We start from the raw sequence: 288,358 nt of genomic DNA on the forward strand, positions 1-288,358 counted from the left end.
TGCAAAACAACAATACTCTAAAGCTCAAAAATGTACTGTAAATGGCCATTAAAAGCTGCCAAAATTGTCCTTTGATCTGTCACAGGCAGGAATCATGACATACTGCAGGAGGTGATGATACCAATTGTCAACAACGGTGCCTGTTATAATGCTTATGGAGAAATTATCACAAACAAAGTGATTTGTGCTGGATTTTTAAATGTGGGAGGGAAAAGTCCATGTCTGGTAAGACATCATTCATTTTAACCCATTTTAATCTAAAACAATTAAAAAAAACTTATCTCCAGTTTCTGGTCACGAGCACACTTCACACTGCTAAACCTAGTTGCTCAGTTAAACTCAGTCTTTACTCCCCTGATCATGAACTCATACACTACAACTGCTTTTTACTACACCTGATCTGCAGAGAAAAGTTGCAGTCCCATGCAGACTATTATAACATTTGCTCTTAGTTTACTCACCCTCAGGCAATCCAAGATGTAGGTGACTTTTATTCTTCAGTAGAACAGTTAAGAAGACTTTTAGTTGAAACCGTGGTCCTTGGTGATTCATAAAATGCAAGTCACTGGCTAGTGGCTACAGTTATTTTGAGAGTCAAACAGCAAATACATGTATGGCAAAATTGATACCCGTGGCTCCTGACGACACATCAAGGTCTTATGAAGCTAAACACTTAGTCTGTGCAATAAAACTAAACATTATTTACAATATTATTTCCTGTAATCCATAGCCTCAACTCAGGCAAACGGTCCGGAGCGCGTTTACGAGAGTGATGATGCAAAACAATTTGTTATTTTTAAGGAACTGGATGAACTATTTCACCAAATTGGACTGAACCATCTGAAACAGTTAGCAGCTCAAGTCAGCACAGATCTACAAGTTACTCGATCAAAACTCAAACGTATGTTTTTCAAATGTACACAGAATTTATGTTTTTGATGTACTTTGCTGAAAAGCATAACGTATAACAAATAAAACGTATTGGAAATATAACAGGTATCCAAAGGCAGTAGTTCTCGAGTCAACAGAAGTTCGCTAATAATGGTTTCTCATGGTTCTCAGGTAAAAAGTAAGTTGGTTAAGACTTGTTTATTGACTTAATATGCTTTAGACATGTAAAATATCTCTGTTTCACATCATTAGTGGGTGCTTTAATTAATCGGTTATTTGAATTTGTTAATTGAAATAAACAGTTTCGTCCTATCACATCCCAGACATCCCAAGTCTCCCGGAAGTTCCGGGAGTCTCCCGCATGTCGATAGCGGCTCCCTGATGTGAGGGTGAACTGATTCACCCCGCAAATCAGTTAAAATCTCCCGGAACCTAGGGCGAGCGAGCAAGAGCGCGCGCACGGCAGAGAGAGGGAGCGAGATACCTTGCGTGTGTGTGCTAGTGTGCCCCATGAAGCGCATGTAAGGACCCAACCAATCAATTGTCATTGCGGGGGGTGCTTTTATCTATACTACCGAACCGAATTAATCCAGTAGTGGATCTCTGTGTTTGCTCTGCAGCCGCATAGCAGATCTATTCCACTAAGATCAAATACATCAACATTGCCATATCCATTACCATGCTAATCTCTCCTGGGCCCGGTTTTTCAAAAGTAATCCACTAGGATTTTGGATAACGGATTGGATCAAATCTTGAAAATGGGTTTTTCAAAAGAAAAAATGGATTACATAATCGGATTAGATCACGTAATCCAATCTTGGTTTTGATCCGGATCAAACCTTTAGTTTGGGTTTTTCAGAACTTTTTGATCACTTTGATCCAAAAAATCTGGATTAAACTGATCCCATCAGAAGGGTGGATTCAGCGTGGATTTCATGCCCAAAATGAAATGAAAACTTTAAAAATGTATCAAATAATACTATATTTGGATCATGCAGTATCCTATTTATTCATAAGGTTTTAATTTTATTTGTTCATCCATCAGGCTACAGTGATTAGGTAGGCTTTAACGTATTCAGCCTTTCAGTATAGGCCTACAGCAAAGAAGAAAGAGTTTGGCCTCATAAAATAATCCCCCAAACAGCTGTCAAAATTGACTAAAAACAATACATTTTATTCTGTCACTAATTGATATATATATTCATCACAATCGAAAATATTTTTGTTTTTAGAATATTTATTAGTGATGCATGCAATGATTACAGAATAACCAAAAAAATGCAAAGAATGGCAATCACTGATTTTTGAAATCCAAAACAAATCCAAATCAGAAATAGTGTCTAACTATTGCGTCCCTTGTTGCACGTCCTGTTTGCTCGTTCTGGCAGAATGCAGGAGGTTGGTTAGGGTCTCCAAGGGGCTCAGGTGCATCATTGTCAGCACAGAGAGGGACATTGCGCTTAGTAGCGATGTTGTGCAGGACAATACAGGCAAGGGTTATGTTGCATGCTTTCTGTGGTTCTGCTCTCAGGTAGTTAAGGCATGCAAAGCGCCTCTTAAGAACTCCATTTAAACGCTCAATTGCACATCTTGCTCTGCAATGAGCAGTGTTGAAGCGTGCCTGCGCCGGTGTATTTGCTGTTAGAAAAGGAGTCATCAGCCATGGTAGGAGTGGGTAGGCACTGTCTCCTAATATTATGTCATCCGGTCGGTTGGTTTGGAGGTCTCTATATAGAGCGCATGCTATATACCATAACTCATCCCTCAGGATGCGTGCATCATGGACAGACTCAGGCCACTTGACAACGCAGTTGGTGATGCTCAGCATCACACACAAGTTGGACATTGATTCTGTGCCTCCCCTTTCTGTTTATAAACTCCCATTCATTCTCACGAGGTGCTTGTATATGCACATGTCTCCAATAGTATTGGGCATATTCCCCAAAAGAAAAAAGCTGCGCTTGGCCTGGGCAATCTGGTTGTCCTTTGGAAAAGAAACAAATTCATTGACAAGGCTGGCCAGTGCGATTGACACATCTCTCACCACATCACACACAGCTGATTTCACCACTCCATATAGTCACCAACAACTTGATAGAAAGTCCCACATGCATACAATCGGAGAGCAATGAGGATCTGGTCTTCCACAGACAGACCGTGACTCCTTTGGGTTCTGTGTTGAAGTTTTGGCCTGAGAAGGTTCACAAGGTACTCTATATCAGCCTTCCCAAAGCGAAACCGGACAACACCTGCCATTTCACTGTCTCTCTGTGAATCCTCTGAGAAAGGCTGATTTATATGGCTGTGTAGTTGGTCTTTTCAAACACACCTATTACAACTGATTAGTTTTGGCTTGTGTTCAATTGAGGCAATTGGACCCAAGGCCCATAATTGATGAACAATGTTCACTATAGTAAAGGAATGGAACCATGGACTCAAGAAGCTGTAACTTCACTGCTGCTGAAACCAATGCACTACTAGAGGGTGTTCGGTGCCATTATGGAACAATAGTGGGAAGTTTGAATTCTGCTAAGGATACCAACAAAAAGAAAATGGATTTTTGATGTTTGGATTTCAATCACAGAAAATGTGAATGCCATAGGGTCTGGCCAGAGGAGGACCACAGACCAAATCAAATTGCGGTGGAAGAATCTTAAGGCCAGGGCAACAAATGACCATGCTGAAGCCAAAAAGCCACAAACAGGCAACAAGCCATTTAAGAGGGGAGATTACACAGATGTGGTCCTCGACATTGGAGGTGAGAAGTCGCAAGCTCTCCATGGTATTCAAGGGATGGCGAGCCTTCGATTGAGGAGGAGGAGGAGGAGAATCTGCCAGTTCCTCCTGAGGCTGATCCAGAGAGCGTATTTATATTGAATCTCAGCTCTGTTCCTGAGGAAGAAGCTGGATCCTCATTGGTTGAGCCAGTGGTAGTTGCCACAGGATCTCAGAGGAAAGGCTTGAAGCGCCCTTCATCAAACAAAGATGATGATTACAAGGCACTTCTGCAAAAAGAGACTAAAAGGGCAGAGAAACAACTGACTCTGACCAAACTGCAGCAAACCAAGGCCAGACTTGAGATCCGCCTCCTAAAGGCTACACTCAGACAAGCTGGTCTCTCCACATCAGATGAGGAAGTCTGAAATTATTGTGGAGTATTTGACATTAAGTTTTTTTTTTAATTCAATACATCGATATTTGAAACTTGTTATAAATATCCTCAATGTACAGTGTTTGTGTTGTAGGTCTCAGATGAGCGGACTGCTGGAAGAGGATGGGGTGGGGTTTTTCTTGTTTTTAGTTTTTTTTTTTAAATGTGTGTGTTTTCATTTCAAATAAAAATAAACTTATATTGACCCCACACTGGCTATTCTACTTGTTGCTCTTTACATATCTATAGTTCTACATTGTGATTTCCTATCCTGTTTGAGCACTGGTTATCCAGATTTGGTGATCCTGAAAAGTTCCTATCCGGATCAGATTTATCCAATCCGATGTTGCTTTGAAAAACTGGCTCAAAAGTAAGATGGATTACGTGATCACAGATCGCAAAAAAAAGGATTACTAAATCCGGATCAATTTTATCCGGATTAAACCTTTTGAAAAACCGGGCCCAGGAGCTGTCAAGACAGAAATATCTAAATTAAACCAAACTTATTCGAAAAAGTTACTTTAAAACGAATACAATCTCCGTCCACACCAGCGTTTTAGCTGCGTATTAGAATTGATCTCAGTCCACATTAAAACGACTGAAAACGCGGATTCCGTGACCATTCACCAACACTGGGCATGCACGTGCCAGTGCTTCATTGATAAAATTATCCCACCATGCGCTGGTTCTTCCCGGGTTAACCCAAAACCGACGCTCCATGTACGGTCGATACCGCCGCTGCACACGGGAATTGTCACAGATCGCTTGAATGATAGCTTGCCTCCGGCGCATGTAGGCAGTTATAGCATTGTAAAACACAGAATTTACTTGCACAACAGCTGCTAGCAAAGATATATGCCATGACTGATGACACCCAGTCATAGAGCCGAGCGTGAGCCTACTGCGTCATCGTTTCTAAAGTCCTCCGTTTTGACCAAGCGGGAAGGAAGTCGACCGGAAGTTGAAGCCGGCCGCGTGCCACCATCTTGTAGCAGAACTTCACCTGCTGTTAGCATCCCATTGACTCCCATTCATTTTGACGTCACTTTGACAGCGAATAACTTTACATCTGAGGCATTTGAAGACTCCATTTGTCCATTGTTTATTTCTAAAGAAACACGACAATGTATAAAAGGCTCCATTACCTTGTAGCTTATGTTATGGCCCCGTAGAAGCAGTTTTTGTAAAAGTAGGCTAACGATTGCGTCATAACCACGCGACTCTCTGTCGCACAGTAGAGAGATTACCGTATGGACGGGAGGAGAACCTCGCGGGCAATCGGGGGGACGTGGAGGCAAAATTACAAAGTAATTAATCAGAATACCTAGCAAAGGTTTCTCCTGCTCCTAGCTCATGGACACCTCCTACTCACACTCTCCGTCTCTGCAAGTTTCGGAAGGGAATGATTCAGATTTCTCTTGGCACAGCTACTATAAGACAGACGGGTTGCTCACGTCACATCTACGTCGTCAAGCTCGGTTTGAGTCTGCGCGTCACGAACGGAAGTCCTAAAAAAATCGCTAAAACTTTTCTCAATTGAGTTCCAATGAGATGGCTCTGTCCACTTCTTATACTGTCTATGGTTTTGACCCGTCCAGACTAAAACGCACTCCGGAGATTCAAAACGAAAAACGGGTCGGCAGCGTTTCTAAACTTCTCCGTTTTGGGTCTCCGTTTTTGCTGTTTTAGTCTGGACGGGAGGTGCAAACGTAGCTAAAGGTCTCCGTTTTTAAACGAAAACGCAGTAGTGTGGGCCTTAGTGCTTCAACTGCGAAAAAATAAAAAATGGTAAAAAAAATCTTTGGTGGACACATGGCTGGCATACTTTTACCATTGGGCTACACTGGTGCATCCTTGTGTCTGTAACAATTATTCACTGTGTATTGTCAGAAATATAAATGCTGAATGTTTGTCAATACCAGGGAGACTCTGGAGGTCCATTGGTCAGTAGGAACGGCTCCCGGTGGATTCAGTCCGGCATTGTGAATTTTGGTAAAGCACGATGTGATGACCCCAATTATCCCACTGTGTATGCCAGAGTTTCTCAGTTCCAGAACTGGATCACGTCTTTCATGGGCAGCAACCCTCCTGGATTTGTTGTGTTCAACTCCAGTGTATTCAGTAGTTCACTCAACCTCCTTTTGTTTCCCATTTCTCTCACATTCTCCATGATTCCTTTCACCTTCTCATTGTATCTCTCTTCCTAAAGATAGTTTGACTGTGATTCTAATTGTTCTTTGATGAAGAGGACCGTTGTGCTGTACATGCTCTCACACAGAGGTGAAGAGAACAGTTATATTGTTATTTTTGTCATTTATTCTTTATCTTTTCAAAAATGCACTATTCTTGAAAAGCTATCCTATTGACATTATGAGAGCATAAATGAATGGAGTTCAGCATGCTTGTGTCCTCTAAGATTCAGGATGTTTGCAAAACTACTTGCGATCGACTGATCTTGTTTGTTTTATAACAATACCGGTTATTTGTATGTTTATATGTCTGATAACCGATATGCATAACTGAAATAGGGTCTGAAGCTCTGTAATGTGAACAGGGATACTGGTAGTTGAAAATGTAATCAATTACCATGTTGTAATCACACTTTCTTAACAGAATAAATACAAAAGAAGGAACTGGTTCTCTCTCTTTCTTTAAAATCTTAACAAAAAACTTCACTATCACTTTTGATCAATTTACATCCTTGCTGAATGAACTTATTAATGTCCTCAAACAACATCTTGCCGTTTCCATATTTTTCAGCAGTACTGTACACAAAAATATTAAGCAGCACAATTGTTCAACATAATAATGTTTCTTGAGCATTAAATCAGCAATTTTAGAATGAATTCTAAAGGATCATGTGACACTGAAGACAGTAATGATGCTGAAACATGCTCAAACATGACAATCTGGGGCTCAGGTCAGGAAGCAGACAGACTGGCTAAACCGACCGTCTGCTAGCGGCCTCGCGTCACCAAGGTCAGATAAATCCCATCACATAGAGCCTCTTTCACCTAGCTATCATCATATAGAGACTGTGTCTGTTCCCCGAATTTGGAAATCCAAAAAACGTTTAAACCCAACTGAGGTTAAAAATTTAATTGATGTTCAACAAATAAAAAACAGCTATAATACAGATGAGCAAATGCTAAAGCTTGGGTTGCTGAATATTCGATCGCTTACTTCAAAAGCACTCGTTGTTAACGATATGATTTCAGATAATAACCTAGATGTGCTGTGTTTGACAGAAACCTGGCTAAAACCAAACGATTACATTACTTTAAATGAATCAACCCCGCAAGATTACTGTTATAAACATGAGCCTCGTCTGAAACGCAAAGGGGGTGGTGTTGCTGTAATCTATAGTAATAGTTTCAAAACCACTAAGAAATCAAGTTTTAAATATAATTCTTTTGAAGCATTGGTGCTTAATGTAAAAATATATAGTGTAAACGATAAATCACGTTTGAGATTTGTGCTGGCTACTGTATACAGGCCACCAGGGCACCATACAGACTTTATCAAAGAATTTGCGGACTTTCTATCAGAATTAATATTGACTGCAGATAAAGTACTAATTGTTGGTGATTTTAATATACACATCGATAATGAAAAAGATGCATTGGGATTGGCATTTAAAGACATTGTAAATTCAATTGGAGTTAGACAACACGTGTCAGGACCTACTCATCGTCGTAATCATACTCTAGATCTAATATTATCACACGGAATAGATGTGGATGCCGTTGAAATTCTGCAGCAGAGCGATGACATCTCAGATCATTATTTAGTCTCGTGTAATTTGCATTTAGCCAAGGCTGCAAAGCCGACTCCGTGTTTCAAATATGTGAGACCTATCACTTCTGCTACTAAAGATTGCTTTATTAATAATCTTCCTAATCAGTTTCATCATCTCAGCATCTCAGATAGCTTAGAAGAACTAGATATTACAACAGAAACGTTTAACTCTCTCTTTTCCAGCACTTTAGACACAGTTGCTCCGTTGCGCTTAAAGAAGATTAAAGAAAATAGTCCAACGCCGTGGTACAACGAGCACACTCGGGCCCTTAATGCCTGGTTCAGATTACACGATTTTAGCCCGATTTTGGCACGATCCATTTGACGTAGGGTGTCGTGGGGATTCGCAAACGACAACGGGCGTCGGGACGCAAGATTCGATCGTTTCATCTCATATAGTGTGTCATAGTGGGCGACAACCTACGTCGCGTCTGCGATGCTTCACGACATCACGACAAAAAGACTAGCATGTTTAATTTTTTAACGGTCCTCCACGACGACGGTGCGCGAGTGAGTGAGTGAGTGAGAGAGAGAGAGTGTGTGTTCGCGAGTGTGTGACTGTGAGTGTGTGAGTGAGAGAGCATGTGTGTGTGACTGTGTGTGCGCGAGAGTGAGTGTGTGAGTGAGAGAGCATGTGTGTGTGACTGTGTGTGTGCGAGAGTGAGTGTGTGAGTGAGAGAGCGTGTGTGTGTGTGTGTGTGTGTGTGTGTGTGTGAGAGTGATTGCGTGTAGGCTATGTGAGTGAGCGTGTGTATGTGCGAGTGAATGAGTGTGTGAGACGGCTCGCGATGACTGGTCGGAAAACAACGTGTAGTCTGACATGTTTCTTGTCCACGACATAACAAGATTTTTAGGAGTCAAAATCGTGTAATCTGACACAGTGACTATCGTAACAGACAAAAAAATCGTGTAATCTGAACCAGGCATAAGAGAGCAGCCAGAAAAATGGAGCGCAACTGGAAGAAAACAAAACTAGAGGTATTTCGCATTTCATGGAAAGAGAGCTCAATTACTTACAGAGAGGCTTTAAAAGCTGCTAGATCTGCTTATTTTTCAACCCTATTTGAAGAAAATAAACATAATCCTAGGTATTTATTTGAAACGGTGGCTAAACTAACGAAAAATAAAGCTTCAAGCACCGAAGTTTCCAAGAAACACAGCAGTAATGACTTTATGAACTTCTTCACTTATAAGATTGATAATATCAGGGACAAAATTATAACTATGCAACCGTCTACTACAGTATCGCATCAGGCAGTGCACTGTAGTCTCCCTGAGGAAAAATTTGATTCATTCGTTGCTATAGGAGAGGAAGAATTTACTAAACTCATTAAATCATCTAAATCTACAACATGTATGTTAGACCCTATACCGACTAAGCTACTGAAAGAAATACTTCCAGAGGTCATAGATCCTCTTCTTAATATCATTAATTCGTCTTTGTCTCTAGGATACGTACCAAAAAACTTTAAGCTGGCTTTGATTAAACCGCTTGTTAAAAAAACGCAACTTGATCCTACAGAATTAGTCAATTACAGGCCGATCTCGAATCTACCTTTTCTGTCAAAGATATTAGAAAAGGCAGTATCCTCACAACTGTGTTCCTTTCTTGAAAGAAATGATATCTGCGAGGATTTCCAGTCCGGATTTAGACCGTACCATAGTACCGAAACAGCTCTCGTTAGAGTCACAAATGATTTGCTCTTATCATCCGATCGTGGTTGTATCTCTCTATTAGTGTTACTCGATCTTAGCGCTGCATTTGACACCATCGACCACAACGTTCTTTTAAATAGATTAGAACATTATGTTGGCATTACGGGAAATGCACTAGCATGGTTTAAATCATACTTATCTGACCGTTATCAGTTTGTAGCAGTAAATGATGAGATGTCTCATCGATCACAAGTTCAGTATGGCGTACCACAAGGCTCAGTACTAGGACCGCTGCTGTTCACTCTGTACATGGTACCCTTAGGAGATATCATTAGGAAACATGGCATTAGCTTTCACTGTTATGCCGATGATACTCAGCTCTATATTTCTTCAAAACCTAACGAAACTTATCAATTCACAAAATTAACGGAATGCATAGCGGATATAAAAAATTGGATGACTTGTAATTTCCTACTTCTAAATTCTGAAAAAACAGAGTTTCTAATTATTGGACAAAAAACTTCCTCACGTAATAACCTAGAATACTGTCTAACACTTGATGGCTGCTCTGTTAAGTCTTCGTCGTCGGTTAGGAACCTGGGTGTGCTCTTTGATACCAATCTTTCATTTGAAAGTCACGTGTCTAGTATCTGTAAAACTGCATTTTTCCATCTTAAAAATATATCTAAATTACGTCATATGCTCTCATTGACAAATGCGGAACAATTAGTTCATGCGTTCATGACCTCAAGGCTAGATTATTGTAATGCTCTACTAGGTGGTTGCCCTGCACGCTTAATAAACAAACTACAGCTGGTTCAAAACGCAGCAGCTCGAGTTCTTACCAGAACCAGGAAGTATGACCATATTAGCCCAGTTCTGTCAAAACTGCATTGGCTCCCTATTAAACATCGCATAAATTTTAAAATATTGCTGATTACTTACAAAGCACTGAATGGTTTAGCTCCGCAGTACTTGAGCGAGCTCTTAACGCATTATAGTCCGTCACGTCTATTACGATCTCAAAATTCCGGCCAGTTGATTATACCTAGAATATCAAAATCGACTGCTGGCGGTAGATCCTTTTCCTATTTAGCACCAAAACTCTGGAACAGTCTTCCTACCATTGTCCGGGAAGCAGACACACTCTGTCAGTTCAAAGCCAGATTAAAGACACATCTCTTTGACCTCGCTTTCACATAATACATTATAGACTTCTATAATTTAATGTTATGCTGCATAGACTAGGTCAGCCGGAACCGGGAACACTTCCCAAAAATCCTGATGTACTCGTTACATCATGAGAAGAATGGCATCTACGCTAATTTTAGTGTCTGTGTTTATCCCAAGGTTTTTCCTGCAGCCTGCCGGATCCAGGCCGTATCCAGATCTGACGAAGGACCTTCGCCTGGACCGATGACAACGCAGTGCTGAAGTGCCAACTAGTCTCTCCCTATGGAGGATCCCACTACCACTCTACAGATAAGGCGTTGTTGGGAAAATTCGTCTCGCGGTCCTACCCCAAAGCAACAAATAAAATTCCTTATCAAAATTTATAAGGAAAAACAAGTATTTTGTTTAGGCTTGGCTTGTAGGGATTTCCAAACCTGCGTATATTCAAACGCACATAACTATAGAACCCATTCTAAATGCGCATGTGACCGCCATCAGCGTTTCTCACAGGTTCGCGTTTAAAGTCTGTGTAGAGAGAATGGTGTCGTCTTAGCGGCCCCTAATTTAATAACAAATGATCATTGCGACGGAACCAAATCAATTAAAACTAACTTTAGATGGAAATAACTTAACTCTGCTGTAAAGCCGAAACAATCTCTGTTACCTTAAATTATACGCTTATCTCTGTAAAGCTGCTTTGAGACAATCTACATTGTTAAAAGCGCTATATAAATGAAGATGACTTGACTTGACTTGACTGAAAATTCAGCTTTGATAACAGGAATAAATTACATTTTAAAATATATTAATAGAAACCAACTATTTTAAATTGTGATAATATATCACAAAATAGCTGTTTTTATTGCATTTTTGATCAAAGCATAATAATTATAAAAAAAAAAATTAAAAATATGGTATGTATGTATATATATTGTGGCAAGCTCCTCGAGCACTCGTCAGCGTTGTCATGGAAATGGAGTGGATCCAATTGCCAGGAGGCGGAGTCAGGGTATGAGAGCCACCAGGAGAAGAGGATTTAAGCACAACAGAAAGAAGCTTAGGGGAGATGAGATTTCCCAAGACCAGACTAACGCTTTCTGAGATCTTGCATGGTGCCCCAGATCGAGGGAGATTGATCGTCATCTTGAACTTCTTCCATTTTCTAATAATTGCGCCAACAGTTGTTGCCTTCTCACCAAGCTGCTTGCCTATTGTCCTGTAGCCCATCCCAGCCTTGTGCAGGTCTACAATTTTATCCCTGATGTCCTTACACAGCTCTTTGGTCTTGGCCATTGTGGCGAGGTTGGAGTCTGTTTGATTGAGTGTGTGGACAGGTCTTTTATACAGGTAACAAGTTCAAACAGGTGCAGTTAATACAGGTAATGAGTGGAGAACATGAGGGCTTCTTAAAGAAAAACTAAAAGGTCTGTGAGAGCCGGAATTCTTACTGGTTGGTAGGTAATCAAATACTTATGTCATGCAATAAAATGCAAATTAATTATTTAAAAATCATACAATGTGATTTTCTGGATTTTTGTCTTAGATTCCGTCACTCACAGTTTAAGTGTACCTATGATAAAAATTACAGACCTCAACATGCTTTGTAAGTAGGAAAACCTGCAAAATCGCCAGTGTATCAAATACTTGTTCTCCCCACTGTATGTGTATATCTGTTTGGGTAAAATTAACATTTTTGATTTATTCTTCTAATCCAAATTTCAATAAAAATATTGTCATTTAGAGCATTTATCTGCAGAAAATGACAACTGGTCAAAATAACGGAAAAAAGATGCCATGTTTTAAGACCTCAATTAATGCAAAGAAAAAATTATATGTATTTTTAAACAGAATGTTAATGTTTTAACTCAGGAAGAGTTCAGAAATCAATATTTGGTGGAATATATATAAATATAAAATATAAATATAAATTTTGGTAGACCCTTTATTAATATGAAGCAATACAGAAGCACTGCAGTCTCTTTTGTATTTAAATAAAGCTTTGTTGTACAATAACACCACAACCTCCCAGCAAACACAAAACGTTTTTACAACATTTGGTTTCTATTAGGTAATGTTACAGTACGTTTTAAAAACAGTGGTATGTGGTGTCTCCAACTAAAACAAAACCAGTCCAAACTGCAACTTTTGCAAGATGTTTTATGTAGGTGCTAACGCGCTGTACACGGTAGGCCAATCACAACAGACTGAACTGTCTGGCCAATCAGAGCAGAGTATATTGCGGAAAGGTGGGATTTAGAGAGATTGATTCATTTGACGAGTCGTTTGAGAGTCATTGAAAATGTGATGATGTGCAAATGTATATGAGAAAATTAAACAGTTTTTTTTTTACCTTTGATGCATGTAAACATGTTGTAGGAGACTCCACAACAACATTAGGAAACTTTAAAATAGCATAATAGGGGCCCTTTAAGAAATTAACTTCTCATTCGTTTTCTTTTGAATTTTGCAGCCTATAGTACAAAAGGAAAGAAAGGCTAATATTTTCAGTAGCAAGTCAATCTCGGGCCCATATGCAAAAAAAAAAAAATGTACGGGCCCCCCTAACCCTGCCCCCCAAGAACATCGAAGAGACATTTATAGACGTTCACTGTAGTGTATCAAGAAAATACCATACCAAACAATACCATAAAAAAACACTCTACCCAACCCAACAACTTTTCACAACCAGAACGGAACAAAAACAAGTATAAAACAACAAACAACAAATTGACCATGTCAATAATAAACTACTGATCTTGGCACGGCGGCCCAAAATGTAAAAACATAAAATTACTCACTCATTTTAGTTGCATTCTCCAGGCCTTTCTTTCGGCAAATTCATCCACAATGTCATTGGTGTTTAATTCACAGCTTCGTGCATTCTCGATGGAAAGAATTGCCAGTCCCGATAGTCTGTTTTGCGACATGGTGCTCCGCAAATAATTTTTTATTAGCTTCAGTTTTGAAAATGAGCTCTCCGCTGAAGCAACAGTAACAGGGATGGTAAGAAAGAGAACTAAATTTGGTGCACATGTCACTGAAGCTAGATGTGATAGAGTTGTTCTCAACAGTCAAAAAACTGGCCAGATCTTGAACTGTCGTCATCCCAGAGATTTGTCTTTTAAAGGCTGCACGGAAAGCGATCAATTGTTGTGGAAGGGCTGGAGACAAGTCTTGGTTGTATCTCTCCACTAACCTCTGTGCCCCTTCGTATATCGCGTTCTTCTCCTCAGTTGCAAGTGTACGTGGCTGGACGACTCTACTCTAAACAAATCAGCAACTGATCGCAAAGCTCAAAATCGCAGACTAAATTATAATGTCTAGGCAAGCGTTAAAAACATTTACCTTAAAGTAACTTTCAGCATCAGCCAAACGCTCATCCTGACAGAAATCATCGAAATGGCGCTTTGCCCTTCTAATTCTTTCCTTTTCAAAGGTTTGTTTCACTCCCCACTTCTCAGCCATGAATTGTGCAGTTGCTTTTGCCTCCTCGAAATTTTCCCTGAACCTTGTCAACTCACGATGGCAGTGTCAAGTAATTCTGTAGCGTTAAGAAGATCAGCATCCTTTGCCTGTGGCATTTTTTAAATGACATTGATCTGTTCCAAGACTTCACTTTGAAGAACTATAATAAAAACAAAGTCAAATCTTTCCATCAGCTTTATCAAAGCCATAGACTCGTTGCACTCATCTGTCTTTTTACTGGTAAGTAAAAATTTTGGCCAGGGCCTTCAACACGTCAACATATCTGTATCTGATTGCAGACATGGCATCATTGCGCGATGCCCACCTAGTAGCGCACAGTTTTTTCAGTGCGGAGTGGGTTTTTCAGTAATCTCAACCAATACATTCCACCTCTTTATACTGTGCGCAAAAAACACGTATAATTTTTCTATAATAAAGTTGTAAAACTTTGTCAGCTCTGTTATTGACTTAACTGAATCATTGAGGACCAGATTTAAGTTATGGGCAGCACAGTGTACATATGTGGCATTTGGTTGTCTCTCCTGTATTCTTGACTGAACTCCCGTGTATATGCCACTCATGTTCGCAGCCCCATCAAATCCTTGGCCACGGAATTTTGAAATAAAGACCTTTTTCCTCAACCGAACGTAAAATTTCATTGGCTATTGTGCCAGCGGACGAGTCAGGCATTTGCTGGAATCCCAGAAAAGACTCATTGATTTTCACAGCCATTGCAGCACCCTGGCTATCTCTCTCAATGGTTACATACCGAAAGATTTGACTCATCTGATCCACTTTAGATACATCTTCAGTCATGATCACTGAGAAAAACGGCGCAGCTTTAATTTCACTGATAATTTCTTTCTGGACAGACTCAGAGAGTATACCAATCAGTTTATTTTGGACTTCTGGGCTGAGATACTTAACGGAACCAGCAGGGCGACTGAGCAGCTCCTTCAAATATGGATCATACTTGGCCAGTAGGTCGATGATGGAGAGAAAATGACCTTTGTTGACACTTTTAGTGTCTTCGAAGTGTCCCCGAAATGCAAGGTTGTTTGATGTTTGATGCCTAGAACTTGCCTCCAAAAATGTACTTGTTGACGGATTTGACGCCTCGTCGATAGTTCCATGCAGACGCCACTGATCATAAACACTGAAAGCTTCTACATGGCACTCTGCGCCTTCATGCTTGGAAATTGTATTTGACAGGGTCTGCCATGTTCTTATTCCTTGTGTCCATGCCATATTGTAGCTTTTGTGACTGCGGTCTGCAAATAACCAGTATGGTTCACAATATGCAGCGTCAAGCTTAGGCGAGTAACACAGGCAAAGTCTTGGTAGCTAAATACAAGCTTTTTTTGTGGTGGAGTGAAAACTAGTTGAAAAGCACCTGTCTCATTGCAATGGATCTCGAGGAAATGGACCGGTGGGTTTGCATGAACCTTGCGACACAATAAAATGCTTTACTTGCCCATCTGTTAGTGTGTCTGGATAGTTTCCTTTATCTGTTGGGTTGGGTAACCCGCTGACATATTTCCCGCCGAATATCCAGCTTTTGGCTCGTCTGCAACTGCTTCTTCACTCCCCGACTCTTGGCACTTCATCAAGCTGTCAGCTGCATTGTTGTTCTCATTCAAAGACGTGCAACTGCTAATATTAGCTGACAAAACTTCCCTCTCACCTTCGACATCGTTGTCATTCGCACTAACGTTAGGTCGGCAAAAAAAAAGGTCTATTTTGGGTCGTTTTCGTGTCGTGACTAACTTCTCCACCTTCTCTTTTCTCTTTAAGGCCCCAGCTTTATGTTTGTATTTGTCCATCCTTAATGTTCAAGTAGCTAGCTGCTGATAGCCTCTCACACTGTGTTTTCTTTTTTTTATTTGGCGCGGCGATGCGTCATGTAAAAAATTACGGCGTAGTTCTACGGCAGCCGCGGCGTGCAAAAAATAATAAACGCACACAAGAAATGACAGAGAAATTAGACATTACGGAGAAATAAGAAATTAATACACATGACATGCATACATAAAATATATTTATTGTGGCCACAAATAAAAATAAAAATAAATCACAAAAAATAAGAATTCCCTCGTTTTAATTAAAAGGTCCCCACGGGCGGGCCCCCTATCGGCCCGGGCCCATTTGCACGTACATACCCTGTATGCCCAGACGCTACGCCACTGGGCATGGGGTAAAAATATGACTGCTCAGAATTCAATTCTAATGAAACAGTCTGGAAATATGAAGACCTGACAAACTAAAGCACTGTAAGGACAGGGCAGGAGTGGGCGTTTCCTGATTTAATTATGATTTATGAGGACTACCCTGGTTTATCTGAATATCACTCACATACACACACACACACACACCTAACCCTTAATTATGAGGACTACCCTGGTTTAGCTGGACATCACCTACAAGCACACACATCATTAAACATGAGCATCATAGTTTAACTTTACCCATGAGAGTACCACATCACTTAAGTTTGTTTCAATGCCAGCATATAGAAAAACAAAACAAGAAATTATCAGCAATTGTTCGACCTGGCTTAAACTTAAGAGTTTTCAGAAAACAAACCTGAGTTTGTAATGTGAGATTTAGCAGGTGTGAAGTGAGTGAAGAGCAAAGAGAGGAGAGGGTTTAACTGGACCTCACTCTCACACACACACACACACACACACACACACACACACACACACACACACACTCTAACACACACTCTAACACACACTCTAACACACACTCTAACACACACTCTAACACACACTCAAACAACTAACTAACCCTTGATTACGAGGACATTCTGGATTTGACTGGACCTCACTCTCACACACTCAAACACACACTCAAACACCCAACTAACCCCATGATTATGAGGACAAACTGAGTTTAACTGGACATCACTATTAACTCCACACATATGGAGTACCTGTATTAGAGTTAACCATACAAAAACCAAATCAACTCTTCTACATTAACCTGCATTAACCCTCAGGACTAAACCACACAAGGCTAACCTAGTGCAGAGAACACAGTGTAAGAAAAGCATGATAAATTCTCTCAGGGGGATCAGAAAGATATTAAAATCAGAAGCACTGCTAATGCTCTTAAATGCAAGGATGTTTGTCTTGGATTAAAGCAATTTTAATATATTAATGCAGGATCAGTACTGGACAATGAGAGCCTACGGGTCAGGTCACACACTGTGCTTTAAGCACCGTGGACTCAGATTCTGAACTCTGCCAAATCAAATGGCAAAGGATAAGATAACATGCACACAAACATGCTGGAGACATAATATAGAAAATCCTCTATACATAGTACTTAGAAAATTTGGGGTCAGTACTATTATTTTTAAATTAATTTATATTAAGAAATGAATACTTTCATTCTGTAAAGATGCATTAAATTGATCAAAAATGACATTTATAATGTTATAAAAGGCTTCCATTTCAAATAAAATGCTTTTATTCATCAAAGAATCCTGAAAAAAAATGTATTACGGTTTCCACAAAGACATTAAGCAGAATAACGGTTTTCAACATTGATAATATTAAGAAATGTTTCTTGAGCACTAAATCAGCCTATTAAAATGATTTCTGAAGAATCATGTGACACTGAAGACTGGAGTAATGATGCTGAAATTTCAGCTTTGCCATCACAGGAATAAATTACATTAAATTAAAATACATTAACATTGAAAATAGTTATTTCAAATTGTAATAATATGTCATAATATTACTGTTTTAATGTTAACTTATTTTTAAAAGAGGACGTTCAATAGAATAATTTTACATTATAAAATACAAATAAAAAAACGACCAACTTACGCATCACATGGCTGTTGAGGGCTGTCAGGTGGAATGTCTTCTGTAGCACCTGAGAGGGTGACACTTTAGTTTTAACAACAATGCCAAACATTTCCACTTATAATAATAAAGCAAATTTCTTTGTGCATCTGCGACTTTTAATATATTGTGACTTTACCTTTTGTAGTAACTAACTGAGTGGTGCCCAGGTCCTCTGTGAGAAATATTTTCTCCAGATGGCAAAGAGACTGCTGTGCCTTATTCATTAGAACAAAAATATTAAATCTAAAGATTCTTAGAATTTGATGAAAGGTTTTGATGTTGTCACATGCATGCTACCTGCTTGAGAACACACAAGAGCCCAGGGAGCTCCAGCAGAGGTGGGCGGAGCAATCTGAAGAAACAGAGGCATGTAAAGATCTGAGACGGTGTGAGAACATTCCCATCATCCACCAGGACAAACACACCAAGACTAGAGAAACCAACCTACATGGAAAGACAAAGAGTGTGGGAAATATGGGTCAAAGGAGATATCTAGAACAAACAGTTCATCTAGACTTTACAAAACACTGAGCAGAACTCTGGACTATGCCAGAGGTTTTCACTGATGAAAGAGGGCATGGAGCAGACCTCAATGTTCTGACCTCAGGTTGTAATCTATGACAGAGTTTTAATAGATGCTTTGAGTTTTAATCTCAGAGCTCTGTGGATTTGTTAACTTAGTAAGCCCCTGTGCATCTGGAGAAGAGAGACAAAGTCAAAGTCACAGAGAGGGTAGTTTAACAGTAGTAAAAGTGAAAACCAGATTTTTAGGTAGGATGTTGAATATCTACACAAACCAGGAAGGCTTATTGACTAGATAACAGCAAAACCAGAAAATAAACATGTTGGTCAGTCTAGCAAAAACACAGCCTGGGAATTCATGTCCAGAATATCAAGCACTCACCAGGAAAGGCACACAGATAGAGTCGAGCATAGAGAAGGCTGTCAAATATCCCAGAATTCTTAGCACCTCCAGCTCCCTGGCCCGTGACTCTGTAACTCTCTGATGGAACCAAGACTCCCATGCGAGAAGCTTCAGTGCCTACACAAAGGCAGATTAAAGTTGGCATGAAATTAAAATTCACCCTATTTTCTGAATGCACATTATTTTGAACAATTCATCCATGCATACGTTTCTTTTCCCCCCTTTTTTAAACCTTATAATTCTTAAGAATCTGGCGAAACGCCATGCACCACTTAAATCCTTACAATCGACTGCAAGCTCGCATTCAGGTTTGCCTCCATCTAATCAACAACAGTTGAATTGAACCAAGTCCCCTACATTTTTTTTCTTTTTTGATAATCAGTTTCACTCTTATGTACATCAAAATACATCAAGAAGTTACAAAACTAGTGAAATACAGAAAGAGGTGGTGCCATGCCAGACTACTTTTCCTCAGTGCCTAATCAAAAACTTTGCATTTATGTGATATCTTGTTCTAACTAAATCAAAAGAGCTTGTATTAACCAGCTAGCACTATGCAAAACTATAGTAGGCTCAGCTGTCAGCTTGCTAACTTAAAATAAAAAGAAAGTAAAGTGTTATTTGACACTTTTTAGCTTCTGTAATATAACGTGATGACATAAAAAAGGCATAAAAGTTTTCATTTTTAAAGACATACACACAGTTTAGTAATGTTCTATCATTACTAACCAGGCACTGAATAAAGTACACATTAAAATGCTGTGTTTCTGGACAAACTTTATACTGAAGCACTGACCAAGTGCAATCACAAAAATAATTTCATTACTGGCATACATCTGCTGTCAAACACATTTGATTTTTTATTGAAAACTGGCATGAAAGGGAAATTGTAATTGTATTTTCTTCCCTATTGTTATTTATATCCAAGTGAAATGGCTTCACAAACCAGGAGGAAGAATTGACTGCATTGTTGTTGTTTGCTAATTGCGTCAATCTCATATGAGTGACAGGTTGCTGGAGGGGATGGATTATTGTTCCAACCCTGAGGGGTAGGGGAAATTAATGTTTTTGTGTAAAGATGACAAAGACCCATTAATTTTAATAAAACAATGATGTGCACAGATAAATCATTTATATTAAAAAACACTACAATGTTCCATAAAAAATAAGAATGGTTAATTTTGATTTCATGTGACTTAAAAAAAAAAGTAATTTATGAAAAAACTGAATCTGACCTTTTTGTACTAAAGGCAAGAAATATTCCTCCAATTCAAATCATGCTCAGATACATGACTGAGGCACCCTAAGACAAAAATCCTATCACCCGATTGGGATTAAAACAAATTCAAGAGAGGAAGTACTATATATGACATGATCACATGTAAGGATCAGGAAAAGAAAAGACCTGGTATTTATGCAACATTTCCTTGATAAGCTGTTCACTCGTTTCCCTGATGATCTGCTGAGTTATCTGAGGGACAGCAAACAAAGATAATGAAACATATCAGCAACAAAACATAGAAGACAGAAATGTACTGCGATGCAATGAACATCCTTCATCTTCATTTTATGCAAGCAAATGCTTGAGTAGCCTGCACTTACTAACCCGAAGCTGTTTGGCTTTGTGCTCCACTGCAGAGTTGACAGGGATGAGGACTAGTAGCAATACCACCCCCACCAGCACGCCAGGGCCCAATTCTCCCCACAGAAAACCCAGATAGAGAGTGACTCTCAATGGGCAAGACCAAAGACAGGTCAATGTGACCACCAGTTCTGCTACACATTCAACTTTGCCTAATACATCCGTCCACTGAGTGGTGTTGGATTGTCGCTGAGAACTATGGGAAAGAGACAATGTCTTCAATGTAAAGGAGGAGGGGGAAATGGAAGAAACCATGGAGGAAGAAGAGAAACCTTTTAGCATATGAAAAAGTAGAAATGTACTGCTTACTTTCAGTATTTTTTTAAGACATAAAAAACACATTAATAGAGCAAATGAGACAGTCAATGATCTTTACCTTCCTGTAGAGGGCACAAGCCAGAACCGCTTGTGCATTGGCTGTAATTATCCTACTATGTTTGTCAAAGTGATGCTGAGAAACAGCGCAGCAGCAAACTGCTCCCAAAACCACCAGAGAATGTGTGTATCCTGCCCAGTCAAACACAGCCTGTCTCTCACAGAACAGGATCACCCATCTGAGGTTAAAAGACATGTACACAAACAGATATAATATATATATAAATTTTTTTACTGCACTATCTATTTGCGTCTGTAGATTTTATTTACAATACATATCTTTAAAGGCACACTATGCAAGATTTGTACCTTAATATAACAGCTTTGCAATAATTACGACAGTAAAGTTAAATACAAGTACTTCACAGCGACTCTAAGGGTCGCTGTTTGAGAAAAAAACAGAAACTGCATAGTGTGCCTTTAAAGGCGGTTTTCTCTAAATGAGTTTTATCTAATGGACTGAACCAGAAATCTTCACTTCAGTAGCACTTGCATACACCAAACGTTACAGAACCCTTTCAAAATGGCCCAGGTGAAGAGCTGCTTGCTAGCTATCCTTCCCTGTGGTGCTGCATACTGTTTGAAGGCTCCGTCTTGCCAATGGAGCGAGCGCGTTCTGCCCTTGAAGGAAACTTAAAGTGCTCACTGTGATGAGCCGGGGTGAGGGAGTTCCCCTATCACAAACTCTGAACTCTTTGGTCTGCCCATAAGGCAGCCCTGTTCAATGCTCCCCTTTGGTGGAGTGCTTCTATAGGGATGATCATTATTACAAACTGATGAGTAGAGGTGGATTGCCAAAGACGTCCCTCCTTGTCATTGTAGCAGTATATAGTTTAGCCATTAACTATAGTGAATCTGGGAGAAGTGCCTTTACTCAAGTCAGGGTATGAGCTATGCTCCCCTAGCCACTCCAAGGTTGTTAGAATGGAGTAGAAGCTCCCCTGCGGAAGGCTGCTCTCTAAGAGCCTTGCTAAATACTGGTGAGATATGCCTGACATATCTGAGGCTATATTTTGGTATTTTCCCCTTATTTCCACCTTAGAAGGTGCACAGCCAGGACTTCCCTTGCTGTAGAGCATAGAAACTTGGGGATCTTTCCTAGTATCAGGGAGTATTGGCTTAGGGAGTAGCACCACTATATGAGTCACATGGGATGCACCCTTGGGGTTCACATGCTTCTGACTCCAGCTGGGTAATCTGAGTCAGTTTATGCTATGCCCACTATGTTTGTGCATATTTACAGCCTAATGAGACAGGCATTCCCTCAGCATTGCGTAGTGGGTATTGGTTCCCCATAGCATCAATACCAAGACGCAGCGTCGAAGTTCCACTTTCGAAAGGGAACGTTTCAGGTTCCGACTGTAAGCCTGGTTCCCGGAGAAGGGGAATGAGGTGCTGCGTCTCGTTGCCATACCTCGGGCACTGCCTGTGCGTGCGTCTCATTCAGACAAAAGGCCACTCCGTGTGTGACGTCACAGACTGCCATCTATATTCTGAAGGTATTTACACAGGGTTTTGTTCATATATTATTTGCCTGATTTTATATATTTTATTCCTAAAAACATGGTGATTTTTTTTTTAACTGTTGATAGTAGTTTCTGATTTATGGAGTGATAACTAGGGATATCCAAAATCCCCTCACTAAAAACCTTTGACTTTAATATGTCAACAAAATGTAACAAGACTTTTGAAACTGGCTTTATCCATTGTTCAGATTTCTGATATGGAAATATATGCAAATTAGTGAATATTTAATTTAATTATTTCTAATTGCATATTTAAATAAAAATACATATACACACACTCACAAACACAAACATATTTTTAAATATAGTCATAGTCATACCTGAGTGTCAGAAGACCTAAAATGCTAAAAAGATCTGTTGACAGTCTCAGGAGCACAACTTTGACTAAGGCTGGATGGAATGTCATCCATATCGCATAAAGGAGAGAGTAACCAGCATTGGTTTTCCTGGAGACCAGCAGTAACTCTCTTCCAGAATCTTCTTCTAAGTCTGACCTCTGTATAAAATATTAACATTTTTAGCATTACATCTCATACAAAACATGCTTTTCACAATGAAATGAAACAATAAAAACAATGTCCCTAACCCTTGTGTATTTTTACAGTTACCTCACTGTAATTCTGTTGTTTTTCCCACTCACGCTCAAACACTGAGCATAGGGTGTGGACAGATTCCTCATTATACAGCTTGCAAAGGTCAGACAAATGCTGTGGTCCCCTGTGACCCATTACAACCACCCTGAAAACAAAAACTGTTAAATGTTGCTGTGGTTGACATTATAGAATACCTCCCCAGCTAAAGACTTACCTAGATTAACGTTACCTATTTAACCTAAACAGGTTCATACAGATAAGGCTCCCTTTTCACTGCGAGTAGAAATATCAAAACACAGATGTCAGCAAAGACAATAATCTTAGACAATGGAGAAAGGTAATTTGTGAATTGCAAAGGGTATCTGACTAATGGACATATAGAAGGCTGGACAGATAGATCTACTGGTCAGTTCTTATATGAAAAAAGAAAAACTTAAATCAAATAAATGTGTACTACTAATTTTTTATTTTATTTTTTAAACCAATACCTGTCTTTCTTGGCAAATGAATTAATTGTGAAATGTCCACGTTACAATAATGTGAACTTTGCTTGCGTCCTCTTAAGATATTAAAAATAGAGACATTAAGTTCATGTATTGTGAAAAAAGCATCGATTAAAGTTGTGCTTACCTCATTTCACTAAAGCTTGCGGCGTCTGAAAACAATATATTGTCTTGCAGCGTGTAAATGACATCCTGCAAGACTGCATCTGCGTCTCATACAGCTAGAACAATAGCGGCTTAGAGGAAAACACATAAAGTAGCCCACAATTTATGTTATTAACGCTTGCCGACGAAATTCACGTTTTAAATGTCCTCTGACATGTTTTGGGATCATTAAAGCTCGCTTTCTGTGCTGAATTAAACCGCGTCTGGAGATAAACAGTGGAGCGTGCAGCGTGCGCACATTGTCCAATCACAGCGGCGATTTCAGCTGGGGGCGTGGCATGTTTCAAAACTGTCAATCATTTTGTTGTTCAAACCATTTCTGTAAATTTTGAGAACACAACTGAAAAAGCTTTTAATTGAGCATTTTACTATTTTAATATACTTTGTTTTCATTACACAAAATATTTTCAATGCAATAATTTGAATACTTTTCTCCAGGTATAGGCTAATACAATTTTAAATTCCAGATTTTCATGTGATCTCTGACTTTTGGATTTCACTTTGAAACTTACTTTCTAAGGTAACAAATGTCTTGATGTTTTTTTTTTTTTTTTTTTTTGTGGTACAATTATAATAACAAGAGAACATCTTAGTTAGAAGATGTTAATTAATTAATTTATAATAAAAAGTTGAATAATATAACTTAGTGAGAAACATGTATGTTTGCATATTAAATAGCACCTGAAACAATACTACAATCTGTAAAATCGCATTGTTTCGGATTATTTTGCACAGAATAGGATATTATTTTTCAGTCGTTGTCAGAGCAGGTCTTTACTCATATCCAAAAGAAAACATTAAGAATTTAGAAAACAAGTAAAAAAAGAACATTAAAGAACATTGAATTAGAAAATCATATTGAATTGTATTTGCTAAGATATTATAATAAAGACAGAGAGAGATAAAAGATTACTTAATTTAGGCCTTACATTCTATTCAAATACTCTCTGCATTTGAACAAGAAGAAAAACAAAACATTTGTTCATTGCTTGTGTAAACAAAAAGAAAATATATGATGATATTTGATAAGGCCTCAAGGAAGGAAGAATGGACAAACGAGTTATTGACTTTCAGGTTTAACATGAGCTCAGTTTTGTTTCTTAGCAACATGCCATGCAATTTCCATGTGTTGTGTGTGAAAATGGGCGGTAATGGAAAAAGAGAGCGTATTTAATTCACCTTAAATATCTCACTCAAAGTACATTTCAACAGTCCTACGGAAAAAAAAAACGGCTAAACATGTGTACACGTCTTCTGCAAGTGAGATGTCGAGTAACAAAATTGAACCTCTAGCAAATGAAGAGAGTGATACAAAATTCCAGTCAGGTTTGCTGAGTTTTTTTTCTTCTTCTTTTTTTAATCATATATTTAATCAGATAATTTTAATGTACTTGAGAGACTAACTTTTTACCTTGGGTTTAATCAGACGGTGACCAATCCGGGAACTCTGGGTTCTGCGGATACCTCCTTTCTTTCTTTTCCTTCCTCCTTGTCTTTCTTACTTTTCCTGTCTCTGTGTGGTTTTGTTTGAAGGTAAGATAACTTAAAACCTACTTAAAAATCACATATACTGTTATCAAAATAATAAAATCTGACATAAACATTAAGATATTGTAGTTAATCACACAATCAATTCAATTGCTATCTGCATTTCATCTTATTAAAAGATTGTCCAGGAATATGAAAGAGCAGTTATTTTTCGCTTGGGACGACTCCTTGGCGGTGCTAAAGGACCTGGTTAGTAATTAGCCTACCGTTATTAAAATCATGAATAATTTGTTAAACAGTTTAGTGCCATTGCAACAAGCAGTACTTCATCTTGATTGTTTTTGAAGGTTTGTTCTGGATTATTCCATGTGTGGATACATTTCGGAAGGTTGACTTGAGGACAGTGTCTTTTGAAATCCCTCCTCAAGAGGTGAGTGATTCATTTGAATCAAAAACATCTAAATCTTGTTAGTTATTTTGCTATGAACACCTATTATCTAAACAGCTAACATTTTATTCAATATTCAAGGTTATGCGTTTAATATAATCTTTATTGAAGAGTTTTATTGTGTTGTTACACTAAAAAAATGATATTATCAAAAAATGATGACCACATGTTTTTACACGGCTTTAACTCTTCAAAATAATTTAAGCAATTTTCAACTTTTTCAACTATCAATTTTCACCTATACACTGAAAAAAATGATAGTTGAATTTACAAAATTTTTTTATGGTAAGTGGTTCCACACAATTGATTTTAGTGCTACATTTAAACAAATGCATTAAGTTGAATTTATTAAATTTTAGTTCAACTTAATGCATTTGTTTAAATGTAGCTTAAATCAATTGTGTGGAACCACTTACCATAAAAAAATTTAGTAAATTCAACTAATCATTTTTTTCAGTGTACAAGATTCAACTCATTTTTTAAAAGTCAGTTTAATGTAATTTAAGTTGAAATGACTTAAACATCAAAGTTGATTGTACGTAAAATTTTAAGGCAGCAACTTTTTTTTTTTATCAGTATAACATGCATTACATTTTCGACATTTCTCCTCACTGTCCTCAGGTGCTGACCAAAGATTCTGTGACTATCATGGTGGATGCGGTGGTCTATTATCGTATCTTTAACCCCACTGTCTCCATTACCAAAGTGGAGAATGCAAATCGAGCCACGCAGATGATTGCACAGACTACTTTACGAAACATGCTGGGAACTAAGAGCTTGACAGATATCTTAAAAGACCGTGAGGAGATGTCAGAACAGATGGAGGTAAGATAAACCTTCTAAACACCTCTGAATCTTAAGTTGTAGCCCTGTTTTAGGTCACTCTTAAAAATTAAGGTTCTTTATTGGCATTGATGGTTCCATGAAGAACCTTTAACATCCATGGAAACTTTGTTTAGAGCATAAGAAACAAAAGGTAAAAAAGGCTATGTCATCTGTAGTGGACACCAGGACTCAGTTGTTTAAAAAAAAAAAATGACATGAAATTATATGTATAGGGAAAAACAATGGGATTTTTTTTTCAATCACCAATTAATTTTGGGGTTTCAGGATTTTTTTTAACCAAAATTTGTAAAAAGATGATTCTCAACTATTATGAAAGATATAATGGAATGAATTGATACACCATTTTACTTTATGCAATATGTGGGTAAAATGGCCATAAATTAATATTCCCATTCAGTGCAATGTATCTATCTAATTTGCACATTAATGTGTTCTTGGAGCAAAATGTAATGAAAAAAGAAGTGTAATAATTGGAGTAATAATTAGCAACATTTTAATAATAATATCTAATATTTCATAGGAATATTGATGTATAATTTATTTCCATACTCACTTGTTGTGTCTCACAAAATGGTTGATAAACATGATTTAAGTCCTGATGTCCTCTACAGTGGACAAGTATGAAATCAACACCCTGTTCTGTAACAGAAAGTATTTTTGATTTGAAACCCCATAACGTTTTCCTGAGATGTTGGTTTATGAAATAATTTGAAAAGTAGTCCAATTTAAATTATAATTACAATACATTATCATATTTCCATAAGAGTGCTACATTTGATCACTAAATTAATGTCAGACATTTTTAAAGACCAAGGATAAGTTGTTTTCATGTGAAACCTCCAAACATTTGGTGTCTCTGAAAAGCCCTAAATGTGCTCTTTACAGGACACCCAGGTTGTGGCGTATGGTGTCAGAGAAATTCACTAAAATATAATGTCCACTACAGTGGACGAAAGTCTATTCCTGGAGGTCCCAGGAGGATAAAAATGTTCTTCACACTAAGAAAAAATGCACTGTAAAAAAAAGTTGAGCAAACTTGTAAAAGTAAGGCAGCTACACTCAACTTTTTCATTTAACTCAACTAATTCGCTCCAGATCTTTTTTAAGTTAGCTTAATTCTTTTTTTTTTTACAGTGTGTTCTTTTAAGAACTGTTCACTTAAAGGTTTTTTTGGGGAGCCAAAATGGTTCTTTTATGGCATTAGGGCAACTGAAAATCCCCTTTTTGGAACCTTAAGGATATTACCTCCAGAGTCAACATTCTCTGGATAGGAGCATATAAATGCCTTAAATATAAATTGTTCATCTTTTCATTATCTTTTGCCTGACAGGCTGTGCTTTATGCTGCGTCCAAGAACTGGGGTATCAAAGTGGAACGGGTCGAGCTTAAAGACGTCAAACTGCCCACCTCTTTGCAGAGAGCCATGGCAGCTGAAGCAGAGGCCACCAGAGATGCCCGGGCCAAGGTTGGTGTCTGAGCACTAAAAGACTGTTACATGCCTCACACACACAAACAAACACATGCTATGCTGTCTGTTCTGCCGAGCCTGCCAAGTTTAGTCTTATCAGCTTTGCAGCTTTGTGTTCTGTCTGTCTGGGGAAACACGGTTTTCTATGATTGGATGTGTGGATGAACACCTGCAGCCCCTCACACTCGCTCGGTCAGGGGTGTAGATGAACTGTGACCTCCTTAAGCCAATCAATTTCCAAAACAAAACCAGCTGACCAGCAAAGCACTAACAGGTCAAGACATTAGCCTGGTTTTATTGCTATCTGTGATGACTGACTGCTCACAGAATCTGCAAGATGTTTATACACAGTATGTATATTACCTACATAATTGAATTTAACTATAACTTAATATTAAGTGCCAAAAGTTAGGAAACCTGTATTTTCATCCAGCATTTTAAATAGCCTAGGCAAATCAATGACCTATGAAAGAAAACTTTCAAAGATTGTTTATTCATTTATCTGCCATTTTTTTCATTAATTTAACCACCCATCCATACACTAGTTCAGAGAAGTGTTTGCCTTTCAGTGAACACTATACTAATGTCATATTGTTGACTGGAAACCTGAGCCTTTATGTCCTCACACTATGGCACAAGCGCAGTGGAAAAACAAACTGGATTTGCTCAGTGGAAATTTCCGAGTAATTAAAGGTGTGTGCCAGAGTGAATTGGGATTGTGCTCATATGAATGAATTCATGTTAAAGTGGTTGTCGGCTAAAGTGTTGCCTTTGTAAAATGGTCATATTTAAGTGTGTTGTATACTGAACAGGTGATCGCAGCAGACGGAGAAATGAAAGCCTCGCGTGCCCTGAAGGAGGCGGCGGACGTGATGTCAGAGTCTCCGTCAGCACTTCAGCTGCGCTATATGCAGACACTGACTGAGATCGCCACAGAAAAGAACTCAACTATTGTCTTTCCTCTTCCTATAGATCTCATCTCTAGTTTCATGAGAAGATGACCACATATGAGGATTATATCAATAAATATGTTCAAATATCTCTGTACAGACATACTATATGCCATCTCTTAAAGCACTCATTGCTTTACAGGCAAAAAATATTCTGTTTATATTGTTGATGATTTGAACTTTGCATCAAATATTTCATGTGTCCTACACTCTCTGATGAAAAACATGTTTAATAAAAATGTAATTGTTCAAAATGTTCTTTTGTATTACATTATTAAAATCTAACAAATATTATAACTAAATTCTTCTATTATACTCTGATCGTAGCTTCTTGGATTATTTTATATTAAAGTAATCTTTTAAGATGTAAATCTCATTGTGTATGCATGTAGCCTGTTAATCTTAAAGACAGAAGAACACGCATAAACAGTGAACATGCAAGAACCATGTTTGTAGATACATGACAGTATGACTCTTTAAACTCTTAACGCTGAGAGAAGACTTACAGTTAATCTGTCGGCCTGATGCAGAAAAAAATGGGTACAATGAGCCCTGATCAGTGAGCACCATAATAGGATTGACTGCATCAGATGCAGGAATGGGTGGACAGTTTAGTAGAGTTACTGTAATCTGGCATCTAATCTGTTTCAACCGCGCATAAAAACAGCTTCTGTTCTGACCCTTAACCCCAAAGACACACTGTCATGATGCTCTCATTTCTAATTTCATGCATGACATCATTTCAGAGGAAACAAGGTTTTAAGGCACTCAGCAGGGAAGCAGAGGAACTTTACATGTACCCTGGATCATTGCTTCTCTCTGGAGACTATTACAACTACATGCCCCCGATGCTCAACTAGATGGGTGCAATATGAAAATGACGCGTGTATTTGCTGACAGGGTATATTTTGGTAAACCACAGCTTGTGTCTGATGTACTATGAATATCTGTGCTGATGTGGCCCTTTTACTAGAGTTTGGAAGGAGAACCACTCCTCTAATTGTGACCTTTGATGCGGAACAAAACAACTGGAGGGCAAAATAAACCTGACCCTAGAGAAAAAAATTCTAAAAAGGATTAAAAAGATTTTAGTTCACCCACAAATTAAAATTATGTCATCTTTTACTCGCCTTCATGTCGTTTCAAACCAGTATGTCTTTCTTCTGTGGAACACAAGAGAAGATATTTTGAAGAACATGGAGGTTCAAACAACACCGGACCCTATTGATTTTCATTGTATTGACATATAAATATGTAGTTCTATAAATTGTTCTCAATATTAAAGAATAGCAGTTCACACCACAGCTATAAGGATAACGGCACATTGAAACAATATAATTTGAATGACTTTCAAAATGATTTTATCTGGGTGATGATAAATATTGAGAGCTGATCAGAATCCATCCTGCTGTAATGAGCTTGAGCCTTTAAGCGACAGACAGGCATGTGCTTAGAATAAACAGAACAATATCGTCCGCTGGTGTGGACCAAGCGGCAACATTCTAATCTGAAAAATGAAGCCTACCCGGAAGTGCGAAAAACTGCAATACATCGAAAATCCGCTAGGGGCAGGTCCCAAAAGGGAGCAAATGTCCATAGACCCCCAAGTTAAAATATCCATTTTCACAGCATAAATTCATGTTTTTACAGGTTGGTCCCATGGACTTTTATTGTATTTTTCGATAGGTTCCGAGTGCCTGACAACTGTGAGGGGGGTGAATTTTTTTCTAACTCGTTAGTTTAGATCGTATTTAGATATAAAATGTATGACAAATAAGGGCGTGGTTAACTTTGATTGACAGCTTGATTGACAGCTGATAACGAGCATAGGCTGCGCCGAGTGGAATTCCTGAAATTTGACGTCTCGGCCATGATCTGACACAACACATCATACCACCGCGGGGTTAGGATTTCCCAAGATTTTCCAAGATGGCGCCGCCCATACCCCCCATAAATGGCCTCAAAACCGTTCTTCAGAAAGTCTATGGGTGACGTCACAGACGCTTTGTCCATATTTTTTACAGTCTATGGTGTGGACGCTAATATTCCAGTAGCTATCTTTATAGTTAACGTTCTTGGTGTGAACGGACCTTTAGGCATTGTTCAAAATATCTTCAGTATTCTAAGAAAGAAAGAAAGAAAGAAAGAAAGAAAGAAAGAAAGAAAGAAAGTCACAACATGAGGGTGGGTAAATGACAGTAATTTTGTTTTTGGGCAAACTATCACTGTAAGGTAGTGGTCATCACTAAATGTTTCTTTTCTGTAAACTTCTGGAAGTCTAAGCTGGCCTGCTGACTTAACCACATTGTGACACTAACCACAGGGTGAGCATGTGTGATTTCATCCAATCTCCTTCGCCCCACCCACAACCCCTCCTCCATGGGCTCTTTTCTTTACTACACATTCTCTAATGTTGTTTCTTACTCTTCTTGATGTTCCTCGAGTCTACCTCTCTCACATCTTGTGTTAAGGATGTCAATGCGGAGTTTCCTGACTTTAATGAGCATCTTTATGCTTTGTAAAGGTAAGAGATAGGACATGACTCTATAGATTACACCAATTTAATTTGGTTAAACGTTTGATCCGGTGACTTTGATTGGGAACTTGGAAAATTAGTTTTGAGAAAGATTTAGCTCTTGTTTTTTTTTTACAAAAAAATGTTGTTGAGACATATTTAACCTGGGATGTTTTTCATTTCTGATTTAATATTTTGTGAGTCTTCTTTTATTCAACTGTGTGATGAGCTTCAACATGGGGTCTGAAAGAGATTACCTTAGAATAATTCTGGTGTCTAGGACCAGAAAACAGCAGAATCCAAGGACTTGAGGATTCATTTGTGGCCTACATTTACCAATGTTATCTCAGTAACATTAACTCTAGATGGCAGAAATAGCAGATCAGTGTAAAGAGGGTTAAATACAACAAACCCCCATCCAGCTCATGTGACTGACACCTGTAATAATCTCAGATCTTTCTATTGGGGAAAGGGGAGGGGGAAGAGAAACATGTGGAAGGAGAGGTGGGATGATCTGCTTTTTTATAGAAGCATGATCCAATTGTGACTTACTTGCAGGCTAATTACAGAGCACAGATGACCTCTATGGTCATGGAAATCTACAAAGAAAACATGAGAGGTTACATGCCTTACATATGTGGTGGACAGTGACACATCATATGATCTACAGGATGACCAAAGGGATGTAGTCCAGATTGACGAAAAAAATGGAAGCATGAAACTTTGATGTTTAGTGGAGAGGACGGGCGCACAGCAAGATTGAACAGCAAGTAGGTCGCTAAAATCCAGGCTTACTCCACTTGAGGATCAGTCTGTGTCAATTTCGGGAAAGAACAAGAGAGGGAAAGGACAGCGATGACTGACTTTTGTAAATATTATAAATGTACAGAACAAAATGAATTATTATTCAGTTTTCAGAGGAGCTGGGACTGGGAATATGTTTAAATGATCAACTAAGATTTTATGATGAAACAAAAGGAATCATGGATGAATTAACAGAATATTAAAACAAATGGCAAATGCAATCAAAGGATGCAACATTACTCTCAGAATGTACTTAATTTATCTGGACCATTTTTGACTTTTACATCCTAAAAAAACTCCTCAATGTCTGTCAATGTCAAAAACAGTTTGTTATGGATACATATTTTTTATAGCTAATCAAAAGAGCCAACTAGCACTATGCTAAGCTAGCGAGCTAAGCTTTTAGCTTGCTTACCGAAGGCTAAATGAACACAAAGAAAGGAAAATGTTAATGTTTGGCTTTGGTAATATTGTGTGATAGCCTAATTTAAAAGACATTATTTAACATATTTGTGAATAAGATGCAAAATAATTTTCTGTCATTTCTAAACAGGCAACAAATACCCCTTAAAAGTTGTCTTAGCTAACTGAATTGCTGTCTAGTGTGAATTAGGAAGTACCCAAATAATTTGTCATTATTTAAAAGAAAATCTATTGTTGTATAATTTGAAACATAACAAGCTTCTTTTATATTTTGCTCGAAATATGTTACAATAATTCTTTAAAATAAATGCCACTTACGATCCTCTGTCTGTGCTGGAGGGTTGTTTTAGTATTATTATTATTTTTAACTTTTATTTTTAACGTTTAAGTTTCAGTAATTTTCCAATGCATTTTTGTAATATTTTTTTAGTTTTTTCTTGATATTCCTTTATAGCTTTTAGTCATTTTTATTTCAGCTGCCAAAGCAGCTGTATTACAATATAAATTTATATTTAAATTTATTTCAGCTTCATTTTAATTACTGACAATTTCCATTTCAACAATTTTTAATAGTTTTAGTCAACAATGCTGTGTTGTGCTGTCAAACCAAACACAAAATTAGCTGGAAACAAAAAGGTATAACAAACCATATCAATTAATTGGTTCAGTAATTAACATCTTTATCTCTTTCACACAAGCAAAACACAGACCATTAAGCCAGTGTCTTTTGTCGTTAGGTGAGGACAGTGAGTGTGACAACTTCACCGATCTGGATTTCCATGAGTCTTTCATAGGGACCAATCTGGATGTGCGGCTGCTGCTCTACACTCGCGAAAACCTCGAGTGCGGTCAGGAGCTTCCCCACCACAACTTCACTCAAGAACCCCTGTTTAATGTAACCAGACCCACTACCTTTGTCATCCATGGGTACCGACCCACAGGGGCACCGCCTATCTGGATCAACCACATTGTGCACTTATTAGCGGCACAGAAGGACATGAACATCCTGGTAGTGGACTGGAACAGAGGGGCGGCCAACCTCAACTACTTCACGGCTGTAGCCAACACGCGGGGTACAGCTGTGAACATCACAGGCTTGATAGAAAGCATGGAGGTAGGGTCAGTGGTCTGAAGTTGCTTTGGTTAGTAATGAATGCCAAATTATTGAATGATGCAAAAATATTGTGTTCTAATCAGAAAGAGGGAGCATCTCTTGACTCCATCCACCTGATTGGCGTCAGCCTGGGTGCACACATTGCCGGGTTCATTGGTGCGATGCTGGGAGGACGAGTGGGCAGAATCACAGGTGAGACTCAGGAATATGAGCCAATGAAACAAAACCGGTTGTAACATCTTCAGTTAGTTAATCTTGTCTAATAAATTTCGTTTGCTAAATGTTTCACCTGGTCAACTCTAGGTCTAGACCCAGCAGGGCCAATGTTTGCTGGTGTTCCCCCTGAGGACCGCCTTGATCCAACTGATGCCCAGTTTGTAGATGTGCTGCACACAGATATGAATTGTAAGTATAATACATTTGTGGCTAATGATACGAAAGAATAAAAAATATCTATTATTTGTTTATATTATCTATTATATGTTCAGAATGGAAAACTAATAATTTGCAGTTTAATGTATGCTACAATGTTTGATTGTTTTTTAGTATATTTTTTTCTTTTTTCTATTTTGTTGTCACATAATTTTAACTATGTTGCATTTAACTAAGTGAGTGTGATCCAGTCATCAAAAAAAGAGTCCAATTAAATTAGACAAGAAAACTTTTTTTTTTAAAATCTGGGGTCATTTGTCACATTAGAAATGGAAGGTCAGATCAATGCATTGCATTGAATATTTGTTGTAAACTTCACGTTTTTGCAAATGTTTTTAAGGTCAAACAGTTATTCCATGCATACAGAAAATCTCCACATTGTGCACAGCATGTTCTAGATTAAAAATACTAAAATAGAACTACATAATATGCTATTCTAAACATAGCCTAACAATCCCACACTCAAACACTGTTTCCTGTGGCAGCCTTTGGCCTTAGAGGAACCCATGGCCATATTGATTTCTATGCCAATGGAGGATTAGATCAGCCTGGATGTCCCAAGACCATCTTCTCAGGTCAGTATGTTAAGATTAACTTTTGGGAGAAGTCAGGGTTGAGATCCAAATAATTAATGATTAATGAATGCTCTTCAAATAAACCCAAAATGCAAAATGTTGGCTGTGCAATTAAGATTCTGTCATAATCAAATGATGCAATCCTCCCAATTGGATTGAGTTCATTATTAGGTTTTGCTAACAGGGCTAAGATCTAATCTCACTCCTTCTGTTCTCCACAGGGAAATCTTATTTTGTGTGTGATCACCAGAGGTCTGTTTTCCTGTACCTGTGTGCTCTGAATCACACCTGTAACCTTACAGCATACCCGTGTTCCTCGTACAGCGACTTCCTCAGTGGCCAGTGCTTGCAGTGTGAGACCTTTAAGCCTGCGACCTGTCCTGTTCTGGGTAAATACAGTATATTTAGTAATTAACCATATAAAATGCAAATATGAATACTAAGTAAAGATTTCAAGTGTGATTTTGCTTTTATACAATAGTTCAATAAATTAATATACAGAGTAACTTATATTTTAGACACAATATTTCCAGTAACTTTTTTTTTGTTCTGCCAACAAAATCATTTCCTTAATTCATTTATAGCGAATTAATGAATATGCGAATTATGTATAGCGATTTAATGAATATGCAAATGAGCCCCGCCTCCACTTATTCATACAGGGTCATCTACAAGTCGATGTATCAGAATGGTAATGCGTTTTATGTATCGCTCTCTAACAAGTTGGACACATAACAGTAATTAATATGATTAGCCTTTGGCTTGACTACGTTATCAAACAGCTAATGTGTTGCTAATGTTACACAGCTTATGTTGCCGTTCGCCACCTCAGAGTCAAACAGCTGCCGTCTAAGAACGTCAGTGGATAAAGGCATATAGTTCATAATAACATCGTAATATACATCATATACATAATTCACCCGCTATATTGCTACATGTACCCGATTTTTTATATCAACAGATTAGAAATATATACTGGGATAACCTGGCTTCTCGAAACTCCCCTGCTTAGCAGCATAATGATGCTAAAGCCCGTCGGCATTTTGTCGTGATTAGTTACGGATAAGGTAGTTTGTGACGCATTTTAAACCGCGTTTTTGAAAGTGTTTCACTGCAGTTTAAAGGAGAACATACTCAGCAAAGGTGTTGACTCATGAATTTGCACATAGTTTGTCTAAAAGCATATAAAAAACACCACATAGACATATAAACAACATTAAAAAGTTAAGCTCGAGTATTTAAATCAGCCATACGTAAACCAATATCCTTCAAAAAGTTCTCCTCAATATAACAGATAAATAAAATAGTAAGTAAAATTAACTAGTCAAAGTCTACTTGCGCTGGTTTCGGCTTCATCATCGGCTGCAGTCATGACTTCATCTTATAAATCAAACACAATCACAAATACCTGCTAATGCACTACTATATCACTGTGCTATCAACACTCTTGGAAACTCACTCAGCCAGTCAGATTTGAAGACCATAACTAACTGTTATCTAACCTTTTTCCTCAGGTTATGACATGAACCCGTGGAAGGATACTCTCTTGAGGTTAGGGCAAACAAGAGCATATTTCTCAACTACGGCAGAGCTTCCCTACAGCAGTGAGTTATCAGCACTATAATGGCTCATTGCAGAAGTTTTCTCAAAGGCATTTTGTGCAATATTCTGATTTCTTATTTCAGAAACAATCTACAGAGTGGACCTAGTAACCTGGAACCAGTTTCTACGGTGGGGGGTGGTCATACTCCGACTGCACAACGGAAAAAACGTAATAGAGACCAAGATGGATAAGTATGTAAACTGAAGTTATGAGTTTATTTAACAGAAAAAGCGCCTTCAAACTTTGACTTGCCATTCTGTAATGCTTACTCTGTATGTTTTGCTCAGTAAGCTGTTGAGGTTTGAGCAGTATACATCCACTCGACTACTGGCCCAGTTTGATGAGGATCTATATCCAATTCAGAAAATATCTTTACGGATTGTCACTGGGAATGTGATTGGACCTCGATACAAGATAAGGCTGCTCCGTATTCGGATAACTCCACTGGAAAATCCAAACAGGTGAATAACCACACAACATTTGCTTTTCTGAGTTACTGCTCATACACAACCACTCAAAAGTTTAAGTCTCTTATGCTCAGCATAGGTGCATTTAAAACACAGTAAAAATAGTGATTTTGTGAAATATCATTACAATTAAAAAGAACTATTCACTATTTTAATATATTAAAAAATGCAATTTATGCCTGTGATGGTAAAGCAGAATTTTTAGCATCATTACTCCAGTCTTCAGTGTTCATTTCTTACTATTATCAGTGTTGAAATCAGTTGTGCTGCTTCTGTGTAAATCATGATACCTATATTTTTTGGGATTTCTTGATAATTAGAGAGTTCAAAAGATTGGAATTAATTTGAAACAGAAATCTTTTCTAACATTAGAAATGTCTTTACTGTCACTTTTGATCAACTTATGCATCCTTGCAGAATAGAAGTACTCATTAATTAAAAGAACGGTAGTATATGATTGTGATGCACTCTGAACAAAAACAGTAATTTAATCATGTTGCTCTTGTCCCCAACAGGGCACTAATGTGTCGATATGACATTATATTGGAGGAGAATGCGGAGGTGTCTTTCAAAGCGTTGCCCTGTCATTAACCTTGAAAAATCACATTGGAATGCCTGAACTAATACAGACATTTCAAGAGGGTCTAAAAAGTTTAACAACTTTTAGTGCCTTTTTTGTGAGATTACTACTGTGATTCTTTTGTGGACTAGTATAAAACTATGTTATACCAGACACATATTCCAGTAGAATTAAAGTGCAGTTTTACAATATCAAATTCTTACCCTTCCTGTATAGTTTTGTTTTAAACAATACCAATATAAACAAAATATTTAATTGTATATCTGTTTTACATGTACAGTTTTTGCATTCTTTTGTAAAATAAATTATGTGGACTGAAAACACCCGAAGCTTCATTTGAAAACTTTTTGGCACCAAATGATTTTATTTACAGAAGAACTTCTACTTTGAGTTCACACAGCAGAATACAGTGAATATGAAACTATTTAGCATCATACATGAAGGTGGTACAACAAAAAAGTCTGTATTTGCATACTGTTATGAAATTTGTGATTACATTTGTATGAATTGTATTGAATTAATTGAAATTGGTGCCTTGTAAATGATGGAATATCATAAATCAAAATCTAAACTCTAGTCCACTGACAATAAAGAATAGCAATGTTTTAGGATTATAGGGGAACATCTCCAAGGTGATATGTAATTTTTAATAACCTATTTTATTCTTTACAATCCTCAAAACAAAATGTTTACAAGCGGTTTCTATAAATCAACAGCTCGTCTCAAACAAATAGTAGGTGAATCAAAAATGGATAAAAAAAAAGATCATTGACATGTACATAAAGTTATCTGAAGCTTCAGAATTTAAAGGTTTTAGTGGTTCTAATATCAAAAAACATTGTGTCGTGCGCAAGTGACCTCAGATTTGAGATGCTGATTTTCTCCTTGCTCACTGCCACCTACAGGTCAAAAGACAAAATATAGAGAACAGAAAAATGAAGCGCCAATGTACACTAGATAAAATTCTTCTGTTTGAAAGTCAGACAAAAATGTATAACAACATATATATATATATAGATAACAATATATATATAAAAATACACACATGTATACACATACACAGTTTCCTCACCACTATTTCAAGTCCTGCGTCCACGTGGTCTGCTAGTTCGATTGGAATTCCCCCTTGGATTGAAGTTTTGCCTGCTAGGTTGTGGCATTCTTTGACGAGGACCATCCTGGAGGACCAAAAAGCATCATAGTTTGACCAATCAAACTTTTTTTAAAATAGATGTGCATTGACAAAAAACAGACAAAGACTCACCCACTGCCTTGGATGCTCACGTTCTTGTTCAGACCATATAAAGTTCTCTTCCGCCTCCTCAGCATCGTCACTCATGTAGGGAAGCTCACTCTCATGACTTTGGAAAGACATTAACATTTCAAATCATGGGAGATGCGGATGCCAAGCACACAATTTTGTATTTGTTCAATGCAGAGAACATGATCGGTTGAGATGTTGCATGCAAATATTTAATCTATTAGATATATTAAACACAGTCCATACCTGTCAGGAGCCCTTTGAGCTAAGCTTCCCCCAGCAATAGTGATCTTCACACCCTCCAGTCGCTGCTGTCTTCTTCGTTCCAGGTCATATCTGAGGTCACTAGGGTCAGGGACAAGCTGTCGCCTCTGAAGCTAGCAAAAGAATCTACATTTGAACCAACATACATAAAATGTGATTTTGATTGACCTGAAAAAGATAAACTTACTGGATCCGCCCCTATGTTGCAGAAGATCTGAGGTTTTGATGAAGCCATTCCGAGCTGCCTACAATAAGAGAAAGAATTTTCATTTCTGTACCGCAAAAGGTTTGGCACAAGTTACAAGCTAAGGACTAAAATTTAGAAAAAGGTGGTGATTAACTCTTTAACCTTAAATATAAATAACAATAAAAAAAACAGTGATGCTTACCTTTGCAAGCTTCACTTATGAATAAAAAAACAAAATAATTGGCATGTGTACCTATTCATGACCGGTCTCACATTCCCCATCTCCTCCTCCTCGTCGTCCTCTTCTTCTTGCTTAAACTCATCCTGGAGTGAATAATACTGTTCATTTGCAAATCGCTGATTAAGTGTGATGCCTTGGCCCCTAAAGTAGCTTTCTGCAAAGCAAACGGTTAACCAAAATCAATTCTGTGCTATGTAAGATGCATCATATGCTACCAGGCTAATCCACTGGTTCCTGACCTTTAACTTGATGCACAAGGGTGATGATCTCTTGGGCAAATGTCCCAGAATGCACCGCTGATTCCCTAAAAGTCCCAGAATGCTCCAGCATGGGCAGGAAATCAAGGCGTTGTCGACCCACATTGACTAAGTCCAGTGATAACTGCCTATCTGAAGAATATCCTAAATGACTGAACAAGAGGTCATACATACAGAGATATAAGGATACATTACAGCTTTAATTTTCCAACTGTATCAGACTATAATACTTATAAATAAATACTTGTTTTAGAAAAGTTATTGCTTGCTACTCCTGTTGGAATAAAATCAGGTACAAAACTCTGGTGCAAAAGTTCAGTATTACTACCATATTAACCATAAACATGGCAATGTTTATTTTAATGAAAAACAACTGGTCTGGTCATATAATGCCTTTTATCTGCAAATTCACCAGCACTACTTAGATTAATCTAAAACACCTCTTCCAGTGAAATTAAAAGTGGTCTCCTTTTGTGGAAAGCAACTTTATAACCTTGAAACTCAGGGTGTTTACACGACAACTATGTACAAAAAAGCGGAAAAAACACTCTTCTTTACGTTTTTCTTGTACAGGTGACAACTTTGTCAAAAAGATCCCCAATCACATGAGTCCGGCTAAAAACGCTGTAATATTCATGCCAGGCCAGTAGTTGGCGATATTACGTTGTAGAAAAAACAACAACTATGTGCCTATAAACTGAACACATAGAGTAATACGCATGATATCACTGTTTTCACAAATTAGCATTTTTGTAGTTTACACGAAGACGATAACTGTATCGTTTTCAAAAACTTGCACTTTGAAACACGATTTCAAAAGTTAAAGAACAGCCAAAATGCATAAAAATTTTTGTTGTGTAAACCGTTAATTCACTGTGATCCAGTGAATACAAAGTAGGCACACATATAGAAATTCAAGATACCGATTTTGGTCTGAAAACTGCAGTTTACAGTATTCAGATTAATTCAATTAGAGTCGTGTGCTCAAGATTAAAATTTTGGTCTGATCAACCTTAATTTATCTATCATATAATATATAATTTGACGATACATAATAAATATGGCAGGTCGAAGTTCATGCCTCTCCTCTCACTGTCATTGTGCATTTCCATTCATCAGAGGGTCCTTCAGTAAACTCATTTGTTCCAGATTGTCAACACGCGGTGATCGATCAGACAACAAATCTCAAACGTGTTCGTAAGGTATGTTTACTTGTAGTGCAAAATCTTGATTGTGAGCTTGAGAAATGCAATGGATGCATTGAACCGACGATATCAACTTCTAGACGAGTTTTGAAGATCTCCAGTGGGTCTTCACAGATCCCTCTCCTCCTCGCTGAATAAAATAACACACCCTTTAAGTTCAGCTGTGCTCCAGGACTTTCCCTTGGCATATGGCAAATCTGTAGTATGCAAATCTGATATGATGAATCTCGCTGCTCCGCTGTCTTTCAGATAAAATCAAATGTCTATTGGCAGATGCTACAAACATTGTCATCTGTGAAAAGTTATTCTTGTGGAATTTGCAATTGACACTTTGTTTCTTTGCTGACATCTCCTTTCTAAAAAATACTTCAAAATAACAGGTACGCATTTGGGAAAAATGGCTGTATTGAAGAGTCTTGCAAATGACTGTAAAATACTTCCAAAGACATGTCATCACATGACACAGCCATGTACACGGAGTTCTCATCATCATTTATTGAAAAAACGTGTCCAAATACTGAAACAAAAAGCAGAAAGAGTTCCTGTAGCTCATCTAGTAATGCATGGCACTAGCAATGCCAAGTCCATGGGTTTGCTTGGCAGGGAACACAGTCAACTCTTGAAGGAACTTTACAATGCAAGTCACTTTGGAGTGTCTCCCAAATAGGCCCCATCACATTCCTGTTGCTCTGTCCATTTGAGTACAATATTTTGAGCATGCTTCTTTGGTTTCATAATTCATCGTGACGGGAAGGCTGTAGGGTCTATACAACAGAAACATCAAAATTAGGTATCTTCTTCAGCCCAAGCATCTTTGCTGCATCCACATGTTGGAGTACGCAGGATGGATAATCGCTGGATGAGATTTTCATCAATAAATGCAGGTTATTCACAGTTAAATCTATGACTTTGTCCATCTGCTTCAGATTTGTTTGTATATGCAGTTTTTGCCCATGGTAAATACATCAATAAATACTTATTACATGGGATAGTACAAGCAAATCGACTTGGCGAAAGTCAAACGCATCCAAGAATTTTCTTATTGCGGTGTGACATTTTCTGCTCCAGTTCCAGATTAAATGACTGCCATTTGTCCTTTCAGTCCCATCTTCTTACTTTCAAATAAGGTCATACTTCTTCCCCACAAGAAAAACCATCAGCAGCGAATGACAGTCTGAACGCTGTGGACATCTGGAAAACGTGTGGATACCTACACGATTTCAATTCAATTGTATGGTTGCTGACTTACCTTAAGTCAATACAGCTCTGAAAGTAGAAGAGCTCAGACCCTGTGGGGCACTGGTATTTTGGTGGAGACATCATCTTGAAAAGCCAAAAAGTGGATGAAAATAGGGGGACTGGTTTTCCTTTGTCTGGGTGAACTGGTGGAGTACATTATCCTCAGGTTCTTAAGCAAATGAAGTTGAGATCCATGTAATTGCAGTCTAGTATTTCAGATATTTGATGAACCATTTACATGCAAGAATTAGCAGCAGGAAGATGTGTTTTTTTCCCGCTGGATTTACTGTCCTGTGACATCCATTTAAATGAAGAGTGAAACTGAAAGGCAATTCAAATCACATCCTCTCCAGATGACAAACGACGTAAGACAGAAGAACCCAAACCCAGGCGTTTTGGCATTGATGTCAAGGAATAGCACATTGTAACTTCCACCAACTTCTTGTGCAACCTGGGATTTTATACAGCATTTGTAGTGTCTTCACATACCTTCTGAAACTTTTTCTTGTGAATGATCACAAGTAGTTTAACTTCTGCTGTCCTTCTGCCGGTCCCATTTTATGATGCATTAGCCATGTCACAGCCTTGAAGTCATCAATGTTCCTGACATTTGAAGGATTGGCTGGTAGCTTTCACATCGAAACATTTGTTTAAATGAGACGGCACACAAATGTACACAACACAACAGCACAAGATGAATACTTCAGAAATGTCAGATCAATCCTTAATACATCCCAATACTCCATGGTTTGAGAAAAATGTTTTATTCACAAGGGATGACACTGAACTTCAGTGGACATATCCAGGTATGCAAATCCTTCCCCTTTTAAAGCTGTTCAGAGCCGTACGGGATATCCTGGGAATCTTGAACAATGGTTGTCAGATTTTAGCAATGGATGATTTGCCCATCCTGAAATAACCATATCTTGGTATGATCTTCGATACCCATGTACATGATGATAGACACAAAATGGCTCATCAGTGGCTTTTCTGGATTCAACCCCACACTTTCATTGAATCTTCTTGTTGTTCACAAGCTGTAGATTGTTGTGCTTCAGGTCTTCATGGTATGGCAACAGTGGACAGGAAAAGAGGCATGAACTTTTGACTCTAACCAAATGTGGTATGACAATGATACTATACCTGGTTTGCCCAATGGGGCGACTCATGTCCACCTTGATCTTGAGGGTCTCCTGTTCACTGAAATCCATTCTAGGCGCAGGACCAACATTAGCGTTTCGATTCCTGTGATACTGAGCTCTTTGGCGAACCTCCTCTTGTCCCGTTATCCTCCCATGGTTCCGTTGTGGTCTCTCTTCCTCCCATTCATGGACAGAGCCTCTTTCTCTGTTCCTCAAATCAATATCACTCACATCCCTCAAATTCATTTCCCTCCGTCCTTCTGAGTCTCTTGAATGTGACTCCATTCTAGATTGATCCATGTGTTTTGGTCGCTCTCTCCCTTGACTTTCTCTTGCATAAGAAGAGTAGTTCTTCCTCGACTCCTCTCGGGGGTTAATATTTGGTCGTCCGGGGTGTTTATCTTGTAAGGTACGTGCATGATGACCTTGGTCTCTTCTATCTCGATGAGGTTCCCGGTTCCTCTGGGTTTCAGTTGGCCTAGGTGGATCTCTGCTCCTCGGATAGCCACTTGTTTTCGGGGGATCGCGGCTCCTCGAATCTTGTTTTGTGATTCCATGATCGTGTTCCACAATGACAGGTGCACGACGTGGGCTGAAGCCCCTGTGAGGCTCAACGAACTCATCCTGGAGACCCAAATCTGAAAATCCTTTAGAAGAAGGGTGGTGCTCCCTATAATCTGACTTTGATGACCTGTATTAAAAAAAGCAAGTAACATTTGTCCAAGATTAGAACGAAATTACAGAAACACCTAATTACTAGCAACGTTTTAGTGAACAATACAATTAACTGGATCAATATATTCCAATTGACAATAATGACATTTAACTGAAACTAATCTGAATGAACAAAATAAAAAGCAACAAACACTAAATGTAATTAATGTAAAATTAAAGGCATATAGTGTAACAGATGCAATTAGAAACAATTTTATCCATCATTGAATGAGATGGATAGTGATTGAATCCTTTCTTCTGTTCTTCGTTCCTCTCTGTCCACGTCAGACGTATGAAGCCGGGAAAGAATTGTATTCTTGTACCTATCTGGGAAGGAGCCTCTTTCATGATACTGATCGCCATGTTCTTCATTGTGATACACATAATCCGTGTGTCTTCTTCCTTCTTGATATCTTGGATAAGATCGGTCCCTCGATTCTCTGTGATTGTGCTGTGAACTGAGCTCCTTTTCAACACCTTGATTCCTGTTCCAGCTTGGCGACGGCATCCTGTATTGCTCTTCCACACCAAAACGTGTGTTATCAGGGGAAGGTAACCTCTCCCTGGGCAGCCTCCTTGGAGAATGGGCCTGTCTTTCTTCATCACCCTGTATGTGGTATCTGGTCATAGGTGAAGGACCTCTTTTTTGAGCATGCTCTATCGCATCAATAAATTTGGCCCAGTGGTCGACATGTTGTTCTCCTTGATAGGAATCTTTGTTCCAGTGTGTGTTACTTTCTACCTTGTTGACATATTCAGGGTTTCTCCATGCATCAGATTGTACCGATGAATGCATCTGGTCACCAAATAATCCTTCCGCTCTCCTCCCATGAAGGGTTGGAATTCTGTTGGTATTCGAGAGGTTCAAGAAGCTGTTAATACTCAGCAATGCAACAATTTAAAAAAAAAAGTGTAACACTGACTGAAAACATCTACTTTAGATTAAATACCTTGAATATATAGGGGATCTCGAACGCGGACGTGACATTGTTTCCTTGAAAAACAAGAAACTGTTAGCCATGAGACCAGATTTATGCAGCCGAGGTGTCCATTATGAAGATTTACCATCGTATTTGCATAGTAACTATAGTTTTACTTGTGGCTACAGCAAATTTATTGGCCTTTGTTATAAAAAAAATATCAGCCGTAACATATTACAATCAAAAGTTTCAATAAAAATCACAGAACTCTTCCTCACTTTTCCAACAGATAGTTAGTATGTTTCAATAATATTTTCAACAAAATACTGTAGCACAAAATTAATTACTGCAGGCATTTTTTTACATTTAAAATTGATAAAAATCTACACAAAATTTTAAATAGAAATAGGCACTGAATGTGATCATACATTTAAACGATATAATGCTCTGAAGTGCTATTGAAAATAGAAATATTAACCTATGGCTTTCCCCACACATTTTGACCAAAAATAATGCAAAATGTTCAATTACTTCTCTGGTTATTCATGATTGCTATCATGATTTTGTTTATTATTATTATTATTAGATATTTATGGGGCTGTTTTCCATTTATATGCCACATACCAATTCTTGAAAATAATACATTCTATATATTTTATCAAGTTTATTAATAATATCAAATTTTGAACTGGAAATCGGTAAATAAAAACCGGAAACAATCTTTTAAGATCCATGTTGCCGTTTTTCCTTCACGCTTCCCATTGTTTTGTTAAAACTACTAAATTAAATACATATTTAATTTTACATAAAGATACCACAGCAACTGAAGTAAATAAATGTTAATACAATAAAACCGTGGTAACATTTATTATTAAGGGATCAAACTAAGTCCGTTCCAAACCACAGAATACACGTGTTATAAATACTGCAAAACTTAATGCTCATACTCAATGAATTGAGTTTTCAAATGCACTTAAAATGAAACAGTAACGCATTACACTACATTAATAATTAAAAGTCCTCGACATGGGCCATTCACAAGGCCTGCACAACAAAATTACATGCGATCAATGCTGATGCTAGACTATGGAATAATGAATGCAACATTTGAAAGAAAGGAGAAAGCTATGAATATTGAAATATAAACATCATATGTAGAATACAACGACAGTGAATAACGTTACAGTAACCAGTATTAGCCTCACATACCCCTCGCGAAATGGCTTCCACACACTGCTAGATGATGCGTCCACCAAAATACCAGTTTCTCGCGGAAAAAAAAAGGACCAAACTGTCATACAGTGAATTACATCACAGACTGAGAAGCTTTCAGAATCAGTACGATGAATCAAAAAATGGGTGGATTGTTGATGTACGTATTTTATCACACGACTAACTTGACCCTGCGAGCCACACACAAGATTGACCCGGAAGAGAACCAATGTCTCGTTTTCGTCTCTATGGTTTCCGTCAGCAGCTCACAACAGCGAGTGTGAGCGTCACTGACCCCTACAGACACCTCTGTAGATTGCACTGATCTATATTGTCACCCACATGTTCTTAAAAGGGATAGTTCACCCAAAAATTTATTGCATTTTCCCCCCCAAAAAATGCAGCTACTATCAACCGTCTACCAACATTCTTCAAAATATCTTCTTTTGTGTTCAACGGGTTTGGAACAACTTGAGGGTGAGTAAATGATGACAGGATTTTAGTTTTATCCCTTTAATGAAAAACATACTGTATATACATTATACCCATTCATATTTTTAAACTTATTTATAGAAATATTTTAATATTATCATTTTTTGTATAAATATAAACAGTAAAGTATTCAACAAAATGATTCATGAAACAATGTAAAAGGTAATGTACAAAAAAACCAAACCATTGTTTAGTACAATATATATTAGCCTAATTATATCGTCAACTGTGACAACACGCCCCACTAGTGGTAAAAGTGTTTAATAAACGGTGTAAATTTTTCCTGAGCAATTTGGAAATATATTTTTTGTGCCAAATTTCTTCATATATTACCAAATATTCTCTGACATAACATGTGTGACAACAAGCCATGTCTGTTCTACTGTTCATGCAGGAATAATGCAAGCACATAGATACTTTAAACCAGCAAAACTATATAAATTGTGAACAAGGAGAGCTCATGGTGTGATACATGTTTTATTGTTATGTCAGTATCTCAGGGTTCGGCAACTTCAAAGCAGCGGATTCATGCACCTTTTCTCAAATTTCATTATGAAGTGCTGAATTTCAGTAGTAACCCATCACTCTCAGTATAAACGAAAATGTAATCATTCCAAATCCCAAGTCTTGTAATGATAGATAGATAGACAGACAGATAGATAGATAGATAGACAGATAGATAGAAACTTACATCTTTCAAGAAATTGGTTCCTTATTGATCCCGAAGCAATCCAGTGCCTCAGAAGTTCTACACAACAGCATCATGATGCCATTGAGATGACCACCAAACATCAAAAATGAGCTCACATGCAAAGCTCACTAGCACCCTGAGTATACAAGATGGTAAACAGTGTTCACATATTCAGCAAGTACAGATATTTTTAGCCACTACTGTACAGTTGTGGGATGCTGAATTACGTTGATTTGTGTTGCTGTTTTGTGGTTGCTTGGTTTTCTTGATCTGAATAGAGCTGTGTGCAATAATGTCATGTAATAAAACAATACAGAAAAAGTCCATGAAGAATTAAAAGCACTATGCTATTTAACACAATGGAATTGTGCACTTTTAATTCCCTTTTTAAGCTTTTACACAATAAATGACATTTATTTTTTCTGCATACGTCCCCATAACTTCTAACTGCCGACTAATAATACATTAATGCCAGTATAACAGTGTTATGATAGAATAATTTCACACTTTACATCTATTCGGATCCACTTTCAGACTACAAAGCTTGAATTGCAGAAGTCATGGATTTACACAATTTACTGCTTGCAAACCCCAGCCATTTAATACAGCACAATTATCAGACTCAGCACACAACTGCTCGGTTTGCCGGTCATTTATGCAACCCAAAATAAAACAAATTACACAATGGAGCTGCTACAATTGTCACGGTGTATCACTCATCAATGCTACAGGTGTTTGACAGGACTAAGACGACCACTAGGACTGCGCTAATACAGTTGCTTTGTCTGGTGATACTACGGTGAAATGGTGTGAAATATAATATCTACGAGGAGCAGGCAAAACTTTATTTTATGTGTGGGGAATCAACCGTCAGGGTGTCTTTTCATTGCTATTAACACATGGTTTGACATTCAGTCCTTATTCTCCTGTTCAAGAGGATATTCAGGCTCTCATGAAGATGCTGAGGCACAAAGGGCCGCTCTCATTTTTCAGCTCCACTCCAGTACATCAGTTCAGTCCAGCCCCGTGCTTCAATAGTGTCTAAAACAGAAAAGACAACAATATGAGGTGGTTAAAGGGATAGTTTACGCAAAAATGAATATTCTGTTCCTCATTTGATCACCTTCGTGCTCTTTAAACTCGCTTGACTTTTTTGAAGAATGAAAATGGCCAATTGAATGAGAATCTTTTTAAAGGAGAACTCCGGTCAATTTTAACATTGAGCTCATTTTTTTGTACATTTGGAGTGCTGTCAGTACAGAGAACAACGTCAAAAATCGGTGTTGCCTACACCATGTTATCCTCTTTTTAAAATTTGCACCCTGTTGGCTTCAATGGGGCAAGTTTTAAACCAGCTTTTAGCCTCTTAACATCCTTGATGTGTCATTACAAGTGCACAGGTCATGTGAGTGATTCCTTCAGAGTGATCACGGGTGAATCTGACTGCAGTAGATGTGAAAGATATGAATAAAAATTATGTTATTTCAGCCAGCGCTCATACCTGTATTTACATCCTGTTTTCGGTCGAAGTCCATAGTAATCGATTGTCAAGTTCACGCGCGTGATCATAGGTAACTAAACCTATGCGTGTGAACTCAACAATCGATTACTATGGACTTCGACCGAAAACAGGATGTAAATACAGGTATGAGCGCTGGCTGAAATAACATAATTTTTATTCATATCTTTCACATCTACTGCAGTCAGATTCACCCGACTAACATCCTTAATGACACATCAAGGATGTTAAGAGGCTAAAAGCAGGTTTAAAATTTGCCCCATAATGAATCCATTGCTCAGGTTCACAAAACTAGTCAGAATGATTCATCTCATGAACGGATTATTTTGTGTTCCACAGAAGGAAGACATGACATGAGGTGAGTAAATGATGGTAGAACTTCCATTTTTGGGTGAACTATTTCTTTAAGACACTACAGGCAGAAACATAGGTTTCCTACACTGGTCATTTTTGATCTATTTGGCTTATCATAACATTTTGTTTTAGACTAGTGCACAAAATCATCTAAAATACACATTTTAAGTGTTTATTTTATTACACTTTATCTATTTGTAGATTTCACTTACAATACATATCTTTATCGTTAAAAGCAGTTTTCTCAAAATGATTTTTTAGCACTTACATAGGCCTACACCAACTTTTATCTATATTCTGGATAGATAAAATTATGGTCATACGCCTTTAATTTATTCCAAAAAAATTGGCTGTTGACTGTATTTTCAAAAAATATCCAAAATTCCCTCTGTCAAATAGGTCAACAAACCTGGCTTTATACACTGTTCAGAATTATGCTCTGGAAATGTATACAAATTAGAGCATGTTTAATTAGATAATTCCTCATTTGCATATTTACATACATTTCTGAAAACTTGTAATGCAAAAAATGTTGGCAATCCTTAATGGAACCAATGAACTGGGAAATCATGCTGATATCTATTAGTTCATTTATTTTATTAAAAACAAATGTATTTATTTTTTAAAAAGAAGAAAAATCTGTAGTTTTCAGCAATCACCTTTATATTAGATGTTGAGCTTGTCTGAGCTCGGTCTAAGACTCTGGAAAAGTGATGAGTCAATAGCAGCGCTACTGCAATCCTGGATCAGGTTCTTGTTGCAGTCACCAAAAGCTGGAGCAGCAGACATTTTGGGATGCGAGACCTGCCCGGTCAGAACGAGGATGTCGCCCAAAGCCACAGAACTCATGCTGTTCTGTGAGATCTCGCTGACGGGGGAATCTCTGGACACAGGGCTGCAAGGAAACGTATTTTGGTTCGTTACAGGGACTGCCAATATTTTATCGATGTGGTAAGCAGGCTATAATCGGACCTATTTTCTCTGAAATAACACTTTGTTGAAGGCTAACCTGACATCCATGGACTGGACCCCATCAGAGAGATCATCCACCCCGCTGCTCTTTGCCTCCAGTGGCTGAAGGCATATGATTGGAGATTCAGATGTTGCCTTTGGTGGATTGTTAATCACTGTTGTGCAAGATTAAAGTAGTTTAATATACAATAAAAATGAAATAATAATAATAATGCCGCATTTTACCAGAATACCGACATTATGTTTTTGTGGAAGAGGCTAAACGCTAATTTCAGTTCTTAATTACACCACTTGATGGCACTCTTTCATTTTTTATATAAACAATATAGATTTTCCACATGCTGAGTCACTCAGCAACAAGAAACAGATTAATGAGTGTGTATGTTGCAGTGAATTACAAGGACTGATGCTTTTACACAGTGGAAAGGAAAGTTAAGTGTTGCTACGTGCCCACTGTAGATCTGTATAGTGATACGGGTCATATGATGAGTCAATACCTCTAGTTTCCAAGGGAGATGGTGAGATAGACTGGGAAACAGAAATGGGGGATGGGACTTCCATCTGCGCCTCTTCTTTCTGTCCATAACATGACATGCAGTTTTATTTGCTACAGTCAGTAAATCGATGTTATTTGATAATGCAATTGGCCTGCATAGAATTAATTTACCTTTTCTCCATCTGGTTTTCTTGTCCTTTTCATAATCTCCTCAATACGCTGTCAAAAATCAGATGCAGACTGAATTGACTTGTCATATAGTAAATCAAAAATAACTTAATGTGAAAAATTACTAAACATAAATAAATAAACAATTGATATGTGAATTATTTTCATTGACCCAAAATAAGTAGTGGAAAACATTATAAAGCACTATCCAGTATGAGCTGGTCAACATGAAATCAAAAGTGACTAATTTCTATACACTTTGAATATGCCTTTTGACGAAACTCCAATGGGTTGCAAACACTTTCATTTTGACTACACATGCAGACCCGGATTCAACTGCTCTGTTGCACACTCTCTAAAGTTTGAATTAAGCTTTAATTAAGAAATAAATCTGTGCATAGAAAAGTAGCCCTTAGAGTTTACCACTTCATAATTACTTACCACTAAACTTTTCTTCTCATAATATACTTCACATTGCATAATCATTGTTATAGTGTTGTTATATTTTCCATTGATTTCTTGATTATTAATGTAAACGGACAGAAAAGAAAAGAACCTTCTTCCTTTGCAGTCTTTCCTGCTCCTCCTGAATTTTCAGAAGCTCTCGCTCCTGCCTCTTCCGTTCGGCCTCTCTATGAACGCGCTGCACGGCTTCCTCCCTCTGCCAGACATTATGACACATCACATTTCCAACTATATCACATTCATCCGTACAGATATCCACAGCTACAGAAGACAGATTGGTGCTGCACGTGTTTGAGTAAGTGACTGGATGGGTGAGTATGCTAAATGTGTCTTGATGAGTCAGTTTTATTTCTGTGTACATTTTTTTTTAGAAATGATATATTTTTATAATAAAAATGCATGAAATAAAAAATCTATTAAATGTATGTTATATTATAAAAAAAATAGTTTGTTCGAACAGTGAGGTTCAAAAATCTGAGACCAGTGCAGAAAATATAATAGATTATTTTATTTTTCAAAACATTTTAAATATATAATATCATATAATATAATAAATTATTTAATTTAAAATAATTTATTAAATGAAAACTAAAAAATATATTATATGTATATATTTTAGGGCTGTCAAAAGATTAATCGCGATTAATCGCATCCAAAATAAAAGTTTGTTTAAATAATATATGTGTGTGTACTGTGCATAATTAAATTTGTATATATAAATACACACACATGCTTGTATATATTTAAGAAAAATGTGTAATTTCTATATAAAAAATATATATTTATATATAATATAAATTATATATAAATATATACAGTATATGTATGCAAATATTTCTTAAATATATACATGCATGTGTGTGTATTTATATATACAAAATAATTATACAGAGTACACACACATATATTATGTAAACACAAACTTTTATTTTGGATGCGATTAATCGTGATTAATCTTTTGACAGCCCTAACATATTTTATATTATATTATAAAAAATATATAAAACATTATTATATTAAAGATGTATCTAATAAATTTTCATCAGTGGTCTCAGACTTTTGGACCCCACTGTTTGAATAGTGAGTGATTGTTTTTTTTAAATAATATAATATAATCCCTCTGACCTGTTTCTCCAGCTCATCCTGGAGATCCTTCCAACGTTGTTCCTTTTGGTGTCTGTCCTCCTGCTCTCTCTGGCAGCGCTCCTCCTCCTGTCTCTGTCTTTTCTCCTCCGCCTGTCGAGCTGCCTGCACCTGCCGCTGTCTCTCCTCTTCCTGCTGCCTCTGGAGCTCCTCAGCCCTGAGCCTGAGATTCATGGAGAAGATAAAATATAATACAGCAGCAAACACATTAATGTGACACACAGACCCTAGAGACACACAATATCTCTACCTCTCCTCTTCCAGTCGTTGCTTTTCTTCCTGCTCCTTCTGTACTCTGGCCAGGCGTCGTCTCTCTGCCAGCAGCCTGGAGGCCTCCTCTGCATCAGTGGTTCCTGCTTTCCCAGTGGGAGTCACTGGAGACTCTGAAACACAAGACAGGAGGCACTTAGTCCACGTCGCGTGATTGAGATCCCATTAGAACAGCTTTTAAAGCAGAAGAAAGAAATACATATGGATTTGTAACTAGATGTGGGTGAGTAAATGATGACAGAGTGTGTGTTGCTTTGGTCGAAATAAAATATAAATATTAGAGCATACACTTAAAAGACAAAAATTATAAAAGTTGTCTTGGAATCCCTGAAAAAGATATTACCTGCATTGTGTCCAAATTCCTTGCTTGTAGATTTTGGGATTCTCTCTGCTTTGGAGGTCTTTCTCTCTAGAGTGCTGCCTTTACTCTCCAGCATCCCTTTCTCTTCTCCTTCCCACCTCTTGCTCTCTAAACTTGGTGTGGTGGCTCTGTGCCTCATCGGGGAAGGGGGGTATTGACCCGGGGAGGCCGGGGACTGGATGCGGCTCTTACAGGACCTTGATCTGAATTACAAATGTATAGGCAAAAAATATACACTCTGCCTACAGTCTTTAAATAAACAATGACAACAAGTAAATGATTTGGTACAAAAAAACAAACCTTTTTGGTGTACTGGGGTTCTTTTGGGTAGAAGAACTTCGGGTGGGTGTTGTTGGAGACTCAAGTTTTTTCATAGATGAGTCGGCTAAGGTTTGGGCGATGCTCTTTTCTGTTTTCTCAGTCTAAACACCCAAAACAGACACCAGAATTATATATTTGTCCAATTTACTGTTCTAACAAAGACACAAAGATAATCGTAGTCTCTTAGCCAACCCAAAAATGTAGATTTCAATTTCATCAATTTCATAATATTTGGTATCCTGCACTGAAAATCAACAACAATTTGTAGCATCTATTTTACTAGGAAGTTCATTTATAACTGTACTATTGTTCATGGTTAAATCATATACCTGTACATTAGCTAATTTATACTTGAAATAACATAAAATGCATTTTTATATGTACAGTATAAACTAGCATTAACATTAATAAATGCAGCAAACGTATTGCTTATTCGCAATTACTAATGCATCAAACGTTCTCCCAAAAATGAAAATTCTACCCTTATGTTGATATAAAATGTTTGTGACTTTCTTTCTTCTGCAGAACATAAAAGGAGATATCTATGAGAAACAAAGAAAGTCATAGAGGTTTGGAACAGGATGAAGGTTAGTAAATGATGACAGAATCTTAATTTTTGAGTAAACCATCCCTTTAACGAATTGTAAAGCGTAATAAATTTTACTAATAATAGTGACGATAGTATTCACCATTATCAATGACTTTTACCTTCTAGACATAATTAATGTATGATTTAAAAAATATGTATTTCTGCCATCACAACTCTCTTAGTTAGAATGGTAATGAGTATAACAATGTTAATGCGTTTGGTCTTGGCAGAATAAACCAGTGTGATGCTAACTGCCGGTTGACCTAAAAAAGTGACGTCATACCCACACCAGTATACAGGCAAGAATCTGAAAGTTGATCAGTAAGCTCATTGGCTACTAATACAGTGGGAAACAATCAGTTGTGCCTTATAGAGAATGATGTAATTGCAAGCGGATTGGGTTAAGGACCTATGAGCCTGCGCCATCTAGAGTTTCATGACAGAACTTTGTATTTATTTTATGTTTCATATATCTGCCTTGCTGGACATTCACAGACCCCTAGTTGAAAAATCTATGGCTATAAATCCACGACCAGACCTGGACATGCACAGATCTCAGTAGTGTAGTTGCTAGGAGACCAGCTCCTCTGTGGGCTGTGTCCCACTGTGCTTTGCACCAAATACATTTCTGAGCTATCTGACTAAATGTTGTTCACATCCATGCAGATCGGACCTGAGGGGTTTTCGGGGTTGTGGCTGCCCCTCTGGAGTCATTCAATGGTCCACAAAACGATGCGCTACCCTTCTTCCGCTCGGCTCTACTGGGTGAAGCCTTGTAAGGAGACCTGTGAGGGCTGGAGGAGGCTATTCGGGAACAAAGACAAGACACTGAGGGGCCAGAGGTCATAGGAAGACAAAGGATCAAATAGGGGCAGGGCAGAAATTGAAAACAATTAAATAGTGAAGCTTAATGCAAAAAAACTTGCCTTTCTCTGTCATATTGGGCAAAGTAGTGGACGAGGACGAGAGATGTCTGCTCAGTAGAGAGTCTGGGGACTCGGGCGGAATAATAAAATCTTGAACTGCAGTGAAACATATTATGAATAGTTCCAGGGAGAAAGAACACAGGCACAAGCGATCAGACACAATGATAATGATATTCAATCACAGTTAATTTTGAAGATAAATGCCAGAGGCTTTCTTTCTGATTAATAATTAGTGGCCATTTGGGTATGAATATTTACACTGATCAAAGACTTTCATGGAGAGCAGCAGGCTCATATTCATATGAGGTAGATTTCTGTACAGATTGGCAAAACTAGGATGTTTGCTAAGCTCGGATGCTGCATTTAAAATGAGCCAACAGATTAGACCCCCTACGCATTCTTTAGGGGGTGCAATGCAGCTCAAGGCAGATCCAGACTACACATCCTCTCCTGTACATCCGGACCCCTTACTGGGCGGGGAAGAATATGACGGTCTCCATAGCTGATGCATGTAATCTCCATGGGACCTATGATTGGTTCTAAATCCAAACATGTTCATTTCCTCATTAATATAACATTTACATTCACCTTAAAAAAAAAAAGACACAGACAGTAAAGAAAACTACTCCAAAATACAAAGGAGGTGCCTGACCATGCAAAACCTGATGATAGGGTGTTTCCAAGGCGCTGCAGCATAAATATAGCGTACAAATGCACATTCACCACAAAGAGTATTATGATGGTTACAAGTAGACTTTTACATTTTATGAAGTCAACATCAGGGTGCTGTTATGTGGCTAAACCTCACTCGGACATGCCAGTTTGAATCCCGCTCGGAGCAGTGCGAGTAGAACCAGAAAGGATACACTAAGATTTTTTAACACTACTATATTTGAAATAAAACGAAAATGTTTCTCTTCTGATTTTCTTTTTACATGACATTAATATTTTCCAGATATTTATTTAATTTAATTTGGCTTTAGGACGATATAAATACTATATACAGTAGTATATAATATAAAACAGTGTGAAAGCAAAATGTTTATATGCTAATATAAAGTAGCATATTGCTATTTGGTTGATTTTTAGCATATTGCTATGCGGAAGTTGAGGGTTTTGAGTAGTTTTCAGCATACTGCTCTAGGGTGTTTTGAGTGGTTTCTTACTGGCGTGAATCCAAAGTGCCGACACACTATGTTATTCTTGTCCCTAGATACGCTCATATTCCTCATTCAAAGTCAAAGGGTTTTTTTCACCTGTTTTATCATCTGCCAGGCAACAATTTTAAGTCAGATTACGTAGAAATTATGATTTAATACATTACAATACAGAACAATAGCAATAGTTATGTTTGCCTTAGCAAGCACCAATACTAAAACTCACCACAGAAATAAACAAGAAAACAGAGCATCAAATACATCTATGGGCAAGGCCAATATACACTACCGTTCAAAAGCTTGGTGTCAGTAACATCAGGAATGAAATTGATCAAAAATTACATTAAAGACAAATAAATGCTGTTCTTTAAATCATTCTATTCATCAAAGAAAAAAAATTATCATGGTTTCCACAAAGATGTTAAGCTGTTTTAAACATTGATTATAATAATAAATGCATTTCTGAAAGATCATGTGACACTGGAGTAATGCTGCTGAAAATTCAGCCTTGCCATCACAGGAATAAATTATATTTTAAAATAGAAAAAAAGTTATTTTAAATAGTAATAATATTTTGCAATAATACTGTTTTTACTGTATTTTTGATCAAATAAATGCAGCCTTGGTGAGCATAAGAGACTTCTTACAAAAACATCAAATAATCTCACTGACCCCAAACTTTTAAACAGTAGTGTGGATCTTAGATCGCAAATAACTTACACCTATGTAAAATCTCATGCACATGCAAACCGTCACAAATACAACATCTGAATCACTGTGACTCAAACTTCATGGAAGTGAACGGGCATGACACATAAAGCAGCATGAAGTCAGTACCGTTCCTGGATTTGCTGGCAGGAGGAGGAGCGGGGTCATTGGCTAAGGAGGCTGAAGCAGGAGGAGAGGGTGGGGCGATCTTAGGATCACCTGTGCGGCAGGTGATGCAAAGCAGAGAAAGCACAGGTGCATGAGCACGACAGAGTATTTCACAAGCTCACAGTGAATATTATGAGAATCATAACAGTGTGTCCCTGTGAAATACTGATATACCCAGTCAGCAGTTTCTCTCTGACGGGAAGCTGCATAATTTCCAGCGGAGCATTTTTTTTATTTTTTTTTAAAGTGATTTTGCTAATAAAGCAGGATGGTAATATGAACCACTGCCAGATGAAATAACCCAGAGCATGCATCTAATGCAATGATATCAGGTTATCAAAGAGCCTAATGTTCTCCAAGGGCAACCAAACTCATTCTCAAACGTTTGCCCTTACCCACAAAGCAAATAAGGCGTTACATGCATGTTATGCAGATATATTATCAATCTGACTCAGGATCAGGTTAGAGCTCTGCTCTTGGATAGTATAAATAAATGATGTAGTTATGAATGCACCACAGATTCAGGGTGGTGCTTTCGTGTCTGTCTGTCTTAAAAGCAGCATTTTTTCCCTAGAGTTGATTTGATTTAGCCGAGCCTCAGGTCTACTGCTTAGGAGAGTTATAGGTTTGTGTAATTGAAACATTGGGGGGGAGGGAAGCATTGTTTGAAGTCAGAACGTGGCAGTGACAGAGCAAAACGCCCTTCAGCTGCGCAGTCTAATATGCCCCGTGCAGGCACAGTGACAGCACAGTTTATGGTATTTGTTCTCCAGCCAAAACAGCCCAAATTGACCCTTGCCCCCAGGCAGAGCTTTTGCACGGATGATTTATAATGCCTTTGAGTCTCTGATCAGTCACTGACAGCGCTAACCTTGAGGCAGAGTGTTTTTCTGCGACTGGGGCGACTCCTTGAGATCAGCAACAGCTCGATGCCTGTGTGACACTGCAGCTCCCTCATAAAACAGCTGCATCTGTCTGATTTCCATCCCACAGCTCTCGTATCAGTCAATATCGCAGTCGGTTTTAAAACAAAAGGGCTGCAGTGCAGTTCCCACACCCTGTTTTCCTATCTCTCCATCTGAGAGGTCTCTCCACACCCTCGCAAACGCACACTCACCCTCGCAGGCTCCGGGAGGTCCGCCCCAGGTCCATCGTTTCGGCCTCTGGTCCACTTGCAGGTTCCGCTCCAAGGAACGTCGCATCAGGGCCTCTAGTCGCTCCTGTTCGTTGCGTTCCAAAACAGGGAAGAAAAGAGACTCTCTGACCGAGCTGTCGCTACGGCGGCGTGAGGACGGGGATAAGGCTGGTTGCTCCATGGCGACCACCTCTCCTATCCGTCTCCGACTCTCTGTCCCTGTTCTTCCTTCCTGTATGTGTGCGAGCAAAACGACGAGGGCCTTGCCTTCTGTTTCTGCCTCTCTCTCCCTCACCCTCCCTTGCACTCAGCGACTCTCTCTTTGTATCTCTCTCCTCCCAGGTGACTGTGTGTCTAAGAGAGCGTATAGCCAGACGGAGGAGAGAACTGCCATGCATAACTCCACCCACACCCTCCCCCCTCAGCAGCTGACACACACAGACCGAGTATTATAATGACACAGGTTGAATCAGTAAAAATAAGGAAGCCTATTTGTATTTTCCTGAAATTCTCTCTCTCTATCTACCCCATCTCTCTGCATTTCCTCTAACCTGAATAACCTTGTTTCTCCATCTGATTTTCACATTATGATCGATTTTGCATAAATGGGCATAACCCTTCCCAAAACACTGAAATTTACACGTACAAAATTACACAATTAAACAGCCTTCCAGATTCAGGGGAGTACAACACATTGTCAATATAATTATAACAGTGAAATAGCGTGGAGTAATTCATTCCGATTGATCAAATGGAATTCAAATACTTTTGTATAATCGTTAAACGATAGCCTCTTTGTTTATAATAAAGATGTAGCAGACTTTACAAAAGGATCCCTTGTGAAAAAGAAGTGTGCTTAATTGTATTGAATGTACACTTGTAGTGTAATTCAAGTACTGTACTTGCAAATAATATTTTAATATCTTTCTCAAAACAATTAAGAACACTTTAAAAAAAAAAAGTAATTTAAAGTACATGACATGTACATATACATGACATAGGCTACAGGTTTCGATAGAAATGACATTAGTTTGGCAGTAGGCTACACTTTAACAATATTTCTAATACATCAAAAGTAATTATTAACAATGTTATACGCAAGTCAAAAAAGCACTATAAAGTTAAACTAATTGCATTTAATATAGTATTAAACTCCAATACATTTTCACAAGCAGAAAGTGCCTGAAAACATTACATTCAGTTTGCACTTAAGTATATTCTCTTAAAGTATATTATACTATATATTATGCTAAAGTATACTTCTTTTTCACAATGGATGGTTCACTCAAAATTAAAATTCTGTCATCATTTACTCACACTCATGTCATCCCAATCCCCAATGTTGTTCTTTCTTTTGTAAACGTAAAAAAGTGAATTTTCTCAGAACATCCTGGTCGTTCTTTTCCATATAATGAAAGTGAATGGAGACTGAGACTCTGGGACAGGGTCATGCAATCTGCATGACTTGTACACTTTATTCCAAGTTGTGTGAAGCCATATGATATAGCTTTGTGTGATGAACAGACCGAAATTATTCAGGTCATATGACCTATACAAAAATGAAATGCCAACACTATTTGTCAGCAGACACCATTTTTCCTCAGACAAAGTTATCGTATGACTTCAGAAGAAATATAGTGCATGTATTGTATGGACCACGTTTATTGTAATTTTATAGTGCTTCTTTGTCATTTTGTAGCTTTACAGATCCTGTCCCTATTCACTTTCATTATAAGGAAAAGTGCAAGCAGGGTATTTGTCAAAGATCCACCTTTTGTGCTCCACAAAAGTAAGCCGCACAGAAAAGACATGAGGGTGAGTAAATAATGACCAAAAAGATTTTTCATTTTTTGGGGGGTTGAATTCGCAAATGGTAAAATAACCTAAAACCAAATCCAGATTATAAAAACACACAAACAAGAAAAAAAAGCCATTACAACGTATAACTTGATTTCATCATAAAGAGCCTCATAATCAGCAAGTGTAATAATGTACAATCATTAACAAAAAATAAATCCCTTTAGGGTGATGCAAACCCCTCATATATCTTACATTCTCCTCTAACATCTCATTTTTTATCATTTGATTAATCTGATGAAAAAGACTGCAAAAAAAAAATGATGAATGACTTTGCGTGTAAACCAAACTAGGTGGCGCCTCATGCTGCATATTGTGTGGACATAAAGAGGCCAAACTACTGCTACAGATTTGATACCACTGCAGATACCGAGGAGTCAAACTTAATTTAAATCCAAAAGCTGGCCCAGATAAGAGTCATCTGCGGTAAAACTAGATATTATAGTGCAGAATGCTAATATAATGCTACCATCCCAGAACACAGAAACAGCACCACACCCTGCATACAATGATGCACTGCCTAACTGCAGTCTCTGATAGTAGGCATCATAATGACACCATACAGTATTTTGCATCTGAGTTTCCTTTTAGCTTCTTCAAACACGTCCTTACTATGTCACACCACGTTTTTCTAGGGTAATTTGATTTGTATATGTCAGTTAAGGATGGATATCGGGAACAGTGAGGTCATTTGAGCACTCCAGCGAGTGTCACCAATCATTGCAGCATCTGACTGGGGGTGGCTAGTTTTCAATCAATATAAACAAAGACTTCACTCTCCTGCTAAGACAAAGCTCAATGTCACAAAAGGTGGGAACTCTAGGAGGTTAAATTCGACAAGAATAAAGACACAATTATGCACAGATAACAAAAACTATTCTAAAATCTAATCAAAGCACACTCAGCCCAGTAAAAATGTCAACCTTTATGGTATCACCATCACAAATATCAAATATCTTGAATCAAATGACTTGCTACACCTAAGAAAATGATATTTTGGCTCAGGCTAAAAGATGATGTGTGTAATTTTTGTGCCACCAGCAGATTTGCAAAGATAATTATTGTATCCAAACAGATTTCCAAAATGCTTCCTGGATCTTCCATTAACCAAAATGGCAGTCCCACCCCCAAACTCACGCCATTGGTTGAGCGTGTGTTTTTGTTTTGTGATCAATGTTTTTTTTATGTTTATGAAAGAAGTCACTTATCCTCACCAAGACAATAAAATCAGTAACACTGTGTAATATTATTACAATTGAAAATAACTGTTTTGTATTTTAATAAATTTTAAAATGCAATTTATTCCAGCGATGGCAAAGCTGAATTTTCAGCATCATTACTCCAGTCTTCAGTGTCACACGATCCCTCAGAAATCATTTTAATATGCTGATTTGGTGATCATATTAATTTTGAAAAACATTGAGCTGCTTAATATATTTGTGGAAACCGTGATTAAGAATTATTTGATGAATAGAAAGTTCAAAAGGACAGCATTTATTTAAAAAAGAAAACTTTTATAAATGTTACTACTGTCACGTTTGATCAATATAATGCATCCTTACTGAATAAATGTATTAATTTCTTTTTAAAAATATCTTTACTGACTTCTTAATTTTTAACAGTAGTGAATATATTACTTTTGTCATTCCCTTTCTGCTGCCTTTGATCCCACATACTGTGTTAAATATTATGTTTTAATAGCTACAAAATTACACACTCCGTCTTTAAGATTAAACCAACTGGAGAAAAAAATGAACGCATGCATAATCATTTTTTTTTATTTTAAAATAAAAGGATGCAGAGATAATATGCATGAAAAGCCTGTGCTAATGAGCAGATACCCCAAAGAGTGTAACCCCTGACCTTTTCCTCCTCTATGCGCTGCCTCCTTTTCTCTTCCACGGCCGAACGACGGTGCATCTCCTTTTGCCGCTGCTCCTCTAGTCGCCTCCCTCGCTCCACCACTGAGCGTTCATACTGCTGCTGTGCACGCTGTTCCTTCTCCCAGAGAGCTCGCTCCCGCACAGCTAGAAAAACGGTGGGGGTGGACACGGATAAGTCTATAGATTGCCCTGATACAGGAAAGGCCAAGCCTTTCCCAACTTGCTGACAATACTGATTCATTCTGCTAAGCACTCAGTGGCATTACAGAAGTCTTCTGCTACTCAAGAGCCATCAGATTCAGTGATGAATGGAGTAGTAGTCTATTGCCCTGAAATAACCCCCTCCTTTAATTTATCCACCAGATTGTCACAAAATCCATGTAGGAATTAAAAGTAGTTCTAAAGCAGGCAAGATGTTCTAGGCAATTCTGAAAGGAATATATACGTTCATGTTTCTTTGTTCATATCTGAATCTTAGTAGGACAGACTGTTTAATTAAAGACTTGCAGCTAACCTTGGCTTCTGTCTTTCTCCTCTCTTCTTTCTTTGGCCAGTCGAATTCTGTCCTTTTTCGAGCCTCCATCTTTGAGTGCGAAAAGACGTTAAATGTTAAAATGCACAAAAACAGTGAACACATCATGACCCAAGCCAAGGATGTAACCAAATATTCAAGCCCCCCTCAATATCTATGGTGGTTATGGCCCAGTTACAAGCACTAAAACAGTGGGCTGGCTTTAATTGTGTAATGGTATGCAGATATACGCAAAGACAAAATGCTCAAGGCGAACACAAACGTGATTTTTAGCTTAAAATCTTAAGCCCATTTCGTACAGCTGAGGAAAAATTCTTTAAGACTATTATAATATCATTACAAGAATCCGAATTTAAATGTAGGAGGTACAAAGCATGCCTGAAAATCAATAAACCCAACATCAAACACATTTATTCTGACCTGTCTGTTAGACAAATAGATATAAATAGCTTAAAGTGGAGACCACAGCTGGTTGTCACAAGGGCTGTCGAGCAATTACACATATGTGTTTTCTACAGCGGTGATATTGTATGTTGGTTTCAAATCACTTCTGGGCTGTTTTAAACACATGCAATGAATATATTAATTAAAAATGTTGTTGGCTAAAACAATGGTTTGATATTTTTGCTTGATTGTTTTACTGTTTAAATTTAGCTGTAAAGCCTACCTGCCTAAGGGCAGGTACCAACTTACCCCATGTAATGTGACAGCATGTCCTTCTATTGGGGCATGTTGTCACAAAAGATCAATGTGTTTTTAATGAACTGCATATTTTCTTCCCTGGGTAAATCTTCAATTGATTTTTGCAGCCAAGACTTTAAGGTATGTGTAGAAACTGAAATTTAACCAATGCTGAAAAGTAGGCTATTTACTGGCGTAAACAGTGACAACTAGCCCTACAGGTTTTCCCTATGATATATAGACACTCACACACCCATTTATTATATGTATGTATACATGTATGAATGCATGTATATATATATATATATGATATATACATATGCATACATTCATACATGTATACATACATGATTCATACACACACACACACATACATACATGTGTGAGCTATGATTTCTCTCTCTCTCTCTCTCTCTCGGTATATATATACCAGATTGGGTATATGTATACATATATATGGTTCGCAAAAACGTCTATTTGCTTTTCATAAGGGTGTCACTATTCACCTGGACAGGTCAGTCTTTGGTTCCCCATCCTGCTCTCACCTCAGCAGTTTCCATGACAACAGCTCAAAATGCTCGTTTCCCCAGTAATCCGTTCCTCAATACTGTCATATCTGGGTGAGGCATATCATTTAAAGCATGACAATATAACATAACGTACCTGTCAGGTTTTCCAAAATTGTGGCCATTACCGGTTTTTCTTTTGGTGTATTCGACGGTTAATATCCAGATGACATTCCGACCCCACACACTCAATTATCACTATTTAGTGGAAAAATCAAAACGCGACGGAAAACACAGTTCACCTCAAGTTTTATTCATCCAAACCTCATCACGGTCTTCGACCAGATATCACCAGTGAAGGCTGAAGGCAGAGCCACAAGAGCGCGAGGTTCTAATAAATTACAACACGCTCGACCAATCGCCGCGTGCCGAGCGCACGCGCGCGTAAGCAATGCGCCCAGGGGCAACGCATTACGTCATAGTTTACATTGCGCTATATATGGAAAGCTCGGCAGCTGCGCACAGGGCAGATATTTCCCATTTATTTTCCCTAGAGACGTTTAATTCAATCTGCCTAGAAATATATACCTATTGCATACTTCATAGAACATCAAAAGCAAATTCAAGATGCCATTTAACCAACTAACAAAATGGCAATCGTCTTATAATTGACCAGTTGCATTGTAAAGACTGCTCAAAATATGCAAATATATGCCTAGATTATGTCTGGACTATGTATATGCATCCAAAATGTGCACAATCAGATCACCAACAGCCTATTTCATGAATTTAAGTGTGGGGAAAAAGGCTGGTTTGTAGAATTTCAGCAATGGACAATTTCAGCCACAAGCCAAATACGACATTATTAAGAATATATACGCATGTGCATTAGGCTACCTTTGTTTTTCACACTGCAACACACGTGACAGGGCGAAAAACAAACAGTGACTAATATCACTGAAGCCTGTGGCTAGACATACACTTATTATAATTATACTGCCTATTTTATATCCACATCAAACACAAAATATCTGCAACAATAAAGACAATATCGTATATGGTCATTTTGTACATTTTACAAACACTGGAGGTAAAAAGTGAATATTTACAAAGGCTTAAAATACACATTTCTAGGATACTGAATGTTGTTGAATTTTATTTCAAAATCACAGGGTTTCTGATCAAAATCAACAGAGGACAAAAAGCAACCATTGTTAGCTCATCAAAACAATACACATAAAATAACAAATTATAACCAACAAGCTCAGTCAAAAGGGCCAGTTCTTGCAAGAATGCAATCAATAAACTTTCATTATTCTTGTATTGATTAGCCTATTTGCGTACAAAAATATTCGCTCATTCTGGTTACTTGCTTTGTGAGCTATCATTTTAGAAAGTAAAAAATTGTTTCCTTTTTCATCTTACAAATATTTCAGTTGCTGATGTTTACTGTAGTTTAGTATTGAGCTGTAACTGAGTATCAACTGAAATAATACAGAGCTTCAAGATTAGTTACTTTCATAAATTCAGTTTCAGCAGCCCTGTAAAATTAGTATTATCATCATTTGAAATAGACAAAAACACAAAAAAGAAAACTAGGATGGATTGAAACAATGCTAATCAGAGACAAGCTTTTTTTGACTAAATGCATTGTCCATCGCATCAATTTTGTGACCAGTAAATCTTAAGAGACTTCAAAAACATTCAAAAAAAAGGCAAGAGGCATTTTAGAGGTATCAGCTTTGCTCATGGGAGTTTCACTCACCTTTACAGAACATGTGAACATGTCTATTAGGATACAGACCGCAAGACCAAACATAAAATTGGTTATCTTTTTTATTGCGAATCCATAGATTCTGTACTTGTAACTAAATTCCACTTGATGTGAAATCAATATAAATACATTAAAAGATAACAAAATGGATTGAAAGTGAAAATGCAGTTATGTGTTTAGTAAGAGAAACCAAAAATTGAGCCTCAGTGTACATAATGATGGAGGGGAAACTTCACGGGGGGGGGGGGGGGGGGGGGGATATTGTCGCTTCAGGCTGAAAAACATTCACTTCCCTGCTTCTTCCTCTTAGATCTGCAGAATAGATATATAGTATTGTCAGAACAAACACAGATAAAAACTGATGTACTGACTACTTGCATCATTTCAATGAACACTCAAAACAATCTTAATCTTCTGATGAATACAAGACTGCTTCAGTACTTACATCATCAATGTCTTCATCATCATCACCAATATCATCAAACTGAATCTCATCATCATCACCAGGCCCGAAGGTATCAGTCTCGTTGATTTTGGCTGCAAGGCACCAAAAGTGAGAATTTAATGACATGACATTTAATACAGCGCAGCAAAAAGATCAGCATATTGCAAGCCAAGAACCTCTTTTCATCAAGAACTGCCTAGTAGAGGTTACGTTTCTCCGAATATACTCACCGTGTTCTGGAAGCTCTCCATAGGCTTTCAGACTCCGAGCTTCATCAGCATTATACTTCAAAATGACATCTGCTTTGTTATCCTGATAAGAGATTTCAGAATTTAAAGTGTCAGATATTCACTCCATAAAAAAAAACCTTGCATTAAAGAACTCTATAGTAGTTTCAAAAGCAGAATTAGTTTTTTAATTTACAAGAGTAAAGCTTTTAAGTGATATTGAGAATTCATATCTTTCCTGGCAACAGTTATATATTTTATTTGCATTATATAGCTATATTATGTGTTATATTATTAGAATATATAATTGTTAAATTAAGAAATATTTAACAAACCTGCTCCTGCCAGTCGCATAAACATAGCCTTTATGTTAAGACTGTGTCTTAAGTACAAGAAAAAAAATTAATGACTAACTTGTAAAACTAGTCTTAGCAATTTATGTAAACAGCCCCTGATAGCCCATTAATACAATGACTATAAATAATTATATCTATAGCTATATTTATTATATTAGTATAATCATACTAAATTAAAAAAGAATATTTAAACAAACCTGGTAGTCTCTTAATCCAATGAGTATAATGTCTGACGTGTTAATCCACACCTAAATTTAAGAAACAAAAAGCATATGACAATAAATGACAAGACAAATGCGTCTTTGGATTTCTTGTTAAAGAACAATATAATCATTTTAAGCAGATACATTTTTATTTCAGAACATTATTTTGTCCTATGCTTACGTTTTCCAGCATACATAAAAAAATCCATACACAACATGATTAGTTACATCAATTATTTAGTTCATTCAAACAATACTGACTGATTGGCCTAAACTTTTGATAATCAGTCGAGTCAAGCTCATTCACAAAGCGATGAAAACGCCGAATCTGCATTTAGCCTGAAAAGTAAAGCGCACCTTTTTCCGGAGTTTTCCTCTGATGTGACAAAGCCGTTTGACTCCATCAAAACACATGGCCTCCAATCTCCCATTTCCCAACATCTTGATGACCTGAGCATATTCTAGAAGACAACAAATGATCAAACTAAAAGCATTTCAAGGAAAGGCAGAATGTTTATTAAATGGAAGAGTATTACAACATACCTTGTCCATCCTCTTTAAACACCAGCTCCCTTTTCTCAGATTCATTCTCATTCTTACCACGCCGCCGATTTTTTCCTCCTTTACCTGGATACAGAGATATAAAATGAATCAGATGACATTATACACATGGAACAAAGTCTTCTCATTAACACTACACTGCAAATGTTGCCTAATGACAGAGCAAAGTACATCCAGCATGGATGATTTTGATCTATTGTTCATTTCATGTTTATTTGTTGGGCAACTTAAGCATGTAGGAGCCCTCCTAGAAATATTAGTTTGATAATTATAAGTAACAATATTATATAAGTCTTAACTGTAACACTAAATGTGTTTCCTGCGTAACGTTACAGCGGCCGAGAGCATCCCTCTCATTACCTGACAGAATATTTCATTTCGTTTTATGAGCTTAAAGGCCCAAAAAATTATTTAAAAACATTTTTTTTTGGCAAAATTGAACATCAAACATTGACAATGAGCTGCTACATTGAATATCTCGCGCAACAGCTCACGTTACCCTGTTTGCTAAATTCAAGGCTAACATCTCTTACAGTTGTCTTAAGAAACCACCTTACCTTTGTTTTTCGGCATGTTCTTTCAATCACGTCGACGACTCTCGTATAATGTTTCGAAACGTCAGGAAATTATAACCATATGTCAAATAGTTTACTTCTCAAACATGCTATAGTGAGCTGTTCAGCGCCGCTAGTAGCGAGAAAAGCTGAGAATGACGCATGCGCAGATTGCTTGCTTCATTCAAGATTCAACAGCGCAAAACTTTATTCACATCACAACCGCAAACGCCCATTTGTTTTTATAGCAGTGGATTAAATATAATTTATTATGATCTTATCTGTTCTGATATTGTAATATATGATAAATATATATATATTTTTTTTATTAGGTCATTGGAACTAAAAGAGAAAAGGAAAAATTATATTTCGGGAAGGTTCCGTCCTCCTATCCGGTAGGGGGCGACAATTTCATCGTTAACGTCAGTAACATCTGAAGAAACCGCATTGAGGTTTGTTTTGAACATTTTTTGCCTGTACTTCTTAAAGTTGGATTATCTACTATGATCAACAAGAGATAGCAAGCAATCTGAATGCAAATATCATATTGTTTACATAGTCTAAACATTCCATATTAAAGCCTAAATCCAGTTAGATCGTAAACATTATGGTACATAAATGTGTAGTAGGTGGTTGCCCGAACCGATCGGAAACCATTATTCATTATATGCTACCCAAGGATCCGAAAAGACGCAAACTTTGGTTAAAGTTTATTAAAGACAGTAAAGCTGATGAGGAAAACGCGAGCCCTTCATGCCGGGTGTGTGGGGATCATTTCTCCGAGGAGAACTACTTCAAAATGGATCTGGGTTACACCACATGTATGATACTAAGCGTGGATGCTGTTCCTACTGTACATACTGTTCATCGATCATCTGAGACGGAAAAGGAGATACGGGTAAGTTAAGATGGCTAATTATTATTATTTTTTTTTTCCATTAGTTTTCATTCATTGGACATTTATATTTTAAGGTTACACTTTATTTTAAGGTGTAATTGTTAAAGTGTAATTATATATTTAACTAAGTACTGTGTAATATTATTTAACAACATGTAACTTACTTACTATAGGGATAAGGTAGGATTAGGATTGGGTTGTAGGGTTAGTTGCATGTAATTATGCATAATTTACTGTTATTACTATGGTAAGTACATGTAACATGGACACTGTAAAATAAAGTGTTACCTATTTTAATTATATAGTTATATTTAATGTACAAATTCATTTTAGATATAATATAGATTAGATATTAAATGGTTATATATATATATATATACACTCAATTGTTTGGGGTCAGATTTTTAATGTTTTTAAAAGAAGTATCTTCTGCTCACCAAGGCTGCATTTATTTGATAAAAAAAACAATAAAAAAAACAGTAATATTGTGAAATATTATGACAATTTAAAATTACTGTTTTTTATTTTACTATATTTTAAACTAATTTATTCCTGTGATCAAAGCTGAATTTTCAGCATCATTACTCCAGTCTTCAGTGTCACATGATCCTTCAGAAATCATTCACATATGATGATTTGATGCTCAAAAATATTCTTTATTATTATCAATGTTGAAAACAGTTGTGTACAAATTTTTTTCAAAATTCTTTGATGAATAGAAAGTTCAAAAGAACAGCATTTATTTAAAATAGAATATTTTCTAACATTATAAATGTCTTTACTGTAACTTTTGATCAGTTTAACTCATCCTTGATGAATAAAAGTATTGATTTATTTTATTTCTTTCCGCCGAAAATAAAATTAAAATTCTTACTGACCCCAAACTTTTGAACGGTAGTGTTTAATGTTAAAAAAGCTTTAGATTTCAGATAAATGCTGTTCTTTTGAACTTTCTATTCATCATAGCATCATCAAATAAAAATGTACACAATTGTTTTCAACATTGATAATAATAATGAATGTTTCTTGAGCATCAAATCATCATATTAGAATGATTTCTGAAGGAATATATATATTATATATATATATATATCATATTCACATTTATTTTTTATGTAATAATTACATAAAAAATGAATATACACATTAAATGTAATTACATATAATTCAACATCCATGTTTTATATAAAAATTCTCTCTCTCTCTCTCTCTATATATATATATACTTATATTTACTGTATCTAAACAAATCTGTTTTGTAATAATGTACTGGATTCTGTTTTGGATCTGACAGGAAGCAGAAGATGAGAGTGTGGAAGATGAAACATGCAAAATCACAATTTCTGAGCCCATTTCACTTGCTTGTGTCAAAGAGGAGCCTCTTGAATATGAGCTGAGTGCCAACATGACATCTGGACAAGAGCAGGATGAGTGTGTTAAATATGAGGAGAGTGAGCTGGCCGTCACAGAAGACTGTATTTCGACCGTCATCTTTGAGAATAAAGAAGATCATGTCAAAAGAAAGTATATCAGCTGTTTAACTTGTGGCCAGAGGTTTCGTAGTAGACGCAACCTAATGAAGCATCAACGTGCTATTCACGGTAAGAAGAAAACCAAATCTGAAGTTAAAGAAAGGTTGTATATGTGTTCGACTTGTGGGGAGAAGTTTAACGAAATGCGTCTCCTTTTGCGGCATCGAGTCGTACACACTAGGGAGAATCCCGATGGGAGGTTTGGGTGTCAACAGTGTGGAAAAGGCTTTGCCCATCAGGCTTTTTTGAAAGCTCACCAGAAGGTTCACGAGGATGCAGAGTCGACCATGCCGTTCACCTGCCACTTATGTCCCAGACGTTTCGGCTACAAAGTTGCTCTCGTTGCTCACATGAAGCATCACTCATCCAAACTTACGTGCACCTGCCCAATCTGTGAAAAGACCTTTCAGTTCAGAGGTTCCCTCGTTCAGCACCTCAAATCCTCTCACGCTGGAGAAAAACTCTTGTGCAAGACCTGCGACAAGGGCTTTCTAAGAGTCAATGGCTACATCAAACACATGGACAAGCACAATGTGATGACCCCGTACTACTGTGACATCTGCAAAATATATCTCTCACAGCGAGGCTACCCGGCACACATGCTCACACATGAGCAGAAGCCCGAAGAGTCTGCTGAGAACCAACCAATCAATTCAGAAGGAGGAATCGAGGAAGAGGCCATGATGGAGGAAGAGGCCATGATGGAACCACTCAGCGAAGATGAGATGGAAGTTCTTGCTGAGAGTTCATTGGATCTGTCAACAGTGGAGTCTGGAATGGTTCTGGAAAAGGAACTTCCTCAAGACAACCATGAAGAGGAGAAGAAGAGCGAGGACAGCGCTGGCACACAATGAGATCTCAGTTTAAACAAGTTTTAAACTAGTACTGTATACATTTTGTTAAATTAAGTATAAACCCTTTAGTTTACCCGAGGCAAACTATTTTTTTATTTCAATAGTCAGGATTATGATTAAATCTAAGAGCCTAATCCAATTAAAATGTTTTAAGTTTAGTTACACTGTTAACTAAATATTGTAGGCAGATTTCTGTATTATGTCTCTGCGGTATTAGTAATAATGTTTTGCTGCTATTAATGTTTAGACATTCTAAAAACATTTTATGTGCATATTCACATAGACATGTACTTTGTAAGATGCATTTCTTAAAATCACAATTAAAATGCATTTTTATGAAATACTTTTGTCTTTCATTTAAGAAATTGGTATGAAGAGATGCATTGGACAGATTTTCTAAATTTAAGTGATATAGTTATAGAAATTAATACTTTTATTCAATAAGGACGTATTAAATGAATCAAAAGTGATAGTAAAGACGTAATGTTACAAAAGATTTTATGTATTTATCAAATAATCCTGAAAAAATGTATCATGGTTTTCACAAAAATATTAAGTTGCAAAAATATCAACATTGATAATAATAAGAAATGTTTCTTAAGGAAACAGCATATTAGAATGATTTCTGAAAGAGCTTTGCCATTACATGAATAAATTACATTTTTAAAATTCGAATTAATATTAATATTTTACAATATTAATGTTTTTATTATTTTTGATCAAATAAATGTAGGCTTGGTGAGCAATAAATACTTTTTTTTCTTTAAATCAAAAGCAATCTTACTGACCCCAAAATTTTGAATGGTATTGTATATATATTTAACATTTTTAGTCACACACTCAAGCACGCAAAATTAATAATTAACAGATTTTTCTACATTCTAAATTAGAAATAGTGTTAAAAAAATACTGTTTCCAGCAACACTGTCAGCCATGTAACTTTGAAGTTTGTATTCTTTGCATAAGGTCAATATGTGATTCAGATCCTCAAATGTGCTATGCAAAATTAGAGGTCAGAGTTCACCAAATCTGAATATTTTACATGCAGCACAAGACAAAAATCTTTTTCTTTGCTTGCACTTTGGCTCACCCACGTTCGCAAGTATTGTGTGACGAACCCTTTAATGTGGTTTCTAAAAACAAAAATTGAAAACAGTGCAAAAAACATTCACAGTCATTAAAAAATGGCAAAATTTATTTTCTACATGTACAAAAGAAAGAACAGGATAGCAGCTTTTATGGACAGCAACATTTCTAGCTCTCTTCCAAGACAGGAAAAATACAACTGAGATGAAAAGAAAATGTACATCTTATTTAAAATTGCTCAAAAAAAAACCCCACAAACCTGCAAGGAATTAGAAGTGGGGGGGGGGGGCATAATCAGTCATGCTCATAAACATGACCACTTCCACAGAGCTACTAGCTAATATAGCATCTTGCCCATGCACATTTATAAAAATATGTCAAGGCTGTAAGTAGTCACTTAAAAAAAGTCACTACATATATCTCTGTACATCCCTACATACAAACAAATACACAGGTCAGCAGGTTTTAGGTGAGGCGATACAGCCGTATACATTTACGTCCCAGCTTATTTAATTTTTTTTATAATGTATTGCGTTTCACCTGAGTTCTCTATTTGACATTCTGTGCCGTTTACATGTAGGCCTCCCACCGCATGTTTTGTGCTTTGGACCTCGTTCACATTAACGCCAGCAGCCGTCACACAAACATTCAGACTCGACTTACAGTCTCGTATGGGTCTGCCGAGAGGGTTTTGTCTTAGTTTGTTGTTAAAAGATGACAGGAGCACAAGGTTTGCTGGGATACACCATAGCAGTTATGGTTTGGTGGGGTTTAAATATGCTATATGGCGTTCCTGATGTAAAATAGTAGAGCAGAACAGGATACAATTTTAATAATCAGTGTCGAACTGAGAGGAACATTTCCCATACAACTGGAGCTTTTCGCAACTGTGTTCACGGTTTGGTGCAGGAATTTGTTGTCATCCTCCAAAATCCCCATCCTCCCTGAATACATTTACATCTTAGCTTTTTTTTTTTTACAGTATGCTTATATTCATACATAATTAGCTCCTCAGAAATAGTCCACAGATTCTTCAACGGTTTGCGTTTGGAAGCAGAGGCATGATTGTACAGGGCGAACTGTTGTGCCCTCGAAGTAACCAGTGAAGGAAGATTTTGAGTGTCCACCAGAGGTCCTCAGAATCTACACTTGATTCTAAAGGCCTCGACACAAGGTGGGCAGCAAGCAAGCCGAGTTCAGGCTGTGCTCAAACCAAGCTAGAGGTCACGGGGGTTGGAGGTGGAAGGTATTAGCTCATAAAGCAGTGGAGGTCAGTTTTTTCACTCCTCTGCGCTGAGCAAGAATAGAACAGCCCACGGGCTCCAGCACGGGAGGAACGCTCCTATTCAAGGCAGAGTATGTAGCAGCCATCGCCCCCTACAGGAGAAAAGATTTCACACAAAACTTGCTTAATTAAACTGTCCTGTCAAAGTGTCAGGTTGAAAATTATTTTTCTACACCTTAATGAAATTCTTTCCATAATTTCCCTACCATAACTAATATTTATGGTTTATATGTATATATATATATATATATATATATGTGACCCTGGATCACAAAGCCAGTCATAAGTCGCACGGGTATATTTGTGGCAATAGCCGATAATACATTGTATGGGTCAAAATTATCGTATATATAATTTCTTTCTGTGATGAAAAGCTGAATTCTCAGCATCATTACTCCAGTCTTCAGTGTCACATGATCCTTCACAAATCATTCTAATATGCTTAATTTATACTCAGTTATTATCAATGTTGAAAACCGTTGTGCTGCTTAATATTTTTTTGGAACCCGTGATACTTTTTTTTTTAAGTTAAAAAGAACAGCATTTATTCAAAATAGAAATCTTTTCTAACAATATAAATCCTTATTTTTTATCATTTTTATCAATTCAACACATCCTTGCTGAATTCCATTTCTTTCAAAAAAAAAAAAAAAACTGTAGTGTATATTGTTACAAAAGATTTCTATTTTAAATAAACACTGCTCTTTTTTAAAAACTTTTTATTCATAAAAGAATCCTGAAAAAAGTATCACAGGTCATAAAAAATATTAAGCAGCACAACATTGATAATAAATCAACATATTAGAATGATTTCTGAAGGATCATGTGACACTGAAGACTGGAGTAATGGCTAATGAAAATTCAGCTTTACATCACAGAAATTATATTTTAAAGCATATTAAAATTGAAAACCATTATTTTAAATTGTGATAATATTTCACAATATTACAGTTTTTTCTGTATTTTTGATCAAATAAATGCAGGCTTGATGAGCATAAGAGACTTCTTTCAAAGACATTAAAAATAGTAATGTTTTCAAACTTTTGACCGGTAGTGTATATTTTATAAACAGAATATCTATCTGATTCAACAGCTGAGCAAAAAACCTTGGGAACCGTGTGAAGCATTTCAGGGGCAGAGTAAAATATTTATGTGAACACTTTAAGATGTTTCAGTGTGCAGACAGGACCAAACCTTAACCAGATGGGGGGCGTCGTGTCTGTTCAGCTGGTATTTGGGGAGCTGGTCTTTGTGAACGATCCAGGGATGTCTCAACACCTGTGCAGCTGTTAGTCTCTGATGAGGGTCTACATGCAACATCTTAGACACCAAGTCCTGTAGAGAACAACAACGAATGATTATTTTTGTCCTGTTTTGAAGTGTATATTCAGATGCTCTTCTCAGCTGGGCACCTTTGCCTCGAGTGAAACAGAGTTCCAGTATCCGCCAGTGAGAGAAAACTTCCCACTGCCGATCCGGGCCAGAATCTCCTCCGGCGTGTCCTCGGGGCCATTAGCAAATGGCGTAAATCTGAGAAAAAGCTTGATGTCAGTTGAATAGAAACACATTTTGAAAACTATAGTGCTAAGTTTAAATACTTACCCAGTTAACATTGTGTACAGAAGGACACCTAAACTCCAGATATCACAGGCAGCATCATAACCCTGTTTCTTCAGCACCTGGGGACCAAAGTGATGTTCTCCGATCAAGAAACTCACATTTATTTGATGAAATATTGTGCCACCTGAAAAACGTACCTCTGGGGCCACAAAGTTGGCAGTATAACATGGCGTCATCAGCAGTCCGTTTTCCGCTCTCAGCTGCTTGGCAAAGCCGAAGTCGCAGATCCTGATGGACTCGGGATTCCCAGATTCATCAACATAAAGGATGTTACTGGGCTTTAGATCCCTGTGAACCACCTGAATAGGAAGTTTACATTAGAACCAAGGAGCTCAAAATGTGCATATGATTTAGGCCCATTATTTTACAGAACAACAGTAAAATTACAATTATAACATGTATGGTTGTCTTAATTTCTTTGCGTTCATTTAAGAGGCTTTTATAAACGTGCCTTATAAAATAAAAACAATACTGGTTTGCATCTTGAGAAAACAATTGCACTGTAATTTTAAAATACATCAGTGCAAGTTGCTTTCAGTTAAAAGAGCTTAAACATGCATTTTAGTTTGGGACTAGGCTTAAAGGAATAGTTCACTTTTAAAATGAAAATTCTGTCATCATATACTCACCCTCATGTTGTTTCAAACCTGTATGAATTTCTTTCTTCTGCTGAACAGAAAGGAAGATATTTAGAAGAATGTCAGTAACCAGACAGTTTTTGTCCCATTGACTTCCATAGTATATTTTTTTCCTACTATGGAAGTCAATGGTACCATCTGGTTACTGACATTCTTCTAAATATCTTCCTTTCTGTTCAGCAGAAGAAAGAAATTCATACAGGTTTGAAACAACATGAGGGTGAGTATATGATGACAGAATTTTCATTTTAAAGTGAACTATTCCTTTAAGCCTTGTCTGTAAAACCAGGCATATATTTATATAATTAACGCACTAAGCCGTATCACATTCTCACAACCATGCATTGTCAAAATTCATAAAAAAAAGTTATCGGGCAATTGGCGAGTAACACCGTTTTAATGCCAGCTTTTACTCGCATTTAGCCCATTGACCTGGCTAACATGCTGAGGGTGTCTGGCAGATGGCGGCGCGAGCTCGTGCAGGGCTGTCAGAAGCAATCCGTGCATGACATTAATATATTAAAAAACTTAATATTTGAGTTGATTTATTAATTGTTTAGTAATTGATTTCAATCATAAAATACAGTAATCACCTTCCCACCCCATGGAAATCCGTATAAATACAGAAAAATCACATCCCTGAATCAACTTTTGTAAAAAGGAATATTATCATTTTATTTATTTATAATAATAATGATATACATATACAAAGTACACACACGTTGTGTTTTCATGTTTTACTTTCCATAGACAAAATTATTTTTATACTGTAAAAACTGTTCTTTCCCTTTACACTAACCCTACACCTAAACCTACCCATCACAGAAAACTTTCTGCATTTTTACATTTTCAAAAAACATCACTTAGAATGATTTCTAAGCTGTTTTCCTCATGGGGACAAAAAAAAGACCCCACAAGAATATCAGATATTGCCATCTTTGTGGGAAAATTTTTTAGTCCCCATGAGGAAAACAGCTCATTTTGTCCCCATAATGAAGTGCTTAATAGGCCACACACACACACACACACACGCACGCACACAATATGTTTAAAAAAATGTGGGTCAGAATGATCGTTTCAAAAATGTTGGGGTCAGAATGATTTTATTCAACAAGGACACATTCAATTGATCAAAAGTGACTGTAAAAACATTTATAATGTTAAAAACTATCTCTATTTCAAATAAAGGTTGTTTATTTGAACTTTCTATTCAACAAAGAGTCCTTAAAAATGTATCCTGGTTTCCACAAAATGATTAAACAGCTGTTTTCAACACTGATAATAATAAGAAATGTTCTTGAGCAGCCAATCAGCACATTAGCATGATTTCTGAAGGATCATGTGACACTGAAGACTGGAGTAATGATGCTGAAAATTCATTATATATATATATTTTTAATATTATAATAGAAAACAATTACATTAAATTGTAATAATATTTCAGAATATTACTGCTTTTACTGTATTTTTGATCAAATAAATGCAGTATTGGTAAGCGTTCAGAGATTTTTTTTTTTTTATCGTACCGACCCCATACTTTCTAACAGTAGTGCATATTACAGGCTTTTGCCTCTATTGCGGTCTGAATGTGCCCCTCTTGAGTATCTCTACATTAGAGCCATTATAAACCAGAATGTGGTAAGACACCAGAGGCACGGTCTCACAAAGCTTCATTTGTTTTCCCAAGATCACAATCTTAACGTACTTGAGCTGGGCTTTAAGTTTCAACATATTGAATTGCGGCACACATTTTACAGTTTGTTCTTTCCTATAGTTTGAGTGGTTTCATACCCCTTGAGTGTGCAGGTACTCCACAGTCTTTGTGATGGTGTACAACACAGCGCTGGCCTCCCGTTCTGAGAAGAACTTCTGCCTGAGGATCTTATCCAGCAATTCCCCTCCCTTTAGCAGTTCTGTCACCAGATACACTGAGCGGCCATCATCGTACACCTGCAAACAGCGACATAGTAATATTAGTTTATCATGGATAATCTCTTCTATTTTATTACTACCTTCACTTTTCATTAAATGCTATTGCAATGTGTTCTGCATTACATAACAATATGATTAAGGATGTTTATATTTGCAACAAAATGAATTTTGTGTTTGAAACCAATCAAGGTACACTTGAATCAGATGCATTTCTAATGTGTGGAAACATACTGGAAACAATAATGGATAACCTGCTCTGAGTAATTTCCAGGAGAGACGGTAAAGAGCAGGAACTCATTACACTATTCCCTCATTCCGGAAATGTCAGAGCAGAATCGGTTTCAGGTAAACACATCAATGCTCTTTGAAAAGAACAAGACATTATCTTAATATAATTGCATTCGGCCAATAAGACAAAGCTCGGAGTCTGCCCCCGCAGACTATTGTTTTCCATCCTGATAGATGAAAATAAAAAGACTGCATCCTTGTTTTTAAACACTCACGTCTTTCAAGGTGATTATATTTGGATGTTGTCCATAGCGTAACAGAATTTCCACCTCATCCGTTGGATCCCGTTTAGCTTTATTGATTATCTAAACATAAAATATATAGAGACATTAATCACAATGTCCAGGAAACACAGGCAGTAAAAAATTGTCTTGGAAAAGGCCAGAAATGCTTTTAAAGAACAGTTTTAGTAGGGATGGGCTGAAATTAAAATTCTGTCCAATAGCTCATAATTATTTCATTTATTATTAATTAATTAACAGAGAAATTCTAGACTAAATAATACAAAAATAATGTTTAAATGTCTAAATAATAAAAAAATAAAAAAATAAAACCTAAAACTAATTGCTTTAATTGCAACAAATGAATTTTGGCATTATAATCTACAGAATATTACAAATCAAAACAGTGTTATTAAATTAGTAGTGCTTTTAAATATTAAAAATAACTTCTTAAATGCTTATTTAAAGTATAATTTAAAAAACTTATTTCTATATTTAAAAACGTTACTAATTTAGCAAATCTCAAAACCAAATATGAAATATCCCTTTTTCACTCTTCACATTTATACTGGTTTTAGTTTTTAGTATTTTATTTTTAATCTAAATGTAAGCATACATATGGGAAATCAACATGCATAATTAAATATCCAATATTGACCAGTACCGGTTTCTGTTGCGATCAATTTGCCAAGGTGTTCTGGGCGGTCTATTTGAGATTTACTGCCTTAATGAAAGTGTGTTGGTTTAATATAACTCTCTCCTCACCTTCACGGCATACTCCATGCCTGTGCTTTTCTGTATGCAGCGTCTGCAGATAGAATACGAGCCAACTCCGATATCCTCCTTCACCTCATATGCGTCATTAAACTGTGACACGTTTCTGTGAAGCTGCTACAGACAGAAAACAACCAGATGTAATGCTGACATAAAATATGACTCATAACTAGACCTTAAACACAGTCATTACAGCATATACTATGAGGACAGAGGCTTAATTTGGAGTAAAATGTGTTCTCCGTAAGAGTGTATACCTGAACTATAGAGCTCATACTGTTCTGCAGGGGTTGAGACTCTTCTTCTGAGCTGATGGCCACAAAACTAAAACCTCTGAAGAGTTGATTGGCATTGGCACTAGGGGGTACACCTGGTGAGTCTGAACAAAAACACAGCGGTTTTGATCTACTCATTAAATACACCATCAAATAATCTGACAGATTTCAAAAGGCCTAGAAGCATTTAATTAAATAGGTTTTTATGTATTTGTCTGAAAGGGGATTAAAGACGGACGGCAAACACAGTCTACCTGATCTAGGGTCAGACACAGTCGGTTATAAGCTGATGTACCTTTGGGAGTTTTTGCTGTAAATTCTGGGTCAAAGTAGAAAGTGTCGTCTGGTCTCCCAGAGGCTGGTTTGAAGGGCGGGTGAAGCTCTCTTCTAAATAGTTTCTTAGACAAACAAGTCATGAAAAAACCTTTAAAAGAGTGTCACTTCTTCATTGTAAATGCACGTTCCTGTAAATACTTACATTCCAGTCAATGGTAGAATAAAACGAGTGTCTCTTTATCTCTTCAACTCCATCTGCACCAGCACCTGCACACAAGCATAGTCAAGTTCAAATCAAATATGCAGAACTCATAATACAGAAATGAACGTCTAGTCAGCCTAATACACTACTGTTCATAGTTTGGGGTCGGTAAGATTTTTTAATGCTTTTGAAAGACTTTTAGGCAACTAAGTCTGCATATATTTGATCAAACATACAGTAAAACAGTAATATTGTGAAATATTATTATAATTTAAAAAAACTGTTTTCTATTTTAATATATTTTAAAATGTAATTTATTCCTGTGATGGCAAAGCTGAATTTTCAGCATAATTACTCCAGTTTTCAGTGTCACATGTTACTTCAGAAATTTGCCGCTCAAGAAACATTTATTATCATTATCAATGTTGAAATCAGTTGTGCTGCTTGACATTTTTTGAGGAAACCGTGATACATTTTTTCATGATTCTATGATTAATAAAGTCCAAAAGAACAGCACTTATTTGAAATAGAGGAAATTTTGCTCTCACATTTGATGAAGTTAATGCATTATTGCTGAACAATAGTAGTAATTTCTTCACAAAAAAAAAAAAACTTTTGCACCGTAGTGTAAACGAGTGTTCTTACCTAATCTATTGGAAGGGTTTCGTTTGAAAAGACTCCTGAGGAGACTCTGAGCTTCTGAGCTCAGAAACTGAGGCATTCCCAGCTTCGCCCTACAAAAGGAGAGGTCAAAAGTCAAGATAGAGGTCAGAGAGTCAGCACATGCATGGAAAGTTCACATACAATTTGATGCATAAAGAAAGGTCATCCTGATGGACGTTGTTCATCCCTTAATGGTAAGTGCTGGTCGTTGACCAATCAGACATACTCTCATTTTAATGTTCTGTCAAAAAAACTAAAGTGTTCTTCTATATAGCTTTTACTTTGAATTTTACTAGTCATGCAAGTCATGCAGTTCATTTAATTTACATGTTGGCCAGTTCTAAGTGGGCAATTTTTCTGACCACAATGTGCTGCAAGGTGTATTAAACCTTGTGTTGATATCGTCAAATTATGGTAAAATATCTGTCTACACAAGCCTAGAGGTCAACTTACAAAAAGGAGAACAAAGACAAAGGCAGACACTGTCGTATGCACTGATGTCACTTCCACAGCTGACACTTTGTGTATTCATATCAGTGGCAATTGTCTGTTCTTATCAGTCCTCAGCAGAAGCCTCAAATGAACACTGTAATTGACAAACCCTCATCTCGCCTTCACTCTGAAGGTCTGCAGTCATTCCACTAAAACCACATTACTAGTTTATCAAAGCCATCAAACTTTGATTATAATCATCCAGCGCACAGCAGTGCTAATGTGGCACGCCTGAGCGTTATTCACCCCTCAGCGTGTGTTATGTGCGGTTCCATGTTTACTGATGGTTAAGTGGTTAGTCTTTAGGCTAAACAGCACTGTCAGCTAAACCAAGGGCTTATCCTCATCACTTCAGCACTTAGCATCCAGATGTTATTCAGACCAATTCCGCTAGCTTTCCCACTCAGACTGGATGACTGTGTTTAGATTATAGTGTTCCACCGAGAAGGCGGAAGGATGAGGCCGTCACACACTCACTTTAGAATCATAGTCATGGTTTCCTTGCGGTCCTTGCCTTGGAAAGGCAACGTTCCAGTCAGCATTTCAAACTGAGGATGGAGAGCAAAACAAGTTACTGATGGTGCTGGAACACTATTCCAGATTGTTCCGGCCCAGTTTAAGAAGTGTTAAGAAGAACTTAAATGCATTTATAAAAAAAAACTTTTAATGAGGAAACAAATGACTGAGATCAGCTTTAATGGGTATATACAGTATATAAAATGCACAATAGACAAAAATAAAAACAGGAAGTGACACTCCCTCACCATGAGTACACCGTAAGACCACCAGTCAGCACTATAAGTGTGTCCTCTTCGGTTCACCACCTCGGGAGCCATGTACTCTACCGTCCCGCAGAAAGAATATGCTTTATTTTCATGATCGATCGACTCCTTACTGAGTCCGAAATCTGAAGACACACACAAACACACTTTCAGTACAGGAACATCAGTGATGTTATTGTTAACTAAAACTATTAAAATTGTAATAAAGCTGAAATAAAATATAAATATTATATGAAAAATTAAAAAATGGAAACGTTACTTGTTACAATGTACAAATACCTTAAATAAAAGAAGTTTGAGTATTAAAATGGCTAAAACTTAAAGCTAAATAAATTTTTTAAGACAAATTTTAAAAAGCACAAACTAACTGAATATATATATATATAACCGCTTAATATAAATATTTATAAATGCTATTTTTTAATATATAAATCATACTAAAATAGCACTGGGCCCAATCTCAGTTTCCAACAATCATTCCTCAAAATCAAATTTCGTTCTGTGCAGCTCACTTTCTCATTTAGTGTGGTTTAGATGGTCATAAACCTCTACAGAGTGAAGGTTAATGCGTATGTCTGTCCTCCCATGAGGCTGCAGTTTAACGGTATCAACACAAAGCCCTAAATGCTCAAGGTGGCACCATGCTGATGCAGCCATTCCAGCAATCTGAAATTACCTACCTGTCAGCTTTATGTGGCCTTCCTCATCCAAGAGAATGCTGAAATTACACAGAATCACAGCGTTAAAAAGCCATTTAACAGAGCATGAACACACTCATACAAAGGGTCCCCTTACTTTCTATCGCCATTCTCACCCTGCGCCATAAGGACATATCTCTATGTGTCGCGGCTACAAGACTACAACCATTATTTTTATAGCCTTGTTCTCTCCAGACATAAAAGTGATTTATGGACGACCTCAAAGACAGCAATGAGGTAGGATTAAAAAAAGGAGACCAAGTGAAGGTGTTTTGACTGACAAATAATGAAAAATAAAAGGACAAATATATACACTACTGTTCAAATGTTTCCCCTCCCAAAAAAGTCTCTTAAGCTCACCAAGGCTGCATTTATTGGAAAAAAATTCTGTAAAAATAGTCATTGTGAAATATTATTACAATTATAAATAACTGTTTTCTATTTTAATATATTTCAAAATGTAAACCTGAATGTTTATCAGCTTGTGCTCCTGTATTCAGTGTCACACGATCCTTCAAATGCTGATTTGATGCTCAAAAAAACATTTCTCATTACTATCAATCTTGCAAACCGTTGTGCTGCTTAATACTTTAGTGGAAACCCTGATACATTTTTTTCCAGGATTCTTTGATGAATAGAAAGTTCAAAAGGACAGCATTTATCTGAAATAGGAATATTTTGTAACATTATTAATGTCTTTACTGTCACATTGGATCAATTTAAAGAATCCTTTTAAAAACATATTTTTCCCCCACAAGAATTCTCTCCCTCAGACAAAAAAGTCTAAAAGTATAAAAGACAAAGTCTAAACAATGATTAAATAAAGACTTATTTTTCCATTTTTTGCACTTTTAAGAAGTCTAGTTTCTGTGTTTTAAAAACTTTAGAATGAAATAATAAATAATAACATTTTTTATCCATTTGGGTGAATTATTCTGTGTTTATTTTAGAACATTCAGTACTTCTCTGGTTTCAGATCTCTGTAGATGATGCCTAGACCATGCAGATGATCCAGAGCCAAAGCCAGTTCAGCCAGATAAAACTTCACATCCTCCTCTGTGAACATCACCTGAGGAAAAGAGAACAGATGCTTTAAGTGTCTATCAGACAGTCTCTTCCTATCTAAGTGTGCAGTCGTGGCGAAAATGGACTTGGCTACATATGAGACTATGCTTAGGGGTAACCATTCACTATTTACCTCTTTTGACAGTCGAGTAAAGAGATCGCCTCCTCTTAAAAAGTCCAGAATCAGATAGAGCTTTCCTTCGGTCTGGAATGCTGCATGAAGAACACAAGAAGAGTGTGAGAAAGAGGGAATGGGTTCATGGTTACCATTGATTGGCTGATGACCTGCACTTACCATAGTGTAGCTTAACAATAAAGGGATGATTAACCTCCACCAGGATGTCCCGCTCCATCTTAGTCCTGACGCGATCTCGTACTGAAAACACACATAAATAACAACACTTTTGTTTACTTCTATTGAGTTCACTAACTACATTTCTCTCTCCTCTAACAATGTCCCCCCTCCCCGCCCAGAAATCTGGCACAGCAGAATTACGCAGATGGCACCGGATGACTAATTAAATAAAGGAGGGAGAAAAATGCAGTGAGAGCTGTAAGGGGAGGAGAGCATTTTACTCATGTGGATGTAGATGTGTTTATCATCTGGAGTGGCTGTTTTTTGTAGTTGAACCTTTGCATGAACACCGATTTACATTCTTAAACAGCTACAACTGGGAATTAACCAACCAACATGCTGGGATAAACAGAACTTAAACAGGTTATTGTGAAAAGAGTAAATACTTAGGAAGTTTTGTTAGATACTTAAAAAGTTAATGAGATTTTTGAACTGCCTTTAATATCTTGCTTTCACACCTGCAAGACTTCCTGTCGAGGGCAAAAACAATTAATTCATACTTACGGAACAGGATTATAGCCAACTGAAACTAAAAGCCTTCCTTCTTGTTTTATTGCCTTTGTTTCAAAGAGTGAAATTTGCCAGCTCATGCTTCATACTATTCATAGATGATATATGACCCATCGATATGTGACTATTCAGAGCATTGGATATGTTCAATAATATAACTTAGAGAAGTTGAAGTGTAACAGAATTTGCTCTTTGTGTCAATATCAAATGTACCAATGTTAATGGATGAAACCATAGATGTCTGGAGACCCTACAAATTTACATTTTACTATGCAAAAAAAAATGCAGAAAAATTACAACACAATCAGTTAATATTTCATTGGTTCTCTCTTGTTTTTGCGTGTTTCATTGCATTATCACAAATAAACAATCGACTCCTAGCACAACTATGCAATATGCTTGCAAAATTCTTTACACATTTTTTATAATATTTGAATAAGGAGTGAATTTTCCTAGGCCGCACATCACTTTTGGCCACTACAGCATAGGCCCCCGATCACCCACGCAAATGGCAGAGCACCTACGGAAAAACGCAAGATAGTCTCCATTCATTTTATCCAATAATAATAATAAAAAAAACTATTGAGAATCGAGAATCTCTCCGATTGGTGGATCTCACATCGGGTCCCGACGGATAGTAAATACACACAATTCTACCGTTATATTTAGCATTACAACATAACCTTGTGCTTTCTGTATTTTACAAAATTAACTTCAAAATCATCAGGTATGTCAGCGAGATAGCAACATTATGTCAGCATTGGCCACTGAAAAACCGCATTGGTCGACTTAATACCTTTTAGTGTGGCTTTTTTCAGCACTTTCATTGCGTATAGCTGTCCTGCATCTGGGCCTGTTGTCTTCTTCACCAAAAACACCTGCAACACAAAACCAAAATCAAGTCTTCATTAAAACAACAGTAAAAAACACAATTAGTTCTGTGCTGTACTGTGACACTGCAACCAAGGTGACCGTGACTAGTTCCACTTTTCCACTAGGCTTTTATCTGTGCTGATTATTTCTCAAAGCACAATACACACACACACACACCAAATACTAAAAATATACTCGTATAGGTGGGTGGTATGACCAAAATCTTGTATCACTGTATGAGTAATTTTAAATCACATAAACAATATGTACACAAAATAGTCACTTTCCCAAAATGTTTTATTTACCACTTAATCTAATGACTTATTTACTTTAAAATTAAACAGATTGCATCTCATTTGAAAAAATTTGGTGCTCTTTTTTGGAACGTGATGGATGCATACCAAAAGGTAAAATTATTCATTCATGTTTTTGTGAAAATTTTAAAGTGTGGGTTAACATGTATTAATTTAGACCATGCTTAAAATATAACACTCAACTTTCTCCAACATGTAACAAAGGGCTAACAGTTTTTTAATATTTACATACAATACTGAATTTATTTTTATATTCTTAGTTGTATTATTTTTAAGTTAAGTTTTAATAATTTTGTTATGTACTTTTTAAATTCATTTTTTATATTTCTATATAGCTTTTTATATATTTCTATTTAAATTTTAGTACTTAAATGGAAATTAGAAATGTTGCCTTGGCAACTAACTGAAACAAGTTAACGTTTTTTCATCTAAAATTGATATTTTTTTTATTTTATTTTATTTTACCCTTGGTATAAATGGTATAACAGAAGCTCCACCTGTTTATATATTTCTACCAGCCTATATAATGTAAATAAAATCATACTTCACAGCCCAATATGACATGACGTACCTTTCCAAAAGAGCCCTGTCCAAGCACCTTACGGAGCTCAAACTGCTGCGGGTCGGCCTTCTCCGAGCCCTCCTTGACAAGATGTGTGATGCTGATCTCTTTAACAGACACTTCTTCCTGGAGAAAAGATGACAATAAGACACAGAGAGAATCACGTCAGCGACAAACATGAAAACTTTAACAATGCCAAAGTGCCATAGACAGTACAAATAAAAATTCAGACGAGTAAGCCGGAGAAAAGTTGGTCACCAGCCAGACAGATTCACTCGAATCCAATAATAAACCTGGACATGCAGCATGAAGTTAATACACGGATGGTATAAGCGGGAATGTTTGCGAAGCGGTCGCAAACGCATCACTCTCACCCACGCCACGCACATCACAGCAGTGCCCCATGGTGTCCCACGTGTTCCCGAGCCCGACCTGGGGCTCGGCACCCTGCTCCATACTCGAGGGAGGAGGGGGTTGAGCCCCGTCAATCCCCCTGCAGCGTGCGCCTGCTGCTGGGCTTCTGATGCTCAGAGAGAGCAAGACCAAACTCAGTTGAAAGCTTGTGTGACGGACAGCTTCCCACACGGTTGCCATGACACCGCCCCCAATCCTCCTGCTTCATCACAGTACCGGTGGGCGTGGAGAAGGGTGACTAAAGACACAACGTTCAAGCTCTTCTTTCCTCACTCTCTTCCTCCCACTCTCTCTCTCTCTCTCTCTCTCTTTCCATCCATTTCTCTTTGTCTCCCCCTCTAAATCCATCTGCCTTCAATCTCCACATGGTGAGATGATGTCATCCTACGTTGGCGTACCAGCACAGTGTCTTTCATGAAAGTGATGAAAGTTTATGGGCACAGACGGTCCTCAATCACTCGATATACTGAGACCCAAACCATAACAAAACCTTCACTATGATGCATTCAGATACAGTAGTAGCTTAGACAACGTTCAACAAAAATTTTAAACACATCACAGCTATATTTTGGGTTCTTGACTGTGCAAAACTCGCCATCAGGATGCTGTGGGTGGGGCTATGTTGTTGCTAAGGTATGCTAGGTGGTTGCTAGAGCCCACCCACAAGTCTCTATCAATATATTCTGGTCACTAGATATTACATTTTTTTTAATCTGGTAGCTTAGAACCAGTGTTGTTACTGTTAACTAAAATGACTAAAAACGTTTTTTTGGTATATAAAACATAGCTAAAAAAATAAAAAAAAATGTATAAAATAAATATTAGATGGAAAAACCTGAACTTACCTTAAACAACAAAGAATTAGAAACGTTGCTTTGTCAACTAACTGAAATAAGTTAGTTGAATAAATGAAGTACGTATTACTAAAACTTTAAGGGCGCTTTCACACTTGGTTCGACTGCCTGTTCCGAATCCGAGTTCGATTGCTCCCCCCTCCCCCTGCCCCCGAAGGACTGTGTTCACATTATATTATTTGTATCCGAACTGCGGTACGCTTGCGTCATCAAGCTGCAGCTGGCGCATAATCGTGTTGCTTGGTAACCGCTATGAATGAAAATGTCAAGACCAAAGTAAACCTTTTCCGCTCATCATGAAAGTGACGTGTGTGCGACTGGCGACTGTCCTGTCGACCACATTATACGTCATCAATAGCGGTTCACTTCCGCGATTTGGTACGATTGCATTCATATCAGCAGCGAACCGTACTGGAGTTCACATGAACCGTACCCCAGAACACCCTTTTTAAGCGGACTCGAGTACGGTTCGTGGGTGCACACCCGAGTTCGGAAGGCAGCGTTCACATCATCCAAACAAACCGAACTCTGACGTCATTCGAAACCGGGTGCGCACCAAAAGTGCTAGTGTGAAAGCGCCCTAAAACTAAAATGTAAAAGCTAAGACACATTTATACTGTTAGATAAAACCAGTAAAGCTGCGTCCGAAATCGAATACTTCCCAACTATATAGTATGCGAAAAACAGTACATCAAAAGAGTAGTATGTCAGAATACATAGTATTCCAGGCGAGAAGTCCCCAGATTACCTACTACTTCCGCCGAGATTCTGAAATGCGCATTCGATGGACACTTTACTATCCCATGAGGCCACAGGAGGAGATTTATGAATGGAGGTGAAGCGAGGCTATCTACATAATGAGTAATTTGATTGAACTTCCAAAAGTCAGGACATTTTCACACAGAATGTGTTCAAAATTAACATTTACTGTTGCACACTACTGCATTCTCTTCTCAATGCGATTTTGGAAAAAAGGCTGAGTAGTATGCAGCATGTTTGTATTCCATTCCAAACACACCCTAAGATTTCCTACAATCCCTTGTGTGAAGCTCACAAGAGTTATGTAAAGTCTACTTCCACGAAGATCCCCAAATTCCCTCTTCCTCCCATCTCCAGTGTTATCACTAAAGCGCATGGAACCATAAATACCTCAGAGTCCCACGGAGAGCGATGTGGAAGCGAGGCCAGTGAATCCTCCATCCTGTTCCAGCCCAAATCACTCCGGCATCGTGTTAGCCTGGGATCCCTCAGAGCAGCCAGCATCCTGCCATGAGGTGCCGGATCTCCGTCCAGCCCTGACAGCGTTCCTAACCTTTCTGTTACTTCCTGAAGCCCCGTGGGCAAGTCTGTGGTATAATGGTGTAGCCGTCTTAGTCTAGTCCAGTCTGGAGAGTTTGTCTCTAGCATTTAAACCATGTGTTCCCCTGAAACAAGGTCTGTTTAGATAGTCAGATAAAGAATTAAACCAGTTGCACTCCACTTCAGATGCCTTTGCAAGTTCTTGCTGAAAAGCATGGGAAAGGGTGGGAAGGAACTTGTAATCTTCCTTGGAAGCATCCAGAAGTCTACAAAGCATCAATGCAAGCTCCGTTTCCTGATATATGACAGAGAAAATCATCGAACCAATCGATGGAGGAAAGGAAAAGCAAATGGAGGGAGGCAGGATCACCTGCACCATGTTAAGCACATACTGATCCAACCAGCAGCACCTCCCCGCCTCTCTCCTCGGCTCTCGCTGAGCAGAATTCACACCTCATCTCAATGTCGCCAAGAATGGAAACTGATACTTCAGAATGAGAATGAGAATGAGTCGCTAACGCTTTAGAGTCCAAATGAAAGTTAATAGAAATACAAAAGGAGGCATTTAAAATCAGAGCCATGTGTACTACAAAGATCAAAGGTATATGAAAAAGTGTTAAAGGCATGAGGCTTGACTCCAGCATGCTTTAAAGTGCGTTTGTTTCCAGAACTGTTGTCCAGTGTGTATGTGTGTGGATTGTGGTGGAAGTGTTGTGTGCTTGTGGTGGTAATTTAAAGACTGTGATTCAGAGTACAGATGGTGACAATACAGGATGTTCATTAGTGTTAATTCCGTTTAACGAAATCTAGGACGAAAAATGTTCGTTGACAACCTTTTTTTTTCCATGACCAAGATGAGACGATGACAAGGCGACACCAACGCCATTAAACGATAACTGTGATTATATCAACATCAAATATCATTGGCGAAAAAAGACTAAAGAGACTAAAATGTAGTTAAAAAATAAAAGAGTGATTTTGGTCAAGTTTTGTTTTCATCAAATAAAAGAGAAGACAAAACATTACAGACTGTTTTTAAGACGCCGCACACAACATACCAAATATTGGTTTCTCAATTGGTTTCTTCATACAGATTTATTTACTTATTTCTTTACGCCACGTCAGCAACAAGGCTATTTTCATGGCGAAAACAGAATAAACAACATAATTCATACAATTAACAAAAAACGATACAAGAAATTTCAGGTTAATACAAGATAGAAATCCTAAAATACATTTAGGTGATACTTTTTTTAATACATCAGTTAAACACATCTCTGAATAGAACCGTTGTCTATTTACATTAAAAACACGGTAGTCCAGTAAAATATGTTTAATAGTCATTGCAGTTTGACATGGAAGGCATGATGGTGGTTCTTCACCTTTTATTACATGGCGTGGCTGAATTCCAAAGTAGAATGTGGTCTGTTATTTCTTGTTATACCATGGTCTGGGTGAATACTCGATTCTGATTGGCTGCAGGGTGTCCATTAAAAAGTGATAATGTACACCTAGGAAAGGCGTCCCGTCAATTTGCCTGATGACAGTTCTAAATGATTGCGCTGGCTCAAACTCACTGATCAACTGCTGCGGTCGGGTCGCTGTGGCCACGTTGCTTGGCAACGCCTGTATACGGGAGATATTAAATAGTGCGCTCGACTTAATAAATAAAAACCCTCACGATTTTTACTCTAAAACACATTAAAGTATTATTAATTGATTAAATATTTCTTTCTTTCGTAAGTGACCATGGTATAAGCGGGTTAATGCCCTTCGAGGTGTCCATTGTCAGGTATTAATGGACTTCGGCGGAGGCAAGGTTTAGCTGTTGTACCCCTAAAGGTCAAATGTACGCACTTTTTATTATGTTTTGAAAAGAAATAAAAACATACAGAGTGGCTGGTGAATTTTGTATGTATAAAGATATATATATAAAAATAAGATTCATTCATTTATATTTAATATTTTTTTAAATTTTAAATATATATTTTGGCAATGAAAAGGTTGCTAATAAAATTTTTATACTCATTTGCAAGTATTGATAGTGTGCAGGAGTTCCTTGTTTTTTAAAAAATATATATTTAGAATTTTTTAATTTTACAAAATGCCAACAAATTGTATCTAAGAGGAAAAACACCCTCAAACTCAGATCAAAACATTTAAATAAAAAAATAATACTATATAATTAAATACATCATCATAAAGTTTGTTTTGAGTGTCTGATACATGCCTTCCGGAGGTACACGTCAGCTCTGGGGCAAAACAGAAACCCGATCACTGTCCACAGCACAGTAGTAGTACTCACTGTTCTGCTGGGGAATCTTTCAGGCTGTCTCTGAAACAACCTCCGTAGAGCCTTCAGCCTGCATTGAAGCATGCGGATCCCTGCCTCACCAAAAACAAGTGTCCAGGGCTTAGTGGCCGCCATACCGCTAGTGCCCTGCTTCTGCCTCTGGTCTGGAGGAACCCGGTCCAAGTGAGTGAGTATGTGTGCCAAGATATGCAAGAAGTTGTAAGGAGTGAGAGCCTGGATGATAATCACTGACTCACAGGGGGGAAAGCCCAGTCCTGAAGGAGGGAGTGTTAAAGCCAAATTGGGAGATTCCCCTCTGCGAACTCACCAATCCCTCCGGTACATAGTCCAGGAGATCCCCACACACTTTCTCAGCCGACCATTCACACAGAGACACATACACACACACGCTCTGCCTTGTTTCAGGATGTTGGGCTTCAGCTGAGATTAGCAACACCTGTTGTAAAGTCCAGTGGTGCAATACAAGAACTGTCCCCTTCAAACAGAGACCATAGGTGTGCAGAACACACAGTGAACTTTCAATTAGCTCCACAAACACCTAAAAAAACCCACAGCTGGTTACAAAAGTAATCAATGTTGATATCTATAGACTATTGTGGTTTATGGCCGTTTTAATAATACTAAGTATAATATGTAATAATCACTGCGGTGTTTGATATATGCACACAAACCATAGCAATATAAAACGGATATATAAACGTTCATATCTGCCCGGCCAAAAAAAAAAAATAAAAGTCGCTGCTTGGATTTAAATAGGCAAATGCTTAAGAGTCTATGATTGGATCATTATTGCAGTAATTATTATGTTTTAGCATGTTAAAGAAAGAATGTAAAAGAATGGTTGGGAGGGAGCATGAAGAATCATTTTCACACATGAATTGGCACCTCAGAGTCCAGACCTTAAAATCATTCAAAGTCTTTGGGATGTGCTGGAGTAGACTTTACAGAGTGCTGAACTTTTGCACCGTCAATACAAGATCTTGACCAAAAACTGACGCACATCTTGATGGAAATAAATGTTGTAATGTTATTTCAACTTTTGGTCAAGATCTAGTGTGATTCATGTGTGAAAATGATTCTTCATGCTCCCTCCCAACCATTCTTTCACAATTTGAGCCTGATAAATCTTGACACTGTCATCATGGAATATGGCCATGATATGTCTTCCTACATGGTTGTTTAAGAAATGAAAAGCTATACACTCCATCAAGTAGGGTTAGAAGAACTGTTGCCAAAACATATAACATGCTAGAACCATAATAATCACTGCAATAATGATCCAATCATAGACTCTTAAGTATTTGCCTATTTAAATCCAAACAACAACTTTTTTTTTTTGGCCGGGCAGTGTATATATTTAGGTGAAAATGACAAGTAATGGTTTTACATCAGGCCATCTTTTTCCAGTAAAAAGGGTTTATGAATTTGTGGAGTTACACTGTAATGATTATTATCCGTTGGCAAGTTTGGTACATTTTGGAACCAACAGAAAATTGACTAAATATTGTCTGAATAATCACCATGACTGATGCAAAAAGTAAATTTCCTTTACACCATTGGTAACCAAAGAGGACATTACAGAGGGACAATACCAGCTTATGGAGATCTCCAAAGAGGAACATACAATCCACTCAAACTCTATTTTCCACCTCTCCATGCTCGTAGATCCTGTCAGCTGCACGTATGGAATTCTGGGAGTCAGTTTCACTAAAGCCGCTTGCGCAACACAATTAACAGCTCTGCTGGTCTGGCTTTGAGGACCTTGAAGTCAGAAAGGCAAACTCTATGCTCCATAAACAGGACGCCACACTCCCCATTTTCCACTCAGATGACACAAGCTCATCCAACAGCTCTGAAAAGAGTACATTATCATAGTACGAGAAGAGTTTCCTATTACGATAAGTCAGGTGCCAACAAACAGAAGCAGACCGTGGCAAACTCCGATTAGAACTGTGCTCTGGGTTTGGGTTTTGCGTGAGTGTGAGCACAATGGGTTATGCAACTCAACGGGAGGAGGTTTCTGACCTCAGAGAGCAGCTGTGAAATCTTTGAGGATCCAGTTTCTCTCATTATACTGATGAATCTCAAGGTCAGACGTAGTGAATGACAAGTGAGAGTTTGACGCTCCATTCTAGAACATGAGATAAAACATCTTATAACTCAAAAGACGTCAGAGACAGGTGCACCATGGGAACTCATAGTAGACTAATATATAAGATATAAAGCATAAGGACCTAAATAAATCAAAACATGACAGCCTAATGTTAATGTTAAATAAAAAACATATGCTTTATGCTGACATATTGAGCTGTGAAGCTCATGTGGGTGACAGAAGTTTGAATAAAACTTGCAACATTTCCTGATTCCTTTTGCCTTCATTAAAGGTGGTATCAGTGATTTCAGGCCCAAAAATATTTTTATCACATTCATCTAATCTTTCCTAACGATCTGCTTGCTGCCCGCCCCATAAGCATGCGGTCAAAAAAACGCGTCTCTGTAGGCAGCCTAGGCTCTGAGATCTGCACACAAAAACAAATGGTTTAGCCAAACACTCAAAACCAAAACAAATAGTGTTCCAACCAATCACCGACAGGGGGAGGGTGTTGTGAGGTTTTGAGCCAGCTTTTTCTTCAGCTCTGACTTCGCGTGCAGCCGTGCACGAGCACAAAACCTCACAACACCCTCCCCCTGTCGGCGATTGGTTGGAACACTATTTGTTTTGGTTTTGAGTGTTTGGCTAAACCATTTGTTTTTGTGTGCAGATCTCAGAGCCTAGGCTGCCTACAGAGACGCGGTTTTTTGACGGCATGCTTATGGGGCGGGCAGCTAGCGGATCGTTAGGAAAGATTAGATGAATGTGTAAAAATATTTTTGGGCCTGAAATCACTGATACCACCTTTAATTTATAATTTTTCCACTATTTTTAATATAAATGGCAAAAGGCTGTAAAATAAAAAGTAAAGTAAATAAAGATTAAACACAATATGCATTGATATATATTAATATTTAATAACATAATTCTGAAGAAGTTTTTTCTTCTAGTGCATCAACAAATTCCTTCAATAACATATCCAATATCAATCTATATTCTTAAGAAAAATGAAGTGTGTGCATTTTTTAAGAGACAAAAAAAGATTTCTACATGAAGCAAATGGAATGGAGATGGAGCCATAATTTATTCATACATTTCCGAGAGGGGGACAGGAAGATCAATAGAGCTAATCAATTATAAGTGAGCTAGTGTCCTCGACATGGTCCAACTCAAAGCTCTGGCCCACAGCACTGAACATTCTGTAATATTTCAACTGACAGAAACACTTACGAGCTGACTAATTCAAAAAGATGTCTGAAGATAACTAGGCTAAGGACCCACAAAAATCAAAGCATGTATTCTGGGTTTCTGCGTTTTTTAAAGGTCAGCGGTTTGAATAGAGTCATGACAAGTCAAAAATAAAAAAAAACGGATTATCTGGTTTCCAGGATCCTCTGGGTGGAACACCGACTGTGTTCAAACTGAGTAATATTATTTTAAATGTTTCCTTTGTGCTTTGTGTCCAACTCAATCTCAACTTCCTGACAATTTCTGTGCTCCCTGTGAACTCGAAATGCACGGAGAAAACATAAAAGAGATAAAAAAGGACAAAAAGAAAGAAAGAAAAAAAGAAATGAAGACTCTGTCCTCCTAGACGAGAGAGAATTCAAAATGTCAATCTGATTCATCTGATTTTGACAGATGTCAGAAAGAACAGACGCACAACACATAACACCAAACAGACAGTCAACATTGAACGAAACATGTCAAAAACGCATCTGATTTCTGAAGGATCATGTGACACTGAAGACTCGAGTAATGGCTGCTAAAAATTCAGCTTTGCCATCACAGGAATAAATCATTTTAATATATATTCAAAAAGAAAACAGATATTTTAAATTGTAATAATATTTCACAATATTACTTTTTTTTTCCCCAATCTTTTGAACAGTAGTGTATACTAATACATTTTTATTTGATACAACATTTAAAGTAATGTTAAAAGTAAATAACTTTAAATTGTATGTATAATCATATTAAATACATCAAATAAACTGTTTTAATGTATTATGGCTATGGCTATGGTCACCTGATGGAGTTTTTCGGTTCCTTGCCACTGTTGCCTGTGGCTTGCTCAGTTGGGGATATTTTGGGGATATTTAATTTTAATTTTATCAATCAATAAATTCCATTAGAAACAAACCTTGTTGTATTATTTTAATTTAATACTGTGAAGCTGCTTTGATACAATCTGTATTGTGAAAAGCGCTATACAAATACACTTGACTTGACTTGACTTGACTATACATATTAAATGTAATGTATCATTTAAATTAAACATTAATTCAATTCAATTTTCTTTAGATTTTAAAGGAACACTCCGACTTTTGGGACTTTAGCTTATTCACAGTATCCCCCAGAGTTAGATAAGTCCATACATACCTTTTTCATTTCTGTGCGTTCTGTAAGTGTTATTTGACGCACCGCTAGCCTAGCTTAGCACAAAGACTGGATGTAAATGGATAAGGTAGCATATTAATCCCAATAAGTGACAAAATAATGCAAACATTTTCCTATTTACATGTTGTGATCTGTATAGTCACAGCGTGTACAAATAACAAGGCTATATGAGACAGAGACCATTTTTAATTGTATAAATACTGGGAACTATATTCTCACTAGGCGTAGGAGCACAGCTACTTGGGTGGAGTGATTAGCGCAGCACACGAGACGCCCTGTGGTGAGGAGCAGAGAGTTCGCTCAGAGTTGGAGTAATTGAGTCAGCAATTACTAGATAGTAAATTTATAGTTTACAATCATGGGTGTTCGCTGTATCTTGTCTTACAGCTTCTAAAGTTTGTAACTCCTCGTCTGTGTATTCTGGCTCAAAACTATATGGTTCTGGATCTTGGTTTGATACCCAGTAAAATTCCTCTGACAATTCCTCAAAGTCAGCCATGATCACGAGTCACGTTCGCTACTAGCTAGTTAGTCACGTTTGTTTTGTTTACGGAACCATCAACAGGGCGTCTCGTGTGCTGCGCTAATCACTCCGCCCAAGTAGCCACTCCGCCCAAGTAGCTGTGCTCCTACGCCTAGTGAGAATATAGTTCCCAGTATTTATACGATTAAAAATGGTCTCTGTCTCATATAGCCTTGTTATTTGTACACGCTGTGACTATACAGATCACAACATGTAAATAGGAAAATGTTTGCATTATTTTGTCACTTATTGGGATTAGTATGCTACCTTATCCATTTACATCCAGTCTTTGTGCTAAGCTAGGCTAGCGGTGGGTGCGTCAAATAACAGAAATGAAAAAGGTATGTATGGACTTATCTAACTCTGGGGGATACTGTGAATAAGCTAAAGTCCCAAAAAGTCGGAGTGTTCCTTTAAGGTGAAATACAAGCTGGATGTGTTCTTGACAGGTTCCATTAAAGCCATATACACACTGTGCAACATACAAACACTCAAAACCATGTCTCAAACATAAACACACATGCCCTCCCTAGTGAAAAAAAAGTATACTAAAATGTATTTGAAATACTTTTTCTGTGCCAAGTATACTACAAATAAATGTACATATGTATGTGCTTAATAAAAATACCCTGCAATTGTACTTTTGGTATACTAAACTGGTATACAACTACTTTACTTAATGCACTTTAATTGTGTGGAAGTAGTGCTGAGGTCCAACTAAAGATATACTTAAGTGTATTTGATTGTGCTAAAGTGGAACTATTGCAAGTATACTTTAGGTACACTTTAAATATCCTTCATTTAATGACTTATATTATACAGAATTAATACAAAATCTATATTAATATTGATATTAAAACACATTTTAGGCGCAATATTAAGAAATGTGCATTATGCAATAAAGAAATACTCCAAACAAAGTTTACATATAATTTTATCAGCAAGTCTTAAGTGATTTGTCGATAAATATGTTAATGGATTTGAAGTATACTTAGTATGAAATAAATGCATTTTAAATAGATGGTTTTATTTACTAGGGCTGGTCTGAATAAAGTCATTGACAATGTCCCTATTAATGTTGCTTCTCTGGGGGCTTTTTCTGGAGCCAAGTCCACTAATTGCGAAGTTCAGACCATGCTGAACTCTCAGTCTCTAGGGCACAAAGCCTTTGCTCATTAGAGAAAAACGTAACAAAAGAACACATGCACAGCAACACAAAATCCAAAATAGAATCCGAGAAAGTGTGGCCAATGCTTAAACAGAGCGAAACCGAGGGAGATTCCTAACTATTTATTGCCATAGACTCCAAAAGCATTCTTCTGAAAAATGAATGCATCAGCCCTTGATGTGGTTCTTCCTGCTCAGAGCACCAATGAGCAAAGAATCCCCCACAAAGACTCAAACTACATTGTTCCATCTACACAATACATCCTTAGTACATCATCAGTTTCCTCTTTTCAGCCCTCTTCCCTTAAAAGTCTCTCCCTTAAAAATAAGCTAACGCTTCATATCAGACCTGCTTAACCTTTAGAAAGCATATGTGAGCTGAATATTTGCACATGCTGCAATATTCGCAGAAATACTACAACTTTTACCTTAATCTCGCTAATACTTCAAACTGACAATACCGAAGGGCTCCTACCCGCGTGTTTCTCGGTCTAATCCGCAGGGGGAACATTTTCAGCATGGTCCTGTCCGCATGTCAGTCCCTCCACGCTGTGGACGGATAAACCAGAACCCTTGTCCAGCGTGGCAGGAGTGGTCTCTTAGGCGGTCTGACCGTGGTGGGATCATACATGCATACAAAAGACAGGCAAAAGGAAACGCCTGCCCAGGAAGGGCCTAGAGCTGCAGGTCAGCACTGAGATTAGAGCATGTCCTGCCCTGGTTTCCTAGGCAACACCTGCACAGGAAGAGGCACATGTGTCCAAAGAGAGCATCAATAATATATCAGCCTTGAACATACATGCTCATACACTCAAGTGGGGCTGTATAAGAGTGTGTATACTCTATATATGCAAAAAGAGTCTCAGTTTCCTGTCGCTGGGTCTGGCTCACATCCTCCACAAGATAATGGCTAGGAAAGTCGCTAAAAATCATGTTTGGGACAAAATTATGTGTGGTGCCCAAAAACAAAAAGATAGTGTTAAAATGTGTGAGACATTGAATGAAAGTTGAATGATTTCTGAAGGATCATGTGACACTGAAGACTGGAGTAATGATGCTGAAAATTAAGCTTTGCCATCACAGGAATAAATTACATTTTAATATATATATTCAAAAGAAAACTGTTATTTTAAATAGTAATAATATTAATATTTCTGTTTTTAATCAAATAAATTCAGCCTTGGTGAGCATAAGAGACTTCTTTTAATAATATTAAAACAGTAGTGTTATGAATGTGTCCAAAAAAGCAACAGCATAGTAATACATTACATATAAATATATGAATTTGGATTTTAGGGTGAAATATGAGCCTCATTTCCCGTCGCTGGGTCTGGTGCACATCCTTCACAGTAAAATAATGCTTTGGATGGCCGTTGCTAAAATTCATGTCTGGGACAAAAACAATTATGTGTGGGGCTCTTTTAAACACAAATGTGTTGTTAAAATGACAAAGAGCATTTCAAATGAGCGAGACATCGAAAGAAAGATCTTAAATAGCAGATCTGTTCCAGCTGAGATTGAGTCTACGTCAGATCATCCTGGGCTGAACCAGGTCACGTGGCGTCGGATCAAGTTCAAAGTTGTGTATTATTTTTTCATCTGCTTCACCCGACTTCCCGTGCTGAATGACAGAGCAGGAACACTACTGTCTGCTCCCTGTTCTTGGAAAGCTCTCAGGAAGTTAGACACCCTGACGAGGACATTACATCACCTTCAGATCCTGACCTCAGATGTAAAATCCTCCTCTCACGCGTGGAACCGCGCCAAAACTGCCTCCCAACACGCCTTCAGTTCAGATGTGGAAAAACATCATCCTCGTCTCCTTTTCTCAGAGGGAAATGTGACATCAACTCTACTGTTTCTCTGAGTTAGAGAATGATAAACAGCACAGAGTGCCTAACTGAAAGGTTTAGTGCTCCAAAGACGAAATAATCTAAGAACAGAGTCCAAAATTGTAGTTTTTCCAAACCTGCCAATGGTGGTATATATATATATATATTACATACAATAAATACAAAAATAATAACAATAACTGATTAAAGAAATATTTATTTGATTTATACATATATTTGTTATATATAATGTCATATACATTTATATATAAATGTATTACTGTCATGGCAAAGCTGAATTTTCAGTGTCACATGATCCTTCAGAAATTTTTCTAATATGCTGATTTGCTGCTCAAGTAACATTTCTTATTATTATCATTGTTGCAAAGGGTTGTGCAGCTTCTGTGGAAACTGATAAGTTTTCAGGATTCTTTGATGAATAGAAAGTGCAAAAGATTTTATTTGAAATAGAAATATTTTGCAAAAATGTCTTTATTGTCTCTTTTGATCAATTTAATGCATATTTGCTGAATAGAAGAAAAACTAACAGACCTAAACCTTTTGAACGGTATATTTCATAGCCTTATTTGCCTTTGACATGCCTAATGAACTTGTGTCCTTCATCCAGCGCAATGGACAGCACTTACTCATCCTGACACAGCACAGACTGCACACTGCAGAAAATAGCAGCATTTTCTCAGCGATTCTCTTCTGCTGCTTCTCAGACGTGTCCGTCTTATCAAAACACTCACTGGAGTCATACACAATTATTGTCTTTGTGGCACTGGGCCACTGATGTATAGGAGATGGAGGGCGTTTTAACTGCAGAGTGAGTGCCGGTGAAGGAGACATTTGCACTAAAGCCAACAGCGACAAGATTAATGGATCCCTCTTTCTAGATCTCAATATCATTTCAACAACCACCCCCCTCCACAATCTCTCTAGTAAAACAGCTTCTCTTCCTCTGCCTTCAATTTCCTCTCTGGCTGCCACTTTACTTTCCTTGTTTTTTCACATTCCTCTGTTATGTGTTCATCTTGGCAGTGCAGACCAGGGCTTAATGATAAGAATGGCCCAATGGACCAAAGTCAATGTCAGAGAGTTTCAGACCACTTGACAAAGCTATCATTGCCTGTCTGAAATAGTACTAGCGTTCTAGCTCTCTTACATTTGTTTGATTACATCCATGTAATGTGATCTATATAGCGGGGTTAAAAAGACGTTTGCACAATATACCATATTTTTTTTTACATCAGAGCTGTCCAACAATTACTGCAATAAAATAATATTATTACATGGGATTATTTCTTTTTACCTGATGCATACAGTGTTAGTATTTTTTTTATATATTATATTATATTATATTATATTATATTATATTATATTATATTATATTATATTATATTATATTATATGTTTAAATGTTTGGGGTAAAATTTCAGCCTTTGAAACAAGTCTCAAAAATTCAGTAAAAACAGAAATATAGGGAAATATCATCAATTTTTACAATAACTTTTCTATTTTAATATATTTTTTAAATGAATGTATTCCTGTGATAGCAAAACTGAATTTTCAGCAGCCATTACATCTTCAGTGTCACATGATCCGAATGAAATCGAAATCGACATGAATCGAAACCTCAAAAGAACAGGATTAAATTACATTAGTAATCCTTCTTTGCAATAACTATTTTAAATCCATTTACTACAGCATCCTACAGCATTTCCCCCGCCCAAAGTTTTGAACGGTAGTGTATATTAGGTCTATCTATCCATCCATCCATCCATCCATCCATCCATCTATATATATATATATATATATATATGCGGACTGATTTATTTATATATATATATATATATATATATATATATATATATTATATTTTTCCCTTCACACATAAATATTTGTTGCTAAAAATGTATACGGTCAAGCGGCAAAGGTAGGGCAAATCATTGTTGGTGCCCCCTCATCATCACCTGAGATACAGAAGACCTTCCAGGTCCTGACCAAACCCCCTCCCCACTTGTAAGGTTCTGAGTCTGCCGTGATAATGAGAGCCTGTCCTTAAGGAATGAAGATTAATCAACTCTCCCACACTTATTCAGCCCGAAACAAAGAGCAGAGTTTAGATTTCCGAGGGTCTCGAATCTCTGCGCAGTCACACGCCACGTCTCTGACACACACCCACTCTTGCTCTCTCACACATACAAAGTGTCGTCACACCGCTTTTGTGTCCAGGTTATGTGGGACGTTAGAGGAAAGAGTGATCACAATGAGAGATCCACAGGAAACCTTTAGTGAGAATTAATGGCATTACCCAGCATAACCTCTGTGTGTGTGTGTGTGCACGCGCATGTAACGCACATAGATCCACAGACCCGGTGAACAGGCAGAGAGGGCCATCACTCCCAGCACGCTCTATTGATCCTCAAGCATTAGAGGACTGTAAGTCACCAGCTGTGACCCATCACGATGCCGCTGTAATGGAGGATGGGGTGGGGAGGGATTGTGACTGAATCATCGCCTGGTCACGCCATCAGCATCACGTGCAAACGGGTCTTAATAGATCTGTCAGTAAACAGGACCATGTTGTTAATCAATTCAAAGGGCATTACGGGTATTTTATACCAATTGCTGCAGGATCATATGGCCTATTACTGAAAATAGATGGACTGATTTCGGTGGGAAACAGGAAGAAACACAGCAATGGAATAAAATGTAAACCTGAAAAAAAAACAAAGGTTTACATAAATATCTTAATGTGAAAGTGTTTACTGTGTTTGTATACGGGTATATACAGTGCACTCAACAGACTCTCTAATGGGATCTAGTTTGCCTTGAAAGAAAAAATACATTCTATATTTACATCAATAGTCAAATAGAAGTAAAAAAAAATGGTCTACTTTAAAAATGGTAAAAACGGTTAGCAGAGCTTGTGCGTTTACTGAAAATGCGACAAAACACATAAAACAATGGTGCTCATGTGCACGTCATGAGTATAAGCCTGGTCAGAGTAATGTCCCATTTTCAACTCTTTGCTATCACTGTCAATAAAAGTTATATTTATTTTCTGAAGAATGTGTTCTGGGCAAGGCTGTAACCATGTAACATTAAAAAGTCAAGTAGTTTGCATGATTTGCCAAGTGAAATTGTATGTCCAGTCACCTTACAGGGTTAGTTCTCCCAAAAATGAAAATTCTGTCAGTAATTACTCACCCTCATGTTGTTCCAACCCCGTAACGCCCGTTTCACACATACTCCGTTTGCAGTGCGTATGCGGTGCGTATTTTTTTCCGTACCCATGTTAACAGGTTAGAGCTTTCACACTGCACACGGATGCAGTCCGGCGATCCGTTCCAGTTGCGGTGCGTATACAGCAGTGCAGCGATCGTTTCCGCACCGAGTCTATTTTTGCTGTGCTGCACGCGCTGAATTGACATTAAAGTGACAGTGCATGTTTCGTGGTCAAAATGAACGCAGATTGACCTAAAAATGTAGCAATTTCACCATAAATGCGATTAATTAAATAAAATTTAGTAATCTCAACATAAATGTATTTAAATACTTTTTTTTTTCACTTTAAGACCGGGGTAAAGCAAGGAAAGCTACAATTTACCTCAACAAGGTGACATAATGAACAACACTTGTCTCATTCGTGGAGGTGGAAAAACAAGTTCTTAGTGATATGCAAGATTTATTGTATTCAAATTTAAATGAAAAAGAACAGGCATGAGAGTCAGCTGTTTTTGTCAATTTTAAGTTTTAATTTAAAATGTTTGCGATTTAATATAAAGTACATGGTTAAATATTTGCCCACTTGCTTGAGCAACTTAATATAAGTAAAAGTAATCCATTGAATAATAGGCTGACGTTGTTTAAATTGTGTATAAACGTGCGTCTGTTAAAGAGTGTATATGCGTACAAAGACAATCGGAATGCTGAGACGTTAAGACCGGGGTAAATCAAGGGAAAATACCATTTACTTCAATAAGACAACATAATGAACAACACTCGTCTCATTCGTGGAGGTGGAAAAACAAGTTATTAGTGACATGCAAGATTTATTGTATAAAGATTTAAATTATGCAAAAGAAAGGCAAGGGTATGAGTCTGCTGTTTTTGTCAATTTTAAGTTTTAATTTAAAATGTAGGCTATGCGATTTTAATAGTATAGCCTACATGGTAAAACATTTTTACCACTTGCTTGAGCAACTTAATATATAACTATATAGAAGTAATGCTTTTAATAATATGTTGTTTAAATTGTGTTTAAACGTGAATACGTCTATTAAACAGTGTATATGTGTACAAAGAGAATCGCAATGCTGACAAAAAAAACTTTTTTTAAATAAAAGTTGCTGATAACTTCTGGATTTGAAATACAAATAGTGAGTATGTATTCGTGGTATAACAGCAGCGAATCAGTTACGCACTGCAAACGCAGCATATGTGAAAGCACTATTGCGCCTGCTGCTCCTGCACTGCATACGCACTGCAACACGCACCGCATATGCACTGCACACGGAGTATGTGTGAAACGGGCGTAAGACTTTCGTTCATCTTCCGAACACAAATTAAAGCTCCAGTATGCGACTTTGGTATTTGACCACAAGAGGGCGCAGTTTCCAACAATAACAAAGGCGAAGCTTGATGACGCTATGAAGGAGGTGACGATGGGAGATGTCGTTTTTAATGCGTTTTCACCATCTAGCGATATATCTACATGGAATTAATGAATCATGATCACAGATGAGGTAATTTATTCGTTTTTATATTACCTGTATGTCTGATCGTATTATTTTATGTCATCATAATTAATGAACTGCAAGGAACGTGAAATGTTATGCTATATTATCCCGTTACAACATACAGCTATTTGTCAAATGATTTGTTTGGTTAATGTTGTGCAGTTTTACGTTTTTATGGTTAATGCCGTGTTGTTTAACGTGTTCAAACCAATATCTAAAAGTAAATTTGAACGAACATTTGCAAGTAATGACTAAATATATTTTTTTAACATCATATCCGATTGTATTTAATTGTACTGCCATAATCTCGGTCACCACACGTGATAAAAAGCCTTACCAAAGTACAAAGAGCAATATAACTTTGTTTATAAGTGCTATTATTGACAGTTGCACACTCGCGAGAGAGTCTCTGTCAAGTCCAAGATAGACGCGCAGCTCTCTCCATCTCGAAAACGCCTGCCGATATTTATCCGGGTTTTATTCCTCCGTTTGTCACACAGTCCGCGACTCCGCGTGTATCAGAATATGGACGCTTTCGTTTTGTTGGCACTTCAATACTCGCCAAAGAGTTTGTGATCCATAACAGCTATAACCATATAGTCTATGGCTATAACGCTATAAACACCACTTCCGCATTTGACCATGCGATATTCCGGTGTGGTGGGTCATATTTTTTATGTTATTCTTTTTTTATTCTTTGTCAGACGTCTTTATTGTTTATTGTGATAAGAAAAAAAACCTCAATAAAGTTGTTGTAAAAAAAAAATAATAATCCGGTGGTGGAATATCCTATCACATGGTCCACACCGGAAAAAAAGGATAGAGCGGACATTGCGTCACTGAGGCGCGACATTTCTTTTCCGGGACGGCCAGTTATTTAAAATCGGAATTTCTCTGAAATAAAAAATCTTTGGAGACTTTTGAGATATTGTAAGTACACAACTGGAGGAAATATATCACACTGTGCAAGTTATTTTCGGAAATTTTATTACAAAATTCCTACATATTGGAGCTTTAAGATACTTCTGATGAAATCTTCATAGGCTGCTAGGTAATCAATATCTGCCAGCCCAGAAAAGTTAGTAAAGACATTGTTGAAATGGCTCAACCATAAATTTATCAAGCGACGAGAATACATTTTGTGCGCAAAAAAAACTAAAATAACGACTTTATCTCAGATTTTGTATCAAAGATGAATGAAAGTCTTAAGGGTTTGGAAGGGTTTTTGTGTGAACTAACCCTTTAATAACACTTCTCTGCAACTGCATGAGGTATCATTCAAGTCTGTTTAGTACAATATTCCAATCCGCAACTTTAACTACAAGCAATAGTAATAGTGGTCCTTGCTAATAACTGAATCTGTAGCAAATTAAAATGCTCTCTGAGTCATTTTTAAGCTGAGGTTGTTATTTAACCACAGTCAGGCAAGTTCTGTGAATCAGGTGTGCAGGGCCATGCTGGAAGAGTGAGTCAGAGTAGATACAAGACAGCATGATGTCTCGGCACTCTCTCACACAAAATGACTGCAGAAAAAGAGAGAGAGAGAGAGAGAGAGAGAGAGAGAGAGAGAGAGAGAGAGAGAGAGAGAGAGAGAGAGAGAGAGAGAGAGAGAGAGAGAGAGAGAGGTAAAAAGAGGCAAGAGTGGGTGTCCGCAAAGCGAGAAAAAGTCAGTCCAGATGGCCAGAGAAGATTAAATACCATCTGCCAGAGAGATCTGGAGACATAGCCAAACATTAGCACAAACAAGCGACACACCACACACACCCCGCACATAGACATGGATGATGCTGGACACATACAGTACATCAGTGTCAGGGTCTGATCACGGCACCTGGGAAGACGACGGACAGTCATAATTACCCAATATGGGGATAGTTGTAAAGACTGTGAGCGAGCGTTTCAACTCATTTTGAATTATGGGAGAAAAAAAAAATGATTGTCTCCTCTTCTCTGATGGAGTTGCATTGGTCGTACAAAACGTGTTGGTCATTTTTCACCAGCATTTCTCCAGTAGATTTTCTCCTGCATATACCTAGCGGTGGTGCAGTGGATGGATAAACATCTCAGCTTGCCACCAAAAAGTCTGAACTATGGAGACTCGTGAGTCATCATTACTGTGTGCACATAAGGTCACTCCAGGGAAATGTACTAGGTGTAAGCATTGGATTAAAAAAAAACTATTTAAAAAGTCTACAACTACTACTTTTCTTAATCACTTTGGAAGTGTGTCTGCTAAATGCTTTACATCTATATTTAAATGAATCACTTTAACATGAGCTATATTTATTCAGCAGGGGGAGCCAGTGAGCTGCTAATTGGATTGATTCACTGTTTTGCATCTGTGTTTTGGGAATGAATTTAAATATGATCCCGTTTATAAACTCTTAAATGGCTTCCAGATAAAGTTAAATGGCTGATTGCAAACAAGCACATTTTCACTCCTTCCTTCCTGTTTTATTTGCCGTTCTGAGAAAGAGAGCTGCTTTAAGCCCATTTAACAGAGCACATGACTAATGCATTCACACACTCTCCAACTCATTAGCTCTCATTATGCTACTGAAATACTGTTTACCATCATACGCCCCATTAAACACAGGGATCGGAACATGTCCAGGTTGAACACACGTACGCAAAGACAAAAAACAACAACAACAACTACAGCAGTCTACTAAATAGACAAAAAATAAATAAATACTTGTAAAAAATAAATAATTTGTTTCTATTTATGCGATGTTGTGGCTGGAACTTCAACTCGCACTACAAATGTCAGGTACTGATTATGTTAAAATAATTTAATGCGAACTGAATATCATTTTCCATGACCTTTATAGCCATACTGAAAGTGTTACGAATACAGTACGCTTGCAGAGAGACTCCGCCCACACGCTCTTCTGATTGGCTGTGTTTTTTTATTGATCGTGTCAAGTCTGGTGTAGACAAACAAATTGCTTGTCGTTGGAATCTTATCGCATCGAATCTGATTAGGACACGCTGTAATGTATGAAAAAGATATAATTTAAAATATGTAGAGAGAAACGGTGCTTACCATTTTTTTTATGTAAATTACTGTGACTGTGATGTGTTTTCAGGACATTTTCCAATACAAGGCCAAACACAAGTGTGCGAAGAAAGAAACCGTGTGCATTTAACCTACTTCTATCACAACATTTGCAAAGGAGCAGCTTTCAGATACTCTATTCGTTTAAGTGCGTGCTTATGTGTGGGGACGTTCAGGGGGAAAAGCAAATACTCTAGAGAATGTTTTTGATGGACCAGCTTTCTTAGCAAACAAGATCCATAGGTCCATCTGCCCTGCATTTAAAAATCAATGATTCTCAGCACAAGCTAGGGAGGAAGACTGGAGGAGTGTTTTAGTGGGAGAGGAGACCTAAAAAGTCTTCGTCGTTTCCTGTATGAGGTCAGACTGCATGATGTCATAATGGACTCGTTACATGCGTGTTATGGAAACTCATTAATGGCCTCTGAGTGTAGGAAGAATCCTTCCTGAACTAGAACAACCGTTACGGCTTGAATAGAAACGCTCCCACCAACAAAAACAATGAGTACTTTGTTATCTAGGTTGGTATCTTTTCAGCTGGGACACAGGAATTCTGGGCCCAACACAATGAGTACGATACAGTACAGTACTCAATTTGACTGTAAAACTGTGTCCATGTAAAAAGCCGGATTTCCAGCTTCTCCAACATGCATACGGCAATCAAAGGACTAATCGATACAATTGCCTTCTATGGGGAACACATGATCAATAGCTATCATTTAGCACCAGCTCCCCTTACAGATACACATGTACATGGAGGGACATTTCAGTCCACCTTCATAGAAGAGCCACTTCTCTATGCTGCATCCTTGAAAAAAAGCTCCTTGAGTAATGTCAAGTGCTACAAAACACTGAACAGCTAAAAAATAAGAAGATCAAAGCCCATGAGGGGACATGTCATGAAAAGATGAGAAGGACACGGATTAAAAAAGGTAGAAAGAGTTTGAGAAATAGGCAACTAAAGAGAGAGGGAGACATAAGAAGAGAGGGGGGAGGCATGACACTCACTTGACATGATAGATTTTCATCTTCTCCTGTCGAGTCTTCCAAGACATGATGGGGCTCCGTCTGTCATGTGAGAGAAATGTGAATATGGAAAATCAGTGTCTCACGAACCATTGCGAGTAGAAAATAAAATATGTATAATGTGTTAAAGGTCTGAACTGCACCGAACACAGTAGCGCATAGTCAGACCTTTCACTAACAGCATAATGCTTGGTCCACATTGCTGCTTATTCTGGCTGAAGAACTGCCAACTTAGACAGGAAGAACAACCAGCACAAAACAACCAAAGTTCTGTATTTGTATGTGCCAGATAATACCATAATAAACAATCTTCATGAAATTTAGGTCAGATTTTGTTTGTCCAAAAGTAATAAGCTCTTATTATTTAATTTCAGAACTCAAAACAGAATAGTTTGTATGCCTCAGATATATATATAAAAAAAATAATATATATATATATATATATATATATATATATATATATATATATATATATATATATATATAATATGTATAATTTTTTATAACTATTTTCATGTTATGGTCAAAACCCAATAAACAGGCAATATTAAAATGTTATACTATTTATTATTTTGTCTAAATAAATTACTTAGGCATCAAAATATTATAATGTTTAGTATGTTACATAACAGTGTAATTAAATTATCAGCATTTTTAAAGATTAAGTTTGAGTCAGTGTTAGATGACTATGAAAGCCTATTTCCGCAACGTAAGAAATAAATCATGTTTTGGTAAATCATAATTTTGAAATACGAATTCATAATTATGAAGTTAAAAGTCAAAATTATGACATAAAAAGTTGTAATTATCAGTCTAAATTATGATAAAGACGTCCTAATTATGATACAAGTCACTTTTTAACATCATATTTTATGTCAATGTTTTATCTAATAATTCTGAAATTTTATGTCATAATTTGTTTTATCTCATAATTCTGACTTTTTCAACTTCTATGTTATAATTACAACATACTAAAGTGCGATTGAAATGGGCTTCACGTCAATACTGATCGAAATGTAAAAATAGTTTAAATGAGCATAAAAAATGAAATATCCAATATCAACCGTTACTGATAAATCGCAAAATCTTTAATATCAGTCAATTACAAATGCACCATTATTCACTGACCTGACAAACTTTATCAAACAGCCATATCATCATCCAGGTACCTGAAAATTATTTTGTTTCCCAACACTCCCGGATGTTGTGCTGCTGTCAGATATCTGATTGAGCCTTGTGAATTTCACAAGTGCTTTTCTTTTCGTGAAATATGAATCATCAGACAGTCATCGAACTGATTGTGGGCGGTCTGTAGGCAGTCCGTCTGAGGCTGAGACTACATTGAACAATCGCGGTGTGGATCAGTTTCTAAGAGCGATACAAAGCCTTGATTACTACAGCAGACACACACTTGTGCCAATATGAACGTCTGTTCCTCTGCACCAAATGATAGTGGAGGAACGTCTCGTTAGACTACATGCTGTCATTGACTGTTTAGGGTTAATTAGTCAGGGTGGCGCCTCAGACGGGCCGATCTGTCACGCGAGAGTGAAACTGAGAGATGGCTTGTGATCATCTGCTGGCTGGAAGGGAACAGTGTGTTACCTGCCACTCTTTTCTCTTTCTCTTTTACAATACCATCTCGACAGCTTTACGGCAGACTTTATTACATGTGGATCAAATGGGTTGTAGCTGTAATTTCTGAACATTGTTGTGTCATTACAGAGTAGATGACAGAGCAGGCTGGATTGAATGTGAGTTTTTCCTAATAAACCTGCAGTAATTTGCATGCATGACTTCATGCAAACCCTTATCTTTTGCAAATCATCATAAAAAACAGTCAGGGGTATTAAATTCTCAGGAAATCTGCAAAAATGAAACAGAGAGTAAAAAAAAAAAAAGATAGTAAACAGTCATGGTAAAGCGATGAGGGTTTGTGACTACAGTACATAAATGTTTAAACTTTGTTATGGGTAAAGTAACCCTTGGACTCATTCCAATGTATCTTTAGCCGCACAAATTCTGTCTAAAATTTATAAGATTTAAAATTTGTTCTCCAACATTTGATACATCTCATTACCGGTATATTATATTCTAGGCCTATCTAGTAATGGGTTTAGACACTCACTGTAAAAAAAAAAAAAGATAAATAAGTTATGACAACATAACATTGCTTTAACTCAAAATAAGTAAACTTTTATTTGTTATACAAGATTCAAATATTTTTTTAAAGTCAGTTAAATGTGATTTAAGTTGAAATGACTTAAATATCCAAGTTGATTGTACTTAAAAATGCAGATTAAAAGATCAAAAAGGATTAGTCAAAAGATACAGTTTACATGAATGATAGAAACTCAGAACAAAGAAATCCCCCTAAAAATCAATTCCAAGGGGGAAATATTGCCCCTTTAAGGATTAGTTAAGCCAAAAATGAAAATTATTTTATTAATTACTAACCCTCATGTCTTTAAAATAGTCCATGTGGTGAACTAACCCTTTAAAGGGACAGTTCCCCTTTTGCATTATCTGGAATGAAAAAAAAAAATTATCTCATGACTCAACGCAACTATCAATGTTGGTTACATGATGTAACTAGTTACATGTAACAGAGTTAAATAATTTAATTACAAAATAAATAACTATAATCTGTTATTACTGAGAAAAAAAGTGTAATTAAATTACAGTTACTTATGAAAATGTTAACGATTACAAAGGGGGTTACATCAGAATATTTTCTATAAAAAGCTAGGATATGTTGAACAATATTAATTTGTTGCTTTGCCTGTTTTTGATGTTCACGATTCACGGCCTTTTAGTAAAGCGATGCGATTCTGATACTTTTGATTGGTTCTCTTGTTTGAATTTGCAGCTCACCACGTCTGACAATTGCATCAATCCACATTTCTGCTGAAAGCTTTAGGCTACAACCTTTTAGAGAGTTGCCATCATGGCGAGTGATAAAAATGTGTTCTAGTGCATGAAATTTAAAAATCATTTATCCAGAAATTAGAAAAGGTTGCAAATATAACAATTCAGTGCAAAATATGTTTGCCAACTATTAAAATGCTATCAACATCGTAAGTTTCAATGTTGAACCTGAGGAAGTATCCGCAAGTATGAAACTTAGCCTCCAGTTAACTGTAAGCAGTCATTAAATAAAGTAGAAAAGGTATTGCCTACTCCCGCCTTCCACACCATGCTACTAATGTGTATTCTAGATGTATTTTAGCTCTGTATTGCTTGGTATTTATGAACACTCTGACAGAAAATATATACATTTTATTCTCCTTGAATAAGGTTGGTAACCATGCCAGATCTAATATTAGTTATTTCAGCATTGTAGCATAATAACCACACACAGAATAGGACACAAGCTTATTTGGTAACTGTTTTATTTCCAATTTGGGTTTATGTAAATGCTTTATTTTTTAAGATTAACTGTTTTTTTTTTCTTCGAGGTATTGTTTGATGTCAGTGTTTCCTGTCATGGCTATGCAAAGATTTGATTTCATAAACAGTATCATTGCTATAAAACTATTTCTTGTTATGATTTTAAGTCAGTATTTAACCCCAGAAGGACCTCAAAGTAAAAAAAGGTGCTAAAGTCTGGTTATGTGGTGGCTGTGCTTCAAAATTAAATTATAATCTTAATTCAAGTGATGAAGGATTTTGAAAGTCTGACAGTAATCTAGGCTACGTTACTACTGTAAAGTTAACCTTGCCTGGTTTAAATGTTTGAAAATGATAGAGATGTGTCCATTTGATCTTCCCAACACACTAATACATGTACACATACACACACAGGTTAACTAAACTGATTACATTTCTCAGTGATAAGGAAAGATTCCCAAAGATGAACCGATTCATCATCATCATCACTGCACCGGCATGAATCAGACATGGATTCATGAACATTACGTCGTCTCATTCATAAAACTTAAGTCTCTATTGACAAAACACGGTGAACAAGGTGAACTCATATGCTATGTACAAAGTAACTACAAGTCAAAAAATGAAAAAAATGCAAAGGGCCTTTGGCAAACGGATCGTTTAAAAAGCATTTCGCACAGACATTACAGTACACGGGTCATACTTTATAACCGCTAATCCTTCAACATCGGATAAAGATCTGGAACAGGTTGTACAACAACGGCACAGAGAAACGGCCTCAAAAAAAAAAAAAAAAAAAAAGAGAAGTAATGCTTTTATAACTAACATGTCAGTGATATTAACCTTCATATGCGTTGGAGACTCACCTCACTCGCCGCACTGCCGATTGCCATCTTTCGCCAAGGGTCAACTAGTTGTGCCAGGGGCATCTTCACTTTTTGGAGGTTCCTTGTTTTACGAATCAGATTCAACAGAACAATTCTGAGCTACTTTGAAGAGATTATGCCTGTTTGCTTCCACGCTCTTGACACTGACAGAGAAAGCTGGGAATCCGTTACGTGCGTAACGTATCCAAAAGCGCCGCCACCTTTTCCTCCCCTCACTTCTTCAGTCAGTGCAGCGTTTCCATAGAAATATAATGACCGTGCCCTGATCTCGAGCCAGTGCCCTCTCTCTCTCTCTCTCTCTCTCTCGTCGCTTTCCCGTTTGACAGAAAAAAAAAACACGTTTACGCGCTATATTCACTTCCGCTTCTTCCAGTATGACGCATCGGATTGGTTGATGTGCTTGTCAATCAATGATAGAGAGGAGGGGCTAGATCTGTGCGGCTCATCGTAGACGAACAGGTGAGAGTGCAGTGCATTTGATGCCCCAACCTGTGATCCGAGTAAACACGTATTTTTATAATAAATACATTTATTTAATATCATACTTTTACTGTATGAAAGGTAGTAAATTAGTACGGTCACTCAGAAATATGATCTGTAAATACGATAATTACCTATTCAGACTCGAATTATGGACACAGAAAGCTTTATTTCTTCTCTACATAAAGCCCAAATTAATATAAGTTTATCATCAGTTATTTTTTTTTTTTTTTTTTTTTTTTACCTTTATTTAACCAGGAAAAGGTGATTTCTATTTATTCCAATGGACAATATATCTCTATTGCTTACATTGAAATCCACTATGGACACAATTTCTTTAATAAGTGTTGCTCATCAGTGTGATTCATCATCAGCCATCATAATCTTTTGATGACTCTGTAATGTACGTAATAATGTACCTCCAAATGAATTGGCATCTACTGTACCTTGTCAGTGATTTGACACTTTATTCACGTAAGTGGGAGTGCGACACCTGCTGGGTGATCACTTCTCATGCGTGATTCAGTGACTCAGGACTTTGCATTCTATCTAGCGAGCAATCTGAATTAACAACTGACGCAAATATCAGTCAAATTATTACATATTTATTAATTCCATTCTTAGTTAAATATATAAACGAATTAACAGTCTGCAAAACTAATTGCTAAGTAACAGCTGTTATGGAATGTATCTATGAATATATGGACGACACAAGTTTCATCCATCTTTTTGTGCGGATAGGCTTAGGAACAGAGCTCCTGTACTATTAGGACTGAAGTGCTGAATCCTCAGTAGGTTCTTTAGCTCGTGGATTTCAGCCTCGTCCAGGGGTTGGTGCCTCTGACCTCTAAGGGTGCATCATTGTAGAAGATGTGGTTGCATAAATCCTCCAGTGGGGGTTCTGGATCAGAAGTAGCAAACTGAGCTGCTTCTTCTATCTCCTTACGAATCTCTGCATCAATGTCCTGTTGTGATTACAACAACATAATATGGTGATAGGGTGAGGTATTCCTCACTTAGGGGTCACTCTTGTGATCCTCAGCAGTTAAAAAAGAGTGAAGACAATGGGTGCATCTCAATAAACTCCCTAGCTTCCTAGGTCGTGAACCAGTATATCGTGTACATGAATTCGGGCACTAGTAAGGAAAGGACAGTAAGGACCCTGGCTCACTACACATTGGGACATCGATGACTCTATTTCCAGTGACATGGCAACGTCCTCCTTGTACAACATCACTACTGTTATCACTTATTTATGAACAACTGCAGAAATTATATCTTTATTTTTTTATTTTACATATATGTGCCAATTGTCAGACATAAATACTTATAAATACTTATAACATATAAATGTTAGCTAGATTATGTTCATTACCTGTCTGGTGATGTATGTTTATGCTGACATTTAATTAAATAAGGGTTTGTATAAAAAAATAAAAAAATAAATATTGCGTGTCATTATGTGTAGTGAATTGCTCATATGATTTATGTTTCTCGCTTTTGAACTTCCGTTAAGGGAACATAGTGAGCATCAATGCTCCCTGGTTTTCATAGTGCATTGTGGGAATTTTTAGGGCATGCACATTTCAGTGTTCAGCCCTTAAAATAGCCAACGCCCTGACCAGTGCCCTGACTAGTGAACTAGGGAGCTGATTGAGATGCACACAATAAGTGAATCAGTTTTTTAATGAAATTAATGTACTATATTTTGTGTTTCAATAATATTTATTCTTTAATATTTTATATTTTGAGAGGATTTAATGGTACAAAACAATATTCACATCTAAATTATGCACCATTTATTTCTATATAAAATCAAATATTAGTAAAAAAATATATATATCATTTCATATTGTTTTCAATTACTACAGTTTAAGTAAAAAAGTCAGATTGGTGCTATTTAATTGGAGAAATAAAGAAAAGCATAATGCTGTTTTTTCCCCAGTCGCTTATAAGAGTATTTTTTAGACATAATCACTTACTTTTATTAGGTTTTGCATTTGGAATTTGGATTTAGACAGTATCAGAGACCCCATAAAATTGTTCTGTATTTTCTCATTTTTCGTATTTCCCATTCATTTCCTATAATGTTCCTTTTTTGACTGTACAGAATCAGAAGTGTTCTTTTTTTGTGTGTTCATATAGCAATTTAAAATAACTGTAGGTCTGTAAGGTAAGGCCTGTTCATCTCTTGATAAAATAAAGAGTGCAATAGACAGACAAAAAATAATCATGTAAAAATGAAGTACCTTGATCTCCTCCACCCTAACCATGTTGCTACTAATCATGCGGTCCTTCAGCATAGAGATGGGGTCATTCTTACTGCGAACTTCCTGGATCTCTTCACGTGTGCGATAACTAAGGGCAGAAAAGCACTGATTGAAGGTACAGCGAATAGTAACCTCACTGAAATGATATGCAAACTAGCTAAAACTAAGGAAAGAATGTGATTATGGAGGTTAGAAGATGAGGACATGGTTTTAAACACGACGAGGAAGGATGAGCGCCTGCCACGGGGGGAAAGGTTGAAGGTCAACCTCACCTGACCCCAGGATCGCTCATGCTGTGGCCATGGTAACGATATGTCTGGAGCTCCATTAGTATGGGACCCTATAGAGAGCACAGGCCAAACATTTGCCCACCAGTAACAACCTAGCCCTTGCTTAAATCTATAAGCCCTCCTTGACTTGTTAAAGGGATAGTTCACATAAAAATGAAAATTAGCCCATGATTTACTCACCCTCAAGCCATCATAGGTGTCTATGACTTTCTTCTTTCAGACGAATACAATCAAAGTTATATTAATAAACACCCTGATGCTTCCGAGCTTCATAATGGCAGTGAATTGCAACCATCATATGAAGCTCAAAAAAGTGCATCCATCCATCATAAAAGAACTCTACACGGCTCCGGGGGGTTAATAAAGGCCTCCTGAAGACAAGCGATCATAGGGTAATTTTCATTTTAAAGTGAACTACTCCTTTAAGTTAGTAAAATATGTAAGTTTTTTCTTTTACCTTTCCAGATCTGCAAAAATCTGCTGCAAACCTGGTTGCCTCTCTCACACCAAGAACATCCATACCATCCACCTGGAGAAAACAAAGAAGAGGGCTTGACTTATTGTGACCTTTTATGTACATCTGTAAAAAATTGCATTCACTGGTGAATATAATAACATGGTGAGGCATCTAGAAAAAAAAAGAAAGAAGACAGTCACCCTCAGGCCAGGAATGTAGTCTCCTCTCTTGTAATAGTCTGTACTGGCTGAGGCGCGTTCCACTGATGTCCCCATGCCATATTTATTATTCTCACAGATGAAAATGCAGGGGAGTTTCCACAAAGCTGCCATGTTAAATGACTCAAAGATCTGGCCCTGATAAGGGGACAAAACAGATAAAGCGTTATTTTGCAACAGCAGACTGCACATAAACCTGTGAGCGCATGTATGGAGGAAGTTTCTCTCACCTGATTAGCAGCTCCGTCCCCATACAGAGTAACACAAACCTCGTTTTTACCCTGATACTGGCATGCCAAGGCCACACCTGCCCCAAGAGGAACCTTCCAAAGTGAGATTTAGATTAAGAAATGCTTGATAATACTGTAGTAAGATATGATGCGTGCATCTCACCTGGGCACCAACAATACCATTCCCGCCATAGAAATTCTTGGCATACATGTGCATAGAGCCGCCCTTCCCTTTGGCAACACCACCCCTTCGGCCTGAAATAGATTGTGAACATGTTTAGATTCGGGCTGGTTATTACACATTTCTTGATTTGATTCCAATTCATAACCTCTTAATTTGAGTCAGTTGGGTATTTTCCAGTTTCAGTCCATTTTACTTATGTAAGAAATCTTTCATTTAATAACAGTTCAACTGCTATTTACACGATCAAAACACTACTTCAAAAGTTTGGAGTCAGTATATGGTTCTTTAATGTTTTTGTAAGAAGTCTGTTATGCTCACCAAGGCTATATTTATTTGATAAAAAATGAATTAAAGACAATAATGTTGTGAAATTATTAACTGTTCTCATTTAATATGTCTTAAAATGTAATTTATTCCTGTGATAGCAAAGCTGAATTTTCAGCATCCATTACTTCAGTTTCACATGATCCTGAATTGAGTTATTGTTGAATATATAGTATATATGCAGATAGCATTAAAAGCCCAGCAGGATTTCTATTTTAGGAATAGTTCATCCAAAAATGAAAACTTCTTTCTTCTGTTGAACTATCACTCTAAAAAATGCTAGGTTGTTTTAACCCAATTTTGAGTCAAATATGGACTAACCCAACGTTGGGTTAAAAATGCAATTTAAAAATCGACAAACCTAGCCGTTGGGTTACATTTTTAATGTAACCAATGCAATTTGTCCATTTTTAAATTGCATTTTTAACTCAACGTTGGGTTAGTCCATATTTGACCCAAAATTGTGTTAAAACAACCCAGCATTTTTTAGTAAAAACAAGAACATGTTTTAAAGACTGTTGGCTCCATAGTAATTGGCTACCTTCAACTATCTGGTTACCAACATTCTTCAAAATATCTTATTTTTATAAAAATAAGATATTTTGAAGAATGTTGGTAACCAGATAGTTGAAGGTAGCCAATTACTATGGAGCCAACAGTCTTTAAACCATCTTCTTTTGTGTTCAATAGAAGAAAGAAACTCATACAGGTTTGGATTAACTTGAGGGTAAGTAAATGATGACATAATTTTAATTTTTGGGAATTTAAACAACCCTTTAATGCAGTTTTATGGAGGAAGTCCCCACCTGTGAGCTCTGCCATGATATCTTTCACAGGCACACCTCTGGTGTAGGTGTAACCATGAGCCCTATATGCCGTGATCACATGATCCATGGGACTGATACCAGCCTCAATGCCTACAGCACAGGCTTCCTGAGAGGTAACCAGAAGACAAATCATTTGACATTGACTGTGTTATGTGTGTAAAAAGCTGTTATAGACTACAAGGTATTCAGTTTTGTATTACCTGGCCATCATACAAGTGACAGAAGCCTCGTATGATCTTTTGCTTGTAGAGCTGATCTGCCTTCAGCTCCATGCGTCTCATGGTCTGCATAGTGCGGTAGTACCTGAGTCCATCCTCTCTGGTGAGCACCGTCTGCACCGAAGGGCCTTCGTCCAAGCGATGAAGGTCACACCTCTGAAATTGAACCATGTTCTACTTTTTTCTTGAATGAACAAAGTTTTGTGTGCATGCTTTAAGCTAATATGAGAACTTTACCTTGATGTCAAAGCTGGCCTGAGGTGTGAAGTCTGCAAAAGAACGTGCTGATACCACCACTCTGGAGCCCTGGAGAAGAGTGGAGTGCAGAGCAGTAATAAAACTATGAAAAATTATTTTAAAACAGATATACTGGAAAAATGCATTTAATTTGACAAGAATCATCATGTGAGATATTGAAGGCCATTCAGTACTGTGAAAAAACTAATGTACCTAAAATAAACACACTACTGTTCAAAAGTTTGAGGTCAGCAAGGATGCATTAAATTGATCAAAATTAAGTGTCAGTAAAGAATTTTATATTGTTAAAAAATTTTTAAAATAAATGCTGTTCTTTCAGTACTTTTAATCATCAAAGATTCCTAAAAATAATATATCACTGTTTCCACAAAAATCTTAAGCAGCACAACTGTTTTCAACATTGATAATAGTAAGAAATGTTTCTTGAAGCTGCAAATCAGCATTTTAGGATGATTTCTGAAAGATCATGTGACACTGAGGACTGATGCTGAAAATTCAGCTTTGACATCACAGGAAAAATGTACAATTTAAAATACAGTTATTTTACTGTAAATTGTAATAATATTTGACCCACTATTTTAGTTAATCAAATATATGCAGCCTTGGTGAGCATACGAGACCTCTTTCAAAAATATAAACAATCTTGCAGAACCTAACGGAACCCAAACTTTTGAACAGTAGTGTTACAGTTGGTCAACAATATAATAACACAGACATTCCACAATGTGTATATGTAGTCTTTGAAATTACTCAATATTAAAAGTAAACAAAACGTTTTAGATCTGGCATGACTGATTAAATATAATCAAACTGATTGAAGACAAATACACTTTTTCTATCATTGATAACACTGATATAACATAATGAAGACTAGGGTGGTTGAGCTGGTGTTGCTGGATCACATGGAGAAGTTAAGTCAGTGTAGAGTCCAAATCTTACCTCGGACACTGTCTGGGCACCCTATAAATCAACCAAAAATCATTAATGGGGCTAACTGCACTGTATACATTTTGTACATTACTGAAATAACTATATTATAAAGAAAGTATAAAGAAAATCATATAAATAGCTAAAAGACTATATATCAGGAAAAAGACCACAATATGGTTTGTAATGATGTCCATGTCAGAACAAACATCAATTCTCATTTCAATATATTACAGTTGGACTGTACCACAGGCTCTGAATGGCTAAAACAAACTATTATGATAAGATAACAAACAATAGAGGGACCAAACCAGGGCAGACTCTGCCTTTTAATCAAATACAATCAGTTCAGTGTCCATTTAATTTACAGTAAGCATGAATTTGTATTTGCCGAACACCATCTACAAGGTCGATGAGACTACAGAGATCTAGTTTAGCCTCTTGTAAATCTTTTAATGCCCCTAAGCTAAACAGAGCTTGAATCTTTCAATGCCTCTGTCTCTTTAATAGCAAACAGATAAGCAAACAGACACTTATGATACCTACATTTATTTTGGCACCGCCCTTGAATGCGTTTGCAATTACTGCCAGCATGTTCTGCATGCTCCAAACCCCAGGCTGAGTGAACAGGAGTGTTTCATGAGGATCAACACCACACAGTGAGCTGAAGCCAGAAACACACACACACACACACACACACACACACACACACACACACACACACACACACACACACACACACACACACACACACACACACACACACACTCAGTATGGCTGAGGATTTGACTACACTCTGTTTCAAGAATTAAAGTTCAACTTAACTTTGCACAGCAACATCAACAATAAAGTTGAAAAATAATAGATAAAAATGTAAACAATAAATAGTCATTTAATATAACGATAGTAAGTCATATTAGGCATATTTGTAATAATATGATGGACACAGCAAATCTTTGTGGGGTTCCCTAAGGCAAAACATTTTTAAAATTAAGGCTCATTTGTATGTTAGCTCAAAATCAAAGAATAATCAAATAATGTTAAATAGATATTTATTATAGATAGATAGATAGATAGATAGATAGATAGATAGATAGATAGATAGATAGATAGATAGATAGATAGATAGATAGATAGATAGATAGATAGATAGAGAGAGAGAGAGAGAGATAGATAGATAGATAGATAGATAGATAGATAGATAGATAGATAGATAGATAGATAGATAGATAGATAGATAGATAGATAGATAGATAGATAGATAGATAGATAGATAGATAGATAGATAGAAAAGCAACTCGTTAGGTAAGCAAGAAAAAATGAATAGTCTAGCAGAGTTCCACTTTTATTTTGTAATTACTTGAGAGAAATGATTTATGACACATAAATTAAAAGATAGACTCCGTCTTCTTGATGAATGCAAATGTAACGTAAAACTAGGCCTGACTGTTCTGAGTTACAAGCAATAATAGGACTTTTATTTTGAAGACTTGTAAAGCTCGTCATTTACGGTCATGTTATTTTCGTGAAATAGAACAGTGTCACCAAGCGGTAAAGAACAGTTATAGCAGAATGTTGTCTTTTCATGGGGATATTTTTATTTCTCAGTCTCACCCACCTCTGTTTGGTTATGCACCCTAGATATTAAAATGTATAGAAGTACTTTCTTAATTATTGTAAATTGAGAATGATTAAAATAATGAACAGCATTTACAGAGTATAACTGCTTAAATTACAATTAAAAAGGTTTTTATATTATTATTTCTTACTCTAATTGTTTTATTTTTGCTTTAACAGTTGTACAAAACATTATATTGTCATATATATAGTGATCAATATATGAAGTCACGTATAAAATGAATAAAAGGTTTTTAATGTAGGCCATTTGGAATGTCTGAATAATATTAATAATTAAAAATGTGCATTTTTTAAAAATTGTTATGTCCCATGGTCATTGAAATATAAAATTATATAACTTCCAAGCAGTTGTAAAACTATATTTTAAGAGAAATGATCTGTTAGTTGAAGTGTTTGAACTGCAAGTGTTTTTGAACTGTATACATTTTTTCCTGTGTACAGATTTATTTTATTATTGGTATAATAAAATTACAAATAAGCTGGGTACATTAGGATAAACAGGAAAAAAAATTGCATTTTTACAAATATTAACACATTTCACAGCTTTCTTTTTTTCCCAAACATAATATTGTTTTTAGGTATTGTGAAACTTCTGCCTTTAAAACGAAAAGCAAAGGCTTATTTCCCCCAAAATTTGTATATTCCTATGAAAAGACATGCCATAAGTAAAATAATAATTGTGTAAAATGTAAAGATCACTTTCATATAATATCACCCGCTGTAGTCTCAATTTTACCCAATAAAAGATGGGTAGTATTTTGTACTGTATGAAAAGCAGGCGCATGTCTCCTCTTTGACGTCAGCGGCGGAAGGTCAGCGCTCAAACGGAAGTGAGAGTCAGATCCCATCCGCCATTGTGGAGCAGAGCAGGGGTAATATTCTCTCCAGACGTTAACACAGTGTGTGAATGTTTCAGAATAACTAAAACACACCACACAGCCGCCAAGCTCCCCCAACCGTTTGACATTCGCCGTCACTGCCGCCCGAGAGGACCGCTGCCGACCGTTTGAGACCGGGCGAGGAGATCAACGCCTGAGGAATACGCTGTGATTATAGGGCAACCCGGAGAGAGGAAAAATAACGCGAACCCGCAGCGGTGGCAGGAGAGACCGTGGACAGTCATAACAGCGATCAGTTCGGGCTCCCGGAGGATGTCTGCGACAACTGTCGATCAGGTAACGTACGCGAGACGGACGCGTTTCCATCTATAAAACTAGATAAACATGATGGTGCTGCTCAGGTAACGTTAGTGGCTGTGTCTCAAACCACAGCGAGCTGCCTACCTAGACAGCATTTTTGGGTTTCATTGGCGCGCTTTGAACGAATGAACGCTCCAAAACAAACGAACGCACAGGAAGGTACTTCATTCGGTAAAAAAAAGAAAGAAAGAAAGCCAACATCAATCATTGTCAAGTCGTTTTTCCACAAACTGAGAGCCCTTGATATTTGATAGCTGTTCCTGCTAGGCCAAATTATTGTTTACATGTTGTTCCTGATAAACTGGTGTTCATGGTGTTTTTTCTCTCTCTTTGTCACTGTCCGCACACCTTGAACCCAAAATCAGAGACCTAAAGGACAAGGAAACAAAGGTAAGTGATGCAAACACTCGTTTTCTTCAGGAATGTCCAAAGGGACCTTAAAATGAGCCTTTCACAAACTTTGTTTCTATTTTCTATGGAACAGAATATTATCCACAGTGTTACATCCTTTTCCTTGCAATGAAAGTGCTTGTGAATGTCATTCAGCCAAAGAAAGTCATATGATCATGTGGAAGATGAACTGTCCCTTTAAGGGTGTTTAGTTTACTGATGTGTTTCTCACTGTCTTGCTTGTGTGGATTTATAAATAGTCACTCCTTCTGTGAATCATATTTTATGTAGTAGACCGGTCTTAATGTTAATCTAGCTCTCTTTGTGATTCCGTAGTCCTGACAAGCAAGCAATTTACTGTATTTAATTTACTGTAATATAGAGATTTTTAGTTGATCATTTAAAAATCTAATTTAGGCCTACTTGTGTACAATTGCTGTCTCATTATTTCATATCAACGTCATGGTGTATTGAAGTCAAATTAACTGACACTCTGTCTTTTTTTAAATATAATTTTGTTTAGTGCAAAACGGTTCGATGCATCAGAAGGATGCTGTAAACGATGATGACTTTGACAATTATCTGAGCAGCCAGACAAATCAGGTGAGTTTCTGTCATTATGCTGTCATATTAGTTGTCTGCATTCTGAAAATATCATTAGTCAGTTTTTCCCTTCCTTTTCAGTGCTTCATTACATTAAACTACAGTTTATCTTTGTACAACTGTCTAAAATAAATCTGTAACAAATCCCTGACTTCTTTCATATTTTTTTATTTTTTGATACCTATAAATTTATGTTAAGTTACAGTTCAAAAGTTTGGGAATGGGACGATTTTTTTTAAAGTGATTCTGAAAGAAGTCTCTTATGCTCACCAAGGTTGCATTTGTTTGAATAGAAATACAGTAAATATAATATTATTGTAAAATATTATTACAATTCAAAGTTGTCTTTTTATATGTTTTATAATGTAATTTATTGCTGTCATGGAAAAGCTACATTTTCAGCATCATTACTCCAGTCTTCAGTGTCACATGATCCTCCAAAAACATTCTGATTTGTTGCTCAAGAAACATTTCTTATTATCTATTTTGAAATACTAGAGACTACATTTTTTGTGTAAACTGTTATGCATTTATTTTTTCAGGATTCTTTGAAGAATAGAAATTTCTAAAGAAAAGCATTTATTTGAAATTTAAATTGTTGTAACATTACAAATGCATTTACTGTCACTTTCGAAATATTTGTGTCCTTGCTGAATAAAAGTATTTGTTTCTTTTAACAACAACAACTTTTGAACGGTTGTGTGTTTATCACACTTTTTTCACCTATTATGTTTTTGTCACATCTTTATTTAGCCATTTGTTCGTTACATAATCATTACTGACTTATCTTTAATTACACCCTACAGAGTAATAGCTACCCACAAATGTCTGATCCCTACATGCCCAGCTATTATGCTCCCTCTATCGGATTCCCTTACTCCTTGGGAGAGGCTGCATGGTCCACCGCAGGAGACCCGCCTATGCCGTACCTGACCACATATGGACAGATGAGCAATGGTGAGCATCACTTCATTCCTGACGGAGTCTTCAGCCAGCCTGGTGCTTTAGGGAACACGCCCCCTTTTCTCAGCCAACACGGATTTAACTTCTTTCCTGGAAATGCAGACTTTTCCACCTGGGGCACCAGTGGTTCTCAGGGACAGTCTACACAGAGCTCGGCGTACAGCAGCAGTTACGGATATCCCCCGAGCTCTTTGGGCCGGGCCATTGCTGATGGACAGGCTGGATTCGGCAGTGACACGCAACTTAGCAAAGTTCCAGGGCTCAGTAGTATCGATCAGGGAATGGCCGGGCTCAAGCTTGGCTCCGACATGTCGGCCGTTACGAAAACGGTCGGGTCTCCTTTAGGAGGGACACCGGGTATGAGTAGCATGGCTGCCAACAGCATGCCGCCTGTCAGCTCCTCCGCACCAAAACCCACGTCTTGGGCGGCCATCGCGAGAAAACCCGCGAAACCACAGCCCAAGCTGAAGCCAAAGCCCAACATGGGTTTGGGAAGCGGCCCAACGATCCCACCTCCACCGATAAAGCATAACATGAACATTGGTACCTGGGAGGACAAAGGCTCCATCACCAAACCCCCTCTTGCGCAACAGATGCTTCCCCCTCAGCCGTTGGTGCAGCAGCAACTCATGGCCCAACCTCAACCCATGATGCAGAGTCCATTGCCTCCTCAACCCCAACACCAGCAGCTCCATCTACAATCTCCTCAGCACCCTCACCAGCTGCCTCCAGGTCCTCCCCACCCTCACCATCACTCGCAACCAGGTCCTCCACAGCCCCTGCACCCATCTCAGGTGCAGAATCCCCCAACCCAAAATCGCTGGGTGGCCCCTCGGAACCGAGGAACCACGTTTAACCAGAACTGCGGCATGGAGAACTTTGGCCTTGGGACGGGAGTCCCCATGAGCTCGTCACCTTCTTCCGGCGAGGTTCACCCCGTGCTGGAGAAGCTCAAAGCCCTCAACAACTACAACCCCAAAGACTTTGACTGGAACTTGAAAAACGGACGGGTCTTCATCATCAAGAGCTACTCTGAGGACGACATCCACCGCTCCATCAAGTACTCTATCTGGTGCAGCACAGAGCACGGAAACAAGCGCCTGGACGGCGCCTACCGCTCGCTCGGTGCCAAAGGTCCACTCTATCTGCTCTTTAGTGTCAATGGTAGCGGACACTTCTGCGGTGTGGCTGAGATGAAGTCCACCGTGGACTATAACGCCTATGCCGGCGTCTGGTCCCAGGATAAGTGGAAGGGCAAGTTTGAGGTAAAATGGATCTTTGTTAAGGACGTGCCCAATAACCAACTGAGGCACATTCGCTTAGAAAACAATGACAACAAGCCTGTCACCAACTCCAGGGACACTCAAGAAGTGCCCCTAGAGAAGGCAAAGCAAGTGCTTAAAATTATTGCAACTTTCAAGCATACCACCTCAATCTTTGACGATTTTGCACATTACGAAAAGCGGCAGGAGGAAGAGGAAGCAATGCGAAGGGTAAGCGCAGCTTTCTGCCACTCTTCACAATAGCAGAAGGCAAGCACTGCACCTTTAGATCTCGTAATCATTGTTATGTTTTAGTGCTGTCAGCATGTCCATCTATTTCCAAAGGTAGGTTTTTAATAGCAACTCCTATCTAAGCCAGATTAGTCTTTGTTTCTCTTTCTACTGCCTATTTCTGAAAAACCAGACAAAAACAGAACAGTCAGTCATAATTAGAAATGAAATGTCTGATCTGGTAACTCGGTACATAATTACTGGAGGTTATGTAATATGTTGTTTGTGTTTTATTGCTCAACATGGCTTGCTCATAACCCATTTCCCCTATATTTCAATTAACCAAGCTGCTAAAGTCTCAGCGTATACTAGGTATTGTGAAATAAATGGTGTTAAAAAACAACAACTAAGAAGTCTCTGCCCATCTATTGAAAAAAAGGCTGGTGTCGAGCGGTGACGCCAATCAGTATCTCTGCTCAAACAGCAGGCAGATGTCCCATTAATAGATTGGACTTACATCATTTCCTGCCTAACCAACACAAATAATTGATGTCTGTGCCCATTACCTTGGCACCAGCTGCATTTTATCCTTGTATGTGAGTTATGAGTTACAGCATTTAGATTTCACACTATTTTGGGGGTTTATCAGGTCAGACCCTTAAGGATGAATGTCTTGCAATGGAGTCATTTAGTATAGAGCTTAAATTAGTTTGGAAGTTGTTGGAAAATGTTCGACAATAGGTTTAAAACCTACATGACTCATTGGCATGACTTTGTGCTACTGTGGTCATGTACTCACTTCAAAGTTTTGGGAGTGACTCCCAAAAATGTGATGGCTGACATGGTAATAACAATAGCAACATTTTACCATCACATGCCTGTAAAGAAAAAAAAATGAAAACCAGCAGTCTAACTTTTTATTTGTAGATATTTTGACCAAAGCTACCAGAAATGTTTGAATTGTCTGGCAATTGTTAAGAAACTCCCACTCAACAGAGTTCTGTGATTTATGCATGTTAACCTGCTGCTTTTATTCCTGTAAATAACCAAATAGTGAACTGAATTTAGCTGCTACATGCATATGGCCTGTATGCAGAACTGCAACTCTGTTGGCCTTATTACATCAGGATGTCAGATGTATTCAGCTGATTGAGTATTTGTCACTTATACAATATATTGTGCATCTTTACGTAAGCCACTACAGGATTGTTAGTAAAGAACTTAAATGGAAAAATTGCAATCAAAATGGCTTAATCAAGGTGTCTTGCTGCACTTGGACTAATTTAGCTTCTTTTCGTGAGAGATTTATCAAAACCTCATATTTAGTTTTTCTCCCAACCTAATTTTCTGTCTATTTCATTATCTTGCCAATCATGTTTAGATTGCCAAAGCCATAATAAAATCAACTATTTAAATTAAAACGGTCTCCAAGGCTTGTGGTTTAAATTGTGAAATCTAATGCATATATATATATATATATATATATATATATATATATATAGCTGTTATTTTTTTTTCTTTTATTTATTTATTATCATTAGAAATGTCAGCTGTTTATTTAATAAAGATAAATAAATAACTTAATAATATTTAAGTCTTTAGCTCATCAATTTGACATATGATCCACTTACCAACTGTTCATTTTATTTCCCCAAACAAAGCATTGTGTTGTAAAAGTGCCGTCTATAATATTATCAGTAGCTCCAGCTAAGAGGACTAAAGCCTTGTAGTGCCACTTCTTCATGTTGTTTGGAGATACTAATGAGTCTAGCTGTATTCAGACATATTCAGCATGTATTCATAGTCTCCTGATTTAGCTAACATTCCCTCACATTCATTCATGTTCACTGGCAAAGCAGTGGTAAGCACATTGTTGTCTTTTTTGTTTTTAAAGCTTTTAAGTGTTTTGTGCCCTCTGCCTGTTTTTGCCCAGTAAGCAAAGTAAAAGTAAATTTAACTGGCTTATGCGTTGAAATATGTTAAGTTGTTTCTCAGCTCTTCAAGATAATAACATGAATATTGAATGGAATTTGCCTCCTTTATACTAACACCTATTGATGTGGTTGCAGAATTATTCAAAAGCAAGTTTTCAGTTACTTGATGACATTGTAGAAATACCCTGTTCACAAGCATATTTGTCACCCATGATTCATTTATTGTTCAATAAAATGTCCAAAAGCGGTTACAAAGTAAGTGAGTAGTATTCAGCTGTTCATATAGCAGCCATCATGTGAGGTAATCACCCCGATATAGAATAAAATGGCTTTTTATATGACAGGTCTTCCAACTCCTGTGAACATTTACTTGCTTCTTTAAGAATTGCTTTAAAGGTGCAGTAAGCGATTCCTGAGAAACAGGAACAGGTCAGATGCAAGTAAAAACAGGAACAGGTCAGATGCAAGTAAAAACAAGAACACACTTGAGAGCTGCTTTTTTAGTAATTTAGAAATTGTAGTTATTCTAATTGAAAGAGGCACTGATACTTTTTTCATATTTAATACTGTAAAGCTGCTTGCTTTTAAACAATCTATTGTAAAACGTGCTGAAGTGCCGAATTACAGAGCTTGTGCAAACATCCACATCACTAGGATCAGATGTTTTTCTCAGCTGCTGTTTTCTCACCGCTGTCATTTTAGTTGTTTATTTTATTATTGAAAGGAAAGAGCACAGCGCATATTTACATATTCGTTCATTCATTCATTTACATATTCATCTCAAAGCCACTCTCAGCAGTATATTGGGGTATACAGTATATTTACTTACGTATTGAGCAGAAACAAAGTCCAAAGCTTCCGTTTTCAGGCCTTCCCACTCTCTAACGCCTTTCCAGCGCTGAAAATGATATATGCCCCCTATCGCTGATTGGCTACAATAGTGTGTTGGTGCTCGGTGGATCGGTCCAATTGTTTTTTCTCCTATTTACACAGCCAGGATTATGTACAGACACAATCTTTTTGCACACACAAAGAACAGATATCTAGTAAATATTCATTAAATTGTTTGTTTGGGTGTTGATTTCAATTTTCAAAGTGTTTCAATCGCTTACTACACTTTTAAGGGTGAAAAGTTTTACTCTGCAAGTCAGAGAGATCTAATCTACCGAACTGTTTGGAAACTACTGGCTGTGTCCGCAGTCCAGATACTCTACTGTTTTACTTTTACATGCATCAATACAGCAAGCATTTGTTGGACCTGCGGCTTTAGTAAACTTACATTTTAGCTTAGAAATGTTCTCAAAATTGCTCACTTCATGACCCACAACATGCATGTTTCTTTTTTAATTTAATCGAATCTTTGTCAGATTTCAAAATTAAATTAATTTTGACAAAATATTATAGAATTTATATCCATCAATTTAAATGAAAATAATTCTCAACTAATTTGAAGCGGCTTGAATTTTAATATCAGTTCATTCCTACGGTTAATTGGATTGAATTGCGATCTCAAGAAGCATGAGCCAAATCACAACAAGCAGAAAAGATTCTAGAGCATCTTGCAGCGTTAAAAAAGATTCTATTGACTTCCTGAGCAAGTGAGATACCACAAGTGTTTTTAAAGACACTTCCATTTTATCATCTGAGTTTACACAAACTGTCTTAGTAAAAGACAGAAAGATCTTCTTGATGGCTTCATGTTGCATTTAATCATCTAATTTTGTCTTTTCTCTTTTTGTATTTCTTTACAGGAGCGAAATAGAAATAAACAGTAGGTTTACAGAGATCTCCTTGGTAGAACATCAACACTAATGATGTAGTACCTTAAATATTGTGTAACCTCAGAGGAAGAACGATGTACGAACACCTAATCAAGACAGTGGACTTTTCTGAGTCAACTTCTGATGGATCTGCCCTTACGCTCAAGTCTCGCACGAAACGGATAGAAAATCACTCACGTAAACTGTATCTTAAAGCACTTTCAGACCTTCTAAAAAGCTTCTACCAGTACCCTTAACTGTCATCGGACATCTGTTTGGTATTAACTGACTAACCAGTGTAGCTGGTCCTGAGGATTTCAAATGTATTTGTAGGCTTATTGTTTAGTGTTTTTTTGTTTGTTTTTGTAAATCATTATATTTTAGCACTCTATACATTTGAGCACCCTCAGAGGAGACTAGAATTATGTATCCAAGGAAAGACAAATCTTTACTTGAATCTACGTGAAGCTGTAACAAACGTAATTGAGGCGCAGAAGCTTGCGTCCCACCTGACTGAATCTCAAGTCAGAATAATCACATCCGATATTATAGACTGACTCCACAGTAGCCCTTTCACCTTTGTGTATCAGCATCTATTTCTGTGTACCAAAAGATAATTTTGCAGCGTGGTGCAAAATGACACCAGCCAATGCACATGTTTTTTTGTTGTATTTTTGTTTGTTTATTTTTCTTGCAATCTTGTAATTCAAAAGTGCATTTGTCTTAGGAGAAACCTGCTCAAAAATGCCATAAGTTCCTCTGAAGTCCATCATCCTCAGACGTAACCAGGCCTGGTGTTCAGGATAGCCTCTTTAACGCTTTTTTTTTTTTGGACTGATCAGGATTCTGATCTGCTGCTAATCAGGATTTAGTCCGAATTGCCGAAGCTCAGCGAGAATGTGACAGTTTTCTCCTAATAGGTGACTCGCTAGCTAAAATAAACATTATACATGTTTAGCGAAGCCACGTTTTGAGTTTTTCATTTCAGAATGTGCTGTTTACTCCTTTAATTAACGGGCGCGAGATATCGTCCAAATTTGTATTGCATGAGAACTTTTGTTTTTTGCTGTTTGCAACTATATACTGAGCATTATTCAGAGGCCATGCAAATGAAACAATCTATTTAGGTCTTGAGTCTATTGATTGATTGAATGATAAAGTAATATTGTTGTTATGGACTGACGTTACAGTCCGAATGTTTCCCCGCTGGGGTCCAGCTGCGCAGGCTGCCGGTGTCTTGAGATCACACTCCCACCATAAGACATGATCTTCTTAAACATCTGTGAGTAATGCAAAGTAATTACAGTCTCTGCCATTTCCTGTTTGTTCACTGGAAGCTGCCTTCTCCACAGGCCACTTTAGGCTGTGCTTCAGGATGATGTGGGTAAGAAGAACTGGTCCCAGTTGATGAACCAGGCATCACATCTGGGTTCACGTTCTACTGTTGCGGGACGATGACACTGCTGCAAAAAGAGACACCTTCCGCGCCCCTCCTCTGTGTGCTTTGGTTTAAGGCCATGCTTGTATAGGTTACTGTAAATCAATGCTTCTTAATGATGCTGATGCTAACAGGTATGATGTGATTGATTAATCTGATTTGAAAAATAAATATAGATTTATGAAAACATTCTGAAAATTGTCTTGACTGCAGCAGGTTTGGTTTTATGTATCGCATGGCAGCACACCAGATCTAATCTTAAATGACAAATTAAACCTGAGTTATAAGAACTCATTTCAGTTGAGGGGAACTGATTGTCTCAATTCTTTTAAGTTTAGAAACCAACAGCAATGAGTAATGTGAATTTTATTTCTCTTGAGTTTCCTACAAGATTATTTCCTAATACAAAATTATAAACTCCATTAAACTTTGGCCTGGTTTCACAGACAGGGCTTAGATTAAGACAGGGTAATAATAAACTTTTAATAAACGTACCTTAGGAAAAAAAAAAATACTTATTTGAGACGAAACAATGGCAGTGCCATATTTTAAGATATGTTAATGCAAGTTGCTTTCAGTTAAAACAGCTCAAACGTGTATTTTAGTCTGGGACTATAGTCGGGATTATTTTTTACAGTGATAGGTTTCGGCCTTTTACAGCCTTCGTCTGTAAAACCGGGGGTTTGAGTTGCTGACACGTCAGTAAAACATGAACTCTAGCTATATTTACTTACTAGCTAGCAGGCTAGCAGCGCACATGTGTTACATTAAAACATAATATCACCACATCGGAAAGAGCATTTACTACTGTTATTCAAAGCAGTATAAATATAAAGCGACTTAACCACAGGCTTTATACTCTTCAGCACAGGTAGCCTAATAACGCAGACATAGCATAAACCCTTTTAAATCCCGACATAACATTAAACACTAACATCTCTCCCAATATCAATATAGTGCAAAACATATAACATAACGTTTAATTTCAACATTTACTCTCCTTACAGAGTTTTAGCAAAGCATGCTGGGAACTAGAAATATGCTGAAACTGATTCACCCTGAGTTCTGCTTAATATAATCAGTTATTGAGTTCACACAACTTTTTTTTGCATATAACTTACTGTAATAGTCGAGTGAAATTAACTTGTAATTTAATACGTCACTGTTGTTTTTTTCGTGCCATCACTTTAATTTTAGGGAAAACAAAACTAATGTAAATGTGCTGTAATATTACTCTTTATCTCATACAGATTTCACACACAAGTCTGAGTACAACATTTTCACGTGGATTCGTTTGAGATTAAATGTAAACATTTGTAACAGGCTGATTATATTTAGCCTGGAGTTGTTGTTTAATAGATCCTACATTAGGTGGCGCTATTGCCCATTCCATTTCAGTTCTAGCGTCTGAACCGCTATTGTGCTATGATAGATATAATCAAATGTCTATGTCAGGGTCAGTAATTAACCAGGGATTTGAACCCCCCCCCCCCCCCCCCAATTCTAAAAAAATATTAATTGTAGTTATTTTTTGATGAACAGTATAGTGTTACAATGGTAGTTTAAAACAGTTAATGTTTTTATGAATATAATAAAATATTCTAACTTAATTAAAATGCTTAAAAACACAATCAAGATGTAAACTGAAATAATTTTGTTGATGTAAACTTTTTTATTTTTCTCCTTTAATATTTTTTAAAATATACAGTTCTTAAAAGTTTTGGCATTCATATATCAATTAATATATCTCCCAGTTTATGCTTCTTTATACGTTATTTAGAGACTAATAGATCTAGATTCCCTTATTACAGGGATTTGCGAGGGCGACTAACATCATATCTCCTGGTTATCTTTTGCACACCTGTATGTTACATAAAAGCGATGCCAGTGAAATGAAAATTACATTAAAAAGAATTATGTTCCACTACCTGTAAAAGAGTCTATGTTCTTGGTGTTTCGGGAAGGGAGAGAGAGAGAGAATGTGCGGCTACATGAACACAATGACAAGCCCTTATGTCATTTAGGTGAAACGACAGAGCTCTCTCTCTCGTCTCTCGCCCAGAGCCCCTTCATCTTTAATCAGGCAATTACAACATGAACATAGCACTTGTTGTCCAATCTGCACCTTGGGTAAAGTCAATTAATGGTGGCTTGCCAAGAGAATCCCTCTGCGTGACAGGGGAAATTTCTTTTTGTGTGGTGCTGCCGTATAAAAAGTTGTAATTACTAAGATGAAGGCTTTGAATTAAGACTTTACCATGTTCACCGCATATGTATCAGTACACCCATCTGGCTAGAGCTGCTAAATGCTTTCTTTTACTGTTTTTTTTTTTTTTTAGGTGAGTTTGTACAACACAGTGCTATTAATAACCTTTGCTTCACTCCCTCTAATTGCCAGTTTGGCTCACAGGCATGAAAAGAACAAAGGCTGAATATGCAAATGATGGTTTTTATTTCAGCCTTTGTGCTAGCTTGGGGTTTCCTGGCCCTTGTTTTTGAGAAGTCGGAGCAGATCACAGCAGGCCTCTAGATCTAAACATACATCTCAGATTAATCACAGCAAATCAACAGACCTGCAGAACTGTGCTATGTACGTGTGAAGTGAAAATGTAAATGCACCTCTAGAACAGTTTGTATCATATTATGGGCATTTTCATGAGTGCATCTTGATCTTAGCTTTGCAAATGATTGCCAGTGAACTTTCAAAGAGTGCTCAGCTTTTAGTTTCGCTCCTTTGCATAGGATTTCCAACATGTAGATTCTGATTAAAGTATGTTTAAGACATTTAAACAGCCGTAATGTGCATCGGCTTATCTTTGACAAGTGGTACTGCAACATACTTAATTGTATCATGTGGTGTAATTGTATCATGCATCCTAAAGGGTAAAGCTGCAGTCAAGACTTTAGTATTTTATCAAGATGGACAAACTGAGTGAGTGATTTGAATCTTTTTTTAATCAGAAGAAGCTGATTCATTCTGATGCAGTTTGAATGGTGTTCTGTTATTCTACAGATGTTCCTTTCGAATGCTCAGCATAGCCAATTAGGAAGAGATGAGAGCCACAGCCAAAGGCCTTTGATTCTGCTCTCTTTGAAGCAACTGTCGTATTTAACTGCAGAGAAATGGCTGTGAGCAAGGTTACGCTGAAGCTTTATAAAGATGGGTGCCTGTTGAAAAATTATTTTACTTATGCGTCTGATATGGCTTTGCAAAAAAACAAATAATGATGTTTAGTGTGGTCTAAAAAGCATTTCATTTGAATCCATGGAGAACTCTCTCCACAGGCAATGCTGTTTTCTGGGATAGAATTTTGGTAACACTTTATTTTACCGTGTTCTTTTTACCGTGTTCTTGTTACATGTTACATGGAGTTAATAGATAAATAGATAAATTATGCATAATTACATGCAACTAACCCCAAAACAAAACCTAACCCTAACCCTATAGTAAGTACACATAGTTCATTAGTATTACACTGTAACACGGACACCTTAAAATAAAGGGTTACAGTTTATTTTAAGTTGTCTTTGTTACAATCACTGTAAACCCGAATAAGTTAGCAGAACTCAAAAAATGTAAGGCAATCGATTGCCTCAAGTTTTTAAGTATTGAAATTCAAAGTTTTAAGTAAGCAGAACTTAAGATTTTAATTAAAATCAGAGTACACTATTTCATATATTTAACTTAAAACCTTCATGCAATCTCAATGTGAACACTTTCATTAGTATTAACTTATAGTTTAAACAAGCTAGTTTACTAACATACTATTAAGTAATCATGCTAACAATAGTATGTTATACAGCTCTTGTTATATGAGTACGACAATATAAAGATTTTATTTGCTCTCAAATGAAGCCGCATGCACCACTTGTCACCATGATGGTAACTATCCTAAAACCAACATTAACAGAAATTCTTCTAAATTAGCATAATAAAACCTTAATCACTACTAAATCTCCCACTTAACATTAATCTTGCACAAAAAAACATTATATTACACTTAATTTTAGCATTTATTCTCCCATTCAAGTGCCATCAGCAAAGCATGCTGGGAAATCGACATCCCAGCCGTTTCAGTTAAACTTAAGTTTGTTTAAATTAAAATAAATCATTTCATAAAACTCAAAACAATGAAACAGTTTAGTTTACTTAAAATATATCAGTTCTGTGAACTTGAAAGAAAAAGAAAGTGCTAAATACTCATAAAAATTTATTTGACTGAACTAATTAGTTCAATTTAAGTTTGTCCTACTCAAACCAATTAATTATTTTGAGCGTTTTAAGTAGTAAGTAATATTTACATGTACTTACAATAGGGTTAGGCTTAAGGTTTGGTTTGGTTTAGGGTTAGTTGCATGTAATTATGCATAATTTATAGTTATTACTATAGTAACTGTAACGTGTAACAAGGATGCTGTAAAATAAAGTGTTACCAAATAAAGTGTAACCAATTTTTTTGGTTAATAATATAGTTCTTATATAAATAAAAATAATATATACAAATAATATAAGATAAGAGTTGGTTTAATTATTTTATAAGAAGTCTCTTATGCTAAAGGCTGCATTTATTTGAACGAAAATACAGAAAAACAGTAATATTGTGAAACATCAAGAAACATTTCTTATTATCAATGTTAAAATAGTTAAAATAGTTTATTAGTATTGCTTAGAATATATATTTTTTTACATATAAAGAGTTTTAAGGATTCTTTGATGAACAGAAAGAATTTGTTTGCAATATAAATATTTTGTGACATTATAAATATGTACTGTTAATTTTGATCAATTGAATGCATCCTTGCTGAAGAAATGTAGGCTATTATTTTCTTTTTTAAAAATGGGTAACACTTTTTCAGTGTCCTTGTGTCATATGTTAGCCTACATGTACTTACTATAGTAATAACAGTAAATAATCATCCTGTAATTTAGAAAGAAACAATCTTCCTCACAAAAGCAGACACTCGGAGGGGCTTGAACCTTCTTTACTCTGACTTCCCCTCTAAGACCTAATGGAGATTAAAGGCCATTAAAGGCTCTTTGCTGCATGTGCAGTTTCTATTGATCCCATCGACTCAGCTTGTTTTAGCCAATGATCCGATTACAACTGTTGTCACCCCTCCCCTGGCCCTCTTCCTTCTGTCCCCTGCTAAAGTTCTCTGTTGTGCCATAGAACCATATGCTGACATGTGCATTTCCTAAAGCTCCATACCTAGACCGAGGCAGGCCAAGTAGGCCGGACTTCAACTGTGCCAAACTAGATTATGACAGGTCTGGGTTACAAGGTCCAGCAATCAGACAGACTTGATTGCTGAGGATGTGAGAATGGCCCAGACGAAGTGAAGTCCGACAGGACCGCTGGATCGAAAGACCAGCCCGAGGGGCAGCGCTTTCAAATCGTTGCAGTTATTAATATCGACATAACTTCTCATTAATCTGTTTGGATTTTAATTTACACAGTGTCCCAAGGGTATCAGAGTTCTCTAAGACTCTCTGTCTCTTTCTAAATCTGAATGATGACAAAATAGACATAAAACTACAAATGCAGCTGTGGTTTAAAGACCAGAACAGGAATATTCTCACAGTAACAACTTCATATTGCAGTAAATTGATGAGATACTGTGTATGCAATACAATAAATAATTCTAATAATTAGCATTTTATAGTGTTGGGCATTAAACCATCAGATACAAAAAGTCACAATATAAAGAATACTTTACAATAATTAAAGGGACAATATGTTTTATAATTAAAAAAAGAACTGCCCTACAATGAGATAATTTAAAAAGCACTGTCAGAAATAGGGGTACAGTAGGAGTCCATTTCTGTCCCCCAAGGTACAATCTACACTAATGTACACCATAGGGCTTATTATTATTGGACCTGAGGGTGAAAAACATAGACTGTAAAAAAATATGGACGTAGTGTCCGTGACGTCACCCGTAGGTTTCTGAAGACCGTTTTTGAAGCCTAAAGTGGGCGTGGCCGACCGTCGCCAGCTTGGTAGCGCGTCACTCCCGAATTTATTTATTTTTACAGTCAGACAATTAGCTCAGGTAACGTGACGGCTAACAAACAGCAGACAAACGGCTAATGACCACTGCAGCGGGAATCCACCTGTCACTCAAAAGTGGACACCCTTAATTATGCAAAACTTTAAGGCTTAATATAATGTAAACGGATGAGTTATAAAAAAATTCACCCCCCTCACAGTTGTCATGAAGGGCAAAATTAGCTGTATAGACCAAAGCCACATACAGACACCAGGCTGTAAACGTGTTTTTTTCTGCTGTAAAATTAGGCATTTTAACATGGGGGAGAAACAGATTTGACTCACTTTTGACACCAGCCTCAAGCGGCCAGTCAACGAATTGCAGTTTAACTCACTTCCGTGTTGGTTTCAAGAGAGAGACGGGGAGGTTGCCGCTTGGTGAAAAAGCATTAAAAGGTACATGTACCGTTTCTTTTAAAGGTCCCATGACATGAAATTTTCACTTTCTGAGGTTTTTTAACATTAATATGAGTTCCCCTAGCCTGTATATGGTCCCCAAGTTTCTAGAAATTTCAATCGGTGTAAATCAAGCTTTTGTTATCTTTCTCTGCCTTTGAGAAAATGGAAGCTCAATCGCGCTGATCTTGAATCTCCTCCTTGTGACGTCATAAGGAGGAATGTTACCTCCCCTGTCTCTGCTTTGCCCGCCCAGAGAATATTTTCCGCCCATGAGAAAATGAGCTAGGAAGTAGGAACGCGCGCGCGCGATTTTAGTTTGTCCACGAGAGATATCATGGCTTTTGAGCGAGCGAAGCATAACACTTGCTCAATAATTGGATGTACAAATGAACACCGAAGGGTTAATACAGAGCTGGGCTTGCTGAACGTCTGAAACTAAAGTCTGGATCACTCTCTTTGGCTCAGCTACACACCTCGGAACAGTAAGTCAACTAATGATATATAAGTGTGTTGCTTTACTGTTTATGGTTGCCTAGACTGTTACACGTAGAATGTGGCTGTCACATTAGCTATGCAGCCATGCAGTTTATGTGTGTGAAATGTACACACACTGTAACGCGAGTGTTGTACACTTCTTTGTTATTTGGATAACCGTTTTCCTTTTGGTTATACGGCGCGCGCGATATCCGCATTTCAAGATCGCAGAGCTTGATGATGTAATTGTAATAAGATAAATTACAGATGTTACAGATCTCTCATGAAAAGGCAACAGTAGGTTAGCGTTAGCTACATGATAATAACTGTAAACCATCCGAATAAAGTACCGTATCCAGACATAATATTTTAAACTAACCATTCGGAAATGTCCTGCTGGAACCGCTGAGTTGTTGCTTCTCCATCCGGATCAGATTCTGGGTCAAACTGAAATGCTTGAACGTGTCTTCGTGCCATTGCTATATCCAACGTTAACATGCACGGACCGGTACCGTTGCGCAAGATGGTCAAGGCCACACCCACCCTCCACCTTGCGCCGCCTTTCTCCTCCTCATTAACATTTAAAGCTACAGACACCGAAACGGCCTGTCTGAAGGAAGCTCATTCTGGGACTGGCTTGTAGTGGCTATAATTCTGCACCGAGGCTGAATTTTTGAAAAGAGATTTCAGATACAGTACTAGGGACCACTAAGGCCTATATTAAAGCCTACAAAAAATAGCATGTCATGGGACCTTTAAACGTTAAGGTACAATATTGTAACCTTGAGGGAACAGCCCCAGTGATAAGCCATGTACCCCTAAAGGTACAATTATGTACTTTATTTTCTGAGAGTGAAAGCTGTATTTTGCTCATTTAAAAACAATGTGGGGTTTTGAATGAATAGCTCAATTAGGCTGACAGTATCAAATCTGAATGAGTATATTTCGACTAAACACAACAGAAACAACCTAATTTACATAACTGAGTCAAAAAGTACATAGTCCTGGGATTCTTGGTGAATAATTTTTGTAAATCTGTTCATTTAAATTCATCGTAAATTTGTATTATTCATTAGAATCTGTCATGTGTTTTAATTCATGTTTGTATTTCAGTTCTAGTGTAACTGTCAGTCTGTTAATTAGTTCAGTTCTCCTCCGTTCTCTCTCTGTTTGTCACTATGGTTTCTAATTGATTGTTAGTTCTGTTCAGGTGTGACTTGTTAATTAGCTCCTCAGTTTTCTGTCTATTTTTGTCCTGTTTAGTTATCTGTTGTCACTGCGTATTAGCTTGGTTGTTTTGTTCTTGCAAAGAGTCTGTTCATAAGTGTTTTGTTTCTTCTATGTTCTTGGAAATAAACCTTAAGCTGCTAGGACTTTTCAGGATGAACCGATTCATTGGAATGAATTGGACATAGATATGAGAAAGAAGACCGTTCAGGACAAAAACGATTCACTAGAATAAATTGGAAATGGACATTTTTAACTAGATATGAGAGGGAGGACAGTTCAGGATTAACCGATTTACTGAAATGTATTGGACATTCTTATGAGAGAGAGGACATGGACATTCTTAACTATAAATGAGAGAGAAGACCGTTCAGGATGAACCGATTCACTATAATGAATCAGACATTCTAAACCATATGAAAGAGAAGACCGTTCAGGATGGATCAATTCTCTAAGGAATCAGACATTCAAAACTCTATATAAATGTGGCAAAAATAGAACGGGTTAAGTTACATGCCAAAGTGGGGTTAAGGGTTTGTTGAAATCCCTAACCGTAGCAGCCAAGCACCACTAAACTACTTCATCTTAATAGTTAACGTAACCTAATGTGTGCATGTTTCCTATCCAGTCATCGGGGGTAGAATTACAGACTGCTCTCTGTCTGGACCTGAACGTTGGATCTCATTCTAGCAGTCTCTATAGTGCTCATATAAGCCTTTCTGAGGAAAAGCGTGACAGAACTGGGTCTTATCCCACAGAGTGGATGGTGCTGGTTATTACCACACTCTGTCTCTCCCATCCTTTTGGTTTTTGTACTCTAATCTGTCACATAACACATGATTGACAGATCCAGGACAAACAAACAACGTACCAAATAAACCCAAAAGATTGAGGAAAAAAAAAAACTCATAAAGTTCTCAGAACTTATTACAGTTTTTCTCGATTGCTTAAACACTATAACCAGGCTTTTGAACTAAAATTTCAAAACCATAACGCCATTTATCAAAAAGCACACCCATTTCACTAAACTATAAACACTATTCCCTGTTTTGACACATGAGTCAGATGTGTTGAACTGTCACTGCAAAACTCTACACACAAATCCCTTCATTTCTCATTGCTTAGACCATGTTGTCATTTAGAAAGCACTAGCATTCAAAATTTTTCACTCAAGTCAGCACAGCTTCAGCTCAGTTAGCACACAATTACCCAAGTGGAAACACTAAGAGTCAAAATTTAACACACATCAATCAGAACCTTCAATAGATAGATAAAAGGGCCCAAATCAGTTTATTGCGTTTTGGAACAATGGATCCAGAAAGACATGAAGGAAGAGGGATAAGAATGAGGAGGAGGAAGGGCAAGGACAAGAAGACAAGCAGTCTCAGATGAAATTCAAGCCACTCTAGTTGCCCATGTCTTTATCAATGGTATGACTATGAGGGAGGCTCGTCTACGAGTAAGGCCAAATTTGAGTCGCTTTAACGTCGCCTCGAGAACCTTCAGGGAGGTGTGGTGGCAAACTAAATTCTATCACTGAATAAGAGACAAACATTTCCAATAGTCTTTGATGAGGTTTATTTTCTTGCAAGAAAAGGCCAGCAGTCGTACAGTCACACAGTGTGGCTGCAGAGTGTGACAGTGAAGGGAGGGCATCCTTTCTCCTTTATAGTGTTGACTCCCAGAATGTTATCTTTCTAGGCAAATGATGGTATTTCAACCATATGTGGAACATTCTTAGACGTATCCATTATTGTATCCTTGAGTGGAGGCCCCCCTGTTACGTCCCAACACTCTTTACCATTCCAATACAATTCGAATTCCATATTAGAATATGGTTTGTGTGTGCTCTTTTACTGTCATATGTTGGTCACACACATCTTACTGTAAGTAAATATAAAAAATAAAAAAAAATTAGAGGAGAGAGTAAAAAAAAAAAAGAGTAAAACAGGAAAAAATATATATTTTTGTGTGTGTGTGTTTTCTGTGTAAGGTTTGTGATGGGGGGAACCACAAGCAACATAACTTACCAGTTTTGGAAATGTTGTTTTGAATTTATTGCACCAGTGTGTTAGACTATGTTGTAGTGTGTGTGATTTTGAGAGCTTGTGTGTCCTGTCTGAGGGCAAAGTTTGGTTTTTCAGCAAGAGTGAATGGTTTTGAGTGTAGAGCTTCATTTTGACCTGAAAATAGGATGTTTGGGGAATTGGGTGAGACGTTATGGATTTGTGTTTATAGTTTTGAGAATACGAGGCATAGTTCAAGAAATGTGTTTAAGCAATCGAGAAAAACTGTAAGTTCCATGATCCTCAACAGTGGTAGAAAAAGAGAATTTACCACAGAGGGTCCCTTCCCAAGTCTAACCACAATAGGATTTATTTCATTTATCAGAAACAGAGACTCAATGATGCTTAGAAAATGTTAAAAATGAAGGTCAGAGCCACGGTGTTGCGTTTAGCATGCATGCTCTTGATATGGGAATCGTAAACTATTTAGAGTTTCCTTTTAACGATTCCATAGACAAAAAATAATGACAAATCTCATAATGTGCATCTTTAACTACATGTTGTCATATGAACAACCACTCAGTAATACAAAATGCAAAAGCATTTTTGTAGGCTATAACATCGGTAGATGAAAGCACGTGTAAAAATCGTTAACGAAAATAATCATCATGTAGGGCTACATTTAGATAAAGTCTGCATGAAACGGAAGTTGCCAAGTTCCTTCCTATTGTGACGTATGTCCAAGTAAAATGGCTGGTCGAATGTAGGGCGAGGGCGGGACTTGATTTTGTCCACCGGGAACTGATTGGATTGGTGGATGTTTGTGGTTTGCTATTGCTGTGATTTTATTCTATTTAAATTATTTTGATTAATGTTGTGCAGATAAATCATTTATAATAAATACTGCAATAATCCATGAAAAATAAGAATTGTCCATTTTGAAGTAAATTAAGCATGCATATATTTACTGAATATATTCTGCAAAGCCATTTGGGACAGTGTATGTAAATTAGTTTAACCGCTGCAATTGATCTCATAACTGTGCTAACCTAAATTGTATCTTGCACGAATGAATGACAGTCTATCATAAATACAGTATATAGATAAAGAGCTTATCAGTATGTGAATGTGTGTTGTGAGCAGATGGTCAAAAAGACAAAGAAAGTCATAACAAGAGAAGGAAAGAAGCAGTTCTGTCCTGAATACTAACACGCGTGTAGCCACAGCCTGAAGCGTTATATAACCATCTTTTCCAAATTGCGGAGCATGTGGAGTTTTTTTAGCACTGAAAAAGTGCATTTCACCTTCTTTTGTCAAAAACAAGCTAGTACACAGAGGGGTGTGGTTGTTTTATTTTGTATCGGATGAACTCTGTGCCACGGAGGCACTCAGCACTGCAATTACATCACAGAGGAGGGCAGCCGGCACAGCACTCATAAATATTCATGCCAGGGCTGGAGGTAGAATGGACACCTTTGATTCGCCGGGATCTGAGCTTCCCGATGCATGACGGGCGGCTGCAGACACAGAGTGCATATAATGGCTTTCTGCTTCAGGACGGGACCCGTGTTTATCCTCCGATCGGGAAGGATCAAAGAGCTACACACACACACCGCTAGCAAGCAGAAAGTGATGCAAGTGATGGGGATGAGGAGGTGGAGGGTTGTATGAAAAGAGAGGGGGAGGGGGGTGTTACTGGCATGTAACGAGCAAAGTAAATTCAAGATGTGTAGCTAAGTTGAGTATGTATTTAATGATGATATGCTGCATGCTTTTATTAGCTTACCTGCTTCTAAATTGAACTAAATTAAATGGCTAAATGGGGTTTTGCAACAATGCTCTATTTTAACCTTTCAGTGAACAGTTTTTTAGACAATTAGACAGTTTTTTGTTGTTGTTGTTGCTTAATTTAAAGTACATTTTAATAATGTAAAGGTTTTCCACTATGAAAACCTTTTGCGCAATGCAAAGGAATGTTAAAGGTTCTCCATGGAACCACAGATGCAAATAAAGAACCCTTATTTTTGAGAGTGCCAATGTGAATCAAGGCCTTTTTAATTCATTGCTTTGGTGGAATCATTCTTAACTTGGAAAATGAATGTGTTTGTATTATCTTTCTAATTATTCTAACTTAAACACTGACAAATCAGAATTTGTCAATTTGTTTCCATGGTGCTCAGAATTTGCAATTCAAATGAATATTGACAGATGAGTGTGAGTTTATTCCTCCCTCTGCAGTTGTGGTGGAAGTGCTGGATCTTGACCAACAGAGGTCCTCCTTGCTTTGAAGCCGGTTTCTGAGGACCGTTTCTGCTCTCCAATAAGCACTCGAGGCCAGCTGTGATGCACCGGCTCAATCACTAGAGGTTTATCCTGGATTTCGAGGCAACACAATTGTCTGTTATAGCACTGAGACTGGTATATCCTCTTTACTAGAGAATTTAAAAATACAAATCTGCCATTTTAATCCAGTAAAGCACAGTTCTAGTTCAGTAAATCAAGTCAGGCAACGTTTTAATACTGTTTAACCAAAATGTCATTTCATCCAGACCCATTGCAGTGATAAAATTGCATCGTGTGTGTGAGCAGATGAAGGGACGCATCAGAAGCAGAACATAGCGTGTGTGTGTTTCATTAGTGATTCGTCTTGTACTAATTACTGTAAAATGAACAAGACTCCATCTGGCTCCAATAACACTTAATAGCAAATGTTTAATCTAATCAAAATATGCAGCGTGAGAGAGGGACATGTTTTAACAGACTGCTCGTTTCATATTTTCACACAAGATTTGATGTACTTCATGACCACATCTGCTTTTTGGCTCATTAATAAGGGTAATTTTTTTTTTTTTATCATGGAAGGACCCTTTGAGATACAGCTTAGAAACAAATGACTAAATTAAATCTTTCAAAAAATGATAAGACTGGAACAGTATTATCATGAAAGAAATTGGGCAAAAGGACCATTTGTTTTAATATTATCTTATTAAAATTACTTCTAGACAGCAATTTGATTTAAGACTTTTGCTTCTCACATTTTTCTCCTGAAAATTACCCCAGTAGTCTCACACGCATCTCTCCTATAGAGTTTGAAATTTGAAGTAAGAGATTAAAGTATGAAAAAGTCAAATTCTGTGCTGTGCTATTCAGAAACATCTCCGGGTCAAAGTTGATGTTTCACTGAAGCATAACTGAGAGCTTCATTAAGTCTCCAAAGCTCCAAACAATAAAACTGTCCTCTAGGAATGCATTCTTCACTAACACCCAATATTTAATTCTCTACTATTGCCCAAAGCCATTCAAAAGATTTTGGATCACCAATGTGGGAATACAACTATTAATATCCAAGGAGCTACCCTCATATTTACATACACGCTCTCTCAGCTTGTTGTGGAAGCACTATACGCTTAGTCTTGATTTATAGCCACGGCAAGAGAGTCAGAGAGTGAGTGTTTACAGAAGCCATATCGATCCAGCGACAGGAAGATTCTGCACGGCTGTGGTTTCACAGCTTCCTGTGCGCTGCCCACTGGAACATAGATCACGCTCTGTGGACTGAGCTTCTGCCTGGTCCATTGATCCCAGCCTCGTATTCAATTCATTCATCAGCAATTCAAGTATTAAAACCACCCGTCTTAAATTACCAACACAGTCCAAGCTCTTTATATAGAGTGCTTGAATCAAAAGGCAGAGCCTCAAGGGCCTTAAATAAAAATAAAAAGGACAAATATTACATAACATTTGAGAGCTTTGCTGGATGGATAAATAGTTAGTGATGTTTGTACGTCTGTGTGATATTTTAGGGGAGAATACGAATATGTGAGTTTACACAGTACAATAATTCAACCCAAAATGAAAATTCTGTCATCATTTACTCTCATGTTGTTTCATATCTGTATGATTTTCTTCTTAACAGAGCTGCTCTCTTCAATATAGTGAAAAAGCTCAAAAAAGGACAAAAATCACCATAAAAGTCCATTTGACTTGTGCGCAATAATCTAAGTCATCTGAAATCACATGATAGCTTTGTGTAAAAATCACTAAAATGTCTTCATGTACTAAAATCCTTGCTTGACGGTCACCTTTCACTTTCATTGGAAATGATGTGTGGATTTGACAACATGATAACAGTATTTTGATTTTGGGGTGTTCCTATAATACAAAAAACATCCTACTTTAAAACCAGTGATTATGTTTTTACATGCTTAAATATTTAAGCATAAAGGAAGTCAGGAAAAAATACAACCAGTAATTGCAGCTGTTATCAGCTCATAGTCATTAACTATCAATCAAGTGAAATAAAATCATTGACCAAATCTCCTCTGGACCATATAATACACACATACATGCCTTAACAGCACATGAACACACAAAACAAATACCATTTACATATTGTCAGCAGCCATCTGCTGTAAATGATGGGCAATTAACTCAGTGGCTTTGTCTCTCCTCTCACTGTTTGGTTGACATGTATGGACATTTTTCAGAGAATATATGAGGGTGAGATAACAAGATGGAATGATGGAGAGACATGGGAGAGAAAATGATGTGAGATGCAACGGGGTCCAAAAGTATGAGGCCACATACAGTATCTGTCAGTCTATAAACCTGGAAATAAACAGAAAGTTTTAGGATTTCGGGAAGATGTAAACATAAATATTATGACATAAAATCAATAAAATACAGTCTGCAGTGTGTGTGACTACAATACTTACAGTAAATATAGATATAGCTAAAAAATTATTATGAGTTGAATCTGACAAGTGAAATCCTCAAATGTAAAATGTAGTCATAAATAAAATAAATATATATTTTTTTTCTAAAATGAAAATTACTTATAATTAAGCAGTACCACACAATCAAGAGTGCTGTTCGCCAACAAAAAATAGAATGAATCTTTGTGCAACATACGTTAGATGCATTCCTGAAACAATCAATGTTTTAAAACGAGTCAGTTGAGTAAATGATTCAAAGACTCATTAGCTTATTTTACTCACTTTAAATTCAATGACTCGCTCATAAAAACAGTTGCTTATTTCATTCCTGAATGAATCAGTGTTTGTGAACGAATCGGTTGGTTGACAGATACAATGACTCACCCATAAAGACGTCATTTGTTTCGTTTAATGAAAGTGTTTTGAACAAAAAAGTTCGTACTCATGAGTTCACGCTCATTCGTAAGACGGTCGCTTGTTTTGTTCCTGAATAAATCAGTGTTTTGAGCAAATTTTTAGTTCACGCACATAACTTTTCGCCACCTACTGGTGTAATGATGTAACCTGCAAATGGAGTCACTGAAAAATCCCCACCACTAATGCTGTATGATTAGCTTCTCACATTCGCAGTGGGATACAATCAGCAAAGGTAGAGAGAGAGAGAGAGAGAGAGAGAGAGAGAGAGAGAGAGAGAGAGAGAGAGAGACGGTGAGAGACGGTAAGCATGACAGTCTAGACTCTATATTTTTCTAAGCATGCTGGAGGTGTTTCCTGCAAGTTTTATGTGGTAATTATACAGTGTAGATGTCTCTCCCAGAGGCAAAGGTGAGAGGAACTCACTAGATTAACCGTCTTCATAGAGGTGCCCTCTCTGATTCACCACACAGCCTGTTTGCTGTCTAATAACACACTCTGTGACATGGATTGGCGAGAGGAGATCTGCCATATAAAAGGAGGTCACATCTACGGAAAGGCTGATGGAGGAAATTACCTGCCCAGAGATGCTGAAGAATCATAGATGGCCCATTAATCTATATATAATATCTGCTTTACTGCTGCTGCTGATGATTATTCAGTCCATGCCACTGCTAATAGATACACAGACACGCTTCTGTGAGCATGTAAGAGATGCTGCTGCTGCATGAATAGACAAAGATATACATAAAACCCGTAGCAGATCTAGGCAGGTGGAGCTGGGGGAGGGGGAGGGTTTCAGATGAACTCTGATAGCACGGATTATCTTACATATAACAATGAAGCAGACTATTTAAATGTTGAGCAAGCAACCTCATTGGCCAATCAGCTTGTGCAACACTGCAGGTTTTCTTGTGTGTGTGTGTAATAAGTTGCGGGTTAGCAGTCAGCATGAATGTGTGCCACAGTCTTAGCTCCCGCTGTGAGGGCCACACAGAAAGAAACAAACATTGTAATACGACAGCCCAAACAAACAAACAGCATTTTTGTGGTAATAGCTGTGATTAAGAGATAAGGGAAGTTAGAGAGAGATAAAGGCCACCCCCAGCGCTGACCTTCAGAAATGGCACAGCTCTTTCAGTCAGCTGCCGTTCACACACTCCAAGCATGCAGAGTCAGAATTAAGCAAGAGAGCTGCTCTCATTCTGTCTGCGACTTGCGGTTCATGCAGAAACAAACATCAAACATCTCGAAGTATGTAATTGGCCAGAAATTGATCACAAATTTACTTCTAAATTACAAATTTGCAACCATGTGCTGGTGCCTAATTTTAATTTTATTTAGAAAATAAATACTTTTTCTATACTGGTAATATTATCAAACCTCTAATTTTGTTATTTTCAAAATGTTTTACTCTAACATTATGAAGAATTTCTATTATTTCCAGTGAACCAGTCTCTTCACATTATATATGAGCCTATATATGAATATTATGAGCCTCAGTTGTCTGCAGTTATTCAAAGTGGTCATAAACTTGCAATGAATTCAGGTTGAATCTGCATGTTGTAACTATAGCACAGAACACTATATCCCAAAATGCAATGTGATTAACTTGGCCTTCCATTTGTAAAGAATAATCCAGAGGAAATATCAGCCATCATCACATTTTTCTCTATAACATTTTGACACAAACTGGATTAAAAAATAGCATAACTCTCTATTTCCAGGATGCTAACTGAATGCACATACTCCAAAGAAAAAAAAAAACTTTTTTTAACATTTAATCAACTTGCTCTTCCTTTAAAACAAAAATCCTTTTTCATTTTTGTCACGTAAGATGCACAGATTATTGGATAATGTTAATCAATTTTTTTTTGTTGCAAACTTGCATTTGGGCAGTCTCCATTCTAGCAAACACTACCATACAAAATACATTTTAAAAAACATTTTAAAAACAGTAATATTTTAAAATATTATTACAATCTAAAATATCTATTTTCTATTTTAATATATTTTCAAATGTAATTTATTCCTGTGATGGTAAAGCTGAATTTTCAGTAGCAATTACTCCGTGATTTCAGTGTCACATGATCCATCAGAAATCATTCTAATATGCTGTTTTGGTGCTCAAGAAACATTTCTTATTATTATCAATGATGAAAGCAGTTTTGCTACTTAAAATTGTTCTTGAAACCATGTATCATTTCAGGATTCTTTGATAAATATAAAGTTCAAAAGAACAGCATTTTGATCAATTTAATGCTGAATAAGACCATTCATTTTACTTAAAGCTGCAGTCCGTAGTTTTTCCTATATGTCGCCATCTCTGTTCAAAATCTGCAATTGCAGTTATTCACGGAATTATCAACTTTACGTGGGTTGTGTCTCGGCACGGCACAGCACGGATGAATCCAATGTTTTGAGGAGAATGTGCGGCTGTCAGTCACCGCGCCGGTGTGGAGACTGTCATTCGGAATCACAGATTCTACTTTATGGAAGTATGACCAACATAAGAATTTTCACCGGAAAATGTCATCTCAACAAGCAAGTAACATCCACTCTTGTTCTGACCAACTTAGGGAAAAAAAGCATTGCAGTAAATTGCGCTGATTAAATCTAATGATCGCTTATCATATCACGTCAAACCGTGCAAATTATACTTTGTTCTCAAATTGTTAATGTTAACAACATCAGCATTGCGTGACTACATTTAATGTGTATTAGGGCTACCTGTAGTTCAGTTTCCATTTCTGTGCAGTCTAATTGTCATACCAACAAATTAATGTTCCTTAGAACTGGTTCTTACCTGTCCAGCAGAAAAAAAGCCGTCTATGCGTCCATTTTTGAACCCCTTCAAAAGCTCTTCCGATATATATCCTTGTTTTCGCATAAGCCCGATTGCAGTCTGTTTTTTTTTTTTTTTTTTGCCATTTCGAAGTCTTTTGCATTTTACAACGGGCGAATCTCCAGTTGTCACTTGTGATTGTCGTTTGAACCTTTCTGGATCCGCCATCAAGTTGATAAGTTTAATTATATCAAGTGCTGTGAGAAAAGGCTATAAATCTCCACCTCCAACATCCTCACTCGCAATAGCCTACTAGCCGAGACTCCTTCTTTATGTGTACAGATGTGACGTAATGACGCAAAGACATGCTCGGATTTCCCGCGGAAATCCACCAGTACCACTGGAATTAAAAACATTATTACAAGCTTACCGTTTTGAATCGAGCTAAGGCAAGTAGGTAGTTTTGAACACTGGCTGGTTATGTACTTGCTCAAAAATTTATTTTGGATAATTTTTAACCCAAAAAAGTTACGGACTGCAGCTTAAAAAAAATAAAAAATTCCAGAGGGATAAATCAATTTGCCTTTTTTTCGTTTCAATTGTCAATTCTGTTTCACTTAGAAATATGTGAAATTACTAAAATAATACGGGCTGCAAATAACCATTCATGTTGACAAAAAATAACGCATATACTATTTGAAACACAATAACTATTTTTCCCCAAACTATTTTTAAAAGAATGCACGGCAATGCACTCTTATTCCAGAGTCATTCCAACACAGCCAATGTCTTGAGTCAGATGTGATATAAATCTCCCTCTATAAGCCTTGATTGTGGATTGTGAATTTTTGAAGCAGCAATTGCTCCTGTGATTATACTCAAATCAATAGGCTTCCCATGCCACCGCTATTGATCCGCCCAGTCATGTGTGCTCACCACATCTGGATGAAGCAGGCTGGATTGTTTCAGCATTGCAGCATATATCGGAGATGCACAACGGATCCCACCTCCCTCAGCCAGTGGACAGATTACAGCAGGACTCAGAAACGCCCATGTATGTCAGAAACAAATTCCACCTGCCATCGATTTGTGATAGCAGTGCTAACAAGTCATGTTGCAATCACGTGAGATGTAGTGATGGTATGTGTCGAAATTAATATGTAATGTCAGGAGTCTGGCAGTTTGATTGACAGCTCAAGATATGTGGATATGAATGCAAGAGGTGGGTTGCTCTTTCAGCTGAGAACAAAACCTGGAGAGAGAAAAAAATGGATCGATTCATTAGCCAAGAGTCAGAGTTCCTGAGAGACAGCAATCTCAAGTGAGTTCAATCGATTTTCTTTTTCAATTATGTAGCGAAAGGTAAATCACAGTCTGTGGCGTTTAAAATGAACAGTATAAACATAAACAAAAAGAGTGTGTGAACCTAAAATTACACAAGCAACTACCAGACAGCTACAGTATATTACACTCTTTGCAGGCCTGTTATCGACTCAAAGACAGGCTTGTGTGCGTTTGTGTGAGTCATTTGTGTCTAAATATTGGCCTGGGTCTGTCTGTATGTTTGATTTCAAAAGGATGCTTAAAAACCAGGACTGTAAAATGAAAGTGTACGATTAATTATGCAAAAAATACAAGGCTTAACATAATTTAACTTCAACTTTAAAGTCTATTCTTTTAAGTTTATAGGCGTCGCCATGGAGAAATTCCAAACAATATCAAGGCTCCCCTCTGGGTCGCATTGTTCCTCAAAAGAATTTGGTACGGTCTTACTAATGCATTCATTTAGTTTGACTTGAGCATGGTAATAATGGAAAATAGCCTGCCACAAATATCACTGAAGCATCAGCATTATTGTGGCAACATTAGAGTGAAAAGAATTGCTCTAAAATGAAGCACTTCATTATGAATTAAACTGATTTTAATGCTTTTAATGCCAGTGTTCTAATGGGTTCATTTGTGTGTCAGAATGTGTGGGTGGATTCAATAAACAGGTACAGAAAAATGAAAGGAAAATAGGCTGAGTGTTTATGAAATGCTAATAAGAATTAAATGAGGACTTCTAGTAATTTTGATAATGATAATAGGTAACACTCAGCCTTTCATTTTTCCCTTTACGACTCAAAACAAACAAAGCATTTGATTAGAAGAACCAGTGATTGTTGTTAGTCTGAATTCAAATGATGTGTATTTTAGGACTGGGATGATATTTTTGGGGTCAGAATTTAGAGATTTGCTGGATGCGTGTCCTTTTGGTACCGGGTGATGGCGCTGTTTTATCTAACCTGACTAGACTAGGATTTCCCACACACTGCTTCAGTACAGGAACAAAAACACTTATTGCACCACAAAACAACACACACACACACACACATATATATATATTTACCTAAACATTTTGAGCACACTATTGCTGTTCAGAAATCATCAGCCCGATGAAATACTGTATGTCTTGAGTAGAATGTTGTGCTCGCCCTCATTTTCCCCCAAAGACAGAGTCCTAGCCTTCCACGTGATAACGCCACGCTCAGTTAACTCCTGCAACCAACACTGTAGCCTTCATGCTGGATGGATCCCCGCAGAGGCCTTGGCCCCAACGATCCACAGGAGCCCTGTGCCGAATACAGTGACAGCGCGGCGCATGCCTCATTTCCAAGGTCGCGAGGAGGACAGTGCAGAATGGGCGACATACGACCACTGTTTCCCTGACACAAGACAGAAATGGATGAAAAGAGGAGAACAAATAAAGGTGGAGAGGGATAGTGAGAGAGGAAAATGCTTTGCAAACATGTAGCCAGAAAGGAAAGAGCACTACTGGGGAAGCCCAGAAATAGATGGGCTAATGTTTCAGTGCAGTGGCCTGACCCCTGCATCTCAAGTAAACTGAATGAAAGCAGAAAGAGGAGAATAACAGTGTCTCTGCTTCTGTGTCACATCAATACACTCATGTCTGGGGAGGAGGAAAAGGGAGACAGGGTTTCTAAAATGAACCTAGATAGTATGGTACAGCATATGATATTTAGTGAATTTAACATTTACACATTTATGAGAAATGCCTTTAAATCGTATGCGAGGAGAGTAAGGCTGTGTTTCAAATGCAAACAGGAATATTTGTCTGTGCATCTGTGGATTTCAGCACCTGCTGGTGGACAGCTCCCTCCCCCTTACTAGTGTTATTATAGGCACATCTCTCTCATTCACACACACACACACACACACAGTAAAACTCTATCAACATAACAGATGCAAATTTGTTAATGTAGTGAAAATGGCATGTGTGTGTGTGTGTTCGCTAGTTGCTTTGATGGATAACGATGTGTATTTCTCCCAGGTTCGGACATCTGTCCACACAGCTGCTGTAGCTCTTCTACTGTACTCCATTATCAAAGTTTAATAGTGTTTGTCAAATCTCTCTCAATTTAATTTTAAAAGCCAACTCATTTAAAGACAGTGCATCAACCTTTAAATGACGATAAAATGTCAGAGTAATATGTCTTCTTAATACATGACTCTCTGTAATTCTTGATTCTGATTGGTCAGTCGCAGCACTCTGATATTTGCAAAGGCAAAGTTGTATATTGGTTTGCTCATCTGGGTAACTGAAATCTAAACTACATTTATGTTTCTTGTATCATTCGTCTCATTTCATACAATATACAATTCAATAAAGATCTTGTCTTGTTGCTAGACAATGGACTTGTAATAGACTATTTTTAATAGACTAAGATAATATAATAGCCTGGGAAAACCCAGACAAACTTCCGGCAAATTTAGATTTGCTCTGAAAGTAGTCTGGCAAAGAGCCCATTCAAGCCGATTTCTAATCCGTCCAAATCGAGGCACCAATCAGAAACGTTGAGGCGGGCTTTACACGATGACGATCGCTCTGATTGGTTTTAGGTCTATCCAATTGCGCCCAGAGGCATTTGAGCGATGTCCGTTGGTGAAGTGCACCAACTTTTAAATGCATTATTATATTCAAATTGCAAACACATGAGGACAGTCTCCATGAAAGACCCACTGGCAGATGAACGTGCTACTACATTTCTCTCCGAAACGATAGGAAATTAAATTAGATTTAATAGAGGATTTTAACTGTGACAAGATGATTGACAGGGCAGTTTATGTGACAGGATGTACGCGACAGATCCGTCCGATAAAGATGACGAAATAGTATGTCCCAAAGCTTGCCTACTTTTTTGCTACACATTCAAAAGTAAATACATTTTCTTCTCAAAAAGACTACATACTTTTATGGCGTAGTGTAACTTAGGCGAATTGGGACGTAGCATATGGCTTTACACGATGACGATCGCTCTGATTGGTTTTAGGTCTATCCAGTTGCGCCCAGAGGCATTTGAGCGACGTCCGTTGGTGACGCCCCTTTGGAAATGAGTTATTAATGAAGCTTTGCCAGACCATAACTCAGTTACTGAGAATGGTCTGGTTTTAACCAGGCTAATAATATAAAGGTAAAAATATAAAATAATTTCAGCTTAAATAAATAAATGTTTATGCATATTATGTGTATTAAATGATCACTTACAGTACATGCTACAGAGGCAACATGAAAATAATTAAAGGTACACTATGCAACTTTTGGCCCTCTAGCGGTTAAAAAACAAAACTGAATGCATTTTGCGGAGGAACATTGTTTTGGTTGTGCTTCGGCTTTTCGTGACTATGGACAAATAAGGTTATCCTACTGCTCATAAAAAAAGGCTTAAGAGATATAACCAGTTTAGATCCCAGACAGCAACATCCGGGCCACATCTGGTACATGTGGATTAATACACCCATTAATAGACACGGTACTTCCTTGAAAATAAATTCCAGCACAGCACAACCACAATGAAATGACCCTTCACAATAATGCTTCACAATGCACTCTGTTATAGAGCTATATATGGCAATTTATCTGTAAAATAAATAGCTTACACACCTGCTGAGTAATAAAATAGCCAACTCTGTGTAATTTTTTCAACATTTCAATCTCTCAGTTCTCTCCATCTCCGAAAAGCCAAGCCAATGTTGATTCATGTTTTTTTTATGAGCTCTGTACTGTTCTCTTTTTGCCAACAGACTCTCATCTGTTAAATATTTTTTAACGAGTGATTCCCTGGAAGTTTGAGATTTAAGGCCAAAGTATACTTCACTTTTAACGCGTAGGCTAGGGTCAGGATACAGTGCGCGAGACGCAAATTTCGTAGCAGATCGCACATGCGCATTTATTATTATTTTTTGGTAGTAATTAGTTTATTCACAACTGTGATTTGTGAATGGGTCGTCGAAGGGCGTCAATTCACAAGGTATTTGATGAAAAACTGCATAAACAGAAAAGACCGGAACGCATGCGAACTACAGCGACACTGGAGGCCTACATAGACAAGAGATTGTGCGAAGAGGTTAGAAAGTACCCTATTTACATGGGTTGTAACCATAGACTGTAAAAAATATGGACAAAGCGTCTGTGACGTCACCCATAGACTTTCTGAAGAACGGGTTTGAAGCCGTTTATGGGGGGTATGGGTGGCGCCATCTTGGAAAATCTTGGGAAATCCTAACCCCGCCCACCTTCTGACGCAGTGCGCGTCACTCAGCTCGCTCTGCTACTCCGGTTATCTCTGTGTATATTTTAGGCAACGAAATATGTTATAAAACACCATACTAACTCTTTTCGTTTTCATTTAAAGAAATCTTAAACATTATAGCCACACAAATGTGGTTCAGGCAACGCGTATTGATTATATTCACTGCACATAACGTTTGCCTATTTATAACAAAACGAAATATAAAACACAAACCTGCCTCTTTTCGTTTTAAATATAATATAAAAATATTAAACATTTTAATATGGTCCAGGCAATATGTGCATTTGTATTAAACAACAGATTTTGCAGTAAACACCTTTACAGATCATCTTCGTTGTATTAAAATTTAAAATGACAAAACTCAACCCAGTCTCTTTTTGTTACATTTCACTTTTATCAATATTAGCCATTATAAAAGTAAAAGTAAAAGGTACAAGAAGCTATACAAATAAAGCAAACAATTCAGTCAAACATACAAAGTCAGCGCTCTAGTCTAACCATACAACGGTAAAGTTAAATAGCTTATAAAGTTATGAAACTTCCCCACAGCCAAAACGATTGCCCAGGGACCAAATTAAAGATTCACAAGACCAAAAATCGCCCATTAGATATAGACAAGACGAATTATATCTCATGTTTAACCACTACAGAGACGCCAGAGTCCGCGGCAAACGCCAGAACGACTGCCGAGGAAAAGCTGTTCCAGGCGGGGTACATGCGCCGAGCGCCCGGTCATCGCTGGATCTCACAACTGGATCAAATTTTCATAAATCTTTAAATAAACCACAGATTTGAGCTTTAAACAACTACATTCTCGCCTGAAAAACTCTTAAACTACATTTCATGATACAGAAACAGTAGTATTATATTTCAACTGTGTTAAAAAATGGCGCTTCTTAAGTTGTCATTCTCCTTGGCGCAGCCTAAGCTGTCAATCAAGCTGTCAATCAAAGTTAACCACGCCCTTATTTGTCATTCATTTTATATCTAAATACGATCTAAATCCTAACGAGTCAGAAAAAATTCACCCCCCTCACAGTTGTCAGGCACTCGGAAGCTATCGAAAAATACAATAAAAGTCCATGGGACCAACCTGTAAAAACATGAATTTATGCTGTGAAAACGGACATTTTAACATGGGGTCTATGGACATTTGCTCCCTTTTGGGACCTCCCTCTAGCGGATTTTCGATGTATTGCATTTTTTCGCACTTCCGGGTAGGCTTCATTTTTCAGAATGTTGCCACTTGGTTGTAACTCGTGGCGAGAGATTGCTCAAACTGCGCATGCGTCGAACGCCTGTGTACGTGTACGAGTCAAAAGAAGTGTACTTTGCAAGGCTGTGCGTTCGCGTAAAAAAAGTCTGCGTGCTCCTTGACAACCTTTCTCGCTCGTTGTGACAACAAACCAATGCCACACCATACAGGCGTCAAACAAGCCGAAGCAACTTTTCTTTATTTATGGATATGACGAGACATGCACGGGTGAGTGACGTGTGTACGCAATTTCCTGCGAAATCCTGTCAGGTCTAAAATATAAACACTTATAACAGGCTTACCACGGTGATTCAGGGTAAGACAAAACACGTTTTAGAGGAAGGATTAATGATGTATTGACTCATTATTTAAATTCGGATCATTTAAAAAAAAAATAATAATAATTGGTGTACCTTTAGCAAAAATGTCAAAAGCTATGACATAATTCCTTGATGTATGATTAAGACAACCCCAAAAAGAAACAGGCCTTCACGGCTCCTTTTATAAGTGCATGATCCTGAATGGATTCTATCTAATCCGTTTAGAGCTATCAGGGTGTCTCTCTGAAATGAAGTGATCTCCTATTGCTGCTGTAGAGAGATATCCAGGCATAAAAGATTGTTATCCTGGTTTATGACTGGCATCTTCCTTTGGTGGGCCTTTGGAGACCACTTCTACAAATAACACTCACATAAATTATGATATAAATAATAAAACAAGCACTAAATAAATAAAAAAATAGGCTACAAAAAAAGAGATTATCACTTAGATCTATAAAATGCATCAACAGAGACAGAAACTTTTACAAACCTTCGCTAATTTCATTATTTCTTGCTAAGCTAAGTCAATTCATCCTTAATGAGAACCTCACACATTTGCAACTTTCTCTGCTGAATACAACTTATTTTAACAAGACCACAGGCAGAATGAAGATGCAGCAAAAATAAAATGCAATAAAAATGCAGAAAATGTTTAGCTGTGTGTTTTCATTTTTTAGGTCTATATATATATATATATATATAAATATATCCCCCAATTATGAGCAGAAACTGCAAACTATTTGGTGATGTCGAAGCATTTTGAAAATAAGATCGTCTTTTCTATAAAAAGCATAGAAAGCAATACATCTTCCCCAGAAGAGCAGTTAATTGGCACCAAACAGTTCTTCCAGTATTCTTGTTTGTAAAGGAAATGCAAAAACTTCCTTTCCTGTGTTGGTAATTCAATACAGAGAGGATTAGTCAAATCCAAAGTAATGTCACCTGAGGACATTTATGAAAAGATGTGGTAATGAAAGAGGTCAGCTTTGTTCATCCAACAGTATTCAAATGCTGCCCGTATACATTAAAATGCTCTCTTCACCCTGAAACAGTGAAATGCCCTTGAAGGACACACTTTAAAGTCAGCTGAAATTCCACTCTAATCCAGCCCTTTTAAAACACAATTGTAACATTCTCTTGTACATCAAAACATAATAATTAAAATCTGCCGGAAGGTAAAACTTAATGAATCAAAAATAAAGGACAAGTAGGTTTCCATAGAAACATGTATAATTATGATAATTAGGCAGCCATGAATGTTGAATTTATCTGAATTAGGTAAATATGCAGACAAACACAGATAAAGAAGAACAATCCTCTTTGACGTTTTCAGTGTACACTTGAAGCTTCACCTGTTTATGGAATCTGTCTGATAGACACAAGCTCTTCTGCTTTCAGCCATTATAAGAACAAAGGGCCCTAGAATTATCATAGCCTACTCTAATTTTTCTCTCATGAATATTCATGCTACCATGTCATTATACTGCCATAAATCTTTTTTTTCTCAGTAAAAGTCTACAGTTCTGACCTCTCCAAATCATAAACGCTCCCAATCACGAGTAATACATTATTCAGGACCTACACTGATTGTCTAAACAACATCATCTAAAAAAAAAAAAAGAAAGAAAAAAAAAGGCAATTTAATGAAAAAGTTTTTTTTTGTATCAACATGATGAATGAGTACACAGCAGAACTTTGTTTCTTCAAGCATGACGAATGATAACAAATTTTGTTAAATTGGGATGTATATATATATATATCCAATTTTTTTTAAATCATATATATATATTGTGATTAATCGATTCTAACATAGAAGTTTGTTTATATAATATATATATATATATATATATATATATATATATTAGTTAGTTATACTGTACACACACACTCACTAGCTGTATGCGTTGCAGTTCTTGTTAATATGAATAAATTACATGGTTTGAATTTAAAGATATAAAGATACTATTTGGGTTGTCATTTGATGTCTAATATAAAATCTTGGTCGTGAAGCAAATTGACAACCAATTCTTCAAGTGAAAAAGCAATATCTTTCCTGTTGTCAATTTAAACAGTTTGGGGCTGATCCTTTAAATTCATGAAACAGTGGTCTGAGCCACCTGTGAAAAGTTTAGGAGCTTGTCGTTAAAACAAAAATCAAGTTGGCATTACTTTGACACACTCATCTCTGATTGATAAAAGAATACTTCCCATATTGTAATCAGTGAAACAAGCATTTTCTTTAAAGCTGCTTTGAAACTACATTGTGAGAAGCGCTACAAATCAACTTGAATTGAATTGAAATCTAAACCTAACTGTCCATTTTCTTTCCATTTGTCCAGAAAAGTTCCCACAATATTAATATTCTATTTACCTCCAAGAATACCACATGAAAATTATGTAAAATGGTTCGCAAGTAATAATACAAATTGTAAAAATTGTTTGGTGTAAAAAGAATGGTGTTTCTACAATAACTATTTCTGTTTTCTTACAAAGGCGAACTCTGCAAAATGTCTGGGTTTAATTTTCGTCTATGGTTATTTCTGGCACTAATCAAAGGTTATTTTAAGCCCACACTCTGAAGTACTGATCAATACTCTGTTCACATAAAATGTGAAAAGAGACACTCAAAAGGACCAATTTCTCCAGCCATTGGGAAAAACAAAATGGTTTTGTGACTATTGGAAAATTGACTTGCACAATTGACAGCCACCAGGCGATTTTAAATTCAGGAGGGCTTGAAAAACAAGATAATCCATTAACATTAATGGCAACAGATTCAAATACAAATACAAGGATATAATGAAATTGCAAATCATCATATCATGTTGTTATGAGAACCAGCTTTTCCTATTGTGCAAAGTGTCGTTATCAGGCTAATATTCCACTCCAGCTTCTTTAAGGAGTATATGTAGATATCTGTGGTTAATTGAAAGCTATTATCATAATGCACCACACCTTGTGTTATTCATATTCAAATAGTCTAATTTGAACTGAGTACATCGTACACCCCCCTGAGTGATTGCAAATTGAAGCAGGAACAGGGGGATCACTGCTTTAAATTACAGCTGTGATGACACAGGGGTCCATCTCACATACGTTCCCATTGTTCAATTTGCAAATGAATGTGTTGAGTATTTAAGATTTAAATTTAGATAAGGAGATTGATTGTTTCAGTTCAAACAAATAGGCACTGCATTTGTAAAGTTTTCCAGAGAACATTTGACATAAACAATAAAAATAAAAACACAGGTTTCACGTCTTGAAATGCAACTGATCCTCAATTCGCAATTGTAGTCAAATTGGCAGATGTGATCAATCTAATGACCACATGTGGCTTTTTTGACCAGGTTCCACTTGATATGTGTGATTAGCTCAGCTCTTAAGGCTAATTTCTTTCAGAATGATGACTTTTTTAAACTTTTGAGGCACTTCACCACAACTCCAAGTGATTTCACCTGTTCCTCAAGTGGTGCTGAAATACAAACCACTGCTTTTCTTTTTTTTCTTTGAATAATTATATCTTAACCTATGGGGCTTCACACTGCTGTGCATGGGACGGATGTTTGGAAGGAAGAAAACAGAAAAACAGCAAAAGAACCCAGCCTTAAAGGTATAGCGGAGGATGTTTTTATTTTCTGGTGGGTAACCTATACTATTGGTCCTCCTAATTGTCAATCATTCTGGTGAATCAATCAAACTTTTCAAAAAATGGAGAGGGCGGGTCTTATCTAAAATTTGGAAAGATCCTCCGCTATACCTTTAAGTCACACATGATGGTCTATAAATACAAGTCTGTTGAATTATTGTTATTATTTATTATTATTATTTTGCCAGTTTCTTAACTGAAAAGTATATCACTAAATATCACTAAAAGTAATTAGGAAATATTTTAATATAAAGAAACTCTATTATTAGAAACACAGCTGCATCATCTATTCAAAATGTTGACATCATGCAATAAATGTAACTTTGATATGAAACTTGACTGTGATGATTGTAAAAATGGTAAATGTGAACACTGCAAAATTGTTTTCGTAATCAGTATTTTTTATTCAGTAAAATAGCCTATTTAAACATCATAAAATCAGATACATCATAAGAGAGATATTACTGTAAAAAAATATTTTTAAAATCCAATAAGCATTTTTTTTTCTTGCTTTAAGCATTAATCTGGCACAATTTATAGTTTACAAAGTACAATTTGGCAATGCAATGTAAGAAACATAAACTTAATTAAGGATAAATTGTCCAAAAACAATTCTTAACATTTTAAACTATTTAGATTCTTGGATTCAAAAAGTACTGATATTTTACTGAACAATGAGACAAACATACTAGTTAAGTACATGATTTTTGCTGTGTTTTGTCTTAGAAATGTAAATGGGTCAGGATCAGTGTCAATAAAATAAATGTAATCTAAAAACTGTATATAAGTATTATAACCTATCAGATAAAATAAATCAAACTAATGCATGCACTGTAGTAGTCACTCTCTTAATCATTAATGTTCATACTGAGCTTATTGTCCACATGCATCAAAAGATTGATAGTGACAACAGCTGAATATGTAGAAGAAGCTGTTTTGTGCCTGCAAAGGCAGGGCGAAGGATCTTGTCTTTGCTTGGAAGAGAGCGAGCAGCAAAGCACAGAGAACTTCAAACAGTAAACGTGAGAACATCAAATGTCAAGGGATTATGGCTCTGTGAGAGAGAGAGAGAGAGAGAGAGAGAGAGAGAGAGAGAGAGAGAGAGAGAGAGAGAGAGAGAGAGAGAGAGAGAGAGAGAGAGAGAGAGAGAGAGAGAACGACGACGACGAGCAGAACAACAGAGGAAATATCAGCCTCTACATGATGCCAAACTATCGACTGAAATTCAGGTGCTGCCTTGTATTGCTTCTGGGATTTCACCCTCATTCAAATCCACATTCCCTCAAATATAAAACAAAAGTGAGGTCTGTATCTGTTAAAATCAATGATAGCATACATTGCTTAAAATTGTATTTAAAAAATATATATAGCCTACAAGCAGGGGCAAGTTGTCACGAGGGTCTCTCTTACATGTAAACAGTTCAATTTGTCTACTTGATCTCTGACTAGCCAACTATACCTTCCCAGAGGGCATCTACTGCTCTGCCCAGAGATATTATCACAACTTAACTCCACAAACACACACACACTCACAAACAGGTAAGCTAGGCTAGTTAGCATGTGAGAATTCATTGTGGGTGTTTGTAGTCTTCTGCTCTGGACTGACTTCTGTATTAAATGCCAGTTTTTTTAGGTTAAATATGGAGTGATAAGGTACAACAGTGCTAGTTTTAATCTGAACTGAATCCCCACTGTGATCAACATGATAAACTGTTTACTAAGGAGTGATGTTGAGCTTCTTGTATTTGCTGTCATATAAGCTCTGTGAGCTTCCTCTGTGTCTACAAGTGACTAATTTAGAATGCTCTATTTTGGCAGAAAGGAACAGATCACGAATAACAAGCAATTTCAATAGCTTGATATAGCACGTTGCTAAGCTAACAGTGATACTCTAATAGGCCTAAGCCCAAATAGCATTACTAACCTTTTCACACTTCCATGGGAGCACAAAATAAAGGCCAGTGTTTACTGTAACTAAAATGAACACATAAAAAATGTTGTTTTGATGTTAATTATTGTGGAAATGGGTCAACACAGTCTGTTTTTTTCTTCACCTTGTCCGCCATCTTGTTGTTGTTTTTTCCACAGAGACAGTTGCAATGCATTTTAGGATTGCCTTCTCCAGGAAGATGCTGCCTTGTTATGTGTCTAAAATGCTGCCTACATCTCATTTAGTTTTGGACTGTGCAATAGACTATCTTTTCATTTCAGTTAACAACATAGTTAACAATTTATACCTAATCTTTAGTTCAACTTGATAAAGAGTAGGCTAAACTACCATTCAAAAGTTTTTTTTAAAGAAATGAATACTTTATTCAGCAAGGATACAGTAAATTGATAAAAAATCACAGTAAAAAATATTTATAATGTTACAAAAGATTTCATTTTCAAATGGCATTCATTTTCAATATTGTTCTTTTGAATTTTCTATTCATCAAAGAATCCTGAAAAAATGCTTAACTATTTGCAACAATGATAACATTAAGAAATGTTTCTTTAGCAGCAAATCAGCATATTAGAATGACATGTGACTGAAGACTGGATAATGATGCTGAAAATTCAGCTTTACCATCAACGGAAATGAATTACATTTGAAAATATAACAGTTATTTTATTTCATAACATCACTGTTTTACTGTATTTTTGATCAAATAAATGCAGCCTTGATGAGCATAAGATACTTATTTCAAAAACATAAAAAAATCTTATTGGCCCCAAACTTGTTTTGAACAGTAGCCTATAGTTTTTAAAACTGTCCCTACAGTAAAAAAAATTTTTAGGAGTTGCATGCATTAGATCTGCTGCATTGCCGTCCATGCGTCTCGCCTCCGCTCTTTCTCTCTCTTCACCAAGCTCTTCTCCCTCCATTACAAATTCTCTGCGCTGTGCGGGAAAATGGCCGCCCTGCCTTTGCTGATGTCATAGGGAATCGAGGCGACGGGGGGTCAGAGCTCTGGGCTCCGTAATGCAGATTAAGATTAAATCCGCGTGGGCGCGGTCGCTGGCAGGCCGGCTCTTCGTTATTAATAGTGTGTTTTAATCAGGCACTGTCCCAGGGCTCTGGATCCTGCAGGACCTCCGGCATCTGTCGGCTCCATAGAGATGTGCAGTGGAAATGAGAACACCGTCCTGAGGGAGAAAAAGAAACGACTGCGGCCCGACACTCTGCACTGTATCTAATCTCCCAGCACTCCTAAAATACACCGTTTACTTTTTGTTTGGTATATTATTGTTATTTGAATGTAAATGCATGGGTTATGGTTTATCAGAGCTGAACGGAAGTATCACAGCTCTCTCTCTCTCTCTCTCAATCTGTGACAGGCTGGAGAAGGAGGTGAATGAATTATTAAACTGACTATGAAGTGTTGGGACATTTTCACATTCGCTGTAATGCATGTTGTCCCATTGAGCCCTGGAGATAAACAGTCACCCAGGCTGGCTTGACAAAAATCGACTGTGACTTCCACCTCCCCAGTCAAAACCGGTTTTAGCCTGATTGCAGACACTGCTGCAGCTGGCAATTTCTAGAATAATCTGCAGCTAAGGCTCAGCCCCACCCCCCACCAATCCAGAGGCCCCACCCCCACTACCCCTTCTGCATCCTTTACACCCCCCACGTCTCCCCCTCTTTCTCTTTTGGCATCAATATTATAGACCGGAGCATGCCTCTTTCTGCTGAATCAAAGCTCTCCTGACCACTGCTGACAGAACATGCAAATGAATGGTGACACAGGGGGAGAGCGCACACTTCACAGAATTGTTGCATTGTTTTGCAATTTTGAAAAGATTTCATACATTCGGCTAGAATTCGATGTGGACAGGAGAAGTAACGCATCCCATAAAAAGCAATAATTATTTTAATATGAGTGAAGTTTTCGTAAAAATTCCAGTTAGGTTTATGGAAGTTAAAATAATTTTGCACCAAACAATACACATGTGCATGGTATATCTGTAATTTACAATTCACATAAAAAATAATAGATAATAAAAAAACAAATAAACGGAAAATCAAAGAAATTATTGAAATAAATAAATATAATACAAAGGCTAGAAAGATAGATGGATGGAGTGAGGGACGGAGAGATTGATAGATTGATGGATGGAGTGACGAATGGAGAGACAGATCGGAAGGAGCAAACTCATTTCCTTCGGTTTCTATGCATTATTTGTATGCTTAGCATAGCAATGGATCAATATTCAGTGCTGATAAAATTCTGGCCTCTTTAAAGGTGAACTAAGTAACTTTTTTACCTTAACTGAACAGCTTCGGAGTCATTGGAATGGTTACATTACTTATTTCGGGTTGAATGGTGGTAGTTTCGCACCCCCCAGGTGCCCGTGAGCGGAAAATACGCACTTGCAACTTTGAGCCGGCGGGCCGCCGGCCGCCGCGTCAGGAAGTCTCGCGTGATATCAGGTCTCGCGATGTAAACAATTGCTTTACGGCCAAAAGAAATCTGCTAAAATGCTGTCATTATTGCGCTCCCTCACGCTGTCCGAACCCGAATGATGAAGACGTTTTAAAGAATGTCCCATCTGCTTTGATGTCGTTGATCTACTAGCCTCTGGTGTCCGAGAATCGCCTACGAGTTTTTACAACAGTGTTGTCAAATATCTATTCCGAAGCTGCGGGGGGAGCTCTAGAGAGAAACCTGCGAGCAAAAAGCGAGAATACAGCGAAGAAATCCCGAAGTTACTGAGCCCCGCTTTAATAGATCCTGTGTGTCGGTCACATCCAAAACATTCCGACCATGTGTGTGAGGATGGCCAAAACATTCCGAACATGTGTGTGAGGATGGCCTACACATTCCGACCATGTGTGTGAGGATGACCAACACATTCCGACCATGTGTGTGAGGACGACCAACACATTCTGACCATGTGTGTGAGGACGACCAACACATTCCGACCATGTGTGTGAAGACGACCAACACATTCCGACAATGTGTGTGAGGATGACCAACACATTCCTACCATGTTTGTGAGGACGACCAACACATTCTGACCATGTGTGTGAGGACGACCAACACATTCCGACAATGTGTGTGAGGACGACCAACACATTCCTACCATGTGTGTGAGGACGACCAACACATTCTGACCATGTGTGTGAGGACGACCAACACATTCTGACCATGTGTGTGAGGACGACCAACACATTCTGACCATGTGTGTGAGGACGACAAACACATTCCGACCATGTGTGTGAGGAAGGCCAAAACATACCGAACGTGTGTGAGGACGACCAACACGTTCCGACCATGTGTGTGAGGAAGACCAATACATTCCGACTGTGTGTGAGGACGACCAACACATTACGACTGTGTGTGAGGACGGCCAAAACATTCCGAACATGTGTGTGAGGACGGCTAAAACATTCCGAACGTGTGTGAGGACGGACAAAACATTCCGAACGTGTGTGAGGTGGGACAAAACATTCCGAACGTGTGTGAGGTGGGACAAAACATTCCGAACGTGTGTGAGGACGGACAACATATTACGACCATGTGTGTGAACGTGTGTGTGAGGACGACCAACACATTCCGGACCAACACATTCCGACCATGTGTGTGAGGACGACCAAAACATTCTGAACATGTGTGTGACGACCAACACATTTTGACCATGTGTGTGAGGACGGCCAACACATTTCGACCATGTGTGTGAGGACGACCAACACATTCTGACCATGTGTGTGAGGACGGCCAACACATTCCGACCATGTGTGTGAGGACGACCAACACATTCTGACCATGTGTGTGAGGACGACCAACACATTCCGACCATGTGTGTGAGGAAGGCCAAAACATTCCGAACGTGTGTGAGGACGACCAACACATTCCGACTGTGTGTGACGACGACCAACACATTCCGACTGTGTATGAGGACGGCCAAAACATTCCGAACGTGTGTGAGGACGGCTAAAACATTCCGAACATGTGTGAGGACGGACAAAACATTCCGAACGTGTGTGAGGACGGACAAAACATTCTGAACGTGTGAGGACGGACAACACATTCCGACCATGCGTGTGAGGATGACCAACACATTCTGACCATGTGTGTGAGGACGGAACACATTCCGACCATGTGTGTGAGGACGACCAACACATTCCGACCATGTGTGTGAGGAAGGCCAAAACATTCCGAACGTGTGTGAGGACGACTAACACATTCTGACCATGTGTGTGAGGACGACCAACACATTCTGACCATGTGTGTGAGGACGGCCAACACATTCCGACCATGTGTGTGAGGACGACCAACACATTCTGACCATGTGTGTGAGGACGACAAACACATTCCGACCATGTGTGTGAGGAAGGCCAAAACATTCCGACCATGTGAGGACGACCAACACGTTCCGACCATGTGTGAGGAATACCAATACATTCCGACTGTGTGTGAGGACGACCAACACATTCCGACTGTGTGTGAGGACGACCAAAACATTCCGACTGTGTGTGAGGACGGCTAAAACATTCCGAACGTGTGTGAGGTGGGACAAAACATTCCGAACGTGTGTGAGGACGGACAACATATTACGACCATGTGTGTGAACGTGTGTGTGAGGACGACCAACACATTCCGGACCAACACATTCCGACCATGTGTGTGACGACCAACACATTTTGACCATGTGTGTGAGGACGACCAACACATTCTGAACATGTGTGTGACGACCAACACATTTTGACCATGTGTGTGAGGACGGCCAACACATTCCGACCATGTGTGTGAGGACGACCAACACATTCTGACCATGTGTGTGAGGACGGCCAACACATTCCAACCATGTGTGTGAGGACGGCCAACACATTCCGACCATGTGTGTGAGGAAGGCCAAAACATTCCGAACGTGTGTGAGGACGACCAACACATTCCGACTGTGTATGAGGATGGCCAAAACATTCCGAACATGTGTGTGAGGAAGGCTAAAACATTCCGAACGTGTGTGAGGACGGACAAAACATTCCGAACGTGTGAGGACGGACAACACATTTCAACCATGTGTGTGAGGACGGAACACATTCCGACCATGTGTGTGAGGACGGAACACATTCTGACCATGTGTGTGAGGACGACCAACACATTCTGACCATGTGTGTGAGGACGGAACACATTCCGACCATGTGTGTGAGGACGACCAACACATTCTGACCATGTGTGTGAGGACGACCAACACATTCCGACCATGTGTGTGAGGACGGCCAACACATTCTGACCATGTGTGTGAGGACGACCAACACAGGAGCTGGGATTGATGAGGAAACCTTCATTATACTTAATTTTATAGCCATGCCATTCTTGTTATCTTATGGCTTTGTGTTTAGTTTATTTCCTTTCAGGGTTCGGGGATTGTAAGAATTCAATTTCAAGGAACAATAGACTTCCGCGAGATGCTGTTTATGCCTCTGTAAAAAAGTAAAATTGTTATTTTGCTGTAAATAAAAAAGAAAGGCTATTGCCGGTGTGCATGGGTGAATTTGACACATACATTATGCAGTTTACATTTCGGTTCACATTATAACAGATGCAATTTTAGTTTAGCACAAAGAGAAAGATGGCAGAAGAAAAACTAACAATACGCTTTCTAATTAAATGGAACCTCTTTAGGGAAATGAGGGAACGTAGTGTTAACAACCTTATGCCTGCGCTAATCACCGTGGGTTATGCATGCGACTAATTATGAACTTGTTATGAGGGCCTCTGCTCATGCCACACGAGAGGGAGCATAACGAGAAGATTTCACATCCAACTGATGTCTTCATATTCTTTTAATCCCGCTATTTATCAAACCGAGGTGCTTGTTGTGGATTAAACAGCTTTGTTTGTCATCAGCGCTCAGCGAGGAAAGTCATATCACGCAAATGAACGTGTAATGCGCAAACTAATGCATTAAGCTTAACGTGGGCCCTGCTGCAAAGTCACGGTTGTGATGGGAAGGGGTCAAAGAACATCCTTGGAGAAGGAGACATCAAAACTAATGCAGCTTTCCAGGTTACAATCATACAAAAAAATCAAGTGAAAAATTTATAAACAGTTTAGTATAACTGAAATGCAGCAAGGACACAAAATCCCTAACAAAGTGTCTAACTCATCTTATCCATGCTATGCTGCAAAAATAGTAAGGTAAAGTCATAAAGCTGCATCTTTAATACATTAGCATCTTGGAGGTTCTTGGTTGTTGGAGGGAAAAGTGTTAAATCCTTTCCTCACATATATTCTCTTAAAGGCTGAAAGGTAGATTTATCATTACACTGAGGTGATCACATCTTTATGAGTCAGACTCAATAATATGAAAATGTAATAATACCTAGCAGCAAGCAGCATGGTGTAGTTACGCTGCATGAGAGATTGTGTGAATGTGTCTGGGTGTAAGAGCCAAAAAGAAAGTAAATACAAGTGAGTTGTTCAAAGATTACTTTTTACTTTTACTTTTGCACGTTCCTGGTTTTTATTTTGAACGGACGATGTTAACCAAATGCTAAATAGCTATTTAAACATCGTTTTAGCAAACTATCATTAGTTCTGGATCCATTCTGGAATGTAACACCCACTTTTCAAGATCCAATTAAATCCTGGCCGTCACTTTGCTTGTTGAATATTCCGTTTTAGTGTAAAATACATAACATTATGGAAGTAAAATAAAGACGAATTTCGTATTATATATAGAAGAACCAGGATGAATGTAGAGGAGAAAAAGGAGAACAAGTGCACATACTGTACAATAGACACATTTTCTGAGCAAATTATGAGCAAAAATATTAATTATAGGGGCAAAGGACCTTATTTAAACATTGATAGCTGCTCTAAAATTCGGTTGGCTTATTATCAGTGGACTTTTTTGTCAGTTTAACTAAACCCATGTTGATTAAGTATTATTTTACTTCTTTTCATTAAAGGTTGTGCAATTATAGAAATTCTGTTCATTTGCAGATAGTAGAGAGGAATAAAAATTGCCTGATTTGTATTTAAAATGGAAAAAGTGTTAAAAAGCATTGCCCTATTGACTCTATTTTCATTCTCTCCATTTATACTCCACTTTGTTCTTATATTTCTTAGATCTTATCCACTTATCTATTTAAGCTTTCATGTTTCTAATTATTGATGTCGTCTTTATTTAAGGCATCTTTTATTACACTATATTCAAATCTTTTCCCGTGGCTTTACTGAGCTGTAAAGGAAAATTCTTCTGCAGAGCACAAAAAATATATTTTAAAGAATGTTTTTTTTGTGCAAAATGAAACTCAGTGGGGTCCGGACGAACAATGGACCCAGTGACTTTGTATATATATATATATATATATATATATATATATATATATATATATATATATATATATATATATATATATATATATATGAAGACTTCAGTTGCAAAAGCCTCTAAGTGCCATCTGAAATTTTCTTCTAGAATGTTCATTTTTATCAAGCTTGTATGTTTATGTTTAATTATTTCACTTTAATGACATTGAAAATTACCTATTAATTGTCATTAAAGTGAAATTACTGAACGTAAATATACGAGCTTGATAAAAATACTAATTTTAAAAGAAAATTTCAGATGGTAGATACAGTATATATATATATATATATATATATATATATATATATATATATATATATATATTTTTGTGCTTTGCAGAAGAAAGAAACACATACAGGTTTGGAACAACATGAAAGTGAGTAAATGAAGACAGAATTTTCATATTTGGGTGAACTATCTCTTTAAAGACATTAACATGTGGTAAGATTCGTTTGCACTGGCAGTAACTGCTATCCATGCACTAAACTGGATTAGAATAATTACAAATATAATGCATTGTCTTAATCCCTAAAGTCCTTCTACTCAGTTAATGGCCAAAACAAAAAAATCATCTCAATTCCACCATCTGCATGAATGATGCATGATGGGAGTCTGTGGGTTTGTGGCCTTTGGCTTTAATTAAGAATGCACTGTTGGCCTAATGCACACGTGCCAGACACGTTCCCTCCACTCAATCGGGTGAAATCTCACAACTCTGAGGCTTAAGATGTTAGTGGCCTGTGGGTGTCAAAGCTAATGCCCGTGATGTTTACAAATTGGCTGGAGAATTAATGGAGACTCAGTTAGTCAATTGGTTCTTTGTAGGGTCTGCTGGAAGCAGGACAGGCGTGTTTGGTTTACTTTTAGGCACTTGTCCCAGTAATTGGCGACAGCCTGACAGGAACATTCTTGCGGCGTGGAGCCGTGTATAATACTGGGGTCTGCCTTTCTGCCATTCAATGGCGTTGCAGTAGTGGATGCCATGACTCATAGAGCAAATTCACTCACTCACTCCAGAGTCACAGCACAGTTGGCTTGTAACACATTTTTTTTTTGGACCTCCACTGATTTAATTCATCAGCAGAATTCCTAAACGCTTCTTGTACTGTGTGTGTACTGAAAGTTACTGGCATCAGCTTAGAAGCAAGACATGTTTTAAAATCACATACTTTCCATAGTCCTAGGGCTGTCAAAAGAATAATCGCGATTAATCGCTTCCAAAATAAAAGTTTGTGTTTAAATAATATACTGTGTGTACTGTGTATAATTAAATTTGTATATATAAATACACACACATGCTTGTATATATTTAAGAAAAATCTGTAATTTATATATAAAAAAAATATATTTATATGTAATATAAATTATATATAAATATATACAGTATATGTATGCAAATATTTCTTAAATATATACATGCATGTGTGTGTATTTATATATACAAAATAATTATACACAGTACACACACATATATTATGTAAACACAAACTTTTATTTTGGATGCGATTAATCGCGATTAATCTTTTGACAGCCCTAAAAATTATATATAATATATGTATATTATATTAAATAAAAAAATAGATTAGAAATAATATAGTATTTTTTTGTATGATATATTTGTATGATATATTTATACACACACACACACACACACACACACACACACACACACACTTGGTTTTATATCTTAGACTTTCCATAGACGTAATGATTTTTATACTGTACAAACTGTATATTCTATCCCCTTACTACCCCTACCCCTAAACCTACCCATCACAGCAAACTTTGCATTTTTACATTTTCAAAAAACATCACTTAATATGATTTATAAGCTGTTTTCCTCATGGAGACCTAAAAATGTCCCCACATGGTCAAGGATTTCAGATATTGCCATCTTTGTAGGGACATGTTGTCCCCATAATGTAGGGATTACCAGGCCACACACATACAGTGCACATATATGTATGTATGTGTGTATATATATCCAGAGAGGCTGGTTGAGAAACCGAAATGACAAATTCTTTAACAAACATACATTCAACATGTACACAGTGGCTCTAAATCAACTCCATTAGTAGGCTGCACACATAGCTGAATATCACGTCCCACAGGAAGAAGGCAGAAAGATCGCACACCAAGAGAGATTGGCCCATTTCAGATTTCACGGATGGCCTCACAGGACACACTTCATGTTCAAACCCTGTGAGTCACACCTTATCAAAATTACATCTAAATGGTTGTATTACCTTGATACATCCTTAACATGTGAAAACTCAAAGATCTATGATTCAAAAACGTACATTTTCGAGGTATATTGTAAAAAAAAAAAAACGTTTTCCCAATCTAAAGAAACATGTACAAGGGATCTAAAATGCCTCTCCATGTCTGCTGTCTATAATTACTTCCCGTCTCAATAGCCTGCCTTAGATCACCGAACCAACCTCACTGCCAAGGTCTCCATCCTTCAGTTTCCAATCACCATGCTATATATGTGTGAGGGTGAAATATCATGTCCTTAGTTAGACGTATAAGAGCAGGCATGTCTTTCTGCTATATAAAGGACGAAACCTTCAACGGAAAACTCCCGAAGCAGAACAATCGCCCTGTAGGCATATGCTATACATATCAGCAGCTATTGCGCACTAAGGTGCATAGATGGATTGCAGCTAATCTGACTGAGTGCTGGCACATGCGAAAACAACACCTGCTGCTCCACAGCGGATGCATGCATGTCTCTGCGTTCAAACGCTCCGGCCTAATGCAATTAAAGCCCCAGCACGCAATAAACGAAAATTGCATTATGGCATTTCTTACATTTAATCTAAAGAGCATGAAGATGAAATGGAGTCAACTCCGAGGAAATAATGAGGCTGTATCGGAATCCAATCAAGGTAAGTGTGGCAACAGCTGACACGGACAAACCCAACCAGGACCCGATCAATCCGTTCTTCACCACGCCGTCCTACTGTGGAGTATTTGAAGAGGATGTAATTAATGAAAGACATTGGTCTGTGTCATTAAAATCTGGTCGGATGATGTTCATCTTCGCCTTGTTAGATATTTACGCTCGACTGGAAAAGGGAAATGAATGAGAGGCTGCGAGAGAAATGAACCACTGCAGTGACTTCTCTGAGGCCTTTGATAAATAATTTACATCCCTGCTGCTCGTCCCATGGCCCTTAGACTCTTTGCAAAACCACACCAGCTGATCTCACACATGCACACACACTTCACAAGACCATTGGACTTATTTGGAGACCTCTTTAACGAAAAATAATTTCATTATTAAGAGATGAATCATCACTGTAAGTGAACTGCTATGGTCTGAAAGCATTTGGGCTTATTAAATAGCAGCATTATTTATAAAAGCATTTGCAACTCCTAAAGCTCTGCATAATGCATGCAAAAGAAACTATTAAGAAGACTATGAAACTATCCCATAAACTATTAAGATCATACCATTTATTACTCCTAAAATAGTCTTCATCTTAAAAGCAGATGTACAGTTTTGTACAAAGTTTGGGGTGTCAGGTTTTTAGAGGGATGAGGCGAGGACTCAAACACAGAGATCAAGGGGTAACACCCATTTACACAACACGTTTTATGCGGTTTAGCTGTTCATTTTTTTTTTTTTTTTTTTTAACGGTAGCTTGGTTCCCAATTTCATTTGATGAATATGGTTCAAGTGTCAGTACTATATATAAATTAGGTCTATTTACTGGCAATTTATTTGCATGTGCAACTGTTGAGATTAGCCTTCATTACTGCAGGTAAAACTATTTGACAATATACAATATTAGAATCTGTGAATATATTGCAATCATGATGACTTCTTTCCCATGGCCTCATTATGGATTATTGTCCAGGACTCTGTGACTTCCAAGGGGGCTGCAGAATAACAAAAATGATTTGAATAAATTGTACAATGGGGACCCTTGGAGTCATAGCAGCTCCACTGTTCTATATTATTACATAGAGACAGCATGCATTATGAGTGTGTGTTATGTTTGTGCCTGTAAGTGTGATAGTTGCATAGAAAATAGGCAGGTAGGCGGCATGCCTTGACTCCTGTTCAAGAGAAGTTGCATGAGCATGAGTTTAATTTCTCTTCACCACATGCACAACAAAACGCATGCAAAATATTTTCTCATAATCACTCTCTAATGACACTGACTAATGTCCTTACCGTAGCTGATTTGTTTCCTGCTTTTTAAAAGCAGATTATTTCCATGGATGAGACTTAGGATAAGCCATGCCCAAAACACAAGTACTGCACTTCATCTTGGGACTGTAGCCAAGATTAATCTGATTAAAACACTGTTTCTCTCGCTGTCTTTCTCCAACATGCCACACAGTGCTTTCACAGTCGTACACGGTGCCCAGTCCAGGCTGAAAGTCAGAGGAAAATAAAGAGATGCTCAGACTAGTTTAATTCTGGTTTGCAGGAGTGATTCAATAGTTCAGTTCTTCTACTGCTACTTTAAAAGAATGTGTTTTGCTTTAGTTATACTGAGATGAGTTTGAGCTGACCAAGGTATACTGCATGTATTTGATATGCAAATGTATGGAAACAACAAGCAAAATTCAATTCAAAATAAATTATTCCAAAGAATGATCTCCTATGGAAGTAAAGTTTGATGCAAAAGAAGGCAGCAAATTATGATTGATGACCCATTTGAATTGTATTTAAAGGAATAGCTCTGTCATCATTTACTCATCCTCAAGTTGTTTCAAACCTGTATGAATTTCTTTCTTCTGTTGAACACGAAGGAAGATAATTTGAAGAATGATTGAAACCAAACAGTTGATGAACCCCATTGACTTCCATAGTATTTTTTTCCCCCACTATGGAAGTCAATGGTGTTCATCAACTGGTTACCGACAATCTTCAAAATATCTTCCTTGGGGTTCAGCAGAAGAAAGAAATTCATACAGGTTTGAAACAACTTGAGGATGAGTAAATGATGACAGAATTTTCATTTTTCTAAATCAGGAACAGACCCATCAGGCCGCCTCACTAAGGTAACCTGGATATATCAGTATGAATTAAGTGCACAATACTCTTACGGAGGGTCTCTAAATTCACTTCGCTCAGTGTTCCTGTCTTATAAAACCTTCTTTGAAAAGGGTCTGCCATGGTTGTACAAAATATATCAGTCTCTTTCAGCCTCTGGGAACTATATCGAGCAAAAAACAAGAAAAAAATAATCCTAATGAAAAACACAATCCCTCTTGCATTGAAAAGTCAAGTAAAAAGTGTTGAATAAGAACGCACGCTGGGCCGGCCAGAACTCGGTCTGAGTTCCGTGTGCAGTCATGCTGCAAATTCCATCAGTAGTTCGGTTATTGATTTGAAACCTCTGAGACACAGGACATAATACTGAGAGAAATGGGAGCTGCATACAACTCTTTGGCTAGCAATTGCGACCAAAAATTCTAAAAGTAAATAATAATACAAAATAAACGTTTATTCGTCAAGGACGCATTAAATTGATCGAAAGTGACAGTAAAGACATTCATAATGTTACAAAAGATTTCTATTTCAAGTAAATGCTGTTCTTTTGACCTTTCTATTTATAAAAGTATCACGTATTACGGTTTCCACAAAAATATAAATCAGAATAGTAGAATAATAAAAATTATGATAATAATAATACATGTTTCAAGAGCAGCAAATCAGCATATTACACTCTCAGAAAGAAATGTGTATTGTAGGCTACCCTTAAGAGGTACAACAGCTTGTACTTGTTATTTACCCTTAAAAGGTTCATAGTAGTACATTAAGGTACATATTGCTACTCATATGCAGCTTTTAGGGGTAAAAAAGATGTCCTTTTAAGGGAACTGCCCCAGCGACAAGCTTTTGTACCTCTAAGGGGACTATTTTTACACATTTTTTTCTGAGAGTGTAGAATGATTTCTGAAGGATCGTGTGACACTAAAGACTGAAAATTCTGCATTGCATCACAGGAAAAGTTACATTTAAAAATTTATTAAAATAGAAAGTTACTTTAAATTTCAATAATATTTCACAATTTTTTACCGTATTTTTGAACAAATTAATGCAGCCTTGCTTCTTTTAAAAACAGTCTCCGACCACAAACTTGATCATAAAATCATAAAAGGATTTTTTTCACATATAGTTATTAGAAGTAACCGAGCAACATACTAAATTCATAGACTGAACTACAAATAGCTAATAAAAACAATGTTTTATCGTACTTTACCATTTATTTTAACCGTTTTGAAAACAGCTGCGCTAATATCGCACTACTGAAAAATGTGGGTTAGTTTAGTTTGGAATTTTCAACCAATTGGTCCGTTTAAGAAGATATCAGAGGGAAATCCACAACAAACTGCCTATCAGGCAAAAGCAGCTTATAGCGAATGTGAGGAAAAGCGGCTGGTGACAGGCTTGAGCGAACAAAGAGCTCTCCAGATATTATGGGATGGCAGCCAGGCATTCACAGCTAACAATAGATGCCCACAGATTCAAACCTCCGAGGCCTGTGTTTTGTTGAGTCCATCTCTCTATTAATGGTAAGCATTACCGTCAGTCCAGAACTGTTCGGTTACTTCAGCCACAGAGAAACATGAAGGTCCTTTATATCTGACATCACCGTTAGCTTTAGGCTACATGTATTTCTCTGAAAAGGGGTTTGAAAGCAAAGACCAAAGTGAACACTTTCTCAGCCAGCATCTCAAAAGCATAAATCACCACGCTGAAAGTTACATTGACAAAATATAAAAAGAGTATAACCTGACAATTCGCCTCCAACCTTTTATGCTTTTGACCAATTACATTTACAAAAAGATGATATAACTATATGGATGATATTGTGTACAGTTAGCAGAGGGGAAGATACTTCTCACTATTAACTAGTTGCTTGTTAGCAATTGGCAAGTTGAATCACTCTAACTAAGACGGCTTTTACAATTGAGCATTTGAGTATCTTCGCATGACATGACACAGTGCTAATATAAGATTTTTTATCTTATAAATAATGTCTTTTGAAAGACATAAAGGAGAGTAAATTATGACAATTTTATTTTTCTGGGTGAACTGGCCCTTTAAATTTGAATTGTGAAGCCTCGAAACACTGTTTATCTCATATGATGTTTTATTTATTTGCTTAGTGCATAGAACATCACTGAATTTGGACTATTTGTGCATTAAAAATTATTATAAAGAAAATGAATGGAACAAAATGGATCTGATTAGAAGAATCAAGAGGGTGAATAGACTATTACTGAAAATTATTCCAAAATGAGCTGTTTCCAGTTTAAAAAGGAGCATGTAATTAAATGAGAGGGCATGGAATCGGATCTATGATGGTTGTTGACCTGGGTCACAGAGTACAGACTCAAGCTGGTCAATCTGCCATTGTATTGACTTATCCTAAATCTATTCTATTGTAAGGTCATGTGTCTGTTCTCCTAGAGGTCCCATTAAAATGCATGGCCCTCGGTTCAAGCTTTGATTATTAGATAACCCACTCGTTTGGGCGCATATGCGAAGCTACAGTTTGTCTATACGAGACGATGATGCTTTGTCAAGAATTAAGCATGATGATGGTGTTGAGATTTAGTTATTGTCACCTAAACGGTTTAACATCACTTGCACCGATTCATAATGAATACTCACAAATGCACACGTACAAAGAAGGGCATTTCTTCAAGTGTAAACTTTTTATTGGATTTTTTTATGGGAAGGTTACAGTAAACAGTAGACTTTTATGTATAAAAATATATATTTTACCCTCATCTCTATCAAATATAACAATTACATTTTTAAAACAAACATTGATTTAAACAAAGAATGAAATATTTTAATAATATAATCAGTTTTTACAGAAATCACAGATTTCACTCCACTTTTCACTTACAGTACCAGAAGTGCTAGAGATATAAGACATGATGCATGAAAAAAATCAACATAAATATCAACAGAACATTTTTGTATATCATTTCAAATTTTTTGCATAATATGAAAGAAATAGTGGTAACACCTTACAATAAGGTTTTATTAGTTAACATTAGTAAATTACATTATTTAACATGAACTAATAATGAACTGCACTTCTACAGCATTTATTAATCTTAGTTAATTTCTTAGTAAAATGTACTAATACATTATTAAAATCAAAAGTTGTATTTGTTAACATTAGTTAATGCACTGTGAACTAACATGAACACACAATGAACATTTTTAGTGCTGGGCAACGATTAATCGCATCCAAAATAAAAGTTTGTGTTTACATAATATATGTGTGTATAATTATTTTGTATTTTTTATATATATATATATATATATATATATATATATATATATATATATATATATATATATATATATATATATATGTAAGTACACACACATGCATGTATATATTTAAGAAAAAATGTGTTTTTATTAGGGCTGTCAAACGATTAATCGCATCCAAAATAAAAGTTTTTTTTACATAATACATGTGTGTTTACGGTGTATAATTATTTTCTATATATAAATACACACACATGCATGTATATATTTAAGAAATATTTGCATGTATATACTGTGTATATATATTTATATTATATATAATTTATATTATATATAAATATTTTATATATAAATAACACATTTTCTTAAATTTATATATGTATGTGTGTGTATTTATATATAGAAAATAATTATACTCCGTACACAGACATAAATTATGTATTTTTAATTTTTTTTATTTAAAAAAAAAAAAAAAAGACAAATTATGTAAACACAAACTTTTATTTTGGATGCGATTAATCGCGATTAATCGTTTGACAGCCCTAGTTTTTATATATATATATATATTTAAATATAATATAAATTATATATAAATATATATACAGTATATACATGCAAATATTTCTTAAATATATTCATACATGTGTGTGTATTTATATATACAAAATAATTATACACAGTACACACAAATATATATTATGTCATCACAAACTTTTATTTTGGATGTGATTAATCGTGATTAACCCAGTAACAAAGATGAATAAATACTGTAACAAATGTATTGATCATAGTTAATTAATACATTAACTAATGTTAACAAATGAAATCTTATTGTAAAGTGTTACCATTACAGCTTAGTCAAAGTATGCAAAATGTGTGAAAATATTATTTAATTGTATGTAGCACACATAAAATGCTAGTTATGAATTTAGCCTCGGCAAGACAAAGGAGTTGGGTATTTTATCCCAAAAATTTCTAAAATGTAATTTCCACCACATAATTCTCACAATACTTCAAAATTGAAAGAATTCTTCTGTCATGCACTGTTGGATATTGTTAACAGACAAATAAACTAGTTAGTGTGTGTGAAAAGTCCATCCATACACATATGCACACATAAAATACATGCAGTCAAACCGTAAACATACACCACTCTACTGGGACACACGCATGAGCACAGGTGTGTGTGTGACAGAGAGAGAGAGAGAAAGCAGTGATGCTTGGTAATTGAAGAACATGCCTGTCATTGCTGACCTGTAGGAGGCCAGGGATGAAATGTATTCCAGTCTCTCAGCTTTGTGTTGGCATTGACAGGCTGCTGAGCTGCAGGTCTGACAGGCCTGACTGAAAAACAGACCATCCTGATCGTTACCCTCTCCCCTCAGCATCACCGTTCTCACCTGCTCCCTGCCTGCACACTCATACACACACACTCCTCTGTGTACAAACACTCACATATTCAGCCATTGACGATGTCATTATAACGATGTCATGGATCACCTTCATAAAATGGTGCCATAAATAAGTAAATTGTTCTTATTTCGCACACATGTCCTAAATCATGGCATGGCCTCCATTTTAATCCAGCGATGTCGCTGATGTATTAAATTGTGTGTTCATTATTTTATTCAATTTCAGCTCCGTATTATGTCACCTTCCATTTTGACTAGTTTTATGACTAGCGGCGTAGAATGGGAGTAATAAGGCATTGGACGTGTACAATCTGAAAATGTTTTAATATTCATTCGGGCAGCTCTCCGGAATAATCTTGTGTGTGTGTGTGTGTGTGTGTGTGTGTGTGTGTGTGTGAGAGTTAAAACATCCAGCACTAGAGCCCATTACCTCTCTCTCTCCTGCAACCAACCAGAATAATGCTGAGAGAAAATAATATATTCAAAGCCTACGGCTTCTGCACTCTGTGTCATCCTGATGATTTGTTCTGATGTGAATATCTAATCTGGGATTGGAAAGCAGATTATGGTGCATTAAATTCTTCTGAATGGGCCTAGTTTAATACCACTATCGTGTGGGAAAGGGACGGCCAGATTACGGCTATAAATGCAGCGTACATCTAAAGTGAAACGCAGAACAATCCTTTCAGATTAGACATGCACAAAATCAAAAATTTATTCATAAAACACATAGAAATAGAAAGAATAGTCTTACTACACAAGTGAAAACAAATTAATTGGGCACTATTTGTTTAGCTACTAGTCTAATTAGAAATTAACTAGCATAAATGGCATTTTTTGTGTGTGCACATTGTTATATAAAAGTGATTTTTAAAAAAAGGCATGTTCATGATTAAATAAAGTAGTTATTCATACATTATAAACAAGGTTAATTAAATGGTGCTGCATTTAGCAGAATATTTATTGAAAATGATACACTTTCAGAGTATTAATAATAACATTGATTTCAGAAATACGACCCTGAACTAAATCAGTTATTTAATGTGATGTTTTTGTTTGTTGATCTGTACTTCAAGTCTTTATAAGAGCAAATGCTGGCTCAAAATGGATGCAATCTATTGTCCTTGTAAAGTAGATTCTCATACATTGCATTTCTAATATGCGCTCTTAGAAAAAAGGTTCAATGGGATTCAACTCAATTTTAAAGAATCCTTAATGCCAAAAAGGTACAAGGAGAAATGTCTGAAATGATCGCATGATACTTTCATGTTTTCAAGTGATAAAATGTTTAATTCATGAAATTTAATCAAAGTAAAAAATGTATTAAAAATAAATCCACAAATGATGGGAAGTGCCTGACAGAACCCTTTCTTTTGTATACTGCAGATTAATAATCCCATAATTTTTCATACCACGGAATACCCTTTGCATGCAAGGTGTACAAAACTATCCATAAACTACTTCAGTATGATTTATGCTCATAATCTACACTGGTAAATAAATATGACAGCAGTAAAGAAACTGGCCAAAAGAGCCGAGGGGCTTATGTCAGGTTTGGAAATTGCAGTCTCACGGCACATGAAGTCCCTGGAGCAAAACCTGTCCAAATTAAGAGCTGTGGGAACAGTCCTACACACAGACAGTCAGCGTTCAATCTCATTTATGATGCGCCTACAGGCGAGAACTACCTCTGCTCTACATTAACCTCGGAGTCCGTCTGAGAGGAACTTATTAAAACAAACACTGCTGGAAATGTAATCCAAGGTGCTAAAAAACAGGAAAAAGCCAGATAATGCAGCCAGCAGCACTTGAAATGAGAGTTACACAACCACTGGTAAATAAGACATACATTATTAAAGCTAATATATATGTTAATATATATTGACTATATATATATTATGATCTAATTCTTATATATATAATGTTTATATATAATATATATATTTTCGGATCCACATTATATTAAGTGTCTTTAACTAAAACATTTTTTTAACGAAAGTAGTATATAAGCTTATATAAGCTTACAGTAAGCTATAAGCTTATTTCCTCTAAAAATCCCCTGATCAAACTGAAAAAGCACTTTTATAGCATGATTGTTTTATAGAATTTCCTAGAACTGACTCATTTATTAGCCAGGTCTGCACATCGTGAAGGTCTTTTGCCAAAACGTGCATCTTGAGCTCTGTCATGTATAATCATTTATACCCTATCTGAGCTGTTTCTCAGATCCGGCAACACAGAGGCTTAAGCCAAAAACCAACCAATCACGGTCCACTCGACTGACTCATGCTCCTCCCACACCCCAGTGTGTATGGTGTGCCATACACGTGCATATATATATATATATATATATATATTTATACATCCGTGAGTGCATTTCAACACACACACACAAAAAAAAAAATAACACACATGCACACACTTTTATGCAAAAGCACCAATATTGCACCAAAACTGATCCGTTTCCGCATGAGAAATAATCCCAGATTATGGCCTTTGAGATTAAGACATGCTGATGCACAGGTTTTGATTCACCTCTCGCTCTAGCACCCTATTCGGGATGTCAACGGCAATGCATTAATAAACAACCTATTTACCAGATCAGATTGGAGGAAGAGTGAAATAAAATTGACATAGGTATAAATGCATGTGTAATTCGTCATGTTACTCAAGTTGGAAGAGGAAATTAAGTTTCTCTTTCCTTTCAATTCGGCAGAGAAGCCGAAACAAGACTGTCTATTCACCTACCCTGCAATGACAAATTACTCCACGGACAGAGAACTGACAGCCGTCAGAACAGGAAGTGTTAACAACGACAAAAGCACACACTGGTTTTATCTCGAACACAACCCACCAAAGCCCACAGGCTATCTGGGCCATCCCGCACTGAGCGTTTACCTACGCACAGAATCAGATCATTCATAGCTTAAAGTTTTGGTTCTATCAAGGCCACTTCATATAGAAATGCTGATGACCTTTTAGGTCAGAGACATAACAGACTGATTGGACTGTATTGATAAATGCCTGAATGTTTATGAATCCCCGATGCATGAACGTACTTGCACACACACACGTTGCGCATAACACACAAACTATTAAAACCAAAATGACGTTCATTATTATAATTCATATATCACATGGTGACGTGTCAATTAGGGCTACAAAGTCAACATGCATGCCGAGCCGGCTGAATAATTAAATTGGAATATTAATGACTGAAATGTCCATGTGGGCCTACAGCCTGTGATCAATCTACAGCTAATGAGTCATTCATCTTGGTCCATTCAGTACCCCACCCTCACTCCGAGGACAGCCAGAGCTCGAGGTCGCTGATGAACCCTTTGCAAATCAACATCTAAACAAAAGCAATTTGTCCTCAGTAGCATTTCTGCATTGTATGTGAGTGGTGCTGTAACCAGTGTGAATGCAATATTTGCACAGCAGGATGAGGTGGAGGGGGTAAATCATTATTTAACACTGCTTTTCATTAAAGTAGAGTAACATATTTTTATTTCACCTAAGAAAATTTAACATGTTTTGGATAATTGTCCTTCAAATGTCCATCATGATTCTAAACAAAGTGCTGCATGTCAACTCTCATTCAAATCAAGGTGGTCTATTATACCTGGAGAAAGCTATTTGTAAATGCAACGTGACCAATTGCTCTGGACAAGCAAGAAAATGACACAATGAAAATGATTCACGGATGGCACATAAGAATGTGCACAGTCCCAAGTCCTTCACTAAGTCCTTGACATCAAGCAAAGAAAATAAAAATAAAAATATAAAAAAGGACAAAATGTGCATCACACATTTAACAGCTCCAAATAAATAAATAAACACATGGCTAGTAGTTAGTGAATTATTATTATTTATTATTATCAAACAAAAATAAATACTACTACAAATGAATTATTTATTATTATTATAAAAAAAATTCAATTGTAATAATTAGGAAGAGTAGCTAGTGAATTATTATCATTTATTAAACAACAACAAAATTATTTATTAATATAATTTATAATTGTAATAATTAAGGATAGTAACTAATGTTTTATTATTGTTTATTATTAAAAAAACACACAATTAAATAAATGGGCTACTTTTTTTCAGTGGTGCCAATGAAAAAAAATGGCGTTTTGGGGGTCCAGATGGTGTAGTTACGACACCTACCAGCAGGGGCTCATGGCGTTATGTTCACCAGCCAAAACCTGAACCCTTGATTCAGGTCCTCACCTTTCCATCCATTTCTGGCCTGCTGGTGTAACATACTCTCTATCTTTAGAAGTGTTATGGAAGGGTTTGCAACTAGAAAGATCAGTTGGACGGACTATAGTTTGCACTTGTTTGTTTGGGACAGTCCCTGTTCGAAGCCAATTGTCTATTCTGAGGCTTATTAGTCTTGACCTGTGAAGTGCAGGTCTGCTGCATCCTATCAGTGCAATCAGAGCTGATTCTTTCTGGCTAAGTAATAGGATTTAGTGATTTAGCACTTAAAGAGCTAGCTGGGTTCCTTCTGTGAAATAAGTAATCTAAGTTTAAACCCTTTACCCACTAGCAAAGTTGACATGATGTCCTTCTAAAGAGGGACAGACACAGTGACTCGAGCTATCGGCACTTATTCCGTCATTTACTCGCACAAACTGTGGACAGACAAGTTGGCAAACATGGGGCTTGAGCACGCTTTTGTTTGAATATGCATAACCTCCCAAAGGGCAAACAAATTAATGAATATTCACACTCAATCTATAGCCCAAGGCTTACTATACATTATTCATGCTTGGTGCGCGAAATGCAGGCGCATCATCTTTGTCATGGCTAATGATAATTTCATTTTTTTTAAATAAACAATCTTGAACTTTGAACATTTTGTAAATTTATTTACTTTTATTCCACAGTTACAGAGAGTTTCACAGCAGCACACAGAGTAATCCAAAAAAGCTTCTATTTACATGATACGGAGCTGTGTGGGTTGCTAAGTATGGGGGAAAAAAAATATCAAAATGAATGACTTCACTTGCATATTTTCAAGCGATTCTCCTGTGAGATCAAGAAACAAGAAGTGGAAATAAACAAATTGATAAAAGGAGCCACTCTGAATCATGGCTGACATCTCATCTCCCTCAGGCTTAAAGGAATCATTCACCCAAAATGAAAACTCTTTCATCATTTACTTGCTATCTTTCTTCTGTGGAACACAAAAGGTGAAGTTTTGAACATCTTGAGCAGTCTTTTCCATGCAATTACAATAAATGGAGACTGAAGCTTGAAAGAGGATGCAAAAACCCCATAAAAGAATCATGTGAATCATTAAAAGCAGTTTATATGACTTGAATTCAAGTCGTTATTAATTGATAATGTACCTCTCCAGAGTCAGTGGGGTGAACTCAAGAACCGAATCAGTCTAATTTGTGAATGAATCCCAGACAGAATTGTAAACTGAATCAACTTGAAATAACTCGAACACTCTATTTTCCACCAATTTATGTCTTTTCAGGGTCATTCAGAGAGTCAGACACCTGGAAACCAAAGATAATTGCTGTTAGAAACTTCTAAAAATAAATCCTAGACTCCAAAGAATAATTTGTTGACATCACACAAAGCTATCTTAAGTCTTGAAATACACTGTGCAAGTCATAGACTACTTTTATGACATTCTTACTGTGATTTGCATCCTTTTTGAAGCTTGAAAGCTTTGAACAGCTCCCCGTTTATTGTAATTGCACAGCAAAAGAGCATGAAAAGAAGAAAGAAATGCATGTTTGGAACAACATGAGGGTAAGTAAATGACTATTTTTTTATGAGTAAGCTATAAGACTGTCAGGACGGATTGAGAAGCGCAAGGTCTAAAGCGCAGGGCACAAGTGCACTTAGTATTAAACATTATTAATATTTAACATTGTAATCCTTTTATTTAATATTTGCCATGTTTGTGTGCTGCTGCATTGTGTACGCGCGTTGTGGACCCGCCTATAGGCGCACATTACTAACGTGCTCTTTAAATAACAAAAAAAATACTGCGCCATTGACTTTAGACCATGTTTTAGTAGGTCAATGGCGCAGTCTATATCAGTTGCCTCAAAATAGCAACGCACCAACAATGCGCCTGAACACACCTCGTTTTCAGACCAGCACGCCCATGGGCACACAGATAGGCGCAAATGCATTTGCTATTTAAACAACGTGGCGCAGGACGTGAAAATGATAACTGCGTCGGGCTGTAACTAGCAAAAAACACTTGCGTCACGCTTGGCGCTGCATTGCGCCGGGTGTATGATAGGGCCCACTGTGTTCCACAACAACTGACTATACATTTTTACCATTACTTCCATTCAATCTAGTATCTTTCCTTTAAGAGAATGAGACAAATGCTTAGTGGGTGAAAAAACAAAGATCGTCACCCTATTATGGGAGGAGGAGGCACCGTTTTTCCACCATTAGAGAACTTAGGCCAACACGGGGACATTCCCAGTTAAAAGGTTTCCTCTCTGGAAGGGAAGACAGCTGAGGTGACAGTTTAAAAGCTTCTCCCCTCCCATAAAAACGCGCTACCTTCTTCCACACAATTGCTCGGTCTAGTCAAATTGCATTAGTGATGCACTTGGTCTTTATATTGTGACACAATAGGCCTTAAATGTGTTGTGAGTCTATTCTGAAAGTCTTTGCCACCACCAACAAAGATTACAGCGTTGTGACATTTTCTGTCAAAACACAATCAAATGCGTCGTCATCAGGGAGATCAATACAGACCGATTAACTGGAATCGTAGGTGAAGTGAGATGGAGCTACTCTCCACCAGTGTAATGATGCTTAAATATAGCAATGCTGCATCTCTCTATCCCTCAATTGAAAGTAAACAAATAACCGTAAATGAAGCCATTGGAGGGTTGCGAGCTACATGTTAATATGGAATCAAATTGAACAACTTTGATATTTTGTACCTCCACCTGGGCTTTGGAGGTCAGACATCCTTGTGGCGTACTATTATGGGTGGAACGATTAGACGACGGATGCATTAATTATATTGTACAAACTTCTAAAAGAGCTTCATCTTCAACGACTCTTTAGAATTTATAAAACTGTATGCATATGCAAAATGTTAGTTCTTGCAGCAGTCTTGGACCAAATTATTTATATGCAAGGAGGCTTTATTGCCATGAATAATTGGGGGATATTAGCATTTGTTTATTTGCATCCATGAAAGCTGATCTTATTATTCACAACTCCAGATCTACTGAGGTTCATTTTGCAGTTTACATCATCTTTATATCGCATTCAGACATGATCCAGATTTGCTGCAGAAATGGGAATATATATTACGGTCTGTAAGAATTTTTAATGTTTTTGAAATTATGCTCACCAATTAAGGCTGCATTTGTTTGATAAAAACTGGAATATTATTAAAATGTATTATAATTTAAAATAACTGTTTTCTATTTTAATATATTGTAAAATGTCATTTATTCCTGTCATGGCAAAGCTGAATTTTCAGCATCATTAATTCAGTCATCAGTGTCACATGATCCTTTAGAAATAAGTCTAATATGCTGATTTGGTGCTCAAGAAATATGTCTTATTATTATCAATGTTTAAAACAGTTGTTTAATATTTTTGAGGAAACCATGATACTTTCCCCCCAGGATTCTTAAATGAATAGAAAGTCCAAAAGAACAGAATTTATTTGAAATCGAAATATTTTGTTACATTATAAATGCATTTTGCTGTTTTTATTGAAAGCATTATTACTCAATAAATGTAATAATTTCTTATTTGAACGGTAGTGTATCACCTCAATGGAGAAAATAAGATCATATTTGAGTGTAATATGTCAGCCTGTTTATAATTAAAATCAATGTCTTTCTAAATCAATGTTTTTTTCTTCTTTTCAGAATTAAGACTTAAATAACTGATAATTAAGGGTCATAGGGTTGGGAGATGGAATACTCGATTTTCTTTTCAGGGTCATTCTGAGAGTCAAACACTAATTTTGACACCAAAAGATACCAAAGAAAATTGCTTTTAGAAAAATTCCTGAGTTCCTCTGTTTTCAGTATAGAAACAGGGTAAGAGTGGAAGGTGAGCGGGACAAACACACTTCAGTTAAAACTGCAATCTGGATTCTATTTCTGTGCAGGCTTCAGGGTAACAGTGTGTCAAAAACATGGCAACATAGCAGATCTCAGAAGATATTTTGCTTTCTAGCTATTATAACTACAAATTACCTCTTTAACACCACAAACATGTCATCAGTAAATTTACATGATGCTTTTTGTATTGTGGATGAACAGTGACTGTAATAACAAAAGCGTTTTTTCTGCATTTAAATATTTAAGTGGTTGCTCTCTAAATAAAGTAAATCATGATGTTGACATGAACTGAATATAATCTTGATAACATCTTTCCCACACAGTTGAATTGTGAAGATGTAGAGGTGTGTGCTATGGAGAAGAGAGAGGAAGGTGTAATGACAGGGGACTCTCTCCACTCTCTCTCTCTCTTTCTCTCTCTCTCATACACACACACACGTTGGGTTCGGGTTTTTATGGGGATTTTCTATAGACATAATGATGACTGTCACGGAGCACAGACATTTTTTCTTTGCTAAAATCTGATTTATAAAATACCAATGCCCTCTTCAGATAAATCTAATGTTTGTAAAATATTCCACGCATATTTTTGAACCTAAATCAGAATGGCACACATTCACTCTCTCGCTTTCATTCTCCCTGACTATAACAAACGCTTGCCTTAATCGTTAAATCGGACAAGCTCTAAAAATAAAACTAATTGTCAAATGCCTTGGCTGGAGAATGTTCTCATTTGCATGACTGCAGAAGGGAGCGTTTCAGTGTGTGGAAGGGGGTCTCTGCCTGCTGTAGGGCTGAAGAAGTGACTGCACTGCTGGGGAAACCTTCAGATTGACCCATAAATCATTCATGCTTTTCCTTCGGTATCGACACAAAGAAAATTCGCTCTTCCACCGCTTTAGATAGAGCAGAGCTCAACCAAACAGTACAAGGAACACAAAAAAACAAACCAAAAATCCATTGTCTTGTTCGAGAAAAATGTGTAAAAGAGATAAATTAAATAATAATAATAAAGAAAAAATTATATATATATATATAAAAGGATTTAAGGTTCTTAGATAATTTCTTTTAAATAATATACGCCAAAGACAGATCACGCTCAACTACTAAATTTTACATTTATTTTAATAATGATAAAGTCATTTAACCAGTCAGTGATCTATTATAAAATAATGATTTCCGTGCTGTAAGAGAGGAGTACAGCGCAATTGATGCATTCTGTTCTCTAGAGATGGGTGTTATTGTTGAGTGATTCAGTGCTGATCTCAGTGTAGCTTTAGACCCAACGCAGCATTAATAAATAGGTCATAGAGCTTTTTTACCCTCTGAATTTTTCAGGCTCGGCTTGGCAAATTGAACATAATTAAAGCCCAAGGCAAAGGTTGCACTTTCCTTGAAATAACAGGCTGTGTTGCAGCACAGAGAGGGACGGACAGATAGGAAAGATGCTCCAAGGATCTGTGCAGCTAGGCAAGGCAGCGTCTTTTAAGGACAAAAGAGGATAAGTAGAAAACAGGCAGCCATTACACCAAAACCGACAGCTATAAAGCGTTCGCCTTCACTGCGATTGTGTATTTTAATATGGTGTATATTTTTTAGAATATTTTTGCACGAATAGTGTAATTGAAAAGTGCATGCATAGGCTTTGGAGATTTCTTTCTACAGCGCACGTGTGTGTGTGTGTGTGTGTGTGTGTGTGTGTGTATGTGTACCTTTAACAGGAAGGGCATGGGGGGGATGTGTGTGTCAGAAGACATTAGTGTCAGTATCCTTTTTGAGGACAGTACCTGGGCCAGCCTGGGTCATGCCAGCATTTTAGCCAATAAAGATGCAAGCAGATTATACTCAAGCAGGATAAAAGCTTCTTCATTTGCACCAATGAAGCAGCTCCACTAATCAGCTGAGAGGAAGCAAGAAGACTTTTCTCCTGCACCTGGTCATGCTTAACCTGGACTTGGACCTGGGTGATATAAGACAACAAAAAGAAACAAGAGCTTAATGAAGGGTTTGCAATCAAAAACTGCATGTGTTTGATAACTAAATAATGCACATTATATATTTAACACAAAATGAGCTGCTTAAGACAGAATACATTTGAGCACTATAAACAACATTTTAAAAAATCCTGTATAATGTTTAGCAAAAAACATTTAATTTTATTATTTTTGCCGACAGAATTCAATAAGGTCACCAGATTGGGATATTTTAAAGGGATTGAGCACCATAAACAACATTTTAAAAATTGCTGTATAATGTTTAGCAAAAAAAAAAACATTCAATTTGATAATTTTTGCCAACAGAATTCAATAATGTCACCAAACTGGAATATTTAAGGGGATTAAAAAAAACATTTCTACACAAACCTGACTTTCTTTCTTCTGTGAAATGCAAACAGAAGTGCTCTCTTCCATGAAATGTAAGTGAATAGTGACCAAGTCTATTAAGTGTATGAATATAGACTTTCAGTCTGTTTCTCACACAATGCTAAAAATGGCTTGAAAAGATTTACAGCACTTATGTCATATGGAATGATGCTTTTATAGTGCTTTTTTTGTCCTTTTTGCACCTAGTCCCTATTTATTTTCATTGAATGGAAGCAGCTCAGACATGCTGCAAATAATTATTGCGTTCCACAGAAGAAAGTATGTTATACAGGTTTGGAAATTAAACGTTTATTTTTGGGAGACCTATCCCTTTAAGGAGCATTTAAGGTTTTTAGGAGAATGTAATGGGAAGGACATTGAACGTTTTGCCTTCTATTTGGCAGCCCCAGCTGGGTTAAATGCCTCTTCCACATCCTCAGAAAATTAATGGCAGAAAATCTCAACCTGAAGGCTTTGATCCGCCATAGGGCGCCTGGGCCCTGATTAATATGCAACATTATTAACTGTCTGTGAGAGCCAGTGAGCACACACACACACACACATGCTCATGAAAGCATGCAGGCGTACATGCATGAGCACTGTGTGCATACCAATACAAAGCAATTTGTAAACAATATTCTTCACCTTAAATGTATTAGTTAAATTACATTAGATCTCTCCTATTTTAAATCATCTTCTACACTAGGTGATATTTTCCTGCATATAAACAAAAAGAGATTAATTGAACCTTCAGTGCAGTTTATGCTGAAGTGGTGAACGCCATTTGCCAAACAGAGATATTATTTGACTTTCATTATCCATTGTGTGTCGGTGTATATGAAACGAACAGGAGATGGAAGATGGAAAATTGGAGTGAAACCGAATGTAAAATTGGAATAAGAGGAAATAGAGGGAGTGACAAGGACAGAGAAAGGCAAAGAAAGAAAGACGCCATCATCTTCCACCCCTCCTCCCCTCCGTCTCTCCAGCTCATACGCTGCATGTGTGCAGGGGTCATGATAGCGGCACAAAATAATGACTGTGTGTTTAGTGCATAGGTATGGGGAGTGAGGGATGAAAAAAAAAAAATTCTATAATAGTGGTATATTTATTACAGTGTAAAAAATGCATTTTCCAAAGTTGTAAATAAATCAAAGATTACTGGAGTACATTTTACAAGAAAATACAATTTAAGTTTTTCACCTTCAAATGTTTAATTCAATGTGTTACTTGCCGTTTCTTTGTGTATATGTATATATATATATATATATATATATATATATATCAATGAATACTGCGCATCTCTTCAAATGCAAATCATTTTAATTGAATACCTTCATATGTAATTAAACTGATCTGCATTTAGGCACGAGTAGCACAGTCTTTTTGTTTTTTTATCATAATATATTCAACATAAACATTGCCTGCAAATGCATCTCTAATATGTTTGTAATAAATCTGTATTAAAATATATAAATTCCGTGTGGTAGAGAAAATGACAGTTGCTGTTTTTTTTTCAAGATAACCACCATGATTAGAAGAGATGAACGAGCCAATCCTGCATAAATTATCTGGCAATATTATGTGGGTGAGCAGCGTTTCAGCTTCAGTTATCTAGGTCATCCCACGACGGCTTTGTGAGTTTTTCGTACAGCACGGCTATGTTTAGGTAAACCACACACATGCAGAATCTCGCATAACCATAAAATAAATCAGAAACGAGCTGCTTATTTGTAACATATTGACAACGTAATTGCGTCAAATTAACACGTAGCACAAACAAAAACAGATTTAGAGATTTGGACACGGTGGCAGGGAGGTCGGCCCGTGGGGTTCAGGCCCACAGCGCCACTTCTGATGATATTGCTTGGTTCTGTGCCTGCTGAGTTTGACCTCTGTCTGCTGTCACAATGTCATACGCTATCTGCCCTATACTGCCTGTTATTGCTCTCCTTCTCACCATCTCTCTTTTTCTCCCTCTGTCCCTCCCTTGGCAGCAGATGCACCACATGCATGCCAAGACTAGGGGCAGGCGCCATGATGGACAGATGGAAAGGGTACGTTCAACAAGTGTAAAGTGCAGAGGAAGTTAGCTGGAGCAGCGCCGCACGGAAAGAGAGAGAGAGAGAGAGAGAGAGCTGGAGGTGGAGTGTGTACCTGTACCTGCAGATGGCTGGCAGGCCCATAGGGTCCTACTGTCATTATGCTCTCTCGGCAGGGAAGAAAAACAGTTTTATCCAGAGCCCTGAAACTCAGGCAGCTGCTCTGCGTGCCATGGGAATCTAGCCAACCTCGCCACAGACCCAAAGCTATCCTGTGCCGAGGAGGACAGTAATGCAAAATTTAAAATGAACCTGATCAAGACACAATTCTTGTTAGAAATTGTAAAATTACAAAAATTTGCTACACAGTAAAAGATAATAAATAAAGAAATTAAATAAAAAAAGAATAATAAATGGAACTAAAATGAAATACAAAAATACAAAGTACATCTCATTTTACAGGAAAAAAAATCTAAAACAAATTCCTTAAAACATGCTAAATTTCCTTGAGAAACTAAATTGTGATAATATAATGTTATGTATTTATAATGACATAAATAATCACATGTAAATATTAGGGCTGTCAAAAGATTAATCGCGATTAATCGCATCCAAAATAAAAGTTTGTGTTTAAATAATATATGTGTGTACTGTGTATAATTAAATTTGAATATATAAATACACACATGCTTGTATATATTTAAGAAAAATGTGTAATTTTTATATAAAAAAATTATATTTATATATAATATAAATTATATATAAATATATACAGTATATGTATGCAAATATTTCTTAAATATATACATGCATGTGTGTGTACTTATATATCCAAAATAATTATACACAGTACACACACATATATTATGTAAACACAAACTTTTATTTTGGATGCGATTAATCGCGATTAATCTTTTGACAGCCCTAGTAAATATATGTATTTGTGCATTTGACAGATGTATTTATCCATATATACAGTATATCCATATATATATATATATATATATATATACTAAGTTATAGCAATTTTGTTTAGATATTTTATTGGAAAACAAGGCAGAAAAATACAATTATTTAACTAAGATTTTTGTCTTTATTTTACTTTCCAGTAAAAACATTACATGTAAGCAAAATTATGAAAAAAAAAAACTGATTTGTTAACTAAGAATAGATCTTGAATAAACAAGAATTGTCTTGTTCCATTGGCAGATTTTTCACTTGTTTTAAGCACAAGCCTCACTAGGTGAATTACTAATTAATTCATTTATTTTATTATAGTATTTTTTTTGCAGTGTAGCAGCATCTAAGCTGCTGTCGAACCTTTATCATGGAAGTTATTTCTGTGGTTTGCTAAGGGCACCAATCATGAACCCAAACAAAATGTCAATACAAACATTGTAAAAAATAAGATCATCACCTCCTGTGAATCACTTTTATTGTTGAGCATACAGCGAATTGCTGCAGACAAAGAAATGCCAATATTTCTCTGTATACCTGGAAACCAAAACAGATGATGACTTACTGCACACTTCTATTTCTGATAATAATGAACACAAGTAAATCAGAATCAGAGTTATTATGAATGGAATGCTATTTGAGGCAGGTGGCAAACCAGGTTGATTTATATACTCTGTGTCTTTGATTATACACACGCAGCTGAGAGGCAGCAGCATTTTACACACACCGCTTTTGAATTACTCTGAAACAATTAGAGAGGAAGCAAACTGGCTAACAGACTCCTAAAACTGACCGCTTCGACTTAAATCAAATCTCAAAGCATACAAAAGTCCATTACAGGAAATTAGAAAGAGCGAACATCTAGGAGAGGGCATCATTCACTTTTATCGAGTCAGAGCGCTTGCCTTTGGTGCATTGTGTACCTGTCAATGAACTGCAATTCAGAGAATGCTGCTGTCCTGACAAATTGCTGTGTGTTAACGCACTCTCTCCCTCACTCCGCCGGAGCCCAGGGGCATGCTGGGATGCATGGACAGACTCGATCTTGCCCTTGGGAACAATGCAAAGAAAATGTCACAGGCCTGGTTGGCGTTTAATGCAATGGAGAGCCTGTATAGATGTAATCGAATATAATTCAGATCTATGTTAGAGCAGCAGGGGGCTTTGTTAGCTATGTGCTTTAATGGGCTGATTAAATGTAGAATTTTCATTTATTTCTTTACATTAGAAAGAGAAAAGAGAAAAGAGCAGCAGTTTCAATTCCACCCCCTCCAAAAAATCTATTTTCCGCATGCCGACAAAGTAAAGGCAATCAGACATTATCTAGCGCGCAAATGGTTCACGGGCTAAATAAACACCGATAGAGGAAGCTTCAGCATGCTGTCAGCACTTTATTTCTGGTAGAAGAAGAAAAAATGAGGGAAAAATGAGAGAAAAGAACAAAGCACGTGCGCTAAACAATCAGCCATGTGTGAAGTACGCAAGCACACCTCTCTAATTCACCATTCAGTCTGGCAGCACGGGCAGCGCCAGTGATTTCTCTGAGCCGGGCTTCCTTGTTATCTGCAGTTTGAATGCAAACAAAGCCGGCAAGCACCACCACCCCTCCTCTATCCCCCCAGGCTTTCCTCGGCAGATAAATGGAGACGGCCACATCCTTAGGCCTAGATCACGTCCACAGACCTCACCCTGACAAATCCTTCACGGGGAGCCGAACCCGAAACCTCCATATGCACCTCCAAAGATAATTTGTGCGGCGAGCGAATCAATAATGCAACAGTAAATTCATTTAAACACACATTACTGATCCCGTTTAATTAATGGTGCCTCAACTGCAATTTGTCAGTGTCACACACAGTCGTCCCTTTGATATTTATACCGATATTCATTTTTTTTTTCTCTGCAGGACGACCCTGACTAATGCTAATCCTTAGCATGAGCTCCCACATCCCAGAATTAGATAGCGCAGCCTGAAAAGACAGCATGTGTCTGTGTAGCCTAAACAGCGGAAAATAATTTAGAAAGTAAATCACATTAAGAATCATAAAGGAAGAGAAACATTAAAAAAAATGGTAAATGGTGAATATCTAATTAAGGCTAACATATACGAGCCACCCGATCAAATGCTTCAGAAATCATAAAAACGGTCTTCGCCATATGCTTTAAAACATCAAAACGCTAAAAAGAGCTCTTTATTTATCTCTATTCTTAAAGAGATAGTTCACCCAAAAATGTCATCATTTATTCATCTTCATAGTAAGCCCATTTCTGCCACATAAGAAAAGAAAGATCGTGCTTTGGTAATCATAATTATGAGATAAAAAGTACCTCAAATTTGAATTGTGTAAATTTCAACTTTATCTTATAATTACGGCTTAGTATGTCATCATTTCGACTTTTATCTCATATTATGGCTTAGCGTGTCATAACTTTTTATGCCATGTCATAATTATAAAATCATAATCTTTACTTTTTGTCATAATGACTCCTTATCTCTTAATTATGAACTCAAATGTACAGACGAATATAGGGTAGAAGAATTGTACAGAAGAACATAGTTATAAAATAGCATGTTCTTTAAAATATTGCGTTCCACAATAGAAAGTGGGTTATCCAGATTTGGAAAGACGGTGAGTAAATGATAGAATTTTTTTATTTTGGGTGAACTATCCCTTTAAATACTCAAAATATAGAATCAGACTGCAGAGGGTTAGTCCAAATAATGAGAAACCTGAAACCACAGGCTTTGATAAAAGCATATTGCTAAGAGCAGAGAAAACCGAGCCAAAAAAAAGAAAAAAAAAGCATGCATTTTAGGTTTAATCCAAAAGTCCATTTTGGCAAAACTATTGCCTCTTTGTTCTTCTCAGAATGGAGAATGTGCCAACAATGATCACAAAAGCAGAACTATTTGTTTAACTGTGCTCAAAAAGTAATGTCAATCATTGTTGGTAATACTGGGCATATGAAATGTTGTGTCAGAGTTATTTTTAGGGAAAGCAGAAATGTGACACTAAGAAAAACACCCGAAGCTACTCTCACACGTGCTGTTCCATCAATTCGGTGGCAACAAAGCTTGCAAGAGGGTTCGAACAGCCTTAAGTATGCTATCATGGCATCTCTTGTGTGGGGCTTTTTATTTGCCATCGTCAGGTTAATGAGCCCACCAGCCCACTTGATGTCGAGAGGCCTGCCACAAAGACGCGTCTCATTAGAGGCTGTCTGGCACTGTGCGCAGAGACAAAAAGCACATTCACCCACTCTGAATACCGTCATGCTCCCCATTGCTGCCAGCCTGTAGCGTTGCACCCATGGCATCCATCCCGCACGCACACGTCCTGGCTCTCAGCCAGTACCACCTCAGCCCTCTTCTGCATGAGAGAGTGCCTGGCGGGGCTTGGCCGAGCAGTGGATGCACGGGAACATTGCGGGCACACGGCAGAACTGGCACCGTGCCAGCGGCTGCAGACCAGCCCAGTTCGCTGCAGTGACAGCTTAAGCTGCACGTGCATTAACTCCCCCTTCAGTGCCAGAGAGAGAGGGTTCGCTATTGTGTTCTCGGCAGAACTTGGTGTGTGCGTGAGAGGGAAGGAATCAAGTGACTATAATCAGTCAGTTACTCAGGTCTGAGAGCCATTATCTCCTGAGAGGGGATCAATAGTGAAAGATAGGAAAGTTGGCCTATCCACTGTACGGCTGAGGCGTTATCAGCCTGCAAGCAGGTGCGCCCCTTCACCAAAGCCTCCATCGTGGCATGCTGGGAAAATAGTGGATATTCTGAAGCTGGTCTGACAGGTCCTGTGGTTAAGTCTTTAAATGGAAAAATATGTTTCTTTACTGGAAAACACAAAAACAAAATGCAGAAAATGATTTTAAAATGTAAAATAATTTGTCACAATAAATGTAAATATCTTTCAAAAAAATTGGGGTTAGTACATTTTTTGTAAAGAAATTAATGCAAGGACGTATTAAACTGATGGAAAGTGACAGTAATGACATTTAGCTACAAAAGATTTCTATTTCAAATAAATGCTCTTTTTTAAACATATACATATTTGTATATTTGTGCAGTCAAATTGATGAATCGATGAATATATGTGTGTGTATATTATGTGCGTGTATATATTATATTTATACATTATATGTTTATGTATTATATGTTTATGTGTCACACACACACACTGTATATATGCAGTATACACATACATAATATATATATATATATATATATATATGCACACACATATATATTATGTTAACACAAACTGTTATGTTAGATGAAATTAATCATGATTAATCAATTTGACAGCACTAATCTACTGTATATACATACATATATACATACATATTGTATACACACACACATACATACATACATACAGTATATAGCCTATTGTAAACACACACACAAGCATGCACGCACAAATAACAGTACATTTTTGTACGCATGGTAGTTTCAGTGATGTTATTTTCTATGCACAATAAATGCAATCATTTGAAACTAACTTGAAAAGTGGGTCAAATAAAAATAAGATTTCAGCTCTTTTATGATTGTGGACTAATGATTATTATAGTACAGTATGTGCAAAGCAAGAGAAAAATACGGGCCATCGACTCGTCAAATCCACCAAGCCGCCTCATCAAAACACAGAACAGCTTCAGAGACAAAACCTACTAAAGCCATCCTTAAGAACTGCACACAAGAGAATATACTTCACGCATCTCGTGGTATCTTTCACAATATGGGCCTGAAAGGGCTTCTACATTAGCCCATCTCACTCTCCTTCACAATTTCTAGAAGAATGTGGGCCGAAACAGCTGAGCTGACTGCAGTGATGTCACTTGCACTGATGGAATGCTTTGTTCCTCAGCGTGTGCGCATGCCACCTGGGTCTGAGCAAGAGCCTGCGAGATGCACGCTGAGTGTGCTGCAAGATGGCTGACGCTTCATTCAATTACACCAGCCACCAAAGGCTTATGCAATCCGAACGCTGTAAAAAACACGTGCACGTCTTATCGCATATCTGACATCTAGTGTTAGTCACAGCGGATGTTCAATTATTTTAAGTCTGATTTAAAATGTAGCTTTGAAATGTTTATGTATTTGAAATTACAATCCAAATTCAAAGCGCTTCTATTACGACCCTCGGTGAGTTGGTTTGTGCATCTTTGACCGTCACTGTTGGTAAATGCAGTAGGAACAGCAGTAAAGGTAGCTGAAGCATTAATGGGGAATTATACTCATATATTTTTAGTAAGCCTTTGGGCACTTCCAGTGTCCCTAAAAGAACGTGGTTGCTAGGCAACCATTATTGTTGCCATGGAGATTCACGTGTTGGCAGCTGCTGCAATCAGCATTAACTCAAGGCACATATTCTCATTCCAGCAGTCAGGCGATAGCAGGCAACTAGGACAGCAAGTCACTAGGATAGTAATCGCATAAAAACATATGTTCACCTATCATTCGCTGCATTAATAGCATTATAAATGGACAAAATGATCACCGAAGTTTGGTGCAAATAATGCCTGCTAGAATCAAATATTCACTTTAATGTCTGATGGCCCCATATTAAAGTGGTTTATGTGGTTTATACCCGTTTATGGCTATAAAGACAACCTATGCTTAATGAAAATAGTGAAATGTTGCATATGATGAGAAAAAAAAATAGTTTTTTTTTTTCAGGTAAAGACAAAGCGTGCTAAAACGTGCTTCATGTTATTTCATCTAAATCAACCAGTTCTACTGAAGTCAAAAATATGACTAACTCAACCAAAGTACATTATTTACACCAACAAAACTGATTTTATTTATACTTAAGAAAGCATCTGCTTGTAGTAATGTCTTTCTGCTTTTAAGAATTAAAAACAATGCATCAATCAGATTTCAGTTAACAACAGACCTGGTTCTCAATTCAATTTCTTGCTTGTACAGAATGTATGCAAATTTCTTTACAGCCACATACAGCATAAATCTGCCATCAATTCATTTAAATTTAGCTTAAGCCTTTAGATCCTTTAGCAGACCCACCAAAGCACATGAAGATTCAGTAGCGCGTGTGGGTGGATGTGCAATGCGAAGCTTGAGCAGCAATTGAAATTTCCAGCCCCTTTGGTTCTATCTGTCTATTTGTTTATGCTGACAAATTGACTATTTCCAGTGGAACTGCGTAAGCCGGTTGTACAGCATTTCAAAATCTGTGGGGGTTAAGTGATATTTTCAAAAGATTAAAATCTTTGTTGCAAAGCTATATGCAAACCTTCTGGAACAATTGTGGCATTTGATGAAATGCAGAACACACACACACGTATCGTATATGTGTTTACGGGGACATGTTTGTATAGTACAAACTGTATATTCTATTCTCCAGCACTAAACATACCCATCACAGAAAACTTTTGCCATTAAAAAAAAAAAAACACTGTTTAGTATGTTTTTCAAGCCATTACAGTAAGTATCCCTGTAAAGCATGTTTACGTTGTAATACTCTTGCCATTACACATTTGTTTTATTATAAACCATATACAAGAAGCTACACAGACAGAGAAAGCATAATAACTGTTATTTAGGGTGCTGATATATCCGTCACTTTGCAGGTGACATCACAGAGATGCATTGTAATAAAATGACAGATAATGAAATATTCCCATGCTGCCTTGTATCTTTGATTAAAGGTTTTTTCGCTAGATATCTGGATATTTATTTATTTATCTGGATGTAGTTCAGTGCTGAGGGAGGGTAGATGAGATTGCAGATGTGCTTACAATGTTCCTTACGTGGATGAAACCTTAAAGGGGTAGTTCACCCAAAATTAAAAATTCTGTCAGCATTTACTCACCCTCATGCTGTTCAAAACCAGGACTTTATGCAAAAGATGATGCTTGAAGATCTTTTGAAGATATTCCAGACGACATTAGACACCACAGACTTTCACTGTATGGACAAAAAGCACAGAGACAATGATGATAACATTTTTAATTTTTGGGCGAACAATCACTTTAAGAAGGTCTATAACAAACAGTTAGGCCTATTCCATATTGTTATGTAAATATTACAGCATCATACAGTTTTATAATGTTTTAGCAGACTATGCGCAGAATAGTATACAAACATATTACTCTTAGTACTTTAGTGTTTAGTGTGTATAGGCCTACTCTAGACTATCTCCATCAAAGAGGCCAAAAGAACATTTATAATGCAATATATATAATAATGTCCACTGTTTCACCTACTAACAATAAATGTAGGCAGTATGCCCTTTATAATGCACACACTGTAAAAAAAAGTGTTGCCTACATTTTTAAGTACAATCAACTTAAAAGTTGAATCTTGCATAACTTCTAAAAAAAACATTGAAAATTGCTTAAATTATTTTGATGAAAGTTTCTTCTACTCACTTAAGCCCTTGAATATAAACAATGGTTCATTTTTGCAAGGTGATTTTAAGTGTGGACAGGTGACCAACGGGGGCGTTCACACAAGTCGGAGCACTACTGTTCAATTTCTTCTCGTCTCCTTTAATTGTCAGTCAAAAAAAAAAAAAATTGAAGCTGGTAGGGAAATAAAAGTAGTGAGGCTCCTGAGAACAGACTGTAATGGCCTTCATTATCTGTTCTTTCTGACATTTAACAGCTCAGTGTGAGAGTGGCTAGTAGATCAGATGCCTCAACATGCATGTTTGACCCTAAGAGATGTAGGACATGAGAGGCCCAAACACAGTCATGAGCTCTCTCGACCCGCCAGGAAAACAACAAAGGTGCTAGATGCTCAAACCTGACAATGGTTCATGCATATGAATGGTACACACACATATGCTTAGCATATGTTAGAATCATTTTATATAAAATACAGAGCTTAATCAATGAACGCAGATTCAACCGTGATATTTGTGCTAAAATACTTAAAGGGCAAAACAACTCTTAAAATGAACTTCATAGGCTTGTAGTGCATCCTGATTGGTTCCTACATCCTGACCTGGCTCAACTCCTCTCCAGATAGACTAAAAGGGTCCAGTGCTTAGAAATCCTCTAAAGAAACACTCATCAGGAGTTTTAACAGCTTATTAACAACTAAATTAGGTCACAGTGGGTGAGAAGGAAAAACCTTAGTTACATTCTTTTACATAGATGAGGACTGTATCCGTTATTCAGAAAACAGAAAAAAGGAAGACCCCCCCTCCCAATCCAGCTGAGAGCATAATGGTTGAGGTTGAGGAGCACAAATCTAAACAGGGACTTCATAAACATCATTCGATCACTGATCCGCTGCAGTTTGCTCAGCACAGATACAGTATACAAACGTTGAGGTCTGATACTAAAATCCATAGTTGACAATAGCAGGGTTGAACAGGTCTGATACATAAACATTGCTGCTAACTGCATTCCTCTTAAAACAAATCAAAATGATTCAGTTTAGCTTATGATGATTTACATGCAGTATATTGCATATGACAAACTATTAAACCAAATGTTGCATTAAATTGATAATTCCACAGCAGTAACTAATACAGATCATGAAGTGATTAGCTTTCTACACATTCATTTAGATAAAAGTAGATATTTGATTGACTATAATAGAGTATGTAAACAGCACTATATCTGTTATTTGAAACTGCAAAATGCAATTGTAAGAGAAGGTCAGATCTCCTCAAAAGCATGCATTTACAAGCTCATAAAATCAATTACCAAGTATAGCAAGATAGTTTATCTGAAGAGACTTTAAATACTCCGTGTGCCATGTTGAGTCAACGTAGCTACACGTTAAGAGATTTAAAGGGGGGAAACGCTTTAAATAGCCTATATTATTGTTTTAATTTTTAATCGCACAGAATATGACGATAGCTCGGTCGGTATAGATGAAGGGAGCTGAGCCATGATGCCCGATCTAACCACAATGCATTTGATTTGTGACGGAAGCACAGCAGTTTCCATTCGCAGTCTTGAAACTGATTGTTAAGCAATTTGTTTCTCGCGTAAGAATTATGCATGTTAAATTTGCACGAATATAAAGAAATTTAAATTAGAGTATCATGCGTCTCGTCTCGTGGTTTCAAGTTGTGTGATTTGCATTTCGGAAAGCTTAGAAAAATAAACGCAGCTAAATATTTTTAATGCACAATTATTTAGCCTAGATGAATAGTTCAGAGCACGGTTTGAATTGCTGTGACATGCGTGCTTGTGTAAACTAATTTACAGACTCAATAGTCTACTTATTTCACTTAGCTGCAACATAAGTTCACTTAAATAGCGTATTTCGTTCAAATAGCCTAATGTGGTTCTGACGTCCAGTTGACAATTGAATTAATTTATTAAATCCAATGTTTCCACTCATCTTCACAAAAATGTTTCATGGTCGGTGCATTGCCAAAACAATACATCAATTTAAAATGACGCGACATCTAAAACAAGTTAGATTAGCATGAGACGAAAAACTAGCATAAACAAAACGTCATGAAGATTTTTAAGAATGTTTTGGGCCTGTAAAGAAAGTCATTTAACTCTTTAAGGCTTAATTAATATCGTCAAGCTAGTTTCCTATTGTATTTTTCTTTTGCATCCTTACACGACAGACTTCTATGAAAAAGAACCTGCAGCAAAACATCGTGTGTTCACAGACAGAAACACAGAAATAACAGGCTACTATATTCAAGTTAATGCAAAGCTGCACATTGTATGTAAACATCTAAAAATTCGGCCTTACTTGAGAGCGAATATTTGAGGTCCTTTCATCCTGGAAAAGATAATCATTGACTTCTAATATAGCCTACCCTTATTTATACACAACATCAGAAGTCCTTCTGGCCCATAGCACTCGTAGGTACAACTTTACCCCACTTTTTCCTGAGAAACAGGGCCGTCTGGCCAGCCTTGATTAATAAATGTTTATCTGTTTTGAAGTGCAGAACAATAGGTGATGCCCTGTGACCCCGCGGAGCCTCGACCTCGCGCAGGGTCATTGTGGTGCACGGGGAAAGAAGGCTTTTGGGGCCTGAGACCCAATGCACTGACCCGGAGCTTCAGTCATTCATGCCGCCTCACTGCGGTTGCCTGCAGCTCCTATTGTTTCAGGACGAACAATGGCGTTTTCCCAGGGAAAATAATCTCTTTAAAAATTCCCTTTAAAGTTGCAGCAGTAGCAAGATTTGACTGACGATGCAAAGGCAAATGAATTGCTTATTAATTGAATATTAATCATTATGTTTTAGTTGTATTTGTTCCATTTGATCAAGTTATTAAATCTGCCTGCCAGCTAGTTCTCCATTGCAGACAGAAACGTTCTGATCAAAAAATAGCAAGTGTGATAAAAAATGAATTTAGACACTCTAACCTCTGTAGCTCCTCCTAAAAATAAAGTAGGCTACATTAAACCGTAACCTATGCTATTGCATCAAGAGACAAACACTGTGCGGAAGAAAGTTCATTTTGTCTGTTTTATATTTCTGCATTGTTCCTGTTTGAATCCTTACGTGTCGATGCTAAAAGTAAAAGAAATACAACCACTGACATGGTGGACAACGCAGGATACTTCGATTAATTATTAATGCAACATCACGTCTCACTTGCTTTTCTTGAAGAACAAAAAGCATTTTTTTTTTGTCCAAAAGGATCTTTAGAGAAAACTAGAGAAATTAAACCAAATCGTTTTAAGCTGTTTTTCTTTAATATGCAAATACATTTAATATGCACCAAAATTAGGTGTTTTTAATTTTTACAAAAAAAATACAAAAATTCGGTTTTCTGTGTGCAATAATGATAACTGCACGTGCAGAAATTATATAATTATAATTTGGGTATATAGGCTAGGTTACTGCAGGGGATAGGCTATAGTGCACTACAGCCTGGATATCCCGATTGGCTGTGAATGTAACCTTCTTAGTAGACTATATTTATATTAAAAAAATAATAATAATGAAGCAAATGAGCCTGCTGTTCCCATTTAAGTTACGGTTGCGCAACTGATTCCAGTGCGCGTGGAATAAAACGTCATTTGTCTATCCAAATGATTCATTTGAAGCAACAAAATGTACTTTAACAAATACAATGCGACTGAGCATTGATTCTTCCATAGGCAATAACGTGGACAACTGAGGCGTCGTAATGGACTGAACGTGACAAATTGCGTTCAAAACACTAACGCAACAATTCGACAATGTGCACAAGAAAATCTAAAATGAGATTATGGCTCAGGCAACACATCTGTTTGAGTTTTATATAATGCACTGATGAATGTAATATCAGTAGATATGTAGGCTATATACATTAGACACAACGGGTTGGCACTTCAACGGTACAAAAGCTTGATGTTTTTGTTGATCTATTGCAATTTTAAATTTGCAACTGTGTGTGTGTGTATGTGTGTGTGCGTGCGAGGGGCAGAGCGAAAGAGAGAGAGATTTAACTCATTATAATGCATAGCGACCTGCCCTCTTTTGAAAAAAAGAGAAAAACGCAGCCATGCTTTGCAGGGGCTCCAGCCCCTGACTCACTACAAGATAGGGCAAGTCGCTTAGCGGAGGCATCCAACTACACATCGACAGAAACCTCGGGAATACAATTAAGTTTCTTTATATTGCATTATATTGCGAAAACAGCTTTGTGAAAAACGAATGGATATGAATGCAAGGAAAACCAACGACCTCCTGCTGAGGCTGTGGAGCGAGCGAGCGCGTAAGTGTGGAATAGCTATAGGATACATATGTGGAATTACGAATACAAAATAAAGCAACACATGCATAAAGAGAAGGCTAAACGTGTCTGATATTAGACCAAGTGTAGCTAATTGTTTGCATTTGCTCGCGATCGGCATCAGAATAACGGGGAAGCTTTTTCCCACGTTGCACTTGCTATTGTTTTTACAGCGCAATGGATAAAACGCATGCAAAATACAACCACGCGAATGCTTCTAACGGTTTATTAATCGTTTATAGCAAACGATAACTGTTTTTTTCACGCAAAATGCACGAGGACTCGTAACGTGTTGGTTACGCTTTGTTTGTACCCGCTTGATTCCCACAGACAATAGATTAATGGACGCTGGGTCAACTAGGTCATATTTTACTGCTCATTATGAGAGTACAAACACGGATAAATCAGAAGCGCGTGGGCTTAAGACCAGGATCGAGAAACATGCACGAAATATAATGCAATGCACAAACATTTTTGATCAAAAATGGCGTTTCCCTTTGTTTCTCGATTCCATTCATTCGACCATCATATGCAAAAAATCAGCTTAAAGCTGTTAGCTACTAATGACTGAAAGAAAACTGCGTGACATTGAACATAAAAACAAGAAATAGAACATAAAAACTAAGCAGTAGTCCCATGGACTAAAGATGTTAGGACGGCCGTTGAAGTCTCTTGGTATGGATGGCAATGGCGTTCTTTAATTGTCAATGTTTTTGATTATTGAATCTGCTTTCTTTCCTATTCCCATGAACATACACCACTGACATACAGTATCCTTGCAAATTAAAAACAGCACACAGTAGGTTTTTGAGAGGTCTATTGACACTGATGTAAACAGAATGCGGATTACTGCGCATACAAACTCGACTTTGGGATTATTCCCAGGCTGTTTGCTGCACCAGGGCTGAGGAATATGATCAGAGAAAATGATCTGCAAGTTCGTTAATGACAGGTTCTTTTTTAATGTATGCATAGAGAAAGATTGGACACGGTGCAGCAAACTGTACCTGTATTCTGAGCGAGTAAGACGAGCCTTTGCATTTCAAGCAAAACTATCCGGATAAAACTCTAAAGTAATCTTATCTCAGTCTACATACACGAATACAGCGTTCAGAAATCCGTTTAAGGAATTCTGCACGGAAACTGCTGATGATGGCAAACTTAAAAATTTCAATAGCTAATTCTTTTCCCTCTTAGTTATATAGGCCTATACGCTGATCGATTGACAATGATGACAGGCGTCTTGTAAGCAGAGGAAGGCTAAAGGAGGAGTAATTATTAAAGGGAAACAAAAAGCGCGGTTATGTCAGAGCAAACGTGCGCTCCTTTTACTCTCAAGGACATAAGGAGACGGTCAGGACGTTGGTCGCAAACATCTGTTTGCCCAGTGACGTCACCACCCCCAAGCAATCCTCTTCTGCTAAAAGCAGATGCCTTATTTGTTTGGCTGGAGAGCCATTAATCCTTAAGTCAGTCGGTATGGGGAAAAGACTGGACAGAGAGAGACCGGTACCGTTTAACAGCACGGACATTGGGAATATTCAGCCCATCTTCAGTCCCAGAAGGAGCTGTGGGAAGTACGTTGCTTTTGTCGCTTGTTCCTTGCGAATGGAATACAGTTATGCGTCTTTTTCGAACGCATTTTGGATGCATCTTTTCTCGAACATGCGTATTAGCTTAACGCGACGTTTTCCTGGAATATATCTGAATTCTTTTTGACGTATTCGAGGGTTGAGTATTTTGTTTCACATTTAACTGGAAGCCTATCATGTGTCTAATATGTATTTTTTGTGTTTTCTTCTTGTAGGTGTTTGAGTACGTACGGACGTGGTCGAAGCCCCTGAAGCTTTTTTCCCCCTTTTTCTCAGAGGTCCTTTCAAGCAGATCAAATGGTCAACCCCCCCATGTTCCCTCTTTGTCCCAGACTGGCTGTCATTTTGATACCAGCTACAAAAAATAACGAAGGCCTTATCCCTTTGCTGTCATCATTTCATGGCCATATTTCATCATATGTTGGCGCATACAAGTAATCCTTTTGAGCATTCGCTTCGCTTTTATCAGATCTGTGCTGTTTAAACAGTTAACGGAATGGTTTCAGTAGCACAGAACATCACTGAGATGGGGGTTTGAAAAACCATTAATTTAATAGTGAATCCGCCGTAGTAGGCTACTCAAGTCATGCGCGCCGGGACACTAAAACCAGAGGCTGAGGAATGACTGGATAAACGAAGGATTTCATGGTAATCCAGCTGCTTTGCGATGGTTACAGTGATGGAGAGGGTTTGTAGCATATTTTAGACAGGCTTTGCGTGATTTGAGACTCTGGCTCTCCGTGTTCACAGCGGACCTTGATTTAATGTCTTACAATTAAGGCACGCGGTGAATGCCAAGAGCGGAGCCTTCCGCCAGCAGCAGGCCAAAAATACTGCAAATTCTACCTGAACTTTTCATTTGATTAAATTGCATTTTACCAATAAAAGCTGGTTTTGATAGTTCTGGTCTGTGTGTTGTGGATATTGTGCTAAATAATTGCTAAAGTATGTGTGTGTGCTGCAATCTGTAAAAGTATAAAAAGGGAAACTATGCGATACGCTGCGGCTTGAAGGTGAGGCGCTGTCCAATACGCGTGGTGCTGAATTTCTCTGTGACGAAAAACCGCATCACAGCTAAGCGATAAAAGGAAACAACTAACTAACCATATGCACACGTGCAAGCGAGTGTGTTTGAGTGTCAAAAGACAGCTGGTATTTTTAAAATCATAAAACAGCATTAACTGTGTTTGAGTGTCAAAAGACAGCTGGTATTTTTAAAATCATAAAACAGCATTAACTGTATCATTAATTTGCAAAAGAGATCACGATGTTGTTGTTGTTTTATGAATCTGAAATTATATAAACCAAACATGTATTAACCCAAATGGTCACGTTGTTTTGTATTTTACACCACAAATATTCTTGAGACCCTGAGATGAATATTTTACCAATCTTAATCTTAATCTTGAGAATCTTAATAGAGAATGGCATTAACAGCAATATGTCCACAAATGTATCTTTGTTGAAAGAAAAGGTGCGAACGGCCTGCTTAGAGTTGATTTTCACCTACAGTAATCTTCAATTCAATTGAATGATCCCTAAGGAGATGTCGACCCCTAACGGCTAAAACCGTAGTGTCTCATCAAGACGAGAGAAGAGAAATAGCTACTTAAAGAGACAGTTCATCCAAAAAAGACAATTCTGTCATAATTTACTCATCTTCATGTCGTTCTAAACATGCATGACTTTCTTTCTTTTGCAGAACACAAAATAAGACATTTTGAAGAATGCTAGTAACAAAACAGTTTGGGTAACTACGACTTAATATGGGAAAAAACATAGTAAATAATGGCAGAAGTTTTCATTTTGGGTGAACTATCCCTTTAAGACAAGCATACAAATCTACTCAAATGATGCTGCGTTTAGACTAAACATGAGGATCTGAAATAAACCACGAAGTGGTGTGATTATTGTTATTATTTCACTCTAATGCTAAAACTCTGTAAGTACTATTACTTTATACATTAATAAATGTAAAAAGATATTGTCGCTGTCGTGCAGAAACCGTCCTTTATCCTTTTTTTTCCCTTTATAAATAAATTTTTTTTACTCTTCACGTCTGTCTGTGGGTTTTTGCAAATATTTAACCAATGAAAAGTATTAAAAAGAGCTTGTGACTAAACCTCATTACTCATTGGATCATCAAACTGTCGGCGAAACATCATAACTCCACCCATGAAGTGCCGCAAGCAGATTGGACCGTCTCTGCTTGTTTGCATTGCAAAGGTAAATAAAGAACTGGTTGTTTGAACAAGTACAACATTTTCTTTCCTCAAGAAACGCCATATACATAAAGGCTATAATGTTTTATGTATTTGAGAGCGAAGAAGAGTGTCTAGTCTAGCATTTCTTAAATCTAGTCTTAAATAGCCTGCGCGCAACACTTTGTCTTTAATAACAAAAACAAATAAATAAAAGAGAGAGAATAAATAACCTGCCCAGGGTTAAGGGACAATTAAATAAGTCGTACTAAAGGAGCAAGGCATCATACTGCTGCCCCAGCAGTTACATAACACACGGCGACAGAACATTTCAAGATGTTGGCGGAATTAAATATATTTATATCCACATCGAGTTCCATCATGCCCTACAAAAACGTAGGCGTAACAAAACGCAGTTTTCCTAAGAACGTGGCTTACCTGGTAAATGTACGCTACATAACTTGCATTAAATAAGCGTAGACGCTCAATGCAGAACAGTAATGCATCACTTAAACTGCCAGCATTATTCAGATCACGCGCGAGCCTTGACATATCAGCACGCGCGGCCACAATTGCGCGAGGCGAGCTACTCTCGCATCAGAAGTATGCAGTAATTGGTATGAAGTGACCACTTTGAAATGATAAAATTGCTACTCACTAAAAAAATAACATGTCTCGGTTCTTTGTGTTGCTATGCAACCAGTGTTTGTTAAAAGAACGAAAAGATCAGAACATAATATGGCGCAAGAGGAGAGTTGAAATGGCATGTATAGACCAACTCTGCCACCTGCAGGAACAGCAGGAATTAACGGCGCATTTAAATCATTACTTGCATGTAAACACATTCATTCGTGGAGTCGAGCATCTAAGCCGTTTCTAAGTGATGTATAATAGGCTAATACTTATTAAACGACAGACAGGCCGAGGGTGAGTGAGAGAAAACAAACAGAGGATCAGAAAAAGAGACTGAATTAAATACTAGCGGTATGCTATCTGAATATTGCCCCTATATTATGTATGCTAAGTGATGGTTTAAAAGAGTAGTAGGCCTACACCACATCGTTGTCGCATGAGATCACGTTGCATGTTTAATAAGTTGCGTTCGTGTATCATTTTGGAAATAATTATAATAGGTCCATATGTTAATGTGTTGGCTAAAAAAATCCAATTTTGAAAAGAAAAAAATGGTTTACGTTCGGCGGTCCTAAATACAGAGTTTAGAAGGAGATGGAAAATACTTCCGGTTCATCCATCACACTGGAAACTGTGTATTACTCATCAATACTGCAGCAACAGTACCACATGTGGACAGCGCCTGAATTTCTCTTTACTGCATCACTGGTAACAGATAAAAGTGAACAATAAACAACTAACCATATGCAAATGTGCACGCGCGTGTGTTTTAGTGGCAAAATCATATAACATATAGCCTATAAAATAATAGAGATCCCAATATTGATGTTTTGTACATCTGAAATGTGAAATTATAAACCAAACACGTAGGCTACTCACCCAACTGGTCACGCCATTAGGCTACTATTCTACTTTTTTTTTTTTTTTTTTTCATAAATGTAATTTGTATTAGTCCTATTAAATGTTTCGGTAAGTCTGTCCAAATGTTTAATAATGTGCGCAGTCTGAGACCATGTGGCACAGGACAGTAGCCTATTGCAAAAAAACATTTACCACAGCCCGAGCTACTGTACATGTGCGGTTTATGCTTTACGCTTTATAGTGCGATTGTAAACTTTTTACCGCTTTGTAATAATTCAGTTGAATAGGAAATATGAATTGGAATTTTATCTGTTTTGTTAAGTAAAAAAAAGTATAATCTAGACATAACTTAACCTAAATGTAATTTATGTTCAAAAATGTCTACAAAAAAATGTAAAGAGTTTATAGGAACAGCTGAACATCACTACTGAGACCTACAAAAGATGTCTATTGCTGACAAATAAGTGAGACCACCTAAAAAAAATACAAGTGAGCGCAAAATTCATTATGGCCACGTGAGGGAGACTCTCGCTCACAAATGTGTCCTCTTTCTTTTTAGAAGCATTGTCCCAAAAGTTCGCACACTACCACTGTGATGCAAAGTAGCCTATACAAAAGGGCCAAGTGAAGATAAACTTTATTATAGGCCTGCCTACCCCGTAAGAGTAGCCTATACTCCCAAATGCAAAATTACGATTATCCAAATAGTTGCTGCTCTGTTTGAGTATTTTTCAATAATTTCTAAGAATACTTTTTTTGAAGATATTTTTTTCTTCATATAATCAAAGGGGTTTATTTAATATAGTGAATTCTTCGTTTAGATAAAAATAGTGAAGTGATGCGAGTTTTACTGTAAAAAATTAAATGATCAATAAGTTACAACGACATGTTTTTACATTGCTTTAACTCATCAAAATAAATGATGCAATTTATAACTTTTTTGAAGTCAGTTTAATATAATTTAAGTTGCAATTACTTAACATCCAAGTTGATTGTACTTAAAAATGTAAGGCAGCTACTTTTTCCCCAGTGTTGTTACCAGGACACTTGATCTAAATATGTGCCCCCTTTTTATTATTTGCATTAGAAATTAGGCCCACACACTCACTGTCCCTCCCCCAGCCTATGAAAAAGACTGCAGCATCCAGGAAACAAAAAAACATTAACATTAGAACATAAAGCAAAGCTCCAGCGGCTTGAATACAGTTGTACACAGATGGGCATAGGAATGAAGGAGCTGTGGTGCTTTCGTAAAGCTGTGAGAAACCCGTTTGGATTGTTTGTTACCGTTTTAATCCCATTAATTAAAACGTTAACCTGATTGGGTAGCACGCGCTCAATCCCGATAGGCGAATCTTCTTCACATTAATAGCCCGACTTGAGATAATGATGTAAAAGACTCCCCCTTCTGCTGCTGATGCTGATCGCTGCCGAGATCTACAAAGTGTGTCTCAACACGATAAACGCAGTGTAGAGCACTTTAGGAGGAGCTACTGCCTCTACACCTCACTTGACAAGTGGAGCAGCCATCAACATCAACTCCACTTCATAGAGTAGAAACTTAAGGAGAGGACAGTGGCTGAGTGAAGCCCCAGCATCGCGTCCGACTTTCTGGAGACTATGGACAGGAGATTAAACTTGGGTGGAGACATTTTTCACAAAACTCTCAGCGCAGTGTCGAGCAAAAAGATGGACTCGTTTCGACCGGCTGCGGGTATTGATCTTGGTTCCCGCGACAGCCAGTCGCCCATCAGCTGTTTCGACCAGACCGACCCAGACCCGGTGCAGCCCGGGGGGCGAGCGGGCACGCTGGGTCTGCCGACCGGATCTTTGTGTGTGAAGTACGGCGAGAGCGCAAACAGAACTTCGACCGCGGAGAGCAGCGGCGGCGAACAGAGCCAGGACGATGACAGTGACGACCGATGCGAGATGATGCTCATGGCCGACGGGAGAACGATGGTGCCCGGCGCAAAGTCAGAGGGAGGTAAGAAAAACAAAGAGCAGAAAACTCTGAGACTAAACATCAACGCCCGGGAGAGACGGAGAATGCACGATCTGAACGATGCGCTCGATGAGCTGCGCGCGGTCATCCCTTACGCGCACAGTCCGTCTGTACGGAAACTCTCCAAAATTGCCACCTTGCTCTTAGCCAAAAATTACATCCTCATGCAGGCACAGGCGCTGGAGGAGATGAGACGGCTGGTTGCGTATCTCAACCAAGGCCAGGCTATCTCTGCAGCCTCGCTGCCCGCGACCACAGCTCTCGCAGCACCGGGTTTGAGCGCATACGAGCAACCGACTGGTTACCCGTTCCCCGCAGGAGTTGGAGCATCCTCCTGTCCGGACAAATGTGCCCTTTTCAACAACGTCACCTCCAGCCTCTGTAAGCAATGCACTGACAAGCCTTAAACTCTGCAGCGGTACTGACTCTGGTAAAAGCACATGCGCAACGTTTGACTCTGAAAAAAAAAAAAAAAAGAGAGAGACTGATGTTTTCCAGCAGTTTTACAATGAGCTCAATATAGAAGAATGCTAAAAACTTTTCTTACAACTTCATTCCAAGAAAAACTGATTGTGTACATACGGTATAGCCTATACTTTAAGTGCTGGTGAGAGTGGGATGAAATCCAAACTAAAAGTCTATGTCTGTTGATGAAGAACGAACAGTTAATTAACGTGGACCCTTCAGAATGACGTGTATCACTGACCTGACAACATGCAACCACGTTTTACCTTGTTTATGATGCCAAACGTTTCAAGGTTTTTAAACTCTAACTTGCAATAATACGTATTCCTGCTACTTTGAATTTATGTTATGTAAATGTTTGCTTTCAAGTGCATCCGTGTTTTAAAAAGCAGCAGCTGGAAGGAGCAGCGTTTTTTGGACTTTATTCCAAAGTAGCCTACGTGTTATTTCGAAAGCATAGTTGAGATTGTTCATTTTCAAAATTGTAATATAATATATTGTTAGTTTGGTGGAATCTTAAAAAGTTGTTTTGCTTTTTTCATTTCTCTAAATGGATGAAATCAAGTGGGTCTGCATGCCTGGTCTGATTAAGCATTGTCATTATTGCTGTAAATCTCGCCGATTTGGCTTTTTACCAACACACATGCAGTTTGACTAGGGACGTGGCGGTTTCAACTTGTTGTCAGGTCGAGGCTGGAAGCAATGTAGATATATAGTTTCAATATGACCACAGAGGGCCATTTGTATGTGTTGATGTATTGGAAAGCTTTATTAAAATATTTTGATCCAACATATTATGCCTGGTTTATGTTGTGATGCCTCTGGTAGTAAAGTGATTCATGGCTCCTGTTGGCTCGAGAGATTACGATCAATAAGTCGCCGGGAAGAAAAAAAAAATATATATATATTTTACGGAATAGAGTTATTTGTGAAATGTTAAACTTCGGCATCTGACAGCAATAGTGTTATGATTCATTTAACGATTAAGAAGCAAGATGTTTAATATTTCTCTCACTAAATTAGCAGTGGTTTGTTGAACATGAGTGTTTTTAATTTTCTGCTCGTTTACATAAACGGGCGAAGCCCTGGGAAAAAAGACCAGACGTTATGGACAGCAATGCCCTTCGGCCAAAGGAGGATGTCTGTTAGTATTACAAGATAAAGCTTAGTCACCCCGATCATGATTATTAAAAAAAAAATCCGTGACGCTGTCTAATAATGTTAATTTGAAAACAACAGTGTATCAAAACTGTCGACTGCAATACCTATATTCCTTTTAATTAAGCACATCGTTAAGGCAATTAAACTCCTGGATGTGATTAAGGAACATAATTACGACACTGTTCACTGCCGTAATTGGGTGTCTTTAATCACAGGAAACAGTCATGAACATCAGTGTCAGTGTCATTATTTTGCATTGTTCTAGTTCTGAAAGAATTAGACCCGTTCACACGATGCTGAAGTGCAACAGCACTTCTACAACAAACAATCACGTCAATCATTTAGCTTAAGATTTTTCCTAAATTTAAATAAAGTTGAAGTTTCAAGAATGCTGAGGGCATAGATAAATTAAATTATGCATTTTAAAACTACATAGGCTCTATATAAAATCAGTAAACCACTAAAATTCATTATTTAGAATTAATTAGGCCTACTGAAATAATTTTTAAAATCAGAACAACAAAGGATAAAAATCGTATTAAGACTATAATTAATTAAAATATCATGAATCAATTACTAACACAGTAATAATAATAATATTAATAATAATAAACGGGAAAGTGAGGAGAAAACGCTAAAGATCGTCAACATTAAAGACAGTGAATTATATATTTTCCCTTAAAAATAAATGGGTTGATGCAGCGCATGCACGTAAAATAAAAAAAATTCGTTTATTTTACAACCTCACATGTATGTAGACCGATGTAGCCTATAAGATAAACGTGTACTTTTAAACATTACAGAGAACCTCGATTTCTCTATCGAAAGGAAGTTTTAATTTGTCTTGTCGCTGGACATTTTTAGAGATCTTTGTGGAGGAAGATGAAACATCTAATCTTTAATCCAATCATCAAAAAGTGAGACTTTTTGGGGTGTCAAGGACAGAACTGTTTCTTGCGAACACTTTTAACAATTACAACATGTTTTCACGCACCCCATAGAACTCGTTTAGTTCAGCACCAGGGACAGCACCATCACATCACAACCTTCTCTAGTGAACTACGTCACCGGAAATACCTTCTCAGTTAATGGGGATAATAAAAAGTACTATAATAAAAGGAAAGGATTGTTAGGGCCATTTAAAAGTTTTTTTTTTTTTTTAACCAGATTTTCTCTCAGTTTTATATGGGACGACTTAGTAACCCTGCCCAGCCACTGTTTAATGAGACAAAATCATCCATAATTTAAAAAGCCAAGACCTTACTAATTTTACACATTAGCCAATTACAATAATCACATACAATTGGATTCGAGGTAGGGGGAAACGGTGCGTTTTTCTAAACCAGTGGATTTTTTAATGGATCACAATACAATGACTAGCTTGCATGATAAAATTCAGAGTCAGATGGGGAAAAAAGGCATTGCTAACTCTTAAAGCATGCAATTACTGAAAATTAAAAAAATACTATAAAACTATCAAAACACACAAAAAAGTGACCCAATCCAAAAACAAAAGCATATTACTCAACCACAAAACAGAAGGGGGATATAAAACATCTTAACTCTCTCCATTGTTTCAACTCTGTATATTAGCCATTTGGAAAGCACTAGTATTATGGTATTGCTCTGTCCCTTCTAATTCTCTGCACAGCACAGATGTGGAGACACATGCAGGAGTCGTTAATCAGGGCCAGCAGTAATCAGCCATCACAAAGCCTTGCCTGGATAAATACTGTCAGCAATTACTGTGTGGAGTCAACTACTTTCAGGACCCCATTTACATGATTTCCATCATGTTCACCAACTTTTTATTCGCTAGTTCCACATACCTTAACAGGCAGCATCAGCGCGAGACAATAACGAGAGTGCATTAATTATAGATTGCACTGGGATGCATTATTTAATACAGCGATTAGCTTACGACAAAGGGTTTGATTCAAAAGAACTAGGATGGGATCCATCAAAAGAAGTCTGAACTCTCTTAAGAGGCAGTGCTATCACACAGATCCTCAGTGAGCATCACTGTAGGATTGAGCTTGTCCTGCTCAAACATAAACTTAAAACCAATGAGGCAACTAAGAGATAACCACCTTACTAGTGACACAGAATCAAAGCAGTGTTTGTATTCATGAACCTAATAACGCTTAACCTGTCTTTACAATGTCTGCATTGGAGCTTCAGAGGTCATGAATAAAAGTGAAAGATAAGAAAGGCGGATTTTCATAAACCATAAAATATCCAATTTACCATATCAAGAGCTACCAGGGCACCTATTTGTTATATAGATGTGATGTTTGCTGGGGGTGATAAACTAGGATATACAAAGTATACATAAGAGTATCCTGTCAGACCCTCTTCATATCAGCATCAGGCTCACAGCCGAGGAATTGAATCATCTCTCTGTTCTTGTACCAACTAAAAGAAGAAATATGCTGTACATGCGACAGTAGCCCAATGTCACGCGCTGTAATTTACACTTGGCTGTGGGAGAGCTGTGCAAATGATGTTGTTAAATTAAAGGAACAGAGAGCGAAATTCCTAGTGTTAAGGTTAATTGCTCTTCACGTGAAATATGTAATGCTCAAAGTCATTTAGTCAATGTTAAGTTGCACTGGCATGATTCATTCGCAGGTTAAAAAGATTGAAAAGTTAAACACTACTTGCTCTCTCTAAACATTTATACACAGTAGGCAGACGTTTGGTAACTTGTCTTGTGAAAATAACTGGAGAAATGGTGAGCCTAAAATTACACACACACACACAGGTCAGAAGTTTGGAATAATTAAGGTTTGTTTTTGAAAGAAGTCATTGCTCACCAACGCTTTATTTATTTATTAAAAAATACAGTAAAAACAGTAATATTGTCAAATCTTATTGCAATTTAATTAATTGATTGCAGTCATTACTCAAGTCTTCAGTGTCACTTGATCCTTCAGAAATGACTTTAATATACTGATTTGGTGAACATTTTTTATCAATTATTATTGGTGCTCAGTTAATAATAATATACATTTTGAAAACAGTTGTGCTGCTTAATAGTTTATTTGAATATTGTTAATAACAAGAAATGAGGATCATGAAAGAAAGGATCATGTGACCCTGAAGATTGTAGTAATGGCTGCTAAAAAAATCTGCTTTGCCATCACAGGAATAAATGTCACTTTCATATATATATATTGAAATAGAACAGTTCTTTTAAATTGTATTATGTATAGACATAATTTATATTGAATTTAGGTCCTGTTTAACAAGTATGCATCTTATTATGCATCCATGTATTTGGTCTAGACTTCAATCTCTTGATCTTCATGTATGTTTATGTGCTGTAATTATGCCAGATGTGTCAGGGAAAGTATTGGAAATCTTTTAAGAATCATGGTCTAGATCTGTCACTGGTGATTACAAGCTATTCTTTAAAACAGGAATTACTGAATTACATTTGTTGAGTATTGTCTATTGTCTGGATGAATGAGATTAATGGAGAGTTTTAAGATCTTAATCCCTTTCCAACACTGTCCTTTTCTTTAAATAATGATGTTCTTGGAGTTGTTTTCGGATTACATCTTTGCTCAGACAGGGTTCTAATTCACAGTGCTGCTAGTGACAGATTAGTATTGCACAAGAGGTCAAAGGTAACGGACCAGCTGCACCAATAACTACGCTCTCGTTAGGCTTCCAGGGAGAATGTTTCAATTTGCAACAAACCCAGTGTTTGGTTCAGCCCAATTAGAGACAGTTTGGGGGTTATGGCACAGAAAATGTGTCATTTGTTTTCAATATACCTAATTAAAAGCAGTGCGGATATAAGCAGCACGTATCTGAAAAGTAAAAAAAAAAAGTACAAATACTTTGGCATCGGAGTTTCATTACATCACAATCACCATATGTGTCCGGAAAAGAAAAAAAAAATGACAAAGTGTGATCGCAGTCTGATTCTTGCCATATCAAATGACTCATAAAATGATAAATTTTTACCTCTGTAAATGGCACATGAATATTAATGTGTATATTCAAAGGTAGACTTATGAGCTAAATAGAGCAGCACCTGTTCAGGACGATCAGATAAGGGATAAGGTTATGCTCAACACTTGTGACAATCGTACACTTTGAAATACAAACTTGTGGCTGTGGGGGAAGGCCTAAAGTGCCAGCGGGACAACATCATTACCAGGGGAGTCAGTCAGAGAAACATCCACAGCCCTGCTCTCTCGCTCCATGAGGCAGTTCTGCCCAAGTGAGGCAGGCCAGGCATCCAGCATCAGCCATATGAGGCACAGAGCGGACATATGGAGTTAAAGCAAGCCCCCTGCTGATTGTGGTTCAGGATTAATGTAGACATTCATGTTCTACATTACGCATGCCGTTTATGTAAGGCTTTGTGTTCCTAATGAGAAGGGAATTAATTGTTCTGCAGCCTATTGATATTTTCCCTGGCTTTTTCATAAGTGAGGACTATGTTTCTTGGTTGAGATCTGTCATTAGAATAGATCAACCTTAATTCATTCAAATAATGAAAGAAATTCGGGGTAGAAATTAAAACTCGTGTTCTGTTTGAAAGATTGAAAACTTGACCTCTTATTTGTAAATTGTTTTAATGTTACTGTAACCTAATCAAAATTAATTTGACAGATATTATTGATGTTCTAACATGTTCTGTATCTACACAAACTAGGCATGTTATTCTCATAAATGTGACTTTTCTATTACAGTAACATTGCTAGAATAAACATAAATAAAAAGGTTATTTTAACCTCTTGAAGCTGTCTGTTTATATTTTTTGAATATGCAAATGAACACCTAAAAATTGACAAAATAATTTCTAGCAATAATTTGAAGAGCAACTAACCCCAACATTACACACACACACACACACACACACACACACACACACACACACACACACACACACACACACACACACAGTTCAATAACTTGAAGAGCAGCTATATATATATATATATATATATATATATATATATGTGTGAGTGTGTGTGTGTGTGTGTGTGTGTGTGTGTGTGTGTGTGTGTGTGTGTGTGTGTGTGTGTTTTAAAATGTCTTTTCAGATGTTTTAAAACATCAAATACAAAAAAATTACTAAAAATACTATAAAACAGAGTAGTCAAATAGACAAATTATATTTTTTGTGATAACCACAGGTTTCTGGGGTCTCGCTGACCAGAACATGAAAGATTTATTTCTATTGTTTGGAGATACATTCAAACTCTGAATCAACTCATATCTTTAAAACTCTTTTATCAAATCAGCTGTTAATGTATTTAACATTCAGTTAACAAATCTTAATGCAGGTGCTGAAAAGCAAACCTGTTAATCAAGATGTCAACTGATCAGTCTGCCAAATAAGATAATAATCCGTTGCAAGATAACATGAATGAATGCTACAACAGGAACTAACAAGGAGGGGTGCGTGCGGGACACAATGAATGAGCAGCTGGGGATTCATTTTAGTGTAACACTCATGGACATTACGCTTCTCATCATCTCACAGCCTCATTATCAAACATGTGACTGAAATTCTCATCAGTGCGTTAGTAAAGGAAAATCCTCTAATGAACACTTCGCTGTGTATTCGCATCCACGAACGCCACATGGACTAAACACCAGGTTACCACACACACTACACACACACACACGTGCGGAATAACTACAAGCCAAGTGTCCTTGGCTTCCTAGTGGCCTTCACCTTGCACTCCAGACACAGTGAATTTTATGGCTAATTTCCGGCAATTTCTCCAGGCAGTTTCAGTGGAGATTCCTGCAGGAATAATGTGCATAATTTGCATGAATCATTCTGATAGAATGCATATCAGCATGTAGACCCTCCCCCGTCTGGCAGCACGGCACTTAGTTTGTAATCAAAGCTGACTTCTCTCCACAGAATCTGAAGGTCTGACCACAAAAGCCTTAGCCTCATCTGCTTAATAATCTGTAGCAGCCACCAATAAATCCACAAAAGACATGTAATGGAATATCATGTATAGATAGGCCTACACTGATATGGCCGATATGATAACGATGGCCGATACAATACGATACAAAATGTTTTTATATTTTGGAGCAGATAATCAATATAATAGTCCAGATCTACGTTAGGCCTATATGTGCTTCAAATGACATCAAGCATCATTTAGAGTGAGAAAAATGTTTCAAATTTTTTCTAAAAACCGGTGCAGCTGCAGAACACGTTTTCTTTTCTCACAACCATTTAACAAATGTATAGGCCTATGCGGGATATTATCGTTGACTAAATCAATATATATATATATATATATATATATATATATACATTTTTGTTTATTTTAACGATGTACTAAAACTGAAATACAAATTCATAAAACCTTTATAGATACATTTTAAATAATAATACAATAAATAAAACTTGAAAATTACAATCAAGTCAGATAATATAAAATAACTAATAAAATAACTAATTCAATTATCAGAAAACATTAGTAAAACTTATGACAATATCTTGATGCTAAAATAACATTGCTGTTAAGCAAAATAATGAACTGTCCAACTTTCTTTTTCAACTTAAAATAAATGAAAATGAAAATATAACTTCCACAAACACAAGAAAGAATGAATGAATTTAAATGATTCATTATTATTACCAAATTTTATGAATGAATCAATGTATTTAATTGTTATGCAGTTTTTTTTATTTATTTACAATTTGTTTAAATAATTTATAAATTATGATTAACGAATCATATTAATATACTTAATAAAATACACATTAATATTTAATTAAACATTTTATTTGATTTATCTAATCTACGTAGGCCTATTTAACATATATTTTACCAACACTGCCAAGATTTTTTTTTTAAGTCACTGATACGGCTGCAAATACACTGTGTACACACCTAAATGTGCACGAGGTATACGTGCCACCCTGCCAGTGCACAAAAGAAGACATTCAGCATTAGGATATTTCATTTGTGGGCTTTACGGCAATTGCTTAGCCTTTTGCCTCTTTATACATTTGTCAGAAGAGAAGGGATCGTGGTTAGTTTACCAGCGACTGTGTCATGATCCAATGTGACGTCCTGTACACCCATGCACATTCTCCTGGATCGCCTTTCTTACTATAATCAGCAGAGGTTAGATGTGCATTATGGGTAAAGATGTGAAATATATATATATATAAAATCAGTAATGACACAGAGAAAGCCATCAGAGGACAGCAAACCAATAAGCATTTGTTTGGTGGCATGATGAATTGGCACAACACATGTGCCCTTCCAGATCCAGTGCCGTAATGAAGGTGACAATTGGGCAGTCATCTGCTAGGTGGATCTTAATCATAATAATCTAGGCCAGGGAGCACAGACCTTCATAACAAAGCTCCGAATGACATGTCTGCACACGACCTCCTCTCCGGGGGGGTGGGGTGGTCCCTCAGTTAACACAGGTTTTCGGAAAGCCAGACGTTAATTAGTAAATGATGGCAGTCACATTAGCCCCAGCCAAAGTAGATTCATTCATTTTGAATGGCTTGCTTCCTAAACGTAGCAGTTTTGTAACGACAACGCAGCTCATGTGTACAAAAATGGTTGCTTTTGCATTAACAGTAGTGCATGAACAAACTAAAGCGTATTTGTGTGCGAGAGGACGAGAGTAACTAAGGAGGTTTTCCACTAAGCACCAGGAGATGGAGTGAATGACCCAGCGCAGTGAAGCAGCATCTGTTTCTGTGCATGTGCTGAGCAAACAAGGCAATTTAGGGCATGTCAAGGGATCAGCCATAAACACAGTCCCTCCCCTCCCTCTGAGTGCACAATTTATTCAGTCAAACACCAATAAATCCATAAATGACATATAATGGAATGTGATGTAGATAGATGCATGATACGGATGATACAATAACCGATAATTATTGAATTCTGAAGCTGTTAATCAATACAAAGGTCTAGCCCCCGGTTTCACAGACAAGGCTTAAGCTAGTCCCAGACTAAAATTCATGTTTGAGCTGTTTCAACTGAAAGCAACTCGCACTGGCATATCTTAAAATATGTCAGTGCCATTGTTTTGTCTCAAGATGCACACCAGTAATTTTCTAAGGCATGTTTATAAAAGATATTTAAATGTCCTAATTGAACTAAAGCCTAATCCTGGCTTAATCTAAGCCCTGTCTGTGAAACCAGGCCAAGATCTTCTAGCTTCTAGCTTCAAATGACATCAAGCATCATGTAGAGTGAAACTGCAGAACAGTCTTTCTTTTTGTGTAGACCTACTATGCAGGGTTATTATTGTTAACTAAAAACTAAAACCATAGTTTTTTTCTTCTTTTGTTAACTAGATGAAATGCAATAGAAACTTAAACTTTTGGCAACACTTTAGATTAGGGAACACATATCATATTTACCAATAACTAGGAGTTTTCCCTCAATAAACTCCTAATTAAAGTTAGGAATTTGTTTTATAAACACGTTTGTGTTATATGCCTGGTTGAAACTCTCTTCACATCCTGATAGCAATCATTAATATAAGTAGTCTAAATATTAAAACGTACATATATCTTCTATGGAAGTCACAGGACCAAAAATGGTGCATTCGGTCCGAATGCAATGATACGATGTCCTACCTGCCTGTCAACACATATCCATTCCTCCGCGCACCCTGATCGCGCAGACATCACACGTCATCAACGCGTTCCATAAGGCTATGCAGAATCACTGCAAACAAACAGCAGCCGCCTTTTACAGTTCCTCTTGAACCAAAACAACGAGCTTATGCTGCGTTCACTCCATGTTGGAACAGTACGAGATGGAAACCTGTGACGACCTGTGACCGGAGCTGTTCACGTGACTCAGCGTTTCTATGTCAACACTATCAATGGCGAAATGAATATGCAGCAGTCAGGCGGTACAACTAGAGTTTTGTAAGTTGTTTACGTTCATTATTATTGTAATGTTATGTGCTTTAAAAAATTAGGTAATTTAACCGTCTCTGGTCTCGTGACGCTTTGCAAACGCCGCTGTGTGCGTTCATGTGCTTTAAAGGAGGCGTGGCTTTGGAGAAGCTCTGAAGGGTGGATGGGATCTTTTGCTTTCTTACATTAGTTAACACAAAATAACAAAGAACAATACTTCTACAGCATTTATTAATCTTAGTTTGTGTTCATTTCTATTTGTAACCTTACTAATATATGTTGTAGCCTACTAATACAAAATTGCCTTTGTTATCATTGACATGAACAAACAACGAACGATTGTATTTTTATGCACTAACATTAACAAAACTTCATAAATGCTGTAAAGATGTATCATGTTAACTAATACATGTCAAGAAATGAGACCATATTGTAAAGTGTTACCATAATAATGTAGGCTACAACACTTCACAAGTCACTGAAGTGAGACGACACTTAATATGGCTGTGTTAACAGCATCCTAAAACTATTGACACCCACATGCTAACAATTACTCTGCTGGGTAAGGGATGATGGATGATGGTTGGTGTTCCAGATGTCCGTGTGCTTCCTGATTCACAACATGTTATGATAAATCTAAGCCGGAAGGCATCAAGCAGTTTATTTACTGTGTTATTGATTACTATCAGTGGTCCTATAGTGGTGGTCTTGTTGTACTGGTCTATCTAAAGAGAGAATGACCATTTATCAAGGAGAACTAAATACACAATCTGCCAAGGATTTTGCTGTCTAGGGAATCTGCACTGCCCAACACTGATGCCTTTTTCAGTATCGGAGCAGCTGTCCTGCCATTCACTTGATGGCTAGCATGAACACTAGAAGCATTCAGTGCCATAATCAAAACTCTTAAAAATAAAGCTTCCGAAAGTTTTTTTTTTTTTTTTTTTTGTAGTGATGCAATAGAAAAAACATGTTTCGTTCCCCAAACAACAGTGCTTAAAATAACCATGTAGTTCTTCACACCTTAACGTAAAGAACATTTTTAATAATCCAAAGAATATTTTCCACTACAAAGAACCTTTTATGCAATGGAAAGACGTGTGAAAGGTTCTTCATGGAATAAATAACCTTTATTTTTAAGAGTGTAGGCTGAACTGTTATGGTTTATTTGCAAAATTCAGTATTAGACCTAATATCAAAACATATCTCTTTGTCATAATGTGCACGTGAGCAGTTCCCTTGTGCTCAGAGGACTAAATGTGCTGTAATGAGTCTGGGAGCATGGCCCGGCAACTTAACATTAACACACAGCCAAACTGACACCCTATCAGAAGACCCGTCAGTCCCCGTTATATATGGCACAGCGCAGCATAGACCACAGCCTGATCTTTAGTTTGCATCGTGCTGCATGGGGATGTATCACCAAAAGGGATGTACATTTAAAATGCTGGTCATTTATGCACAGTAAAATCTGAAAATGTACACAACAGAAACCACACAGATTTAGACACAGTTGCAGAATTTATATTTGCAGGCATGCAAGCAAAACTTCAGCTGAGATTGATGCATTTTGACTGTATGCCTTCGGGGCAGAGCCAGCGCCACAGTTTTCATGTAGCAGAATACATGATAACATGACAAAACTTGTCTGATACTCCTGTAAGTTTAATCAGAACAGCTCCACTTACCTTCTTTAACCTGGCTATAATCTTGCTTTATGAAAGATTTGAAACCACAATAGTTTAGATATGTGAATGCACGGGGTTCATGGGGGTACTTAGAGAGATTTTGTTTTGTAAAATATATAGAAAATGTATTGAAAGAGTGAATAAATAATAATAATAACAATTTAATATAAAATGTACAAATATAATTTTATATAATATGCCATCTATTATTAGGCCAATAATAAAATTAATTCAATAATAATACTAAATAATAAAATTAAGTTCACGTTCTCTGATGTTGATTAATGGTGACATGACATGCAGATAAACAAATAAAATAATTCATCTTTTTTAGTAAGTGTTTTATTTTGATTGTTTTTATTGTAAAATTGATTTATTTATTTAGCTTTTGATTAAACTCACGAACCCCCTGCAGTTCCATCAGGAACCCCAATCAGGGAAACACTGACGTAATGTAATGTTTAATGCACTTCATGTTGTTGATAACAAACAATGGAATATATTTTCTTTCTCTTAGGTTTTTTTATTGCAAAATGGTACAAGATTGTCCTATTCAAATTAATCTAATTAATGAGTTAAGGCAAAAGTAATATAAAAGTAATCAAAAAGTAATGAGATACTACTATCTTAAATGTGTAATGTAATTGATTACATTAACGTTGTCATGCAATTTGGAATCAGTAACCGACTACAATTTGTAAGCAATCTACCCAGTACTGGAATAAATATGAAATTTAAGTTAAAATGAAATATCATAAAATAAATAAACTACATATCAATTAAATAACATAAAATATAAGAATTTCAGTTTATTTTAATTCAGCCATCTTCAAATTCCAATTGTAATACTGCATTCTGTTTGCTACCTCAATTCAAATTCTGTAACTAAATTGGAATTTAAAAGGCATTGTCAATTCAATTCTGGGTGGTGCACAACCCTAGTATCCAGAGTTAATATTAACACATTTGATAAAGGGAGCCAAATAAGTTGGCAAACTACTTTAGTACTACAAGACAGGTCGAATGGATCATGTAATCTAAGACACCCACTTCTATTACACAATCAACATCGATAAGGAGAAAGAAAAGAGGACATCGGAAATTAACACCTGTTATTAGACTGATTGGATGTGAGGTGTAGCTAATTAAAAAATGTGCGGGTGTCCACCCAGACAAGGATCAGTCAATGCTAATGAGGACCAATAGGTTTGTGTGCTGTAATTTGCAGCTTAATGAGTCTGGTTTCAATGTAAAGTTTGACAGAGCGGAGGCTCCAGAAACGGAGGACAGTAATCACAGCCATCACTGTAATCTTTTTCATTATGCCAATTAAGAGTCATGTTTTACAGCCTCAGCAAAAATCCAGACCTACCACAAAGTGGAGCGAATTTCAATTATCCTAAAGGCTTTTTTTTGCACAATAAAAACATTTTATTATTAGTCAATTAGCAGGAATAGTTAATCCTTCAAGGTCACCCACCCCTTGTCCTGTCTTATGAGCGGTCTCTTGTGAAGTAACCAGAGCTGTATATTTTAATGGATGAGCTCTCTGTCTGCTTGCCTCATGTTAATGTTTATCACTGAAGAGGTTTAGCTCACTATTGAGTCGTTCGGCTGTGATTTGCTCCGAGGCGTAGTGCAATGAATCAAGGCTTATCTGAACACTTAAGCTTGTCAATAGAGTGACATGGGCATTTTGCGTAAAGGACTTCTGTCTGATTAGGGCTTTTCACACTTTAAATTGTTAGCCCTGGGTCATTCTAAACCATGGGTAAACAAAATTCTAGGTTATCTTTTTTCATGTTTCACACTGCTCATAATTACCCAGGGTTAACAATTAATCTCGGGTATTCATAAACTGACAGTGTCATTGATTGGATAAACGGAGCATGCGGCCCTTTTACATAAAAGCTCTAGCATTGTGCATCCTATTGTTGAATGTACGATCAAGTTTATACTGAATGGACTTTTCGGACTAAAAAGGTGAGAATGAAAGGGTCTCTTCTTCATCACAATGGGTTTCATAGCACGAGTAACCCTGCTTCTAAATTACAAGTGTGTAACGTTCCTTTACCTGGGCTTAAAAGCGGGGTTTAGAATGACAACAGCCCAGGCTTAAGCGCTGTGTGAAAAGTACTAATGAAGCATTACAAAAGTCTGAGACATTGTACTTTAACTGATTTTATTCCCAGTTTAACCACAACACTGTAAAAAAGTTGCTGCCTTAATTTACATAAGGGCTGCCTTAAGTACAATCAACTTGGATATTTAAGTCAATTAAACTTAAATCACATTAAACTGACTTAAATAAACTAGTTGAATCTTGTATAATTTTTAAGATTTTAAGCAATGTAAAAACATGTTGTCATAACTTATTGATCATATACATTTTTTTAGAGTGCATAACGAGATGATATCAATCCCAGGAATTTAAATAAATATAAAAAAACGTACATTTGAGGTGTAAGATGACAAGCTAAGAAAATAAAGTACCTGAAGCTGTAAGCTTGTATTTAATAAAAAATAAATTTTAAATATTAAGCCTATCATACTGATACTGTATTCCAAAAGATCTATAAAAAAAAGATAGTAAGACAGAGGAATACAAAAGAGACATGACTAATGTGTAAAGCAAAATGAGAGGTGTCATCATTTATTCACAGGGTGATAGTTATTAGCAAATTAGTCCTCCTGTCAGATACACCTCATTCATTTACACAGGATGTTTATCATTATAATTAAGATGTAATTTATCATCAGTAATGAGCCAGATTAAAAATAAAGCATGCTGAATGCTCAACATGAGTGCTCTCTAATGCTGGTTTTAAATGATGTTTCAACAACCTATTATCTGAATATATAAATAAAAGTTGCATATCTCAATCAGTGTGTTTGCATGCATTAACCTAAAAACCGCTCAGCTATTTAAGGAGTGTAGTCAGACATGATTAGGCTAAATAAAATATAACAATTCATTGAGAAACTAATGACTGTGTCTAAAGTCATGCATATTTTAGATTAAATAAATAACTCTGCCAATATGATATTTGCATATGGAATTTATCTAGAAGAGAGCCTTACTTTTAGTTTCTGAATAGACATCAGAACCTTGACACAAGGCTTGAATATAATCATTAATTATCAGCATACTGCTGGTTAATATAAAACCTCAGTAGATACTAGCATACTAATACAGTAAAGTATAAAGTATACAAGTAATAATTATATAAGTACATAAATACTCATTTACTTTTTGCATTTTATGTAAAAAAGTAAACGGGTATGTCTGAATAAAGTAAATTATAAGAGAATATATAAATTAGTAAAAAGTAAGTTTTTAACAAATTTACAGCCGTAAATTTACATGTTAGTAAAAAAAATATTTAAAAAGTAAACTGTAAAAAGTAAATCTATAATATATATCTTATTTAATTGTATACTAATTTACTTTTTTTGCTTATTTACCTGTGTAGAATTTGACTTGCGTAAATGTATTAGTTATATAAGTAAACAATGTAAAAAAAGTAAATGAGTATGTGTAAATAATGTAAAAATACAGAGCTAAAAAAGCAACCATATACTTTACAAAACACCACTGCAACATTTTCAAAATAGAAACATACATTTTCTTACACTGTAAAAAATTATATGATCAATAAGTTATGACATGTTTTTTGTTTTAACTTTTTTTTTAAACTTTTTTAAATAAGTTATACAAGATTGAACTCGAACTCGTCAGTTTAATGTAATTTAACTTGAAATGACTTAAACATTCAAGTTGATTGCACTTAATTTAAGACAGCAACTTTTTTTACAGTGAAGAACATGCAAAATAATTTGCATGCTTGCATCATAAAGTAATCTGTTTATGATGAGATTTATCAATTGCACCTTGTTGTTAAACAACATTAGAAAAAATACTATATGCCACAAGTACAACATATATGATGTCTAAACAATAACGGTAGTAGTATTTGGTCATTGTCGAGAGGTTGGCTGATAAATAGAATGGCTCATGACCTCTACAAGCACATCCAGTGAATTTGCATTTTCTCCCTGATCTTAACCTGAAGAAGGGCAGCGCGTGGCATATTTCACCAGGCCTGTCATCCACCCTCACGCCCCTTTCAAATTGCTCAAGAACTTAATTCCATCTTTCCATGGTCAAGCTGTGATACTGACAAAATTAGCATAGCTAAGGTTTGGATGCATTCCCAGGTTAGCGGTTGTTGTTTTTCCAACCATGTTCACTCATCTGGCCTCGTCTTGGATATTAAAATGCAACCTCTCCTGGAGTGTCTCACTTAAAGCTTCAATAAAAAAAGGAGTGTTTATGTAACGTGGAGCTTGTTAAGGAGATTTTCCGAGCTTGCTGACAGTGATGTGCACTGGGAGTGTGTGGGGATGACGGTTGGGCGGGAACGGGAACGCTGTACCACCACACAAAACCAATTAGAGAACTATTTTATCAGACAGGTCAGGGCGGACATCCTGGCGGACGGGCGCTAGGTTTAATGTCTTGATTAAGCTGACATATATGTCCCTTACACCATCTTAGAATGACAATCATTGAGGTTTCAGTAATCAGCCGAATCACTCACCCTCTTCGAGGCCATGTTGAGTTACCCGCGACATCCGACTGCGTTTTCCAAGTGAACTATTTTGAAAAGGGGTAATTGGTAGATAACGGCAGTAGGAGATGACAGGGTATTTGTCAAACGATCTTGAAAATGCAGAAAGGAGACTTTTGCCTCTGCGTATGCATGTTTCTAAGAGGTCAAGCCTTCGAGTGTGCCTGGGAAGCTCCTACTTTCAAGTTGGGCGTTCCTCGTTGTAATAAGCCATGCATTTTGGAAAAACAATACGGAAGTAGCCTAAACAAAACAATGGATGATCGACAAAAACTATGTTCTACTACTACTGAATTGAAGACAATAAAATCCACATTTCAAGCTACATTCACCACATTCTATCACATTGATTTTACATTAGGTGAGTAATTAACTTTACATTTGTTGCTTTTATGCTCTTTTGTACATAGCACCACAATATTGCTGAAATACAGCATGAAAAAGTAAAATAACCTAAAAAATCATTCATGCAAATGCAAATCATTGTTTACCACTCACAACAGACTTTTTTTGCCCCCATTTATCACATCGACACGCCCTTTCAAACATCACAACTTAAATGTAGTTAGCCTAGACGTCTAAGCTTCACACATTTAAATATGCTTGGTCATACATACTGACTTCACTTCAAGTGTTAGTGTTAGCTTCAAGGTACTTCACTCTGTTTAAAAACGGCATGTGTGAACCATGTAAAAAGTAACAAAAATCAATTTTATTTTACAGTACTTGCACTTAAAATGTACTAACAACGTACTTACAAAGAAAGTACTGAGTAATATAAGGTTACTACATGGGTTAAGATTAGGTTTAGGTGTAGGTTCGGGACTAGTACCTAGTTATTACCCCATAATTGCTACAATATGTATATAGTATGTACATGTGAAACAGGACTGTGAAATAAAGTGCTATCAAAAATCTGCTCTAAAGCATAACATGATGAAAATGCATCTATATAATGAGTATAAAATACTATGTTTATTATGATAACTCAAAATGGCACCATATGATGCCAGAAAGTAATCAAGACCCACCTAATCTTACATTTATATTGCATCAGTTCAAGGCAGCATCAATGTATCCTTCTTAACGATATCTCATAATCCTGTTTTGCATGAGTTGGCAGTTGAGAGAATACAAATTACAGTTACACTTTAATTTAATTTAATTAAAATTAAATGCTCATTACATTGTACTTACTCAGATAAGTACTGAGTAATATTAACACATGAGTTACTAAAGAGTTACAGTTAGGTTTAGGGTTAGTTGCTTGTAATATTATACATAATTTACTGTTATAGTAAGTAGTAACGTGTAACTACGTCACTACGCGAGTGTGACCCAAATTCCATATTTTTCCCCACCTATTATTCTATTTCTACCAAGAAATAAGCATTGTTGACATTACATTTAATTTTTTTTTATATATAATTTCTTTAAGATTATTAGTTTTTTACAGTTGGTACCTTCAAACAAAACTGTTGCCTGTTTAGTCATTCACTCTCTAGGCAGCCAGGCTTAGAGGGTTGTTCACACGACGGAAAAACAGATTTTTTTTGTGTGTGTTTTTGCCGTACATTTACACAACAACAGCGTTTTGGGGGCTTGAAAACGCAAACTTTTGAAAACGATAATGTTATTGTCTCTGTGTAAACTACAAAAACACCAATTTGTGAACACGGTGACATCACACGCATGGATATTACGTGTTCAGTCTATATGCACGTAGTTTTTCTTTACAAAGTGACCTCGCTAACTACTGGCCTGGCAGCATAATACAGCGTTTTACCTGTAAGTCTTTTTCGTGGATCCGTGTTAACGGCGATTTTTTTGACAATGTTCGTCTGTATGCGAAAAATCTGTTTTTAGCACATCGTTGTTGTTGTGTTAATGTCCCTAGGAGGACACGACCTGGGAATTTCAAAATAAAAGACACTTTTTTCATAATAAAAGCCTGACATTGTCAAAACTTTTCATACAAGCTGAACCGTTATCACATGCAAACAAGAGAAATACATTTTCTCTTATATGTTCACAACCTCTGAATGTGTTTGTGAAAGGAACGCAAGGCAAATGTGCTGTGACAAAACCTCATGGTTGTAGAGGTTGAAGACACATTCAAGGTGTGATGTGCATAAATACCATAAAAAGAACAGCCCAAAATACATGTGACGTGGTATAAATTGTGCGTCTCAAGCCACCGGAGAAAACAGAAACACAGAGACAGTAAAGAGCGCAGCAGATTTAAGGTCTATTAAATGAAATAAGCTGCGGGCAGACGGGACTGAAACAAATCCGTGCAAACAAGGCAGAGCTGGTCTCCCAGCTGTGAAGGTGACTGAGGAGTGCAGAACAAGCCCTCTTGATTAATCACATGATATTTACAGGCTCAGACATAATCAGAGATCAGAGGATCACAAGTCTATATCTCATGCTGCCCAGGAATTTACACACCGCTGTTAACCTTATAAGACACACTAAAACACACACAGATTTCTTCACGGTTGCTTTCTCACACAGACACACAATTGTTAAAATCACCATTTGGATTGAAACTACAGTTGTATAAAATATTATACAAAAAAATAAATGTATTTTTATTTTATTCTTTTGGGTTATACGAAGGTCATATTAAAATAGTCTAAAATTAAAACTGTGTAAAAGGGATTATAATTTTTTTTTTAATTGTCCCACAGTTGTTGTTTCATTTCTTAACAATTTTGCAGCTATAAAAAAAAAATAGTGTACTTGTTTACCAAGGGCATATAGTATGTGAGACATGTGATGTGTGGTTAAATAAATAAATAAATAAATAAACATTCATTTTAAAAAAAGTATTTAAAGCTTAAAATCACTTTTAAAAATGTAAATATCGCTTGCAAAGTGTTTTTCGCAAAGTTTTTAGGGGGAACTCAAAACTTTTGTGAGCGAAATATATATTTTTCTCCCATCTCCTATTTTTTCCATCACCGTGTCCATTTAGGGGCTCCGTAGAAACGTGTTTTAAGAGACTGTGCGCTAAGCCAAAAATTCCCATAGTTGAAGAAACTATAACCTATAAAGTACAATTCTAAAAAGTACAAATGAACATTACAATTCTAAAAAACTTTTTTAAGAGAATTATTTTCTCACCCATTATTGAGACCCGGTCTACCCATCATGCTCAGGTAACATTTTAAACAAACCCTTGGCAGAAGCGATTTGTGCTCAGTGAAGTGTCAGCTGAGAGCATGTTGACTGAGTGGAAGAGGTGTGTGGCATTAGATGTGGTGCTTGACTACTGAGGGAGTCAAACAGTCACACGGCTGCCCTGCGTCCTCCTGTGGAAAATGTCACTCCCCAGGGGTCTGTCCACACAGAGACGCAAGTTAGACTCCTTTCCCAGACACTGCCGACATGCAATAACACGCCAAAACATAGACCGGCTCGGACAGACACACATATTCAGAGGTTTGCTCTTTGGTTACAAATGCAAGAGGACGGAAATATCATATTTCTTCTTGTTTCCATCCAAAATCGGACTTTTCAGTGTCTTCACTAAATGTCAGCATGTCATAATTCAAAATTTCAATCCCAGCAATGCTGAGGTTTTCCGAAAAAGCCCATCTAGAGGAGATGATCACCTCGCCTCTCTGTGATTTCTATCCTAACGATGGAGATGCTTTGGCAAATTGTTAGCCTATTAGCTGTGAACATTTCTGTCATTTGCTCTCTGTGCAAGATACTTCCCCACAGTGACGAGTCCCATTAGAGGCAAAGAGGCAGAGTAATTTATTTGTCATCTCTCTTTAGCCCGAGCTCACTGATGATCGCGGAGACTCTAGCCATCCCAGTAAAATTTAATCACATTTGCTTTTGTCAATGGCGCCTCTCAACCCGCTGCCAAGAATTCACAGCACCATTGTTTTCTTCTGTAACTTCCCTTCTTTGCAAAGCAAATGTGATTTCAGGGAGTGTGTCGATTCTTACATCACCCATCTGGTTCTGACCCTGACATTGTTGACAATGTTGAACTGATATGGAGGCAGAGTTGACTGGCCACGTTGGCAAAAGGCCACTGACTCTAAATGTAGAGTCAAATAGTCTTGCAAATAGACCAGTAGTTCTCAACCTTTTTGACTCGAAAGCCCCCTGTTGTCCAACATGATATTCAAAGCCATCCAAAATAAGATCAGATATTTCCTCTGGGATTTCTGCTGTAATTATAACAAAGCTGCTTTTTTATTATTATAAGTGTCGATTTATAAATGAACAATTCGCTTTGTGATTCCAGACATTTCAAGAACTTTGTTCAAAAAAGTTAGTTAGGGAAGAAAAGAAAAATGAAATATAAATTCAGTTTACATCTTGATTGTATGTTTTTTAGCAATTCATTTATTTTAATATCTACACTAAAAAACATTTTTTACTCAGAAATTGCTAGTAAACCCAAATAATTACAAAAAAACAGCAAATAACACATTGAATTAAATGTGAAATTTTGAAGTAGAAAGACTGAAATTGTATTTCTTGTCTAATCTTCACAAAATATTATTAATAGCCATTATAATAACGATATATTCATTTAAATGGCTAGTTTGCTGAGGCCTGGTTGAGAATCACTGCCACACTTCGCTAAATGGAAGAGTACCATTGAGAGAATTGTATTTTGGCATGCGAAATGATCATGCAAATGTCAGCTTTACTAAAAGGTCCCATTACGAGGAAAGCGATAAAACTTTAATCAGTCTGAAACATTAACCAGATGTAAAAAAGCTTCATACTGGCATATATTTATTTGCAGATTTGCTAATGTTGTCTTGATATCATTAACACAGCTAACATATTGTAAATCCGGTAAATTACACTAGTATGGACTTTTTCACTATTTTAATTTCAATTTTTTTATGACTCACTATTGTTTTGTTGTTTGCTTGTTTCTTTAATTAATGCACCAAAAGGGGTATTTCATATAAAAATGAAAATTCTGTCATCATTTACTCTCATGTTGTTTCAGACCTGTATGACTTGGAACACATAATAATAAAAATTTGTGTTGTTGTTGTTGTTGTTGTGTTTTTAGTCCATAAAATGAAAGTCAGTGTGATCCAATGTTGTTTTAATCACCATTAATTTATATTTTTATACTTTAAGTTTTTTATACATTTATTAAGAAATAAAAAAATCAATTAAATTAAAAAGTGTAAGAGTAAATAATTTAACCTTTTGTGAAAAAAAAAAGAATCTTAGGATTAAATAAAGTTATTGTTTCTGTAAAGACTTTATGGCTATATTATACAATGATGGCATTTATCTGTTTTTATGAAATACTCTGGAATCGCCCAGCAGATTTACTGTAAAATATTCACAGATCCCACAACACGCTCTCTTAAAACATGTTGCAACATAGAGGAATGATTGGTTAACAAATCATTTCCTGGTAAAATCATGTTCTGAGGAGATTCTGTCAAGTTCTTTGCCTTTGTACAAATTTCATCTCTGTGCATGCAAAGTAAATGCTTTAAAACCCTTTGACATAAAAGGGGCTGTTCAGGGATCCCAGCCATTTGAATAATGAATTTGCAATATGTTAAGAACAGCTGTCTACTCGCCAGAAATGAAGTGTTCTTCAAGACTGACACATTAAGAGATGACGACATTAGACATAACTACAGTTATTTCAGATAATCCAATGCGTTTATGTTCACAGGGATTTCCTTGCATTTGTGACGCGCTACAATCAATCTATGGTCCTGTTGCATCGAAAAAGCCAGTAGAACAGCAATAATCCATGTCTTTTCAGGTCTGTGTTTTCTGCGCCTTAAGGCCTCATATTTAATTCAGGACTTGTGTATTTCTTTATGATTGCAACATCTGCTTGATCCCTGAGCCAGCTCCCTCTGTCACTCAACCCGTGTTCAATAATTTCTGTCATGACCCTTCTGAGGCCGTGACGCTCCCAGCTTACCACAAACGGAAACTTTGCTTTGTGACAAACAAACAGTCATGTGACTGGTGTTTTGAAGGTGGGCAAAGGATAAGAACAGATATCCAAACAAAAAAGTCTTTGAGAAGACTAGTATTGAACTATTCTCTGGTACGCAACTGTACTACATATGATTTAAATATTTTTAATGCATGAGCTAATAGCAAGGAAAGTATAAATGGGATGGGATACCAGAGCGAATTCTCACACTTTTTAATCAAGTAATTAGTTCTCAGGCTGAGCTTATTTAAAGTCTTATTCTTTACATATGCTTACCTTAAAGCCTTGGCTACAAAATAAATAAATAAATTCATGACAACATGCCTCATTAGCGGGGCAAGTTGTCACACTTGGGAATCTGGTGAATTGAGAAGAATATCTTTTCTGAAATATGGGATACAATTTAGTAAATTATGATGTTCTAAATAATGGCTTTTCTGCTAAAATAGCTCTTTAAAGAGATAAACAATTAACACAAAATAAAGAAACGGCAAAAATTGCAAAAATATATATAAAATCACTGGTTAGTCAACAGAAATGTTAATTTATGCATTTTATAAAATTACAAATGCAACACGTATGTCTGCTTGCTCCAACCTGATATTTATGGTAACTTATTGATTGTTTGGAACATAGGCTAAATTTAATGAAAAATGTCCAAATTTAAAAGCAACATGTTTAACCACTGCTAGAGAAACCAAGCATTTGTGCAATATTATCAATAGTGGCCTTCTCCAAATAACCCCAACTAAAAAAGAGCCTTAATGAACATAATTTTTTTCGTAAATGACGCTAATATGGGGACAGTTTGTGAGTAGACGCATTTACTTCACGCAGATGTGTTGACACCATGGAGGTGACTGAATCGGTTCCTGGCCGCAGTCTGGGAGGGTATGGGACCAGTGTCTATAAACAGATGCTGCCCAGTGACAGTCCGTAAAGGACGAGGCAGAGGGGCCAGATGTTGGGCTGACCCCAGGACCAAGGGACCTGCTGACAAGCCAATGACGTGGATGAGATTTGGCAGCAGGCAGTGATCCAGTGGCACCCACAGCAGAAGGTGGAGAATTTCCACATTTCCCCTCCTCTTTCCCCTTCAAACATGGCAATAGCATGACTGCTGGTCAGTGGCACTGATGCTTGTCAAAGATGTGGAATTCAGCACAAAACCCTGCCAGAATTCATCACGTCAAAGCGTAGTTAGCCGAATGAACAAGAACAACTCCAGGCTCTGCCACTTTGCATTGTGCTCAAATCCAACAGCTGTTTCTTGAGCGATTGCAGATGCAAAATAATGATAATAATGGCTACTTACAGTTCACTCCATGAAGTAAACAAAGCTAGGACCACACCCTAAGTGCTCCTAGCTGTGAAAATGAAACGCTGGACAAAAGTTTGAAAGTTCGAGGTAAAATTAGAATTCAGTAACAGACTTTCTCAAGGCTACATAAAAAAATCAAGGTAGATTAGAGGTAAAGGTGTCAATGCATGGTCTAAATATACTGTATACACAACTCTTCAAAAGATTGGGGTCAATTTTACATCTTTTGTAAAGAAATTAATACTTTTGTTCAGCAAGGATGCATTAAATTCATCAAAAGTGACTTCTATGTTACCAAAAAAAAAAAAAATGCTGTTCTTTCTACTTCTATTGATAATAATAAGAAATGTACATGAGCACCAAATCAGCATATTACAATGATTTCTGAAGGATCATGTGAAGACTTGAGTAATGATGCTGAAAATTATGCTTTGCCACACACATAAATTACATTTCAAAATATAGTAAAATAGAAAACAGTTATTTTAAATTGCCATAATATTTCACAATATTACTGTTTTACTGTATATTTGATCAAATAAATGCAATGCCTTGGTGAGCATAAGAGACTTCTTTCATAAATATTTGTAACATTTTTAAAAGAGAGCAATGAAAAAAATAAAAAAAACATATCTGTGAAAAACAATCTGTCTAAAAATATGCCTTCTTAAAAAAGAGATGGAGAGAGATTAGATCAGTGAGACGTTTCTCCTCAAGTATACACAAGCATGTCTTCTCCTATCGCTTCATCTCATTAAGTGTTCCAAATCAGCATTTGTCCCCTTTTTAATTTGGCATGTAAAATCTCTGGCATTTTGACTGTGTGCATCTTGGCTCTTAGCACTCCAGTCAAAACTGTCTTTGTGAGGGAACTGAAGCCTGTGGCGGTTTCCGTGGTGATGGATGAATTTAGAGACGTATGTGTGTGTGTGTGTGTGTGTGTGTGTGTGTGTGTGTGTGTGTGTGTGTGTGTGTGTGTGTGTGTGTGTGTGTGTGTGTGTGAGAGTTTGTGGCGAAGCTGGCCTGGAGTGGTACGTGGTGACAAGATTCCCTCTCTAGCTGTGAAGTGCGACGTGGGCTCAGTTCTGCGCCCTGGACCGGCTTCAGCGGCAGCCCTGAAGGTCATATGCCAACAGATCTGAAGCCCATCACATACTCTCCACCTCCATCAATACCATGAGCACACACTCTCTCTGACACCCCACTGAATAACCTCAGTTAACACAGAACAGACTATTTGACAAGGCATACTTTAAAAGTGCACACAGTATTTTTTATTTATTTAAAATGTGTGTGTGTGTGTGTGTGTGTGTGTGTGTGTATGTGTATGTATATATATATATATATATATATATATGTATATATATATATGTATATGTATGTGTATATGTATATGTATGTGTATATATATATGAATTTATATGTATATAAATTCAGTAAATAACCAGTATTTTGTGTTATTTACTTAATGTATCTTAAATATAGCTATCTGTGTCTCTGTTTAATCATATATTGTGGCTTTTCAAGCATTTTTGTAGGTTAGATGACCAAGTGTATTATAGCTGTGCCGCAACCAGCTCACAACAGGCCGTTCGTAGGTGTCTCGTCTACAGAGAACTGTGAAAATGTGCCTCAAGGCTAAAAAAAAAAAGGATATATTCAGAAAATATTTCACAACAACCTTTAAAAGCAATAGAGGTCAAGTAGAGGATATAAAAAATAGACAGGCTAAAGTCCTTCTTTTAAGAAAGAAACTGTTGAGGAAATTTTTCACCATGTCATTGAAGCTTTATGTGTTAAATAAGAAAAAAAAAAAAGTTGTCTAACTGCTCTAGTTGAAATTTCCATAAAACTTTGGCTAAATTTAAAGTATATTTACAGACTGTTTAATGTCCAGCCTACAACAATCCCACATATTTTGCGTTTCTTTTTTTAGCTTTTCAATCTCTCTATTCAATCGAAGTTTCAAACTAATCAAATATTTTTCATTTTCCACAATAATTTTCTTCCTGCAAAAAAAGTGAAAACAGGAAGAATTTACACATCTATGTTTCCACATTGTGGCTTTTCACCTAAAGAAATATTATCAGTTTGGGTCTGCGCTTAGGCTGATGTCCAGCACTTGTCATAACCTGTGAGTGTCAAGCGTGTCACAGGGAGTAACGAAATGACAGCTCACAACGTCTGCAAAGATGAAGCCCCGGGAAAAAAAAACGCACACAACTGATAGAAAAATCCCAGCTCCAAAAGTGTATCAAAGTGACTCCTGTCAGCCTCGCGTCAGAGGGAGTAGAAAGAACTGTTCATTTCTTCAATCTAATCTGTCCATACACAGAAGGCTTCGAAGAGGCTTGAAACATCAGTAAATATGATAAAGTCCCATATCAAATCATTAATGGATCACACTTGAGACTTCATATCAAAAACATTCAAATCATTAAAATTTGTAATCAGGTTTTGCTTTAAAACGGATGTCAAACTTATTATATTAAATATTAAACCAATCTGATAGAAAATGTCTGAACTAATACTGCAATCTAAAAACATTTCCTTTGAGGGAGTGTGAGCAAACTAATTGAAATGGTAATGAAGTGAGCAATATTACAGCACTGATATTCAAACACAACATTAAACTACAGCAGACAGTTACCACGGGGCACACCAAACTACCTAAACAGTCTGAATACGTATAGCGTACACATGTCTCCACACTACTGATATGAGACAGGGCAGAATCTCCGGGCTTCACATGGCAAAAATCTGCAGCTTTAGGCAATAAGAGGCCCAGGCAACAAAAATATGTTTTTATCCCAAGGCCATAGCATGCCCTGCACTATGGGTTACTTGTAATTTTAGTGTTAACTGGAGTAACAAAGGCATTCATGCATTACTATTGCCCCTTAAGATAGGAACAGGCTCTTTGGTTCCTGTCAGCTGAACTTATCGTACACACCCAGGCGGCTTATAAGGGTAACGTTGCTGTAGAGACTTTTATCCTGCACTACCAAAGCATTGCTTTTATGACATTCTCACCGCAGTTCAGAGGATTCCATCTGAAGGTACAAAATGCTGGATTGTTTCAACCCATGTTTGCATCAAATGTGGATAAACCTAATGGTTTAAAAAAAAAATTTTGACCCAAACATGGGTTGAAACAACCCAGCAATTTTAGAGTTTACATTTACATGATGTACTAAAAACTGAAAAAATGTTCCTTTGTGTTTTTTGCATACAGACGAAAACGTTGTCAAAACAATCCCCTTTCACAAGGATCTGCGAAAACGACAAAAAACACTGTATTATACATGCCAGGCCAGTAGTTGGCGATGTAACTTTGTAAAGAAACACTACTACGTGCCTATTGACTGAAAACGTAATGTGCATGATGTCACCGTTTTCACAAAATTATGTTTTTTGTAATTTACACAGAGAGATAACGGTATTGTTAAAACGTGCACTTTGAACCCCGTTTTTACGCCCCCAAAACGCCGTTGATGTGTAAATGAACAGCCAACAACAGTTTTTAGTGAAAACTGTACCCGCTTTCATGTAAATGGCCCCTAAGCCTCAACAAACTTTGTATATTATCGTGTTTGAATGACATACTCACACACACACGCGAAAAAGAATGGTTCATCTACAATAAGCTTTAATATTTTTATAACAGTCCAACAGGAACTGCAACAGCTTTACAAAGGGATGTAAAGACCCCGACCGACAAACAAAAACTGAAACGCAGGGGTATATACACAAGAGGTTAACAAGGAACAGGTGTGGGTAATGAATTACTATGGAGAACAAGGGTAACTATGGATACAAAGGCAAACAGGAAATAAAAAACAGAAACAGCAAGACAACAGAATATCAAAATAAGAGTCCTTGAAAACAAAACACGGGAAATCGTGACTAAACATTGTATGACTTCATAAGACCTGAATCTTTTGTTATTTTTGGAGCATGGCAGTAAAAATCTGTTCATTTTTAACATGCTGAAAAGAGCAGATAGAACATTCTGCAAAAAAAAAAAAAAAAAAAACTTTTGTGGTTTTAACAACATTAGGGTAAAAGGATTACCCTCAGATATTAGTTTTGGGCAAAGTTTCTCATGAAACATTAATAGATTTAAACATTTATAGTGTAAAAACAATCAAAAGAGTTACCCCACTGTCTTGCAAGAAAAGCACTTACAAAGAGCTCAAGGCAATAGGGATGCACAATATAAAAATTCTGGCCAATAACAATAAGCAATTATTTTTAATATTATCTGATATTTTTACTATATAAATAAAACAATCTATTTTAAGATCTAACATTTGCTTTTACTCAAACTATTATGTTTAGGGTAGGGGTACATCAACAGAGTATTAACCTTTTACCACTATCGAACTGCTGCAAAACGGCACGTCCTGATTTTGGTGAGTTACAACATATTTTGTTGATCCTGGAACAACATTCCTGTCAAAAATGTAATCATAACCATATGCCTACCACTAACCCTAACCATGAATGTTGTTCTAGGATCATTAAAGATGTTGATCATGTTGCAACATGTTGCAATTGGTGAAATCATGTTCTGCTGCAAAACCACTTGGGTCACATGGATTACTTTAATGATGTCTTTACAACCTTTCTGGGGCTTGAAAGCTGCATATGGCTGTCAATGGAGGAACATTAATTAATGTCAGAATTTTCCTTTTTGGGTGAACTAACGCTTTAACCGTCCCATGACTTTACATATTTTGTTAATTTCTACAACTTTCCAAGGCATGAAATCGCAATTACAATTAAAACGTTTTTTTTTTTTTTTTTTTTTTTATGTTTCCTTTTGTAAAGCAACTCGCTTCAAAATTATACAATTTGTTCGCACACACATTTAAATGTACAAATAAATATATATTTTTGATAATCTCTACCTCGACAAGAGCTTTACACAAACCCAATTTTTCCCCTTCTTTTTATGTGGTCTATAGTGAATCTCCGTATGCCTTGAAACAGTGATTAATAAAGCAAGATCTCCCTCGAGAGAGGAAGACTCAGCTCTGAGCTCTCGTAAGGGCACCGCCACTTAAAGTGCTCGCATGCAAAGTTCAACAACTGTGAAGAAAGAACTATTAAAGAGGACGTACAAAGCAGTGACCTTGACAGACAAGTGCTCTTCATTTTGGCAATAAACAGCAGTGGGGCTGATAAGTGTTCATTGGCGCAGAGAGTAATTACCTATCTGTCAGCATGGCTGTGGCGTGTGTAGTAGTATAAATGGAACATACATAATGTACAGCAATAATACCACGCGTGCCCAACCAAATGGATTATCATTATTCTTGGGTTGAGGGCTTTTTCTTCCTCTCTGCCCACCATCTCTGGGTAAATGCCTTCTGGCTATAATAATTTCCTTCTAATCTCTGTTCCATATTATAATTTTCATGGCAAGAACTGCACTAGAGAATCAATGCTTTTGTATCAATGGCTAAACAGAACACAGGAGCGTTTGCAGCAATGCTGCTTCCAGCTCTGCTTAATTTACATTAAGATAAGAATAAGCTTTAAATTCAGGGGTGATTGACTGTAAAACCGCAATGTCATGAAGGAAACTGCTGATAGAATGCTAACCAGGCGGCATATAAAACAAGCCCGTCTCGTTGGGTATTCAACATCCTCATTATTAGCATTTCGCTTCGTTAAAACAAAATGCCACAGGTCAAACTGTAATCATGAAAACAGATGTTTCTCATTGAAAACCCTTTTTTGTGGTCAGCCGTGGTCAGGCTGGGTTACATATAATCGTTTTGTATCTGGTTGGCAGGCAAACAAATCAAAGGTTGTCCATCTGTCAGACTGAAGATGCATGTACAGATCACTATCGTATTCATACTTGCAGTGACATACTAAAGTTTGGCATTACAGGTCTTGAGGTGGTCATGTCATGGCCCAAACTGGCAGAGCTTGGCATGGCCTGTGGCTTCTGAGACATCAATGCTCTTTTGACAAAGAAAATGTGCAGCAAAAGCACCATAACAGGACATTTCCTGTGATTCAACCCGTCTCAAGTGTGTTGAACAGGCGCTATGGTGTAGTGAATCCTCATATCTCTGTAAAATGAAAAGGTATTGTTTGAACACTAAAATACTGTATGCTATATATATATATATATATATATATATATATATATATATACATATTATTTATATACACATATATATATATATATATATATATATACAGTATATATATATATATATATATATATACACATACTGTATGCACACACACACACACACACACACACACACACACATATATATATATATACAGTGCTATGCATAAGTTTAGACACCCATGCTAAAGTTGACTAAAAAGAGGAATAAAAAAATCATCTTTTGGAAATTGAACTTAATGCCTTAATTAAAAAAATAGGAAAAATCCAACCTTTAAGGACACCAATTTTCTTTGTGAATGAATAATGTATCGTAAAGAAATAAATGTTCTTCCTTAAAATACAGGGTGCATAAGTTTGGACACCCCTATGTTAAATTACAATAGAGGCAGGCAGATTTTTATTTTTAAAGGCCAGTTACTTCATGGATCCAGGATACTATGCATCCTGATAAAGTTCCCTTGGCCTTTGGAATTAAAATAGCCCCACATCATCACATAGCCTTCACCGTACCTAGAGATTGGCATGGAGTACTTTCCATAATATCATCTCTCAATGCAAATCAAACCAGCTATTAGGCTAACTGAAATAAAACCATGCCAATCTCTAGGTATGGTGAAGGCTATGTGATGATGTGGGGCTATTTTAATTCCAAAGGCCAAGGGAACTTTATCAGGATGCATAGTATCCTGGATCCATGAAGTAACTGGCCTTTAAAAATAAAAATCTGCCTGCCTCTATTGTAATTTAACATAGGGGTGTCCAAACTTATGCACCCTGTATTTTAAGGAAGAACATTTATTTCTTTACGATACATTATTCATTCACAAAGAAAATTGGTGTCCTTAAAGGTCGGATTTTTCCTATTTTTTTTAATTAAGGCATTAAGTTCAATTTCCAAAAGATGATTTTTTATTCCTCTTTTTAGACAACTTTAGCATGGGTGTCTAAACTTATGCATAGCACTGTATATATTGTATATTCACACAGTGTGTGTGTATGCAGTCAATTGTTTTTGTTGTGATAATACAATGAAACATGCCAAATTGTGCAGATATAATTTTTGAACTCACGCAAAAAATTTTTTGCAACAATAAAGTTACATCATCAGCACAGTTTTTTGTGCACAGTGCACACTGATTAATTGATAATAAAACTCATAGGTTTTTTTTAGCTCTTTTATTTATTATCTGTTTCATCTTTATGTTTCTAACACTGTCAGAAACTAATCGCAGGCTATCTTTGATCGCAAGACCGTGACAGCGTCCGTCTTTGAATCTCACACACTGAACAACGTAGGACCACCGTTTAAGCTCCATGACCACAGAAATCGCCACGATTGGTCATCTTTCATCTGATACAGTCCAAAATCGCACAATGTGTACCAGACATTAGTCCAGTTGCATCAGAAAGTAATAGCACTTCATGTAGCACAAATAGTGCTGTTCGAATTACACACTGAAGTTTCCTGTAGCTCAAACACTTAGCATGGCACTAGCAAGGAATGCATTAACTGATAAAGCAAAAATAATAAAAAAGCAAAAAATAATATGCTATAAATTACCACTAAATATGATAATAACATAAAACACTAACAAAGGGGTCAGGACATGATCATATTCAGAGCCTGTTATTATAATTTTAAAGGATGTTATTATCTGATGAGATGAGGCCAGGGTCATTTATGTATCCCGACACAGCAGGGAGGGAAGGATGCCCCTGTAGCACTGAGATGGCAATCTCACCACCACAGGTCAAATGAAACATGGCAGGTTAGTGTATACCCAGACTGACACGCTAGAGAGATTTAAGGGGTCGAGTGCGCAACAGTAAGGCTGCTTAGAGGGCCATGTTTCCCCTTAGATGACCCCGCTGAACTGAACTTCTCTACTATAGTATGATACTATAAACATATTATGCATTTCAAATCTCTGTTAGCATGCTGTGATTAAATCTGTACAGAATTCATAATTAACAGCCAATTATATAAGCTAAAGACCCATTCACACCAAGGACGATGACTATAGCGATAAAGATATAGTTCTAAAAATTGTTCTAAATGTAAAAGAACAGCAGAGTCCACACCACAACTATAACAATATTGACGACACAGTGAAACGATATCGTTGGAATCACTATCAGAACGATCTTGTCGAGCTGATGAAGGAGAAAAACATTGACAGCCAATCAGAATCCCTCCTGCATTAAAGAGCTCGAGCATTTAAAGCGGCAGACGACAAAAATGCAACGTGCTTGAAAAAACAAAACAACATCATGCATAGGTGTGGACACTAAAGTTATCTTTAAATATTAGCATTCTTGTGAATGGTGCCTTAATTCTTTGATTGCATGTGGAATAAATTTTTTTTTAATGAAATTTCATTTGAAATGAAATTTTCATTTTATGTAGAATAATAAATACTGAAATGTACAAACATAGGGTTTTCACCTCTGTGACAATACTGTTGTTGTAAGATTGGGCAATATATGTGTTTAAAACCCAAAATTTAAATGTTCAGTTACAAAATAGCATCTGTGCTAGAGACTAAATAAAAATGTAACTATTATAATACTTTTTTAATGTAATTGCCACAAACACTAAAACTTAAAATAGCAACTGAATTGTTTGGGATGCTTTCCTGTGGAATTCATCAGAAAGTCAAGTTTTTTTTTTCTTTTCTTGTGAATCATCTTTTTAAAGGACAATTTAATTTTTGACAAGGGGACAAAAAAGGTGCTAACGATAATTGAAAGCCAAAAATCTGCTCAACACATGATGTCAGGAGACACAGCAGCCCTATGTTTTGGCCCTTGGTGCATGTGGCAGAGGGTTTCTTTCTTTATATTCTAATAAAATCTATAATCGTGCATCATGTTTGATATAAAATGGCTTCAAATCTTTTTAACACCAACATGAAGGTTTAGTATGAAAAAAAATATTTTCTTAAAATATATTCTATTATCCGAGTGCAAAAATCACAGTTTGAAAGCCAGGTTTTGGGGTTATCCTGCAATGATGCTGAAGAGGATGAAGAAGCATATACATCAAAAAAAAAAAAAAAAAAAAATGTAAAAAAAGATTTTGAAGGGAAAAGGCTCTGAAAATTGCTCTGTACTGAAAAATATTAGAGACATAAATAAAGATTCATTTATTTTAAACTACACATGGCCACTATGCTATTAATTTACAGAGTATTGCCATTTGCCAAGTTTAGCGTAAAAAATGGCCAAAAAATTTGTGCATGAATTGGCAAGATGTTGCCAAACCCAGAGCCAATCTGGGAAACGAAGCATTTGTGAATCTTGGAACACAAAAGTAGACAATCTAAGAGATTCCAGGATGGTAAACTATGATTAAATAACAAAATAGATTAGCTATGTCTGCCTGCTAAAATTGACTAATGGTATTTACTTGCATAACAACCTTTTTCCAGAGAATATCACAGCAAGCGTCAATCTGCATCAAATTACCGTACATAACAAATGCCCTCACAAAATGTTTTAAGGTCATCACACACCTGTGAAAAATCTGTAAATGAAGAATTTTCAGTATTCTGAGAGAACGGTTGTCCAGAGGTATTGGCAAGTGGGCGTGGTTTTGATATTAAAGTGGGAGGGGCCTCACAACATGGCTTGCAGGGTTGTGACACTGCTGACGGGCTTGTGTCGATTCGAGGCCACAGAGGTCGGGAATGGGGGACGATGAGATACAGAGACTGGGCTTTGGGGGTTGTGAGGAGTAGCGTGCAGTAGTGGACTCCAGCTGACATCCACTCAGCCTTTTCTTGCCCTTTGTCATGCGCCCTCCTCACCTCCAGAGCTGTCAGTGACTTGTCAGAACCAATCAGAGAATCTAATGGTATCTGCCAGCCATGTACAAGTTTGGACAGGATGACATCAAATTTCTGGTGCTACGCGTCAACCACCCTATGAAAACAGATGTCCTCATTACTGGGTCGCAACCGCTTTAAAAGACAACATACTGCTATTAGTAAACAGCAAATCGTATTGAGTGACTGTGGGTGACTCCTATTTTGCCCTTGCTTTATATTAAGATTACAAAATCACTCTAAAATTATAAATCAACATTTATTCTTTTAAAAATGTATATATATATATATATATATATATATATATATATATATATATATATATATAAACATACACTGTAAAAAGAAAATCGGCAGCTGTGGTTGCCAGAGATTTACCATAAAAAAATATGGTAGCAACATTTTAGGTTTTACAGACTTAGCTTAAATTTACAGTACAAAAAAATTATCTGATATAATGTTAATTTACTGACCTATCGAAGTTCTATTATCTGTTTTGTGCCATTATAATACACTGACAAACACCAGTCACTGTAGTGATGAATTAAAGCTCATCACAAGCAGCTTTTCCACAAGAAGTGCAACACTAATATAAAGAAGCTGCACAGTGTCATTCACACAAACACTTGACACCATCATGGTAACACGCATGAAATTTTAAAAATGCAATAAACATTAATTTAACAACATGAAATGTAACATAAAACCCTAATGTACATAGGCTAACTGATTAGAAAAAACATAGAAAAACTATGAAGAAACAGTTATTTCAACAAAAATACTTAAAATGTGAAGTGTCACGCAGGGAATTGTGGGATTTCACTGTAAATTATACAATGACTTGTTCTTTTTCACTTCCAAAAACTGTAAATTTAACGGTATTTTACAGTAAAATTACATTAAATGAACGGTTAGATCTATCACAGTTATTTACCGTATATAGTACGGAAACTTTCTGTTAACCAATTAACAGTGTTTCACCGTAGTATTTTTACATGGTCTTTTACCGTTAAAATCACAATCATTTTTTACAGAATAAATATAAATGTATATATGAAAAATATTGGATGTACGTGAGCCTGTGCGATTCCACATGACAAAAGTAACTTTATTGAAAAGGACAGATTGCTGCTTGTCTGACTGACTTAATCTGTTTGATTGAGCAATGAGACGCCTTGGGCTTCACAAGTCCTTCAAAGGTGGCAGATTTTTTTTTTTTCTGGTGTGAAAGAAAGCTATTCCCTGTTCTGCTCACACCGATAGCCTTATAAGCTTTATTTATTGGCTTTAAACATCTTTATTCATTGGCTACTTCCCAAGCCTTTTCACTTCACCAATCTGCAACAAAGGACGCAAGCTTGGACAATCTGTCAAGTGTCACTGTCATTGATTACAGGACAACACGGGGCGGCCAATGAGGCTTCAAAACCCTCAACCGTCAAACTTAGAGAAAAGGGGCTCAGAGAATTCCCCAAGCAGTGCCGCACTTCCCCTGCCTTAAAAGAAGGCCAGATTATCGAGCTATACATTCATTTGCTCATGCCTCATGAGCTCATTATAAGTATCTAACTCCCTTCTCCTCCCACTGTCTTTCACAGGGGGACGTGGCATAACAAAGGATTTGCAGGGATCATTGTGCTTGATCTGAATTTTATTTAGCTCTCCATATGTTTCTCTGGCCCCAACTGAAGTCAAAAGCTTATATGCTCAGGCTAACACGGCCCACTAACCGTTAAAAAAGAACGCTACTCAATAACCACAGTCTATTGTGCAGTTTTAAAGTCAGAGACAAAGCACCAAATCCCCAATGAGTGACTCTCAGTCTATTGTAGATTTGAATCACAATGATTGTCTCACAATACAAGACTAACAGTTTCACGCCGAGACCACGCACCTGTTTCTAAATCTAAGAATTTACAGGTTTTCATTTCTCAAAGCGGTTTCCCTCTATCATCTTTGTTATGCACGGCAAAGCATGCAACACTAGCACGGTTTGTCTCGCAGACAGGAGTACAGAATTAGCTCTAACAAGGTCTCTGGTGCTTTGACTTTCACTTCCGAGTGCGGCGAGAGAGCCGGAGCTCCAGATCTGCCCTTAGTGACAATTTGCCCACATCACAAAGCCGTCATCGGTAATCGGGTCTGACTCATGACACGCCGCTCAGAGGGAGAGAAGCTCATAGCATCGGTGCTGGGTGCCTACAGCCCCTCGGGCTAAAGAAACCCGCCGTGCTCTGACCGCTGTGTGAAAGCGCACAACTGTTTCCTGCTAAAACCTTCCTTTACCAGCAGCGGCCTTGCACAATTATGTAGGCCACTGTAAACAGGGCTTTTTTTGTTTTGTATGGGTCGCAGGGAACGCTAAAATATCTAATGATTAATAACGTAAATGGATTTTCTGTCTATTTTGCAACAAAACATGTAGCCACGTTGATTATACAGAAGAAGAAACAAATTCACCACAATCTTTTATAACAATTAAATAGATTCCTTCTGAGTTATTAGCCTGCTTCCTAATGAGGCTGAAACCCAATGAGCAGGAACAAGAAATTATTGAAGCTCAGAGATGAGACACAATAGACTGCTAATCAGGAAAGACTTCACAAGCTCAACCAAACGTCCATTCATCCAAATTCTTCCCATCAGACCGAGACGTCCATTACGCTATTTAGGTGTCGCTCACTCCTTGGTGGAAAGTGTAAAATCAAGCATTTTACTCTCTAACTATTGAATTTAAACAAAACAAAAATTGTTGTGATCGTTATGATAGTTGTGTATTTATATATTTTTAAATATATTCTTTCTATATCCATCCTTCCATCTATGTCGATATATCATCTATCCTTCTATCTATCCATCCATCTATAGATGTTGATCTATCTATCTATCTATCTATCTATCTATCTATCTATCTATCTATCTATCTATCTATCTATCTATCTATCTATCTATCTATCTATCTATCTATCTATCTATCTATCTATCTATCTATCTATCTATCTATCTATCTATCTATCTATCTATCTATCTATCTATAATATATAGAATTTAGTCTACCTATTTATTATGTTTAAGCTTCATGACAGAGGATATGTTAGTTTACATTTGATGCTGATCTTTTTATTAGAATTTAAGGTTGCTCAGAAATAGAGCAGATTATTTCACCCGGACTGCTCAGACAGGTTGATCTTGTCTCCTCAAATCACAGATTGCCTTTTTTTTTTTTTTGTGTGTGTTCTGGTCAAGTGTACCAGAGAGGCAAATTTATGCAATTAGGTCACAACGATGGCCAGTGCAAGGGGGCACTTATTAGTCGACGCTGATACAAAATGAAAGTGATATTTCACACAAGTGAAATAAAAAGAAGAAAATAAATAAGTTAGAAAGCAATCTCCTAAACAACACGACAAGATCGCAAATAAATAAACTACAAAGACAGTGAGATGTGCAACACACATGATAAGGATCAAATTATGCTCCAATATGCCGGGGCTGCCCGACGCTGGCCTTTTTTTTAATTTGAAAATATGCAGACAGATTGTGTCCCGACTGCCAGGACATGATTATATTTTAAGTGTGTAATATTCTAGAGGGGCCCCTCCACCCTGTCTCTCTCTCTCTCTCTCTCTCTCTCTCTCTCTCTCTCTCTCTCTCTCTCTCTCTCTCTCTCTCTCTCTCTCTCTCTCTCTCTCTCTCTCTCTCTCTCTCTCTCTCTCTCTCTCTCTCTCTCTCTCTCTCTCTCTCTCTCTCTCTCTCTCTCTCTCTCTCTCTCTCTCTCTATGTTTCTGTCTCTCTCTTCTATCTCACTCTCTGTTTCTGTGTCTCTCAGCCCCTCTGGCTGCTCTCACCTCTCCCCTGCCCCACTGGCACACACACACAGCTTCTTTGGCTCTCGACATCTTCGCCCACTGCGCTACAGATTGGAAGGCGCACAATACCCCAAATCCCTCCTCGCAGCTACAATGCAGCCAGTGTCCATCCTCTCCTCTCCTCTCCTCTCCTCTCCTCTCCTCTCCTCTCCTCTCCTCTCCTCTCCTCTCCTCTCCTCTCCTCTCCTCTCCTCTCCTCTCCTCTCCTCTCCTCTCCTCTCCTCCTTCGTGGTTACTGGTGCGCACAGAGGTGGGAGGCCGGGGGGGAAGGCAAAGAAAGGCCCGTAGGAGCGACTGGACAGCTCCAAGCCACACAAAGCCCAGCACACGGCAAACAAAGGTTGTGTGGTTCATCATTCAGTCCAGAGCCACTCTGGCAGCTGCCTCTGCCACGCTCACGCTGACAAACGTCCAGAAAAACAGATGGTTTGTGCATTCATGACCAGTTTAGCGAAAGCCCAAGAGTCGAGACTATTCAGGGGAGTTTTTTTTTGTCAGCCATTGGATAATAAAGCTTTTCAGTCTAGTAGAAAATTAGAATTGCATTTGAAAATGGTCCTTTAATTATTGAGGTCACCCCTGCTCTTTGGAAGAGGAAGGTTCTTGCTTTTTTCGGTGTGCACGACTGGTTTGAAAAAATGGGCTGCTTCATTTCACTTTTTCAAACTCCCCAATACATTTACATACATTTTTCAGTCTCGTTGAGAGCGAGGTTCACAGCTGCAGAAATAAACCAAGAATTAAAATGTATAAGGGTTTTACCAGCCAATGCAATGCATTCACGACACGCCACTTAATCAATCAAAACCCTGTTGAGATACTGTAACTGTTTTATGTTGAACTGGTACTGTATAGCATGCAGAAACGTCATAGCTTTGTGCTTTGCTGTCTTTAAGCATTTATCTTGCATAAATATATCAGCGTTTATGGAATATTCCAAGTTCAATACAAGTCATTTGTGCCACAAAAAAGAATTTCGACTAGTTCCTCGTTTTCAGAAAAAGCACCCCAAAAAAAAGTCATTAGGAGGCAATTGAAGTGCATGAGGACAATTTTTGCAGGAGCAGAAATGTGAGAAACTTATAATTTTATAAAAGCACTTTTATTAATTCTTCTGTTAAAGCTTGTATATTATTTGATCTTTAGCAATGTTTTAAAGCTGTGTGGTTTTTAAGATCTATGGTAATTCTGTTGTCATGTTAACAAAATTGCATATAACTTTGGACAGAAAAGGTTATTAAGCAATGTTTTCACACCAAAATGTTAACTTGCATATTGTTTATGTCTGACTATGACTATACTATTGAAACAGAGTATTTTAACAGTTATGCACTGGCCCCTTTCACTTACACTGTAAGTGCCTCAGAATGCTTTTTCCATTTCCTGTGCCTCCAGAGCATTTATATTTACTTTACAAAACATGAAATCCTGATCTAATATCCTATCAACAGTAATGCATGGTTTATGAATGGCAAGTGTCATCGCTGTATGTTTGAATCTGGCAGGATTTTGTCACAGTCTCCAAGTGGGATGCTTCCACATCTGCAGCATAATCGATAACAGATGAGTGAGTCTCAGGCCCTGAATCTTTCATCAGCATGCCTCGCTCCACAGCAGATGGCAGTGCCACCAAGCCCCAGCCTTCATCCGACAGCACCAGGTCCTGCCCCGCGGTGCCCGCCGAGAGCACCATCCTACAGAGCGAGTGCTACACATGCCACCCTAACTGCACCTTCAGCATCCTCCTGGAACATCTTCGGCATCAGGAGCGGAGCTGAAGGGAGATTAAAGCCATTGTCAGCGCACAGCTCTGAGGCACTGACCATTAAAGGCAATGACGCGTGGCATTGAGCTCCATTTCCAGCTTTGGCAATGTATTTGGGTATCGGGTTGATGCGCCTAACATTTGACGCACAGGATCACATACATTTGGTTGGCCATGAATAAATCAGAGCAGTGTGAAAATGGCTTTGCGCAAACTTTGTGACAATAGAACGTGTCTGTGATTCTTAGTATAAATTAAAGATGAACATGACAGCTACATGTCAACGTTCCTGTTCCAAAAGCATCTGGATGTTTAATATTAGATTCTTGCTGAAGTCTGAAGTTTTAATGGCAGTTTAAATAATGTACATTACTAAAATTACATTTTATTTCTATCACTTCCTACCATTCCCTACCATAAGCAGTTGTTAAACACAAATTTCACAATAAAAACCTGAAAAAAACTATAGTAACATTTCTAGCTTTTCATTTGAGCCACAAATTTAAAAGATCAGTGTTAGATATTTAAACCAAATGGTTAGTAGTTGAAACCAAATTAAACACAAAATCTATATTAAACTAATAATAATACATTTTAAAAGTATTTTGTTAAAAGATCAAATATAATTAATCTCTATTTAAAAAAAAAACAAAAAAAAAAAACAGAAAACATGCAAATAGTATTTGATATAACTGGTTCAGATCATCTTAATAATAATGTGAAAACTTCATCACAGCTTTCTAGACCTTTCTGCCCAAATTAACATAATCATTGTACTATTTGCATAATCACAGAGCTTTTTTGTCCATGTTATTTATCATAAACAGATGAAGAGCAGATAAAACAACATGCTGACATTTCTGTGAATATGAATTACAAATATAACAAAAATATGAATTTTAATATGTAGTTTGGAGAATAGGATTGCATCAAGAGCACTTAATTTTTATGGCTACTGTTTCAGCCAGACTAATTAATGCTCTGGGCTCTTTTTCTATAAACTACTGAAAACAAGTCACGGCTCCTTCTTTAACAGCGCCCTCCTCTGACTGCAACCGGAAATGCATACAAAACCCCAGCCTCATTCGCTTGAGGATGATACGCCTTTAAAAGTGTGATCAGATTAATGTGTGAAATTGAAAAACTGAATATATCTTGACAAAAGGAGTTAACAAAATGTATTGGAGCAATAAATAAGGGCTTTATTCCATCATCCTGCATTCAAAGCAGATTAAGATGTTGTCTGAAATCTCTTTACAAGATTACAGAATGAAAAACATTTGCAAGAATTAATACATTTCTCTGAAAGTATTTTCTGTGACCTAAAATTCAAACATAAATATGTACTTTCAAGGCCAATGCTTCGTTTTTGAAAATAGAGTAAATAATATACAGTCTTATGATCAAAATGACCTAGTGTAGGCTATATTGCAGAAAATCTGAGGTACATGTTCACATTGTGTCATCTCAGTTGAAGAGGGGAGATTGTTATGGAAAATGCTCTATTTCTCTAGTTCATTTGAACCAGAATATTTTACAAGACAAAAATGTCTCTTTTAATCTCTTACAGCAGTGGCATCAAGTAACCACAGCATACGAAAGCGTACAAATGTTGCCTTTGGAGCATGCATTTCAAGATGAAGGCATCAAGGCACGTCTAATCCAATGTTAGCTTCACTTCCTGTCTCCTGAGATACCTTAATTTGATCGTTTTTTGAGGGCAGCATAGATGTATCCTTCACTGCCTTTGATATCCCACAATCCTATGCGTTCCATTCACAGTGGAGCTAAAAAAAAGATGGCGTCTTAAAGTTGTGATTGGTGCTCAGTTTGTGTGTAAATGTAAATTTTTGACCAACGTTTTCCACTGCTGATGTTATTTCTTGGCTAGCAAGAAATTACTATTGTAGTAATTAAATATTTCCTTGATAACTTTTTAACCAAAGCTCGCGCTATTTTGCTGTAGATCATTTGACCGTTATGCTGCCTCAAGTCTGTCCGAAATCAGTTTCACACTCAAAAATAATTAATAAGTGGGGGGAAAAAAGTGTGTTTGGGGGAGGGCTTCGAGCTCGGAAAGTGGCCCGAACGGCGGCGGAGGGATGCAGAAAAAAGAGGAACAGAGGTGAGTCGGCTATATATATAGGACTCATTTGAACGTGCACCTCCCGAACTTTGTTAATAAAACATAATTCCATGAGGTACCTTCGCGCGCAAACGCTGCCTACTCATTACCTAATAAGGCAGTGAGGCAACAAGTCAGCTGCCTAATTTTCGGGCGCATGTAATGTGTATGGTGTGGGAGTGGAATGGGTTACGTTAGTTGTCACAACCTTTTTTTACAGTCTATGGTCACAACCAGCGAGAAACATGGAAACCTCCAGAGAATCAACCGTTTAAAAAATGCCGAACAGAGGAAAGTCTGCTGGCATAAAGAGAACGCGACAGAGATCGTAATAGAGCAAGAATACAAATTGGTTTGGCTTTTCGGAGATGGCGAGAACTGAGGGATTTGAAATGTTTTCAAAAGTGACACGAGAAGGCGTTTTTATTACTCAACAGGTGAGTATGGTATTTTATTGAACAGATAAATGTCCTTATGGCACTCTAACAGAGTTCAATGTAAAGCTTTTTCTATTGTGAAGGGTAATTTCAGTATGTTTGTTATGCTGGAATTTATTTTCAAGGAAGTACAATGGGTTAGCTATAGTAACATCTAATAATATTCTTTCATCTAAACTGGTTATATCTGTTAAGCCTAACAGTGAATGTTTTATGAGCATTAGGATAACCTTATTCATCCGCAAGTCATGCAGAGCTGAAGCACAACCAGAACAATGTTGTTCCACAGTTTTGTTTATTAATTGCTTGAAGGCCAACATTTACATACAGTAGGGTGCTTCTCAATCTGATGCTTCCTCATTTCTTCCCTCCCAGACTGTGGCCCAGAAACCGATCTAAGAAAGCCATCTTGAAGGACATCTCGATTCTCTAATTGCACGGAGGAGGAGGTGAGAAACGAGGAATGAGGAAGTGTCCGGAGGAGCCACTGTACGAGCGAGGATGCACAGGTGTATTCTATGTGGAAATCTTTCTTGTCGAAAAACCTGACGCACGTATAAATTTCCTCTCCTATAGTCACAATAATTTTAATTTAGCCTACATTTCTACTTTGCTGTTTAAACAAACCACGAATCTCACAAGGGCAGATCCCTTGAGCGCAGCTGATGACGCTGTAAAGTGACACTTGAGTGATCATGATCAAAAATATTCCAATAACCATATAAGATTTCCTTTGATTCCTCTGTCCTTGCATCCTTCCCTCGCGTCCTTCAGGAGGGGTGGAGCTGAGATGCGAGGAAAGGAAACGAGGATCCACAACTAAGAGTGTAGCTACCTTTAAGGAAACATACATTTTAGCATTCTTCAAACGACATGGGAATGTTACTTATGAATGTTCTCTGAACATTCTGAAACAAGTAACATTTAATGCTCTGTTTAACAAAAAATGCTCTGTGAACAATGTATTAATAAAAATTTTGTGTTAAATTTTGAGAACATTATTAAAGACCAGATAATTTTGAGAAAACATTGACAGAATGTTAGATAAAGTTCTGAGTACGTTCCTTGTTAGCTAGGTAGGCATATTTTTCAAAAGCACCATTCATTTAGGTGTAAAACCCTTTTAAATTAGATGAAAAATGCCTGAAGTCATTAAATACCTTAAATGACAAAAAAAACACCTTTCGATTTCGTTGGTACCTCAGTGATTCAAGTCATTCAGCTGTGTTATTGTTTTAGTAATGTAGTCCATACAGATTTCTACTCTCCAGATGACTTCTTGCATTATTTGCGCAGTAACCATTTTATTACATTTCAATTCAGCAGTTATTCTATGAACACTCTTGTCCTGCCCTATTCAGGGTTTGATATATGTGAGCGGTCACTTTGATTTCATACACCTCCACTGAACTTTCACCTTCCGTCAGAAGATTCCCTTGTGCGACTTGCACGTCACTATTAAACACCTCACAAACCATGACCTCCAGCACATAGCGCCAACCTGACCTCACAATCTCATCTGTTCACCCTGCCCAGTCCAAAGCAATCGATTTCTCATCTGCACTGCCACAAGGACAAACTCCCATGATTCCCTCCCACTTTAGCTCCAAGTCTCTTTATATCTGTTATATTATAAATCCATGCATTTCTTTCTTACAAGGAAAGAAATAGAGCATTTAAATGGGAATTTTAAAAAAACTTTAACAGGGACTGTAACTGCAAAATAAAACTGGAGCAGTTCTCTGATGGGATGAGACATAACTAAAATGTGCTGTGGTGCAAATAAACGATCAGTATCTGAGTTCTTCTAACCTACAGCTGTAAGGACCTTTATTTTCTCACTTAACTCTGATTAATGATGAGCTTTTAGCTTGAAGGAAACCAAGAGTCACATGTGCAGACAGAGCTGGAGACATTAACAGGGCCTTGTGTGCAGAGTTACCAAATGGCTGCTGCTTGGTTAGCTGTAAGCTTCATTTTGGGACCTTTTCCTCCCATATTTAATTAAAACATCATTATCACCTCTCTGTGTACTGAGCTGTGTTACAGCAGATACAATTCAGACCGGTTTTCTTAATTGGTCTTAATGGGTAGATTGCATATCACATGCTCTGCCTTTTTTTGCTGAATAGTGAAGCAAAGTTAAAGTGCAATTATTCGGTCGCATGCTTTTATGAACACATAGCACTGTCATGTTTTTAGAAGAAAGATTTAGTTTAAAAGGTAGTTCATTTTTAAAGGTGTCTGTGTTTCTCAACTTGTGGGTCGCAAGACCGTTTTGAGTGGGTTGCGGAGTGTGCAGTCAAAAAAAAAAACATAGTTCTAAATGTTTTTTCTGATGCAAGACTTGACTATTTTGTCAGGCGCAGTTTAAGTAAGGACTGCCTGAGAAAAACGCGTTGTCCTGATTCAGTATCTGCTCTGTCAGATGAGATGTTGTCAGGCTATATGTCAGTGTCATTATTCTAACGTTATTTTCGTAACGTCGTTCGTTTTTTACGAAATAAAAAGTCTCTCACCTCAGATTTTTTTTTCAGAAGCAAAAAAAGAACGTGACAGCTTGTAATAAAACAAGAATCAACATTGGCTTGGCTTTTCGGAGAAGGGATTTGAAATGTTGTAAAAGTGATGCGGAGATGGTGTTTTTATTTCTCAACTGGTTGGTCATGTATTTTATTGAACAGATACATTTCCATATGGCGATCTCCAACAGAGTTCATTGTAAAGCTTTTTCTACCGTATTGTGAAGGGTCTTTTCATTATGTTTGTTGTGCTGGAATTTATTTTTAAGGAAGTACCGTATCTATTAATTGGTATAGCTATAGTAACGTCTTCAGCAAGTCAGCTTAAAGATCATTTTCCTCTGAAGTGGTTATATCTATTAAGTCTAGTAGTGAATATTTTATGATCAGGAGGATAACCTCATTCATCCGCACAATCGCAGAGCCGAAGCACAACCAAAACAATGTTGTTCCGCAAAATACACACGGTTTTGTTTTTTAAAGATGAACTAAGTAACTTTTTTACCTTAACCGAACAGCTTCAGAGTCATTGGAATAGTTATATGACTTTTTTCGGGTTGAATGGTGGTCGTCTCGCACCCCCCAAGCGCCTGTGAGACGAAAAACCACCCTTGCAACTTTGGGCCGGCGGGGAAGTATCAGCGTCAGGAAGTATCGTGTGATATCAGGTCTCGCGATGTAACGAATTGCTTTACGGCAAAAAAATCTGCTAAAATTCTGTCATTATTGCGCTCCCTCGCGCTGTTCGAACCCGAATGAAGAAGACGTTTTAAAGATTGTCCCATCTGCTTTGATGTCGTTGATCTATAGCCTCTGGTATCTGAGAGTCGCCAACGAGTTTTTTGACAGTGTTGTCAAATATCTATTCTGAAGCTGTAGGGGGAGCTCTATAGAGAAACCTGCGAGCAAAAAGCGAGAATACAGCGAAGAAATTCCCGAAACTGCATAGGCCTTCTTTAACCGCTGGAGGGCCATAAGTTACATGTTACAAGTTCATGTTCGTGAGAGAAGTTTGATAACTGAATGATTATTTATTTGTGTCGGATCTTTTCAATGAATCGGCTGTCTTAGTTAACAAAACAGCTCCAGAATACTTTCAATATTTCTGCCATTTAAACTCATCACAATTAAGGGTCAAAAGTTAAGAGCCAATTACATAAGTCACCTAAAATCTCTAATACAGCACCGACCTCTTTTAACAGATGTGTTGACATTTTCTCCACGCCAACACAAACACCTCCAGCCCGCAGAGAGTCGCAAATCCACACACGTGCGGTGACAGCGCTTATTGCCCGCAGTCTGATTACATTCAGCGCCTGCGTGTTTACCTGTCGTGCGTGCCACACGCGCCCAGGAAAAACTTGAACAGACCTTGGAGCAGACCTTGCAGATAAACCGTTGTTTAGAGGCATTAATATTCAGCAGGCACCGCTGCCAACACCTTGAACAGATGCACATGGCACATCCTTGATGGCCTGATGGAGCCACACAGAGCATGTGAGGCTGCAGTCACATCACCCGTTTTCTCTCGTCTCCTCATTGTTGCAGAGACGAGCGCGAGCCTGGCTCCCCTGGCATAAACTAAGTGGCTGGCTGGCATATGGTGTAACCTCCATTTGAGTGCTAAAAGCTGGAGATTGTTTTTGTGGAGCAGATGTTGGTGGGCGCAGTAGTGGCACAGCTGACTCTTTCAAACAGCTGGGAACCGTGTGTGACCCACATAAAGGGAAGTGGCCGTCTGCATGTTCCTGCCAAGCAGGGGCACGAAATCGTGCTTGTCCCCCTTTTGCACATCTGATTTTTGGGGGTGCATATTCAACCTCAAGTGTACAAGGAATCTTTAAACAGTGATATTCTGTTTGTATTAATAAAGATATTTAAGGAAGTAGAATGTGATTTTTTAATGTTGTTTTTAATAGTCCTAAACTAATATATATTTTTATCTATTATGACAATGACAACTAAAAAAATTAAATAAACAATGTATTGTATGATTGAGCATTAGCTCTGTCAATGCTGTGAGTTTGGGGTGGGGCTATCTGTTTATCTGACCAATGGAATATAGGGAGAAAACCTGTTGGAAGACACTGGGGCCAGATTTACTAACAGCTTGTGCAAGCGCAAACGCAACTTTATTTTTTTTTTTTTTGGTGTTAAAAAAACAATTACTAAGGACACTCTGTGAAAAATTAGCATTGAAAAGACGTGGACAGGGTTATTTTTTTGGAGAGTATTTAAGTGAATCATGCAAAGTGATTTACTAAGGTTTGCGCTAGTCAAATTACTGGTATTTGCGCTGTTATTTACTGCCCCAAAAAAACGAATGTCTTAAACCGAATGCTAATTTGCACTGCTCTTGTTACTGTAGATTGCGTTGGTCATAATGGAAATGATCCATCTGTGTTCTTTAATTTGCACGTCATCAGTAGATCACGCGCAGAATTTTCCAATCCCATCTGCACTTTTTTGGAATTGCGCTCTCACGCTAATTTTCCCTGTTTAGTAAATCTGGCCCTAGGCGCATTACATTTGACCAAGTAGACTTCACAGGGTATTCCACCATAGAAAGTGCTACCAATCAGAGAACCACAGCAAGGAAATCACGCAAAAAAATCTTGCCTCTCCCACTAAGCACTGCAAATGATGTAAAAAGTCGGTCTTGCTATGCTGTCAGAATACTTAATTATTTGTATTTATATGCATTATTTTGCAATAAACTTAAATATAATTGTTTCAAAAGATATAATCAACAACTTTAAATTAAGTTTCTAATTCAGTTATTTCATTCGCAAGGCTTCATGGGATTGTAGTTCTCTCTCTCTCTCTGAAATCGTCAAGTACACAGTCAGTACCTTTGCCTTTTTGTCTGATGTTCAAAAACTATTTTGCTTAAAATAAAATGTTGAAATGTTGCAATGCACCGGTTAGCTGGTTGGCTTGGTTCATGACTTCTAAAGCTTTAACAAAGACTTTTTCTTTTTAAATCCCTATGGGAGAAATACTTCCGGAACCAATGCTGCTGAAAAGTGGGCGGGCACTATCACACTTTATAGGGCACAGTGAACACTGCATAGAAACCCTGTGAATCAGAACACAGCTGTTTTTTGCAATAACATTCGGTGACGCTATTGGTGCAAAAATTACTCTATCACAAGTTAGACTCTATCAGCTTCACACAAAATATTGTTAAAATTGCATTTTTGTTTTTCATCATGCCATTAACCAATGGAAAACTAGAAGATATTAAGCTATTTGTGTATCCAACGCCATGCCCGTCTCATTGTCATGGCCATGTACAAATGAAGATTACTCTGCGCTCATAATGAGGATGCCAAGGCCATTATCATCTGTGCTTTGATAAATGTTGTGGCATTCTCTAAGCAGATGGGGCCTTGTGTTTGGGGTGGGATGGTGGGAGGGCACCTTTCACGAGAGCAGTTTGCAAGCATGCCTACACAAAAGGTGACTAAATATCCTCACTCATCCCAAATGAACAAATAAACAGGACTTTGGCATTCATTGTACTTAAAGAGATAGTTCACAAAATGAACATACTATCATCATTTACTCTTCAAAACTTGTATATACTCAGGCCACATAAAGGTATTATACTGTATGGCTGCAGAAGACTAGGAATGTAGTTTATGAATCATTTGGATTTCTTTTATAGAGCTTTTTTTGTCCTTTTTGGACACCCTCTGGTCTCCATTTAAGGTGTGTGTTTATATTTGTAGGCAAGGCAAGTTTATTTCATACACAATGGTAATTCAAAGTGCTTTACAGAAAAAAAATATAAAAAAAAAATAGCAATCATAAAAAAGTTTCATAAGAAATAATAAAAAAAATACAATAAAAGAAAGAAATGAAAATACATACATTAGTTAAAATGAAATAATATTCTACATTAAAATGAAGAGGTGGTATTTTAACTCACAAGCAGCTTATAAAATGTGTAAAAAAAATAGCGCCGGCAATTCCTCCACAAATCAATGTATACACATCAAGATACATCACATCTATGACGTCGTCTAGAATCATCTGATTTGATGACCTTAGATTCCTTTGAGGTTTATGCAAGTGCAAAATTAAATAAGAGGGAACCAGATTGTGTAAAACTTTATATACTAAAATAAGTCATTCAAAATCAACCCTGTAGTAGATAGGGCTGGTCCGAATACCGTTTTTTGAGCTTCGAAGCTTCGGTCGTAATGAACATCGAATATTCAAAGCTTCGGAGAGAGGGGGCTGAACATATACTTCTCTCTAATAAAGGCAGGAATCTCTATGTGTCTGTTTGCATTTTGATTATTTCGAGAACCGTTCATCCAATCGACTTCACAGGGAGTGCAGTGTCGCATTTGGTGCAATATAGATGGACACACGAGACGCGACACATTCAGAATTAATAAACTTTTAGTAAACTACAGAACAGCGCGAGCGGGAAGCTGCGCACCTCACGCGAGCAGGGCTTATATGCTCATAACGGACACTGCACTAGTGATATAAAACACACACACACAGGTCTGTTAACTTAAGCAATACTTTTAAGGTAGGCTAGTCTAATATTTTTTATATTTTTCTGACTAACAAATTACTGACACAGTAAAGGGTAGATTTAAATAAAGAAAAACGAAATTTAAATAAAGAAAAAACGAAATTTAAATAAAAAAAAATGAAATTTAAATAAAGAAAAAAATGAAATTTAAATAAAGAAAAACGAAATTTAAATAAAGAAAAACGAAATTAAGTTAAATTAAAAACGAGATTAATTTAGATTGATAATAACGGGTAAAAAGGCTAATACATTTTGTTTCTATTATTCTATTTTCCACAATGTCAAAGCAACGCAGCTTAACCCAAAACACAAGCTCAGGCATGCACTTCGGTCCATACAAACTCCGCTGCTCTAGCCAGAGAACACTCCCGTTGCTGGAACACTTTTAGGCGTCGGTTCTATTTCTAGCATGCACGTGTTTTCCGCGTGTCTCACGCAGGCAGTGTACAATCCCCAACCTGTTAACATGGGAGCCATTTAAAGTAATTTAAATTAAAGTAACTAAGATCGGTGTTATATGCTGGTGTTTACGAACACCCATCAGCAATCTAGCAGCAGCAATCTACACCAACTGCATGCGAGTTAACAGCATAACCCAGTTATTAGTAACTGGTAATAACGGTACAAACCCTGAACCTACCTCTAAATCTAACCTTAACCCATGTACAGGTAGTTTCCTTATATTAACCAGTACTTTCTTAGGTAAGTACACGTAAGTGCACATACTGTAAAATAAAATGCAACCAAACCTTGTTTTCAGCCTAAACATCTAATCAATTAATCCTACTCAGTTATTTGTCACTTATAATAAAACAATTCTACATCAAACTGTGAAGGTTGGTCTGCCAAAATGATTTTTAGCTATCTAATTCTTTGTCTCATTTATTATAAACATGTATAAAAAAAGGATCATATCACTCCCAAGTTATTGTATTAAACACAGTTACACATGCACAGCACTTCCAAATAACGGGTAGCCTGCCTCTCAGCAGGTAGGCTCTGTGAAGAAACGGTAATTTAAAAGTAATTAGGGGACACCTCCTGTGGGATTTATATTCAAACCTCACAAAAATCCAAACCCACAAACATGTGCATTCAAAGAGAGCCTTGGAGCAACCTCTAGGTCACCTATCCCCGGGAATCCAGCAGTAGCTTTTAGTGCCGTGGGTCTGGAGGCAAGGACCAGTCAACATTGTTCAAAAGCTCTCCCTCATGGTGCAGCTATTAATTAGCTGAGCTGTTTGTTGATTCTAGATTGATGCGTGCCGCTCTCCAGAGAGAGACGTGGGACACCGGCGATGCCTTGATGCAAATCTCTTCGACAGGGCCTAGACTCCCAAGGCACGCTTTAGCGCTCTACATGGAGAACACACAGGCAAATGCTTTTTAATGTGACAATGAAAATCATAATATTTAAAATGCAGATGCAATTTTTTGATGTTCACCCCTCGAACGCCCGGGGGACAGAAATCACCTGCAGCAATGAGTCATTGATACACAGCTTTTAAACAGGCAACATATAGATGAAAACACAGTTCCTGCATGGATATGGGAGGGGGGACGGAGGTATTTTTTACTAATTAATTTAGAATTTACATCTTATTTTTCTAACTAATGTGAAATCATGATTTTAAAGAAATGTTTGATTCTACAGTACATCGAATCCTAAGAATTAAGTATGTGCATAAATATAAATATGTTATAATATAAATAGATTTTTTCACTTTCAATCTTTCTAGCTGTTCAAAACAGTTTATTCTTTTTCTTGTCTTATTTCCTTAAATCATTTGCTTTAGAAACCAGCTGCAGTGTTTTGGTCTGCTGTGCTCTGGTTAGGCTGAGTCAGGAACTGCTCCACCTTCCCATCATTCCTTAGTCTTTGCTGCCTGTATCAGACTGACTTTGATGGACACATGGCCCACGATACTTGTCAGGACATTCTTTTGAAACAGACAGAAAAAAAATGTGGCATGTATGTGTAGCCAGTTCCCGATTTCCCTTGACATGTCTGAGAGAGATGTGTGTTTGTGTGTGTATGTGTCTGAAGCAAGAATCTTTTGCTTTTCCCATCAGTTCCAGGATTAGTGGTGAAAGAGTTGTAACGTAATGTTAAATCTGCTGCTGTCTTGGAGGACAGAAGCCGGCGAGTTGAAGCAGAAAGACGTCAGAGCAGATTTGGCCTAATTACGGTGCCTCCTTACTGTAGTTTATGATAATGAATGTGATGTACTTCACATTTAGTTAAATCTCAGGCACCACTTGTTCTAACCTTAGATAGTCTTATTCACTTGGTGAAAATTTTCTGAATACACCTTAACATTTGAGCATTGCTGTTTAAATGAGGGCGTCGTGTGATACAACATTTGGAAAGGATCTAAAGAGGATCTAAGTGAAGCATAATTTAGATGTGAAAACATAGAGGGAGAAACAAAATTCAGATTAGTGGTCGATTAATATGGGTTGTTGTGCCCTGTATCTAGAATATGTTAATTGTTGCATCCTTGACTAAATACAAGAAACAAGAATAAAAACCATAAATGCTAACAGAGACTCACCAAATATTACATCCTGGGCTTGCCATGATATACAGTGATACCAGTTCTACTCGGTACATCCAGTACAGTAATGTGTGAAAAGTATGATAACAAATGAGCTTCATCTTTTTCATTTAGTATTACGTATACTTAGTAGGCTGAGTATGTGGCAGTAATGTGATTTGTGCACTACATTGTAAGTGACTTTGCTTAAAAAAAATGCTTAAAATTGCTTAAATGTATTTTCGCAGTTATAACAGAGGAACAAAACACCATACACAGAGAACAACCACAAAAGCAATGACAAGAAGTGACAAAGAACAACTGAAAATGAGGGCTATATATACAAAGAAACCCTCAGGACTAAACAATATAATTAACTAGACACAGGTGAGACACATGAGGGCAAATCAAAAACCATGGAAACAAATTAACAGAGACAAAGGAAACACATGAAACTGAACTGGAAACAAATAAATGAAGAGCACAACCTAAGACGTGACAGTTAACAATGCTACAAGTGTGTTTCTAATACAATGGCTGTGGGAGTGATGGTAAATTTGACACATTTTTCTCTTCTGACTTCTGTAATCAATATTTTTTTTTCCTGTTTTGGAAAGTCATGAAATCACTATGGTGCACTATAAGAGCAAATGGGAATACAAAAAAAAAACATTTGCTTTGGTCTCCCGTTGACCACTATTGAAGTTTACCCAACTATGACTTCCACTTCTGACATTCCTTCCCAGAAATGTGAAAAATGTCTAAAATTTAATTTTTGATAATTGAATATTTAAAGCAATATTTGATACACATTTATGGCCTTTGTGAGTTTGTACAAGTCAGATCAACATCTGCATAAAATTCATAAAAATAATTAAAATTATGGCAGTTATAAAGCAAAAAAAAAGAGCATTAAATTATTTTTATTCCTAAAATATTTTGACATTTACTCACATTTTTGACATTTTGATTTACTCACCTTCATGTAGTTGACAACATATGACTTTCTTTCATTAGTGGAGCACAAAAGGAGAAATTAAGAATGGCACAGGGCTTTAAAAACATAAACTATCATAAAGTGGTACATGACTAATTATTCAATTCTTTATAGGGTGTAGGTTTGTGTTAAGAAAAGACTCAAATTATTTTGTTCGCCCTGATACTGGTTTTGAATTACATGAGGGTGAGTATATATAGAATTTCATTTTTGTTTGCTAACTGCACAATATCTCAGATAACATATAATCCACATATTATTCAGACACTAGACAAATAGAGACCTACTTCATGTCAAAGTCAAATCCCAGCTCTTTAGCCGTCCTACTGCCTCTGCTCTTAGATGTGCAGCGGACTTCACCTGAGATGACAGGTGAGTGTGCTGAAGCAGGCCAGACTCAACAGAGAGGGCCTGACCTGCCAACCACCCGTCACTCACACGAGCCCGCTGCGGCAGCTCAATCATGCCATCTTTTTTCCTCATGACATATCACGTTTACATCAGAAAACCATCAAAGAGAAGCTGTAAGTTATTAAAATCAGCCACAATGGGCATTTAAATATATGAATACTAATGTTTTTTTCTTCATGTGGTTCAATTAGTAAACAGTGGGAAGATGGGAGGAAGTTCCAGGGTGGTGACGATCACTAAGACAACCAACATATATGCACAAAATGGATCCTATTAAAAAAGTTCTGTTTAAAAAATTTTTTTACTATCACACTATAGTAATAAAAACTCTCACTAGAATATCTTCATATGAATATATGATATATATTCATTCAGAATTGGAAAATCTGATTCATTTTATTGAACTGGTTCATTCAAACTTCCCAGTGCAAATGTCCCTGTGTCATTTTATATATATTTTTAAAGTTTTTCCATTGTATTTTGAGTTTAATGCTGTCACACTAACTGAAATCCTAATTGTTTATACATTTAAAATACATATCAGTTATATATTTTAATATATTGCCCTCTTATTTAGCTTCAATGTAGTTAGCCAGATACATTTTGTTAGCTTGCTTATCTAACAAAATGTTAGTTGAGTTAATGAGTAGATTGTAATTTGTATTTCTGCTACATAAAAAAACAAGCATATTTTGGTAAATCATATGTAATTATATATATTTTTATAACTTGTATAATCATGACATTTTATGTCATAATTTTGACTTTTTGGGCCCTATCTTGCACCCAGCACAATTGACTTTGTACACCGACGCATGTATCATTCCTATTTTGCACCCGCCTACAGCGGACTTTTCCCTCCACAGACACACATCGGTAAATTAGGAAATTAACTTGCGCTCCCGGGGGCAGTTCAGCGCAAAGAGGAGGCGTGTTCCAGCGCACACGTTCCCTGGTGCTATTTTGCAGTTTTAGAAAACAATTCCGCCACTGACCAGGAAAAACCTAGTCTAAAGTCAGTGGCGCGTTGCACATGTTATTCATATGCTATTTTAAGGGCGCATGCTTGGCCATAATCGCAACGCGCATGCACTTTGCTTATCTCATCTACACACAGACACAGCAGTTCTCATTTTTAGAAAACCATACATTATTACAAGGAAAAATATTAACACACGAGGGAAATCATTGTTGTATCCATGAAGATGTGAAAAAAATAGGCATAAATCTAGCTTACACATTTACCCAAATTTTTATACACCTGTTTAACCGAAGCTAATTTGGGTGGGTTTCTCCATTCCCAATGTCACTTCTCTGTGTTTTACGGCCCTGACGAGAACGTCGGTCTCCTCCTCCTCCTGTGAACCGCTCCTGACGCGCGCCTGGCAAATCCACTGTTATAATAGCAATCCGCCATGGAACAAGCGCGCCTTCTCTTAAAGGGAATGTGAGATGTCGCTCTGATTGGTTTATTTCACGTTACGCCCAAACCACACCTATGAATAATGAAGCTACTTCAGACCAACCCATTTTAGATTTGCGTCGGGCGCAAGAGTCATTTATCCCGCCGGGAAAATAGCAACAGCGCCCAAGACCCGCCAACAAAGTTACTTGCGTTTTAGATCGTTAAAATAGGGCCCAGAATGTCATGCTTTTGCATTTTTATCTCATAATTATGAACTTTTATCTAATTTTGACTTTTTATGTCATAATGATCGTTTACTAAAATGTTTACTTATGTGGTGGAAATGGGCTTCCTGCTACAGCATCCTCAACACTGATTTTCTGACAGAAATCACATTTAGTTTATAGATGTTGCCAAACATTTCTTGAGGTTGTTTCATATTTTAAAGAGCTGTAAACAACAGAGGCCTGCGTTGTCAACAGATAAATATATTTGCATAATTTTTTGGCCTTTTAGTTTCTCCAAACAGACTGAGATTCATTTTATGCTGTGCGGAAGGTTATGACCTCATCTTATAATCTCTACTTATTTGACTATAAGGGGGGAACACAGTTTGTGCCATATGGCAAATGATTACAACAATAAATCAGGTTCTGATCACCCATCGTAATATATGACAAAATTATGCACTGTTTAACTGAAAGAGAAAGCCGTTGTGATGACATTTCAGGACTTCATTTCCTGTTCCCTTCTTCAATCTGAGTTTTATTTCACTGTAGGGATTGGCCATACAGCTCACAAGCTAGTTGCTAACTGATTAAAGGGACGCAATTATTGGTGGAGCATTTACTGTATGTAAATGAGTAACCTTTAGGAGTCCTGCACACGGCTACAGTGCCAGATGGACGCTAATGGTAATGGGGTGGAGACTGACTAGAATAAATCTCAAACGGTCTGGATCCTAGTCTGGTGGTCTCCAGCCAGGCTCTCATGTGTGAGGACTGTTTGAGAAAGGCATTTGTTGATGTAATATGTTCATATAGTCCAAATGTAGACTATTTTAAGGACATGTTCACATCCCTGGTCCAATTAGCAACTAAATGAGCACAGTGATTCACAGTAACCTTGTGTCCATTAGCAAGGGAATTACATTGGAGGAAACAGTTTGGTTTTTCAATCTCAGTATGCAATCAGGTGCTTTGTCTTAGCATGCAAAACAAAGGGATCACACAAAAAAAAAAAACACAGAGGTGTCTAATTGAAATTCTCCTGAGGGATGCAATGCATCTCCTGCAAATAAATATTGAGCACAGAGACATAAAACCTGCTACGTGGCAGGACATGAGACGTCCGTTCCCCCTATGGCACTAAATTACCATGACAGCAAGTAGCTTTCCTATATTGCAAAGTGAGTGATCAGTATCATCATTTAAATAGCAATTTGGCAGTTAATTAAAGTGACCTTGGTTGTTCTGTGTGCATCAAAAAAGCAGACACCACCACCTTTCTTGTGCCGTCTGTGTGCGTGCTGTCAGAAGGACTGCTGCTCAATTAAGTCACCCTGGTGACACAAGTAAATTAGGCAGCTGTCAGGCCATGCTTCGCCTCTATTTCAGGGAAATAATATCATACAGACAGAGCAGTAGCAAACTAATGGTACGTTTACACGTAAACTATGTACACATTTTTTTCTGTGCTTTTTTCCCGTACAGATGACAACATTGTCAAAACGATCCCTGTTCACACGGATCTGCCAAAACGACTATAGACTGAACACATAATACGCATGCGAATGACGACACCGTTTTCACAGATTTGCATTTTTTTCATTTACACTGAAATGATAACGGTATCGTTTTCAAAAACTTGCACTTTGAGAACCCTTTTCAAAAGCTTGCATTTTCAGGGCCCCAAAACTGTTGTCGTGTAAATGAAAGGCAAAAATACATAAAAAGTATTCAGGTTTTTTTTTTTTTTTTTTTTTTTTTTTTTTTTTTTTTACACGGTGTTGTGTAAACGGCACTAAGAGTAAGTTTACTAGATTTTTTCATTTTATACTAGAGAATCATAACTAGGGAAAGGAATCATAAAGAATTTAACAATTCTGGTTCCTCTTAATGATAACAGTTTCATTAAAAACTTTTTAAATGATTTTTAAGCATTACATTTATTTGAAAAAAGATATGCATTTTTATTGCAGTCAGTGAGTGATTTAAGTCTCACGAGCCTTAAAGTTTTTAATTTACTTTAAACTTTATTTAAAAATAAAGTTTAAAGGTTTTAATATTGTTTATATTTCTATGTGGTGTGTTAAATATTTTTTTATACATAATATTATTGTGTTTTTAATACACAAACCATGTGTAAATTCATAAGTCAACACCATTGCTGAGTATTTTCTCCTTAAAACTGCAGTGAATCAAAGACAGTCTCAAAAACGCGGTTTGAAATCGCTGGTGTTTCTGACATTACACCTTGTAACCAATCACATCAACGTGTGAGTGAGTGGGGGTGGGGCCAATTAGCATATTCATAGAACCGCATATACTAAATGAGGCAAGGGTGTAGAGGTACATTCAAGCTATTTCAGACTTTTTTTTTCAAAGAAAAAACGCTTAAATATGTCATTTTGGTTATCAAAGATGAGTTTTAAGGGATAAAAGAATTGACTACAATTCTGTGGGACTTTAAGCACAATAAAACAGTAACTTGAAAGCTGTACGTGACTGATTCACTAAGAGTAATTCGTTGGGGAATCGGACTACACTAATCTGTATGTGTTTGATTCACTAAAAAGAATCGGCTCAGAGAATCATATACGGGAATCATAATGTACTGTTCGCGATGTAGAGCTACATCCGAATATACACACTTGCCTACTAGTAGGCGAAAAACAGTATGTGAAAAGTGTAGTATGTATGGATTCACAGTAGTTATAAAACAGGAGGCGAAAAGTATAGACTAATACTTTCTGCGAGACTCTAAAGTTGGAATGGACACTTAATCTAATGGAAACTTTACTATCCCATGAGGCCACGGGAGAGTGAAGTGACACAACTGATGCTGGTACTGTAGGTCACATGACAATGAGAGCAAAGAAAATGTAATAGTTTGGATTTCATTCATACTATCAGAATACACTGGTCGTGCTATATGTTTTGATTCAATAAAAAGAGCTGACTCATAACTTAAGAGTAATCGTGAATACACTGTATGTATGTATGTTATTTGTATGTATGTTCTGATTCACTTAAAACAACCAGGTTTTTAGATTTGCGATGTAGATTCAAAAGTGGTGCCGCTAGTCTCAGAGTATTTCAGTACAATGAGTGCATATGAAACCAAAAATAAATTTTATTGAGTTCTGTTTTTTTTTTTTTTTTTTTACAGTATAAGAACCAAATCTCAATTTAAAACTTTAACCATAATAGGCTTCTCATTTGGGGCGATGAAATAACAAGGATTTTTTTTGGTCTGACAGTATGTTGTTGCTTAATTTTTGTTGCTTAAAAAAAGTTTTGTAACTTGGAAGGGGTGGATGAAATTCAGAATATCTCTCTATTTCAGTATCAGATTGTTTTGTCACCTGGTGTCAGGGTGTAATTCATTACAGAGCTGGAATCAAGACTCTGCACCTCTCAACATAGATCAACTTTTGACAGGCTAGAAACAGGATTTTTCCTCACCATCATTATTACTAAGCGATTTATGATGAGTTTAATGCTTTTCGGAGAGTGCCATTAAAAGGGAGATATAAAAATTGGATAGCATGAAATCACTGGGATTGCACATTAATGTTTAATGAAAAGTCTGTGACAACATCTTTAAAACCCAATGGAGTGTATTTAACAATTAGTTGTATGGGATCGGGTTTGAGGATTGTTGTCTGCAATGTTTAAACTTACTCAGGGGCTTCAGAACACTATGAATTATTTAACAGAAATGCTAATGTTATCATTTTGCGTGCCTAATATCGTCTGCACATTCCAACTCACGGAGGACATTAAATCTGACAAAAGGAGTCAAAATAACCTTCATGAGGCGGAAATTGTTCGTTCAACATTTATGTAAATACTTGGTTGGACCGTTGCACAGTTGGAAATGCATATTTCCCAGCCTGATTATTGAAACAGTGACAAGTGAAAATGGTGCCAAACAACGAGCGAGTAAATGAATGATGCTGAGAGTCTCAAGAGATCTTAAGAACATAACACATCTTAATGCTTGTTCCTGCAGCACAAGAAAAAACTGACCTTAAAATATGAAAGATTATCAATTGCATCGGGATCCAACTCTGTGAACAATATAAAAGCTTCTTCATCTCTAGAGACATAAGTGAAATAATTCATACTTATCACTTAATAATGTACTAATAGTAATAAAAAATTCAGTGATTAAAGTTTAACACAATTAATCATGTCCCCTGACCTGTATGTATTTTCAATAAAATAGGATTTTGCTTCACTCATCTGCCATAACAATATAACTTTCTCAACCAAATTCATATAAGAAATTAATCACCCTGCAAATTATTTATTTCAGTTTTTTTTTTTCATTTTACAGGCTTAAAAATAATTCTTCTTTCTGTAACCTACATGGTATGAGAAAGGGTCTAGAAATATTATTTTTGTGATGGCAAGGCAGAAACGTTCTAGTTCTTCTCAGAAAATCAAATACAGTTTAATTGAATATCCTCCCTCCCATTAAAGTCAATCTAGGCCATCTATGATCCCCCAATCTGCTTGCGACTCCGTGCTGTGTCCCAGACTTTTTGACCACCCTGTTCCCCTTTTATTCTCTTCTTTTTTCTGTGCCCAGCTTCAAAAAGACCCGTCACAACAGGTAGCCCTGCTGGTGACAGCCACAATCCTACTGACAGCAGGTAAATTGCTTGTCAGAAGGTTGCGTGATGCAGCCAGTGAATTTTGAGAATATGCTTGAATACAAAGCCCTCCCACAAGCAAGTGATTCTTCGCTAACTGTTTTTGATTAAAATGTCAATGAAGCTGCAGGCCCTTTCATTTTTCGGGTCCAGAGCTGTCCATCTACCCCAGACGGGCCTGGCACACTAAGCACCGTTTATCCACGATGAAGAGCATGTCATGTAATAATGATTGTCTCTGGGGAGCATTTAGAACGAAGGAAAATGCTGATTGGGACAATAGGCTGCTGAATCTCATTTGGGCTCCGCTGTGACAGGTGACTGCTGGTATAAACATGCATTTCTCCAAGGAATAGATCTGTGTTTTGCCCCCCCCTCTCTCTCTCTCTCTCTCTCTCTCTCTCTCTCTCTCTCTCTCTCTTTCTCTCTCTTAATCATGTTAACTGCATCTGAAATATTGTTTCCAGGAGAAAAGGGAAAATATCCAGATGTAGGCATCATTATTGTGCATTCATAAACTTTAATCTTCACTGCATGTCCCATGTCTCAGCATCCTATATCAGCGGAAAAAAGGAAAAATAGATGCATCTCGGTACATTTCTATGAAAAACAAAACAAAAGGTGGTGGGAAACAGCTTACAATCGTAAAAAGGAAAAATGTGCTGTCAGTTTCACTTTTTTATATTAGATAAGCTAAGAGGATTCATTGTTAGCAACTCATGTCTAAACTGCAAGCAAACCATGCTACAAAACTAGTATGCTCTCATTGCCATCGACAAAGTTGTCTACACTGCACTGTAAAAAAAATGATAAATAAGTTATGACAACATGTTTTTACATTGCTTTAACTCAGTTATACAAGATTCAACTAATTTTTTTAATGTAATTTAAGTTGAAATGACTTAAATATACAAGTTGATTGAAAAAATGTAAGGCAGCTTTTTTTGTGTGCACGCTTCATTTAATGCAGAATGGGGCGTTCACAATTTAAGCAATTTTGCACTGATAGAACTGATTTTCTTTTTTTTATTTATTAATTGGTGATCTTTTTTCAATAAGTTGAAGATTTGAGACTACATGAGAGTGACTATTAACCTAAAACAACAATTGAGACAAGCAAAATGCTTCATGTAAAAAGAGAAGGCCTTGAGTCCGCAGCAAGCGCATCATTTGGGACAGGGCCTCACTTGCATACTAAATTCTACTGCTAGTCGGTGACAAAACTAAATCGTTTCCATTATTTCCCAGATAGATACTGTAGACAACTTTGTTGATTATAATGCGAGCGACCTAGTTTTGTAATGTCACATCACGCTGCTCACAGTTTAGAAGCTGGTAAGGTCTCGTCTGGCATCCTCCAAAGGAGAAGGAGGAGCCAGATCGCACACCAGCTGCATTTGCAGATGCTCGTGTGAATCCAGCTTCCTTCACGCAATTCCTTCCACTCGCTTATTTGCTGGTAATTTAGCCCTTGAAGCAAAAAAAGTACAGCTTTGTTTTCATACTAACAAGGCAATTACAATCATTACCGGTACTTTTTCTCTTTTTTTCCCCCTGATCAGATGTGCTTGATGCCAAAAGCGGGATTTTGAGACTATTTAATCATTTGCTGAGCGTCAGCGCTTGAGTTTGTGTACATTCAATAATGAATGACTGTACACACCAGTGTTTGTGTATATGTGTGTTCTTGTGCATGTGTAACATGTTTAGCAGTAGATCATAGAGAGGCTGGGTTCTATTTGCATAAGAACAAAGCAAGTCTGTGTGGCTCTGAAATCACTATCTGCTGAGCGGTCACAGATTCCCCAGTGACCCTCTGAAGGCTGTGCAGCAGCAGGGTCCTTGATTATGACAGGTGATGTGTAATCATATAAATATAAGAACAGACCAGACCTAACTATCCATCTAGGAAGGCAAACAGACAGACAGATAGTCTGTCAGATGGATACATGGATGGATGGATGGATAGATAATATATCGACATAGATAGACAGACAGATAGATAGATAATATATCGACATAGATACTATATTGAGATAGATAGACAGACAGACAGACACATAGATAGATAGATAGATAGATAGATAGATAGATAGACAGACAGACAGACAGATAGATAGATAGATAGATAGATAGATAGATAGATAGATAGATAGATAGATAGATAGATAGATAGATAGATAGATAGATAGATAGATAGATAGATAGATAGATAGATAGATAGATAGATAGATAGATAGATAGATACTATATCGACATAGGCTGACAGACAGATACATAGATAATATATTGACATCTATAGATAGATAGATAAACAGACAGACGGACAGCATCCATCCATCCATCCATCTCAACTTAAGATTAAAAAGGGTAAAAACTTCTTTAGAACAGATATTAAAAAGTGAATAGAAAACAATATTATAGTGTTTTCTATTAGTATCAATTGATCAATTTTGTTTCGACCATTCCATCTTAATCTTATAGACAGTACAAATCATAGATTTCCCAAACAATTCAGGAAATATGGAAAGATCAATTAACCAAACAAAGTAGTTGTTTGTTTGGCATGATCAATGATCGTCTGGTAATCTGCTCCAAGCCACCGGGTGAGGCGCCTGCAGGAACACTAACGCTATGACTTTCTCTGTCTGGCCTCATTGTCAATGCAGGTTCATCTGGCCTGGGACTGAGTGCCGTTCACAGAAGACCTCAGCCGGGTCCCCAGAGCTGCATGCTATGCTCTGGGACCCCCGCCGCCCGGCCTACCTGCCTCATCTCATATGAGCAACAATCACAGCCATATGTGAAGCTGCAGGAAAACAGATGCTGTTTTTCCATTTGTGAAATCAAGCTGTTGGAATGGAGTCAGGTTTATGGGCACCATCACCAAAAGGGCAAATATTAAAGTGACAGTGTTGTTTATGCCGAGCACCTCGATTTGTGTCGGGCACACTGAGTTTGGAAACAGGAGGGTCCTTCCACAATTCCAAGTCTAGGAATGAAACACCATTTTGATCTAGCAGGACTAGCCATCTGCTACACAGGGCTGACTATATTAACTCCAGCACAACTGAGTTTATAAAGTAAAACTGTGAATTTTATTCACAAGTGGATAATTATTCTTTTATTTAAACTAACACATTTTTAAAAAATCATTTAAAGATATAGTTAATTTATTTTAGAGAGTAAATCTCATAAACGTGCCATTTGGCTCACATACTCCTCAAATGTGGAACACGGGAGCATTATGCGCAACTCTTGCAAGTGGACTCTGTCACCCTCCCCTCCACAGACGGTGACAGATCTGTCTGCAGTGGAGAGGCTCTTTTGTCAGTCATCTGTTGATGCCATCTGACAATACGTGGCAGCGCTGTCAGGTGAAGCAAAGCAAAGCGGAGTGTAAGAACTCCTCTGCACACACTGTTCCACCGAACCGCTCTATCTCACGCATACAGGTCACAGTCTCTGAGGTGACATCTGTCACTCATATACAGTGCAGTCAGAGGGACGCTGATAGACAGATAGACAAACGATCTGAGATGGATGGATGGATGGATGGAAAGGTAGATATAGATATAGATGGATGGATGGATAGGTAGATATGGATATAGATGATGGATGATAGATAGGTAGATATGGATATAGATAGATGATGGATAGATAGGTAGATATGGATATAGATGGATGGATGGATAGATGGGTGGATGGATGGTTGGATGGATAGGTAGATATGGATATAGATGGAGATAGATAGATAGATAGATAGATAGATAGATAGATAGATAGATAGATAGATAGATAGATAGATAGATAGATAGATAGATAGATAGATAGATAGATAGATAGATAGATAGATAGATAGATAGATAGATAGATAGATAGATAGATAGATAGATAGATAGATGGATCGGCAAAAACATTGCTTTTTTCCAATCAGTGTGAAATACAGGCATCAATCAGGGCAAGCTCAAATTAAACACTTTATTTGACAATGCAATGTAGGCTGTTTGAGATTACTAATGAATCAAGATGATTTAACCCAATCACTGAGCCCTAAAGCCACCATTAGCATCAAGATCATCTTCTTCTCCCCTCCTCTTTTAATATCTATCTGGCATAATTCTGGAATGGAGGACAACACGGTTGTCTAGTAACTCTTCTAAAGTATATCTGTGAGGCACTGAGCTGTGATTATCATAACCGCAGTAATACGTCTTAATGACTGCTTTCGTTCGCTGGTACTGTGTGACATTCAGCATGTGTTTAGAAATCCCAAACAAGCATGGTTCAAAAAAGAAAAATATAAAAAATATATAAAGTTAGAGGCAATAAAATAAAAAACTAATAATACTTATTATTAGAATAATAGTTATTACTAATCAGTAATTTATTTTTTTTATATATATATATATAAACTATATATAAATTTCTATGTGTGTGTGTGTGTGTGTGTGTGTATATATATATATATATATATATATATATATATATACAGTATATACAGTGCTATGCGTTTAGCACTGTTAAGTTTAGACACCCATGCTAAAGTTGACTAAAAAGAGGAATAAAAAATCATCTTTTGGAAATTGAACTTAATGCCTTAATTAAAAAAAAATAGGAAAAATCCAACCTTTAAGGACACCAATTTTCTTTGTGAATGAAAAATGTGACGTAAAGAAATAAATGTTCTTCCTTAAAATACAGGGTGCATAAGTTTGGACACCCCTATGTTAAATTCCCATAGAGGCAGGCAGATTTTTATTTTTAAAGGCCAGTTACTTCATGGATCCAGGATACTATGCATCCTGATAAAGTTCCCTTGGCCTTTGGAATTAAAATAGCCCCACATCATCACATAGCCTTCATCATACCTAGAGATCGGCATGGAGTATTTTCCATAAGATCATCTCTCAATGCAAATCAAACCAGCTATTAGGCTAACTGAAATAAAACCATGCCAATCTCTAGGTATGGTGAAGGCTGTGATGATGTGGGGCTATTCAAATTCCAAAGGCCAAGGGAACTTTATCAGGATGCATAGTATCCTGGATCCATGAAGTAACTGGCCTTTAAAAATAAAAATCCGCCTGCCTCTATGGGAATTTAACATAGGGGTGTCCAAACTTATGCACCCTGTATTTTAAGGAAGAACATTTATTTATTTACGATACATTATTCATTCACAAAGAAAATTGGTGTCCTTAAAGGTTGGATTTTTCCAAATTTTTTTAATTAAGGCATTAAGTTCAATTTCCAAAAGATGATTTTTTATTCCTCTTTTTAGTCAACTTTAGCAAGGGTGTCTAAACTTATGCATAGCACTGTATATATTCCAAATAAATACTGCTGTTTCGAGTAAACGTATCACGGTTTTCAGAATATTTAAGATCCGTGAAATATATTCACTAAGGTAAAACGAGTGCCAACTAGCCCCGTATCATGATTAAGATGATAAATGATTAAGATGCATTTAATTGCCAAATGTCCGATGAGCACATTCCACATTTTGATAATGGCACGCAGAGCTTTAGCTGCCACTTAGAGAGACACAATTATCAGCGAGCGCAGGTCTTCCTCATCTGACAGGAAAGGAGCGAAATGTCACAGTCTACACTCACACTGCTGTCTGTGTCATGTTGAATAAGAGGATGTGGAAATGCAACCTGACAGCCAAAACAAACAGGTGACCTCTGCAGTCACCATTCAGAATGATTATCATGAAAAGACTTGTTAGCTTTAACAAGCTCTCTTTTCATTCGCTCATGCTAGATAAATAATTAAACCATCAGAAACAGAACCGTGCGAGGTGAGAAAGGGACTTTTGATGCAGCAAAAAAAAAGAAGTCCTCAAGACAATATCTTGCCAAGGCTAAAGTGACAAATTAAAGTCATAAAAATCTCTCTTGATTTTAATGGAGCTTAAGGTTTCAATTAATTTAATTGATCTAATTACTGACTCAAGTGCACATATTTAACATTTGTAAAAATGTTTAAAAGTGGATGATTGAGAATGTGAAGAGACACCTCCATAAAACAAGACGCTGTGGAGAGTACAATGGAATTTTTCCAATTAATCAAATAAGAGCACCAATTAACTAAGTGAGTACTCTATGAGAGCTGGGTGAAAGGACAAAGGAACCTTTCATAAGTGGCCAACTCTTCATATTAGTTAAAGAGGGTAGATAGACTTTATAATATAGATGGAGATATATATAAAAATGGGGTTTGAAGACCCTGATCTTAATTGTTATTCAAAGTACTGTTTGAAAATATTTTATGGGTGATAGTTTGTACCTTCAGTTTGGACACTTTGGTTACATGTAAAATGTTTAAATGTCATTGTAACACTTTATTTTACAGTGTCATTGTTACATATGTTACATGTAGTTACTAGTAATAACTATACATTATGCATAATTACATGCAACTAACCCTAACTAACTAATTCTAAATACATGTAACTTACTCACTTAAATGTATAATTACTGTGTAACAGTGCAACTTTTCAAGCAAAACATGTCACAAAAGTTAGATTTAAAATGATAAAATATATAACAATAAATATACTGTACTGTTCAAAATGAAGACAAAAAGTATTTAGACATAGCTGTCAAGAACATGTCTATTGACACGGACATAAAATAAAATCACCTTTACACCAGCTGATGTCATTGCAAAAATGGCTCAGAAATGCTACTTCTGAAAAAAGTAGTATCACTTATTTACAGATGGCTTTATATATATATGAATATAGAAAAATAATATTTTTAATATTTATATATTTGAATATTTTATTTATCTGTGTGTGTATATATATATATATATATATATATATATATATATATATTTATTATATGTATGTGTATATATACATTTTTATACTAAAATAACATATTTCTAAAATATATAATGATATCTTTTTTGTATCTAATGTAATGAAATTCATACATTTTAAGTGTGATTTAAGTGTCCAAATATTCTTAGGGTTACTGTATATTTCTACATGTTTATTATGTTAACGTAAAAAATATATTTCCTTATAAATTAATTTATGTAGCATTTTGTGAATGCTACAGTCAAACCTTGTGACCTCAAGATCAGATATGACACATTCAATCAAGAAAACATTTGATTGGCTTTTGCATGGATTTAACAGATGGTGTTTCCATTTTGAACTTTTTGCAGTAGAGCAGAAAAAAAGAGCTTGGAAAGTCAGGCTGTTTTTCTCACATCACTGACATGAGCTGTGGCTTAGAAGAAGAAGACGTGTGAAATAATTCTCCCTCGCAAATTTGCTCACCAGGCTCACTAAGAGACACCGAGCCAAAGCAGGACTAGAGAGACCATGCAGCATAATTATTCACCAGTCTCCCAAGCTGAGCGATGAAATCAGTCGCATTAGCTGTTGATTATTGCCCTACATTTTCAAAATTCAAATCTTTTATGTGAGCAAACCATGAATGTGAAGACCAAACAGGCATGTCTAGATTTGTATGTTTACAATATGTTAGCAGATATAATTGAAATACAGAAAATATTTATAGGATAAGTATATGTATACATTGTATAGTATGCAGGTGTTCTGAATGACGAGTCATAATTTCTAAAATGTGCAATATACAGAGCACGCTGCATGCAGGATCCCATAATGCAATGCACTCAATTTGACCTTACATTTCTTTGTGGCAAATGAGCCGGAAATATTCTCTTTTAACCATTATTTGATCAAACTGCAAACAGTATCATTTATTTTCAGCTAGTTTATATAGCTTATATATTTTTAAAAAGATTACGTTTTTTAAATGTTTTTAAATATTTAAAATATTAAAAAAATTCTAATATATTTATAATCATATATTTTAATGTTATTAACATATATTATTTCAATATATTATTCATATACATGTGTATGTGTTAACAATAATAAACAACACATAATATTTATATTTTATTATTTTATATCATACACAAAATTAGATTTTAAAATATATTGCAAAATAATTTACAATTAAAAATAAATAACTGGACAGCACTTGCAATGTAGTCATGTGGCAACAATATATCATAAAAATAGTAGCAATGCACACTGGTTTGGCTAGTATTCCAACTCAAATTTTATTAGATGACCCATACACCACCAGCCAACCCGTGCCCCATATCTGTGACATCATGTACCTAATTTCCCCCTAAAACCAATGGACCTGGCTCGCCCACATCGCCACGAGCAGCGAGGACAGCTAGAGAAAGATCACAGTTCAAAACCAGTCAGACGGAAAATATGGAAAACAGGGGCGGCGGTCAGTGCATCTCACCCCCGATGCAGCAAGCTGCCACAGTTTGACTGACAAACTGACTTTTGGAGAGGCCCGTGCCCATTCTAGTCAGAGTTTATTGAAGGTGATTTTGATCTCCTCCATGCGGCCACAGCAGTAGCTATGCCATCTGTCACCTTGATTGCATGGCGGTCTCTCTGGGGGGAGTGCTATGGCTCCTGATCGTTTACAGATTGCACTGCTTTCTCTTCCATAAGGACCACATGCACAGAGCCAGATGGTGGGTATACACGGTTATTATGAGTCTTTATCTCTGTGCAGGAAGGAGTGGAACCATTAGGCCTCCCTCAGGATCCCCACTCCTCTCTGCAGCCATGCTGTTCCTCCCCAAATACAGTCTTCTTCAGCTGTCAGCATCCTGCGCGCGACGCTAATAAAAAACAAACAACAATGCGCTCACGCCGTTTAATATGAAGGTAAACACGGGAATGCGCGTTTGCGCGCTTTGTTTTCGTCTGGAAATAATGAGAGTTGTTGAAGGCTTTGCAAAATCCTGAGGATCCGTGTTGATATCAGTTGCCATGGAAACTGTGACATCAAAATTTGGCATATCAAACCGGTTGGTTATTATAGGAATGAATATTTTGCCCTGTCTAATAGGGGTGGGCGAGATAAACAAAATCTTATCACGATAGGAGTCATTTTATTTCATGATAACCATATATATATCACAATAGTTGTTTTTGCTTTAAATAAGGTTTTTATATCATCCAAATTGTTGATACCATTGAAATCTCATAATTCTTATCACCAATTTCAATTTCACAAAAAACTACTGGCCTATGGGGAATATAAATGCAGACAAGTAAACAGTCAGTGATTAAAATGACAACAAAGAAACTAATTACAAGAACAACAAACTACAGAACAAAGAAATAGACCTACCTGAAAAACTTCAAGCAGAAATAAGAACTATTAACCTTCATAAATTGTATAAAGAATGAATGACTGAATTTCTTTACTGTAAATTAAATGTATACTTTTATTCTTATTATAGTAAGACAAAAGTGATACAGAGTGAAGCATTGACAGATTTTCTCTTTTTTGTTGTTTGATGACAGAAGGTTTATTAGGCTGTTGTCACTTTAAGACAGAATGCTGCAACGGATTCTCATCCTAGGGCGTCATATACTGACGCTTTTGACATTTCGTCAACATCGAACGCACATGGCACCCTTTAGCGTCAATATGACACGCACAGAGCTTTGTTCGGTTATGGGTAGGTTTAGGTCTGGGGTAGGGTTAGGGTTAGACCGCTAGGAGGCGCCTTCTGGCCCATATCTATCTGCGTCTCATATTGACGCTAAAGGGTGCCATGTGCGTTCCATGTAGATGAAATGTCAAAAGCGTCAGTATATGACGCCTTGGGATGAGAACGGGCTGGAATATACAGATCCCATTATACGCATGCATTTTCTTTCTCAATTGTTTAGGTTCACTTGAGACATAAATTACTGTGTTTACGAGAATACTTGCAAAGATGGGCCTTTTGACACATAATTATATGCATTTAACGTTTGAAGCCAAATGAGGCAACAAAAAGAACTCGGTTCAGTACTCACGCGCTCTTTAAACACGGGAACGCACTCAGAAAACATCTCTCAGACATGTAGCGATAGTCCAAAGTCTCGCGATATATATATGTCTAGCGATATATCACCCACCCCTACCCTACTGTCTAATGGGGCCTTTTGTAACTAGAAGAATAGCAAATATAAATAGCAAAATAGTTGAATTATCACAGATAAAATTGCAAAACATCATGACCATATTAAAGAATGACTAATTTGTTATGGATATTACAAGGGGAAATCTCACAACATTCTCTGATTGAAGATAAATTGATGATATTTTGCATAAAAAAAAAATCTAATTCTAACGAAGAGTTTCTCTCACACAGATGGTTTAATGTCTGCCTCTTTTAGTAAAAGTCATTGGGCATAAAAGCGTCGCATTCAAAACAGACTCAGCCTGGTATGAAATTATGGCAGGCAGTATGTGTTCCAAACCCAGACATATGTAGAAGATGACCAGGAGGGTAAAGGACAATGTGCAGAAAGAAAATAAGACATGTGTAACATCAATGCATATTTTTCACGCTTGTTTAGAACTCAGTTCATTTGCAGTACCACTCAGCGAAGCAAGTTAGACAATTTCACACTGAGCAGTCCAATTCTTAGACGAACGGTACACACACATCTGGCATGCCAATGTCATGTCACATCAGAAAGCAGACTTTGAGAGTTCTCGAGTCTTAAGAGAAGATCAGAACAAGAAGAAACTGGTCAGCAAATATCTTAAAATGTCAAATTTCGGTTGCACTTTATTTTAAGATGTCATTGTTACAGTGTAATTAAGTACAGAGTAATATTAAGCAGCTACATGTACTTACTATAGGGTTGAGGGTTTTGCATGCAATTATGCATAATTTACTGTTATTACTATGGTAAGTACATGTAACATATGTAACAAGGACACTGTAAAATAAAGTTTTACCAAAATGTAATATATTATATTTATTATGCAGGCCAGGCAGATAATATGCAAAATATGAGAATCACCTCTTTACAACACAAGTATTGGCACTTCTCACAAGGAGTACAAAATGGGATTGTGTGATGTTTTGCTTTTTGTCAATAAACATCAAATAAACATTAAAAGAAAATGAAAAAAAAAATATATAATATAATATAATATGCCAGGACAGGCCAAAATCAGTTAGCTACTGTAGGTTAATTGTATGTATACTTTCACAGACAGGGCTTAGATTAAGCCTTAGATCAATTAGAACATTTAAGTATCTTTTATAAATGTACCTTAGAAAAAAAACATTACTGATGTGCATCTTGAGACAAAAGATAAGATATAAGTGCAAGATATATCAGTGCAATTTGTTTTAAGTTAAGACAGCTCAAACATGCATTTTAGTCTGGGACTAGGCTTAAGACGGGTTATATAAAATATATATAAAATTATATATAATATATTGGTTATATAAAATATCCAATAATCCTAACAACAACAACCATCTGATTTATGCTTCTAAAAAAGTTTTGAGACACCAAGTGTAACCTTATCGTAGAAAACTACAACTGTATCTGTTTTGACAGCAAACAGAGTGGCATCTTGACAGCCTCATAAACCTAAGATACTTTAATTGGTTCGTTTCATTTTCAAGTAAAGTCCTGTTTGGCTCAGCTCAGAGGGAATAAACAGTGTGGAGGAGACCTTGTGCATGTCATTGTTCTTTGCTGTTCCTGATTCCCTGTCCCAGGGCAATGTGGCAATATGTTGCGTTGTTTAGGACAACAGCCGGCTATCTGTGAGCATGAGAGCCCTTGTCAGGCTACAGCACAGTGCTCACAGTGACACGAGCCTGTGGTCACAAATGTGCACACACAAAAAAGCCATTTTATCTTCCTATGCTCATCCGTGCCCTTAAAACAAAGTCTCACCATAGCTAGACATGCAGCATCAATCACTATCATACAATTTACACTAACTTTGAACGAAATTTCCGATTCACTGTGTTTTCTTACATTTAAATATGTCGATTTGTATGTTAATATATTAATGCATTTTCACATTTTCTTAAAGTATTATATTTAAATGAATATAATAATATTGACATTATTTTAAAAGCATTATATTTAAATATATATGCATATTATATATATTTATCTTTCAATGAACTTTACATGTTTGTTACACACACACACACACATATGTGTGAACAACAAACATGTAAAGTTAATATGTATATATATATGTGTGTGTGTATATATATATATATATATAATGTGGGTGTGTGGGTGTAGAAGAGTTCAGATGCAAAAGCCTCTAAGTGCCATCTGAAATATTCTTCTAGAATGATAATTTTTATAAAGCTTGTATATTTAAGTTAAGTAATTTCACTTAAATGACAAATAATAGGTCATTTGCATTGCCATTTAAGTGAAATTATTGAACTTAAAGCTCCAATATGTAGGAATTTTGTAATAAAATTTCCAAAAATAACTTGCACAGTGTGATATATTTCCTCCAGTTGTGTACTTACAATATCTCAAAAGTGTCCAAAGATTTTTTATTTCAGAGAAATTCCGATTTTAAATAACTGGCCGTCCCGGAAAAGAAATGTCGCGCCTCAGTGACGCAATATCCCTTTTTTCCGGTGTGGACCATGTGATAGGATATTCCACCACACCGGATTTTTTTTTTTTTTTTTTTTTTACAACAACTTTATTGAGGTTTTTTTTCTTATCACAATAAACAATAAAGACGTCTGACAAAGAATAAAAAAAGAATAAAATAAAAAATATGACACACCACACCGGAATATCGCATGGTCAAATGCGGAAGTGGTGGGTAAAGCGTTATAGCCATAGACTGTATGGTTATAGCTGTTATGGATCACGAACTCTTTGGCGAGTATTGCAGTGCCAACAAAACGAAAGCGTCCATATTCGGATACACTCAGACTGTGTGACAAACGGAGGAATAAAACCCAGATAAATATCGGCAGGCGTTTTCGAGATGGTGAGAGCTGCGCGTCAATCTTGGACTTGACAGAGACTCTGGTCTCGCGAGTGTGCAACTGTCAATAATAGCACTTATAAACAAAGTTATATTGCTCTTTGTACTTTGGTAAGGCTTTTTATCACGTGTGGTGACCGAGCTTATGGCAGTACAATTAAATACAATCGGATATGATGTTAAAAAAATATATTTAGTCATTACTTGCAAATGTTCGTTCAAATTTACTTTTAGATATTGGTTTGAACACGTTAAACAACACGGCATTAACCATAAAAACTTAAAACTGCACAACATTAACCAAACAAATCATTTGACAAATAGCTGTATGTTGTAACGGGATAATATAGCATAACATTTCACGTTCCTTGCAGTTCATTAATTATGATGAAATAAAATAATACGATCAAACATACAGGTAATACAAAAACGAATAAATTACCTCATCCGTGATCATGATTCATTAATTCCATGTAGATATATCGCTAGATGGTGAAAACGCATTAAAAACGACATCTCCCATCGTCACCTCCTTCATAGCGTCATCAAGCTTCGCCTTTGTTATTGTTGAAACTGCGCCCTCTTGTGGTCAAATACCAAAGTCGCATACTGGAGCTTTAAATATACAAGCTTGATAAAAATGATCTTTCTAGAAGAAAATTTCAGATGGCACTTAGAGGCGTTTGCATCTGAACTCTTCATATATACCCACACACAAACACACACACAAACCTACACGCACACACACTTACAGCTTTACAGAAACCGTAATACATTTTTTTGATTTTCATTATTTAAAATGTTGAACATGTGAAATGTGTAGTATGACCCAAAAATAACCACCCCATGAAAGAGGGTCAACTGCCCCTTTAGGGTACCATGTTTACCTGAACTGGGACCAAGTTCAGATCTGTGGGTGGCCATGGAAACTGGCATGAGCGCACTGCAGCAACAGAACCACACCAGACTGAGGATGTCACCCAGAAAACAGCAACGAAATTAACTTCTGGTGGCTGAGACTGCTCACAAATCTTTTGGCACGAGTCGATTCAGAGTAGGTTTTTAATAAGCAATGAATGTTTAAAAATAAAATAAATACTAAAATAGTACTAAACACTAAAAGTGTGTTCCATTTACATGTGATTAAAGTAGCCTAAGTTTACAATAAAAGCCCATTTGAATGTCATAGATTTTGTAGTGGGTGCATGATTGTGGCATTTAAAAATACTAGATTTATAAATAAAATAATAATAACTGGATTTGAACAGTCCCCTCAACGCAAGTATTAAACTTACAGTATGTGCATAACCTATCTATTTTTATGTGCTATATGGACATGAATGATACCTGAAATCATGAAGCCTGTTGAGAAGAGCTGCGATTTTCTATGCAAACAGACTGAATTATAAATGTGAATTATGTAATAGAATTACATAGGGATTCTAACCCCTTCTAGGAACCAGAGAGTTTGGTTCGGATCTTTTGGACTAGACAACTCCTATAGCAACCACTCAGAGCACCCTAGCAAAAGCAGAGCAACATTCTGGCATCTACCCACTGTTAAAAAATTATTGTTGGTTTAATTTAAATAAGTATGTCACCTGGTTGCCTTAAAATTTTAAGTTCTTTGAAATTAAAAATTGAGTTAATACAATGAAGGAGATTCATTTAATCAACAGAAATTCAAAATATTATGTTATCTGAATCACATAAATTATCGAAGTTGATTTGACAAAATAAAAAATGTTGTGATAAAAAATCGTGAAAATATATATATATTTATATTTTTTTTTACAGTGCACAACATACTGAAATTTTTGAGGCGAAACTTTGCCAGGGCAAGCAGAACTTTTTCAGTGAATCTAAAAATCCTAAAAAGATTTGATGAGCAAACCTGCTAATCGGAGCAGTCCGGCCAGCACAATGACTCAAGACCCTTCACGCTAGAGAGCATGAGCCTTGCTCCGAGGAGCTGAGTTACTTAGGAGAAGCTTTTCCATATATTTGCTCTGGAATGGGCTCATGGTGCACACATACAGTCTAAGCCTCTCTTGTCTCTCTCACCCCTCTGCATCAATCTGTTCCCAAGCTGTTCCCACATTTTGGTGAATTTCCCAGGCTAATTCCTTGGCACAGACAGAGCAGAAAGGCTGATTACTTCAGTGTGAACCCCACAAGCCTTTCCAAGCCTGTGAAATTCAGGCGTTCAGTGGATGAGAATCTCTTCTTTGTCTGCTTTAGGAAGCCTGTGGAATGTGCAGGGCAGAGATTTGGATTTTTCAAATATGATTACAAGCCATCAAACAATCTGTGTTTCTTTGTATTGGCCATAATTACTTTACAACTTAACTAAACATCTTACCGAAATACAGCAAAAATGTAGATTTTAAATTAAAATATTCCTTGTTATAATATGGCAGACGTCATAGACTTACTGAAAAAAAAAGTGGCGTGGGTGAAGCAAAAGCAATAATTTGGTTCATAGAAATGAGCTATTTTCAGCCATAAATGGCCATATATAATTTGTTATATGAGTGAAAGAGATCAAATAAATAGTAATAGGCTGGTCATCTGATTTCAATATGTAGTCAGACATTTGTGGCAACCTAGAAGAAAACAGCTTTTAGTTTGTCACATATATTAATATATCACATAAAAATGATTAATTTAAGGGTACAATTTAAAAAAATAAAAAATGAGGGGGGAAAATGAGTATACCTTTAAGACTCTTTAAAAACAACCACATTCATAAAGTGCAATCAGCAATTAATCAAAACTTTCTAAAAGATTTAAATTCTGAAACCTGATCCACTGTCAATTTATTCTTTTTTCCCCCCCTCATAAATTATATTTCCGGGGCTGTGTGCAGATATTACTAGGCCGTAGGACAGCTGTGTCCCATTAAAATATGTGATGGTTGCTGATTTCCTACAGCACATGGTCATCAGGCCAAATCTACAGCCAGTAATTAGGAAGATGAAATGTTTAATTGTGCCTTAATTTTGATAAAATTTATCTGTCACCCATCCTATAATCAGCCATTATGCTTACAAATCAATGTCAGTGGATTTCAGCAGGGGGGCATTCACTATTCTGACAGAAATGTCTGCATGTCACATCACTGCTCATTCCCGCCGCTTCATGACCTGCTATACGCCGTGCTCCTGTGCCATCTCTTTTCATAGATCGTCCTTAAGAAATACAGGGCATCGAATAAAAAATAAAATAAAAAATACAGGTGGCTTCTTGAATTGAGATACTGTCGCACATGCTAAAATAAGGTGAAGCGTGTAACTTCTGCATTTTTCAGTATTTTTGTCGAGTTTTTCCTGTAAAAATATCTAAACATCCTGAAAGCAAAAACAATTCACTTTGAGAAGTAAAAAAGTATGAACATTTCTTGCTATAAGATTAATTTTATTTTTAAACAAGCAAAAACATATTTGCCAATGGGCAAGAAAAGCTGCTTTAACCCTTAAATGCATGAATGTTTCGCCAATCATTATTACATATTCGGGTCTTTAGCGACCCGGATCTATATCTAACAGGGATTGATCTCTACCTGTAACGATAATTTAAAACTCTCCTGATATTAAAGGAACAATTACAAAAGAATAAAATAAAGCATATTTTTAGCTTGGAAGGGTTCAGTTTGAGCTGATGTTTTATACCATTATTACAGTCCTTTTCAGAGCTTATTTCCCATTTCCCTCTTTTAGAATTTTTTTCCCCCTTGTTATATTGTCTATAATTGATTGAGGAATACTAACAAGGTTGATGTCGAACTTAAAAAACATGAATAAGGAGGAGGGTAGTGAAATTGAACCACAGGCCCACAGGACGAAAATTATGTCATGTTGACAGTGCGGCCGAAGTATACTTTGGGCTTTAGTCATAAAATATTTACTTGAAATACCCCCTGAAAATTAAAGATGATATTTCAGTAACTTAATGATACCTTCACATGTTAACGTTTCTCTAATCTATTAAAAAACATTTAACGTTTTTAGTAAGCATTTTATTTGGATTGTTTTCACTTAAAAAAAATCTGTGTATTGCACATCTTTCCAAAAAAAAAAAAAAAAAAATATATATATATATATATATAAAGAATATTAATAAATTATATTGAAATTTCAGTTTTATTTCAATAGTTTTGCTGCCATTTCTTTATTTTAATTTTACATTAAATTTAAATAATGATTAGCTTTTCATCTACTCACGAACCCCCTCCGCTTCCCTCACAAGTCCCCAGGGATTCACAAACCCCCATTTGGGAACACATGTAGACATTACAGTAAGACAAAAAATTGCTGCATTTCAATAAAAAAGTTATAAAATGATTGCATTGCATTTTAAACGTGCATTCCTAAAGCAGGCTAACCGCTAGGTTATGGCTCCAACTTTGTGAATTTTTCAAATGTTTTGGATGATATTAATCTGAAACAATGCATGACACATGACTAATAACTGCTGCTAAAGGCAACACCTCTTAAAATGACATCAACGCCGAATCAGACCAACTGAACTAACTGAATTAGCCTCCTCACATGCTACAGCACAGGAACTTCTTGTTTCTGAGGGACAGAAACTGTCCATCCTCTGTCATTATGGACAAATGGACAGATGGACGGAGGAGGCAGAGGAGTGGGAGAAGGTCATCGGGAGAAAAACAAAGCTTTTCATGCAACATGATGGAGTGTGATATTTCTAGGCAAAAAGCACAGCTCTGCCAAGAGCATCCCAGCCAAGCTCTGCCGAGCTTGTAGCAGTTATCAATGACAGCATGCTTGAGGGGGCACCCGAAACCCAGCGGAGAAAGGGAGGAACGTTGAATGCCTTCTACTTCGGTTTGTAAAGAGGGTAGTGTAATGTACCAGTAGCATTCATGGATCTTTGAATCTGGGGAAATCAAGTGGAAAATATTGCACTGAAACGCAAACCAAGTCAAATGTGTTTGTTCATTGCTCATTTGTTCTTGTGTTCAACAACTTGTTAGCCAAACCAATGAGCGTGCAAAATCAGTTGTTCTGACTGAGACAAACATATATAGTTCGTTCAATTAGAAATTATGTTAATGTCACATTGAAGAAAAATGTAAACATTTCCTCCACATTGCTTTAAAACGGCTGACAGCTTATACAAGCATTCCATACAAAACTATGGCAGACAATTTGGAAGCTTGAAATTATTCAAATATAGAAAATACTGTAAATTATAGCCTAATATATTAGAATTTTACCTATATTATATAGGCATTTCAGTTCATTTTTTTCCATTTCAATTCATGTTATGAAAGTTATGAAACGATTGCAATGCATTTCAAGTCAGCATTCTGCAATATCATTGCTCCAGCTCTTTTTGACTGTTTGGATTATATTAATTAATATATAACTGAATTAGTAGACATCTTTTGTTGATATAGTTTGTCTAAATGAAAATTTTTGCTGCGCTGCTTTAAACAATTGACTGTAGGAAAAAAGTAAGAATTGTGTGACTCTGCATATTAATGAGTTCTGTGTTTCCCAGGAGGAGCCGTCCCCTCCCTGGAGAATTTCGGGTGATTATTGTCAGTTCAGTCCTGCCAGTAATTCACCCCACGTGAGACATGAGATGCATCATTACAAAAGGTAAAATAGGGCATCAGATCTGGGGCAGGACTCCAGCAGTACAGCTTTATAATCACAGAGTCCAACTGTTCCCT

At 37.0% G+C, this 288,358-nt stretch overlaps 11 protein-coding genes and 1 pseudogene across 28 annotated transcripts; 5 read left to right on the forward strand and 7 right to left on the reverse strand.

Moving 5' to 3' along the window:
- Positions 1 to 2,218: 2,218 nt before the first annotated feature.
- Positions 2,219 to 3,147, reverse strand: LOC308682829 (putative nuclease HARBI1; annotated as a pseudogene). Its single transcript has one exon. The product of its transcript is annotated as a putative nuclease HARBI1 (transcript).
- A 14,440-nt stretch (positions 3,148 to 17,587) lies between these two features.
- LOC308682792 (multidrug resistance-associated protein 1-like) lies at positions 17,588 to 23,925 on the reverse strand. Its single transcript, XM_081352727.1, has 12 exons — positions 23,683 to 23,925; positions 23,267 to 23,325; positions 23,068 to 23,197; positions 22,780 to 22,955; positions 20,935 to 21,112; positions 20,523 to 20,774; positions 20,322 to 20,387; positions 18,896 to 19,033; positions 18,289 to 18,435; positions 18,128 to 18,206; positions 17,971 to 18,019; positions 17,588 to 17,624 (listed from the first exon to the last, which is right to left on the reverse strand). The coding sequence occupies exons 3-12, from the start codon at positions 23,185 to 23,187 to the stop codon at positions 17,615 to 17,617; spliced, it is 1,215 nt and encodes a 404-aa protein (XP_081208853.1). The 5' UTR covers positions 23,188 to 23,197; positions 23,267 to 23,325; positions 23,683 to 23,925; the 3' UTR covers positions 17,588 to 17,614.
- A 1,060-nt stretch (positions 23,926 to 24,985) lies between these two features.
- Positions 24,986 to 28,971, forward strand: LOC308682830 (stomatin; the record flags this gene model as incomplete). The annotated part of the gene is made up of 7 exons (XM_081352772.1): positions 24,986 to 25,046; positions 25,147 to 25,253; positions 25,388 to 25,457; positions 25,556 to 25,638; positions 26,278 to 26,481; positions 27,833 to 27,967; positions 28,783 to 28,971. The coding sequence occupies 7 exons, from the start codon at positions 24,986 to 24,988 to the stop codon at positions 28,969 to 28,971; spliced, it is 849 nt and encodes a 282-aa protein (XP_081208898.1).
- A 2,421-nt stretch (positions 28,972 to 31,392) lies between these two features.
- Positions 31,393 to 37,750, forward strand: lipib (lipase, member Ib; the record flags this gene model as incomplete). The annotated part of the gene is made up of 10 exons (XM_081353324.1): positions 31,393 to 31,444; positions 33,400 to 33,776; positions 33,860 to 33,968; positions 34,080 to 34,181; positions 34,694 to 34,783; positions 35,005 to 35,172; positions 36,298 to 36,387; positions 36,469 to 36,577; positions 36,674 to 36,847; positions 37,369 to 37,750. 10 exons carry the CDS (start codon positions 31,393 to 31,395, stop codon positions 37,442 to 37,444), a joined length of 1,347 nt encoding a protein of 448 aa, XP_081209450.1. The 3' UTR covers positions 37,445 to 37,750.
- Positions 37,672 to 46,378, reverse strand: LOC308683091 (uncharacterized protein). 2 transcript variants are annotated; one of them, XM_081353322.1, is made up of 11 exons: positions 46,073 to 46,378; positions 44,894 to 44,937; positions 44,267 to 44,788; positions 43,231 to 43,920; positions 39,626 to 39,795; positions 39,399 to 39,540; positions 39,146 to 39,203; positions 38,941 to 39,071; positions 38,698 to 38,794; positions 38,506 to 38,611; positions 37,672 to 38,332 (listed from the first exon to the last, which is right to left on the reverse strand). In XM_081353322.1, exons 2-10 carry the CDS (start codon positions 44,929 to 44,931, stop codon positions 38,513 to 38,515), a joined length of 1,947 nt encoding a protein of 648 aa, XP_081209448.1. In that variant the 5' UTR covers positions 44,932 to 44,937; positions 46,073 to 46,378; the 3' UTR covers positions 37,672 to 38,332; positions 38,506 to 38,512. The 2 variants fall into 2 exon arrangements, with proteins under 2 accessions (XP_081209448.1, XP_081209449.1); XM_081353323.1 differs by having other exon boundaries at positions 37,674 to 38,332; positions 38,941 to 39,065.
- Positions 46,379 to 47,029: 651 nt separating this feature from the next.
- map7d2b (MAP7 domain containing 2b) lies at positions 47,030 to 63,841 on the reverse strand. Of its 4 annotated transcripts, none has more exons than XM_081352551.1 (16): positions 63,627 to 63,841; positions 62,265 to 62,333; positions 61,731 to 61,894; positions 57,993 to 58,095; positions 54,843 to 54,938; positions 54,590 to 54,720; positions 53,307 to 53,428; positions 52,989 to 53,209; positions 52,626 to 52,758; positions 52,358 to 52,538; positions 51,324 to 51,428; positions 50,771 to 50,818; positions 50,601 to 50,679; positions 50,141 to 50,258; positions 49,791 to 50,026; positions 47,571 to 48,299 (listed from the first exon to the last, which is right to left on the reverse strand). In XM_081352551.1, exons 1-15 carry the CDS (start codon positions 63,652 to 63,654, stop codon positions 49,798 to 49,800), a joined length of 1,827 nt encoding a protein of 608 aa, XP_081208677.1. In that variant the 5' UTR covers positions 63,655 to 63,841; the 3' UTR covers positions 47,571 to 48,299; positions 49,791 to 49,797. The 4 variants fall into 4 exon arrangements, with proteins under 4 accessions (XP_081208678.1, XP_081208679.1, XP_081208677.1 ...); XM_081352550.1 differs by having other exon boundaries at positions 54,590 to 54,744; positions 63,627 to 63,832; XM_081352552.1 differs by lacking the exons at positions 61,731 to 61,894; positions 62,265 to 62,333; positions 63,627 to 63,841 and adding an exon at positions 56,837 to 56,926 and having other exon boundaries at positions 47,030 to 48,299; positions 54,590 to 54,744; positions 57,993 to 58,366.
- A 755-nt stretch (positions 63,842 to 64,596) lies between these two features.
- Positions 64,597 to 67,807, reverse strand: eif1axb (eukaryotic translation initiation factor 1A X-linked b). Its single transcript, XM_081353286.1, has 7 exons — positions 67,593 to 67,807; positions 67,018 to 67,101; positions 66,832 to 66,935; positions 66,469 to 66,519; positions 65,919 to 66,000; positions 65,689 to 65,780; positions 64,597 to 65,555 (listed from the first exon to the last, which is right to left on the reverse strand). The coding sequence occupies exons 1-7, from the start codon at positions 67,606 to 67,608 to the stop codon at positions 65,550 to 65,552; spliced, it is 435 nt and encodes a 144-aa protein (XP_081209412.1). The 5' UTR covers positions 67,609 to 67,807; the 3' UTR covers positions 64,597 to 65,549.
- A 198-nt stretch (positions 67,808 to 68,005) lies between these two features.
- On the forward strand, positions 68,006 to 71,211 carry LOC308682609 (uncharacterized protein). The gene is made up of 2 exons (XM_081352439.1): positions 68,006 to 68,487; positions 69,782 to 71,211. Exons 1-2 carry the CDS (start codon positions 68,197 to 68,199, stop codon positions 70,871 to 70,873), a joined length of 1,383 nt encoding a protein of 460 aa, XP_081208565.1. The 5' UTR covers positions 68,006 to 68,196; the 3' UTR covers positions 70,874 to 71,211.
- An 831-nt stretch (positions 71,212 to 72,042) lies between these two features.
- On the reverse strand, positions 72,043 to 112,169 carry rps6ka3b (ribosomal protein S6 kinase, polypeptide 3b). 7 transcript variants are annotated; one of them, XM_081352021.1, is made up of 22 exons: positions 111,768 to 112,112; positions 107,494 to 107,553; positions 85,794 to 85,910; positions 84,832 to 84,913; positions 83,466 to 83,546; positions 83,304 to 83,383; positions 83,068 to 83,174; positions 82,088 to 82,125; positions 81,390 to 81,532; positions 81,103 to 81,173; positions 80,116 to 80,204; positions 79,471 to 79,535; positions 79,288 to 79,390; positions 78,975 to 79,096; positions 78,709 to 78,831; positions 77,938 to 78,027; positions 77,294 to 77,452; positions 75,002 to 75,163; positions 74,847 to 74,923; positions 74,657 to 74,774; positions 74,439 to 74,579; positions 72,043 to 73,336 (listed from the first exon to the last, which is right to left on the reverse strand). In XM_081352021.1, exons 1-22 carry the CDS (start codon positions 111,828 to 111,830, stop codon positions 73,214 to 73,216), a joined length of 2,214 nt encoding a protein of 737 aa, XP_081208147.1. In that variant the 5' UTR covers positions 111,831 to 112,112; the 3' UTR covers positions 72,043 to 73,213. The 7 variants fall into 7 exon arrangements, with proteins under 7 accessions (XP_081208147.1, XP_081208146.1, XP_081208151.1 ...); XM_081352020.1 differs by having other exon boundaries at positions 78,709 to 78,834; XM_081352025.1 differs by lacking the exon at positions 107,494 to 107,553 and having other exon boundaries at positions 78,709 to 78,834; positions 111,768 to 112,169.
- Positions 112,170 to 113,068: 899 nt separating this feature from the next.
- pdha1b (pyruvate dehydrogenase E1 subunit alpha 1b) lies at positions 113,069 to 119,074 on the reverse strand (the record flags this gene model as incomplete). Of its 2 annotated transcripts, XM_081352287.1 has the most annotated exons (12): positions 113,069 to 113,233; positions 114,518 to 114,626; positions 114,811 to 114,878; positions 115,286 to 115,357; positions 115,486 to 115,641; positions 115,734 to 115,826; positions 115,897 to 115,988; positions 117,048 to 117,174; positions 117,269 to 117,442; positions 117,524 to 117,592; positions 118,484 to 118,504; positions 119,018 to 119,074. In XM_081352287.1, 12 exons carry the CDS (start codon positions 119,072 to 119,074, stop codon positions 113,069 to 113,071), a joined length of 1,203 nt encoding a protein of 400 aa, XP_081208413.1. The 2 variants fall into 2 exon arrangements, with proteins under 2 accessions (XP_081208413.1, XP_081208414.1); XM_081352288.1 differs by lacking the exon at positions 118,484 to 118,504.
- Positions 119,075 to 120,876: 1,802 nt separating this feature from the next.
- Positions 120,877 to 130,073, forward strand: ythdf3 (YTH N6-methyladenosine RNA binding protein F3). 6 transcript variants are annotated; one of them, XM_081352308.1, is made up of 7 exons: positions 120,877 to 120,939; positions 121,026 to 121,284; positions 121,674 to 121,698; positions 122,222 to 122,301; positions 123,108 to 123,258; positions 123,367 to 124,757; positions 128,443 to 130,073. In XM_081352308.1, exons 2-7 carry the CDS (start codon positions 121,261 to 121,263, stop codon positions 128,464 to 128,466), a joined length of 1,695 nt encoding a protein of 564 aa, XP_081208434.1. In that variant the 5' UTR covers positions 120,877 to 120,939; positions 121,026 to 121,260; the 3' UTR covers positions 128,467 to 130,073. The 6 variants fall into 6 exon arrangements, with proteins under 6 accessions (XP_081208434.1, XP_081208432.1, XP_081208430.1 ...); XM_081352306.1 differs by having other exon boundaries at positions 123,108 to 124,757; XM_081352307.1 differs by having other exon boundaries at positions 120,905 to 121,284.
- Positions 130,074 to 209,793: 79,720 nt separating this feature from the next.
- On the forward strand, positions 209,794 to 210,582 carry bhlhe22 (basic helix-loop-helix family, member e22; the record flags this gene model as incomplete). The annotated part of the gene is made up of 1 exon (XM_081352635.1): positions 209,794 to 210,582. One exon carries the CDS (start codon positions 209,794 to 209,796, stop codon positions 210,580 to 210,582), a length of 789 nt encoding a protein of 262 aa, XP_081208761.1.
- Positions 210,583 to 288,358: the final 77,776 nt, after the last annotated feature.

Source organism: Scardinius erythrophthalmus, assembly GCF_964197995.2.
Source record: "Scardinius erythrophthalmus genome assembly, chromosome: 22".
In the NCBI taxonomy this organism is placed as follows: Eukaryota; Metazoa; Chordata; class Actinopteri; order Cypriniformes; family Leuciscidae; genus Scardinius; species Scardinius erythrophthalmus.

Coding starts and splice junctions, on each gene's coding strand:
- LOC308683091 (XM_081353322.1), bottom strand. CDS start 44,931: ATGTCACGTCCGCGTTCGAGATCCCCTATATATTCAAG. Junction 39,796..43,230: donor CGCCCCATTGGGCAAACCAG/GTATAGTATCAT, acceptor CCTCTTGTTCAG/TCATTTAGGATATTCTTCAG. Junction 38,612..38,697: donor GTGAGCATCCAAGGCAGTGG/GTGAGTCTTTGT, acceptor TTGGTCCTCCAG/GATGGTCCTCGTCAAAGAAT.
- LOC308682792 (XM_081352727.1), bottom strand. CDS start 23,187: ATGGGTCACAGGGGACCACAGCATTTGTCTGACCTTTGCAAGCTGTAT. Junction 19,034..20,321: donor AAATGTTGCATAAATACCAG/GTCTTTTCTTTT, acceptor GCCTTTGTGTAG/GCACTGAAGCTTCTCGCATG. Junction 18,436..18,895: donor CTATCTGTGTGCCTTTCCTG/GTGAGTGCTTGA, acceptor CTTTCCATGTAG/GTTGGTTTCTCTAGTCTTGG.
- rps6ka3b (XM_081352020.1), bottom strand. CDS start 111,830: ATGCCCCTGGCACAACTAGTTGACCCTTGGCGAAAGATGGCAATCGGC. Junction 74,775..74,846: donor CTGTACACAATGTTAACTGG/GTAAGTATTTAA, acceptor GCTTTTTCTCAG/ATTTACGCCATTTGCTAATG. Junction 73,337..74,438: donor ACGCCCCCCATCTGGTTAAG/GTTTGGTCCTGT, acceptor TTTCTCCTGTAG/GGGGCGATGGCTGCTACATA.
- ythdf3 (XM_081352304.1), top strand. CDS start 121,261: ATGTCTGCGACAACTGTCGATCAG. Junction 121,699..122,221: donor TAAAGGACAAGGAAACAAAG/GTAAGTGATGCA, acceptor AATTTTGTTTAG/TGCAAAACGGTTCGATGCAT. Junction 122,302..123,107: donor TGAGCAGCCAGACAAATCAG/GTGAGTTTCTGT, acceptor TACACCCTACAG/AGTAATAGCTACCCACAAAT.
- map7d2b (XM_081352550.1), bottom strand. CDS start 63,654: ATGGCCACAATTTTGGAAAACCTGACAG. Junction 53,429..54,589: donor CAACCCCGAAAACCCCTCAG/GTCCGATCTGCA, acceptor TTGGGTGTTTAG/ACTGAGAAAACAGAAAAGAG. Junction 50,259..50,600: donor ATCTCCCTTGGAAACTAGAG/GTATTGACTCAT, acceptor CTTGCACAACAG/TGATTAACAATCCACCAAAG.
- LOC308682609 (XM_081352439.1), top strand. CDS start 68,197: ATGGTACATAAATGTGTAGTAGGTGGTTGCCCGAACCGATCGGAAACC. Junction 68,488..69,781: donor AGACGGAAAAGGAGATACGG/GTAAGTTAAGAT, acceptor TGGATCTGACAG/GAAGCAGAAGATGAGAGTGT.
- eif1axb (XM_081353286.1), bottom strand. Junction 66,936..67,017: donor GTTTAAAGAGGATGGACAAG/GTATGTTGTAAT, acceptor GTTGTCTTCTAG/AATATGCTCAGGTCATCAAG. Junction 66,001..66,468: donor TTGGATTAAGAGACTACCAG/GTTTGTTTAAAT, acceptor ATCTCTTATCAG/GATAACAAAGCAGATGTCAT.